General features: G+C 41.6%; 12 protein-coding genes and 1 long non-coding RNA gene across 21 annotated transcripts; 10 read left to right on the plus strand and 3 right to left on the minus strand.

Annotated features, from left to right (window-relative positions):
• Positions 1-2099: 2099 nt before the first annotated feature.
• On the plus strand, positions 2100-8641 carry tmem50a (transmembrane protein 50A). The gene is made up of 7 exons (XM_006807484.2): positions 2100-2185; positions 3580-3685; positions 3787-3899; positions 6597-6664; positions 6851-6943; positions 7741-7801; positions 7882-8641. The coding sequence occupies exons 2-7, from the start codon at positions 3584-3586 to the stop codon at positions 7925-7927; spliced, it is 483 nt and encodes a 160-aa protein (XP_006807547.1). The 5' UTR covers positions 2100-2185; positions 3580-3583; the 3' UTR covers positions 7928-8641.
• On the minus strand, positions 8432-13851 carry rhd (Rh blood group, D antigen). Its single transcript, XM_087832677.1, has 10 exons — positions 13585-13851; positions 13117-13303; positions 12885-13035; positions 12644-12791; positions 12381-12553; positions 9466-9603; positions 9250-9377; positions 9073-9152; positions 8920-8993; positions 8432-8796 (listed from the first exon to the last, which is right to left on the minus strand). Exons 1-10 carry the CDS (start codon positions 13727-13729, stop codon positions 8770-8772), a joined length of 1251 nt encoding a protein of 416 aa, XP_087688803.1. The 5' UTR covers positions 13730-13851; the 3' UTR covers positions 8432-8769.
• A 662-nt stretch (positions 13852-14513) lies between these two features.
• On the plus strand, positions 14514-33251 carry maco1b (macoilin 1b). The gene is made up of 11 exons (XM_006807483.3): positions 14514-14814; positions 16933-17074; positions 20077-20203; positions 21503-21626; positions 22597-22775; positions 26285-26831; positions 27763-27921; positions 29280-29462; positions 29558-29678; positions 31076-31250; positions 31332-33251. Exons 1-11 carry the CDS (start codon positions 14735-14737, stop codon positions 31532-31534), a joined length of 2040 nt encoding a protein of 679 aa, XP_006807546.1. The 5' UTR covers positions 14514-14734; the 3' UTR covers positions 31535-33251.
• Positions 29450-38976, minus strand: LOC118455638 (uncharacterized). Its single transcript, XR_004844213.2, has 3 exons — positions 38779-38976; positions 35254-35423; positions 29450-29592 (listed from the first exon to the last, which is right to left on the minus strand). It is a non-coding gene; the product is annotated as an uncharacterized LOC118455638 (long non-coding RNA).
• Positions 38977-40821: 1845 nt separating this feature from the next.
• On the plus strand, positions 40822-95623 carry ldlrap1b (low density lipoprotein receptor adaptor protein 1b). 6 transcript variants are annotated; one of them, XM_035915172.2, is made up of 10 exons: positions 40823-41363; positions 68608-68750; positions 70766-70878; positions 74554-74668; positions 76065-76137; positions 85069-85164; positions 89827-89960; positions 90316-90350; positions 93510-93541; positions 94495-95623. In XM_035915172.2, the coding sequence occupies exons 1-10, from the start codon at positions 41279-41281 to the stop codon at positions 94539-94541; spliced, it is 873 nt and encodes a 290-aa protein (XP_035771065.1). In that variant the 5' UTR covers positions 40823-41278; the 3' UTR covers positions 94542-95623. The 6 variants fall into 6 exon arrangements, with proteins under 6 accessions (XP_035771064.1, XP_006807544.1, XP_035771065.1 ...); XM_035915173.2 differs by having other exon boundaries at positions 89827-89921; XM_035915171.2 differs by lacking the exon at positions 94495-95623 and having other exon boundaries at positions 40822-41363; positions 93510-94186.
• A 4420-nt stretch (positions 95624-100043) lies between these two features.
• On the plus strand, positions 100044-104315 carry LOC102788695 (uncharacterized). Of its 2 annotated transcripts, XR_015716967.1 has the most exons (8): positions 100044-100117; positions 101389-101528; positions 101664-101783; positions 101999-102032; positions 102124-102171; positions 102558-102657; positions 102747-102888; positions 103021-104315. XR_015716967.1 is itself a non-coding variant. In XM_087833075.1 (7 exons), the coding sequence occupies exons 1-7, from the start codon at positions 100078-100080 to the stop codon at positions 102820-102822; spliced, it is 558 nt and encodes a 185-aa protein (XP_087689201.1). In that variant the 5' UTR covers positions 100044-100077; the 3' UTR covers positions 102823-104315. The 2 variants fall into 2 exon arrangements, 1 of the variants encoding a protein (XP_087689201.1); XM_087833075.1 differs by having other exon boundaries at positions 102747-104315.
• Positions 104316-104456: 141 nt separating this feature from the next.
• On the plus strand, positions 104457-109146 carry LOC118455639 (uncharacterized). The gene is made up of 7 exons (XM_087833109.1): positions 104457-105766; positions 106678-106820; positions 107267-107386; positions 107609-107642; positions 107742-107777; positions 107987-108092; positions 108174-109146. The coding sequence occupies exons 1-7, from the start codon at positions 105757-105759 to the stop codon at positions 108268-108270; spliced, it is 546 nt and encodes a 181-aa protein (XP_087689235.1). The 5' UTR covers positions 104457-105756; the 3' UTR covers positions 108271-109146.
• A 2325-nt stretch (positions 109147-111471) lies between these two features.
• LOC148097124 (uncharacterized) lies at positions 111472-115030 on the plus strand. Its single transcript, XM_087833076.1, has 7 exons — positions 111472-111555; positions 112384-112529; positions 112715-112837; positions 113157-113190; positions 113310-113345; positions 113665-113764; positions 113843-115030. Exons 1-7 carry the CDS (start codon positions 111531-111533, stop codon positions 113934-113936), a joined length of 558 nt encoding a protein of 185 aa, XP_087689202.1. The 5' UTR covers positions 111472-111530; the 3' UTR covers positions 113937-115030.
• Positions 115031-118000: 2970 nt separating this feature from the next.
• LOC148097125 (uncharacterized) lies at positions 118001-119933 on the plus strand. The gene is made up of 6 exons (XM_087833267.1): positions 118001-118049; positions 118631-118770; positions 118946-119065; positions 119254-119287; positions 119423-119464; positions 119794-119933. Exons 1-6 carry the CDS (start codon positions 118001-118003, stop codon positions 119931-119933), a joined length of 525 nt encoding a protein of 174 aa, XP_087689393.1.
• Positions 119934-127494: 7561 nt separating this feature from the next.
• LOC102787528 (uncharacterized) lies at positions 127495-134267 on the plus strand. The gene is made up of 8 exons (XM_006807479.2): positions 127495-127563; positions 128385-128500; positions 129437-129499; positions 129770-130854; positions 130991-131109; positions 131358-131458; positions 131766-131856; positions 133655-134267. The coding sequence occupies exons 2-8, from the start codon at positions 128497-128499 to the stop codon at positions 133782-133784; spliced, it is 1593 nt and encodes a 530-aa protein (XP_006807542.2). The 5' UTR covers positions 127495-127563; positions 128385-128496; the 3' UTR covers positions 133785-134267.
• A 4942-nt stretch (positions 134268-139209) lies between these two features.
• Positions 139210-146629, plus strand: LOC148097126 (uncharacterized). Of its 2 annotated transcripts, XM_087833092.1 has the most exons (6): positions 139210-139267; positions 139636-140774; positions 142125-142216; positions 142345-142445; positions 145785-145884; positions 146195-146629. In XM_087833092.1, the coding sequence occupies exons 1-6, from the start codon at positions 139249-139251 to the stop codon at positions 146319-146321; spliced, it is 1578 nt and encodes a 525-aa protein (XP_087689218.1). In that variant the 5' UTR covers positions 139210-139248; the 3' UTR covers positions 146322-146629. The 2 variants fall into 2 exon arrangements, with proteins under 2 accessions (XP_087689218.1, XP_087689217.1); XM_087833091.1 differs by lacking the exon at positions 146195-146629 and having other exon boundaries at positions 145785-146077.
• A 4052-nt stretch (positions 146630-150681) lies between these two features.
• fndc5a (fibronectin type III domain containing 5a) lies at positions 150682-196510 on the minus strand. 2 transcript variants are annotated; one of them, XR_004844214.2, is made up of 6 exons: positions 195850-196510; positions 173192-173307; positions 170089-170287; positions 156078-156167; positions 155714-155911; positions 150682-155328 (listed from the first exon to the last, which is right to left on the minus strand). XR_004844214.2 is itself a non-coding variant. In XM_035915175.2 (6 exons), the coding sequence occupies exons 1-6, from the start codon at positions 195905-195907 to the stop codon at positions 155269-155271; spliced, it is 657 nt and encodes a 218-aa protein (XP_035771068.1). In that variant the 5' UTR covers positions 195908-196510; the 3' UTR covers positions 150682-155268. The 2 variants fall into 2 exon arrangements, 1 of the variants encoding a protein (XP_035771068.1); XM_035915175.2 differs by having other exon boundaries at positions 155778-155911.
• An 88422-nt stretch (positions 196511-284932) lies between these two features.
• Positions 284933-286044, plus strand: olig4 (oligodendrocyte transcription factor 4). The gene has a single exon (XM_006807492.3). The coding sequence runs from the start codon at positions 285119-285121 to the stop codon at positions 285893-285895; it is 777 nt and encodes a 258-aa protein (XP_006807555.2). The 5' UTR covers positions 284933-285118; the 3' UTR covers positions 285896-286044.
• Positions 286045-287442: the final 1398 nt, after the last annotated feature.

A 287442-nucleotide genomic window follows, 5' to 3' on the forward strand; every position in this document is an offset into this window, starting at 1 on the left:
GTTTCAGGAGGTTAATTTGGGAATGAAAGAAGACAAAGGATGAAAGAAATAAGATGTACTTCATTTATCCCAAAAACTGAGAAACTAGTGTGTTACAGTCACCAAAACACACAAAAAAAAAAGTCTCTCAATAACACAAATTTAACCAGCTCACAAAGATTACCCCCCCCCCCCCCCCCCCCACACACACACACACACACACACAACAATCACAAAATAAGGAGCTCAGTTAAATAAAGATAAAAGAAGTGAAGAGCTTGGTTCGCATTGCCGGCAATAAGTCGGACTCGTTCCCGGTGGGTGATGGGCTCCGCCAGGGCTGCCCTTTGTCACCGGTTCTGTTCATAATTTTTATGGACAGGATTTCTAGGCGCAGCCAAGTGGCGGAGGGCTTTCGCTTTGGTGGCCTCAGGATCTCATCTCTGATTTTTGCGGATGATGTGGTTCTGTTGGCTTCATCGGGTGAGGGCCTCCAGCTCGCACTGGAGCGGTTCGCAGCCGAGTGTGAAGCAGCGGGAATGAGGATCAGCACCTCCAAATCTGAGGCCATGGTTCTCAGCCGGAAAAGGGTGGAGTGCCCACTCCAGGTCGGGGATGAGTTCCTGCCCCAAGTGGAGGAGTTCAAGTATCTCGGGGTCTTGTTCGCGAGTGATGGGAGAAGGGAGCCGGAGATCGACAGACGGATTGGGGCTGCAGCTGCAGTAATGCAGACGCTGCACCGGTCCGTCGTGGTGAAGAGGGAGCTGAGTGTAAAAGCGAAGCTCTCAATTTACCGGTCGATCTACGTCCCTACCCTCACCTATGGCCACGAGCTGTGGGTAGTGACCGAAAGGACGAGATCGTGGATACAAGCGGCGGAAATGAGCTTCCTCCGAAGGGTGGCTGGCATCTCCCTTAGAGATAGGGTGAGAAGTTCGGCTATCCGGGAGGGGCTCAGAGTAGAGCCGCTGCTTCTCCACATCGAAAGGAGCCAGCTGAGGTGGTTTGGGCATCTGGTAAGGATGCCCCCTGGGCGCCTCCTGGGTGAGGTGTTCCAGGCATGTCCCACCGGGAGGAGGCCCCGGGGCAGACCCAGGACACGCTGGAGAGATTATATCTCTCGGCTGGCCTGGGAACGCCTTGGTGTTCCCCCGGATGAGCTGGAGGAGGTGGCTGGGGAGAGGGAGGTCTGGGCCTCTTTGCTTAGGCTGCTGCCCCCGCGACCCGGCCCCGGATAAAGCGGATGAAGATGAATGGATGGATGGATGGAGAAGTGAAGAGTTCAATAAACCCAAATCAAAATATCATACAACAAGGAGATTAATGAGTAAAATATATAAGGTCATGCTATATATGATTCCAATGGTTTATATGAATAAGATGTACTTTATTCCAATAATAAATAAACTACATCTATATATGATTCCAATGTTTTATTGGAATCATATATAGCATCGCTGTGATTTTAAAAAGGATAGTCAGAGGAATAAAGAGTGGGAGATCTGTGTGACACAAGGAAAAAAGTAGGATTAACTGTTTTATTGGAATCCGGTAAAATAAGCCTAACGGGATATTGTTTTCTTTCTTTGTTTTGTATGAACTCTGAATCTGAATTCTTTTGCAATTAATTGTTTAAATCATATAAAGAAATGTGGACAGAAATGTAAAGTATTTTATTATATTAGAATAAAGTGCCACAATTCTACTTATATGTCGCATATATATATTGATTATTATCATATCATTCCCTTATATTATAAATAGCATATAAGTGTGCCAAATGTGCGGCCCAGTAACAGTAACTGGTCCTCCAGAGGATCCTGTTCAGCCCGCTCAATAGCTGTGCAAAGAGTGATGAACAGTGTTAAAATGCGCAGGTACTGTAGAGATATGATGCCAGCCTTATTTCAGAAACACTAGTGACATTAATGAGTCATTAAATGGGAAACTGTGAACCCTTTTATATTAATTGCACTTATTTAGAAAGCTACTATGCAATTATTTTACTGGTCAGGAGTAACTGGAATTAGAAAGGAGAGATGTTTACAAATTCACACTTTATCCGTTGCTCCTGAAGGCAACAACATCAACAGCGTCTTTGATCGAAAAGGGTGTGGGTTAACTGCGCATGTGCATGACGAACCTCTGTCGGAAGCAAAGTCGGGTTTGTCCAAAGGTTTTACACATCAAAAAACGATAATAAAAGGTAGGAATTCCTTTGAAAATGGCACGAGGAACGGGTAACAGTGTCGGGATGTGTGTTTCTATCCGTTCCCGCCGCTGTCGTTTGGCTCGTGGTATTTTTTCAGCAACTTCGTAGCGAGAAGAAACCTTCAAGGAAATGTTTGCTAGTACCAAAGCGATGAACAAAAGAAAGCGAAAGCGCAGGGTTTTAATCAAACACACGAGCATCGTTTGAGTTTCTAAAACTTATACCTGCTATTATCATCCCCTTAGGGACTTAATGGATATTGCAGGTGGCGATTAAACGGGATAAATGTGGAGTTACAGTATTGTTGGTGTTTGTGCGCGAGCATGAGCCTACTGTACGGCGCCTGCGCACTGATGGATTTTTGTGTCAGATTTCAGTCCACTTTTCTGACTTCGCTTATTGATTATTGGAAATAAGCATAATGAACAGCTGTTTTTCATGTTGCCTGCACTTACATTAGTGGAGTCAGGAATACACCTGGCTGGCTGTGGAAAGTGTGATGTCATAATTTATTTAAACTTTAATAAATCAGCTGTTCCTCCTGTACACAATGGGGTGGAAATTTTGCTGAGACACTTTTCCTTACTACATTCAGTGATCCATTTTTGCTGTTTTAAGAGTCACATAACGAATCAGCTGTGTCATTGTTGTTATGCATTCTCCAGACGGTGGCCTCCAGGGACGCTGTAATAATCTAGTAGCTGTGGCAATAGCCAGAGCGTTGATGTTCAGTTATTGAACCTAAAGTAGACGGCTTAGCATCATTATTTGAGTAGGTGGGTTTCCACGAGTCCTGAGGTTCAGGACAAATCCAGAGTAAGTGTGTCCTCCACACCTCCATCAAAAGTCAATGGGAGCTGAAATCTACTCCTGGACAAGCTACTGTTCTGTCCGGTGTTATTTGTGTATTATTTTCAGTTGTATTGTATTTTTACCAATTTCATTATTTTTCTATTTGTATTTTATTTTATTAGACTGAACATTAAAAAAAATATATTACTGTTTTTCCCCCCTTTTCCCCTCTTGACCTCCTTAATTTAATACATTTATTTGATATTTAACAACCAGTTTTAGCCTGTTGTGTTTTAGTTTTTATTTTCTGAACTTTTTAAATTTTTTATAGTCAGTGTATATATTCTATGAAAATATGTATTTATGATTAAATTGAATTATTTTATTTCAATTTTTTCTTATTCACCTCATTGTATTATATTCAGCTTTTTAAGGTTTGACTTGATTTGATTTTAACAGATTTTTATGTGTAATATTTATATTTTACATTTTACATTAATTAAAATATGTTATTTGTTTTTTTTCAGACTGTTTAAACTGAGCTGCCTTTCTCTTAATTCAAATCCTGACTTACATCTACATTTACTTTTTTCCAGAGTCATGTCGGGATTTCTGGATGGGATCCGGTGCGGAGAATGTGAGTGTAATGTGGACTGGGGAGAGCGAAGAAACACAATTGCCTCTATAGCTGCTGGAGTCCTGGTATTTCCACTGATTTCTTCAAGACAATAAAGATATATATATATATAAATCTGTATAGAAGATTTTACATATTTACATAACCGGGGATGTTGTTTTTGCAGTTTTTCACCGGCTGGTGGATCATCATTGATGCTGCAGTGAAATACCCGGCACAGGATGAATTTCATCATGCATATCACACCTGTGGAGTCATCGCTACCGTGGCCTTTCTCATGTAAGACAGACTGCAGCTGTTTGGTGTTTCTGAAGCTTTAAAGCTCAACCTGCAAATCACATGCGTACTGTCACAGAGGAAGTAGAGCTGATGTCACATGACCTTAAAAACAACAACAACAGCGATTTAGTCACGTAATAACTGGGAGTCAGGGGATTTTGCCCCTTTCTGTTTTCAAAAGTGATTGATGACCCTGTCTAAGGTGACACTGATACCAGCTTTGATCTTTTTATTCAGAGACATTTGTTAACATGTGAGTTAAATTTACACGTGTCAGGCATGTGAAAAGTCTCAATAGCTAAATGAATGTGAAGAGAGACAACTTTAGCTTCACAGTGTGGATTTAGAGATATCTCCAAAACAGGAAGTCTGGAACCGGTTCTTTTTTATCTTTATTGTTTCACAAAAATTTAAAAAGGGGATGCCCAGAATTTACATTTTTTGAAATGCAGCAATTTAACATGAGCAAAGCAAAATGCAAGTAAGATAAAAATAATTCAATGAACAAACTGTACTCTGAGATCATGCTGGTTTCTACTGCTGGTTTTGAGATGAGGGAGATAGAGGAAAACATCCGCATCCTGACCACTGACACCAGTCTGTGCCGATATAATCCAGTAGGAATGCAGAAAAAAGTTCTCCAATACCTCTGTGATTATAACCCGGCACAGCAAAAAATAAGAAGGGAAAAAGACGCAAATTCTAATTCTAAATTGTAAGTCCACAGTGTTTCTGCTTTTTACACAGTGCCTGCTTGGTGCTCTCACTCTCACACACACAGAGCCAAGGGTGCACCGTGGTCATAACAATGCTCCTGGAATCTGGGTGAAAAAGTCAGGCATGAGGGTCATTACATTACTGAAACTACATTTTCTTACTCCTGTATTGATTATATTTATTCTTGATTATATTCTGATTAGAATTAAGCATGATTTAGTTCTCTGTATCACTGCAACCATAAAAAGGCTGGATGTTAAGTCCTCTTATTCCACTTTTGGATGAAGATAAGCCCAGGGATCTCAGTCTCTTCGACACCCCCTCCTTGAGATCACTGGCTGCCTGTCATGGTGGTTAAGACGGGGGAGTCCACTTCATCAGCAGTGAACAGATGTTGCAAGGCCGATGAGCTGGTCCCCAGTTCTGGGGTCCAGCAGGGCCCTGAGTTGGCTCAAGGACTGTGGCCGGTCACCATCACTCATCTCGTGCTCTTCCATCTACTCAATTTTCCTGATCTTGTATGTCCTCATCGACCTGGATGTTTTTGTAGCAACTTCCCTCATAGTAATCGGACTTGCACTCCCAGCTGGATGTTTGAATGGTGGCAGGTTTGGTCCAGCAAAAATAAAACCGCCATTAGGCAGATGTGTAGAGGTGATTTGGTGCCCATCAGGGTAGTAAACTCCATCAATATCCCTGCAGATTCCAGATAGTGCAGAGATCTACTCTATCTTGGCCCAGCTCAAAAACGGTGGCTACTGGGACTGTTGGACTAAACTGGGAATCCATATGCAAGAAGATCCCCCACGCGCTGTGGTGTTGGAGTTTATCTTTGTGGCACAATGTGCACTGTAAGGCAGCAGTGACACTTCAGTGATACTTTGCACTATGAGCATCTGTTCCACACTGGATGCACCTGCTGCCCCCTCTGAACGGTCCTTTTTGGGTTGTGCTTGTTGTGTTTTCGGCCATGGTTCCTTAATGTCCCAGGAGTTTCTTCCATAACCTGTTATAAGCTCCTCGGAGGTGCTGTTTTCCCCCCTCCTCATGTCTGAGGTCATCACTAATGGATTAATGACAAAACTTCTCTCCTGCCCCCCTGGAGCTTTACTGTGTGTAACCTGTGTAACTACACAGGTTGTGCCGTGTTTGCATCCTGTTCCTAAATATTTACTTTTTCTGTAACTCAAGGTTGTACTCTCCTCAAAATAATCACTCTTGCTTATTTCTTTATGACTGCTAGTCTTAACAGCTTCTCTGTTTTTGCTAACTCGCTTTCACAAAACACACAAAAGGACATATGTTTCAAGTTCAAGCAAATATAAATGCTTCAAATATTGAGTAATTTTGTCCCAAAATAAGATTTAACACCTTTTTTTCCCTGCAAGATGTATTTCCACCTCTCCTCTGCGCAGTTTCATAACTTTATACATAACATACATGTCTATGTTATTGATGCATTAAGTCAAGGAAGAGTTTAAAAAGGACTTTTACCCACGAGCACCTGAACAGGTTTAATCATTTTGGGGTGTTTTTAGAGTCCTGTGAGTTCGCCTTGTGAAACGTGTCCTCAGAAAGATTTCTAACATTTAGTGGGTTTATGTTGATTCTCTTTCAACACTTTGTTAATCATAGTGAAATCTCTGTGCACACAGTGCTGCAACCTTCAGTCCGATGCATGCAGTTCAGCTGTAGAGTTGTTATTTTTTGTAAAAAGCCAGACTTTGACCCTAATCACGTCAGAAAGCAGCCTCATCTTAAGGCTTTAAGATGGGACTTGACAGTACCCATGTGTGGATTTTAGCGCTGGTTGATGAAGGACTTTTTGGTTTGCATGTAATAAACACATTTATACAACACTTACAGAGTTAACTGGCCTGGATAGTGTTTATAAATAACTTTTCTGCCCCAACAGTTATTAGTTACTTTTTTCGGGTTGTAACATCTGAAGATTGTGTATTCTGCTTTTTTCCCTTTTAGGATAAATGCTGTTTCAAATGGCCAAGTGAGAGGAGACAGCTACAGCGAAGGCTGCATGGGACAGACAGGTGTGTGTCTGCTGTGATGACGACAGGTTGTCTATTTTCATTTAGCAATTATTTATTTAACGTCTCAGATCTGCTTTCTACTGTTCTTGTGGCGTGTATCTGCGCATGTAGTAAAACGCAACGTGGTAAACGAAGCTCGACGCCACGTCACTCAGTGTCCCGCCCTTTCTTATCTTTTACTTGCAGGTGCTCGAGTGTGGCTCTTTATCGGCTTCATGCTGGCTTTTGGCTCCCTCATCGCCTCCATGTGGATTCTCTTTGGAGGATTTGTAGTGCCCCGTGAGTCCACTTTATCTGCTTAGCACTTTTCTACTCGGCCCAAGTGTTCAGCTGTGTTTTTAACTGTAGAAACTTTGGCACCTCGGTTTCCTTTTCTGATCATAAAATTTAAACCGGGCCGGTTCAACAACAGTGAGCGACAATAAGTGCAGCAAATCAGATTGTTTCATGACAGTTACTGAAGCATGACCACACACATCCACAAACCGACACAGACTCATCATATGACGCCAGCACGAGGCAGCTCTGACTGTGCAAACAGGAAACGTCCATTAATAGTAAACACCTGTAGACCCTTTTTTTTCATTATAATATGAATGAATATAATGGAAATAATTTGTATTTCCAGTTGGAGCCATTTTTCCACGTAGTGACGTGCAGAGGCAAAGCTATAAACAAAAGTGTCCCTGCCTAAAAAGATCTAATTGTATTTATAAACAGCATGACTGTGGTCATATTACACAGTTATACAGTCCGCGTACCTGGACTCATCGATGTTTAGTTGTCTGTACGCAGCTGTTTCATAACCCAGCTATGAAGTGTGTGTTTAAAAAGAGAAAGGCATGCGTTCTTTAATGTGATAATTTGAATAACACTTGTCGCTTGGTAAGAGACGGTCTGAGTGATTCGGCGTCGTCTGCGGTGCGACCTGTGTTAGGATAGGCAGATAACGTTCACGCATCAGGTAAAAATGAGGCTGTTTAGAGGGATCTTTGCTGCAGTAAAGAACTCTTGGATCAAAGCTGTGACGGCGTGATGCTGTAACTGACGCCGTGAACCTGTTGCGTCTTTTGCAGAGAAGCCCACTGTGTACCCTGGAATTGCTGTTTTCTTCCAAAATGCGTTCATTTTCTTCGGGTGAGTTGTTGAGTCCTCTTTCTCTCGTCCGTTTCAGGACAATGAAAACATTTCACTCATCTTATCGTTTTCCTCTTCAGGGGTTTGGTGTTCAAGTTTGGTCGTACAGAGGATCTCTGGCAGTAATGAACTCTGCGTGTCTCTTCATGTCCACAGTTATACACTCTGCTTTCTATACTGAGACTGTATGCTTCAGTGGGTATTCACTTTATATATAAACTATTTCCTTTTTTTTAGCCTTCAGATTAACATGTTTAATTTATCTGGTTTGCTGTATAAAAGCTAAATCATAATTAAGCACAAATCTTCATAGATTTCTTTAAAGTTTGAATATTTTCAAATGTGGCGTGTCTATTTGCACTCGGACTCTGTAGCCATGTTGTTAAAATGGTTTACTTATGCATAAACAAAATTGTGTATTTTGGGAGCTTCAAGACACTAAACTGTCTCCATCTCCTTTGTTTTATGGCATCCCTTAATTTGGCCCGCCAAGCGCACGTTCCATAAATGGTTATGGTACAAAATATTAACTGAGACGGATGCTTCGTAGATGTGTACACATACATGTTTCATTGAATGTAACCATGTGGGGTTGTTTGTAATTTTGCAGGAATAACACTATATCAGCTCTGAAAGTTTGCAGCAGTCCAGATTTATTGTTGAGTTTCAGTTAGCCCACAGTGCTGACCTCTGGCAGACAGAGGTTTCACATCTGTAGGGTATCCTTTCAGTGCTGCGACTTTGTATTGGAATGCAACATCTGTCCATTCAGCTTGTGTAACACCCAGAGCATCAGTGTTTCACAGCCATGGCAGCAATAAAAACATACTGAGCAGTAAATCAGTCTGACACTCCTCACTCCTGATTTTTATCCTCTTTTTTTTACCTCACACAAAAAAATATATCCCACTACATTATTTTAGAAAAGTCAGGAGAGAGTGAAATTATATAGAGGGGTCTTCGTCTTCTTATTTGCGCACAGCCAGGTGAGAAAACTGCAAAAACATGAAAACATTTTGTCTAAGGTTTTAAAGTTCAGCATTTTTTGGAAAATATGTCAGAAATATCTGCAGACTTTAATTATTGAAAGGGAAGCATTAAAGAAGATGACTGCATACCTCCCAGAAGGCTTGATCATCAAAGCAATTCTTGTACTGGGGTGGTCTCCAAAACTTCAACCTGATAAGGAGTCCTTCAAACAAGGAGATGAAACTTATAAAGGAGACGGCGCACTGACTGTACCTGCTGCTGGAATAGAGGTTAAGGCATACCTGTAAGGATTCCCAGCGTCACACTCAGAGCGATGGTGATGAGGAGACTACAGATGTGAAATACAGCAAACCGGATTGCTCTGTCAGAAGAAGAAGGAAAGAAAAACAAATAATTACGCAGGGTGTTCCTTCTTTTACGTGTTGCAGTCCAACATCACGGGACCGTTTCATTCTTACACTGTGTGATCATCTGAGTCTTTGATCTGCAGGACAAGCTGCGCTATCCATCCCAGTAGACCAGGAAGTGCATGACTGCTTAAGACAGCGCATGTGTCATGGCACTGAAATGCCAGCAGCATGTGGATCTGCGAAATAAGTTAACAGCTGAGTTTTATCATACAGACTGTGCAAGCTTGAGGCAAATGTCCACGTCTAGGAGGGGGTGAAGAAAACCTTAAGATACTGGAATCCAATGGATGATATTATGGCAGCAGCAAAGCCGATTATCATGGCTTCCCAAGGATGACGAACTGCTGACATGGAGACGCCGACAGCGATGCCACCAGCGAGGATGCAGGACTGCAGGTGGATCTGAGAGAAAATCAGACTTTTAGGTGCTTCACATGGTGACGAAGCTGAGCTTCCACTGTAAATTTTAATAAACACCAAAATTTGTTTAAATTAACCCCACTTTTTTTTAGTAAGTAAAAAAAAAAAAACCTCTTTGGAGTCCACCAAAAGTTTGTGAATAACATAAACTTAATTTTTGTCATATTTTAGGAGGTTTCTGTGTTAACGCAGCCAGAACATCAAAAAACACTCATGGCTTTAAAGCGTATTTAGGTGCTGATAATTGCAGTCCTCATTTTTTTAAATAAAATACTGACAAAAATAATATTTTACATTAGTCACTTTATTAGGTACGCCTGTTCATCTGCTCAGTAATGCAAATATATAATCAGCTAATCACATGGCAGTAGTTTTGTGCATTCAAACATGCAGGCATGGTCAAAAAGAAAGGGGATTCCCACTGGCTGAAAATGCTTTGAAAGGCAGTACAGTAACTCAAATATCACTCGGTACAACAAAGGTGTGCACAAGAGCGTCTCTGAATGCATAACATGTGGAACCTTGAAGCAGATGGTTTTACCAGCAGCAGAAGATCACACCAAGCTAATTAAAACTAGAAAAATTTGCATTTCCTGCGAAAATGCTGTGTGGATGCCTTAACGCTGAAGATGTCTGCTGAAAAAAGCTGAAAAAAAGTGTTGCCCTGAGTAGGATTCGAACCTGGCCCTTCTGGTCTCAAGGCGGCTAGTCATCTCACTGAGCCAAACTCATTCTCGCACAAAAGAGGTGGAGAGACTGACAATTCTGATAAAATGAGAAGAAGCTGCTGAGAAATGTGCTGATAAGAGGTGAAAAGGCTGAAAATTTTGCTGAAAAGAGTTGAATGAGCAGAATTTCTGCTGAAAAGAGGTTTTTTCTGAAAACAGCTCAAAAAGCTGGGATTTGTGCTGAAAAAATATAAAATTCTGCTGAAAAGAGGTGAATGAGCAGAATTTCTGTTGAAAAGATGGAAAGAAGCAGAAAGTTGCGCTGAAAAGAGATAAATCAGCAGAATTTCTGCTGAAAAGAGTTTTTTCTGAAAACAGCTGAGATTTGTGCTGAAAAGAGGTGAAAATTCTGCTCAAAAGAGTTCAATCAGCATAATTTCTGCTGAAAAGAGGTAAAGAAGCAGAAAGTTGCGCTTAAAAGAGATAAATCAGCATAATTTCTGCTGAAAAGAGGTAAAGAAGCAGAAAGTTGCGCTTAAAAGAGATAAATCAGCATAATTTCTGCTCAAAAGAGTTTTTTTTCTGAAAACAGCTGAAAAAGCTGGGATTTGTGCTCAAAAGTGGTGAAAAAATTTAAAATTCTGCTGAAAAGAGTTCAATCAGCAGAAATTCTGCTGAAAAGTGCTGAATGAGCAGAATTTCTGCTGAAAAGATGGAAAGAAGCAGAAAGTTGCGCTTAAAAGAGATAAATCAGCATAATTTCTGCTCAAAAGAGTTTTTTTTCTGAAAACAGCTGAGATTTGTGCTAATAAGAGGTGAAAAGGCTGAAAAGAGTTAAAAAAAGTTTAACTGTTAACTGAAAGAAAGGTTGCCATAAGCGGGATTTGAACCCTGGCCTCCCAGTCTGAGAACGGATGCTCATCTCACTGAGCTAAAACACAGGTCAACCCAGCAAGGAAAATCAGTGAGGCCACTTATAATGTGGCAGAAAAGGGCAAAAAATATTGCAAAAAAAATTCAATATCTCAAAAAGTATAGAAGTTATGAGCACCAAAAGTCATAGCCGGCATTAGCAGAAAGAGCAGAATTTTTTAAGATTTGAACGGTGCAAATAGCACAAAAACTGAGGGAGTAGTTAGGCGCCAAAAAGTGTACGGAAGCAACCAGAATAATAAAGTAGGATAATAATAAAGTATAAAGAGAAACAGGAACTCAATAGTGTGGATGCCCTTTCAGGCATCCACACAATTAGACAACAGAAGTCTGGTATTTCTGCTGTGATGGTAGGGTCTGAATTTGGAGTAAACGGCACGAAAGCATGGATGCTGCCTTGTGTCAAGAGTTCAGAGTGTAACGGTGTCACACTCTGAGCCCCTCAGTGCCAACTAAGAATCTTTTAAATGCCACAGCCTGCCTGAGTGTTGTTGCTGACCATGTCCATCCCTTTATGATCACAACTTGCACATCTAAAACTGGTTTCTTGAGCATGGCGATGAGTTCACTGAACTCAAATGGTCTCCAAAAAATATCTCTGACGAATGTTTCCTGCCCCTTGATGAATCTGCCGCAAAGAATTAAGACAGCTTATAAAGGAAAATGTGGTCCAACCTGACACTAGCAAGGTGTATCTAATAAAGTGGCAGATGAGAGCATTTCCCCATTAAAATATTAATAAAAGCCCTTCCTGTGGGGATAGTTTAAATGGGAAGAAAAGCAGTGTTTCCAGCTGTTCAGAGAGAGTAGAAATGAAAAAAGCTAAAATGAAAGCAGATAAACTGATAGATCTTTACTTTAATGTTGCTTTAAGCCAGCAGCTGCTACCATATATCTCTCTTTCTAACAGAGATGCCTACAGGTAGCAGGGATTAGTCTAAAGAGCAGCACAGCATTTGGTCCACTGCATTTATTTTAAAGCTTTAGTTTTAAAGCAAAATGAGCAAAAACAGCTAGCTGTATTCAAACTGACTTTTTGTGGGCCAGTAAAAGTCTGTCTACTGGCACAGAGGGGAAGTTTTATGCTGGACACCTTATGTTGACATTGCACATAAAGCCCCATAATAATGTGCAAACATATCAAGTGTCAGGTCATACCAGGTTTAGTTTTCCCTTGCGGTTGGAGAGCACAGACACCGCAGCTGCTGTCACAGCACTAACGGCCAGGGCCAGGTAGGTGCTGCACACGGCTTCCAGCTTCCTCCCAGGAGTGCGATCCTCCACGAGGACAGAGTTAAAACTGGGCCAAAACATCCAGAGGAAAACAGTCCCTGGAGAGGAGAGACAGATTCAGGTGTAGACAGATTCACTAGAGTGGAAATTAGCCAAATGATGCAGCAGATATCTGGGAAAGCTGTTACCTAACATGGAGAACAATCCCATCTTTGTGTCAAATTTCTCCTTTTCATATCGCTGCTCTGAGCCTTTACGGTAAAGTGTCCCTGTCAGCATGAGTCCAAACAAGGACCCAAAGATGTGAAGCATCATGATGCTGATCAGAGGACGGGTCTAGAAGGACCAGAAAAACATCAGCAGCAGCAGCATATCGATGTGAATACACTTTATCTAAAGATATGATATGAGGGTGAAACGTGGGCTTACGTTCAGGAGAAACTGCAGAAGCCATTTGTTTAGGATGAACCCTGACACCTCGAGCAGTCCAATAAGGATGAGGTGGACTGGGTTGGTCTTCCCCAGCACAGCTCCAATTGAAATGAGGGCCGAGGCAGTGCACATCTCAGCAACTATCAGGCTACAGCAAACAAGTTCCAGTTAGATTTATTTATATAAGCTGCTTTAGAGGAAATTATCTGCACCAACCGTCTCCTCCCACCTTTTCAGATCTATCCTGAGCCTTCCCCTGTAGTACAAGGACTCCACGCCGTTCAGTATGAGGGCCCACTGGGTGCCCATGGCAGCCACAAGGAGGTTGAACCCGGAGCCACTGAAACCATGGCGCACTAGAAAAGTTCCCAAAAAGCCAAAGCCTAGAATCACTATCACATTCACATCCTGGAACTCTGAAAAAGAAGAAGAGAAGGCACAAAAATAAACAGTTACAGCTGAATTTTAGCTGAGGACACAACACATTTACTCACGGGCTTATCAATGACCAACAAACGGCAGCTCCTCCCCACACTCTTGGACTGAAGTGTGTTTATTTCGCACACTAAAGCATGCACATGAAGTTAGTTTAAAAGATAGTTGCTTCATAAATTAGCTAATCAAAGTAAACACGAACTCTCCATCTTTAACCTCATCTGACCCCCCCCCCCTTCAAGCTCACAAAAATAAAACTCACCTGGGTAACGTTTGCTGAAGTCATCAGCGTTTCCATTTCTTTCGATTTCAGTGTAAAAAGCAAATATGATGATAAACCCAGTCTGCAGGAAAAGCAGCAAGGGTGCCAGACGAGAGCGCAGGCTTGGTGCGTATTGAGGAGGCATTGAAGATGTTTGCTCCACAACTTCTCTTCACACTGATGCTCAGACAAACGGGCGCAACCCCACAGCACGCAGCTTCTCCTCTTTATCAGCTGCTGCGCATGAAAGCGTCTTGGCAAGACAGCGTGAGCTGTACTAATAGATTTGAATCAAATAAAAAAAAAAAAAAATTCTAAATATTTGTGGGGATAAGTGAAATATTTGGGGTATTTGAGGGAATGTTTTGAAACATAAGGAAGTGAGCATGATGAAGCTTTATTATATCCCTATAGATAATAATAATTTTAAAAGGCACAGATAATTCACTTTTTAAGCAGAGACAACTGCAACCCTCATTTTTTGCCGCACACGCATGCACACTATTTCAACCTGGTAACAAAGCATAAATGGCATTCATCTCCTTGGGGCAAGTCAGTCAGCGAAACACACACAAAGGCCGTGATATAAATAACCCCCCCGCCCCCCATGTCGGACTGGATGTTTTTGTATCAAGCACAAAGGGAATTTTGTCCCGAATACAGCATATTTGAGTCCTCATAATAAACCAAAGGCAGAAACATATAAGGGAAATACCCGCCCCCGCTGTCAGTTAATTGGCCGATCGGGGATGCCCAATTTGTTCACAACAATCTGATTGGTTGAACGCCAAGACGCTCCACAAACGGTGATGAGCGCTCAGTGAGCAGCCACTGAGGGCAGTGATTGGCTCTTCTGTGTATCTGTCAAAAAAGGAGTCCTTTACGGACACGGTGATTGGTCGCGCCGGCCGTCTGACAGCCACACTAGGTAAAACACAACGCGCTCTGGGCTTATTGAGCCTGCGCTAACAGAAAAGAGGAGGTTCCCCGAACAGTCATTTATTTATTTCTTTGTTTCAAGTGGGGAAAAAAATAATAACAACAGCGATATATATCACAAGCACCTTTATTTATTATCTCTGTCCGCACACGCAAGAAAACTGGATAAGATTACGGCGGGTACTCGAAGGCCAAAGCCAAGTGGAGGAGGATGAAGCGGCGCAATGCGGACTGCAGCAAACTCCGACGGCCGTTAAAACGGAACCGAATCACCGAGGGGATATACGGCAGGTAACTTACACGGAGCCTCCTCAACGAAGGGAAATGAATGGGATGTTTGCGTTAATACGCCTCCCTAACCTCACAGCTGCTGCCACTTCTTGACAGCCTGTTAACCTAGCCAGGCAGCTAGCTCTAGTATGTTTTCGTTATATGCTACACTAGCATGTAAGCTAACTATAGCGCTAGGCCCCAAAACAGCCTGTTTTGAGCTTTGACTCCGGCTCCATAGCACAGTTACTAATTGAATTACACTGCAGCTGACTTTTTCATGATAACGAAAGAATCCCGGGTGTTAACTGTGCGCCAGAGTCAGCTGTCACTGCCCGAAGGTGCTAAAGTTAGCTGCTTCGCTGTTAGCAGGTCCACCAGCTTATTATTGCCAACATCATCACATGAGCCTCAACGACAGTGGTGTAACATTAACCACAAACGTGTCGATAAGGCTGCTGTCACTCGCTTTTAACAGGCTCTCAGTGGCTTGGCTGTGCTTCCAGTCTCCAGCTGTGTGTGGCTTCATACATATTAACGTTAAAGGCCATTTAGTTTACACACGTGGCATGAGGACCTGGAGATGTGGGGCAATGTTTGAATTATTGAACAGGTGCCTCCCCCCGACATCAGAGCACCCCCAGTGGGTCACTTTCTGGGTCTCTAGCAAATGCAAGATAAAAGCAGCAAGAGGTTAGAGCAGTGTTTATATCCCTGCTGCAGTGTGGCACTGATGTTACATCCAAATCTTCAGCACCAGGTACACATCTTACTTCATTCTCCTACAGTCTTTGTCCGCAAAGAAATCGTCTTCCAACTTCTTGTGCCCAAGGCAAAACAAAAGTCTTGAGCCACTCCTTATTTTTTTTGCGTCCAAGGAGCCAGATGTACTTGTACTAGTTCTCCAGGCTTTCTGAAGTTAGTTTAAAAATCTTTTGCACTTTGGCTGTTTTTTTTCCCACGTTTTCAGTCCAGTCCTTCTACTTGACCCTGTTCAGAGGAATGCTTTCCAATCTTGACCTATGAATCCTTCAAGAAAAAACAGTTACCTAACTGAACCAGTGTTGTGTCTACAGACAACTGCCAAAAAGAAAAATTTAATTGTAAAGAAGCATGAGATGCAGTCCCGAGAGCTGCATCTGGTCCTTCAGTTGATCGTTTAATGTTGGCTGAAGCCTCGTCAGAAATGCTGTCAGTGGGAGGGTGGCTGCCAAGAAGCCATTCTTAAGGAAGAGAAATGGGGCAAAAAGGCTGAGATATGCCAAATTACACTAGAACTGTACTTAAGATCAGTGGCAACAGCTTCATTTCTCAGGATGACAGTTATCCCTGACAGACTGCCCATCCAGTAAAAGCGTACCAGAGCAGTCATGGATTGGCCTCGCCAGAACCTGGACCTCCACATGATTGAAGCATGGTGGGATTGTCTTATGAGAGACAACAGAACACAAGGGAGCCAACATCCAGAGAAGAGCTTTGAATTTCCTCCAGGAAGCCTGGAAAACTATTCCTGAGGAATGCTTTAAGAAATTGCAGGGATTTCTTGAAGAGCGTCCAGGCTGTGTTGAAGAATAAATTGCTACACTTCTTTCCCATTTTCCTAGCAAAATATAAATAAGGAAGGGATGGCTCAAGACTTTTGCTCAGTACTATATTTTCACATGTAGGCACTATCAAGGTTTTTTTTTTTTTTTTGGCTATATTTTCCCACAATCAAACACATGTTCTTGCTGCCTGGGGTTCAGGTTCTTTGCTCTGTCACAGCAGGCAGAAGAGAGATTTGGTTTCCAAGTGCCTCTTTTAAATTGCTTGGCACTGTTGTCCAGCTGAAGTCATGAGATAGGAAGCTTTAGTCAGGCTTTTTTTGTGCTTCTGGTGGTTTCTTCAAACAAGAAAGTGAGCAGTTTTACCTCCTCACAGTTTTTATTCTCACTATTATTGAGTGCATCTGATGTGAACTAATAACTATAAACTCATAATTGCTTTTTGTGCATTTCTGAAAATATTTGCTTGACAAAATCTACGCTGCAACAAATGTCATTACCAGTCTAGACTCTTAAATTTTCTTGTGTGTTTGTGTTAGAAAACAGTTTTCTGTCATTCAGGGGTTTTTGTTTTTGTTTTTAAATGTATTTCTAGTACCTTCCTGTACCTGAAGTTCCTGGTGGTCTGGGCACTGGTTCTACTGGCAGATTTTGTACTTGAGTTCAGGTTTGAGTACCTCTGGCCATTCTGGCTCTTCATCCGGAGCGTGTACGACTCCTTTAGATACCAGGGGCTGGTGAGTAGATGACTTAAAGTATGGACTACACACTGAACAACTGAAAAGATGCACAGAATTCAAATAGAGTCAGATTTGCAGCTAAAAGAATAGAACAGTACCACACATTTAAAAAAAAAAAAAAAAAAAAAAGTAACATAGATAAAAGGTAATCAGAATCTTTTAAAAATGGGTGTTCAGTCAGGTTTTAGTAGGGTCTAATGATGGAGGGGGCCTCATATGAAGGGGCAATTTCCTCTGTAGTTTAGAAACAGCTACTGCTAAGGCCTGACTTCCTATATGTTTTAATCCAAACTTCTGGGGAACCAGAAGCCTTTGTTCAGTTCACGGATGTGTGCGAATACAGGGCCATACCTATAGATATGATAGAACTGAAATCATTGGAGTATTTTGCCTGTGTCGATAACTCGGACCTGCATCACTGCGTGAAGATAGCTCAGTGTAATATTTCATATTTATAAACACAGGTGAGTGCTTCCTGCACATGGGCTCACTGATATAGTCTCAGTCTCTCAGCGAATTTTCTGTTTTTGTTTGTGTATTTTCAACCATCTTAGATGGCATAGTATCAATTCACTAGTTGACAAAACCGACGCTCTTTTTTTGGAAAGCTAGCAGTGGTCGGCAGGGACTCTCACCCTGTGACAGACTCCAACTCCACCGTATTGGACAGTAGTCGTTCATTGTGGGAGGATAAACCAAAACAAGACACCACTCATCCAGCTGGACTCAGCAGGAGACTCACTGTGCTATCCAGTTGGTCATATTGCCCGATTCATTTGGCAGCGCATAGCTATCCAGATCAGAAATGGCTTCACTTTTACTTTTGCATTTCCCCTTGAGACCAGCTCTTAATCACATGATTTATCTGTTAGTGGATTAAATGAGTTTTAATTGTGGAAGAGTGTTTGAATTCATTACAACATAATGGACAGTGTGTAGTAGAGGGATATTAGAACACATTTATTTTTACTGTGTTGTAGCACTGACAGTGATGCTGAACACTTTTCTGAGAAACCTGATCAGTGCTTGATGGAGAAGAAGCTTTTCACACTGAAAACATGACTGCCTTTGAACATAGCCACTGGCTGGAGGAAGACTGCTGGTGATGGTGTCTGAGGACCTCTAATGAATGGAGTGAAGGAAAAGTTTCAGCATAAACAAAATAAGTTACCCTTAATTTTTTTTCCGAATTTAAGAATTTTTGGACACTTTTTATAATGTCGCCTGCCACATGTGAACATTTGAGTCCACTCGCATGCTTCTCTGAAGTTCTGCTGCAACAAACTGCAGTTCAGGGAGGTGGAGTTCGAGTCTGTCACAGGTTTTTGGGATGTGTTTAGTTTTTTTGGATGTTGGTGGTCGGATTGTGATGGTCAGCACGTCATATTTGTCCCATGTGTGAGTTATGGAGGAATATTTATTCATTCTGATCCTCCAAAGAAACTCGTGATAAACTCTGAGAGCTCGTACAGGTTTTAGAGTTCAGCAGACCACAAACTATGACCAGGCTAAATGTTTTGGAGCAAATTAAACTTGGGATGCTAGGACGAAAAATCAGAATCACATTCATTTTGATGAGTATTGAGATCACAACTGATTATTCCTTTATCTTGTTAACCAAAACTTGCTCCTCCGACAATCTTGGTTAAAGCTGACCTGCCAAAATGTTTTTTAGGAGTGTTTATATGGATTTATAGCAAAAAAGTGAATGCACAATAATGTTGCGTTGTGCATTGAATGTAGATTTAGTGTGAATTGCACAACCTTAGATTAAACTCTTCTTAGAATGTGTGATCTGCATAAGAATCACGTAGCAGAGTTATTTATTTATTTTATTATTTAGCCACAAAAACATAATTACAGCCTTTTTATTATTGTCACTACTCAGCTTTTTAGATGTGGAACTAAAATAAGAATATACACACGTGCTGTTTTTATTTACCTCCCGAGATGCTGAATTTAGGCCCTAAACATTAGTTGTTAATGATTTTTATTTGTTTAAATGTTCTTTTGAGCAAAAAAGTAAAGTTCTGCTGGTGAAATATGAACTTGGCATCCTCAAAGTATCTGTGTAGTACAGTGAAAAGAGTCTAAATACTGATCGATAGTTTCATGACTGAAGTGGTTAAAGACGTTTAAAAAATTTGAGATGAATGTTCATTGTTGCCCATTTGAACCTCTCTAGGTTAAAACACAGTCTAAAAAGTTATAACCTGAACAAACTCTGAATAATGTGACTGATAAGACAAATAAATCAGAGAAGTCGTATAGGCTGGTGGAAAAGTGACTGTCTAGTAAATGATGAGAGGAAGTCCTTACATATATAAGATGGTAAAATGAGCACTGACATAACCACACTCCAGGAGAAGTGTCAGACACTTGATGGGAAAATGTGGTTAGCTGGGTTGATGTACAGGTGAGAGCAGTGAGGAATAAAACAGTCTTTCAGGTTATCAGCATAAAAGTGTCAGTTCCCTGGATGTGAGGCTGGTTCAGTCGAGTCCTGCTACAATCTCAAAGACAACATGTTGTTCTTATCAGTAATCTTGTTTGCTGCCTCTTAGGATCAGAGCGCTCCTCTCGCATACAAACAGCAGGGATCTCATCAGGTCTGCGGGCCCTTCTTCTGTCCCCTATCTCCTTATTCTAACGTAAAATCATAGTTTTAGTTTAGCCTCGGGGCCATTATCAGTGCTGCCGGATAGGAAGTGTTTGCTTCAACCAAAAATGTCATTCATTTACCACTGATGACACATTTTTAATTAAGGTAACAGGCTTTATTTATCCAACAAGTTGGGGAATTCCTAATAAATAAGGTGCGAGACAAAAGAGCTCAAAAAGGTAAAAATAAAATTACACAAAAAGAGCAATTAAATGGGGAAAAAGTAAAATGAACTATGAACATTTTGGTAACCACCTCTCTAATGAAACATCTGATAATGTACACTTCTTCTTCTGCCTGCGATGTTGGTAATAATCGCCTTTCCTCTGCCCAACAGGCCTTTTCAGTATTCTTTGTGTGTGTGGCGTTTACCTCGGACATCATTTGCCTCCTCTTCATCCCAGTGCAATGGCTGTTCTTTGCTGCCAGTACCTACGTGTGGGTGCAGTATGTTTGGCACACAGGTAAGGCTATGCAAGTGTTTGGATGCATTTATACCTCTCACTTTAAATACTGGCTCAAAATGACCTTTAGGGACATTTTGTATGTTTAAAGATTAAATGTAATATTTAAAAAATTCAATCTATTTTTAAATAAATGCTGGTTGACCATATTTTTATCACAATCTTTCCTGTTATTTTGGGTTTTTTTGTCCTCGGGATGTAAATGATTTGTGCTGTAAATCATTCACTCGTGAACTGCTAAAATAACTCATCCTTTGTAGTCACGCTTGTCACCACTTCTTAAAAACAACCGTCCCTTTCAGGGGAAAAGCAGGTGTGAAGGCGTTGTGCGACTCTCGGTTACTCTCTGTCATTGTATTTACAAATAGTTGTTTCTGAGAATTTTGCACGCCACGTGTAAGCAAGCTGGCCTCTGAGGATTAGTTGTCAGTCTGATTTAGCGGCGTCCCCCTGAGCTGAGCGAAGGCCGGGTGTCAGATTGAAATGTTAGTGCCAATTTGGGGCGGGGGAACTGAAACTGGCCCCCAGTTGCTTTCTGAGCTCTCCAACCGTACTCACCAGTGACATTCAGACCGAGAGGACATCACAGGAGTATTAATATCCCCCAGCTCTCCACAGCCTAGTGGGAAATCAGTGTTTAGAGCCCCTGAAACAATGGTTACCGTCTGTATTCTGACCACCTCATGTTGGAAATCTTACTGTACTATACTGTTTTATGTGCAGTTAACAATAAACTGTATGCTCGGGGGGGTTATGGCTGACATCATTTACAAATGTGATGCTACAAACACATTCCCATCTATTTTCATGCTGATGACATTGATTAGTTGTTGAAATTCCTTCGTCAACAACCCCGACCAACAGGTTATGCATTTTCCGTGTGCACCTCTTTATGAAAAAGTTTGTGCTTTTTGCACTTCTGAAAATGTTTAAAATTGTAAATAAATCCTTAAATTATGAGATTGTCTCAGAGTTTGGGTGGAAGAATCTGAGATGTTGGTCGATCCGATACTGATACCTTCAGGTATCTGCAGATACCGAGTCCTGTTCTGATATCAGTGTTAAATTAATAAGCTGTGAGGAGAAGACTGGGATTCACGCTTTAGTGTTCAGCATGGTGTCTTTGGTTGTTGATCTTCTCGTCCAACACTGGTTGTGTTGAACCATGAGCCTCTACTTCAGCATTTCCTAAACTTTTATAATCAAATAAATACAAAAAGTTGGCACTTTTTTCCCTAATATTTACTGCTTTGTAAATGAGTCATGCTCTCACATCTTTGTGCTGCTTTGCTTTTTCAGAGAGGGGGGTCTGTCTACCCACCGTGTCTCTATGGATACTCTTTGTGTACATCGAGGCAGCCATCAGATTCAAAGACCTGAAGAACTTCCACGTGGACCTATGTCGCCCTTTTGCTGCACACTGGTGAGCCACTGTTCTGCTACAGCTTAAGTTCACTGTCTTGAACGCAGCTAACAGATATTTTTAGGTAAAGATGAAAAAAAAAAAAAGCGTATGAACTACTTTAATGTTCACACTGCTTCATTCAGTACATAAAACCACTCAGATCATGTTTAAAAGTACACAATAAATCTAAATGTGCCTTATTGTGTACTTTTAAACATGACACCTGACCTTTTTGTTTTCACTTCTGCAGTTGTGTGAGGTTAGCCATCATCTTTCACAGCATTGGTTAGTCCCTTATTGTTCTCTTTCAAGCAGACAGCAGAGTTGTTTCCTGCTGAAAGGGCATTTAGACCAAGTCTACATGTGTAAGCATGATTCATCTGCTTACACTTAGAGAGTCTTTGTATGCAGATGTCTGCACATTTTCCTGGTGTTTCCAGGGCTGCACTGATCTTTGGATGGTTATCAGTGACAGCAGGCTCCCTGTGACTCTCTTACTTTAATTTGTTCTGTTCAGTCAGAGATAAGTGAGGAAGTAGAAGGATGACAGTCAGGTTTAACTCTCGGGAAGCTTTTATTCAACTTACCGTCACATAACGTGTCTCGTGTGTGAGTATGTGAGGTGAAAAAGGAAGAGAATGCCTGCAAATGACAAAGCCTGACTCTAATTTTGATATGAATTAATCCTGGTCCTGTTTTTATTTATTATTGTCACTGATGAATACCAAATACCTGCATTTATATTTCTGTGTGAATTTATTTTTAACTTTTTTCCCCTTTTTATGAAATTGGCAAAGAGATTTTTGAAGTCACAAAGTGTTTCCCACACATAGATTTTACTTGGAGGTACATTAGTGTCTGCATAAGGATATTTTTGACTGTTTTAATTGTTTACATTAGGGAAAAAAAATTGTAGTAAAAAATTGTAGTGACCCTTTATCTGTGCCCAGTGACCTCATGAATGTGCGTTTTGTGTTCGTCCCCGTAGCATCGGTTACCCCGTGGTCACGTTGGGCTTCGGCTTCAAGAGCTATGTAAGCTATAAAATGCGCCTCCGGAAGCAGAAGGAGGTGCAGAAGGAGAATGAGTTTTACATGCAGCTTCTACAGCAGGCTCTGCCTCCAGAGCAACAGATGCTTCAGAGGCAAGAGCGCGAAGCCGAAGAAGGTAAGATTCAAACCTGCACACATGCAGAAATCTCGTTATGTCCTTGATTATCTTCTCACTCCGTCCATGCTGTGGTTGTTAGCTCGCTGTCCTAAGGCAGTGACTAGATTGTTCATGGCTTAAGTGGTTAGCTCTCCAGGTCTACACAGGAAGTGATTCCCTTGTTGTGCATTGTTTGATAGCTGACAGAGGTGACCTTTTCATTGGTAGTTTCTCACCTCGAAATTTGTTTTCCCAGGGGTTATTTCACTCACTGTTGTTTGAAGTCCCTTCATGTTGGGTCTTTGGGCTGCTAATCACTTCCTGTGTGGACGCCTTGATTGTGCTTCATTGCGAACACGGGCAGCCGAGTAGTTGTTCCAGTTTTACTTATTTGAATTCTGCCACCTGGAAGACGTATAGTAAGTGCTATAATATTAGTAAAGATGGATGAAAAGGTAAAGTCTTGTCTAGATTTAGACTGTCTGCCATCTATAATCCAGTTTTGAGATCCCTCCCCAGATGCCTTAACGCCCACTCACATCCTGGGCCATCTGACCTCAGGAATTCACATGATAAGGTGGGGCCAGGTTTCACAATGAGCTCACCCGAAACTCTGGCTGATTGGGACCCACACCCAGTTTCACACCTTGGCTCAGGCGATTAGAGGATCATCAGGGGGTCCTTTTGTCCCTCTGTGGGGGGAAACTCCCACTAGGTTTATATCTGGGACTCCCCACCATTTGACCTTAGAACTGAAGAAGCTTCTCGGATGAGAGGTGAAACATCTTCAAGTAACTTAAAGAAGTCCAGACGCTTTTCTTTGCAAGCTCCTTTGACTAGATTTAGACAGTGTGCTTCAGTCATTCAGATAAAAACAACTTTTCCATTTTGCAGTGCACTTTCCATTTTATCATTTTAATGGTTCATGTGTTTGCCGCTCTGGTAGTATCAGGTAGTTCTGAGCAAAGAACGTAATGTCTGTCTGGTGATTTAGCTTGTATGGCTCAATGTGGCTCCACTCTACGACTACAAAGTTCTCTTTTTATTTTTGCTGTGAAACATGGAGGCCGATTTTAGTTTTAGAGGTTTGATCCTCTTCGTATAATTTTGAACATCCTTTCTAATCACAGCTTTGGTCAAGCTCTCATTTGTTTCTCATGAATCATTTCAGTCAAATAAATCGTACGTCTTCCCTTTCTATCCAAAGTGTGTGGTCACATGTGCACCTGCCTCACAGCTTAGATAAACACTCCTTCCACTCAGTCACCACATTGGGTGTGATTAGACAGATGTGTGAGGAGCTGGTGTGAAAACGATGTGAGGTCGTAGCCACAGTCACGTTTCTCACAAATAAAACACCTGAGCCTGCTGTCAGTGTTCACAGGTGTAACTGAAAGTCCTGTTTCAGATATAACATATGGAGGCTTGCATATATACTCTATATAATGATGATGTAACAGGTAAAGAGTAAGTGCAGCATGTTCATAGTTGATGCAAATTACAGTACAAACGGTCAAGGCCAGAAGTTCAGTTTCAAACACGCAGGCAGCAAAGAGGCGGAGCCAAAAACGAGGTCGACCACAGCAACACTCGCTTCTGTGATAACAATAAAGGCCTTCAATGAAAGCATTGAGAGAGTTTAATGAGCACACGTGTTCATCTGCATGCATGCAGGTGAACTGCTGCTATTAACCTTGCCTGAATTTTTGTAGCCGTTGCACATCACTCAGCTAGAGCTCAGTGAAAATATACGAGGGTCGAGCAAAACCGATCTGTTGGACATTTGCAAAGATGTCGACATAAATGGACCTTTAACCCTCTGGAGTCGACGGATGCGCCGGCGTGTCCAGATCACGTAACAGATTTAAGATTATGTATCAACAAGACCCAGCCTCACAGAGACTCTGTTTAAACACGTGTTGAAAGTGCAGACTTCAAACTATGTACCAGTTTTTACATTTTGTTGATAAACCAGACTTACGATAAATAATTTACACTCGGCTTTTTCCTGAAAACTGTCCCATTTGGTGCAGGAAGAAGCTGTATAACAGAGTTTTCTAAGGATAGCCTCTTTACTATTGGTGAAAAATGCATCAACTGATCAGAAAATTACATGCCTACACCAGCATGTGGTTGCTGAGGAAGAGGGGAAAATTGTGGGAATGATAGCGGTGAAAGGGAGAGTTTTGTGACATTTAATTGTTTGCAGTGTGTAGTCGCTGTGTAGTGTAGACTTTTTAAAATTTGTTTTGTGTGTCAAAACAATGCGGCGACTGCTGAATGTCACAGACTCTGGCCAGAAAGTCACTGGAGACGGATTGAAATGTAAACGCTGTCTCCAGGTGGACATCAGGAGTAGATGCATCCTGGAGGTGTCAGGCCTGCAATGTGCCCCTCTATCTTGTCATGGACGGGAACTATTTTTTTGGGGGGTAGTGCAAATAATATGTGTGGAATCTTATTTCGACGCCTGATTTTGAGCTGTGCGATATGACCAAAATCTCATATCCCAATATAAAACATTTATCGTCCCGACAACGATATATATCACAAACATTTGACATTTTCTGTAAATTCTGTGAATCTCGGGCAAGTCGACTTGCGTGACGTGTTTTCAGCTGGGCGTTGTATACCTGGAGTCGAGTGTTAAATAATTTGAAACTGCCGCAACTTTCTTTGTGAGTATTTGTTACACGGCGTGCTGCTGCGGGGAAAAGCTCGTTCTAAGGTTTATTTTCTAGCACCTGACGGCTTTTTTTAGCTTCTCGCCCGTAAATACTCTACACACTATTTCACTTGATTCAGTTTATTTTGAAAAATCTCAACAGAATCTTCAGCTTTATTTTGAAAAGTTTATGTGGAAAATAAACAAGCGGATGGCGGAGCCAAGCGATGGTTTTGCCGTCGATGTTGCTAACGACAACGCATAAAAACAGTCGCTTGTCCGTCCGTAGTGTGGTTATTTTAAATATAAGACAAAGATAGAAGTTTAAGAAATTCTACAGTGACCATCAAAACAGTTTATTTTGCGACACCACGAAACAAACAATAGCATAATATGAACCGACAGACGTTTTCATATCGTCATCCGATATATATCGTTATGTCAAACAGCCTGATCGTTTTGTAAGTAGTTGAAAGAACTGACTGAATTTGAATGTAAATTGTTGTAGTTAACTTTAGCTAACCGTTAGCTAGGTTTGTACATATATTTGAAGTTTACATTTTATATTTGCATTTCAAGTCATGTTTAGTTCACTAAACATGTTTGTGGTTTTCACAGTAAAAATAAATAAATCCAATAGATATTTAGTTTTTTGTGCCATTTTCGGTCCGTTGTGTTAATACAGTCTGTTGAAATAGTCCAAAGTCTCACACACAGCAAGGTAAATGGGTTTATAGGTTAAATATGAAGATAAAATCAAAAGTATTTCTACCCTTGACCCCTGAGGGTTAACGTGTTGTGATTTACGTACCATCACACCTCATATTCACATAAACATTGCTGTGTTTCTGTGCTCCCACAGCGGCGGCGGCGGCAGCTAAAGGTATATCTGAAGTGGACACACCTCCAGTGTCACAGAATGGCGCCCCAGTCAATAAAAAGACATTGGCACAACTGCCGGAGCTCGAATATAGAGAAAAAGGGAAAGAGGGACGAGGGGAAGCTAAAAAACAGCATAACAGCATCCTGCCGTCATCAGTGGACTCTAAACTCCAGGAGATGGAGTATATGGAGAACCATATGAATAACAAGAGACTGAACACAGAGCTGGGCAGTACAGAGAACCTGCTCCTTAAAGAGGACAACAATTCCTCCTCCTCTTCTTCTTCCTCATCGTCGTCCTCCAAAAATTGCAAAAATGCCAGCAGCAACACTGCGGCGCTTAACTCCTCGCCCCGCGGCCACAGCACCACCAACGGCAGCGTCCCCACGCCCACGTCGTCGTTCGTGGGGAAGAACGAGAAGAAGCACAAGCTACTGGTGAAAGGAACGTCGGGCGGCTCCCACAGGGACCCCACCGACAACTGCATCCCCAACAACCAGCTCAGCAAGCCGGAAGCACTGGTTCGGTAAGAAGACACGGACACGGTTTATATTCATAAATAATCTGAACTCATCAGCGATATCAGGAGTGAAGCTTCTTTTAAGGATTTCGCCCGACACTGAGGGGAAACGGTTTATGGGGTTTATTTCAGCAGAGTTCAGTTTTAGCCTCCAGAACATTAATCAGAGAAAGATGTCTTGTAAAAAGTTGAGCAACTAACTGATTTTTATCTCCAGAGGCAGAACTGTGATCGAAGTGCCGAGCTCGAACTTTAATTTAAGGGATTTAAAAAAGCATCAAATTAACTGTTTACAGATTATTAACATTTGTGTACATATGCAGTAACTTCCTGCTTGTTTCATTTAGCTTTCACTGAGATGGTGTACAGAAGAAAACTTTATTTTACCAGTTATTCACAAACCTGACTATATTTTATTTATTTATTTATTTTTTGCTTGTTTTGTATAATTTTTAAAATGATTTTTACTGGTTTGCTGATATTAACACATCTCCCAGTGATCCTTGGTTTCATGTAAAATAGTTTGAAAATGGCAAGAATTTTTTTCGCGATGATTACGAGTTAAGGCCACTTTTCAAAGCGTTGCACGTTTGTTGAACTGTCCTGTTCTTTTCTCCTCATCAGACATCTGACCCTCGTTTTATTCTTCCCGCTGACCAAAAGAAACTCGCCTTCTTCATTCACTTAGGAGGAGAGTCAGAGGTTTTAGAGAGAAGTTCCCTTGTGTAAAGGAATGAGAAAAGTAAAAGCCACAGATAGAGGGCAGGGTTTCTCAAATGTTTATTTTCCTCAATCATCTTGATTTTATTATTGCTGTGGCTTTAACTGTACCTGAATTTAAATGTTGCTGTGCTTCTCAAACTTTGATTTTTGTTGTGTTTCCTTCTCGTGACCTCTGTGTGTTTCTCACCTCTTGTCATGCTCCTGCCCGGGACAGACTGGAGCAGGATGTCAAGAAGCTGAAGGCGGACCTGCAGGCCAGCCGGCAGGTGGAGCAGGACCTGCGCAGCCAGATCGGCTCGCTGGGCAGCGCCGAGCGTTCGATACGCACTGAGCTGGGCCAACTGCGGCAGGAGAACGAACTGCTGCAGAACAAGTGAGTGCTGCTGCTGTCATCATGGAGGAGAGTTAAAAACAAACAAACATAAAGAAAACAACTGCGTGAAGGAGGGCGGTGGGGGTTTGCATCGGGAACTTTAGGTTTTGTCTAATAAAATAATAATAATAGTAAAAGTAAATAAAAATCTACAGTAAATGTTTGGTAGGGTTGCCTCTGTTGAGGTTTGCCTTCTCTGGTGAAATCTCACAAAATTTCAACAACCACCAAACAGCTAAGACAGTAAATGAGAGCAGGAACACGGATTCTGCACAAAGACTTAAACACACAGCGCAACCCGCGGATCAGAATCAGTGAGATGTCGCCTTTCTCACAGTCGGGGCTGAAAGCCGACAGCTCGCTGATTCTGATCTGTCGGCGGGTCCGCGCTTTGTGTTCACGCCCTTTTTGCGCTGATTCTAAAGCTGTTAGTTTTATCTCTCTCCAAACAATATTAACGCTTCACATAAACATCGTCATGTATTCACTCTGACTTTTACTGTTTTGCTTCGACCAAGATGCACAGCTCTCTCTCTCTCTGTACTTCAAGAACAGTTTCCCTTCTAAAAATCTGTTTTCTTCACGTTTTCTTTTTTCGTTTTATATACTTCCGAAAAGAAAACCTAATTTCTGCCGTTCAATACTGAACAAATTTAAACTTTTTAAAGTTATACAAAATGCAAAACGCTTAGCTGTGTCTCTAATAAAACCGTTGTAACTTCAGAGGCAATGTTCATGTGTTGATTAATGGTTTTCTTTCATTTTTGATGTACTGGAGAATATTTCTATAAAATCCCAGGCCAGGAAAATCGCCTTGATGTTTTTCTGTGTTTTATCTTTAGCTACTTTGACACAAAAACATTTGCTGTGATGCTCACACCTTTGATAAAGATCTGAATTATAATATTTCTGACTGTCAAAATTTCCCAGATTCAAATCAAATTGAATCGAATCGAATCGTGGATTGAATCGATTCGGGACCTTGTGAATCGGAATTGAATCGATTCTAGAAATCAGTGACGATACCCAGCCCTATAGAGCAGCTCATCTACTGATCGGAAGGCTCGTGGTTCCTGGCTTCCCCCAGTCTGCATGCCAAATATCTTCGGGCAAGATACTAACCCCAAATTGCTCTCCGATGCTTCCATCGGAGTATGAATGTGTGTGTGAATGTTAGTTAGAAAGCACTGAGAAAATGCACTTTTATTAATGGGTGAATGCACAAGTTGTGTAAAGCGCTTTGAGTGCTCAGAAGTGTAGAAAAGCGCTATATAAGAACCAGTCCATTTACCATTTACCTTAGCACAACAGGAAGCGAGACCCTAACAAGCTGCTCTGTGGCTTTTGTGCTCCTGTAGGCTCCATAATGCCGTGCAGGCAAAGCAGAAGGACAAACAGACAGTGGGCCAACTGGAGAAGAGGCTCAAAGCGGAGCAGGAGGCCCGAGCTGCCGCCGAGAAGCAGCTCTCAGAGGAGAAGAAGAGAAAGAAGTTAGAGGAGGCCACAGCAGCCAGAGCGGTAGCACTAGCAGCAGCATCCAGGTGTGTACACATCTGGCTCACCAGCTCTGTTACTTGTGGTTTGTTGCGGGCCTCGAGGGTCATTCACCATTCTTTGTGTTTCCCATTGTTCTCAGAGGGGAGTGCACAGACACGCTGCGGCGGCGGATCACTGAATTAGAAACAGAGTGCAAGAAATTAACAATGGACATCAAGCTAAAGGAGGACCAGATCCGAGAGCTTGAGTTAAAAGTTCAGGTACGGGTTTGAGAAATTCACTGTTTGGTTTGACGTATGAGTCCGTCAGAGGTTTGGGGCTTTTCACATGCTTCTTTTTACAGTCTTGTGTGCACGGCCACTTCTGCTTTGGGTCTGGTAGCAGCCATCAGTGAAAAGTGCGACAGGAAAGTGGAAGTGAGGAAGCAAAATGTTTTGATGAAGCACTTTGTGCAGAATCTCCAAAAGTTGATTCTGTTCATCTGGACGTAGTGTTTTGTGGGAGAAACGTTTAGTCACTCATCTCATTGTTCATTTAGTGGGCTGGTTTCAGTCGTTATGCAAATGTACTGTTTATAAGTTTGGGGAAAACTGCAGTCAGCTGAGACTGAAGACGTCACTTGGATGAGTGACGAAACGTTTCTCCCACAAAACGCTACGTCCAGATGAACAGAATCAACTTTTGGAGATTTACTTTCCTGGATGATTGAGCATGCATCAAGACGTTTTGTGCAGGATGAGAATATAAAGTTTTAGATGTTTCTGAGTGTCAGGGTGATAAAAGACTGCAGCAGAAATACTAGCCTGGTCTGTTAAATCTATAATAAAGTTATAATAAAGTCCACATATATGCGGTATCGTTTCAGCCTCCCGTCCACACTGAGACGGTGTTTTCGCTGATGGAAAACGCAGCGTTTTCAAAACGCTCCTGAAAACGCATGCATTTGAAAACGGTGCTTTCGCATCGCAGTGTGGACAGTGAAAACACAGACTTTCTAAAACGATGACGCATGTTAGTCATGTGACCAATGAAACTCAGATAGCGGAGGGCATTACACAGCAGTTGTTTTGTTTGCTCTCAGTTTTGACAGCCCTATTAAAGATTAATATCAGTCTGTACATGCTCCAGATAGCTTTTCTTCAAATTCTTCAACTCTGTCTCACTTTTGAAACTTTGTACTTTTGTGTTACTCGCAGCAACACCTCCACCTCATTATTAGTCCGTTTAAAAAACTCGGTGCTTTTCCTCAACATTTTGCCGCGACGTTTCAAAGAGCCGGAAAGTAAATAAACGGCAGACAGAAATGAGACGGGTCGAATCTTCTTGCGTTTCACGCATGCGCAGTACTGGAACGTAAGCGTTTTCACCCGTTTCAATGTGGACGCACAACTGTGTGAAAACATGGAGCATTTTCAGACGAAAACACCGTTTTCAAATTCTTCCGGGCTAGTGTGGACGTAGCCTAAGTGTGCCTCCTCGCAAACATCCATTGAGCAGTGTTGGAATTAACATAACAAAGTGACTTGTTGGATCTTTTCAGTTGTCCCACAAAAAAAAGCTGCTGGAATATCAGGTGTGGAAAAACCTCCAAACCGCTGACCCTTTCTGCAAACACACTCCCCTCCTGACCCCCACTGTTTCCTTGTCCATCTTTTAGGAGCTTCATAAATATAAAGAAAACGAAAAAGACACAGAGGTGCTGATGTCAGCGCTGTCAGCCATGCAGGACAAGACCCAGCACCTGGAGAACAGCCTGAGTGCAGAGACCAGGATCAAACTGGACCTCTTCTCTGCACTCGGGGACGCCAAGAGGCAGCTGGAGATCGCACAAGGTTCACAAAAGTTCGCCGTCCTCAGAGTTGTTCGTTTTTGTTTTAAACGTCTCAGGCTGACTTGTTAAAATCTGTTTTCAGGTCAGATCCTGCAGAAGGACCAGGAGATCAAAGACCTGAAGCAGAAGATAGCGGAAGTGATGGCCGTCATGCCCAGCATCTCCTACACAGCCGACACCAGCAGCATGACCCCCGTGGCCCCCCACTACTCCTCAAAGTTTATGGACACCAATCCCTCCAGCCTGGACCCCAACGCCTCCGTTTACCAGCCTCTCAAAAAGTGAACGCCTCCCCCGCCCTCGCCCCCGTCCCCTCCACCTCGCCATCCATCTTCCTGTCCTTTTTACTGCTCCTGCAGGCCCGCAACCTCACGGCTGAGAACCTGAGGGTTTTTTTTTTTTGTTTTTGTTTGGTTTTTTGGTTTGGTTCTCTGCTCGCCAGGTCAGAAGGATGTTGTATTGTGTGACTGTATTTGTTGTAGTTAAAACAAAAGAAAACTTAAAAAACAAACAAACTTGAAAATCCCACATCAGCTAGGAAGCCCCAGTTTTTCTTTTAAGCGTCTAGTGAAACCTCACAGAATCGAGGATCGCTCTCACTCCTCACCTCCGGGGAGCAGTTGCTGTATTTTTCTTTTCTTTTTGGGTTTATCATTCCCTCCACAAACTGGAAAACAGAGCCCTCCGTGATTCTACAGCCTGACTTGTAATCCAAATTAATTTTAACAGCTGTTCTCCCGAGATAGCATCAGAGGAATGTAATGCACTCATGACACCAACTCAAACCTCTTTTATTTAAAAAGAAAAAACAATTTGGACACCAAATTGACCCTGCTCTAAGCTGCGCTGGTGGTAAACAGTTTTTAAGCTGTCTAAACTGGATTTGTTCTTGTTTTTTTGTTTGAAAGGGGGTAAAAAGTGACAGCAGTTTGGTTTCCCCTCTTCATTCCCACACCCGGTTGCAGAAACAAGTCTGCTTTCCACCGCTCTGCATAATCCTGCATCACGATTCATGATCACAGTGCCTTGAGTTGAGGACACGAGTTTAATGAGATGCTGCCCGAACCTTCCGAATGCGTTGAAGCATCTGGCTAAGCTGGAAGAGATCAGTTTAGTGGGACTAAAAGCACAGATTTGTTGATCGTTGTGCTCTCTGGAGGGCAGCCTTGTAATAAAATCACTCTGATATGTTTGACAGCAACATATTCGAGTCACTCTGACAGACGAACCCCCAAATGCTTTGGTTTAGCTGCTGCCCCCTTCTTTTCTTTTCTCACTGTGGAAAGCACACGTTGCTGTTTGAAAGGGAAAACTGTAAAGATGGACTGTGCAATGTAAAAAAAAAAAAAATTTAAAAAAAGGAGTTGAGTTAATTTAATTAACTTCCACTTTGGTTTGTGTGCCAAGACTGGAATTCCTGTGTTGAAGAATGTACTGTGAACGCATTGGCTCACACCTTAACAGCGGTTTCTGTTAAGGAGTCTATGGGCAGTGGTGACTGTGGTGTAGTAGTGGAAGGTGTATAGTTGACAGTAAGGGACTAGAAGTTTCGTGAATGTCACCGTATTTGCAGCGTCTGGCGAGTGGCTGGTTTTTCTTTTCCTCCCGTTTCTGCTCTTCTCGCAGTTTTCCCGCAGGGAGAGAAGAAAGTTCTCGAGTCTGATGTGGTTTCACCATCATTGTCGTGCGTGTGGTTTTCACCTTACTGTGTATGGAGACGCTTGTTTTTTCTTTTTCTCACTCGCTCAGATTGCTGTCATTGGCTTCTTGGAAAATGTTGTGACAAATTTACATTTTAGTTGGTTGTTTGTTCAGCTGAATGTGGAAAGAATAGATTTTGTTTTTGTTTTCTTTGCCCAAAGTCACAGTTCGGTTGCCCCCCTCCCTCCCTCCCTCCCCCTCCTCCAGGTCTGACCTTGGCTGCGCTCTCGCTCTGTGAGGTTTACAAGAAATAAACATTTTTTTTTCTTGCAAACTGACTTCTCTCTTCTTGGTGTTATTAATTTAACGTGTTTGCAGAGGTAAAACCAACTTGACAGCTTTGATGCATTTCAGTTTGCCTCGGCTCGATCTCTCGATGTTTAAAATATTAAACCTCAAAGCTGCTGTGTGCTCTTCAGGCGCACTTTGCCTCAGTTTCATCAGTTTGTGTATTTGTTTTAAAAAAACTCTCTGAGGGTCCATGCAGCTTTTTAAAGGTGTACACTTTCACCCTCTTAGTTGAACTCACAGCAATCTGCACAAAAAATATTTGGAGCTTTCTTCTTTTGTAGTTTTGCCTCTGTTACAACACCACAGTGGATTTTAAACCAAACAATCAAGATGTGATTTAAGTGCGAACTTTCAGCTTTAAGGGGTTTAATTAAAGTTTTGCATAAACTGTTCAGGAATTACAGACATTATATACAGTCCCCCATTTTCAGAGGCTCAGGCATTAGACTGACGGGGGTCTGACAGAGAGGTGAGTTCAGTTTTGTCGTTTCATGACAAATTAAGCAGATAAAATGATCGGGAGTCGATTCCAGGTCACTATGACGTCCAAAGAGATGTCAGCGCAAGTGAGAGAGGCCAACATGAGAGGAAGAACTACAGAAAGAACCAATTTAAGAGTCTGAATGCACTGACCAACTCGGATAAAAGAAGAAGAAAACTAAAGTGCATGATCACAGAATTCTTTCCATGGTAAAGACAAACATGTTGTAGTTGCATCATTGTCAAAGTGGACAGTCAAAAGATACAGTTACAGTTATAAAGTTACACTGACAAACATGAAGAACAGATTAAACTTTGCCAGGAAAAGAAAATCCTAAACAGTTCAGAACAAGAATATTTGGAGGGATGAAACAAAGATGAACTTGTACCAGAGTTATATGAAAAAGGATCAAAGCTGCTCATGCACATGTCTGCCAGTGTGAATGGGTGATGAGCCAAAGCAAACTGGAAAAGCAACCCGAGTTTCTCAAAGGAAAGGAACGGCAAATTCTTCAGTTACATAATCTCAAACCAACACGGCAGCGTTTCATTTAATAAACAGAAAACTGAAGGCTGAGATCTGAAACAGTGTAAAAACTTGCTGTGGCCCTTTTGTTATTTTGGAGTTTGCCCAAATGCACCATCTCCCTTTTACCACTAGAAGGCAGTGTCAGTCTGATCAGTGATCACTTCTCTCCACACGTGTTCTGCTCATTCACTCTGCAAATAATCATTATATTTCCCTCTTTTTAAGACCATAAATCACATTTTATTCTGATAAAATAGTTGGTTATTATTATTATTTATGGTAATAATTTGAGATGGACATTCTTTGGCCACAAAAAGAGGGAAAAGCTGGTCATTAAAATTATCATTTCTTGCAGGACCGGATGAGTCGTTTCTCTACCTAAATATGGACACGTGAGGGGTGCCTTTGCTTTCCTGACCTTTGGCCCTGGAAGTTCATTCAGATCAGGAATGACACTTCCTGAGGGTTGTGGGGATTAAGATTCCCGCTGTCAACGTCAAGCACCCCTAATTTCAAACAGAAGCCCTCTCAGGACCCTGTCACGTGCCAAGCTTCCTGAGATATGTTTGATCACCCGTGCATTGAGACTAACTGTGCTTAGATTGGTAATAAATCTGTTTTTAAACCCATCTGCTCCATGCTCTTCCACTTCCTGTTTAACAGGGTCAAACATGTGGAACTGGCAAATTATGATCATTAGAAATTGCCCACAGTGCCATTAAGCATCTGAAATCTACAGTTAATCCTCCCGTTTGAAGGGAATGAGGCATAAAGGAGATAAAATGCAGATAAAGCTTCTCTTCAGTTACTCGGTTTGACATTTTTTTCCTTGATTGAAAACACTTTCACCCTAAAGGATTAGAAAAAGATTATTTTTGCAGACGATCACTGAAGCTTTGGTGAGCTTGCAGCAGAAACACTCCCATGTTTGCTCTGAGGGTTGCTTGCTTGTGTTTGTCCTCATGCATAATTAAACTGTGTGTGTTTTGGCTCTTATACTCACCTTCAGAGTGAAGAACCAAAACATGCGTCTTCTCTCCCCTCTGGCAGAAACTCTCTGATCTTTCTTCTCCAACTAGTACTGCTGCTTCCTTAAAAGCCAGGCTTCGTGCTGCATGCTTCAGTTTACAGTCACTCTCTTTGTCACATTGCATGGAGGCACAGTTGTATCTGCTAACAAAGAAACAGTGATTTAAAAGGAATTCACCTGCCTGAGCACAGAGGGACTTAAAGCAGTGATCAGTCTCTCTAGAAACTATTTTTTTATGCTGTGTTGTAACTTAAAACTGAGCTTTAGATTGAAGATTGTGGAGCGCTTGCCCAATATGCACCTGAGGACGCTGTGGCCAGTTAAACTGTCATCTCCCATGAGATCTGGTACTGCTGGATTTTTTTGCGAGCCAAACCCTCGAGTGATTCACACACAGGGCGGTGATGTAAGCTCGGTGAAACTCACCAGAGAAATGTAGCTCTGCGACTACAGGAACCAATATGAGACAACATTTCTAATGTCAATCAGTTTGCTAGAGATGCTCTGCACTGTATTTTATCTGGGCCTCAAAAATGATTGAGGTTAGAAAAAGAGTCCACTTTTTGGTTTCACTTTCTCTCAGAAAGTGTTCACATTGGGGTTTTTTCATCACAAGGAAAGATTACACCAGTCTACAGTCATAATGCATCTGAAGGAACTTTTCTGAGTCAGTGAAAAAGACAAATAATGCTTAAAGTTTGTGGTTGGGTTTAGTTTTGATGGCATGCTCCTGGATCATTTCTTAAATGAAACCAGAAATGACTAAAACACACCTCTGAGTTTTTGCAGCAATGGCCGAAATTGCCATTACCAGTACAAATCTTCACATGGCCACTCTGTTGTGTTGATATTGGTCTTGTATGAATTCTAAATGCAATTATCTGTTTGACTTTTGACTTCTTCTGTTTGGCCTTGGATTTGACCTTCCTGGTAGCAGGAAAAAGTACATATGAAATCGCCTATTTTATATACAAAGCAGGCAGCTTCTGAAAAGATGTTGACCAGTGTAATAAAACCAAGGGTCACGAAGGGTGAATTTTAAATTTCAAATGTCAGAATTGTTGCTGGATCTTCGCAGAAGTCTTATCCATGGAGCTAACTTTGGAGAAAACCAAAGAAGAACAATAAAGGGGTCAGAGGTCATAGAGGTTTGTTAAATTCACTCTTGAGCATCACTGCCAGTTAAAGGTTTTCACCAAAAAATATTTTTTTTGAATTTTGGGGGCAACTTTTTGTTTATAATAGCCGGTTGCGGCAGATTGCTGCCACTGTCTGAGCCTGGTTCTGTGGAGGTTTCTTCCTGTTAAAAGGGAGTTTTTCCTTCCCACTGTTGCCAAAGCACTTGATCACAGAGCATCATCTGATTGTTGGGGTTTCTATTTTTTTCTGTATTATTGTATGGTCTCTACAATATAAAGCACCTTGAGGCAACTGTTGTTGTGGTTTGGTGTTATACAAATGAACTGACTTGATTTATATTTTGTGGAAAGTTTTCAGATTCATCAGTTTAATTTATTGAAACACACACTATGAGACTACTTTATGATGCTCTTTATAACCGCCTCTTTCTGTCCTTGAAAATTCCCAGAACATACCTTTAACTATTAACTATCGTTAAACGTGTGGCCTGGGCGGGCCAGAACTGGCCCAACAAAGGGTCCAATTCGACCCAAGAGATTTCTCGAAAAATGTGAAAAGGGCACAAAGAAGGACATAAATTTTGTCCTTTTGTTTTGCCTTTCTTACTGACAAAGACACAATTTGTGGCCTGGTATACTACACCAAAGTAAGAAAGAGATCAACCAAAACATGAAGAACACTTCCTACTTTTCACTATTTTGTGTGGAAGTTTGATTTTCTTTGATTTACTTTAGTGGCATTTCTTTATTAAAAACATGGGCGTATTATTGAACGTGCACTTCTTCTTTTTAAGAATCTCAGACATTAAATATGGACACATATAGTTAAACTTCCTTACCCTGACAGAAAGCAGAACATGTTGGAAGTGTTTATAGGTTATTAGTTTATAACCACAAGGTTATAGGTTATTTTACCCATCTGAGCCACTTGAGATCAAACTGGGCAGTGTGTAAGTTATGATGTAAAATGTGTTTAACAGCTCTGATTTAGAGTTAAGTAGTGGTTGATCTGACTTTTAGAAGAAATGTGAAGAATTTCTTTCTGAAACTGAGCTGGAATAGGAAGTACTAAAGTACTAAAACTAACGTGTTCACATGATTTTAAAGGAGTACTTCAGGGAACACTACTGGTTCATCCACAGCTTTAAGAACTCCAGCTTCAAAACTTTCTGTCACTTGCACGAGAAAATCTGTTTTCATGCTAAGAAATAAAAGAAAATTGTGTTAAATAACTGGAGATACAATATTTTCTGTAGAGACAGAATTATTATCAAGTCCGCAGTGGAAAGATGGCTTTCTAATCTAAGCAAAGACTCACTGATGCAACGTGCTTCCTCCATACTGCAACAGTTCACTGTAGTGCAGAATACGGGGTCAAAGGTTACATTAAATCAGCCGCAGTAAAATCTTGTGTTTAAACTTTAATAACCACCTCTAGTGAAAACCAGTTTAGCCCAAAATACAAGCTGAGATGGGCATTTTGTGTTGCATGTGGCTGATGGATGTCTGTGGTTTGCTGCAAAAGTTCATGACTGGGCTTCCTGTGCAAAACAGGAATTAAAAGTGTTGGCATGACTGCAAAATGAAAAACAGGCACAGATTTATCCCTCACAACAATAAAGCATCGCAGTTTAGACTTGTGCTGGACGGAGGAGCGTGCTCACTTTTTGAGAACACTTTGTTTACTTTTAGATTATAACATTGTAAGAAATTGTTTTAAAGAAAGGAGTTCCTCAGGGAATACTATTGGGTCCTGCTTTAACAACTTTAGCGAAATTAGTGCAAAAAAAAAATAAATCACAGTGATATATAAAATTATAACTTACTCATTTATATAACAAAAAAACATTTTTGTTTTTCATCCAGGGTTTGCTAACCTGGATGAAAACGTATTTGTATCATGTTTGGATTAAACTACAGTATATATTATTGTACAATCTACTGTACAATATAAAGCGCCTTGAGGCGACTGTTGTTGTGATTTGGCGCTATATAAATAAAATTGAATTGAATAGAATAGGTTTACAAGAAACTGGACGCCAACCAAAGATGGAAAAGTCACCAGGACCACTAAGGGGGCAAATTTGGCTGGCTGACTGTTCAGATCCCTCCCCTGAGGGGTGTGTGGCTGCACTTTTTCCCCCCTCATAGCCAAGAGCACAGGTGTAACAACTCTGTGACTGACCTTGATGCACCAGAGCAAACCCATCTCCCTATATAACAAACACTCAGTCACAGAATTCCTCATTCCAGATACATCTAGACACATCACACAGACACACCTTAAAGTATGAGTATATATTTTTAACTTGATGTGGTAACAATGTTCCAGTCCTTTACAAAAACACAGATGACTCACCCATCAGAGCTTCATCTTTCAGGCCTCACGCTCACAGAGTCATAGACGGCACTGCTCAAGTCCAAAGTCCCAGGGGTGCACTCGTCCTTCTCCTTTCTCTCCTTCCTCTTTTCAGCAACAGGTTTTTTTGTTTTGCTTGCTAAAGATAATTTAAAATACCACTTCCCCAGCTAATTACTCTGTAAGCCATTTGCCAAAAAAAAAACCTAATAAATTGCTGCGTAGTGGAAGTCACCCGGGTTTGTGAGCATTTTGCACAAATGACAGGGAGCAAGGTCAGGAAGTATGAGTAAGATATTTTCCAGCATGCCCCACTGCCATTAAAACCTTTCTGCAAAGGAGTGTGGAGTGTAAAATGACCGTGAAGTGACACCATATCTATCTATCTATCTATCTATCTATATTTGTGTCATTGTTTGGCTGTTTGTGTGTGCAGGTATGTGTCTTCATTTGGCTTTTCCTGCAATGTGTCACATATTCTGCTGTAGTAAACCCCATCAGCATGACTTCTTGGGCTTGAGCTTTAAGAAGAAGAATGCAAAAACAAAAGGAAGGTACTGGGAGCTCATTATCTGGACATGTCCTGCGATTATAAAACTTAAATTTTGTGTTTATTTATCAAAGATTTTCTATTTTTTACTGTGGACTCACTGTAAAGGCCTTTACACACTTGACGCTTAAAATTCATGCAAATATTTGAATATTAATATATGATTTTATGATCTTAACAATAAACTAATAACAATAAGAAGCGATTTTTCCAATCCAAATAAACAAATGTGACCAATCAGACCACTGCATTTGGCAACATGTACACTGCAGTCCAAAACACCACCGGTACTGAATACACAAATAATAAAATTATACTATTTTGCCTGAGACACACAGCTAGACATTCCAGGTCAATTGGCTATAAAATTTGACAGTTTAATGGTTTGTTTCTACTTCCTTAATAGTACGCCAGACAGATATGCCATTTGTCTTCTTATGGTATGTCAGAATAAACGCTATAAAAGCAAACAAACAAAAATACAGTTCAAATTTTTTGACCTCTTGCTTGCAGAGGGCCCAGTGGCGCCAGTGTCCGGCAGCCTCGCCTCTGTCAGTGTGCCCCAGGGTGGCTGTGGCTACAATGTAGCTGCCATCACCAGTGTGTGAATGTGTGTGTGAATGGGTGGATGACTGGATATGTAAAGCGCTTTGGGGTCCTTAGGGACTAGTAAAGCGCTATATAAATACAGGCCATTTACCATTTGTAAGTTGTGTAACCGGTGTGATTCTGCGTTGTGTCTGATAAAAAAGGTAAAAGAAAGAAAGACCTCCAAGTAAATAATTTGCCCACTCCAGCTCCTCTCCCACAGGGGAATTGTAGAAAAGGGCGGCATTTCTTTTTACATTAAACATAAAGTATGCATTTACACGTAATATATTTGACATAAGATAAAACAAAAACATGAAATCCGACATACCTGATAAAAAAGGTAAAAGAAATTAAGACCTCCAAGTAAATAATTTGCCCACTCCAGCTCCTACGACCAAATACAAACAGTGGGGAAGAGGGTTAGCTCAACCCACCACAACTTCCAAGCTAGCAAGGAGTATATATTCATGCTAGCATTTATGGCGCCTAAAACACATTTATGATACACACATACTACACACTTATAACATCTAACAAAAACAGGCTTAATAATGACAATAATTGAACTAAAATCGCAATCATAAACATCAGGGTGGCTAAATATGAATTATATGTGTGTTTTTAAAGTGTTGGAAAGAAATGACACCCACCTCTCCCACAGGGGAATTGTAGAAAAGGGGAGAGGCAAAAGGGGTACACTGTAGGAATGCACCAAAGAAGAAGAAGAAAAGAATGGGGAGGGGCTCTAACTGATAATGAACATAACTACAGGCTTGGAGGTCCTAAAAGTCAGGTATAAAAGGAACGGTTTGGGGGTTTAGAACACATTTTGGGTAATTATATGTGATTTATGACCCTGTTACAGTTGCACATTTTCTAAAGAGGACTCGTGGGCCGGCTTGGGTGCCTTTGACGGCCGCTTCTGGCCCCCTAACCATATTTTTGAACCCCCTTATGAGCAGCCGGCGATCGGAGGATCACGTCAGTCATCGCAGAAGACGCGGGGGGACAGTAGAAACTGTAGGCCGGGTCTTAGAGGGCGCTATTAACAGGAATAACACTAGCACCGCCCGTCCGGGCTGCCAGCGCCGCCGCGGCTGCTGTTACTACCTCACCCACTCGCGTGACTCCACAAGCGGGCGTCACGCACCTTATCCGGTTAATTTACATACTAACACCGCCCAGGGGGACGAACATGGTAATTTACCGTCGGCTGAGAGCTAGTCGTACGAAGGAGGGGAGAGAAGAACAGCTGAAACAAAGTTTGAACGACAGAGGTTTGTTTTAAACCGAGCGGAGTGTTTCGACACGCACACACAGGCGCTCGTCGGGCTCTTTGCCCCACTTTTGGATTACGATATGGACGCTTTGAAATCCGCCGGAAGGGCAATTATACGGAGCCCCAGCATCGCCAAACAGTCCTGGGGTGCGGGCAGACATAAAAGTAAGTATTCGCCGTCTCATTGCACTCATGTGTTATCCAGTAGCTGGTGCTAATTTGGCTACACCAAAGCTAACTTGGCTAAGAAGAGCTAGCCTCCACAAGTAGCTAACTGTACAACCGGTGGTCTCCGAGCGTTACCTAGCTACAGTTGTCGTAGTGGCGTGAACACCTAGCAACTCGAATAGTTTCACATCAGGAAACGTTTAGTGAGGGGATTGAACTTGACACTGAAACTGACAGCAGCGCCGTAAACTGACTCCCTGTGAGGCTCGGAGTAACAAGTTCAGCCTCCACGCCGGCTCCCTGCCCACTCCGCTGAGTTTATTTTGGAACAGGAGCGCAAACAAAACGTGCCAAAAGTTTGAGGGGTGCTGCTGTTTTTCTGCCACGTCGCTCAGACGCGCTCGGAAACGTGCAGGAGAGAGTCGGTGGGAGCTAAAACACTGTAATCTGGACTTTAAGGAGGCAGGAGCAGGCACGGAGAGATGAGCGGTCTCCTTCCTGGCAAGCCTTTACAAGCCCTACAACTCACTCTGTTGCTAGGCGATGCACACTGGGAAACACAAAAATGAGGAGGCTGTGTTAAGGGGGGGATTCTTCAAACACCATGGAGGTGTCTTTAGGCTGCACTATGATGACGATGCTCTGCAATCGTCGCATGCATGCTCAGCTGCCTTGCACAAAGAGTGGGGGGTTACCCCCTGCTCCCCATGCCTCTCTGGCTTTTTTTATTTTGTTTCACGGACAATGGAGCTGTTGGCTTGACCGTGCTTACACGTGCCAGACCAATCGATGCTTTGTTTTGGGAGTGATGCACAATCAGCAGGGTCCTTCCACATGCGATCGGGCAGCAGCTACGCAGACCCCTCCATGAATAATCGATCAGCTCAGCTGATAATGGAGTTTCCCCTCCATGTGGAATCCACAGTCTTTTTCAGAGGTTTTGTACGGTGGCCCCTAGAGACAAAGCACGTACAAACTCCAAAACACTTGCAAACTCCAAAACACTTGCAAATTCCAAAACGCATGCAAACTCCAAAAAACTTGCAAACTCCAAAACACTTGCAAACTCCAAAACGCATGCAAACTCCAAAACACTTGCAAACTCCAAAACACTTGCAAACTCCAAAACACATGCAAACTCCAAAACACATGCAAACCCCAAAGCACGTGCAAATTCCAAAACACAACGGAAGTGCTCCAGGACGCTAGGGGCAGTGTTGAGCTCGATTTGCAAAATAAACGGCAAGTTTGTCTGTATGGGACGGTCTAGTCTCTGTCGCGCTTCCCAGGTTGCCTAGCAACCATGATACTAACCGCTGGAAACGTGTCATACAACTTTGTTTGACAGAAATGAAGGAAAACATATTTTGTTCATTTGTTTGTTTGTTTCTACAAGAGCTTTGTGTGATTTGATAAGTATCTGAGGTTGAGACCACAGGACAGTAAAACATGATTTTTGGGCTTCATTTCTGTACTGAACAGTCATTTAAGATTAGTTAGTAAATAACAATTAGCTAATGTTGTTCATGAGACTAAAGTCATATCACTTTGGTAATGTAAATATAATATGGCCAATATTATAGTTATTATATTAATCATTATTAGCTATTACAGCAGTGAACATGAACTCTGTGTCAAATACTGAGCCTCAGTACAGATTCAAGTTGCAGTTATTTATAGGTCTTATCACCTTAAATCTTCCCTCAAAGACAAGTATCTTTGACAGTGCATATATAGGTGTATCATATATAAGAGAGAAATGTTGTTCCTTCAGTATGTTGGCATTACTAAATTTGGCTCATTGCTTACATACGTGTGTAAAAAGAAATTATATGAGCTGTGATAACTGTTTCTGACAAAATGAAGAGTAGACTGATATATTGAATATTCCTTTATTGGGTGAGATATCAGACCATGTCATAACTGCTTTAAGTCATACAGAATAGATATCAGAGCCTTAAACAGGCTGACTTCTGCTAAATGGATCAAACTGGGCAGAAAGTCTACAAACACATAGCATCATTATAGAATATGATGTAACACTATAGATCAACTTACCTCAGAATATATAAAGCATATAAACAATTACAGCAATATGATGCAACAAACACAGCACTGCTACTAATCCAAAATACTCAAAGCTTCATAGAACTGAAACAAACATTTACTTTTAGGTCCATTCAGCTGCTGATACATACTTTAGGTTTCTGAATATTAAACTTGTTTCTTCCTTTCATAGTGTGTAACTTGAAGGCCCTGAGTACTTTCTCCCACACTGCAAACACTGGAATGATAAAATTATTTGAACATTACCTAATAAGACTGATTCAGGACAGACAATTAGTTATGTTAAACGTTTCTAGCAGTCCTTCACAAACAGAGAACAGTCTGTCTATTCTCTCCATCTGTCAGCTGCTGCTGGCTCTTCCTCCTCCTCTTCCTCACACACTGCTGAGTCCTGGTGGATCATCAGGGGTGCAAAGCCTCACAGATGATGTGCAGCAGTGAGTCCCTCAGTCTGTCCTCACTCTGGACACTTGCAGTTGTCACACATGGAAATCAAATGCGTGATAAGCTGCAGGATTCAAACACAAGTGTAACTTATAAATACACGTTCATACTTTTATTACACAATCAGAGAGAAAGAAAAAGAGAGAGAGTGCAGGACAGACAGACAGGTGACAGTCTCAGGTGTATACACTGCTACAAAACAGCACAAAAGAAGGAGGACTGTGTTATTACGAAACAAGAAGAGTTCCCAGATGGTACAGTGGACACATGTGTGACTCCTGTGATTAAAGCATCTTTCTTTCAGCTTAACGAGTGAACCGTCAGCTCGTTCAAACACACGTTAAACTCCATTTGGCTCGACACCACCGAACAGAGGCAGCAATATAACATAGCTAACATTAACAGCGCAGTGAATCCTGCTTGTGCCGTGATATTCAGGACTGCAAACCGAGCAGCATCACTGACTTTCAGCCTGTTGTGTTTGTGGATATATGACTGACTTTAATTATCCATAAAATCATCACATTCTCTGTAAGATTAAAGTCAACTATTGAACGGCGTATAATTTGGAGTAAAGGCTTTAAAACCAAGTTAGTACAAACATCGCTAATGTCACATAACTTTCCCGACATGTGGCCAACAGTAATGTTTTAATGTTCTTCATTATAAAAAACATTTGCGCATAAATAAGTGACATAATATTCAGTACTTACTTCTGAAAGTTTACTCTTCGGCGGCTCCGCTTCAGCCGTTTTTTTCGGCAAAATTATCCACACCACAGCCGCGCTATGAAATCTGGGATATGTTGGGCCATGAAGGCTACAGCGACCCATCTTTAAAATTCAGGGAAATTAAGGACGCATTTGAGGGCCGCATTTCGAGCAGCCTTTGAATTGGGACAGCCTTCGTCGTGTCGCTGTGAGGTAATCGGCCTTAAAATACGGCCTTTAAGGCTGCAGACCCCAAATCCGGTCATTGGTACATCCTGGCTTGTGTAGTTACTAGGTAACAAAAGCTCAACACTGCCCCTAGCGTCCTGGAGCACTTCCGTTGTGTTTTGGAATTTGCATGTGCTTTGGGGTTTGCATGTGTTTTGGAGTTTGCAAGTGTTTTGGAGTTTGCAAGTGTTTTGGAGTTTGCAAGTGTTTTGGAGTTTGCATGTGTTTTGGAATTTGCAAGTGTTTTGGAGTTTGCATGTGTTTTGGAGTTTGCATATGTTTTGGAGTTTGCAAGTGTTTTGGAGTTTGCAAGTGTTTTGGAGTTTGTACGTGCTTTGTCTCTAGGGGCCACCGTAGTTTTGAGTTTTATCTGGATGTTTTTAAAAACGGGAAAAGTTGGCAGAACTCCCGAGGAGCCTTTTTTAATGCTTTAAGATTGTAACGGTCTTTCAGAGGTGTAGAAGTGATAATCAAATGATCACACCATGAAATGCATTTTAAATGCATTATATTTGTAGACATTACAGAATAAAGTAATCCTGAAACCAAGAACTTTGTTAGAAATCATTGATTACTTTCACTGTGGTGTAAAATACACAAAATGCTGGATGTACAGCTACATCTTACATATATATGCTAAAATTCTGGTCCGCATCAGTAAACTACTCACTATTGTGAGACTTGGCCTGTGGTTCGACAGACTCCAGCTCCACCGTCTGGAACGACAGCTGGAGATAGTAGTCCTTGCTCTTCTTTGAAGACCTGTTGTGAGCTGGAAGGTCTCTCTAACCAGAACCTGGAGCAGGTGGAGTGCTGGTTCAGGTGCCCCTAAACTGAGCAAATGAAGCATTACAGGTAAAAACTACTCTTTAAGCTGGTGGAGTCTGAGTCGATCCACAGGTTGAGACATTAGCTTTGTTATCTAATATGGCAGTTACAGTATGATTTGTTCATGTATTTAAGAAAGCTACATCATTTATTGAATTCTGGGAAGTTAGCTAGTTCTTGTTAGGATTTGTCGGGAGGGATTGTGAACTTTCAAGTCTCATCTCACCACGTGGGATAGGCAGCAGCTTAAGTCAGTTCTAAGACTTTTTTTGCCCACATCATGATACTGGGCACATCCTTTAGGCGTGATCACTTCTGTCTTAAAATGAATTTTGAATATAATTATATTTGAACACCTATCAGTGTACCTTGCTTTTAGTATAATGCTGCGTAATCCTGTCTTTCCTGTGGGACCAGGAGCTGAGTTTATGGCACCAGCTAAGCATCTCGCATTAAATACTGTAATTACTGATATTTAAATATAATCATTATTTATCACTCTTGTCTCGGTGAGTGATTACCCACTCTCAGCGAGCTCTGCACTCTCCTATGTTGCTACCACACTGATAGTCATTAACCTAGCCCCTCACTTTAGAGCTTTACTGTTCTAACATGACAGTAAATAAACCCCACAACTGTAAACATAATGAAACAAACAGAAAATATAATTGATATAAAGTGGGCTAAATATTTTAGCCAGTGTCCATACGAAGATACTCTAACTCTGGATGCAACAATATCAGCAGATGCATGCAATATGAATGGGTACTGTGTAATGATACTTACTTAATCTACAAAATAGGAGTGAATTAAAAAAATAATTTAAATCAAAAAGGAATAAACTCACAAACTCAACATATGTTAGCAGAATTTCTAGTTTGTGTGTTTGTGTTAAGTGACAGACATCTCTGTTTTTGTTTGCTTGAATCTGCCCCATACACCGCACAATTAGAGTATTGTTTGTGAATACAGTCGCTGGAGTGCTTATCGCTTCTAACAGCCAAGGAGGAGGACTACAACCTATATCCTAACACTTCCTTATTCTTATTCTTTCCTTTTCCAAAGCAGAATTGTTTAATTTATCTTGCCCAACATGTATTTCTGTCAATTCACATCAAGTTTTGTTGCTTTAATGTGTCCCATACACCACACGGTTACCTTTTATTAACATCTGAGCACTGACCTGAAGTTATTAATCACTACGGAGCGTTCAAACTGTACACTGTTCTTGATACACAAACACCAGAAGCCGCATCCAGATAAGTCTCAAGATCTCACTTTCTGTCACGTTGATGTACCCCATATACTGTACAGTCATCGGTAATATCTGAACAGCACCATCGATTTAGATCTTTAATCACTACAAGAGACTCAGTCATGGAGGGCTGTTACTGCGCTGTTTTCAACCACACAAACACTGGAAACCAAATTAGACATCCACCAAACTCAAAATCTAAACACAATATGTACCAAAATAATAACACTGCTAACTTAAGATTTTAAAGGTAAGCGTTCAAACCACAGGTCTTTGTTCTTACTAATGCATATGTTACATTTTTAGAAACAAGTACACAAATCTTTACTCATTAGTGTGGTTAAAAAAAACCCCTCAACATAAGTAAGTATACTTTAAACTTTGTATTAAGTTGAAGGCATTTCTCACACAGTGTAGTCAGCCTTTTTAAAGCCTTTTTAGAGCACCTGTTTGATTCTTTCACCCACATTACTAATTTATTTGGGGTTCCTGTTTTTGTGTATGATCAGTGCGTCACCTTCCCCTTTTTTTCCAATCTGTTAATATTATCTTACACTTGGCTGTTTTGGTGCTGTGAGTAAACTTGTCATTGTGGTGTCGATAGCTTCTCTAAAGTGTACCCTGCTGTTAAACATAATATTCATGCAGGGTAAGAATAATCTTAATCTCGTGCCCTCTGGCTTGGATTGTATTGCCTTAAAGGCACAACATTTCAGTCTGTATATGCAATTAGGGGTAAAGTTTTGCCTTTTTACAGTCTTGTTCCTCCTGTGTGTGGGCTTGGCCTTGTCAGAGCAGCCTATTCACAGCATTGGCATGCATCAACACTGAATTCCTCTTCTCCTACTGTCACTGGTAGATCATAACAGGTGCTGTTATTATTTTCATTAAGCTCCTGCGTCTTTGAATGCTTGCCGTTCGTCAGCCTTTTAGAATAGCCTGACGTCAGTGCTTGCTTCGTTCCCTTTGCCCTGCTTTTTGCATTTGTTTCCTGCATAGCTTTAAAGAGCATGCTTTTTTTTGGCTTTCCTGCGCTGCCCTCTCATTACATCCACATAGTTTGGATTTTTTTCCTGGTAGGTGGTAGAGTGGTATGTAACATTAGACCTCTTTTTAGGTCACGAAAGCAACGTGTTTGTGTGCATGTGTGAGTGAGACAGGAAATCCCCACCTATATGACTAAAACATTTTCTTCTCATGGTCAAGAGGCTGTCTCCTCTGAGGTTATTGGTACTGAAACTGCTAGATTACCGAATGTCTGAGTTGACCAGACTTGTGTGTGTGTGTGTGAGAGTGTGGTCTACGTTTCATTTAAGACCTTTATGTGTAAACCAAAGTTGATGTTGATCAAAGTTATCATGATGTGTATTTCTACACCTTTTTCAGATAGTACTGCATGTTAAACTGTTATTATTGTGGATTGATGTCAGCTGCCTTGTTGGTTTGAGGAAGCCACCCGTCTCATGATTCAGTTGCTTGTAGATCCACATAAAGCAGGAACAACTTGAAGTATTTGCTTTCTGTTGGAGTTTATCAGTCTCTCGCATCAATTTCATTGTGACTGATGATTGCATTGAATTTTTTTCTCTACACTTACAAGTAGTTATGGCAACCTAGAAGCTTTTGACTGTACATCTCTCCTGGTGAGAGGGAACCTGTCTCCAAAGAAGCGCGGTCTGACTTGAACTGACTGCAATCCCTCTGATGTGGATCAGTGAAGGATTACATGTAACTGTGGAGGAATTTGTTTATTTTTTCAGATCTCTGAGGTTCTGTCTGGACTGTGAATACAGAATTTATAAAATAATATGAATTTTGTGTTTACGCAGATGGTAACAGGCTAGTTAATCGTTGTGTTATTGCAAGCAGATTGCATGCAATTGTCTACTTGACCACATTTAATCACAGACTGATACGAGACTGTTTTGTTGCCAATTTATTGCCAACTTTATGCATCAAAATAGCATTGAAGACAGCACCTGACATGCCTGTCTTTAAAACAACCATTTCAAAGGCAATGTGATCAGAAGTTTATTCCACATGTCACAATAATCCTGGTTGCAACAGGGTCTCTAACCAGTTTTTTCCCTTGTGTGAGTGTAGCCAGGTTTAGGTCTGGACTTTGCTGGTGTAATTGCGGCATGCTGTCAGAAATTTTCAAGTTATTGCCGCAAATGCAATACAAGATACTGACTCATTAATCCGTGTCCAAAAGTAGTTTTAAACATAATTGTCTGTATAGGGTGTGGTGAGTAAAGACATGATCTCAGACACCACCGATGTTTATGTAAGAGGGTGGTGCGCCAAGTTATCAGCCAAACCTGGCGAGCTGTTTCCATAAACTGTAGAAGTACAATCATCCCTGCTCCGGCCCTTTCACCCAGTGTCATGTCCCCTACGCAAAGTCATCCAAAAGTATCTGCCAGGCTGTAATAGAGATCACATCCTGCTGACTTCCTTTATTGAGTGTAAAATCCTTACTGATTTACTGTGCTCTGTATCTACAAGCTGCTTCTGTGTTTGGTCATGTGTGAGCATGTGCTGGTAGGGCTGCACAACTATGCTTCGTCACTGTTTCTCCCAGAGAACGATATTAAAAATAGATGCTGTCAGAGCAATAGATGAAAATGAATTATTGGACTTAAACATGGTATTTAGTGTTGGTGAAACTGGCTGGTTTGAGTTTGAGAAAAGTAGAACTTTTTCTATGTGGTGTTATTTTGGACTAACCACTTTAAGTTCTCCAAAGTGCATCTTTTAATTGAAAGCATAAGTCTATTTATGGCGAAAAAGCTAGAAAATGAAGTCTTGAGTCACTAACTCTGTCTTTTGTTTCATGTTCTATTTTAAATAATAGGATGTAACACATTTACACCTGCTTTTCACAGTGCAGGGTGCTTCTAGTTTACTCTGTCATTCCGAGACACCAGTAAGGACGTCTGGGTCTAAACAGCATGACTTCGAGGAAAGAAATAGTTCATGTAATCTCCTTTAGCCACATGTCTAGACATATGGTCAGTGTTGCTTTGGTTCATTGTTAGTAGGCCGTGTTGGTGCCTAATAAACACCACTTGAGGCAAGAAGAGAGCCTACAATACCAATTAAGTGTATTTGGATAGCCTTCTCTTTGTTAGCAGTTAGTGCTCCAGTCCACAGTTACAGCTCCTTCTATTTAATCTGTCGAGCAACGGTGTCAGTAATACTTAAACAGCTACACGAGTCCTCAAGCATTACTGTGCACCTACACTAGAGACAGTCCTCCTTTCTGTAACTTGACTGAGTGTATCTGTAATGATTTATGGATCTCTTTTGAGTGTTCAGCCAGGAGGAAGGAATCAAACACCCTGCCTTTCCCCACCCCCTCCATCCCTGTTCAGCATCAGCACAATCCTCACATTTCACGCTTCCTCTTTACCATTAACTCATTCTATATATGAAGTCTGTGGGACTGGAAAGAGGATTATTTATGAATGTGAAGCTATTTTCACACAACACTGCAGCCCTGAACCTTTCTTGGCTTTACCCGTCAGAGCTGTCCTGGAGGAAACACTGGGCAGCGAGTAATTACATTCTTCCAACGTGTTTTTAAATGACTTGTTTTGTCCACCCAGCAGTCCAAAATCTAAAGAGTCATTGTGCTGTCCCCTGGCCCTCAGCCTCGTGTCCATTTTGGCTGCTGAACCTGAATTTTTCTTACTGGTTAACAATCCAAGGCTTATACAGGAAATTACTTCACCTGCTTTGCATCTGTATGAACTTGTTTCCTCCCAAGATGTCTGTCTCGTTCCTCCTGGGAGGCTCGTGTCTTTCTGATTAGTTATCATTTGCTTTGGTTTGACTGTTGCTTTAGTTTAAGGGTTCAGGTTGGTGCAGGTTCTGTTTGGTTTATATCTCTGACCTTTTATTAAATCTAAACCTTTTGGAAAACTGTTGCTGTGCTGAAAATGCCTCAGGATTCCTCAATCCTGCTTGGATCTGCGTTTCTGTGTTGGTGCCAGAAGTTGAAAGACATCTGCAAAGAAACACCCAAACGCACTGGAGTCGTGTGCAGAGAGTACACTTGTAGAGGGGTTGACCTGCATACTGCTTAAATTTCAGGGTCATGCTGTAGATCTGTGGTCCCGGGTGTGAAATGCTGACGTGTTAAACAAGACAAACATCGATCTGCACTTTAGGCAGACTTTGCTGTGGATGAGCCATCCATCCCACACCTAGATTTTTCAAAATAATTACAGCACATTGTTGTTGGATATAAAACCTCCAACCTGTTCTTTTGAGTGAGGGCTAGTGGGAAAAAGCTGCCTGCGCTTTGGTGCTATGAGCCCTAAGCAAGAAAAAGGAAACTGAAACTCTATGCAAAGGAGTAGAGTGCAATCAATCTAACCAACTGCTGAAACTGTCGACTGTGGAGTTTCTGTTCTTTACAGATAAGCATCCAAACCACAACACCAAGGAAGACAAAACAGACTCGATAGAAGCACAATAAAATAAGGTAATCATGGTTTTTGAATCTTGAGATGCTGGCGTCCTTTTAAACACAGCTCCAGTTTGCTTCAAAGTTCAGTTATGAATAAATGATTGCACATTCCAGTATCACACCTTTAATGCCCGTGATCTTTAGCGTATGAGAGCATTTTCTAAAGGCAGTGGTTATATCTTTTTATTTAGATATGTTTATTTGAATCAGTCCATTTTAACATAGGACTGTTTTCCTGCTCGGACTCATTTGTGCACAAATGAGATAAAAATGAATCCTTGTGAGGAGGAAACTTCCATTTATGAGGAAGCCAAGAATCCAGTCAACAAAATTGTTCTAAAGACCTGCTGGTTGAAATATGAGGCTGAACCTGTATAAGAAAAATCAAGTAACATTAGCCTAGTGTATGTGTGGTGTATGTAGGGGTCAGGCACACTCACCAGTTTTTCAAGGATTTTTTTATCATGCCTGATGTAAGAGCAACCTGTCTTTAATAATTTAGAAATTTGGTGGTATATTTATCTGCACAGACTACAAGATGCACCGCGCATCCCTCGATTTTGTGGAGACTGCATCGCTTTCAGCGAGAGTGATTTGAGCTGCGTTGGAGTGCAGCCGCTCCCGTTAGCCGTGACTCCGCGCAGAGCGCTTTGAGGATCACTTTCATAACCCAGATTCCCGCTGAGAGTACATTCTGGCCTCAGCTGGTCATCCGCTGTAATCCCCGACTGGCACGACCTTTCATTTCTCCTCTCATCTCCTCACTTTCCTTCATTGAGTGGATTTGGCCAATACTGAGTGACATGTGTCTCAATGTTAAGGCATCAACTATAAGACTCTTATTTTCTACAAATCCTTCCCTTCATACTGAACGTTGTTTCAGACGGGCCTAAAAATGAAACGCTGATGGCTGCACGCTCATGCAACACGTGCGCTGTCTGATATTGATTATGATTATTATGATTAACCTGCAGGTTTGGAGGATGAAAATAGAGAAGCATCTTGAAGCTCAGGGACAGACAGACGAGGTCACATGCTGATGGGCTAAATGGATCCTCGCTGACTGTTCATTTGATCTCGTTTGGTATCGATTGCTCCCTTAGTGAACTGGTCTGTTTATGCCTCTGTGGTCATTTGTGCTTAATGGTTTTATTTGTGGATGTCACATAGAGTCTTTGACCTGGGTTTTCAGTCATTTGTTAAACAGTTTCCACTGAAGCTGGAGCTCAAAGGAAGACAGGACAATAGTAGCGTGTCAGTTTTTGTACGCGGCCGGGACAGACAATGATAATTGTCCCATGTGGTCTAACACAGTTTTTCCCTTTGACTAACACTCAGTCTTTCTTTTCTTAACAATGCTCCCTCTCAGCCTTTCCCATAATGCCCAGCTCTGTGAGTGATGATTTTACTCTACACTTGGAATCAAAAGGCTGAAAAGAACATATTGGCTTAGATGTAGAACTTTCTTTTATTTTGGGCACACTTAGAAGTTGAATGTTTCTTTCTCAACAAGCTCAGGGCTTTTTGTCTCTGCTTGTACCTTCAGGCATCTTTCCTCACGTCAGTCAGCAGTTTCTAAATTAGCCCAGAAAGTCCTGATTGGACTCTAATAACACAGGAATTGGGCTTTTTTTTGAACACGTCTTGTTAATGTGAGACTTAAAGAAAAAGAGGTCATCTCACAAGAGGTATGGGTCACTTGAGGTCTCAAAGGATCCATGTTACACCATTTTCTCACAAGTTTAGGATTTTGTAATTGGAGCACAGGTATTAATGCATGAGATGGTGAGGCATTTTTGAATTTTTTACTGAAAGTAAAACAATGAATAATTCAAAGCTCTACAGAGGAAGCTGGTCCTGGCAATTATGCAGCTCTTACTTTAACATGTTTCAGACACTGTAAACTAACACAGTCTTGTGGCAGCGTTACTCAGACTGCTCAGGAACAGTTTGATGGTTAAGATCAATTCTTGGAGGACCCAAAGGATCAGAGATGAGATTGTGGGATCTGCTCTGCAGTCTTAAGTGCAACCAGTTAATATAGTGCTGTTCACCCACCACTTAAATAAAAAATGATGCCACCTGCGATCGATTCACTCATGGACAGTCCCCTGTGTAATTTAGTAAGGCGTGCCAATCAGCGTGTACCTGCACTTCCCATCTCTTTTTCCTGTTGGCTGGCTGGGAGGCCTGGGTTGTTCCCGTGGCGCTCTGTGACATTTATTCAGCTTGTTCCCCAGAGACGACCTGCAGTTGAATGTACTCTAACTCAAACCAGAGCCTGCAGTGATCTCACCGAGGCTGCAGAACAGAACAAGTACTACTGCAGAAATTGTGGATTTGTGGAGATGAGAAACTGGATGTTATTTTTCTTTTTTTGGTATAAAATATTTGGCAAATAAAATATGTCACTGTATTTGCATTTATTTAATAAGTCACTAGAGGCCGTGTGCTTTCATTGAGGACGCCACAGTATATGTGCTTTGATTAATGGGTATTTTTATTATTCCTGCAGGTCTTAAAACTATAAACATGACTTTGTGCAAACGAGGCACGTCGTGGTGACAGGCTGTAGTGTGTTTTTTAAAGTCAGTCCATGTGAAGTCTGCATGTTTTTATAAATTTTCGTCATGCATGTGAATAATGGGCTGTGAAGATTGAAACTGCTGTTTGGCCCTTTTTATTTAATTAGTTTTGCAGAATTATGTTAATCATGGTGGTTTAAATGCTCCCTGACATTTTGCAGGAGACATCTGTGCCAGTTTGTTTGGGTTGACAGCTGGCTTTGACTCACTGTCTGTAGAGCAGTGGTGTTTAACAGCACCTCTGTTACACCATGATTGTCTGGGAGGACCATATAAAAAGGCAGCCAGGCAGTGCAGCCTTTCCCAGTATCCCAGGGTACATCTCCAACCATAGCAAAACCTGAAACCCTGTGGGTTGCCAGATTTTTATTTTTTTTAATTTTTTCCTGTGCAGATTCCTCTGTATGACCATAAAATGTGTTTTTAAACCAGTTGAAACTGCAGAGAAGATTGAATTTCTCATTTTGCTCATGAGAAGATATGCAGGTGTGCCGGAGCGTGTCCAGCCAAGCCAAAACAATGAGTCATTCACAGTTTGCATCCAGAGGTTACAGACGTGTGCACTGGGATCCTTTCCTCTCACGCGGCACCACGCAGAGAGTTCTCAGTGCTGTGAAGCTCCTTTCTGATCCTAACAAAGGAGCAAACTGTCAGTGCTGCAGGCTCGACCCGTGCACTCTGCTTTGGTGGTGACGTCTTTATCTGTGCTTGTGTCAAACCAAACTGTGTCACACTGGCTGCTAGTTGCCCTTCCCCACTTTCTGCAGTCTGAAATAATGATTCATAGCAAACATGGAGGAATAAATACCTGTTGCATTTTGACACTACAACAGATTACTCACAGGCAAACAACTTGTTGGATGATGTCAATAACGGGAATATAAAAGAATTTTCCCACATCCTGTTGGAACATTAACTCCCACTGGTGGAACTGATTGTGATTCATCACACAAAGATGAAGGAGATCTGACTCAGTCACTCCAAAGTTACAGTAACTTTACCTGTGTAGCATTTTGTAAAACCTAGAGTCGATTCAAACACAGATTCAGGCATACATTCTTATATATAGTTTCATTCAGGCATTTAGTGTGACCCTTATCCAAAAGGAAATGATTAAAGAAAAAGCCTTGATCCCAGGGCCAGAGAGGCTGACTACTAGGGCAGGGCGATATGACCAAAAATATTTATCACGATATACATTTGAAAATTTGCGATAACGATATAACTGACGATATAATTGACACTAGACAAAATACTTTACAACTCCACAACTTTATTAGTGCAAAAAAACCCATCAATGTATTTTCACTTAAACAAGCAGCTGTTTTTTTTATGTGCATTAAAGTTACATAAAAATGTAACAGTGCAAATTTGCTGACAGTTTAACCAAAAGGCATTTCCAGTGGAAACCGGTCGACATATCCTCAGCATAACCATGTATAATATCCACAAAACTTAAAAAGAGGTTATACACACACAATACCGTAATATTATGTTGAAGCACAGTACGTATCACTCCGCGAGGTGATACGTACTGTCGGAGCCGTAATGCTCCGACAATCCATCAAGCGGTGCGGCTTCGTAGCTTAGCAAAGTCGTACTGAAACATCTGACAGATTTTCGAGCGCCGTGCACATAAAATCGTTTCGAGGTCAGTAAACACAACCAGAATTCATACATAAGGCACACGGGATTATAAAGGGCACTGTCGATTTTCAGAAAAATCAAAGAATTGATTTTAAGTGTGCCGTATTTTCCAAACACGGTAATAACGACAGCCCGCTAGCATGCTCTACCAAAAATAGTGCTTTGTTGTGTATCTGACGGACGAAAGCCAAACCAGTTCCACACCACTGAAGTTGCAGCATTTTAACAAACCAGTTCTGGTTCATCCGTTTCATTTAACGATCCGCTTTCGCTCTTCTCATTCTGCGTCGCCGCCATGTGCCTATGTAAACATAGGCAGTGCGCATGCGCGTTTTACCCACATTCTATCGCGATATTAAATTTTCCTATCGTTGCCCAAAATTCCACCGGTATTACCGTGAACGGTATGATATAGCCCAGCCCTACTGACTACAGTAGTCTGTAAGCAGGAGCCATTTGTATGTACTTCCATTAAAATTGTAAAACACCTTCTACATTTCACTGGAAGCCAGTGAAGGGAAACAAGCATAGGGGTGATGTGGAATCACAGGCTACCTGGTTAGAGAGTGAGTTAGTAGTGTTTATTATCCCTTTGGAAATTCTCTGTATTCATTTCCGATAAATACAACCACAACAAAGATGACCTCAGAGACACGGTCGATGTTAACAAAGTGTTCCATAGCAACAGCAACATTGCTATTCTTTGCCCACCGCTCGTGGCTCACAAAGCCAGGTCACATTGTTGTTGAGTTACCGCGTGAAGTTCGGTAAAAAAATTCGACACAGAGTTATTTTAAATGGCGTTGCAAGCATCACCTCGAGGGTGTGCGACCTGAGCTGGAATGCGGACGCTTTGGATCGCAGAATTTAACGGCCTCGCTGTGTCATCTGGACCAGTTCATGTGAAAAATAGCTCACAGTAATCTAGGAGAAGAAAATTACATGTGTGTGTGTTCCAAGTTACAGGCTGATGGTAAAGGCTTGAATTCTGTTGTGTGTTTTTTTTTTAGATTAAAGAAACTAGACTGGACGAGCTTACAGATGTAAGTTGAAATGTTTCCGAACAACAATACCGTGATTCTTAGCAGCTGATTTGACGTCGCAGGCGAGGGGGACCAATTTTGTGGCCGCCCTCCTTAATAAAGCTGTCGGGGCCAGACACAAATCACGCGTCCCTCGGGCTGAAAAGACTGTTACTGTTATTTATCTTTCATTTGTTCTCAGCACTTGTGCAATCATGTCTTGTATTTGGAGATGAGCTTTCATCCATTTTCAAGCAGAGAAACACTATTAATGTCAGCTGGAAGCAGAATAGATCGCAGTGACAAAATGACTCTGTTGACAGCATGGCTCTGGTGGTGATTTGTGTTTTTTGTGCCGGTATGGCTGCACCTCTCTCCCTCTTTGGGAGCTCCACGGTATGAACTGCATTATTTAGTCTGCACTCGCGGCACAGCGGAGTGCTCCTGCTGTTTCCACAGTGATTAAACTGTTGCATCTCCCTAATTGTCCATTACATTTGTCGTACAAAGGAGGCACATACGTGCGCCTGCTGCCTTCATTTGCAGATTTTTAAATTGTTTTAACAATATTTTACAAATATTTCACTTCCCTTTTCTCTTTCATCATCTTCAGTCTTTATTTGTCTTAAAATGTCTCAATGCCTCCGTCTGTCCATCTGAAAATAGAGGCATGGCCAGAAAGAGCAGAGTGATGCTCATCCTTTCTGACCTTCCTTTGTGATGGCTTTGACCAAAAGACTCGGCACCATCACCACTGCTTTACCACTTCTGCACAGGCTCATCGACCAAATCCCTTTGATTATAATTCTCAAGACTTCTGTGCCGTCTTGCTTCTCCTAATCTCTTGTTGCATCAAAAGGACCCATCTCCCTCTGTAGTTTTAGCTTCATTAAAACTTCATGAAAACTTCTGGGTAATGATCGAATCTTAAAGTAGCGGCCAAGACCATCAACGTTATGTTTTCTGCCTTTTACCACAAGAGGAGATGGACAGCTGCAGCTGGGCCTTGCTGCCATATCTCACTATTAGCATATTTGGTTAACCCTTCAGACCTAATCTTAAAATTTAGGTGGAGACATAGTGTATAAATACATTATGAGTTCTAATTTAACCTGATGGGATGATTGTTGGGCAAGCAGCGGATGGGCGAGGAGTGTCGACACCCAAGTTTGTGAATGTGATAACTCGAGAACAAGGCGATGTAGAAGTTTGAGATTGATATCATAGATGTATCTGGTAGTGTGTGTATGATGATATTGTGATTCAGCATTGCACTCCTAACAGTTGTTCAGTTGTTATAGGTTAACCCTATTTTTAGAGTGTTTTCGCTCCTGCGGTGTTCTGTCAGTTTAACCCTTTAAAACCGGTCAGAGCGAGCATGCTCCGTTTTGCGTAACTATTTTTAAATCCTGGTAGATCTGCAACCACGTGAGCTAGCGCAGTAATTTTTTTGCATATGAAACCGGAGGAGTTGTACTTACATCTTATGCCATCAGCTTGTCCTCGGTCACGGTTTCCTTCCACATATAGCTTTGCAAAAACTGCATAAAAAGCACTTGCAGCAACAAAAACATAATATTCCAGAAACACGCTTTGCCGATCCGATCAGCTGTTCATAACACTTCCTACGTTGGAATAGACGTCAGCGTGAACTATCGCATGTCCGCCATGACCTGCCCGAAACCGGAAGTGACGTCATTTTCGCGGAAATGTAGTTTTTTACCATCAGGGCCTCATGAGCCTATACTGGTGTTTTTAAAAGTTATGTTTGACTTTATGACTTTCTGTGTCGTTTCTGGGATGCTTAGGACTCATATTGCACTGCTGGAAATAGTTTATTTTGATGCATATGCTGCTTTTTTTTTTTTTTTTTTTTTGCAAATTTGCACAATAATATTTATTTTTCATTTTTCCTGCAGTATATAAAAATTGGTGTATTTCAAAAATAAAACTATGAAGACACTCAAAATAAATTTCCTGTGGTATTTACAGTTTTGAGGGATAAGCCTCTTAAATTTCTCTAACTAGAAATATATGTTAAAAAAACAAAAACGATTTTCAATTTTTTTGTAGTTTATTGCACTTTTTTGCAATTTATTTAATTGCTATGCACTTAATGCAGACATATTATTAAAATTTAGGCTGTAATGGATGTAGTGATGTATAGCAACTTGAAATACTCCCAAAAATGTCACTACAGCATGTAAAAATATAATATAAGCTCTGGCGGACTTGGTTCTATGGTAGGTCTTAAAGGGTTAAATGGATCTCCCTCCCCAGTGGGTTTGTTTATGCAGGTGTGAACACAGTAATTGCACTCAGGTGTGGACCAGATCAACCAGACTGAGACCAAACCCTTGATGCCAAGTGATTGCACATGATTTAACCTTCATCTGACCCAACTACCAGGTGTACTCTGCAAGTTTAAGCTAATCACCTTGCTCTTGTATCTATTGCTTTCTGGGATATGTCTACTCTGATATGAGTGCAGTATATGTGCACAGTACACAACATGTAGCAAATAGGTGTAAAAGTAAGTGGGGGCTCACGGCTTTAGAACAGAGCGGCTTCTTCCTGTTTTTACTTTTGCTGCTGCTGTCCCCAGACAGTAAGAGGACTGGACGTCCCCTCATGGTTAATAGTAGGGATGGTTATCGTTTAGGTTTTATCCAATACCGGTGCCAAACAGGTACTTTTGAAACGGTGCCGGTGCTCAAACCGGTGCTTAAAGAATGGAGAACACAAAATTGGTCCAAAAACCTCTCATGTTCAGCTGGTTTTTTTTTGTAAAAAAGATAACAATGTTAGCCTTTTCTGCAGCTATAGGGGATTTATGGTATCACTCTTGGCTGGAAGCAGTGCTTAATCAATGGAAAAAACACAAACTTTGTCCAAAAACCTCTCATGTTTAACTGTTTCCCACTTTTTCTTTGGTCATTTTAGCCTTTTTGGCCAGGGTGAAGGGAGTATCTGCCATCAAACAAGAAGACAGCCGCATGTAACTACGACGGTGTTTGCTAGTTCACCTTACATGCATTAATGTAATAACGTGGTTAGCCTACTCAACGTAAATTACACACGAACAACATTAAGCTACTCACGCAAAGAAGAACGGCTGCTGCTGCATCATCATCCTCATCATTTCTGCTACACTGGCAGGGCTATGGCTACACCCGCAGTAGATGTGCACGGTGTGAGGTCTCGCAGCAAGCTATCAAATACCATTTCTCGGCTTTAAAAAAAAAATGCTATGCGTTGCCAGGTGTTTCATCAGATTTGAGGTGTTACCTCCTTTGACAGTATCACAGTATCAGCTTAAATCACTTGTTGCAGCTGCTGAGTTTGCATCTTTTGCTGTGAAGTACAGCCAGACTTTTGACCGCTTCGCCTTGGGCATTTTTAATCTGTAGCTCTGCTCTAAAAGAACGTACGTACCTGGACCCGCCTACTATCCTCAGAAACGTAAAATGATTGGCTAGAATCTAAAGTGTGTCACAGCTCAGGAAAAAAAAAGAACAGAAATGTGCGCTGCTTTTCGGTCTGGTTACTACCGTTTATGTCAGAACCGGTGCCATCATGGCACCGGATACCGGTAACCATCCCTAGTTAATAGTGACACATTTTGGTTTGCTTGGAGTAAAACATGGAGGGAAAAAGCTGTATGTTTATGAATGAATTTGGACAAGGATTATCTGGAATGGGATTCTTGTTCCCGGGTAGAGGAGACTGGAGCAGGAACTGGCAGAAGGATTAGTGTAACGTCTCTAATTATTTTGACCAATTATTAAATGACCAAAAGAATAAGCATTACAGAGACAAGCAGCAAAGATGAGCTTCCTGTGAACCATTAAGGAGGGGCTGAGAGTAGAGCAAATTCTTCTCCTCATCAGGTGCCTCCTGAGTGCCTTGTAGGTGAGGTGTTTTGGGCATGTCCACACTGGTGAGATTGGGAAAGCCTCAGGGTTTCACCAGAAGAGCTGGACGGTTCGTTCTGGGAAAGAGATGTGTGGGCGTCTCTGCTTAGACTGCCAGTGCTGCAATCCGGACTGGGAATAAGCAGCAGAAGGTGGATGGATGGATAAATGGAAGATTATTCAGCTTTTAGATATTAGAGAAAGTAAAATAACAGAGGTGATGGAAAAGGTTGTAAGACGTGACAAAGACTCAGTCATGAATGATTCTTTCTGTGCTTCAGTTTTTGATATGCAGACTGGCTATAAAACTGAAATTCAGTGAAATAACCACAGATTTCAGGAGCTTGAAGTGTGAGCTGCAGTGTCATACATTGCGAAATGCGTCAGAGATGCTCTTTGTGCAGAAATCTCATCGCTTTAATGACCTGTTATCACAGTCGGTTACAGGAACATTTGATCCAGACATCACACACATTACGCTCTTCTCAGTTTACTGTGAGCTGTTGTTTTTTTTAGAGGTTTCTCACATCAGCAGTTGAGCGATGAAGCAGCAGTACATTTTTCCTGCTTCGCCTCTTCTTCTGCAGCTGGGAGTGTTGAAACTTGTCCGAGGCAGGAGGAGACCGAGGTGATGGCAGCAGGATTTGATTGGCAGAGTGAACTGTGTGATTATGGGCTGCATACGCCTCAGTGACTGATTGTCAGAGGCTCCTTTATCAGGGGTTATTACGAGGCTGTGATACTGTTGCTTTAACCTTTGTCATATCAAAATTTAAACATGTAAAGAAATGTGTGGATTCAACATGAACTGTGTGGGCGACTCTGTCAAACCTGTTTTATTTCCAAGGATAACTTTGTTCAGTGCAGCAGGAAAACTGGGAAAAATGAGCTGTGTGTTTTTATGACAATCAATCAAAGAGTTCCTTGGTATGCATTTGGTGCATATGTCTAGTTTATGCCTATTGTAATGATTTAACTTCAGAGGAGTGATATTAAAATTAATGAATGAGTTAAAGTGTAACTATAAGTCACAGCACAATCTGATTTCCCAGTCTTTGTTCCTTATAATGTGAACTCTGCAGATGATGTAAACGTATGATACATCTCTGATGTGATGCATCCTCCCCCCCCAGACAAAACATTTAACATAATGTATGACCACATCTCAGTCACACATGCCTAGACAACCACAGGCCACTGGGGAAAAAAGTGCATTCCCAGACTGGTTGGTGAGTGGTTGCTGGGTGAAATGTGTCGAAAAGAAGCTCTAAAAGTCTGCTTCGTTACTGCTTTGGTTGCAGGCAGATTGCACGAAAGACGCATACTGAAAATGGAGACTGTTCTCTGTAAAAGTAAAAGTCGTGTCTTACTGGTGCAACTTTTACTTTGAAGGCAAACGGTCTCTGCTGTCAGTATGACAGCAGGTTGCAACTTTTCTGCAACTTGTCTGCAACCTGCTTGCAACCAAAGCCATTGCAAGGAGGAGGTTTTTATAGTCTTTGTGACCAGTTTTACCTAGTGACTCCCAGTAACCTCCAGCATCAACTCGCCATTTTGCTGGGCAATACACATTTTTACCTTGCAGCCACAGGTTACTATTGAAGAGTTTGTATTCTCCGATCACTGGCTGGTCTCTAGACCTCTGTGACTGAGAGCTACATATAAAGAAAACACACTGGCAGCTAATTATACTCATATCCTTTGGACAGAACCAGCTGTGTTTGCAGCACATGACCATCTGACCCAGAAAGGGACCAAAATGTAGCACCCTGCTTTATTTATCCGCTCCATCCTTTGAAGAAGGTTGCTTAATTAGACCATCGTGCTTGCTGATAAGCACAGGCTCGACCTGTCCTGTCTCCCTCCTCTCAGCTAACAGCAGCTCTCCATCACCTGCTCTCTCAGGCTTATTTACAGGCAGTGTCACCCGTGAGCAGCTCTCACTGACCGGCCGAGAAGCCTTTGAAGTTTGCTCTAATCAGCACCGCAGCTGCACGCCAGGCTGCTGCTGGTGGGGGTGTTAGTTGTGCTAATGCAAATGTGACCAATATGAAAATGGATTATTATTGCATATAAAGTAGCACTCTGGGTGTATGCAGCAGGCTAAAAATAGCTCCAGTTCCAGAGTTGCTCATTTGGACCGCTATCACGCCAGCTTTTGAAGAAAGCTGTTGTTTCGTTCTCATTTGTCTCATCTGCTGAACTCGAAGTCTCGGCTTGTTATCTGTGCACTCTTGTCTTACGATCGCCTTCCCAGATCCTCCCTCGATAAGGGATTCCCGAGTCCCTGCAGTCAGGGTGAACTGCTGGTCACGCGTGGCTCAGTGGCTCGCCTTTCAGAGCCTGTGCGTGTTCTGTGATTGGCGTCTCTCCTCATCCTTGAATCACTCGGAGCATTTACTGAGCACATCTGACAGTTTGTTGAGATTCATTGGAGCAGACCTGTCAGCGGCGTGGCTTTTGTGTAAACACTGAGGGTCTCTCAGCTGAAGCTTCGCCGTCTCTTCTACAAACACTAGCAGGCATCCAAGGTTAGAGATGTTATGACCGTGCAGGTTAAGCATGTGTTTCTATCCATTATAGAAAAGGTGAGATCATGTAAGAAAAAGAAGAGTGATAAGGAGAGGTAAGGTGAGGCAAAGAAAGGAAAGGAATGTAAGGAAATGAAAGGTGGGCCAAAGCAAGGAATGAAAAAGACGAGGAGAGGTAGGGAAAGGCGAGGGGGGGAAAAGTTAAATATAAAACAGTATGAAGTGGAATAATTTAAAACTTAAATAAAACACAATGAAAAATAAAATTTAAATAAAATATTAAACGATGATTCATTTTAGTCATATAAAAGCAGAATATAGCACAGCAAAGTTTATAATGCAGTATAAAAAAGCTTACTGTGGGTAGTAAAAGAAAAAGGAACCAAAAACAAGCACAGCAGATATGAGATGAGATTACAGCGTCTCAGATTAACAGCAAAATAAACTGTATTAACATGAGAGAACAGATGCTCTGCACACAAACGCAGCATCCAGCAAACATCTCGAGCGCCTGCCCCTCCCGATGGACATTTATGGCCTCCACAGACTGCTTGTAACTTGGTTTCAGTGATGAATAGCAGCTAGTGATTCTCCACCACAGATTCTATTATAGTGAGTGTTTTTCTTATCCAGGCACTAATGTAACTGCAGGATCAGCTCAGCAGGAGAGCTTCATCTGCCCCCCCCCACTCAGGAGCTCAAAGAGCTCGACCTTGGAGTGGGGCGTTCACTGTCAGACTCGCCCATTACTTAAGTGTCGGTTTGGTTGGAGCTGCTTTTAGACCATTAAAAACCATTCTCCATAACCACTCACACTGGGTTGGTTTGGCTGGAGAACAAAGGAATATTATAGGCTAGCAGCTGTTTCCAAATGGTTTATGTTCCCTAAATTATATGGTGTCTTAAATTGCTGTTTACAGTAACTGTGTTCAAAAAGCTTTGGAAAACTGAAATAGTTTTTTGCACATCAATGGTCTCCTTTTATATTTGTTCAGCAGTTTTTAAATTAAGTACTTATTTACATTTACATAGTTAAAATGTTCCTCAGAAAAGGCATAAAATTGTTTCGTGCTGTGCACTACATTTTTATATCAGTTACGGTTTTTTTTTTTGCTCCACGATATAATGAAAACAAAATCGATACGATTTTTATATTTTTATTTTTTAATAAAATCAGTTGAACCCCTGTCCTGTACAGCTACGTGTTTTCGGTTAAAAAGCCCAGTCTCACTCTCTGTTCAGTTCGTCTCGAGCCAACATGGTGTAAAAGTGAGCCACTGGTCAACGAGGGAAGAACTCACAGCGTTTTCATAGTTAATGGTATCCGTCCACGGCTGGCTTCATCCCTCGGTGTCTCGCAGCGGCTGCCAAGTCCCCCGCAGCCTGGGCTTTTCTTTGTCGCCATCTGCACCCACAGCCTGTGGTGGAGGCTCAGGCACGCAGGGACGGGCGGTTGCCCTTGTGAAATGGGCTTTATGATCAAAGCCCCATCAGCTGGTCTCGACCTAACTGGCAGTTTACGCTCGCCACTGACACCCTTGCCAAGGGAGCCGTGCGCCAAAACTAATGTCGTTGGTGTCGTGCATGCGTGGGTTGGTCTTTACTGGCATTTCAAAGATAAATCAGCGCCGGAGCTCGGAGGGAAATTTGGAAATGACCTTCTGTAGAAACTTTGAATAATCCTTTGCAATCACTTTGTTTCCTGTTTTGACTTCTTCACTTCCTATATCAGCACTGATGCAGGGACCTTTGGGTTGCATAAGCTACTGCTCAGGACTAGACTGCAGCTTACTTTAAACACCAGTATCAGTGCGAATGGATCAATGGGGTCAAAGAAACCCCACATTAAAATAAATAAGAGCATTATATTACATTTAAATGAGTGTTCTAAATGATTGGAATCACAATATTTCGTACAGTGCTATCGGCCTTCTTGGCGACCATCATCCTATCGGCTTTTGGTGTGTCAGTTTTACGGAATGGAAGTGTTTAAAGCAAGTATGACGTAAAGTTTAAATCTTGTTATTGTTTATAACAGTGTTATAGGCCATACTGGTATTTTCAGCATTGGTGTGGCCCAGAGTCTTTTAAATGCTGCATGTCTAATAAGATGTTTGCTGCTCATTTGGGACTTTCGAGCGTAACAGTGCACGTAACGATTAGTCTGCATGTAGACAAGCAGTCTGTGTTACTGTATTTAACACCACCAATCTTCATTTAATTAAACTTGGTGTAAAAGTGGCTGATTTTTATTTTCAGTCTGGGTGAAATTCCTTTAGAGAAGACCAATACCAGGAGGAGAAACATTAGGTTAACAAACGTTACATTTGAAGCCCTTAGAAAGGCCTAAACTCTTCCCACTTCCACCTGTTTGCACATCTTGGACAAAAACACTGTGGCACTGACAGCCGATCACGTCGAAGACCCTGGGTTAGTGCTGTCATTGATAATGTTTTCCGATGGACCTTTTGAAGGGGGAAATGGATTCCCTCCGCCCCTCACTCAATCACACCACACAGAGGCAAGCCCTAAACCTTTTACAAGCTTCAAGGAGAGCTCGGCTTGTTTATTGTTGGAGCGAATGGCTGAACAGTGACAGCAGTTGTTTACTTGTGTGAACTTCCACTCAGAAACTTTTCCCCTGCTGTTTATGCAGCTGGTTGCTAATTTACTCAGTTTTGCTCTGCTTTGTTGGGTATCTAATGCGATGTGCTGGCATAAGTTGAACATAGGTGTCGGGGATTTGGCACTACTTGACCAGATGCAGAAGCTTTATTCATAATGGCACAATAAGACGAAAACAAATTCGCCCTGAGCCGTCTTTTATGAATAGCTTCACCGGCAGGAGTTGGCAGGATTATAAATGAAATGTGGCAAACAGGAAAGAGCGACTAGTTTTTCCTCTTGAATCTGTAAGAGATGTATGATCTACACAGCACTGCTCATGTTGTTTTTTTCCCTTAAATGTTGGTGTTTTTTGTAATCAGTGTTTTTACCAGAATAAAGGTTGACGATGGGAAAGAACGGGATAACTGTGAAACCGAGGCTGTGCTTAATTGTGTGTATAATTGTGTGTGTTTACTGATATTGAAACGGATTTGAAGTGCGAAAGCAGAGAACAGATGCGCTGAAGAGTAATTAAAAAAACTGTCGTTATGCTTTGCTAATGTGTGATTCATGCAAATTAAACAAACTAAAGTCTTTGGCTGTCAGTAACTGCAGCTCCACATTTCCTCTACACACTTCCAGCTTCACGATAAAGCTCTCTTCCTTTGAAAGGTACTTTATCACCATTGTTTCATTGTCTGAAGTTTCCCTTTTCTCCCGTGTACCAAACAACAGGAGATTTGCTGATGGAGTCATTTTTACTGATGGAAATACTCCATGTAGTTGGGGTGACAGCAGTAACGTCTGGGTAAAGCCTTTGCGAATGGCACCTTATGAAGCACATAGATTTTTATTTTTTTTACTAGAGGTCATTATAGTTCACCAAAACAAAGTATGAAAAACAGTTCAGTTAACCAAGCTTGTCTTTAGCTTTAGTCCTCCTCATGTTGGTCACATGTGCCATCACAGACAGCTTATGGCGGCATGGATGCACATGTTTCTCGAGGCTTGGGGATGTTTGCATGACTCCGAGTCAGCTGCCTTCAACTGCTGTTTTTGTTGTGGTGTCTAATCTGAACTGCTCAGGTTTTGTCCCTGACACACACCGAATCATATAAAACTAAAATAAACACTGAAACTAGTATCAGTGAGGCCCAAACCACCTTTTCTTTATGAATGGAAAAATGTTTATTGCATGATTAAAAAGAAACTACAACTGCTTCTTCTTTGATTACTGATGAAGTACAAAAGATGCAAAAAATGGATGTATAATTTTATGATATAAAGTTATGCATTCATCCTTGTGGGTTCCCACATCCCCCTCAGAATTAGCAGAATATTTTGTGAGTTTAATCTACTGTTAATTTCATGCAATTTGAATGTGAGGCCACAGATGAGGACATCCCGTCTTATACAAAAAGAAAACTGTTGCAATCTGAGGCAGTGAAGCAACAGTTGCAAACCTCTTCTGCTGGTCTTACAAGATCACACAGCTACGTTATTTTAGTGTTAAAATGTGACGATATTAAAAAGCACAGAAGAACTCATAGGTAGAACATGAGTCTGTTATCTGAATGTTGGTGAACAGCAAACCTTTTCTTTTATTATGACCAGCCACATATACCACATGGTGGTAACGCCACTGAAAATTTGCCCAAAGTGATTTTTTAAATCAGAAAACAGCTCTGTTTTTAAAAGTTATGTTTGACTTTATGACTTTCTGTGTTGTTTCTGGATTCTTAGGACTCATATTGCACTGCTGGAAATAGTTTATTTTGATGCATATGCTGCTTTTTTGCAAATTTGCACTATAATATTTATTTTCGTTTTTCCTGCAGTATATAAAAATTTATTGTCCTAAGTCACAGTTTCCTTCCACATATAGCTTTGCGAAAACTGCATAAAAAGCACTTGCAGCAACAAAAACATAATATTTCAGAAACACGCTTTGCCGATCCGATCAGCTGTTTGTAACACTTCCTACGTCTATCGGCGTGAACTATCGCATGTCCTCCATGTCTTGCCCGAAACAGGAAGTGACGTCGTTTTTGTGGAAATGTAGTTTTTTTTACCATCAGGGCCTTATGAGCCTATACTGGTGTTTTTAATAGTTATCTTTGACTTTATGACTTTCTGTGTCGTTTCTGGGATGCTTAGGACTCATATTGCACTGCTGGAAATAGTTTATTTTGATGCATATACTGTTTTTTTGCAAATTTGCATTATAATATTTATTTTCGTTTTTCCTGCAGTGTATAAAAATTGGTGTATTTCAAAAATAAAACTATGAAGACACTCAAAATAAATTTCCTGTGGTGGGAAACTATTTTGTGCAACTTTTTTGTATTTACAGTTTTGAGGGATAAGCCTCTTAAATTTCTCTAACTAGAAATATATGTTAAAAAAACAAAAACGATTTTCAATTTTTTTGTAGTTTATTGCACTTTTTTGCACTGTATGTAATTACTATGCACTTAATGCAGACATATTATTAAAATTTGGGCTATAATGGTTGTATTGATGTATAGCAACTTGAAATGCTCCCAAAAATGGCTCCACAGCATGTAAAAATATAATATAAGCTCTGGCGGACTTGGTTCTATGGTAGGTCTTAAAGCGTCAAATCAAAAACTATTCTTAGTATTAAGATTTTGTTTATTAGTAAACAAATCAGTTGATCCATGAGGGTCAGGTTGAAGGCCTTGCTTTTCCTGTTACTTACCTAAGTTGAGCTCACGGTCGTTAATGTAGCAAGTGTAATATACTCCATACAAGAGCATAATCTTACCATTGTGAAAGGAGGGTGTACAGACCCATGATAAGGACACGTTCTGCCAGCCTGCAGGCTGTGCTGACATGTCTAACGGGGGGATTTTTAGTAATGGTGGTGAGCAGACGTGTCACTGGTGTTTGTCTCATGTTGCAGAGCTGCCGGAGAATTGGACGGACACGAGAGAGACCCTACTGGAGGGCATGATGTTCCAGCTCAAGTATCTGGGGGTCACGATGGTCGAGCAGCCCAAAGGAGAGGAGCTCTCAGCAGCAGCTGTCAAGAGGATAGTGGCAACGGTGAGACACATGCGCACGCACGAGTAGTTTAAAATCTCTTTTTAATGTTCAGAAAACGGTTCCCAGAAAATGAGTTTCTCTCAAGCATACGTGACGTTTTCTTCATCATCACCTCTGCCGCTTAAATATTTTAGTCATTCAGAAGCGTGCTCCGTTATGACCCGACCTCGCCGACACCTCGGTGAAAAGTGACTGGTTGGCTGCTTCCCTAAGGCCCAGGTTGACATTTAGAGGAGGATGCAATTAGTATGTGGACACTGTGTGACTCAGTCAGCTTTATCATGGTGGAGAGCTTAATGTTATTGGATCTGGCAGCTCAGTGGATAATGAAGTTAGCGGTGGCAGAATAGTGGGACACGGTGAATGAAGTCAGAGGCTCTGATTGGGTCTAATCTGCTGCCTGCCCTTAAAGCCCCCCTGCAGAGGATGCTTACTCCTGAATGGGAATTGAGTGTTTTTAAGCAATAGACTTGATAAAGTAAATAATCTTTATCGCACAGGTTTGTGTGACAGTGCTTTTGTCTAACGATAGACGCCACATAGATTGTATACGATACCCTGAATTATTTGCTCTCACGCAGGCGCTCTAACCATGAGAGGTGCTCATATTAAACATGGCTGAAGTATAACATGATGGGCCTTTGTACAAGTAATCCTGAGAGCCACAAGTTCAGGCTTTAGACTCTTCTAAGCGCACAGTTTCAGGTGCTTTTTCTAAACTTGATGATGTCCCTGAGATGGACACAGAAGCTCCGCCCACCTGCCATTCAAACCTTGTGTGTGCAATGTAGGGGTGGGGGGAAAAATCGATACTGTGTAGTATGGTGATATTTTGTTTGCTAATAATGTATGGATACAGGGACAGCAGAAATCGATACTTTGTTACAAAAAAGGTTTTTGTGCTCTGACTTCAGAGCATGTTGATCCTTTTTCTGAGCAAGAATCCTGACATTCCTTCACTGTCCAAATGTGTTTAACTTGTTTTTGGCAGCAATAAACATGACAGTTTACTTATTTTAATTTAAGACATGTTTTATTTTAATTAAGTTTAAAACTTTTTTATTTAATGTAAAATTATATTTTGTTTTAATTTACTTTCAGATTCTTCAGTTGCTGAAGGGGCTGCATAGTTTTCATAAACTGCATAGTTCAGAATAGCTATAATTGTACCAGATGGTTGATTCAGTTAAGTTGGACTAGACTGTAATACAAACCGTTCAGTTTGTCAACAATAAAACTGAAATGAGAGAAAGACTGAGTGTGAGACTTTGATATTAGATAAAATGAATATTGATAAAGTTTACCTTTATGTACAGAATCTGAATATCGCAAAATATTTTAAAAAAATCGCAATAATATCGTATCGTGCATTAAGTATTGTGATAATATCGTATCGTGGGATGTATGGTGATTCCCACCTCTAGTGCAATGGGCAGCCAATTAGAAGCAAGTATGTTTAAAGGTGGAAGAGCTAAAATATCTTGTTTCCAACAGACCGCGCATCAAGCCTTGGTAAATGATAAAGAAGGATTGTTTTGAGCAGCGCATCATGCAAAGCTACTTTGATAAATCCAGGAATGAAAATGTGGAGCTGGAAATGAACCCAGTTAGGCCCAGTTAGGCCCAGGTTAAAATAATCTTCACATTACTACACTAAAGTGAAACGGAGGGAAGGTTTAAAGCATTTCTACATCTCAACCTCAGAGTAATTTTAAACTTGAGGATATAAAACACCTTTTTTCTTTTTAGCTAAAATATTCTTTATGTGAATAAAACTGCTACGAGAGATACAAGTCATCATTTAATAGGTTGGTTGTTCCAGCCCACTGGGTCTAACATGCCACTTTAATGTTTTATGTAGTTTTTATTTTTAACCATGCTGAATGAAGATTAGCACCTGAGGTTTTAGCCTCTTGTTCCTTCTGTTAGCTAACTCTCTCTCCCTCTTTTTGTTTTTGTGGCCTCCACCCTTTCTCTTTCCACCCTTTCCTCTCTTTACACGTTCCTTTCTCCAGGCCAAAGCCAGTGGGAAAAAGCTCCAGAAAGTCTCGTTAACGGTCTCCCCTCGTGGAATCATCCTGCGTGACAGTGCCTCAAACCAGCTGATAGAAAACGTCTCCATATACAGGTCAGTCTGCCTCTGTCACCTCCTCAGGCAAACATTGTGTGCCGCTGACCTGACCAGGTTGTCTGGATTTGTGAAATAGTTTCACCCTAAGCTTCTCTTTATCATTCACAATAAAGCAAAAGTTGTTTTCCGCCTCTTGCTGTCATTTATCACTGGATAGATGTGAGTGTTAGGAGGTGTGGCGCTCCCAAGGCGGTGGGAGAGGCAGGGAGGGTAGGAGTGTCAGTGCTCTCGGGAGCTGTGTGTCTGAGCTTCTACCTCAGATGTGTCTTACACACACTTGTCTTAAGAGCTCACTTGCCTGCCAGAGCTTGCATATAAAAGTTGCCTCGCCTCTGCTGGCCCCGAGCTGGATTCACTTTTCTCAAATTCCACTTATATGAGTTGACAAATCAAGGAGAGATGGGACTTTCCAGCGTTTTTCCCAGCATGAATGTGGGCTGTGTACGCTAATTTCTTTTCAAAGCTGGCAGATTGAGGACAACTTTTAAATTATTGACCGTTTTCTCAAGGTATCATGGAGCCATATGATGGACAAGTCATGTTTCTGCCTTTATTTGAGAGGAAAGTCTCCCCACCTGCTCAATTTTGCATCGCTTATCACTGAACAACTGTCGCCTAGCTGTGCAAGATGGAGCTAATTTTCCAGCATGCACCATTTATCTATATTAAAAATCTCGTCTCTCCATCTCCAGGCTGTTTTTCTTTTTCTTTTTTTTTTGGGACTAAACTTGGCTAACATTTTCACTGCTGTGCAAAGGGAGGGTGAGGCAGAATGACAGATGTCACAGGGTTGGGTGGAGATAAAAGTCAGCTGATTAATTGTGTTGCTGGAAGCTGTAAGTGTATCCAAACACATTAAGATCAATTCTTCATTTGCTCTGTAAGAATTTCTTTTATTTGCATCATTTTTTTTTGAGCAATGTTTTTTTTTTTTTTTTAACCAAGGACGTTCTGGAGGAAGTGAGCGAAATGTGCTTCAGAAAATTATGCAGGGATCTACAGTTTTAGCCCCGAGCTCCATATTTGTTCAAATTAAAATGATGCAGGAAGAGCTGACAGCATGTCCTGTTATCACTGGATTAACTGGATACTGAAGAAAACCTGAAAGTTGTGATTTCTGAGCCGATTTTCAGCAATTTATGCACTGTGGGATTTGGGGAGATGCAGGAGTAGACACTCCTATTCCCGTGGGCTAAGTGGATGTTGTTAAAGCTGGTGATAGGAGAGCCAAATAACAGGGTGGAGCTTGAACACTAACTTCTTTTGTTTCATATATTTCTCTCGCTATTTAACTAATAGACTCCATATAAAACAGAGCTTCCAGGTCTGAAAAGTGAAATCAGGCCCAAAAATGCAGCATAAACCTTTATGTCCACAAAACAATCCTCCTTACTCCATTAAAGTAGTTTAAGTAGCCGGGATTCGACCTCCAAGGCGTCCGCCTTCAACTGCCACAAAGCACTTCACATCTGCAGCTCCACCCGCAGGTGGTGTGCTACAGGAAAATGAGCTCATGTGGCTCATTTTCACTGAGCCTGGAGGTTGAGGTGTCTCTGGTCCAAGCCAGGTTGTCGTCTCTATAGCGTGCTCGTGAGTCAGGCTTGGTGCTGCTCTTCGCTCACGACTGATTTGCTATAGCTCCTGGGATCTTTCGGGCACCCAAATCCCTCCACCACCAGCTCCATGGAGTGGTTGCTACTGTTTTGTTTTAAAAGGACCTAAGACAAGTCATGGGCACGTCCCAGCTCCAGCTGTAACTGCAGTATCCGTGGATGAGTTCAACCCTATTTGAGATGTTATGAAGAGGCCATAAAGAAGCTTGGTTGCAGGCTGTAACTGATCTTACTTGTTAAAATGTCAAGTGGATATCAGAGGAAGCTGACACGTCCGCGTTGGCGTCATTGTTCAGCACCAACCCTCTACTCCAGGAAAACGCTGCGTTAATTATGAACCCTCTTATTTGAAGAAATAAATAGTTTATAGTAATTAGAAAGCTGTACCGGGCGAGTCCAGCTGTGACCTCAGCATAGAGCTCAGACGTAAAGCAGCTGGCTCTATCTGCTCGCCAGACATCTGCTAAGAAGATGAACGGCCAATAAAACAAACAGATTAGCCTGACACCCAATTTTCCCCGACGCCCTCCCGCCTAAACATTTGCCCGTAAATCTCGGTTGTGTTCCTCAGATCAGCTGTGATTCTTCACCCCTCCAAACTTTTCTATGTCTCAGTCATTGGTTAGCAGACTGTGTGACTATCGCACAGTGACGATGATGCGCGAAGGAGAAAGGAAGGACAGATGGCAGAGATTCATTATATCCTTCTTCGATCATCTTGGGTATCCCCTCCCCGAATCGCCGTCGCGCTCGAGTCTTTGGCATTAGAGTGATGGCACCATGATCAAATAGTGGAGCAAAGCTATTATGGCTTAATTTGAAAGCGTACCCTGCACCTGAGACTGACAGAGCGACACAGACGACGCAGAGGATTCGCACGTCAAGATGACCTTCTGCGTGTGCACGTTTGGTCTGCACAGAGTCCAGGCAGCAGCGAATTCTTGCTATTTATTACAGTAACTTTAGCATATTTCACAAAGCCATGCAAAATTTTACCAGCTTACAGTGAAATTACAGCTCCTCCAGTTAAGGCAGGGTGAAATTTTTGCTCTGGTTTTTCCAGCATTTCTGATTTATTTATTTATTTATTTTTGCTGTAAGATTTTGTGTCCCTTTTACGCTCTTAATAATCTTTGGAGGGGAACATGCTGCTGCAGTTTCTTGAGCTCCTGGCTTGTACTTCTGTGGTTGAGGCTCATCTGTGAGCTCAGAGTTTTAGGATTCTTGAACCTTCAGTTTTAGCTCAGGGGTGATATGTTAGGTCCAAACTATGTTAGAGAAATTATTAGCATGGCGGCTCTTTGTCAAAAGAAAATTAGAAAGTTATTTGAACACAGAAGGAATCATGGCTCCAAAAGCGCCCCGGGTAAAAACAGAGAGGTTTTAAGATTGATGGCTGCTCCTTCAATCACACGGTGATATGAGACTTGAACGTTTTCTCTGGTGAATGATCAGAAATCCCATCAAGGGCCAGGGTTAAATGACACCTGTTTGAACAAAGTTGAGGTTTTGACTTTAGATTGTGATGCTTGCAGTGGGAGTTAAATTCATCCGATTCAGCCCTATAAAAATCCACGTACATATCTCCTGTATTTATGAAGTTATGATGGCTCAAAAGTGCTGAAATTAAACAGCATAAATTTCAACACGGATGTACTTTGAGGGCTTACAAGATGGGAAAATATTCATGGTAAATTTTGCGTGGCATCATTAAACATACTGGAGTTATTGTACCATAAAGCAGCTGATTGTTTTCCAGATTAAACTGTTTTTATATGGAATGTCCCCACTATGATTTATGGGTTGACACTGTGGGTGTGTGTAGTAACAGAAACCAAACAGCCCAGATGTCCACTGCACACGTTCCCTTTCAGATTTATGATTTTGTCCAGCTGTGTACCTGCACACAGCTGGAGTGTGTTTGTGTGTGTGTTTGATCACGTGTGCAGTTTTAAGTCAGATTTCTGGAATAGCTTAAGGGCTTAGAGCAGATAAAGTTTCATTTAATCCCAGATGAGTCTTAAATTAAAGGCTTTCTGAATGTGTGTGTTTGTTTCAGAATATCATATTGCACTGCGGACAAAATGCACGACAAAGTGTTTGCCTACATCGTCCAGAGTCAGCACAACGAGACCCTCGAGTGTCACGCCTTCCTCTGCGCCAAGAGGAAAATGGTGAGTAAGTTGATATTTTTCAAACACCTGCTGTGTGACGAGCCGACGTGGTCGCTGACGTCAAGCTTGTCGACTGTCGCTGGGCGACAGGACGTCTGAGTCCTGTTTTTCTTGGAGCCCCAAAACAGTTCAGCTTCAATAAAATGATCGGTGTTTGCTCGGGTATTGCCCACAGGGTTTAACAGCACTGCAATCAATAAATGCCAGCAACTGAGCTACAGTTAGGCTAATATACACACGTTAGCATAATGAAGATGTCGTTCATGTTGATGGCACCATCGTACGGCAGGAAGAAGGTGCAGGATTGGAGATGATCCACAGGTTAGTCATCAATATGTTGCTGTGTGGTTCGGATCGCTCGCCCAGGAAAAAAGCCTGATCCATAACTTAATGTCCACACTATAATTAAAACAACTTTTGGGTGGATAAAGGAAGGACAAAGCTCCCCATCACTTTAAAAAAGGCGAAAACCTTATTCAGCGGGGTCGTCGTGCTAATCTGCTCGACAATAATGACATAAGAGAAGGTTTAATAAAAGGTTAATCTGTCATAGCAATTAGTTTTTATAATGAAGGTTCTTTCTTTTCCCCGGCACACACAAAAAATAACAGAATCAGCCTCCAGTTTACACAAGTGTAGGTGACTTACAGGCACTTCCTTTCTGTATGAAACACTTCCTGTCTTTTCCTTTATTTTAAAGGTAACTGCACTGTTGTAACCACCAGTATCACTGCTGCTCAGACGAAAGCTTACCCAGCTGGGATACAGGAAATGACATGGATAGGGTTATAAATGTAATGTAATCCCTGAGTGAAGGAACTGGCATTAAAGAGGCAGATTTCTCATAATGGAAAGAAATCTACTGTGAATAAATGCAATGTGAGCTAAGGACACACTGCAGCTTCAGAGCCTTAATAAAATTTTGTATTCAGGTAAAACATGCAGCTGCTGCACACATGAAGAACAGTTTATTCAGAGACCTGAGAGTCGCCACGCTGACACTTTACGTGTATTTATGCAAATGTGTAAATATTAAGTCGGGAAAAGAAAGGAGCGTGAGCACGAAAGGCGAGCAGTTTGTCATCCCTCTCTCGGCTTTCTCACCATCCCTGGAGTTTTGCCGAAAGAGCCGCTCCCTCCTCTTCCTTCCCTTCGCTAATTTCATTGTGGTCAAAAGGCCACGTATCCTCCCAGTTGCATAAACAACTCGTCGTGTTGTCCGCGAGTTTCTCTTCCCTCTCTCCGAGTATCTGTGAAGAAAATCCTTCTTATGTTGGTGGTCGTTTCCTGTTTGTGTCACAGCCATACCTTCCCTTCCTTCCTGTAATGCATGAGATGCGTATCGTGTATTATTCATCCCTCATTCCTGTCTCTGTCTCTTCCTCCGTCCCAACAGGCCCAGGCGGTAACTCTAACGGTGGCTCAGGCGTTCAAAGTGGCGTTTGAATTCTGGCAGGCTGCCAAAGAAGGTACGCATGGTCGCTCTTCATCACCACAGAAAATTTCCTCTCTTTCTTCTGCTCTTGGCTTTCACACCCTCCAGAGAGGTCACGTGAAATACTGGAGATCTGTTTGGCTTTCCCTGTGATCTCTCTCACTCACAGAGCGATGTCCTCGTCGATTCCCTGCACAATCACCAGCCAAAGGCACCTGGTTCAGTTTATTAAAGGCAACTTAGTCATGGTTAGAGAGTCTCACAGTTAAAGGTATCAGTGTGAGGAGGGGTGGACCGGAGGATTAGCCTGGGGCAGAGGTGGGGTGACTAGAATAAATCTTCTCTGTTCCCTTTGCAGCAAAATAAAGACTCAGATGTGGGAAGTGGGATTTTTCTCATGTAGTTTATTATATGGAGGAACAAAAGTGCCAAACTGAGACATAACTGTTAAATGCACCAATGTTTGTTTGTTTTTTTACTTTGGATTAACATTACATTGCAGTCAATTTTCCATATATTTTCTCTGTAAATGCATTTACTTCACTTCCATGTGCATTTCTGCTTTACTATGCAAAAAGGTTAGTCGCTGGATCAACTGTTGGGCTCTTTGTTCATGCAAAGTTGACCCCATGACACACTTTGCATAGCAGAGCATGAAGTCATACAGTTAGGTCAATGAGTGTTTGGACAGTGATGCAAATCTTGCATCTGCATAAAACCACAGTGGAGTTTAAATCAAAAATCCAGACTTTCAGCTTTAATTCAAGAGGTTTAATAAAAGCGTTGCACTGTTTAAAAATGACAACCATTTTTATTCACAGAGGTTAAAAGTTAATTGGACAGGTGACAGATGTTTCATGACAAAGAGTTGATTCCAAGCACTCGTTTTTAGTAGTTGTAATCAGGTAGTTTTGAAAAAATAGTAAATGCACCGAAGTGCATGAAAACAGAGTTGCACAACAACTGCACAGCATCTAACCAAGTCAAGAACACCCTCGAAGAGGAAAGCACATCATTGTCAAAGTCTACATTCAGGAAATGCCTTCATGAATTAATGCAGAGGGGCTCAAGGGAGGAAACGCAGCATTTGGTGATGCATACGAGTTCTAGATTTCAGTAAGTCATCGAGTTCAAACGTGTTTCTCTTTGAAACTATGTCCAGTTAATTTTGAGCCCTAAAAAAACTGTTCATTGCATGTTTTTGTTAAACCTCTTGAATCAAAGCTGAAAGTCTGCACTTCAACCACATCTGGACCGTCTGATTTAAAATCCACTGTGGTGGAGAACACAGGCAATATCACCAAAGTTAAATCAGAATCCTTTATTAATCCCGAAGGAAATTAGGGTTACAGCAGGCAGCACGCTAATGGCGCACTTACAAAGGAACCTTCTGACCAACTTCACACAAACATATCATTGGGGAGACATGTCAGAAAGGTAGGCTGATAACGAACGAAAATACATAACATGAGGTAAGAGGAGGAGAAAAAAACTCCACTCAGACTGAGCTCCTAGTGGGAGAACAGTTTGACAACAGAAAAAACACCTCAGCACAAAAAGCACATGACTATCAATACACCATAGAAACACAAGACAAGCAACAGGGGCGGGTAAAGGGTAAGAGAATACTTAAATATTTATGGCCCTGACTCTGAATGTAAAAAATAAAAACACAGAAAGATTGAGCTTGGCAAGATGGCAGTGGGGAAAATACTCAAACAGTACACATTTAATACAGAAATAACTGTATAAACTTTTAGGTATTAATAAAAGCATCCATCCATTTTCTAAGCTGCCTGCGACTCAACACAAAGCTGAGAAATTCCACCAAAACGAATTAAGAAAATAGAAATTTAGCTGGAAGCTAACAAAGTATATTTATATTTTTGTTGAGTTGTGTTGAGCCTCTAAAACCCAGATGAACAGTAGGTGTGAGTGTCAAAGGAACCGTGGAGGCGGCAGCCAATCGGAGAGCTGCGTGAGGCCGGCGTTTCTGCAGCTCAGCAGAAACATGCATGTAATTTTCTGCACGTATGACTCCAGAGTAAATGAGCAATTCTTGCCACATAATATCAGTTTCTGCATCGGCGCCCCCTCAACCATTTTCTCTAATCTTTACGTTTGTATCGCCGTGAGTGCTCTTTGAATTTTGTGATTATCCTTTGTCGTCTCGTCTTACACCTGTTTTCCCCGTGCATGCACTGTTTAGTTGTTTTCTATTCCCTCTCCATCCAAATCCATCGCTTCTTCTGTTTTTGTTTTTTTCCAAAGGAGTGGAGAAGAGCGACTGAGGGGGATGGGGATGAGGAGAAGAGAGGGGCAAGAAAGCATGAAAGGCAGGGTAGGGAGGGGTGTTTGGATGGCGAGTGTGTGAGAGAGAAAGGAAAATGATTGTGTGTGTGTGTGTGTGTGTGTGTGTGTGTGTGTGTGTGTCGGCGGGAGCTCAGCCTCCTGACAGATTCAGTGTCAGTGTCATTGATCCCGTCTCAAGCGACGGCGTGCTTATTTATTCAGTCCTTTCGAGACGCACGCTTGCTCTGTTTAAAAATCCAGCCGCCTCTTTCTTTCCTGCAACATTCCCACAGCTTCCTCTGCTCTTACTGTGGAGATTCCACTGTGGCCACATTTCCATTTTGACGAGGGATTATTTTATTTTCCCCCCATCAAAATCAAGGCCACGGACTCCTCGCCTCACGCCGCTTCGTTTGTCCTTTTTTTGTATTTCTGAGTCGAATATTAAAGAGTACAATTTAGTACAGCCTCACTCGCCCCATCCTTCTCCTCCCCTCGCTCTACACTTTTCACCTCGAATTTTTAATGTGGGCGAAGTCGCTTAATTGAACGAGTTGTTATCTGTTCTGTGGGGTTATGGAGGGGAATATATATATATATTTTTATAAAGAAGCCGTGGTGCTCTCTTGTGACAGGGAAGAAGAAAGAGAGATGTGGAGAAGGAAAAAAAATCCTTTGGAGTCTGTTTTCATTAAAGTTGCAAGACCCCGGGGACGAGGGCAGGAAGGGAGATATCCACCGCATGTCTGTGTGGTTTGCTTGTTTCTTACAAGCTCTCCACCACCACCACCACCCACCGTGGTTCTGCACATTCCTGACCCACATTCCTCTGTATATTACAGATCCCATCTCTGCTCATAAATCTGCCTTCATAGACTATTCACTGCAAACACTACAGCAAGCTTTGAACTGCCGTATCTGTGAGTCGGCTCCATGTTTAGCAGCCGACTGAAAAGTGCACACGTGAGGATCTGCAGGAGAGAAAAAAACGGGTGCCCTGGGAAATTTTTCTAAGGCTGCCATTACCAAGCGACCCGGGCTCATGGGAAATGTTATTTTCACTGCACCAAGAATGACGGTGCGTAGAAGAAAGTTGTGGTTAGGAAAGCAGAAAGCGACGTTTCATCTCAAGCAGTGAGGCGGGCTTTTGAATAAAGCTCTATAATCTATTTTTAAGACGAGCTGTAGAACTTTGTTCATGCTGAAAGTTTGGGAATTCATGATTTATAACAACCAAAACATTAAACACAGTGGAATAACTCAATAAAATAAAACATTAGGATATAAAATGGCTCAATAAGTTTAAAAGGGCAGAAAAATCATTAAAAAATAAACAAGCTTGTATATAGAAACGTAAAAATGCTGTATAACAACATGAAAAAGACCAAGTAAATCCTCTTATTAATGAACTTCTCTTTTTTTTGCATTTTTAAAGCTTCAAACCTTCAGTTGCTTTTGGTAAATTTCACAACGTGATAATTTTATTTGTTTTTTCTGACCATTTTAATCAAATTGGACTGAACTAAAAATTTAATCGAGGCTTATGGATGTTTTGCCGACCCACAAAAATGATGGAATCGATAAACCTCGAGGATTCTCCTTCAGCTTCTTTTTTAAATTTTTTTTATTTTTTGGAAACTGTAGCAAATGCGCAAATCACAGATATGACTCACAAATATTTCTTAACAAACGGCTGTTTTTATGAAACACATCAAAGCTGCAAGACTGAAAACTCAACGCAGTCTGGCCCGAAAACAGAAAATCCACCAAATAAATGAAAGCGGGCGTCAGTGTTTTTGGCAGAGAAACTCCAAACAAAGACCAGGACGGACACTTAAATGGAAGAAAAGCAGATTACAGCGGGCTGAAGAGAAGTGATCATGGGCTGCGAGGTCAATCACGAATCTGTGAATAGAAAATGCACACCTTTCCTCATGTATGACATGAGTACACATGTAAGGTAAACAGTGTTGGGGAGTAACGGAATACATGTACCGCCGTTACGTATTTTAAATACAAAATATGAGTAACTGTATTCCGTTACAGTTACCGTTTAAAAAGGTGGTATTTAGAATACAGTTACTTTGTTGAAATAAATGGATTACACGGCGGTACTTCCCTGTTTCATATTGTGGCGGGTCAGGACTGTTTGGGTTTTGTTTGACAGCTACGTTCTGTAGTTCCAGGCGGCAGCGTTACGGTTGCCATGGTTACAGGGTGACGCTCTCTCTGCGTGTTTCCTGGGTGAGAGAGCGCCTGTTGTTGTTGTGCTAAGCCAGTGGTTCCCAAACTTTTTTTGCTGGGCCCCCCTTGTTTTACAAGAAAAATGTTCGCGCCCCCCTCGCGTGCACGCACGCACGCACGCACGAACACATCCTCCAACCACACACACCCATATTTTGCTCCATTGCGGTTTATTTCACACCTCAAACATTTAGTAAACAATTAAGCAAATACAAGTAATCTGCAATAAATTACAGGTAGTAAGAAAATAAACTACTAACTCTTTTACGCTACGTCTGCACCTACACGGGTATTTTTGAACACGCAGCTGTTTCGTCCACGTAAACGGCGTTTCAAGATTTTTTTTAAACTCCTTTTTTGCGTTTATGTGTGGACGAGGAATATAGAGTTCTTCACGCAACGTCAAAGGTATGTGCCTTTTTTCACGTCACGCTGTGGCCACGTTATTGTTTACATGAGATGAATTGCAGAATGTCAGATAGAGACAAAATACTGTTAATCTGACTATCTGCAGGTTTTACACGCTTACATATACACGCAGTTACTGTCCCTCCATTTACAAAGGCAGAGGCGTCACGCTGTGATTATTTTACATGTAGTTGTTTTTTTTCCTGTGTAATAATATTCAACATTGCTATCAATACATTTTTCAAAAAATCCGTCTGCAAAATGGGTTCAAAAACATAAACAACTGTTGGACGCTGTTTGTCCGTGATTTGAACCGGGGGAACAAATCATGGCAGGATCAGCCTGATATTATTTGTATCCCACTGTAACTTTACTGTATAAAGAGCTAACATCTCCAAAATGTCAGGAGTAGTTAGTCATTACAACAAGTGTTTGTGAACTAAAAATCAAGAATGTGGGATCCTGTTTGTCCGTGATTTAAACAGCCCAGCGCTGCTCCCAACGAAGGGAAAACCAGTTCTGCAGGGAGACCTACCTCGGCACTTGTGCAGGTGAAACCAAAGGGAAGATGTGCTTCACCATATTTTCTAGTCTTTGACTTAGAATGAAGTTGGTTGAAACATATTCAGCGATGCTTCATCTCCTGCTTTGCGTTTGTGTGGGCGCCCCGTGCTAACAGTGTCCAAGCGTTGTTTTGGGGTTTTTTTTCCCTTTTCATGCCGCGCCCCCCCTGCAATGGCTCTGCGCCCCCCCTAGGGGGCGGGCCCCACACTTTGGGAACGTCTGTGCTAAGCTAACAGGCAGAATGCTACATGCTATAGCTCTAAAGAATGTAGCATCATAGGCAGTGTAGTCCGTGCTGCAGGGAGAATGGACTGCCATACCCGTTATGTGTCTGTGAGCGAGGGAGGGAGAAAAAGGAAAAGTACGAGCTGTCATCGAGCAAAAACGGGAGACGAGCCCAGTTGTAAGTAAGCTATTAAGACTCGACTGTACACCGTGTTCGTGTTTTCCTCCAAAAACAATAAGTCCCGTTGGAGCAGCCTTTCAACGCCTCTCTCTGTCTCTCGCTAGCAAAGTGACCCAGACAACAAAGTAAAGCTAGTTTTCGGCTACGAGCCCGACACGAACCCACCGTATTAGCCAGAGGTCCCTTTACTACGGTTCGGAGCCGCGGACCTTCAGTAACAGTAATAAATCACAGCAATAGTACATTCATGTAGTTGTAAACAGCATGATAATATATTAATATTAATTAAATATTTTTTTTGATTAAATGTAATCCAAAGTATTCAGAATACGGAATACGTTATAGAATACATTTTGGGGCATGTATTCTGTAATCAGTAATGGAATACATTTTAAAAGTAACCTTCCCAACACTGAAGGTAAAAGAGCAGGAGAGACTGTGAACGGAAACTTTGGACAGAATTGCTTAACAAGTGGCAAAAAAAATATTTAGGCTTTCTTAACTTAATCAATCGCTGTGATTGGCCCCAAATAAACAGAGGTGTGAAAATCAGGTAGAGTGATGCTAGCGCTGGTGTGACGACACTGGGCTCGTTGAAAGATTTCTCAAACTGCACACGAGTACTTTCCGTCTCTGCACAGACGGATTTCCGTGCAGTGTTTCACATGTAGTTGTGTAATTCTGATGATTCATGCTGAAACAGCCAGTTTTAAAATATTTTAACACAATTAAAAAACACTTGTGAAACTCAAAGTGCGTAAGAGTCCTTAGAAAAAGGACTGAGTGAAATCAGTTTGAGCTTGTAGCTGCGTGTACGGTTCTGCAATGTGATGTTGTGGGAAAGAGGTTTCTGTGAGCCGCTGTGCTTTGCTCGGGTTGGTGGATCCTCTCTTGTTCCTCCACATATAGGCCATAGGAGTGAACAAAGGATGCAGCTCAAAGGCGTATCAGTGGAAGCGAGAGATTTCATGTTGCTCATTAAATGGCGTGCCAGAGAGGAGTTGCAACATGCGCTTGTGCAAGCTGCAGCAGCGCCCTCATAGAACTGGTGAAATATGTGGTCGTATGTGACACAGCTCAGGCAGATTACCGATTAATTACCGTCTGATGTCTGTAGATATTTATATGGCTTGTGTTGTTGTTATGTGTAAAACCTCGGTTTGCCACAAAGTGTGATATCTGTACCACTACTGTTGCACAGCAGTACCTTCAGAGTCCCTCTAGAAGCGAGTTTTGCCACTCTGCAGCCACGTTTCCGTTTGCAAATGCAGAAACGTGCCCGTCAAACAGCTACTAACATGTTTCCTGTTTTGACTGTTGATTGGCTCTTCTGGGGCTGCAGGACAACCATCATCTCTAGTCCCCCCGCATAGATCATCAACCAGGATTTATCTAGTCGCGTCTCTGTTCCTTTTATGTTTCAGGTCAAACTCAGCTCTGTGAGCCTAATAAATTACTTGAAAGTCCTCGATTCTATTCAGGAGCTATCCTGGAGCTGATCAGATCCACTCGGGTCCACATTAAAAGCCCCACAGAAGTTCTCTGCTTCGAGCTGTACAGAGCACGTGAGGAGGGCAGGAAACGAAACACTAAAAGATCCTGTACTGCTAAAACGCTTCTGGTGTGACTTAAAGCCGTGCAAAGAGTGGGACAAAGATGTGTCTGAGACATGGTGTCACAGACATGCACCCAGTGCACCCAGGGTTTGCCTAAGGGAAGTGTTTTCTGTCCTCAGTTAACTGCGTGCAGTTTGAAGTTGTGGCTCTGACATGTGTGAATAATACAGGCCCTGAAACTGCTCTGCTGGACTGAGATTAACAGAAATGTTGTGCAGGAAGTCGCAGGGAGCTGTTGCTCTGCATGGAGAAACTTTTCAGAGGAACGCTCGGGCCAAACACAGACCCAGGCGCTCCCTGTTTAAAGGCTACGGTTACAAACCCTGCTGTAGCTGCCAGATGATTTCAGTAATAGTCTTAACATATTCAAAGATTTCTCTATTTTTTTTTTTTGGGGGGGGGGGATTGTATAACGTACAGCAGCAGAAGTATGGAAAAGATTCATTCATTAAGCTTAAAATGAAATCTTTCAAGCTTTTTTTGATGATCATTGCTTGTAGCCAATGAAAATCAGAAATCTAGTGTCTCAGATTCTGAGAAGATCAACCAAACATGATTTTCAACACTGAAATATCAAACGCCTGAAAAATATGCTCATTTATACGCTCTGTTGAATGTTGTTGCTCCTCGTGGTTTCTCTCTGTGGGGCTCAGGTCAGACACATTTGGTACTACTGCAAATTTCCTCTACTGATGGGAAAAGAAATCTGCATCTCCAGAGAGCTCGTCTGCAGACGGAAGCGTGACGCTTTCTAAAACCTCCCGGGTCACGCTGTGTTGACTTTGGCTTCTGAGCCTCATCCTCCAGACTGCAAGACCTCAGCTTCCAAACTGCATCTTTTATCTGAAAAGAGGATTTTGAGCCATCATGTTTATGTTCTTTAAACCAAACACTTCTGATGTAATGTCTGGTTTAGGATTGGTGATGTTGGGAACGATGTGGTTGGAGCCTCCGTCCTGAAAACAACTGTGTGTTGTTGTTGTTGTTCTTGATGCTGTGACGTCAGCCTGAGTCTGCTCGTGTGATGCTCGCCAAATTTCTTGAATCAACTGTTCTTTGCAACCATTTAAAGTCTGCGGTCGTCTGTTGTTTGTGCACCTTTTCCTGTTGTTCTTGCCAATTAATATTCCTCGATACAGCTTTCAGGCTCTTCAGCAGTGACCTTCTGTGTCTTACTGTCCTCATGGAGCATCTCGATAATCATCAAAATTGAAGCAAAAGACGCCCTGGGATATTTCACTTTGCACATAATGAATATAGAATTTGTGAACATTTTCAACTGTTGAGTGAAACTTTTAACCACATCTGAGCTGCATGAAGGCAAACTGTTCTTTGCAGCACAACCACTCTGGCCCTGTGGTTAGAACTTCCTGAATCGCAGCTTGTCCTCACTGACTGCACTGTTTTCATTTTCCTGCTCTGTGTTTCTGTTCAGAGAAAGAGAAACGAGTAAAGTCGAGCTCAGATGGGGAAGGAGCCAGCAGCTCTCAGTCGGACAGCTCGGCCAGCCAGGGCAGCCTGAAGGGAGGAGGTGAGTCACGTCGCCCATCATCGCATCTTTTTCTCTCTTCCTCTTTCTCTCTGTCTCTCTCTCCGTGTCGCAGCGATCGTAGCCTCAAGGGACGGAAGAGTGTTCAGCCACTTGTCAAAGGTTGGCCTACATGGAGGCTGCAGGTCAGCTGATGACAGTCTGCTTTTCATTGGTTACCATTTCTCACGAACATCACAAAAGTTAACAGTAGGTGACTTTTTAAGGCAGTTACATGCGGTGATGATGGTGCTGCTGATGATCTGGTTAATTTGAACACATAAAAGCCACACTGCAGCCATTGTGGATGCATTAAACCGAATCTTGGTTCAGCGATTCCCCTGACATTTTTATGAAAACAAAGGACTGCTATCATGCTGTTATTCCGCCTGACTCTGGAAGCACAATTACAGCCCTGTTTGTTTAGAAAGCATGAAGGAATTTCACATTTCTGTTGCCCCCATTGTTCGATCAGACCCTAAACATCCGCTGAGCCAGACGACCTGAAGGCATTATTAATCCCATACATGTCCACATCCAGGGCATAAATTACACGTTGTTTCACGATGCTTTATTTTTGTGCATGTTGTGTTTGCGCACGCCTTTCCCGACCCGATCCTTTCAATATTTGTTTGGAGTGGCCATTTTTTCCCAGGAAAGTCTTAAAAACATCAGCTTTGTGCTCCTCTGCTCAGCCAGCAGGCCCCCCGTCAGAGGAGTGCAGCTCCCTAAATGTGTTCTGATGCTTTATTTGGCTCTGCAGTACTGCACGTGCAGCGCTTCATGGTCAACACGGGCTTTAAAGATGATCCTCTGTGAGAAGACTCAACAAAGCAGAGATTTTGCAAACAGAGAGGCTTTTTTTGGACTAACATTATCCTACTGACCCTCTGGTGGGTCATTTCGCTGCCAGTGGACTGCGTTTCTGTGAGGCAAATTAGCATAATTTCACAGCAGAGTAAAGCTCGGTGCTCTGGAGTCTTCGCTGCCAGCTCTGAAGCAGTGATCAGGGACAGCAGAGCTCTTACATTTATCTGCCCTTCACTGTGTGGCTGATGCACAAGCAGCGTGTCAGAGACTCTCGGGATCAGTGGCGTTGTCGGAGGTGAGTCAGCTTTACTCGTGACACACGATACCCTCGACTTTCTCCCAGCGCCAAGCCTGTAAATGCCACGTCCTGCCATAACCTGATTGTTGGGGGGGTTTGCCTGCAGGAGATGAATCAGCTTCTCAGTCTCTTCCTCTTCACAAGGTTAAAAGTAGAGCTTAGTTTCCTTATAATTTAATCTGATGGAGGAGATGATGATCCTTTTCTTGGTTAAAAGTTTCAGCACTCAAGTGTTTATGCATAGTTCTGTGACACGATATGAAGCAGCAAATTAAAAACGTTTAGTCTTTATTTAAACAGGAAGTAAAACAGCTGTGATTAAGAGATTGGTATTAAACAAGCATGTGCAGTCAGTACATGCTTATTCCAGGGCTTGAAATATCCTAAAATATCCTAAAAGTATGGAACTGAACAATAAAACATGTATTTTAGTCAAACTAAGTTAAAATTAGGGATGCACCGATACCGATACTGTAAAATGTGTGTGTACTCATACTCATAAAAGTTAACCGATACCATGAACCGATACCAACTTATTTCATTAATCAGAGGGTGGCTTGTCATTTCTGTTGTAGTTTTTTAGATTGGCCACTAGGGGGACATCCCGTGCTAAACAGGCACAGGGTTAGACGAGTGAGAGAAAAAAGAGAAACTGGAGACTGCTGTAGCTAGGCTAAACAAAATGTCAGCAGCGTGGACTGGAACAGCCAACTTTAACTCAGGTTTTGGAAAAGCGATGAAAATTTTTTTTTTTTTGTGGTCATTTTTATTAAGATTTTATTTTTTATCGGCAGAGAATAAAATAAAACTTGTCTGCATTTGTGTGTGTGTGTGTGTGTGTGTGTGTGTGTGTGTGTTTAGAAGTATCGGTTTTTGTACTCTGTATCGGCAAGTACTCAGATCCAAGTATCAGTATCGTATCGGTTTGAAAAAATTGGTATCGTTAAAATTAATAATAAATTGGTATAATTAAAATGCAAGAAGCAGTGTGTGGAAAAAGTCAACTCTTACTGCTTCTGTAGGAATTAAGAGGGTAAGCAGCAGCCAGGTGCTGCTTGTCAAATGTACTCGATTAATTGATCATCAGCAAGTGTGAGCACATCTATAAAAGGCCGATTGGAAGCTTCCAGGTGTGGGAACGTAATGCCAAGGAGGAAAAACATCAACAGTGGTCTTAAATAAGCAGGTTTTGCTGCGAAGTGTTACACTTTCAAACAATTTCAAGTCCATCATTCTGCAGTGACAACGATTATTCACAAGCGGAGAACATTCAGGAAGCTGCCAATCTTCCCAGGAGTGGATACCACAGCAAAGTCACCCCAACGTCAAACAATGCAAAAAGACTAAGAGCCAACAAAACCGCCAAATCACTCCATCTTAGACTCTGCAGGCCTCAGTTAGCACTTAAAGTTTAAAGTTCATGACAGCACAGTTCCAAAGACTGAACAAATATAGCTTGTTTGGAAGGATTACTGGGAGAAAACTTCTTCTCTCTCGTGAACTTTAACCTCCTAGGACCTGGCGTCCACATATGTGGACATCACATTTTGGGTTATTTAGACCAAAATACTAAATTTTGCTCTACAAGGGCCTGATATCCACTTACAAGGACATTATACTGCTACTGTTCTATCGAAATTTTAAACGAATATCCTCATAAGTGGCTCTCATTTTTCTCAGAAACAAAAATTAGGTAAAAAAAATTTTTTTAGTTATTCTTTGTTTTTACATTCATCAGGTCCCAATCAGCCCAAATATCAAAGAGGAATTAAAAATGCTGCCGTGGAAGAGTTCGGGTCTTAGGAGGTTAAAGTTTCCCAGAGTCAGATGTGCTTGATACAAATTGTGTTATGCAACAGGATGATCCCAAACACAGCAGCAAATCTGCAGATTAGCTGAAAAAGAAAAGAAGGGAGGTGCTGCAGTGGCCCAGACGAAGTCCAGACCTCAGTCTGACTGCAACGCTGTTGTTCATCGAAGAATAGATGATTTTTGTTGTTGTTGTATCCTGATCTATAAAACCTTAGACGTCAAAAAGACGACTGTCAGTTTAAAATCAAAAGAAACAAACTTTTGGTATCATCTTAAATATTTATCCACTTTAAAAAAGTTTGCATGTTAATCACCTTTCAGGTAATTGATTGATGAATTAGTTCTACCTTGTTTGTTCACAGACCCTGTCTTTCACTAAAGTAATAAATAAGCTTTTAAGTGAGCAGCATTAATCATCAGATGAGTCCTTCCGCTCCCCGTGAAGGTCTGTCTCACAGTATTGCCTTTTTCATAACAGCAGACGGTCTGAATGCCTTCTGTTGACACACAGGACAGACTGAATGAAAATGTTATTGCATGCTGACTCAGTTATACGGGACCATTTTCCCTTAAGGAGCATAAAATCGAGTAAAAAGGTCAGCTAAGGACTGAAGAGTATTTATATCCCACCATTAGAAGAGTCACTGTGGTTTTACTGTTCTCAGAGGGTGACATTAGCCTAAAGACTCGACTGAAATTAGTGTTGACACACATTATTGACACGCATTAATCATCGGGCTGGGCCATTACGAGCCAATCCCATTACAGTTCAGCAGTGCCGCCGTAGTCAGGCGCGGGGTTACTGCGTGCTCACTTATCACTAAGTGACGTGCCACATATGGCTGAATTGATGAGATGCATTAGAAGCTTGATAATGAGAAGTGTGGGGGCCGTCCTGCCCGTTTCCACCTCCATATTTTCATTCTTTGCATGATTCACATTTTAAACCAGCTTTTATTTTGTACTGAGCTGCTACGCAGGCCCCCAACCAACAAGCTGTTATGGCCTTTACTTTAAATCACCTGTCTTCTGATTGGTTGCCCCTCAGAAACAGAAAGGGGTGGGGCTTCTGTGCTCACAGAGACTGAGATGACCATGTCTCTATGGCTCAAGGAGCTACTGTCCAAGACTGAGGGTCCCTTTGTGTCGCCTGGGACCAGTTTGGCATGGGAGACGCTAACAGGAGCTTTTGCTGCCAGGAACCAGGAATGCACAAACACCGCCACTATGATAAGGTGGCGATTCGTCAGGTTGTCATGGTTCTGTACGAAAAAAGGTGCAATTCTCACTCTGGATTAGCAGGGAGAGAGTTCAATGATGTTGAGATCTTTGTAACATCTTCGGATGAGTGCGAGATGGACAGATGGATCGCTCTATGACATCATAACAAACTATTTTTAAGGCTGAGCACGTTGATTTGAAACTTTGACCGCATGTAATCTGTTCAGCATCAGCTGTGTTTAAGTTCCAACCGCCTCCTGTGTTGGACGAGAGTCTCGTCTTTTAATTTGCTTCTGTGCTTTTTAGTTTATTTGGATATGATCGTGTTCGTCGCTGCCCGTCGTCGACCTTCAGCACAAACTTTTACAGAGATCAATCCAGCCCTCGGCCTCGAACATGAGGGAAATCTCACGTGCCCACTTTAGCCACTTGACTTCCTGCTTCTTGGTGTTTGTTGACCATCACAGGTGCCCGTGTGGTTTTTAGGAGTAAATTAATGTTACGAACTTTGTTTTGATTTTCAGAGGTCGCCACGGGGACACTTTTGGATTTGGCTGAGGGAGCGAACGCGGCGCTGACCCACTCAGGAACAAAGCAGACCCAGTCGGATCCCTTTACGGTGCATAATCACGCAACAGAGAACAACAATACTGTATGGGTAAGACGAGAGAAGGGCCGGTCAGTACGTTTCAGCTGTTTCAGCTTGATAAGAAGACCGCCGTGCTGGAATTGGTGATTAAGCGTCCGAGTGATGTACTGTACCTGTTGTATTCAAAGGAGTGTGTTCTACAGCCGAGCCGCTGCCGCGATGAAGCACACAATAGCCTATTGAACAGAAATGGCCTTATCAAATAACTGGCGAGGGTGTGGGGCTGCAAACAGCATAACTCAACCTCCTGAGAGCATAGAGGAGACTTTGTGCATGTTAATGTGTAATAAGTAAGGACTGTTATCACCTCATAAGACAAAAACTCTGAATTTAACCGGCGTGTGTGTGTTTTTCTGTCTGGCAGGAGTTGGAGGACGGTCTGGACGAGGCTTTCTCAAGGTGAGGAGATGAGTTAATTTGGGTTTTCCCTGGAGCTCAGGCTCTAATGAGCTGCTGTTTTGGGATCAGGAGTCTGTAGTTTGGGCTGCACTTGTAGTAAACACTGCCTCTCCCTCCGCTTGACTCACCCCGGCTCATTTACAGGCCCTGACTCAGCTGACACCCTCCCTGAGTCACGCTGCCTTTCTAGGCTTTGATTGCCACACACCGATTTCCTACGAGGGGGGAAAGAAGACGGATTGCTTGGTATTTATATCCCAAGCCCAGTGAAGATGTTGTTATTTGCAGTATAGGAAAGACTTTTTGCCCTCACAGCTGTTAATCTAACTCTGATATCTTACTAGGTTGGACCACAGGAACATTTACACATGACACTTTCAACAGAGCAGACGTCTGAGTGTAAACCGAGCGAGGCTTTTATAGTTCAAATAAACCGAAAACTAAATTAAAAAAATAGTTAACTGCTATAAAAACAAAAGCTCTTTGACAGGAATTAAAATGAAAGGATCATTTGTATCTGGAAAACTGACTCGAAACAAAAATGTGGAGAAAGTTTGTTTAGTTCAGTGGTTCCCAAACTTTTTTCGCTGGGCCCCCCTTTGTTTTACAGAAAAATGTTTCCTGGCAGGATCAGCCTGATGTTATTTGTATCCCACAGTAACTTTACTGTATAAAGAGCTAACATCTCCGACATGTCAGGAGTAGTTAGTCATTACAACAAGTGTTTGTGAACTAAAAATCAAGAATGTGGGATCCTGTTTGTCCGTGATTTGAACAGCCCGCGGAACATGAAAAAACGTCGGCATGTTACGCCTCGGGAGTGAGAATGGGCTGGCTCCCGACAAAGGGAAAACCAATTCTGCAGGGGAGACCTACCTCGGCACTTGTGCAGGTGAAACCAAAGGGAAGATTTGCTTCACCATATTTTCTAGTCTTTGGCATAGAATGAAGTTGATTTGGAAACATATTCAGCGATGCTTCATCTCCTGCTTTGCGTTTGTGTAGGCGCCCCATGCTAGCAGCATTGTTTTTTTGTTTTTTTTCCCTTTTCATGCCGCGCCCCCCCTGCAATGGCTCTGCGTCCCCCCTAGGGGGCGGGCCCCACACTTTGGGAACGTCTGGTTTAGTTTGAGGCTGTTTGTTGAAACTTTGAATGTTTTCATGACTGTACATCAAACTGGGAACTTGAATATGAAGCACAGGAAACACGATGTCTTCAGGTTCAAGGTTGACTGGGAAGTCCGTTGTGTCTGCTTAACTTCTGTCTGTACCATCAACAAACTGGTCAGAGCGGAGCTGGAAGCCGCTGTGACTGATGCTTCGATCTGGGCTCCATCGGCTGGCCTCTCTGATAAGCGGCGGTGGTCTGCTGTCAAGTTTGCACTCTGCAAATGTTTACGGCTTTTCATTTTACTGCCATAAAGACTCGTTCAGCTTTTTACGACTGCGTTTATTTCCTTTGGCTCGGCTTTTCATTCCCTCTTAATCCTGCAGCGGGCCTCACATCCTCTCACTTTTCATTTAGTGGCGGGCGAATGGGCGGCTCAGTCTCTGTAATCAAGCACTAAGAGGCCATTTTAGCCCCGTTATCAGATGATTATTTGTCTGCACACACTGTAATTACACCCTAACGCCATTAGCCGCCCTCTCTGTGATTAACGAGGATGCGCCCAGCATCAGCAGAGATGCATCCGCTAACTGGAAGTTCGGATCCCCCGAGGGAAAGGTCGACTTCTTTGTCTGTCAGGAGGAGCTGATTGTGCTGGTTGATGAGGGGTCAGAGCGAGAGAGCGAAAAAATTACAGGCAATTTATGAGTCTGTGAATGAGGATGTCACTGAGCAATGAAGTTATTTACAGTTTACAGTTTAGCGCGAGGAGTGAAATAAGCTCCAGATTAATGGATTGTTTACAGCACAGTAAATGTGACTTTTTAATCACTGTTCTGTCTGATTAAGAAACAGCTCGGTATTATTTCAGATTAAAGAAACAGCAGCAGAGATTAGTGGTCAGAGGGTCTGTAACTCATTATTAGGTGCACCATATGTAGCTGCTTTGCACACAGGCACAAATTAAGAGTTTCTTAATGCGTTAAATAAACTTGTTTGTGATTCAGGACATTTGAACTGTTTAAGGAAGTGTTATCGATAAACTTTGCTCTCTAATATTAGTCTCCCTGATGTCGATTAGTCAAAGTATTTCCTGGTAAACATTTTTAATTTTTAAAAAAAGCACCTTTGAGTTGTTCGCCTTTCTTCACTGTCAGTGAGGTTTAACTTCATGCCAAATCTCAGAGGATAAGTCAAGTTTTTCTGCATTTTAAAGACATTTTGCTGTCTTAAATAAAAGAAACGCATTCGTATCACTCTTTTGGAACCTTCTTGTTATTTAATTATTTATCTTTTACTTGCTTTAGATGGCCATAGGTGATGTCAGTAAGAAGGGTGTAAAGCTGACAGAAGTACTGCTATAAGTGCTAAATTTATGCCCTACAGTTTGATGGATTGTTCCCTTAAAGGGCCGGTTTTGATCCCCAGAATGAGCCAAAGTACACAATGTTGTGAAACTGCAGGATGTTTCACAGTTCATAAAGTGACAAGCAATACTTGAACTTTTTGCTTCATTCCTTTTTTCTCATGCTCCTAAATAATCCTGCTTTTTACTGAGCTCAGAAACTCGCTCACTCTTAAAGTGAGAGCAGGCATTCAGACTTGGTAACATTTCCCACAGTGATGGTTTTTAAAAGGAGCGCACTCTCGAGCACCCCTCGTCGGTGCTCGAGGGCAGTGATGGACGTGTCGTTCCAAAATCTGTTGAACCGATCGAGGCCGTCAGGTGGCTTTCACTTGCATCTCATGTCGCTGTGTTGTCAGCCTCCCATCAGCACAGCAGTGTTTCCTGCTAGGCTGAAGGTGAGCTCGGTGGTTCTAAACAAAGCTGCCAAGATACCCTCACACAGAGTAACAGAGCCACAACAAGCTTTCAGAGCTTTCCTTTAATTTGTCACCAGTCTGTCCACTGCCTCCGTTGTCAGCTCTGACTGTTGTTGGGATTTGAGATTCTGCACTGCCCTCTGCTGGCTGGATCAGTCCAGTTGCTTTAAAATGAGGCCTTTCAGGAGTTTGTTGCCTGACTTGTGATGTTTTCTTTGCACCCTCAGCCGCAGTCTGGATAGCTTTGAATCCTACTCAGGTAATAATATCATGTCACTGGATGTTGTGACCTCATCGTCCTGTCAACCTCACTGTTTAAGCCTGCTCATCTGTGCGGGTAGCCGTGATCAACCACCCCACGTGTCTCCACATCATGTTTCATGACAGGAACCATTAACATAGCACAGAACCGTAGCCAGTCGACTAACTTTAGAGCACAGCGAGGAGGACGCCTTCACTCTTTTACCATTTCACTGTTTAAAAAAGTATGAGGGACGTTTCTGCCACACATCCTGATGTTTCCTCTACTTTGTCCACAGATGTTTGAGTGTTTGCCTCACATCCATCAGCTTTAACACAGAGATGGAGAGTGGCACGTTCATACGAAGTAAAAATAAGCCCTTCTGTTTATGATCAGAGCAACTCGTGTTAGATTATTATCGCTGTTTAAGTAGGGGATTTGTTTCATTTCCACATCTGGCCACATTGTTATTATTTTCTATTCATTTTCATTAAAAATTTGATGTCCATTTTTATGTTCCTGTTTTTTGTGCACGCTGTACTGACCATTATCAAAGATGTGTAAATGTTGCAAACAGCAAATCAGATTTTATAGACTGTATACAAAAGATGGACATTATCCTTTGAAGTGTTCCAGATGTGCTTTTCTTCAGCAGCGCTTTCAAGTTCCTTCTGGAACTGATGCAATCTCTGCGGGGAACTCCTCCCAGTTGTGTGGAACGTCAAAAATAGTCGAGGAAGCCTAATTAGACCCCGAGCAAGCTCAACTGGGTCCTATCAGCACAGAGGAGAAACATCTCTCCTTTGAGCTTCCTCCAGACGTTGCCGACTCCATCTCAGCGATTCTGCCCCGGCACCCCAGTCATCTTTAGAGCTTCAGATGGAAGCCATGTCCATCTTTTATGTACAGTCTATGGTTTTACCAAATAATAAAATGTTTTTTCTTTTTTTTCTTCCCTTTTGTCGCTACAGACTCGCTGAGTCTCGCACTAACCCCCAGGTCCTGGACATTGGGGTGAACCCTCAGGACTTCAGCACTGAAGAGTGCCTGTCCCCCGGCAAATGGGACCAAGAGGAGTCGGACTTCACGGCACAAAAAGACACGTGGGGGTTCTAACGTGAAGCCTCGGCCAAGAAGGGAAAACCAGGGAAACGAGGATCCCGGTGGTAAACGTGTCCGAACACTGCAGTGACGAAAAGGACACTGTGACATCCGCCATGTTCCCCACCGCCTCCCTGCTGTCGTCTTCTCTCTGATGCACGCGTAGTTGCGTGACCGGAGGAGGACGGCGACACGAGCAGGCTGCTCACAGAACAGGCCAAAGCAATACAAACCATTTATTCCTTTTTTTAAAAAGAAAAACATGCAGTCAGTTAATGTGCGTTGCAGTCTGTGTGTCACTCCTGTGTCTGTTTACTGTTGTGTTTGTGCTTGTGTACGCAACGTGTTTGTGTGAATGTGCAGTGTATTTGTGTGCAAAGTGAGCCGAGTGCTGTTTGTGTCATAGTGAGGTCACAGAGGGTGCTGGTGAGTGTTTTATATACCTGAACATGGAGCACTGTAACTGGATTCGAGGGAAACTCACTGGTGAGGTTACTACCTGCGTGCTTCGGCCTTTTGTTGGGCACCAAAAGCTTTAAAAAAACAGTGTGTATGTGTCGGTCAGAGAGTGTTTGTGTAATAAGAACAAAGTGACAATCTTATTTTTTTTTTTGTATTGCAAAATCTATTTTTGCACTCTGCATTCATCCGTGTTTGAAAGCACACATTTCATGTAAGGGAATTTAATGTCCACACGTGTCAGCCTCATCATTTAGGACTATACGCAGTGCCTCTGTTCGCCCTTCCTCTTCATCCTTAAATATTTGACCCTCGGTGAGACTTCACCGTCGCTGAAGACGACCTGAAAACAGTTATAAAAAAACAAGCAGTGTGAGAGGATGCAGGTGTTACGCGGCGCTCCATCACCATATGTTAAATTATGTTCACTCCACTAGTTTACTATATTTTTCCCAGGGATGGATCCCAGTGTTATTTTAGCATTTGTTAATATATTCATTTAATTTAATTCATCGGTTTTCAATAAAAATCCAATTATCAGTGTGTGTCACGTTTTATTCTGAAATCTAAATGTTGAATATTATTTTTATGTCACGTCTTCTCCACTGTGGGGATTTGCTGCCTGTTTTCTTTTCTTTCTTTTTTTGGACCGATTTGTCTAATTCAGAGCTCATAAAACTGTCTGCTTGCTTTTGCATATATATTTTTTTATTTATAGATAAAACATAATAACATAATTTTAAAAAAATTGTAGACATCGTAATAGAAATGATTTGTTCGCACAGTGGCGTGAGGCAAATCTGCACAAATCTAAAATTTTAATTAAAAAATTGAATGACTAAAAATAAAGTTTGATCATGAGCGCTCAGGAGAGTTTGATGCTGTTGCTTGTCGGAGTCCTGTGACGACATCTGTCAGCGTCCAAGAAGGAGGGGCTGGTGAGCCTCACAGGTAATATTTGTTGTTTCTGAGACTGCGCACTCACAGATCGGCTTATTTCAATGAGTCAACCCTCTTATTTAAAAATATTTAAATACTTGTAGCTTGTAATTTGTAAGTTTCTTTTTACTTAAGACAAATGTGTACATTTAACTAGCAAAACAATACTCAGAAGGTGGCGCCAAATCCTCATGTTTTTCCTGCATTTGGAGACGCATGCGCACAGGATCACAGACGGATCTCGGTTATTTCACTGCTTCGTCGAGCCAAAGGTTGAAATATGGGTCGTGTATTTACGTCTTTTATTCGTTTACTTATTGTGTGGTCCACTTCTCAAAGAGCTCCAGCCGTCATCCCTCCACCTTTGCCTCCCAGGTGTGCTCTGGTCAACCATCCATGAGCTTCATCCTTCAGCTCACAGCGTGAACAGGAAGAGGCTGCCCGACAGCAGGTGAGCAGTCCACACTAAACGCTGTTAAAATGTTTTCTCTGTGGAGGTCATCAGTAAGAATAAAGTCTTAATGACTCACCTGGGTAAAAGAAGCTGTCTCAGTGCGCCATCGTGTGGTGTTACAAGAACATACAGCCGATTTTTAATACGTGAAGCCAGAGCAGTTTTTTTTTTTTTTTAATACATGTTGAAGGCTGTTTAACTATAAGTTATGTCATACATCAAATATCCCATATTTTGGGAATTGTTTTGTTAAAGTGGTTGTAATACTGCTTTTAATGATACTACTGTGATAATAATAATAACAGTAATTATTATTACTGTTAACAATGGACAGCCTGAGAGATGAGGCCAGGTGTGAGTCACCGTGGGCTCTGATGTTCACAGAAAACATTGTGATCTGTGCTGAGAGTGGACGGCAGGCAGAAAGGAGAAGACACATGGAGTAGAAGTAGTGAAAGTAGAATAGTTTCAGTATCTGGTGTCAACCATCCAAAGCAACAGACAGTGCAGGATGGGTGGAGCAGGTGGAGACGATTGTCAGAGGTAATGTGTGACAGAAGGATAGCAGCAGGCGTGAAAAGGAGAGTTTACAAGATGGCAGTGAGACCTGCTGTGGTGTTTGGTTTGGAGACAGGAGGCCGAGCTGAAGATGATTTTCTTTGGGAGAAACCTGGCATTTCTGAACAGTCCAATTAGACCAGCACTGTATAATCCAACATCCTTTAAACGTCTCGTCTCAGGTGCTCTCCACAGCCCGACTCACCAACGTGCATCGGTCATGCGTTCAGCCAAGTACTGTGGGATGAACTGTGGCCATCTGGGAGACGTCCAGTTTACCTTTTCCCAAATTTCAACCTCACACTTTAAAAAAAAAATCCAATGTAGACATTTTTAAGGACACAGGTCTCACAGTATGTTTAAGGCCTGTTTATGACCTTAAAAAGGTCGTTCATGCTGGAAAACCCTCCAGTGGACCTGAGTTAAAACAATCCTGCAAAGAAGCGTGAACCAAAATTCCTCCACAGTGATGTAAGAGACTCACTGACAGTTATCAGTAAATATTTGAATGCAGTTATTACTCCCAAGGTGCGCACAACCAGTTAGTCTTGTTTTGCTCTATTATGTTGACTCCTTTTATACTTGGAAGACCCTTCTTCTGTACCAAACCGTTCACAAACAGTTCACTGTTCCCTTCCTGCTTCACCAGCTTCCTCCCTGAAAACTTGACTTTACTCTATTCAGGAATGATTTAAGTGAACATGGTTGAAAAGGCTGAAAATAGGTCAGTGTGTTCACATTACATCACCCTTTTCATGAATTAAAAAAGCTGACTTTGAATGCTTTATGTATTGTATGACATTTATTTTATTTAAACATACAGTGTTAAAAACAAACAAACAAAACTATCCTCACCTACTCCCTAACACTGTGCACCTGTGTGGTTAATGTAGATAGATTACTGGAGATTAAACATAACTAAACATAATTTATTGCCATGCAGTGAAACTGATGGTTACACCGGGTCTGTAAATATCAGCTGCTGATAAAACTTGTTTAATGGTGCTTTTCATTTGTTTACATACTTTCAAAATAAAACAGTCTGGGTGAAGTCGTCACGTTTCGTCATCACGAGCGAATGATTTCGCCACCCTACGGAGCGGTTGCATCAGGTCGTAAATAAGACTTTTTTTCAGAATCTTTCCTGTTTTGTTTTTTTCAAAATAAAAGCATACATTAAAGACATTAACTGTAAAATATGTTATTAAAAGGCTACTGAGAGGAAGGATAAAGCGGGCACTTTTTGCTGGCTCAGTATGAGTGATTGCTCAACAGGTTTAGCAGCAACATCAATAATCAAACTCCCACTTCAAAGTTTTGACTGTTTACAAACCTTAAAACTCATCTTTAACTCAGTCCAGCACATCTGAATCCAGTCACATATATTTTTGAATAATTAGAAATATACTAAGATTTAAAGACTTTACTGATGACAGGTGACAAATTAAAGGAAAAAACTGTGGCTGAGTGGACGGTCAGTGTGCCATCTCCAAAGGAGAAATCCCTGATTGGGTGTTTTGGTGATGGTAATGGAGACGGTCAAGAGTTTACATCCATCCAGCATGGATGTAATGTCAATGAATGTCATGATAATTTGTGAGTTTTAATGATTTCTTTGAACTGATTGTTGAAATGATTGTACAGCCTTTAACAACATTAGGTTTCAATAGACTCAAGTGTAGACATACACACCTTTAATATATGGTTAAATGTAACTTAACAAGTTGTATCTTGACCAGATGCTTTTTAGTATCCATCAACATGCTTCTGGCAAAGTGCTTTTTTTTTTTTTTTTTTTTTTTTTTTTTTGGGCTTTTTTCTGGTTTTATTAGATAGTATTGATATGATTGATATGCATTTTATATTACCCCTGTGTATTAGTGGCATCGACCTGTGAGTATATTTGATACTTTGCTATGGCCTTATAATACTCGTGTTACTTCTCTGTCTCTTATTTTAAGCACTTTGGCATACCGCTGGTTTTTAAATGTGCTCTATAAATAAAGTTTGTTGTTGTAACAGTGAATACTGACAGGAAAGTGGAGGGAGGGTGAGGGGAAGACATGCGACAAAGGCCTGCTCATCCCGGTGAGCTAAACTGGTGCTTCTGGCATAATTCTGGTTGGATATTTAACCACTAGTCTCTGCAGAAAAGGTGGAGTCTAAATTAAAATTGGTTAGTTTCCTGGCACGGACCCGACTTCAGATTTTAAATAAGGTCGTGGCTTTAGCGTTAGCCTTTTTTATTTATTCCAAAACCAGGTTTAATGTGTCCTGTTGGAACACCCCATCATGTCCAAGTTTCAACTGTCTCAGAGAATTTGAAGGTAGTCCTGCTCCTCTTTGTGTAGTGTGCGAGCACCACTGCAGAAGAACAGCTTCTGATGCTCGACAGCTGGTTCAGTGTTCTTAGCTTTGAAGCTGAATCTTAACTCGTCCAAACATACCACGCGTCATTGATGCCAAAGAGCTCAATCTTTAAAACTCTTCCAGAGACTGCATTTGGCTCGTGCACATCTTTGAAGCAGGTGCTTTTTATGGTCGCGACCCTCGCAGTCCATGATCATGTGAAACTCTCCAGTGTGGAAGACCGATGACTCCGCACATTGACCAATACTCATTGGTCTGAGTATCAGTGGTTCCAGTGAGAGCTGCCAAACGATCCTCATTATGCTGGCAAAGATCTAATCAGTCATGATCACTAAAGGTAACAGGCCTTGTGCTTGTCGAGTCGACTTTCAGCAGAACTTATTAAAAGATTTAAGTGAATGTGTTTCCATGTGATTCACGTCATTTTATGCTCGTCTAACCTTTCAGTGACTCCCTTTGAGCTGTGAATGAGTGCATCCTCATCTAGGATGAAGCTGATCAGAGATCAGTATGTGTTAGTTTGCAGTGAGTCTTCCCTTTCATGTGTTTTAAATCATATAACTCTCAGCACGTTTTATTTTGAAGGCGCGGCATTGAGGGGGAGTTTTGGTAGCAAAGACCGTGTGAGAACAAAGACAGGAGTCCAGGAAGTGAGCATTTAGTCACCAGAGCGATGGCTGGAGGGTGGAAGCTGAGCGCTGCGCTGCTGCTGAGTGAGTTTTGTGTTGAAGAACTTATAAAAAAGCTTCCTGGAAGCAGAACGTGTGTGTATGACGAAGGGGAAAGTATTTTTATGTGGTGAATGTCCGTGTGATTGCGAGAGGAGCACGCCGAGGGTGAGATTGCGTCACTCGGTATCCAGTCAGCCTTCAACAGGTTTCACTGTCTTTACTTAAATTTACTCGAGCAGTGATCCGATCTTGTTTTACTAACAACCTCGGGAAGGTGACACTAACATGCTTCCTGTTGTGTAATCGGCACTGCAGTTATTTCCACGTGTCGTCTGTAGCTGGATTCATCGTCGCGTCCTAAACGGATTTATCTGCTTTTCTTTAGAGGGAGTTTAGTTTGGTGTAGCAGAGGAGGTTTAGTTCAGATTTTTATGGTTTGGTTCAGGTTGGTTTAAAGGTCTACACACACACTCACTCTCTCACTCACTCACTCACTCTCTCACTCACACACGTGTGTATGTGTGTGTGCGCTTGTTTGACAACAGAAAACCAACACGAGTCACGAGCCCGACGAGTCACAAGATCAGGCCATATTACATCATTTCCTAGACATGACACTCCCCCGCGGGTCCACCTTTCTGTTCCAAAACTTGAACATCCGGTTATTTGATTTTGTCAGTGATTAAAAAAAAAGATTTTAAAGAAATGGAGCTTTGTACAGAGTCCAGGTTTCCCCAAACACTCTGAGTTATTACTGTTATAGTGACCAGGTGACCTTCTTTATGCGACTGCGTAGTATTTTTATCAGCTGCCCCTCCTCCCACACCGAGACAATGTTTACAAACGTTAACACGCCTCACAAAGAAGGGACTCACAAGGATCAGAATGACTAACGCGCTGTAAGCTGAACAAAGCTAAAAGTAAACTAAACCTGATTCACTCAGGTTTAAAAATGGGTCATTCATGTAGTTAATCTGTTAGTTGTTGTTATTTAAGCTCAGCACAGAGCTCGTCTTTGGCATCAGCTAAAAAAAAACAGCTTCATAACAATAACTCTGGCCTCAGACCACAAATATAAACTTCCAAACTTTATGCAAACTGCACTCAGTACACTGTTGCATGGATTATGCAAAAACATTTGTTTCTTTATTTGATATAAATCAGTTACATGTAACTGTCTCACCTGAGCGCACTCTTTGCCTCAGGCTCGACCGTTATATTTAAATGTGCAACAAGCTTAATAACATTTGCATTTATTTATTAAGCTCACTGTAATTGGTCAGAATAAAGAAACCCCATCTTTCTGTTCCCAGGTGTGTTCGTGCAGGCTTTGAGCGGGCAGCCAGTGAAGTGCACCGTCTCCCATGATGGTGGCACGACTACGTACGCCCTCCAGACCGGGTTTTCTGAGAAGGATGTGCAAAAGCCCGAGTTCTCGTGGTTTAACGTCTCCGTGAGTGACCTCTCACATATATGTTCTCTTATATATATAATAAACTTTAAAAGGTTACATGTAATTTGTATTTATTCGGGATTTTGTTGCATGACGGGCTGATCATTTTTATTTGTTTTCATTTGCTGACTTTAGAAACACGTCCTCGCCAACCACGTCGGTCAAATTGATGTGGTGATAAGTCGCAGCTTCAACGCTCTGACTGTCAGAGCTTGCATCGAAAACCTTTTCTGTGAAGGACACATCAACTCCAAGGTACAACCCTCCAAATATGAGAAAAAACTTTATTGCACGCTTGAGGGAAAAAGCTTGCCTGTGTTGTCGGACGTGTTGTAGTGTGAATAGTGCTGTTTGCTCAGGAGAGGTTGAGTTTACTCTGCAAATCTGCTAATCGCAAAATAAATATGCAGGGAAAACAATCCCGTCAGCAGTGCTTCATCCTAATAACTGTCTCTTTTTGTTTTCCGTAGGGGAAACCTCTCGACTACACGGCCAACTGCACCGGTGAGCATCGCTGCCCCGTCCTCACATTGTGTCGGGTTTTTGTTTTCATCAATTTTGAAGTGAAATATGAATTTCTCGTGTTCTTTTGCAGCCGTCTGCCCTCCCAAACCTTTGCCCGGAGGCCGAGTTGAAAAAAACAGTCAGTATTTATGTAACTGTGTCTGTGTGTCACTAAAAGAAACGAAACTGAAATGAAACGTGATTAAATCACAGGAATGTTTGGCAGCGTCTGCATGTTTTCACACGTGATGAACAAATGCAGGAAATGGCCTCATTATTAGATCAGTTACAGTGGAGAGATCAAACTTTGTTACATTAGTGCTTTTTACCCGCTCTATTTATTTATGACATCATCTTTAAATAACAGCGTTTATCAGCATTGGGCTGCATGCTGTGTGTCGTCTCATTCAAGTTATTTAAGAGAGGTAATAAACTCCGAGAACGTGACTGTTTTTATTAGCTGTGAATAATTTATTTGGCCTTTAATGCAATATTAAATATTATTAAATCTGTTTTCCTTCTCAGGGAACTCTCATCACTGGATCATCTCTGTCATTGTCATCGTCATTGTCATAGTGATAGCGCTTGCATGCATCATCCTGTGCTGCAGATATGAAAATCTCAGGTAATCTTCTCCCCGTATATAAATCACACAATGACACGCTGTGTCCTCATCTGGCGTGTTCATAACTGCTGTTCTGTTTTCATTGGCAGGAGATGCCGCTGTGGGCAAACCAGAGGACTTTACATCGTTGCGAATAAAGAAGCAGCAAAACCAGAAATTGTGTAGAAAGAACAGATCTGAATCGATGATCTTTCCCCTTTTTTCACTTTAAAGCAGAATGTGCATGAAAAGGTTAATCTCCACCTGTGTGGATGCTTTCTGTAGTTTCCCACTGCATCTACCCAGTAAGTGTAGACGCAGTTGGAGTGTAGGCACTTCCTCTGGACTCATTTACAGTTTCTCTTTGTTCGTACTTTGGCACAGTTGATGACAGCACAGTGGTGGTAATGAGTGACAGAATGACACTTATTGACTGGACGCTGGAGACTTGAGGTGCTAAACTTTAACTCATGTGTGACCTTTTATTTTAAGCATTACTTAATAATGATAATAATAATAATAATAATAATAATAATAATGTAATGTCTACTTTATTGATCCCTGTGGGGAAATTCCTCTCTGAAGCAGTGGGCAGCCACTGGGAGCAGCGTGTAGGGACGGTGCCTTGCTCAGGGGTACTTCAGGATAGCTGTTTAGTGGGGTCAAACCCTCCTGTTTTGCACTATACTTGCCAAAGCTGAACCCCAGCTCACTGATTAGTGTTACTGTAACTGTATCCGGTTACGGCCTCGATCCCATTGTTGATTTTATTCCACTTGCCGGTTAGCTGTGAGGGATTGGTGCACAGGTGAAAAGTTCTCTGGGCTGTGGAAGCTCTCAGACTCTTTGCTGCACCAGCGAGTGCACTTTGAGGAGCCAAAAAGCATTAATACCCCCCCCCCCCCTTTGTATAAACCAGCTGTGGAAGCTCGGAGACTCGTAATGCAGCACCAGGGCGTGCACTTTCAGTGTCCTATAGCATTACAGCACATAGTATATATACCATAAAGTAATATAAAGATAAATATAGATGACTTACTATCTATATGCTACTGATATTTTACAATATGAAACTATATTATTTATATATAAATATATTATTTTTATTATGATATAACTTATAAAGATGAACATTGTGATCTTGAACTACTCGTCATGCGTCCTTCTCTTTACTCTGTCCTTATGAAGTGGATATTTTATGCTTTATTTGTTTCTGTATCTGTTGTATTACTGTTTCTTTTTCAGTCATTAAAAGCTTCTGCTCAGAGTCATGAGCTCATTTTGTTTTTTGCAGCTTGGTTTGAGTTTGTTTTTTCTTTCTTCCTGTTTTTCCTACAGGGGCTTTTTTTTGGCTCTTCTATCTGGTGATATGTTCTGAGCCAATTGAAGCTGAGCAGGTGGGTTGACACATGCACAAGGAAATGATTGGTCATGTTTGTGCTGCTGCCATTTCAGAACACGATGCCTCTGCATATTTAAGCAATGACAGTCACGAGTCTTGTTCTGGGGTGGGGTGGGGGCTTTTTGATGAAGCTACAGAGGAGTCCTTAAACGTTCTTCATTTTTTGCTGGTGCTGCGGGTGGCCGTGTAACTCCAACAGCATATTTACTCTGTGTGTGTATATAACAGGAAGGAAGAGGGCAGAGGGGCTTTTCTAATTCACTGCAAGAAAAATCACTGGTGTACGGTGTACATTTTAGGACATCGTCAGGTCTCAAGAAAAAAGTTGTCAGGTATCAGACAAAAAATTGTCAGGTCTCAGTTGTCAGGAAATTTTTTTGTCTGATACCTGACAACTTTTTTCCTGACAACTGAGACCTGACAATTTTTTGTCTGATACCTGACAACTTTTTTCTTGAGACCTGACGATGTCCTAAAATGTACACCGTACTGGTGGGAGTTTCCCTGCACATGAACCTGCAGCGACACTCCAAACTCGTTACTTGTTTATGTACAGTATTTATCTTTAGCTTCTATTCAGCCACAGACACAAACTGTTTGACCCAAAACATTGACTTTCACACATGCTCCATAACATGGTGATGTCACCGTGTTTCCCTTTCTGTGAGGTTACTGCAGGTCAGACAGCAGCTTATGTAACATTACTAGTATACAGAACACGCATGGATGTGGTGTGAGTAGTGTCAGCCAATAGGATGAAGCAGACGTCTGGCAGAGCATGCCTGCTAATGAATAATGTGGATGTTTGCGCGTACAGTCATCCTCACGTTGAGGTAACTAGGCCACAACCGTGTGACCTTAGGTGACTGGTGTGTGGCGTTCAAAGAATTTGCAGTCTCAGACCGAAGAAACCAAACCAAAACAGTTTGTCAGCTGCTGTAATCAAAGTGGTTTTAATCCTCATAGTGGTATAATGAAACAGCTCGAGATGGATAGATGTTAAAAAAAATGTTATAGATATATGTAGTGATTAATAAAAACAAAGAAAATAAAGAAGAAGAATGAGGTCAAGTTAAGTAACAGCGTCGTGGGTTAAGCGTGAGATGGTTTCCAGCCCTGGTGCTGAAGGGGATTTTTTATTTCACTCAGTTCGTATTCGTGCTCTTACTTTATTGCAACGCTTCAAACGAAACATTCCTGAAATCTAAAGTGTTGCGATAAACACTTCTGTTTTTTATTATTTGCAGAATGACATTGCAAAATGTTTATATTTAAAATCTGAAACCATAATTTTGGCTCTGAGTCTGTTTCTTTGGTTTCCTCTTTCCTTGTGTTTGGGTCAAAGGTCAACCACATCACAACAGTGTGTGCTTTGGCATGGTGTGCATAGCATAAACCATGTGGTTTTTTCTTGTTCTTGTTCGCAAAGAGAACTTCGTGATTCTCTCTGCATGGCTGATGTGAGATGACTTTAAAGTCATTTGCTACGTCACTCCCCTCAATATCCTTTTTCTGGTGTGTTATGATGTGTAACCTGTGGCTGGAAAAACATCTCGGTCTTCCCCCAAAGAATTGGAGGAAGTAGGTGGGGGAGTGAAGGGCAAGATACGGGGCCTTGCGATGAATTAAAGGTGTGGTCTCTGTGTGGAGCTTTCAAAAAAAATCTGCAGTTTGTTTCAAGACAGAAGGACCGTGAAGACTGCGAGACACCGGCAGCGATGCTTTCAAGTGAGTAAAGAACAAAAGACTTTCAGTGTGAATAACCTGAGTGAGTCTGCTGCATCGCGTTGTTTCTGCACTCATTTAAAATGTGTTTCCCGAGTATTTTGCATTCATTGTTTTATTTGTGCCTTTTATTTGTTTTCCATGTTAGAATGAGTTCAGTTTTCCTTCAAGCACTTAAAGCTCACCTTCTCTCCCAGCTTCACTGTTGCTTTGTTTTTGGGTCTTTGCTTCACTTTTTTTTTTTTGTTGAAAAAGAAGAAAGCAAAGTGTCACATTCATGCTACAAATGTGACATTGCAGCTCATTTAAAGCTGACCAAGGATGCGTCATGACAGAAGTCAGGCACAAAGATAAGCATCGCTCTCACTGTTTGAACTTGAGCGGTGTGAGCGTTAGTGGTGTTCCTTCCTGTTTACCTGATCGATAATCAATTCAAAGGCCGAGGAGACGTCTGCTACAGCGTGTAATGAAGTCAATGGAGTTGATTGCTGTGACTGATTACTGTGAGCCCCACTCAGATCTGAGCAAGTGATTATTGGTCTAGAATCACCAGCTGTCAGACCTAATATGAAACATGTCCAGACAATCCCGTATGTCTTCAAGGGAAGTGAGAATGTATCAAAAATACCCCGACTGAAAGAAGGCGGCACAAAGACTGTCACACGAGAGCATTTCCTATACTTAAAGAACCCAAAACACCGCTTTTAAGCTTTATCTTACCTCTAATCTGCAGAGTGTTGGTATATCAGTATACCTGAGCTTGTCACTCCAGTACAGCTGTATGCACGGATTAGGACAATGTCTGTTTTTCATAGAAGCATAAAGACATTAATGGCGGTTTTGAGTCTTATTAGCTTGTTTGTGTTTACCATAAATATAAAGATTAAATAATAAAAGCACATTTTTGTCCACAGGTGGACTTCAGCTCTCCAGCATACAGGACCTGATGTGCAATGTGTCCCACGGTGGTGGCACAGCCAAATACAACATCCAGAAGTTTGTTGATTCCATGGATGCAAACAGATCCAAGCTCGAGTTCTTCTGGATCACTGCAGACGTGAGTAGGACGACTCAGAGCAGCTTCACATTTTAAGATGTGGTTAACACTATTATCATACATTTAAGGTTAAGCTTTATTCAAATATATCTGTAAGAACATTTTGTTGTGTGATGAACTGTTTTTTAAAATTTCTTTTTATTTACAGAGCCTTTCAGTCTGTTGCACCAAGGCTGTGGAACAGTTTACCACTACAATTACGTTTGCTTGACTCTGTGGATTCTTTTAAAAAACAGTTAAAAACTCTTCTGTTCAAACAAGCCTTTTGTTGATCTACATATTTTATATTTTTTTTACATTATTTACATTTGATCTTTTACATTGTATATATTGTCTATTGATTTTATTGTTTATTTTAATATTTGTGTACAGCGCTTTGTGATTGTCTGTCTGTGAAAAGCGCTTAATAAATAAAGTTTGCTTACTTACTTATTTTCTGACTTCAGAAAAGTGTCCTCGCAAACCACCTGGACCACGCGAAGCAGGTGATAAGTAGCAGCTGCGACACTCTCGTCACCTCAAGCTGCTACCCAAATATTGTCTATGAAGGACATGTCGTCTTAGAGGTACATTAGAGCATAAAAGACAATCTAAGATGTGAGGGTGACGTTTCTGTGCTTGCATGGTTTGTGGGCAAAGTGTTTTCAAAGAACAGTAAGGGCGCAGGGGCTTAGTTTAGGAGTGGGTTCGCTTGCTGTGGAAATCTGATAAACCTGCTCTGAAGTATCACAGCCACAAATGTAAAGATAAACTGAGAATGCTTCTTTGTCTATGTTTATTTTCCACAGGGCACGGTTCGAGATTACACAGCCAATTGCACAAGTTAGTCACCTTCCTCCCACATGAGCAATATTCTGAATATTTTCTTCTCCTTTTCATATCGTGCGAGGCTTTTATGACTTTTCTCTCTTTCTTTCACAGCTTCCTGCCCTGCAAAAGGTCTGTTTGATGGAAAAGGTGGGACAAAACTCTTAATCTGCATAACGTATGATACGCATGCTGGAAATTTTCAACCACACGCATCTTCTGTTACTTGGAGTAAAATTGCTGCAGCTGCAAAACCACAGACAGCTGTCTTTCACTTTCATTCTTACAGCACAACAAAAGTCGTGCATCACAGAACTGGAATAAGTTTTGAGGAAACTGTTTTTGTGATTTGGTACTAGGGGAGTCCTGCTTGACTGAAGTCCCTCCTTTCATGATTGCTGTTGTGGTTATCCTGACAGTCCTGCTGCTGGCAGGCCTCACGGTGTGCCTCGTGCGCTCTAGAAGGTATTCTTTTAATTGTGTCAGCATATAAATGCATCACAGTTACCTGACGTGTTTTAAATAGTTATTCTCTTGTCACTGAAGAAACAATGGTGTGCCCGTGACGCAAGACTCCGCACTGCAGAGGAAAGTCCGAATACCAGCTGATGTGGAGACGGGAAATCCAGAGAGCAGCATGTAAAAGTTTCTCTGCACATGCTGGATTCAAACTTTGTGTTGATGCCTCTGCAGTATTTTATTAACGATACGCGTCCGTTATATAATTTTGTTTTTCTGTGTTTTTGTCAGGCAGTTACAGAAACTCAGCAAAGAGTTTCCACTCAGGACCCCCAGTATAATAAATACGCTTTAATGATAAAGTCATTGTTTTAGTGGATTAATGTGTAAAATGTGTCCACCGGGTCAGTAGATCAGAGCTGTAATGGCCGTGAAAAAGGCCAGTTTCATGACTTCATGGGCTATTCTGCTACTACCGGGTTACCAAGTAAGAGTACGGCATAATTTATTAGAGGATTTAAATTTTTACGAGAAAAAAATCAGCAACTTAAGCTTTAAAATCAGTGGAGTGAATGCTGTGTGCCTCTTTAGACTGACCTCCGCCTGCTGCAGGTATCGGTACTAGAAAGAAGGAGCCTGCAGCAGTTTACAAGAAAACTCTGACATTTAAAGTTGCAGCACTTTATCTGTAGATGCACTTGGATCCCAATGGGAGCAGCTGAGGACATGATTTTTCTTTACTTTTAAACTATGCATGCAGACAGTTTGATGAAGGGCTTTTATTAGGATTTTAATGTGAAATTTACGATGGCCCAGAGAGATCAAATCCACTGGAACTTGAAGAAACATCCACAAGTAGAAACACAATCATCACATAATTGATGTGAGATTGTAGATACATGTGTGCTATTAGCTGTTTGCTCTCCGTTTGTCACTTCCACAGCTGCTGCGTCACGTTATTGTCTCACTTCCTTGTTTTCCAAAGGAAGTGCGTTTGACCTCTCAGGGCCTCCGTGGAAAAGTTTGTAAGAAGAGCTGGTTTGCTTTGTAGATGAAATGTATATTTGATTTCCTTTTGTTTAAAATCAATAAAATCTTCTGTTTGTGATCATGATTTTGTCTTTATCGTGTGTTGTGGGTGCAACTCCTTTCTTTTTTCCACGTCTTTCAGGACAGAAGCTTTTCAGATGAGAGGGAAAATTTGGTTCAATTCAATTTTATTTTATTTATTTAGTGAAAATCACAACAACAGTCATCTCCAGGCCCTTAATATTGGAAGGTAAAGCTCATACAGTGTACTGTACAGTAATTCAGGGAAACCCCAACAATCTGATTGCTCCCTATGTGCAAGCACTGCTTTGGCAGTGGGAAGGAAAATCTTCCCAATCTAACAGGAAGAAGCCTCCTGCAGAACCAGATTCAGGGAAACAGGACAAAAGACATGCTGTAAGAGAGCCAGAGATGACTGATGATTAAATGCAGGACCCTAAACGTAAATAAACAATCGTAAAGTGGCTTCATCAGAGAAAACCACTTTACCCAACTCCTCAGCAGTCCACTCGCTGTACTTTTTGCAGAATATCAGTTCGTCCCTGATGGGTTTTTTTGGAGAAGTGGCTTCTTTGCTTCCCTTCTTGACACCAGGCCATCTTCCAAAAGTCTTCGCCTCACTGTACGTGCAGATGGACTCACACCTGCCTGCTACCATTCCTGAGCAAGCTCTGCACTGGTGGCACTTTGATACCGTAGCTGAATCATCTTTAGGAGACCATCCTGGCACTTGCTGGACTTTCTCGGGCGCCCTGAAGCCTTCTTCACAATAATTGAACCTCTTTCCTTGAAGTTCTTGATGATCTGATAAATGGTGCAGTCTTAGTAGCAACCGCATCCTTGCCTGTGAAGCGCTTTTTATGCATCGCAATGATGGCTACATTTGTTTCCTTGTAGGTAGCCATGTTTAATAGGAAGAACAACGATTTCAAGCATCACCCTCCTTTTAATACATCCAGTCTGCTTTTCTAACTCAGTCAGCATAACATAATGATCTCCAGCCTTGTGCTTGTCAACATTTTCACCTGAGTTGATGAGGACATTATTGAAATAGGTCCTTTTATGGCATGAAATGCTGAATGATGAAATGTAGTGGAAATTGAATTTCTGAGATTAAGTTCATTTTCATGGCAAAGAAGGATTTTGCAATTCATCTGATCACTCTTCATAACATTCTAGAGTACATGGAAATTGCTATCATAAAAACTGAAGCAGCTTTCTAGAAAAGCTACCTGAACTGTAGTAACCCTCACGTCAGTTCCAAGGAGCTAGTCTGACAATACAGTGAAACAATGAAGGGGATTTTTTGCTTTTTGCTTTGCAGTTGTCTCTGTAACTCTGCTGATGAGCTTCTGGGAAGCTTGAAACAATGTGGGCAAGGCCGCGCTCTATTTGATGTCTACTTTCACGTGAAAGCACCTTCTATACTGCACATTACTCACACTGAGTCTCTGATCCTCAACCTCGTTGCGGTCTTAACTTTTTTTTCAGCTACATCAGGTCACGAATGCTTTTAATTTTCTTTCACTCTGATTTTTTTAGGAATTTATGTCAGCATCTGTTGAAACTGACTACATTTAGGTGGATATTGGCCAAGTTTAGTTTCTGAGGGACAGGAGTACATGCTTGTACTCGCAGAAGCGCGTGTATCACATTCAGTTAGGTTTAATCCCAGCAGCCCAGTGCATCCTCCTGGATTACATCATCAGCACGAAACCCGCTCCCGTCCTGCTGCACCGACTCCCTCATTTTCATGGTATTAGTTACTCCCGCTTGCATCATCAAAAGTACGAAGTTCTGCTTAGGATTTCACTATAAAAGCAGAAGCCTAACTTCAATGCAGCAATCTGAAACCACAATGCACAATATTCAAATATGAGAATGTGTGTGTGTGTGTGTGTGTGTGCAGTAGTTGAAACTACTCTTAATCGGTGCCAATCAAGCTTGCAGGAGCTGCTCCATTTGATCTGAATGCATCATCATTGCTTTTTCAGCAGCGGTTTTAATACCTGGTCGTGTTTATTGCATTATTATAGATAAATAACATATTACTTTATGGTTTGTTATTTTTAGCTCATCTCAAACACACTCACACACTAACAGGAAGTCCCCTACACTGGATTAAAAACTACACCTGGAATAAAGTGAAACTTAAATTGAAAAAAATAATTTGATTTAAAGACCAATATTAAACTTCACCCACGTCTGAGAAATAGTGAAATCTAAGCTTCTTCTTTCTAACTTGGAATATGCGTTTTTATTTTGAAAGCCTCACTTCCTGCAACGTTGTGAAAAAATGCTAGCGCAAGAAAGACAGAAGTCTCCAGGAGGCGGTGTTTGGCACAACACCGGCTGCAGGTTCATGACAGAAGTGGAGTTAACGCTTGAGGAAAGATGTTCCCTGCTGTCGCGCTTTTATGTGAGTGACCTGTTCATTAATAACGATAATTAATATGATTACTATTATTGTTTTGTTGCTTGGAAACAAAGCGTGAAAGCTGCATGACAGAGAGGCAAAGATTTGGAGCGAATGATGACATGTTCTGACTGTTGCGTCACTCTGTGAAGCAGCTCTATCGGCTTTCTTTAAGGACATTTGAATGTGTTATAATATAATTATTCTTCGCTGTGATTTTTACCGCTTTATATTAAAGCTGCTGCCGGTAGTATTTGTAGTCCTACACTATTAGATTATGTTATTTATGCAGTTCGGGGCGGTACTAGTATTCGTAGTAATTTCTGTAGTATTCTGCATGTATTCTGTATTTATTGCAGAATTAATAGTTCTGTGTTCGCCACAAATGGCGGGTAGTTTGGATTTTTTATGGATTTTTATGTGTGCGGACACGGTTTACATCAGCGCATAACTCACATATCACACACACACATGGCGTCACCAGTCACGAGTGTTAAAAGTTCGGCAATACTGAGGGAATTCCCGGGAGGCGGGAGGGGGCGGGCCAGGGTGTGTGGAGTAGGTTTCCTCGCTGTCACGTGTGTTTGTGTGTGTGTGTGAGTGGTGCCACTAACCACGTGACCCAGTATTTATGGGACGACACAGCATACTTTAACAGCTCAACTTTAACATCTGACACAGAAAAATGAAACCGTGACCTACTTTGACCTACGTAGTCCTTGACCTCTCAGCATGAGCTTTACCTTCACTGTCTCGTGCACTAAGTGCTGATAAAATCTTCACGTGCATAACTGTAACATAACTTAACTTCAAACTGCATTTTGTTCCCAGGGGTGTTTGTTCATCTTTGCAGTGCACGTGACATGATGTGCACCGTCACTCACGCTGGCCAAAAGACTACATACAACATCTCAGACCTGTCCCCTGATATGCGAAACGAGGCTTCCCGCTGCATGTTTACGTGGTCCAATGCAACCGTAAGTGTGATAGACCAGAGCAGTTTGATCTGTCCAACATAAGCAGCTATGACACATCAACATGTGTGCAGTGAGAAGGCATTCGGATCTATTATGACGTACTTACAGTGTGATAGTCTGGCTTGTTTTAATATAATGTGGTTGAATTGTTTTCTTAATTATTTATTTAAATTCCATGACTTTAGGATTTTGTGATCGCACACCACCAGGGCCTGTTCCTGCAGCCCGTGATGAGCAGCAGCTTCGGCACACTAATCACCTCCAAATGCATCGGCGACGTTAGCTTCAAAGCCACTTGCGTGATAAAGGTTTGACTCTTTAAAAATGTTATGAACTAATTAAGTCATAAAAAAAAAAAACGTTTAAAAATGCAAACATGTGAGGGAAGAGATTATCTGAGTTATGTTAAGCACTGTGGGGGGAACAGTGTGTTCATAGGAGGGGTTTAATCTGGAAATGATGAGATGAATATACTGTGAAAATGTCTGTGTGGGTTCTCAGTCATCCAGGTCGTGGAAAGAAAGCGAGTGGACGTCTTTGAGTTTAAAGAACTTAAAGACGTCCACTCGCTTTCAATGCTGTGAAAACAACCTTTAATCACAATCACTGTGTCTTTGTTCTCCATAGCAAAGAGCATATGATTACACAGCCAGCTGCACCCGTGAGTATCACCGTGCTAAATTTAATTAAATTACATTTTTGTCTTTATTTGTTCAGCCCGTGTTAGAGTTTCTGTGTTCATTCATAAGTCTAATGTGATTTTCTGATGTTGTTTTACAGCCGTCTGCCCCCCAGAAGCTCTGATTGATACCACAGGTAGGCATCTGATACACAGGTAGCGTGCTCAGGCCTCAGGTGCCTCGCTGTGGCTCATGTTAGCAGAGAACTGATCTTCAGCACCAGTTAGTGAGGAGATCAAACTTTGATAAACTAGTGCTAAACCCACTCTGTTTATTTATGACTTCACAGATAAATTACAGCATTTATTTGTGGCGTTATTATGACTGTAGTGAAACTGCATGCAGATTTCTCAAGACTGGTATTAAGCTCTGAGAAAATGCCTGTTTTTGTACCTTTGAACAACTACTTGACCTTTGAGATGATGTTAGATGTTGTTGGCTGTTTGTCTTTTCAGGAGTGCCTCCTTCCCACATCGGTGTCATTGCAGCAGCTTTCATTGTCCCGCTGCTGCTCGGCCTCGTGTGCTTCCTGTGCTACAAATATAGACTTTGGAGGTATTTATCTGACTGTAACAGCTGTATTTAATGACATGCTCGTCCAACATGGTCTAACTAATGCTCTGTCTTTGGTAGTAAATGCTGTGGCCAGACTGGAGGCTTCTACCCTGGTGTGATGTTTAAGAAGGCTCCGCAAGCAAAAGCTGATGTGGAGACAGGAGGAGGATAGAGCAGCTTCTCGGTGCACGATAAATCTATATCCATGCTTTCTCCGTCCTTTCCCCTGCATTACTTAAGTAGCAGTATGCTTGCATTAATATATCATCTGTGCGGGTTTGCTTTTCTATATTTTGCTGTGCGGCTTTTTAGGACAAGACAGTTACAGAATGAAATCCATGTTACAGGATATTAGAGGCTTGATGTGCCAAACTCTAACATAAGAGTTCCTCCTTCCACACTATTCAATTCAATTTTATTTGTATGAAAGCAAAATGACAACAACAGTTTGAGGCTCTTCTGTGGCCTCATCAATGCTAAAAAACGCTGTGACTGATGAAAGGTCATTGATTTCTTCCCACACAGACAAACCTCAGCTCAGTGTTAGAAACTGTATCCTGTTACAGCGCTGTTTCATTAATTCCACTTGCCGGTTAGCTGTGAGCGATTGGTGCACAGGTGAAAAGTTCTCTGGGCTGTGGAAGCTCTCAGACTCTTTGCTGCACCAGTGAGTGCACTTTGAGGACCCAGTAGCATGAATAAATTAACAATGACCCCCCTACTTCCAGCCAGGACCCCCATGTTAGTGTTAATGATGTAAACCAGCTGTGGAAGCTCGGAGACTCGTGATGCAGCACCAGGGCGTGCACTTTCAGTGTCCTATAGCATTACAGCACATAGTATATATACAGATCATACAACACTATAAAGATTATTATAAATAACTTATTATCCAAATGCTGCTAATATTTTTATAATATGTTTATTATTATTATTCTATTATATAAGATATATATGTTTATAATAATTATAAATACACTACCTGGGGTTGAGATGCAATAATAAAGTACAGTGTACTTGTATTGTAGTACTGGATTGCTTGTGATTATGACCAGTTATTATGAATGTTTTAGTCCTAAATAATGCATCATGAATCCTGCCTTATCAAACGTGTGTGTGTGTGTGTGTGTGTGTTATCAAGCTCACCAAATCATTTTCTGTATCACGTTTCTTGTATTTGTTTTTGCTCTTGTCACAGTTTCATGTTAATTTCACAGCTAATGCACCTGCAAAGAATAAAATAATAAAAAAGAATAAAAACTTTGTCTAAAAGCACGAGTCATGCATTATGCAAATTCGTTGTTCCAGGTTTTATATTATAGCTTTTTGTCTGCTGCAAGTAGTCTACAAGTAACTGTATATAATTTTAAGTCAAACTAGGTAGTACATGAATAAGTACTGCTTTACTTCAGGTATTTTACAGGAAAGCAGTCCCACAAACTTCTGTAAGTAAATTTAAATAGTCCATAATATCAATGAATTGAGTAATTTTAAGTACCACATAGTCTCTTAGTAATTTCCCCATCTTACACTGTAAGGATGCTGTACTTTTTAGGGGACTTGCCATATTATTGTCAGGCTTGAGTCAAGTGAGAAGCTCCTTCAAAATAGGGAATTTATTTGCAATGATAGCAAAAACAATTCCACAGTAGTGATACATCCCAATCCCAGGTGCCAGTGGTACTTCTTCCACTCCACTTCAGCTCGCTCAGTATTTATAATTGCTCACCACACACAGGTGAGTTTCGTTGCAGGTAACAAAAAGAACTTCAATCACTAGAGCCGTGTTTCACTGAATGCAGTCATTCAGCAGTCATTCCAGACAGGCTTGAGCTGGGAGACATGAAAAATGTTATGGCTCTTCATATTGTGGGGCAGGATGAGACGGACAGACACAGGGTGGATCATAGATGAAGACGGGAAGTCGAGGGGCGGATTGTTCCAGGTTTTCAAACAGTGAGTAAGAGCGTTAATGATGAATTTGGCGTTAATGATGAATTTGGCTGAAACCATGAGTCTGGGTAGGGAGGAGTTCTCATTCATCTTGCCTGCCAGTCTCCCCACACTTACACCCGATCTTTTGTTCGCACAGGACAGGTGCCAACAAACGTCCCTTCTTCAGAAGGTGAGAGGTGCACAGGCTGTTCCTCGTTGTATTCAGACCCACCTCTCCCCCGGCTATGCTCCTCACCACATGGAGGAGAGCCCTCCAAAGGGTTGAGGGAGTTGTAGTTCACTGGGAGAAACCTTTCGTCACTCAGCCAGGATACTTTGTTTCTCTGAACAAGTTTCTTCCACTGAAAACACAACTTCAAGAAGATTTCCTTCTTGCATCAGCATGCATCAAGACTCTTCTTATGTGTATATTCACCCACATGGTTATCCGACCAGATACACATGATCCGGTCCAGCTTTGTCAAACAAAATCCCAAAGTCTATAGAAAAACTGGCCACACTCCACCTACCTTGCTTCAGGTGAAACATCGTAAACACCGCCACGTCACAGTTGGATCCTTTGTCAAAAAGATTCTTGAATTTGCAGATAAACCCCTCAAAACAGATTCAGGTTAGTTTTTAAACCACCTGTGCCAACTTTAAAGCTCTCCCCCGTGAGAGCAGAACCATGAAAGCAGTCTTAGCATTGTCTGTCGAATACGTTATACTTTGTTGGTGGAAAATCAAGGCACATCTGATTTACCCGTAAATGTTTTGGGCGCTCCGGATGCTCGGGAGGTGGAGGAGGTGTGTGGACAGCACAGATCAAAGAAGCACTTGTAGATAAAGAGGGAAAAGATGGCTGATTAGAGACTTCTCATTTCTGCGGGATCCAACATATCTTTTAATGCAAAAATTTGTTGCACAGTGGAAGCCTGCTCTCTGGAAACATGGGGCAGAATTTGCTCATCACGGTTTAACTGGGCCTCCTGCAAAGTTTGCATAGACAGAAAGCGTTTAATGGGATCCGAGCCCACTGAGTCCATCTTCTTCCAGAAGATTAGATTAGGTTAGATAAAACTTTATTAATCCCTCAGGTGGGTTCCTCTTGGAAATCCAGTTTCCAGTAGCACAGCACAAACAGAAGTTGCATGTTACAGAGTTGGAACACCAAATAAAGGGGAATGACGGAGTACAAATATAGGAATAAATATAGCAAATATACACACATATATAAATGTCACACAGTGGAAATTTCTATTTATCTTTTATATTGGTTTTATTCTGATTTTTAATGCTTATTTATAAGTGTAGTTTTTATTTGCATGATTTTATTCTGTTTGTATTGCATGTTTTTAGTGTGTTATTTGACATTGTTTTAATCCACTGTGGAATGGCTGGGCATGGGACAATTAGCTGACAGTGATCACCTGCTGAGGCATGGGTGTGTCCACAGGTGGCCTATCAGCTGTCTAAAGACCTCTTAAAAGGAAGCTAGCTAAGCACCGGAAGACAGAGGTCCCAGGTGGAAACAGGAATGCATGAAGGCCAGGGGGGAAAAAAGGTGCGGCATACAAAAAAGTACCACGTACTTAAGAAAGATAAGATACTTTATCATCATTATACAAGAATGTACAACGAAATAATAGTACACTGTCATGCACTGGATATGGACTTATAATGTAAGATGGGGGAATAGGTACCATATAATATAATATATTACCATATAATACTTACCAAAGTTACCATGAAATTGTACTTACACAGTATAATTATGTCTTTGTTTCCTTTAAAAATCTGACATGTTACCATCCTTAGTGTGCCTAGCTTTAAGTATGTGTAAGTAAATATAATTACATTGTAATTTCAAATTCCATTTAATTACAGGTCAATTACGCCCTCAGTCGGACTCGATTATACCCGGGTCAGTTTTGTAGTAACAACTTGATTGACTTAAAGTTATCTTCCATAAACAGTAGCCTGTTGCTCAGGCTTTACTTTCTTGCTTTGGATGTTAAAAGCAAAGAAAAGGCGCGGTTAGGACGCAACCAAGTGTCACATCTATGGGGGTGGGGCAGGTGCAGGATGTCCTTTGCTTGCCGAGTACAGTATCGAGAAAGCTAAACAATGTTTCGTGGTTAATGACAGTAAACACTTTTCTTTCATGATTATGATATCAGATGTGGGAGAGGTGTACAAGTCGGTTTGGTTTTTCTGGAATTACACGCCGCCCACTCCTCCTGCTCGCTCACGCATAAACGGGAAATACACCTGCAGTCAGCTGACAAAGCAGCACACAAGATGGGGATGGTGCACGCTGGGAATGCGGTGTCGGCAGCCATGGGGATAAGTGAGTAACTTCATCAGTTTATTTGTTAAAGGGTTGACTGGAAACAAACAAACACTGTAACCTGTAGGGCAGAGAGGAAAGTGTGTTTATGTGTTGATCAGTAATCCGCGCACCGACTCAGCTGTTTTATTGCATCGTCCGGTTTGCGTCACCGGCACGTCAAAACTTTTAGCCGGTAAACTTCGGCTCGCGCAAAAAGCGCGTTCGAGTAATCGGCAGTAAATATTCATGCGAGCGCTTCCTGAAGTTTTAGTTGTTTCTTTGTGGTTTTCATTTCCGTGGCTAAAATCTCACAAAGTCTCCGAGACACGTGGGGAGTTTAAAGTCATGGCACGGGAGGGATCTTTAACACCCACCCACTCACCCACACCCTGAAAGGAGCACAGAGTGTGTTAATCTGATTAATGTCAAAGCTGTAATCTGCAAAGTTATTCTGTTAGTTCTGAAGTTAGTTGTGTCTAAACTTCAGGTATTGTCTGTAAACGTCAAACCTCCAGAGATTCATGAAAAAAAGAAAACAATCTATTTTCACGTGCACAATTATATTTTTATTTTAACTTTAAAACACTTTTTGTTGTCAGGTGTTTTACTTCATCTTGGTGGTGCACACAAGTGCAACGTCACTCAGCGTGATCACGAGACAACATATAACATCCCGGATCTGTCTTATGCTCGGGGTCCAAGTGATTCCAGCTGCAGATTCACCTGGTCTAACGCATCGGTAAGTAAAACGTGCCAGAGCAGCTTCACGTATTCTGATGTGTAACAGTTACTATCAAGTCTTAACTTCACAGAAGCGCTTCCATCAATATGTATGAAAATGCAGGTTACATGGGGTTGCACTTCATTTACGTGCAGCCTGACTTGTTGTGATATGTGGTGTGTTTGTGTTTCAGCAAACCGTGGTTGCAACTCACGTTAATAAAATGGAGCCGGTGACGATGAGCAGATTTGGCGAACTTGTCTCTTCCAAATGCATCGGCAACATGATCTTCAGTGGAACCTGCGTGACTCAGGTATCACTGTTTGAATGGCCAACAGTGGTCAGCATAATTAGAAACTCTAGTTTTGATGGGGGAGGTTTAGTTAACAGCTGAAATACTTAGAATACAACAATAAAAGTATTAATTTGAACACGCTGTTCTGCCAAACCCCCAGAAAACATTTAATCATTATCCCGGTGTCTTTATTTTTTTCTTCATAGAGGACACCAAAGGATTACACGGCCAGCTGCACTGGTGAGTATTACTGTGCTAACAGACTAAACACGTTTGACGAGCATTATTCTGAATATCTCCTTCTTTTATTCGCATTCTGTCACGTTTTTCCTCCATCCTTTAAGTCTAATGTGAACATCTGATATTCTTTTACAGTCACCTGCCTGCCAGAAAAAGAAGAAACAATAGGAGACAAAGGTGAGATAAAAATATCATTTTTTAAATATAGTCCAAAGTCTCTGGATCTCTATTAGAGACAACACAGCGGGTTAAGTTAGAAGAATGTTTGGTCATTTTGATACATGATGTTTACATGGAAATCCTAGCATCATGGATATTTACAAGAAATGGCCTCGCTGTGGAGCGTTACAGCATTTATTTGTGGCGTTATTATGACTGTAGTGCAACTGCATGCAGATTTCTCACGACTGGTATTAAGCTCTGAGAAAATGCCTGTTTTTGTACCTTTGAACAACTACTTGACCTTTGAGATGATGTTAGATGTTGTTGGCTGTTTGTCTTTTCAGGAGTGCCTCCTTCCCACATCGGTGTCATTGCAGCAGCTTTCATTGTCCCGCTGCTGCTCGGCCTCGTGTGCTTCCTGTGCTACAAATATAGCTATATAGCTATAGATATTAGAGGCTTGATGTGCCAAACTCTAACGTAAGAGTTCCTCCTTCCACACTATTCAATTCAGTTTTATTTGTATGAAAGCAAAATGGCAACAACAGTTTGAGGCTCTTCTGTGGCCTCATCAATGCTAAAAAACGCTGTGACTGATGAAAGGTCTTTGATTTCTTCCCACACAGACAAACCTCAGCTCAGTGTTAGAAACTGTATCCTGTTACAGCGCTGATCCCAGTGTTGATTGTAATTCTAGCTGTGAGGGATTGGTGCACAGGTGAGAAGTTCTCTGGGAAATTGTTAATGGACTGATTCTTATATAGCGCCTTTCTACTCAAAGCGCTATGGGCTGTGGAAGCTCTCAGACTCTTTGCTGCAATAATTAATATAATATAATATAATATAATATAATATAATATAATATAATATAATATAATATAATATAATATAATAACAATGATACCCCCTACTTCCAGCCAGGACCCCCATGTTAGTGTTAATGATGTAAACCAGCTGTGGAAGCTCGGAGACTCGTAATGCAGCACCAGGGCGTGCACTTTCAGTGTCCTATAGCATTACAGCACATAGTGTATATATACAGAGCATACAACACTATAAATAACGTATTATCTAAATGCTGCAAATATTTTTCTAATGTGGATGTTTCTTTATTTTTGCCTACTTATTTAAACTGTTTTCTTATTATATATATAACATAAATGTCATAAATTGAAATGATGTCTCCTGTAATGTGTACTCTGTACCTGCATGGCCTGTCATTGAATGTTTTTGTCCCAGATTATCCTTCTTGCTGTTTTTCTGCCTTATGTTCCCCTATTATGCTGAAAATGGATTAAAAACTTCTGATTAAAATCTTGAGTTGATTTTGTTTTTTTGCATGCAGTGGGTGTCGACTTGTTTTTTTTACATCATATCTGGTGACACCTTTGCATCCAGTGAAGGCTGGCGGAGGTGGTGTGAGCAGCAGGAGATGAGTCATTAAATGCCGAACTGGTCCTTTGTGTTATAGCAGTCTGGAGGAGCTGTCAGAACTCCACTGTAACCCGACACTGCTCTTGTGCCTCTGCAGACATTCAAATATCTGAGTCTTGTAAATAAACTGTACTTAGGTAATCCATACTGCATGCTTTACAGATTTACAAATGATCCCGGGGCTCAAGCATTATTTAAACTAGTCAGTCACAACATTAAAATCAATATAGTTACCAGATTATTACCTCTGGAAGTGTCATGTGAAGTCTGCCATCAGCACTGACAGGATAAAGGACAAACTCTGGATTCACATTGTGTGAAACATCAAAGGGGTTGTGCTTCTTTTTATCTGCCCCAGAGGCTCAAAAATCATCATGACTTTCACAGTGTTTTTATTTTCCCACTTCTTTTGTACCCCACGTGTCCACTTCCTTCACATTTTCCAGCTAACATCTCTTTGGGAATCAACCTGTTGGTGCAAAAATGTAATTTTACACCAGTCCAAGTTTAAAATGGGTGCTTTGCTCAAATGTTTGTTATGTATAGACTCAGACTAAGATGCTTAATAAGCAGAAAAACATTCCTTCATGGACTGAAAATGGGTGAAAAAGCAGCCCACAGCCAAAGATAAGCTTCAGATATCCTGGAGAACTTTTGCCATGTTGACATATTAATATTCACCACAACATGAAAATGGTTTCTGAAACCAGACATGACTATTCTGTGTTCATGCTCCTCCTGGAAACTGTATCTATGGTTGGTATCACAACAAGGGTCATGTGATTTATCAGAATATACACGAGTTCTGAGAAGTCCAGTCTGAGGTTTATGATTTCATAATAAGTGCACTTTCTTGTGTCCATGTGTGATAAACAAATAATGCATGTGGGGAAATCCCAGTGAGATATGTTATTGTGATAACTAGACTGTTTGCAGACTCCTTCATGTATTTAGACCAACAGTTTCTCCTCATTAATTTCCCCACTGAATTCCACTGTTAAGGCTCCTCTAGGACACCTCTGTCCTAGAGGAGGTGATTATTTGGTGATCTGCAAGAAGTGAAACTGTTAATCTTTTAAGGCTGTTTGGGGAGCTGTGCTCATACTGTGCAGACTGATTGGGCATGGGGGTTGTCGCAGTGCACCTTTGAGGTGTGGCTGATTGAAAGGTGGAGGCCTCTGGGGAAATTCTCTTAGTGTCTCGGGCTCTTGAGGCCTTTCTGAGCACTTTACATGGAGCCTGCACAGAGAGGGCAATGTGAGTAGGAAACACTGCTACAATTAAGGCGTATCAACTACCCACAACAAGCCCTGCTGCTGTTCTGAATCTGAGCCAGCAGGTCATATCTAAGAATACAAGTGAAACATGTGGTGTAATCTGTTTCACTAGATGGAAAGCAAATAGCCTGAGTAATCTGAGTAATATGGTGATGTAACTGTGAAGCTTTGCAGCACAGTATAAACTATGCTACAAAGATGTCAGCATGGATCCTGTTCTTAATAACAGTCTGGGTGGTTGCAAACGTCAAAGTATTGGCTAAACTTTCAGATGGTGCACCTGCAAAGTCATGTTTTATGGCTTCTTGCCAGATATTACATTAGCTGGGAATTTCCCGTAAATGGCCGCAGAGCTACACCCCCGTACACCAACTCAGAAACAGAAATTGCTTTTCAGTAAGAAGACTCGATTCTCTCAGACTCTTTAAACTCTCTGTTCCCTCTTGTTGCAGTTGCCCTCCTGTTTTGCGGTTTTACACGTTGGACCCACTGCCTGGCTTGTTCTCACCCAGGGTGATTTACAGTGTTGTGTTTTTGTGTTTGTGTTGCAGACAGCTCTCGTGTGCTACTCACAAACTCATTTTTTTCCCCCTGACCGAACAATAGAAACGCCAGAGCCAATCTTAAGCCATATATGGTTTCATGAGCTGAGCTGAGTCTAGGTGGTGATTGGGTGACTATGTATCGACTGTTGTTGCACAGGGTACCGTAAATGAACTCTTTTAACCTTTTAAAGCTTATTACGGGAATTGGTGACGCTTCTAAAAATAGAAAGATCCCAGTAACTGTGAAATGACAGCAGGGGTCTGTCCAAAAGAATCTGAACTAAACATCTGTCAGCAAGTACATTCAGTTTTCTGTTTTTGTGATGCACTTGAAAGCTTCCTTTCTAGTTATTATTATTATTGATGATGATGATGATGCCAATAATAACAATAGTAATACTCTTATTTGATCATTTTTGTTTTTATTGCTTTACATTTACTGCCATGAATGTTTATAAACTTGTGATGATTGTTATGTCATAGGCAGAGATGGGCAGTAACGCGTTACTGTAATCCGATTACTTTTTTCAAGTAACGAGTAAAGTAAGGGATTACTATTGCAAAAACGGTAATTAGATTACTGTTACTTTCCTGTAGGAACGCTGCTTTACTGCGTTACTAAAACCGTGATTTTTTTGCAAGAATGTCTCATGACAGTGACGTAAGCGAGTGCGACGTTCATGACAACAGCTGTGTGCAGATCAACAATGGATCATATATCGAGTACGGGAGAGAGTATGAGCGTGCAGCGTTTAAAGCGTGGAAGTACTGACCTTACATTGAGTTTGATTCCATAAAAAGTGACAAAAACATTAGTGTCCGTTGTGCGTGGGAAGAAAACTTCTTTTTACAGCGAAAAAACCCCTAAACTTCCGAGGAAGCACCGAGTAGCTACGACGTAACGGGAAATTCACAGAGGAACTCGCGGATTCTTCCACTGACCTCTGCACACCTGCACCAGGGTAAACCTCCGCCTACCCCACTCCTGCTTTACAGGTGAAAATAGAGCAACAGGACCGCTAGTCTTTGACTTTATTTATTTTCTGCTGTGTTTTACTTGCATCTATTTGAAAGAGTGAGTGTAAACACACACAAAAAAATATTTTATGTGCTGGAATGTGCAGAAAATAGGCTTAAATGTTAAACTAATTTCTTCAAGTCAGAGAATGTTGCATATAATTACATTTTTGCTTAAACGAATAAAACAAGTTTTAAAAAGAGACTTTTCCATTTGATTACATTTTGTATGATTGATTATGCAGAAAAAGTAGAATTGGGCTGAAAGATCTATCACTTTATCACCTGTTCAGGTTGTGAATCGTGTTTTTAAAAAGTAACTAAGTAACTAAGTAATTAATTACTTTTGAAAATTAATTGGGGCGATCGTGGCTCAAGAGTTGGGAGTTGGGAGTTCGCCTTGTAATCGGAAGGTTGCCGGTTCGAGCCCCGGCTTGAACAGTCTCGGTCATTGTGTCCTTGGGCAAGACACTTCACCCGTTGCCTACTGGTGGTGGTCAGAGGGCCCGGTGGCGCCACTGTCCGGCAGCCTCGCCTCTGTCAGTGCACCCCAGGGTGGCTGTGGCTACAATGTAGCTTGGCATCACCAGTGTGTGAATGTGTGTGTGAATGGGTGGATGACTGGATATGTAAAGCGCTTTGGGGTCCTTATGGACTAGTAAAGCGCTATATAAATACAGGCCATTTACCATTTACCAAATAAGTAAAAAGTAAAGTAACAGGATTACTTTTTTGGGGAAGTAATCAGTAATTAGTTACTGATTACTTTTTTCAAGTAACTTGACCAACACTGGTTATAGGAACCTTGTCTGATAATCATCTACATGTTTGTAAACTATGTGTTTCTGCCAATGGGTCATATACAGGAAGTAAAGCCCTGTGACATCACGTCATTGCTTTTTTGCTGATACATCACTGAGTGTATATACACATTTATAGTGTGTATATACACTCACTGGCTACTTTAATAGGTATAGATATATACAGGTTGTGTTGACTACACACATTAGCATGTTTATTTGCATTAATAAGCAGCTGAACACATGCTGGGCGTGTTTGGGTTTTTTTGTAGAGCATCCAAAGCTGTGTTTGTTAGGTTAACACAGGGGTCTCCAACCTCCAGGCCCAGAGTCACCTCAGATCAGAGCCTTATGTTTTCTATGTATGTAAGCCTTACATGGGGTATGAGGTTTCCTGTGGATTTGTTCTATAAACAAAAACATAGCAGGTGAAATTTCCTCTGAACTTCCAGAACTTCCTCCTTTCCCTTTCACATTGTTTCCAGCATCGTTGATCTCACCATCTCACTTACACCACGTCAACTGTTGTCAGTATTGTTTAGCTTTCGCTCCGTTTAGGAAACGGCAGCTGTGCTGTCTGGAAGTTCTGCTCTTCATGCATCACTGTACAAAAAAGTGTTTTAGTGAGGGGAAATGTGGGTGCTGCCTCGGGCTCGGTGGTGCTACGGGGATGAATATGCAGCTAATGCAGAGATGTTGACAGAGAGAGTGTATAAACATTTGCGGCGTGACTGGTTTCCCAGAAAACAAAGAGGAAGTAATGACAAATAGAAGGAGCCCTGGTGATGCAATTACATTACATTAGAGCACTCTCAGCCTGATAGTAAACTCCGAGCACACTGCTCATCACACATAATCAAACACAACAGCTCAGAGGTGAAGCTCTCGGTGTACATTATAGAGCACACCATAGATTTGTGCATTAGCATAGATCCTGTCAGGCATCATATGCACAGCAGTTGTGTGCTGCACAGTAGCAGCTGATATCACATGAAACAGTCTGATTTCCCAGATGGGGCACCACTTACATCGAAGTCAGTCATGTGAGTTTTTGCTCACATGTTGCTGCCACACTTGCACCCTAATCACAAACAAAAGCCAAAGGAGAACTCTTCGTACTTGCACTGTACCACATGTATGACTCTCTTGGCTTAAACTTTAATGTATAGATTCATAAAATTACAGAAAACTCACTGGCAATTTGATCCTGTAATTTTAAAACAGTAAATAGTGACCAAATGTTTTCTGTTACTAACAATTAAAAACTCATTCTGCCATTTAATGTTTTGTTTTTTGTTTTATTTCTTTGGTGCAGTATTCAGGTCATGTGTGAACGATTAAATCCCAGTTCTTGCCGTCAGGTCTTATGTTTGATTCTCCGTTCATTCAAGTTTAACTCGCACAGTGAGTCAATGTGACTGAACTCTAGAGTAACCCCAGTGTAGACGTCAGACATCAGTCTGGGTGATGATTGGGTGATTGCATAAAATCTGTTGTAAGTAAGGTGAAGAGGGTGTGATGTGTCTCAACCAGTGGGGCATAAACAGGAAGTAATCGTCTGTCGCACATGAGCAGATCAGTACTTTCCAGGTTTGAAACACTTTTCATGCACACTGATGCTCTGTCGGGTGTTTTATATTCACACAATTATGTTGTGTGGGTAGTACACAGCCACAGGTCATGCTGCTTTCTCTCTGTTTGTTCATCAAACGTCTGAATCTGCCACGCACCAACACAGACTCAACTCCTGACTGAAAAACAAACTGTAAAAATGTAATGTGATGTTAATCCAGTGACTCAAAATGATTCATGCTGTTTAACTTTGAACATCACAAGGAAAATCAAGTTTCTCATAGTAAGCAGACAAGTATGAAAACAAAAGATTTTTATTTTTGTTAAAGAAGGTTAACACAGAAATGCTGGATTTGTGGACCAGACATGATGAATGTCACTGCATTCACTGATTGAACTGCTTGAAGTTTTTCAAAAGGAAGAATGTTTATGCATGGGTAAAGATGGATTTTCTTCTTGTCTGCAGGTAAATCAGCAGTATAATAGAAGTAAAGCTTTTTGTTTTTTTAGTATAATTTTGATGATAGTGATCGCTTATATTTTCTGCTCACGATTCCCTCCAAGAGCAGTCAATACTGTTCTGTGAAATCACACCCTGGACGGAGAATTTGTCCTGAGGTTTGAAAATCCTGGTCCTTCTGTGGGGGCTGGGAAAGTTTCCAAATTGTGTAACACTTTTCACATCTTCACCTCATACACTTCTTTGACTTTCCACTAATTGACTTTCAGCCATTCACTAACCATTGATTTAGGAATCATTTCTACAGCAACTGCCATCAACCATCAGCAACCACTCACCAGCAGTTTAACAGGGACTACAGATTATTCCTTAGTGGTTGACAGATTGTTGCAGACTGCTTTCCAGGCCTGTGTATTTGGGGCCTTGGCTTTTGTTTGATGAAATTATGCTTGACTGACTCTTTTAGCATCCATTTAGCATTTCATTATGTTTTGTGAGATACCTTTGCTTGGTGGTAGAAAATTAAACAGCGAGAGTCAAACATAGTCCAACCAGGAGCACAGCTGCAAAACAGTCATATTAGAAAGAAACTGTACACATGTACATGGGCACGATAGAGGGACATCTAAATTAATTCCAGTATCATAAGCTTTGTAATCCCAAACCCCAAAATAAATGCAAGCTAGAACCTAAATAAGGACATCCAAATGTCCCCTGGCAATGTCACAGAATAAAGGTCTAATTATTATTATAATTGTAATTGAAATATTAATTAATTAATTAATTAATTATTAAAGTTTTTAAATAAAAAATAAATATAAGTAATTAACACATTTTAAAAACATAAATAAAGTTAAAGTTATTTGAAGAAAGTTTAAATTCTTGAAACCGGAAGTTTGAACTGAACAGTCCGCCAACCCATTACGGTCGACTGCTCCCTGTCTCGTGTTAAACACCTGCACGCGGGAGTGAAGGAAGGAAGTAGGGCGGGAGGTGAGAGCTTCAGCGGGTGAGTTTGGTTTGATATTAAAGCCGTTAAATGTAGTTGTTTAAAAAAAAAAAAATCCGTTACTGAGTCTCTCAGACGGGCAGCGTACCGCTCTCATCCGCTCCTCTGGTTCTCGGCGTCCGCTCGGGGATCTCGGTGTTGCTCGAGCCGATCCCAGCGCGCAGTAACGGGTAGCGGACTTAGCAGCTAAGTGTGCTAATAGCTAATATTGGCTTTAAGCCATGTAATAAACTAAGCTTTTATAAATCAGCTACCATTATTTATGGGAAATATTTTTAAGTAATATTAAAAAAAGTTCTCTTTACTACCTTAAATACACCCGAGGTAATCATGAAGTGTCAGAAATGTTTGCCTGACATCCGCGAAAGCTGCAAACATCATTGATTCAGACTTACAGAAATCATAATTTAGTTTTATTTAATTTTGTTGGTGGTATCCACTGTGTGAAATTTTATTATGTAATGCAGTCATATTCTAAGGTTGAAATCTTTTAGCGTTTTCGGTATTTGGTCTTTAAATTGAAGGTGATTGACTCAGTGTAAATGAGCCTTATTACCTTAATGGGTCAAAATAAGTCCTTTGCCACAAGTGAGTACACACTTTGTTTTTGTTTGTTTGTTTGTTTGTTTTTTGGCAGGTTAAAGTTTTGATTTTATTGCATTAATACTGGTAATTGTTATATTTATGAAGGTAGAGCTAGTTTTTTTTATTGCTATTGATATAATTCAAATAGGGATTAAAATATCTGCATAGTTGTGGTTTGACCAAATTGTATGTGAAAAGACTGAATGAGATGATTTGATGTGACTTTGATTTCTCAGTGTGGGCCTTGGTAGAGCTTTCCCTCTACACCAGGGGTGGGGAACTTCAGACCTCAATGGCTGGTGTCCTGCAGGTTTTAGATGTGTTCTTGATCCGAAACGGCTGATTCAAATGGGTAAATTACCTCCTTAACATGTCTTACCTTCTCCACATGCCCGGTAATGAACAAATCATTGGCTTCAGGTCCAGACCCAGGGTGATATTGAAAACCTTGAGGCCTGGAGCACACCACACCAATAGTGTTTCCATTTTTTTTTGTTTGCACGTAAATTTAAAAAATATGATCTCAATAATAATCTAAATGGTAAATGGCCTGTATTTATATAGCGCTTTACTAGTCCCTAAGGACTCCAAAGCGCTTTACACATCCAGTCATCCACTCATTCACACACTAATCTAAGAGCTCAATAATGGCATTTGTGGCTAGGACTTGTTAAGCTCTCCAAAGGATGACTGGAGCTTCATGTGCCTTGCTAAGTATTCAATAAGCATGGATTAAATATGAATCAGGGCAGAGTATGATGATGTCACACATAGAGCCAAAGCTTTTTTTCTTTTTTTTTTAACCATCTTAAGAAAACAAAACAAAATAAAAATGCTAATTCATAAACTAAAACTTAAGTCTAAATCTTTTTGCTAACTTTAAATGCATGCTCAGTAACTCAGGTAGGGAAATCCTGAAATATCATCCTCCAGATTCAGTGGGAAAAACATTTAATCACTTATCCAAATGGCGACTTCAGTCTCAGCTGACTGCAGGTTTCCTCAAGCTTATAAACAGTACAGCTGTATACCGACCTGCCTGCAGTCAGCTGAGACTGAAGTTACTTGGATGAGTGATGAAATGTTTCTCCCCCCTGGAAAGGCTGCATCCAGATGAACAGAATAAACTTGCTGAGTTTCTAAAAACCTAGAACTTAGAAAAAAAGAGGAAAAAATGAAAGAAATTTCCATGGAACAGTGTAATCTTTATTTTCTGTGCTTTTCAACATGCGCCCTTAACTTGATGTAAACAGAGGCGTACTTTTTTTTCTCTTCCGTTAAACTGAAGGAATAGGAATCCAGGACACATTCATCACGAGCACAGAGAAGGACATGGCGCAAAGAATCCACAGTGAGTCTTGGGGAAATGCTGTTGACATGCAGGAGTTCATATTCTTCCAAGAGTTGTATAGTGTTGCCCATTAATGCATTAAGGAGAAAAAAAATGATGTTAATCTGATATAAACTTCTGTTTGAACAATTATTTAATGACTAAAAAAAGAAAATGGTGCTTTTTCCGTTCTTTTTCCAATAGACCTAGACGACAAATATCCCACAAATATATTCAGAAGACTCGGTCCACCCATAATTGACCAGTTGAAACCTTTTTCTGTCTGTCCAGGGATCATCAGTTGTGACCAAAGAGCTGATGTGCACCAGTTAAGAAGGCTTTCTAATCCATTTATTAATTTTAAGATTGAGATCATTAACAATGGCACAAATAAAAGAAAACTGCATGAATCCAGTCCTGACGACTGTTACGTGACCCCATTAAAAAAGCCCTTTGATCCAAAGGCTTTGTCCCCTGACCTCGGGTGTTTTGTGGAATGTTACAGCACTCCTGTGAAACAGGAATTGGCATCCCCTTTTTCCACATTGAATCCTGAACTGACAGCTAAGACACAAGATGTTGGGAGTGAAATAAAAGAAACTGTGAGCTCTCAGCTGCTCTCAAAAGATGCAAAATATGGACCTTCCACAGAAAGAGGAGGAGGATCTCTCAAAAAAGAGACCAAAGCACAAGATCTGATGCATGAGAGGGTTTTAAATCCTTCACCGACATTTGACTGTGACGTGGATGACATCTTGTGTCTCAATCCCGATAGCCCTTTAAGATTTTTGGAAGATGAAGACGGCTACATGAGTCACAGTTGCCAAATCTTTCAAGATGGGCTGTTTCCCGTTGCTGGACTCACTGTGGCAGAAGAACCAGCAGATGAGGTGAAGAGGGAAACGTGTCTCAGTGCAAAAGACGTGGAAGAGGATAAAGGCTATATATCGCTTTTGTTTATCAATGAAAATAAAGAGGCCGGGTTGGTGAACTCCAAACAGCTTACAACTAACTCAGCCGAGGGTGACTATCATCCCCAAACTTCATCTGACCCACGGGTACATGAACAAACTGCAACCTCTGGATGCCTCACCGTCACAGTAGACAACCTGATCCCAAGTAGCTGCGAACCTCTCTTGGAGCATGTGAACACTAATTGTTTGGAAAGTTGTAAATTGGAGGGGGTGTGGGATATCGGTCCTCCAATATTTGAATCCTCTATGTGCCACAGCGAAACGGACAAATTGAAAGCAGAGCAGAGCTGTCAGGTGTTGGAGGAGGTGCAGGAAAATGTGACTGAGCCTGTCCAAAGCACACTGAAGAAAGTGGAAACTGTGGAAACCAGCTATGAAGCCACGCTTCCCCTCAAAGTACAGGTATGTTACCTCAGCCTTTATCTTTATCTTATTTGTCTGGATTACTTTTTAAATATAAATATCAACTGTAATATTGTGGATCACTTGGGTAAATCTTGGACATTACACAAAATGCCCTTTTGACTTTTTTTCTCAGGTTAAATCCAAAGTACAGAACTCAAACAGAAGCCCCCCAGACAGCAGTGTTGTTTCTGTCCCAAAGACGGCGACAAAGCCCATCAGAACCCTTCAGCCTGGCAAGAGTGCCTCTCAGAGGTATTGTAGTAATCACCACCACCACTAGAGGGAGCTATGTTACTGTAACTCACACGTTTTTTTTCTTTTTTCATGGCTTTGTGATTTCAAGGTTGTCTGCATCTGCCTTATTGTTTGTTTTCTTGCAGCTTAATGTATCTTTTCTTAGCTGAGCAGGCTTTGTGTTTATAGTTTTCATAATTTCATGTCTGAAGTGTGACATGATTAGATATGTTTGAATTGAACTTGGTGTTTTTATTTTCCTTTAGATCCATGGTCTTTGGCAGTGAATTGCAGTGGGAGCAGGAAAAAGAGCTCTATGTGCATTCAGTTGTCAGTCATATGTATGAGAATCCAGGAGTCGGTAATGGTAAGAAGCTGACCTAGTGTCTGCGCAAAGAGAATGGGAGCACTCTGATATCTAAATTATCAGGCCTTTCTCTTGTTTACTGTTTTGTTATGCATTCCTTTTTTTTAATATCCATTAATTTACACATTATATAGATTTTTGAGAAGGAACACCAGAGAACAGTTGTTAAATTTCAGCACGATACAGCTTATTTTTTACATTTTAAGCTCTGTCTACAGTACTGTGGAGGAGTGTAGTATAGACAATTTAAAACAAACAAATTAAAAATACTTAAACTATATAGGGTAAAGACATTTGTTTCCTCCAGGTGTCACATCTGAGCTCCGGAGTTTGATGAGCTGTGTATCAGCAGGCGTGAAAAGCAGAGAGTGGCAGCATCCCTCCGACCTCACCCGCAGGTACGTCGCGCTCTCTGCAGTTCTTTATAACTATGTTGAAGTCTCACTTTCAAGCAATCATTTGGCAGATCTGAGGAATGATGCAAAGCAAGATTAATGGGTTAACTAGATATGTCATGGAGGTTCAGTGTTATGAAGGTGGCTTTTCTTCCTGGTTGGATGAGCATAGTAAATTATGCTGAATGGATACACTTGTCAGGAGCAGGTTATGTTTACTTGCATGCTGGGGCAGCAGGTTGAAGGATTCCAACAGGGTCCATAAACTGATCTGCAAGGGCAGTAAAACTGTGGGGATGGAGCTGGACTTTGAGTCCAAGTTGAGGACAATGCTGGACACTTCCTCCAACCCACTCAATGACGTGCTGGCCAGTCACAGGAGCAGGTTTGGTGAGAGTCTGAGAATACCTAAATGCACAACTGAACAACACAGGAAATCATTCCTGCCTGTGGCTGCTGTCGGATTATAATATTATTTTAAGCCATGTTAGACCCCTAATTAAAGATTGTGAATTATTATGTAGTTTTAGTTTGCATTATGCTCCTGAATTAGAAGAAGGTGATAACTATTACATTTGGTAAACTGATTTGCATTATATTAGACTGCTGATTTATTGTGAATGAATGACATTGTTTTATGATGCATTATACTGCTGAGTTATAAGAAATACTGTTCACAGAAAGTCATCGCCTTATTTGTCTGGTTAGAAGAGAACAGAGCATACTGCCCCATCTCACCAGGAGCAGATAAACAGGGAGCCAAGGTTGTAGCTTAGGCGCTGTGTGAGAAAGAATGTGAATGTTTAGGCTTTTATGATTAGGTGGGGGCCACTAGAGGCTATAAGAGTTTGATCAAGGCTCCACCATTTTGAGATCTGATGCTGTCTGCTGTATGGTGTCCATCTCCCACGCGTGTGTTCATTAAATCATCGTTTGACTTGACCCGGCCGGACCAGTGTTGTTATTTTTGGTTTTCCTCTTGTATCCATCCCCAATATTTGAATCCGTAACACTGCCTCATGGTGCAATCCGTCCATGTAAAGCACAAGTTCAGTTCACTTATTTTTACAGTGCCAGATCACAAGAACAGTCATCTCAAAGCACTTTACATTGTAAACTTAAAATTAGTATTGTTTTGTAGTCCCTTCAATAATACAACAGAGAGAACAAAAAGAAGTTGCAGTAGTTGCACACCTGTACTGTCTGCACATCCTCTGCAGATGGGAAAAATAAAGTACAGTAAGAGGGCACCTCAGTGTCAACCCTGTATATTTAACATGTGTGATGTACTCGGATGTTTTTAATTAGAGCTATTTTCTGCCCAAACACACAGCGCTGCTGTTGCAGGAATTTGCATGTGTTCAGTTGGTGATGCAAAAAACTCATGTTTTTGTACTTTATCCCAGGTTAACTCAGTTTAAAGTTTCATTGGTTTAATTTCTGCCGAAATAAGCAGCAGCACTTAAAGTAACTTTAAGTCATGAAGCATTACCCTCATCTTATTTATAGCAACAGTTATCGCCTGTGGGAGACATTTATTGTCTTGTTTTTAATAATTAATGTTATTTATAAGATTTATGTGGCATATTTGCCTGTTGATTTTATTCATTCATTTTATTTTTATCATCTTTACTTTGTGTTATAAGAACTTACTACAGACTCCAGGGTGAAAAGACCAGCATGTAGTGGAGCGCTGGGAGCAGACTGCCTCAGACAACAGAATGCTGATAATCACTGCCATGACACCCATTTTGTTGATGTTGAACTTCATAGTTACGCCGTCTTCTGCCCTTATTTTCAGAAATTACTGGAGACACTTTGGGGCTGCAGCAGCACTGATGACCCTGGATGAATGGCAGGCCAAGAACTGTCTGATGCACAAGCGCTTCGATAAGATACCAAAGATCTTTGAAAGGAGTCCGTGCCCATAAACTCAGCTTTGTGGTTTATAGACGTGTCAGGAAAAACTACACTTTCAAAACATATTTGTGTATATGTATATAACAAAATGTATATATTTGAGTATTTAGGTTTTCTTTCTGGCTTTTTGATTTACTTTTCTTTCAAATGCATGCACATTCCTCCTAATTTAAAAACTTATGCATGTTTTCAGTGGTTTTGTTTTGTGAAAGTCTGAATCACTGAAGAATGTCCTAAACTTGAATTACTGACTTAGATTACTGACTTTGTTTTTGGACCTTTTGATTTTGTGCGTCTTTTATTGCACTTAATTTTTTCTTTACGATAGCGATGATTTGTTACTATGTCAGTTTTACTTACGAAGTAACAAAGAAGCATCTGCACTTTCTAGGTACTGTTCTTTGAAATATTTACTCAGCGTTGGTGTAAATATTTAAAGATTTTGCTCAGTAACTAAAAATTATGAACATGGTTATATTGTTGCATCAAACGTTCTTTTTCCATGGCTGATTCTTACTGTTGTCTTTGGCAGTTTACTTAAAATTATAATAATACTCAGACAAATTTAAATACAGTCAAGTGTCAGGATCTGCAATTGTATTTTTTTCCCCCATATATTTTTTTTAATTAAAAATTTGTGTTTTACAATACAAACATTTGAACACCCTCACATTCACACACCCATCCATACATCAAACCTGCCTACATCATATTCAAATGAACAAATAAGCATTGTTCTCACAGTAATACGAGGAATTAGGATAAACAAGATTCTCCCCTCTTTTCCTTCTTTCTCATAAACATCCTTCATCTCCCTAAAATATCCATATATGGCTTCCACATATTCACAAAGTGCCACTGTTTGTCCTTGGCAATATATGTTAGTCTTTCCAGGCCTAGAGTCTATTTCCTTCTTCCAGAGTCCCATGGAGGGAGCATCCATACTCCTCCAACATAGTGCCATGGCTTTTCTGGCTTGAAGTAGTCCATAGTCCAGTAATTTGGTTGCTTAAATTCCCTTGGGTATATTCCAAGTACACAGAGTTTACCTTTTAAAGGGATTTTTACCTTAAACACTTCAGACATTTGATGATATCTTTCCAAAATTTCTGGATTTTAGGACATTCCCATACACAAAGGAGAAGAGTTCCTTTTTCAACTAAACATTTAGTACAGATGTCTGGAATATCATTGGACGTATGATGGAGCTTGGTGGGTTTTATATAGGTTCTTGTGAGCCCTTTATATTGCAGGAGTTTAAAGCGTGTGTTTGTTTTTGTGCTTTTAAGCAAGCCTGGTTCTAGTCATTTTCATCTGTCCTGGGTCTCCAGTGTCCAAGCATCCAGGTTATATGCTGCTGAGTCTTTGGAGAAAAGCATCAATAAATGATAATATATATATATATATATATATATATATATATATATATATATATATATATATATATATATATATAAAACCTTTCCCTTTTGTATTCTTAAAGCATACCTCTTCTGTTTTTGTTAATGGTGGAAGTTCAGCAATCTTTTGCAGTTTTGATGACACATAATGTTTCAATTGTAAATTTTTTAAAAAGGTCTTTGGGCGTATTATTAAATACTTAAATAACTTATCAAATGTGAGCAACCTGCTATCTGCATATAAGTCTTTAACTTTTTGAATTCCTTTATTTTTCCATATTTTAAATCCTCCATTTTTACCAGGAGTAAATGTTTAATTTCCCCAAATAGGGGTGAATTGCAAAAGCGATGGAGGATCATCCACATGTTTATGTGCTGCATGCCAAATTAAGAAAGGGTTCTTTGTATTCTTTTTTTAATGTCTTAGTGTCTGAAGGATGTAGAAAAGTGTGTAAGGGAAGATCTGGAACAGATTCTTGCTCAATGTCAACCCAGGCTGGGAGGTGTTGTTGGGCAAAAATAATTGGGGGGCGATGTTAGTTGGGCACGGAAACGCTAACCAATGGTTTAGCGTTTCCGTGACCTCTTCTACAAACATAATTTGAGGTTATGTCCTTGAGGCTTGAAGTGATCCTAGTGCCTAAATATTTAAAGCCTGTTTTAGTTATTTTAAATGGGGTGGCCACAACAGGCCTTCTTCTTTCTTCCTCATTAAGAAACATTAACTCTGATTTAGAATTTTTAATTTTGTATCCTGAAAATTCTCCATTTTTTTAATCAATGTTACTAAATTAGGGATACAATCTTTCAGATTAGTCAAAAAATATAATATTATCTGCAAATAAAGAAATTAAATGGTCTCTTCCTCCTCCTCCTGATACCTGATATTCCTGTATTTGCTCTCACAGCGATGGCTGTGAGAGCAAATACACAAATACACAAACTTGTGCTTTTGGGTTTGTATACAATAACCGGATCCATTTCAGAAATGTTTCACCCAGTCCATATTTGTGGAGCACCTGTAAGAGATGGTTGCATGGATCCAGTGATAACAGCGCAGTGTCCTTACTATTGTTTTTCTCATAAAGTACATTATATTATGATAGCCTTGTCTCATTTTAACAAAACCTTGTTGATCATCTATTATCAAATTAGGCACACATTTATCTGGTCTCCCAGAGAGTGCTTTACACAAAATCTTTGTATCACATCCCATAAGACTAATTCCCCTATAAGAGGAGCATTCAGTCGGAGGTTTATTTGGCTTCAATAAAAGGGACTCCATCCATCCATCCATTCGCTTCCGCTTCTCCTTTTCAGGGTCGCGGGGGGCGCTGGAGCCTATCCCAGCTGTCATAGGGCGAGAGGCGGGGTACACCCTGGACAGGTCGCCAGTCTGTCGCAGGGCCAACACACAGGGACAGACAACCATTCGCACTCTCATTCACTCGCACATTCACACCTAGTGGCAATTTGGATTATCCAATTAACCTATCCCCACAAGCTGCATGTCTTTGGACGGTGGGAGGAAGCCGGAGTACCCGGAGGGAACCCACACAAACACGGGGAGAACATGCAAACTCCACACAGAAAGACCCCGGCCTGATGGTGGAATTGAACTCAGGACCTTCTTGCTGTGCGGCAACAGTGCTAACCACCGTGCCACCGTGCTGCAAATAAAAGGGACTCTAATTATATTTAAATCCAGAATAAACACTTACAGTTATAAAATTAAGCATCAGTTGGAGCTTTCCTCAGATCCCCCCCTCCTCGCAGAAATAATCTGATTTGTACCAGTAGATGTAAATTATAATAGTAGTAGTTAAAATTGCTTCCATCATTTTTGATAATTTGCACTGGTTCATCATTTAAAATAGTTTTTTTTAGGGGTTATAATTTTGTTTTTGCTTTTTCCTTTTTCACATGCAGCTTTGTATTGGGTGGTTGAGATTTATCGATCCATAATGGTGCACTCTCGCTTAAAATATTCATATAACACTAATTGAATAGAATAAATCAGTCTGCAGGTTTTGCCCTTGCACATTAATTTTTAATTTTTAGAGAATTTTTATGTATCCATCCCTGAGGAGGAGCTGGCCTGGGAAGAATTTGACATCTAGATGAACTTGAGACTTCCTCAGTTTACAGACCTATTACCTGAACAAAGTCAACCTGGGGCATGAATGCATCACGTTGCACACAGGAATTATATGAAGTATTCACCCTCATTCTGATGACTTAGTGTTTTGCATATCTGTCATTTGTTTCAGATCATAAAGGTTTAGGTAATACAAGTAAATACAAGTAAATTATTTCATTTATGAAAGGAAAAGGTTATCCAAAAAAGTATTAAATTGGAGATAATACACTTTTATTATCAATATTTAAGATTATTAGTTGATTTGCAGATGATCCCTGGATTTATCGATAAAGCCAGATGACACATCAGTTAAACAGGCATGTGTTAAAGACATGAAGATGACCTCTATTTTTCTATTTTTAACATGTATTAAAAATAAAGTCAATAAAAGGGCAGTGACATTTAACATGTAAACCGTAACCTTACTCCAGTGTGTGGGCCTAAACTGAAGAGACATAAATAACTATATAGACTGAACTAATCTTTTTAAATGTACTTTAAGCCTCTGGCCAATCAGAAGCGTTAGCACAGAACTGTAGTTTGGGGATCTAATGTAAACAACACGTGCGCGTTTTCTTGTCAGTTTGAGCTTTGCAGTGTCGCCTGCTCGTTTAACCTTCATGTGCGTCGTGTGTTTAAACACCTGTGCGCGCTACCGAGAGAGGAAGGCGTGTGCGTAAAGTACGTGGGCGCGTGTCTAGCAGATTAATTTCCAAGAAAGAGGTGAGTTTTATTTCATGTCATTTGTGTGGTCTTACAGCTGTAGCATATCCAAAATATCGACGAAGGTAACAAGCTAAAAGCTAATGTTAGCCCTGAGCGTGCGCAAGGATGTGTGTTTTTGAGGACCGAGCAGGTGCGAAGTAAGTTAGGTAATGTAAAAAATAACGCGGGGCTAGAGTCTCCTTGCCTACAAAAAGGCCAACAAAAAGTTTGTCTTTAATCAAGTGCGGAGGAACGTTTGGGCTCAACTAAACTGATTTCGGCTGTTTGGCTAACCATTTGGCTAACTCTAAGCTAATAAGCCGAAACGTAAAAAAAACTAAAGGGAAATGCGCGCAAGTGTTTTTAGTGGTGATATGGTTTGTTTTTGTTCTTTTTTTTTTAGAGAATGTACAAAGTCCCCCAAACCCATAGCATTATATTTAATTTTCAAAATAATTTAAGTTACCTTAACTAACAATATAAATGGGAAAATTATTTTTTAATTAGCTCACACGTGCAGTTTTACCTACCTGTGATATGACTGTAGAAATCGAAGTCAAAGACAAAAAAAGATCAAAACAAAACCGCACAGTTTAAACCGGTGACTTGTGATGTGGTGATTGAATTTCTCGATTTACATAAAGAAAAATGTGTTAATTTTCTGCCCATTTGATGAACAAAAAAGTTTTTTTGTTGTTTTAAATGTAAATCCACCCCACTCCCTGGGGTGATATTAGAGTTGTTTGTGTATGCTTGTGTTTGGAGTTTTTGTTAGTTTAGAGCTTACTTGAGTTAGGTTAGAGTTGCTTTGCAGTTTTGTATTTTCCTTTTTGCTTTTATCTTTTATTCTACCGTGAAAAAAAAAATTTATATATATATATATATATATATATATATATATATATATATAAATATATATATATATATATATTTTAATTCAAAAGCTTCTTTCGGCTGCTTGCTTATTTACAGGTGGTCGTCAGAGCAGGTAACTCTGCAGGTTTGATCTGCAGCTTTTTACGCCAGAACTCGGGGGGGGGCACAAGCCTGGTGCCTTGTCCTGGGATCAGACCAGGTATCCTGTTAGGTGAATGTGTAAACCATTACACTATGGAGCCACTGGTAAAAAATTTGCATAATAACCTTTAAGAAAACTTTGAAGATGACACTGTGCTTTGTGTTTGGCTTTGACAGCAACAATAGGTAGACAAAAGGACAAAGCAGGTGGAGATGGCTCATAAAGTCCAGGGTGAGTAAGTGCAAAATTGATTTTAAAACTCACAGCTGTTGGGTAGTGTGGACTGCATGATCTCATAACAACACAACAAGACAAGTGACCTTTGTGTTATTTAAGTTTTGCTGTGGGATACGACAGTGTATTGGTTACTTTGAGCAGCTAGGAGGACATTCATGGAGGTTGTGATTAATATTTGTGTTGGTGTTGTGCTGGCTAAATGTTTAAAGTTGGAAAACTCTTTTGTTATATTGGAGGTTTTTGTTTTCTAAACACAAATGGGGGAACAAATAAATGGCATAAAGTTTGAGTGGTCAGCCCAGAAATCGTGTGTACTGGGAAGAAAATAACTGATAATGTTGAATTTTCTTCACCCTCAACAGGTATGGATAAAAAAGCAAGAAATAACGTGATGGTCTGCTGTCTGAAACCACCCGTATTCGAACATTTGAAACCTCTTTCCATGTATTCAAGGATGACCTGTAACAGAGAGGCTGATCTGCAGCAGTCGGGAAGCTTTTCTGCCTTTAATCATTTAGAAGTTGAGGTCCATAATAACTGGATGAATAAAAGGAAACCGTACTATTCCAGTCCTGATGAAGGCTATGTTAGTCCGTTAAAAAAGCCCCTTAGTCCACAGGCTTTGTCCCCTGACCTCGAGTGTTTTACGGACTATTCCAGCCCTTTTGTGAGACATCAGTCAGCATCGTCTTATCCTGAACCTTTACCTAAAAAGCAAAATGTTGGGAGTGCAGTAAAACAGCCTGTGAACTCTTGGCTACACTTGGAGCACATCAAGCAGTGTGGATCCTCCACAGATCCAGGAGGTGAAGAGGCGATCGTACAAAAACATATTACATCTGAGAACATCCTTTTAAATTTTTCCCCTGTGTTTGACTATGATGTAGATGCAATATGTTACCTCAATCCCATTAATACCTGTACTGCAGCAGGTAATTTGGATCCTGCAGAAAGCTGCACAGCTCCACATTGCAACACGTTTCCAGAGAAACAATTTCCTGCTGTTCCTGCTGTTCAACACTTAGAAGAGATGGGAAGAAGAGTTGGACGAGAGAGTTTGGGAGTCAGTGATGATAGAGGCTATGTATCTCTGTCCTCCATAAATGACCATAAAGGAGATGGGTTATTGAACTCTAAACAGCTCACTGGTAACTCAAACCCCCGTCTCAGGGTGGTTGAGAATGGCTGCCATCCTCAAAGATCACCCAAGCCACAATATAATAAACAAACTGTGACCTCTGGAGGCTTTACTGTTGCAGTGGATGACTTGAGTCCTGCTGTCAGTGGGCCTTTCATGGAGCCGGTGACCACTGTTGTGGAGAGTTTAGACGGTGAGACTGAGGGGGTGTGGGATATCGGTCCTCCCATGCTTGAATTCTCTCCGTATGGCAAAGTCAGGCCAAACACTGCTGGCTGTCTGGCATCAGAGTCATCTGGACACAGTAGAGAAGATACCAATCTGGAGGACGCCTGGGAAAATACCTTACCTCTTCAAGTACAGGTACACTTTGCTCCTGTTCTTTACAGCAGTGCTCTGTATGTTTTTTTTTTTTGTTTTTTTTGCAAGAACACACAAGAACATCCAAATAAATCAGACAAAGTTTTGTCCTGACCCAGATAGCAATGAATGTTTGGCCTAATTTTGGCTCCTATCTCAGCCGTGGGTCCACCTCACATTGCCCAGTGCCATAACTGAGCCGTAAGAGCCAAAATAGTGCAGAGAATTGGCCCCAATTGGCTCAAATCTCTCTATCAGGAAGCAAATTACTTCAGTGAGTTCGTGATGCTTTTGAACTCCATTCTAATGCAGCATGCTTTACTGTGTGTGTTAATTGAAATCTTAACAAACAATCAAGTTGGTATCGTAACCTAAACAGACTTAACCCCATGTAACCTCTTTGTCTGAAAAGCCAGTATTGAATTATAAAATATTGATGTGTCTTCTGGGTATGAAAGGTGAAGCTTACACAGAAGTGCCTTAAACCTGCTGTTTTTTTAACAGCCACAAGGGGGCGATAGCTGCGGCTGTGAAAAAAGACTGTAAATCAGTCCTCAGCTGTGAACTCTGTTAACACTTTGCTGATCGTTTTATGTCATGTTGAGTAAAACATTAAGTACATTTTATAAATTTTGATCATTTTGAGAGGCAGAAAAGGCGGGTTATCGAGGGCATACTCATCGACTGTGGTTTCACTGAGATCCATCCTTCACTCATTACAACGTGATTCAGAATATAAAGTTACCTAAGATGAAAATAGATGGTGATGTCATAACAAGGGAAAACGTATATTTTAAGACAAAAGTAACGTCTGTCATTTGTAACACTTGGAAATCATGACCGTCACTAATCCAGGGGTATGTTAGCTGAACTGAGCAGATTGTGGTGCACTTGGAGGAAGATCTCTGCATAAATCCATGTGTTTGCCACGATTGAGCTCTTTACACAGCATATTGTTACCAATCAGTTTGATCACAGTCGTGGTCGAGGGCATTTCTGGAGAGGTAAATGTTGAGCTGCAGTGGATCGACACAGATATTTTCTAAGCTGATTGACATTGGCGAGCTCTCCTTTGTCTCACTGAGGGTCAGGGTTTGTTACTCGCCTTCCTCTGGTTGTGAGAATAACATTGTAAGGCAGAATACTCCCTTAGGTCAGCATGATTCCTGTGGCCCCGTGTATCCCATCAGCTCCACCTGAATTTTTATTAACTAAAATATTTTTGTGTTTTGTGTCATATTAAGAGTTCAAAGAAAATGCTCTAAAAGTTTTTCTAAAATGAATGATATTTGTAAAGCTAAAAAAACTGTGATAACCCAGCAATCATACACAAATGTTCTGTGCTTCCTCAAGGTGAAATCAAAAGTTGTTGTTTCATGCCAGCAAACCACAAAACCAGAGGAAGAGTCGCGTGCTCGGACTGCCAAGTGCTCCGGGAGTCAAAGGTACTGTTACCTCTAGGGGGAGCAGTGGGACCACACTAGCCTCGCTCTGGTTTTTAGAGGCGCTCGACCTGTTCTCTAGAAGCCTCATGTTTACAGATTTGTGGGGCCATGTGCTTGTATCTTTTCAGGCCTGTGATCTTCAGCAGGAGGTCAGACTGGGAGAAGAAAAAGAGGGTCTATGTTAATTCAGTAATGAGACACATGCAAGAGAAACAAGGAGCACATAATGGTAAGAGCATGTTGTTCTTTTCTCCCATATTTTTTTCTTCTTCTCCTATTTAAACATTTATTTTGATGTTTTACTTCAGAGGAAACTGACAGTTAATTTTTTTTACTATGATATTTATGGAAACATGCGTGAAATGGTGGCAGACATCATGGCAATGACTCCCTGAAATGATGATTCAGTAGTCCTCTGAGCCTGATTGTAGCTGATGCTTTACATATGCTGTGCTGTGAGTATGTGCTCATGAATTCTAGGATAAGGTACAAATTGAAAACATTGTTTCTGACAAAGTAACCTTGAACCTGGATCGGACTTGGCCTGGGCCCCGAATTACGAATCTCCGTCTACATACCCGACATGAATGTCACATCTTTGGTGTTTCACAGATCCTGACTTATTCTACAAAAAACGATCCCCGCGAGAGCCACCTACTCCAGAAATGTTATCAGATGGTTGTTAAAAATCTACAGGGTGGGCCATTTATATGGATACACCATAATAACATGGGAATGGTTGGTGATATTAAAGTCCTGTTTGTGGCACATTAGTATATGTGAGGGGGCAAACTCCTCAAGATGGGTGCCAGGTCCGAGCATTCCTAGATGAACAGTTTCCTGGAAAGTGGATTGGTGGTCGTGGGCCAGTTGACTGGCCCCCAAGGTCTCCCGATCTGACCCCCTTGGACTTTTATCTTTGGTTGTCTATGGTGTGAAGATACGAGATGTGCAGCACCGGAAACTACGGATACTGGATGCCTGTGCTGGCGTTTCTCTTGCGGTGTTGCTATCAGTGTGTGAAGAGTGGGAGAAGAGGGTTGCATTGACAATCCAACACAATGAGCAGCACATTGAACACATCTTATAAGTGGTCAGAAACTTGTAAATAACTCATGAAAGAATACAGTTACGTTGAAACCAAGCACACCATTGTTTTTCTTGTGACATTACCAATAAGTTTGATGTGTCACATGGCCCTCTTCCTATTGAAAAAAACAAAAGTTGTATCCAAGATGGCCAACTTCTAAATGGCCACAATGGTCACCACCCATCTTGAGGAGTTTGTCCCCTCACATATACTAATGTGCCACAAACAGGACTTTAATATCACCAACCATTCCCATGTTATTACGGTGTATCCATATAAATGGCCCACCCTGTACAAAGGCTTCAAAAGTAAAAAGTAAAAGGCAACATTCTTGTAAAAAGCACCGGAGATGAATGCTGCAGCAAATCGTTAACATGGTGATGTGATGCACAGAGCAGGAAATTATCATTTTTTAAATTCTAGTTAATTATTTTATTGTTGAGTGCGCTCTCAGTGTTGTTTTCCTCAGCTGATGGCTGTACATTAGAACTGAAACTTTAAGCTGGATCCATTTAAACATTAAATGCTACTCTCATGAAATCGTTTCAGTTTGCCACATAGCAAAGTGAAAGGAATGTGATTGATTGATAGGCCAAGAATATGTGTGCAGGGTTCTGGTAATTGCAGGATGTTGCACTGATGGCAAGTAATGAAAACGCAACAAAGACGTATGTCAGGCAAGCTGATTGGTCAGCCCTTACGAGCCAGAGATGAAGTTTCTACCATCACTGAGTCACATGTGAAGAAAACTAGCTGAAGTAAGGATTATGTTTTCACAGTAAAGGACGCATTTAACATTTACCTCGAGTTTGCGACTAAAATGTAGACGTATGTTGGCTGTAAAACGTGATTCTGAGATTCGGCCTGAGCAGCTTCGCTTTTAGCCGACATGAAAGTTGATGACGCAGCAGCAGCGAGGACGGCGCTGTAGTTGTTTATGGCGGAGCCTCTCTGACTCCACACGCAGCGCGCTGAAGAGAAAGAAAACATTTTTCTACAGTTGACAGCAGCCACGGTTGTTTCTGCAATCTATCCAAACCCTTGCAGGTAAAATGCCAGTAAGAGTGCTTTATCAGATCACACGATAAACAAACTTAAAGGTGAAGGAAAGCGATTCTGTTCGCCTCCACACAGAAATAAAAAAAACTGTCTTGACCTTTAAGCTTGGTGGCTTTTTTTTTTTTTTTTTTTTTTTTTGTAAACTTTGCTGCAGGTCGATTGTCAGCTACAGCATGCAGGGGTCTGTCTTAAAGCCAACCAGCATGTAGTGTTACCTGTATCATTTATTTCAAAGCTTTAGTTAGAATAAATAAATCTGTGAAATTATTACTAAGTACTGGGCCACCTATACGTTACACCTACAGGAGCTGCTCGGCCATGGAAACCGATGCCATGGAGCTCGCGGTGCACAGTTTTAGTGCTGATGTTAATGGCAATGGAGTTTTAGAGCTCCATGGCTACTGAGTCCGGAGAGCTTTGGCGACTTTTAATTGATTAAATAAGCAGTTAGCGGTACAGAAAGTAATAACTAAGTAATACAGTTACTTTTACTGTAAGTAATGACAGTAAAATTAATTATTTTATAGATGTAAGTTTATTTTATTTATTTTTTCTTTTATTTATATAGCGCTAAATCACAACAAAAGTTGCCTCAAGGCGCTTCATAGATACAGAGAAAAACCCAACAATCATATGACCCCCTATGAGCAGCACTTTGGCGACAGTGGGAAGGAAAAACTCCCTTTTAACAGGAAGAAACCTCCGGCAGAACCAGGCTCAGGGAGGGGCGGGGCCATCTGCTGTGATTGGTTGGGTGAGAGAAGGAAGACAGGATAAAGACATGCTGTGGAAGAGAGACAGAGGTTAATAACAGATACGATTCAATGCAGAGAGGTCTGTTAATACATAGTGAGTGAGAAAGGTGACTGGAAAGGAAAAACTCAATGCATCATGGGAATCCCCCGGCAGCCTACGTCTATTGCAGCATAACTAAGGGAGGATTCAGGGTCACCTGGTCCAGCCCTAACTATATGCTTTAGCAAAAAGGAAAGTTTTAAGCCTAATCTTAAAAGTAGAGATAGTGTCTGTCTCCTGAATCCAAACTGGAAGCTGGTTCCACAGAAGAGGGGCCTGAAAACTGAAGGCTCTGCCTCCCATTCTACTTTTAAATACTCTAGGAACAACAAGTAGGCCTGCAGAGCGGGAGCGAAGTGCTCTAATAGGGTGATATGGTACTACAAGGTCATTAAGATAAGATGGGGCCTGATTATTTAAGTCCTTGTATGTGAGGAGCAGGATTTTGAATTCTGGATTTAACAGGAAGCCAATGAAGGGAAGCCAAAACGGGCCTGACAAGTTAACGTGTAAACGTCTCTCACTTGGAAGCTTTTTTTCCCCCCTCTGTGTCTCATCATGACTCTTCCCTTCAGTCACATATGACCTTCAGTTTTGATGTTCGAACATCTGTGCCTCCTTCAGGTGTCATGTCTGAGCTGCTGAGCGTGATGAACCGTGTTGCTGGTGAGAAAGTGGGCAAGGATGGGAAACGGTGGCAGCATCCCTCTGATATCACCCGCCGGTACGCCACCTTTTGTTGGAGGTTTTTTTTTTTTTTTTGTGGATTCAGAATAAACGGGTCTGAGTTTTATTTGTCTTTTTGTAAAAAATCAAGTTTAGTTTTAGTTGTCTGGCTTTGTTCAGTCGTCTCAGACTATCTTAGTGAAGTTCATCAAATGCTTCCTGACAGTTTTGTCAGATTTGTCAAAGATTAAATGAAAATATCCTCTAAATTTAGTTTTACAAGCACATGTTGTCATGTTTTATATCTAGTTTTAGTTTAGCTTTATTTAAAGTTTTAATAATCTCCATCTGAATCTGCTTAATTTCAGGAATTACCAGAGTCGCTTTGGTACAAAGCCAGAGACGACGCTCCGAGAATGGCAACGCAAGAACTATGGCTCACACGAACGCTTTTCAAAAGTTCCTAAACTGTTTGAAAGATGCCACTGTCCTTGAGTCTAAAATGTCTGAGCAAGAAACCCTTTACTGTTATGGTGTAATACGGCCCTTTTCACACATGCATAACCTCGCTGCTGGCAACATTCAGACGTCATAGAGAGAGGCACAGCATGCACAAGCGCTGTAGCTGTAGTGAAGTGTAGCCACGCTTTAAATATTTAGCTCTCTCCACTGATGTCGATAAGAAGGTGCAGAGTGCTGCTGAGAGAGCTGATAGACCCCTCCTCTCGATAAAAGTAACGTTTTAATAACTGAAAAGAAAATATGTACGTGTTATTGCTAATTAGTGTATTCATACATGTGCAGGGCCTACATGTGCAGCTGTGTGGATCGGGCAGTGGGGTTACTGAGGAGGAGGGTGTGTGTCTGGAAGGGGCTCGTTTTGTCAAATATTTGCACTTTTTCTGTTTCTTGGGTGAATTTGTGTTTGGTTGCCTGGTTTGTCTGTTTGATTGCTGCACTTTTGCTTTTTTGTTTGTCTTTTATTTAAAACTTGGTGCATGTGTCAATGTGGTGTGTGCCCATCCAGTACTTGCATCCTTCCAAGTGACATCAGGCCCATCTGTCCTGCTAAATTCTTCACTATCACACGAGCTGTCACATAATTTCCTGCTTGATACGCTAACAAGTTCTTTTTTTCTAGGTTGTTGGTTATTTTTAATTAAGTGTTGATGTGTTTTGATGTCTGAAAAGCGTGGCTAATGGCTGTTCCCCGGTCATCTAGAATTTTGAAAACGATGTTCAAGCCTCATCGTCACAGTGAGAAATGCCGATGGCTAACAGATACTCACAGCCAAGGTATCTATCTGACTGAGAAAGTTGGATCAGTACATCACAGGTTATCAGGGATTTGTCATATTTTGATACGGGGAAGAAGCAGGAAAGCTTTTCAATGTGAAATGTCTTTTTAAATGTTTGAAAACCCTGTAATGTGTTGAAACATGTGCTCGCTATCATCAGGATTTGCGAGCAGCTGTTTGCGGCACACTTACTGACGCACTTTTGAGTTTGATATGGAGGCAGGCTGCTATGTCATACCTGCCAGGTCAGTTCACCAACATACCAGCTGTTTCATCTTCGTCCAACATTACCGGTGTTGTAAATGTGTCTGATTGTGTTCTGAATTATAATACTCTCTCTGGGAATAAAACAGTTCTCAGTGCAATTTATTTTTTCATAATCGTGCCTGTTTGTTAAGATTGTGGCCTAAACAAATGTCCTTTGTGCTTTCTTTTAAAGGCATCAGCTGAAATCTCAGTGTTTGGGGTTTTATTATATTATCACAATACTTAACGCACGATACGATATTATTGCAATTTTTTAAAAATATTTTGCGATATTCAGATTCTGTACATAAAGGTAAACTTTATCAATATTCATTTGATCTAATATCAAAGTCTCACACTCAGTCTTTCTCTCATTTCAGTTTTATTGTTGACAAACTGAACGGTTTGTATTACAGTCTAGTCCAACTTAACTGAATCAACCATCTGGTACAATTATAGCTATTCTGAACTATGCAGTTTATGAAAACTATGCAGCCCCTTCAGCAACTGAAGAATTTGAAAATAAATCAACAACAAAATATAATTTTACATTAAATAAAAAAGTTTTAAACTTAATAAAAATAAAACATGTCTTAAATTAAAGTAAACTGTCATGTTTATTGCTGCCATAAAAAAAGTTAAACACATTTGGACAGTGAAGGAATGTCAGGATTCTTGCTCAGAAAAAGGATCAACATGCTCTGAAGTCAGAGCACAAAAACCTTTTTTGTAACAAAATATCGATTTCTGCTGTCCCTGTATCGATACATTATTAGCAAACAAAATATCACGATACTACACGGTATCGATTTTTTCCCCCACCCCTAACTGTGACACAAGCTCAGGATATCCAGCATATCTCTTCCCTGTCTGGCTTCACTTACTTAAACATCAGCAATCAGGGTGAGCTTTTCAGCTCCAACTCCAAGCATATTCTCCTAAAAGTGCGTTAGCAGGAAGACTGGAAAAGTACGTCTGAATTGATAAAGTTGCAATTTTATAAAGTTTGAAGCTGTGGAGAAAAGCCTGCAGTGTGTAAGGTAACGGACCTGTCAGTATCGCAGCATGTCGGAGTCAGGTTTCATTAAATTAGTGTTTAGATGTGCGTAACACAGTTTTAATTTTCAATCCTTCAGCTGGAGCACCGGCTGTTCAACAGTGTGAGAGTAAGAAAATAATGAATGTAAAAATAGAATTCAAACGTAAGCTTAGTCTACTGTGCAAATTTGATATAAAGGACAAAAATGTGTCATTGATTGTGTTTAGGATCAGATGCACTATTGTGCAAAAGTCTTGAGCCACCCCTCATTTAAAAACAAAACAAAATATTTGTGTATACTGCAATGTATTGAAAGATGAGCAAACATAGAAATGCAGCATGCAAAGCAAGTCTGTACAACTCTAACAAGTTTGAAAGTCAGTATTTGGTATCACCACCTTTTTATTCAACACAGTCTGAACTTTTCTCGGCAGCTTTCTTATAATTTCATCAAGTAGTCTTCAGGAATGGTTCTCCAGGCTTCTCGGAGGACATTCAAAGCTCTCCTTTGGATGTTGGCTGTGTTTAGAGGTTCAGTGATGTTGAGGTCCAGGCTCTGGGGAGGCCAGTTGTTGAGTGGTAGTGTTTCATTGTGTATTTTTCTGTCCAGGTCTGCTTTTACTGGACTGGAAGTGTTTGGGATCGTTATCATGTTGGAAAAATGAAACTTTGCCAATCAAATGCTTTCCAGATGGTATTGTGGTGGGAACAAATGACGAGTTTCTGCAACAGACTGCTACTAACAAGGTACCTAAAGATACAATTAAAAATTGTCTCTTACGTTACCTCTTTTTTTCCTTGAGTGAGTCATAGTTTAGTTTTAAGCAGCTTAACAAACAAACAAACAAATAATCCTTTGAAAATGCTCAGGTACAGGGTCTGGACTGAAAATGGTTGAAAAAGCAGCCAGTGTCCAAAGAAACACTTTGAAAGATCTGCAGAAAGCTGGAGAACTATTCCTCAAAGCCGCCTTAAAAAAAACCTCTTAGGAAGTCTGACTTCTTGGAATCAAAACAAAGACGTGATGGTGGCTCAAGACTTTTGTGCAGTACTGTATTAATCTTTCTGAAGGTGGAGATTTCATACCTTTTCTTTTGAACTGCTAATCAAATGACCTCTTTGGCCACACACTACAAGTTGGGGTTAAACAGGAAGGTGTTTAAATTATAGATATTAGTTTAAATTGTTGTTTTTTTTACTGTAAAGCAGCAGCGACCTCGTTGTACTGTTTGCTGCTCGGTGGATTCAATGCACTGTGCTCTCATTAAACCTTGCATGAAAAGTGTAAGTGCCACCGGCTCTTAGCAGAGAACCCACTCCCTAGAGTCAGAGAGTCATCATAATAATGCTCAGCTCCCACTACAGTTGTCTTCCTGTGTTAATGTTTGGTGAATAATGCTGCATTTTGTCAGTTTTATTCTGGCAGCCCAGGTGAACACACAGAAACACGGAGCATGGGTCTTTTCCATGAATAATGCATGCGGTTAAAGTAATCGTGTCTGTGCAGATAGTAGGGCAGCCTGTTCCCGCCCGGTCAGCCAGAAAGCAGAAGGTATGTAGGTGTGTGTCAGCACAGGCCTCGTGAAACTGCAGATAGCAGGGCACGTGCGCACTTGGCGCGCTGATCTACACCTTCCAGCTGTGTTTTATTTTGTGTGTTATACTTTCCCCCCCTCCTGTTTCCTTCGGAGGCAGTAACACAGCTTTGTGTTTACCTGACGTGCCTCACAGTTTTCCTGCAGCTGTGTTGGGAATTGTCAAAACAGACTACAAATAACGAGTCAGCTATAAAATCCGACCGCCTCGTTTCGCCTGCTCAGCCAAACAGTCGAGCCGGCGGTCGCTCTCGTATTGATACATGCGAAAGCAAATGCAGTCTAATGTTGGACTCGAGTGATTAGTCGTTTCGCTGCTAAAGCCTCCATTGATTTCTGAGCCATTACGAATTCATGCACGTTTTCGTAGCTGCTGACTGGACGGGAAACGCATTCGCCCAAAACCACGTTGACGGCTGAATTTTTCAGCAGGACACATCTCTTTGTCAAACTTTGAGTCCTCCGCAGCAACCGTGAAACTAAACTCTATTTTTATTTAAACGCAGGAGAAGTCTGTCAGCTGTAGTCTGCTGAATTTAAGCTTTTTTTTCTTGCTGAAATATATTTTTTTCTTTTCTTAAGGCTTAGAAATCACCAGTCGCATCTTTTCTCTGGTGCATTACCAGCTGTCCTCATGGTTTTTAACAAGGAGCAAACACACACCACTATTTTGAAAATATTAGATATTTTATTTAAGCATACACAAGTAAGCATACACCATATTCTTCATAATTGAAGTTGTGTAACCTTGTGCATAATAGTTAAACCATGCTAGCCCTCATTAAGCAATGACTGCTGTACACTCCATACAATGAATATAAACATGATAGCACTAGTAAAGCAGTTAATTTTTACTAAACCATGCTTCTTTGTCATCCTAAATTTCAAGAATCCCATAATGAAACGGTCAAACTTCATGTATTTCCAGGCATGTTTCTACTCTAAAACAAAACACATGTTGTGTAAGTTGTTAAAATCCCGTCACTGCAACCGAGCATCGTTTTTTTTCCTCTTTTTTTTTCTCAGGCATTGATGTAGCACAAACGGTAGCAGGCGAAAAGGTTTCGGGCCTTTTTTAACGAGTGGTTTGACGCCACAGGGCTCACGTGGAATGTTGAGTTCGTGCTGTCGTCACCGGTCGTCGAGTGCGATTAAGGAAAGATTTCTCATCTGGCCACCGTTTGCTTAACCTGTTCCAGTCAGAGTGGCAGCAGCTGGGTGCTGCCTTCAGCCAACTTAAATCCCAGTAATCAGTTTTTCAGTAGCAGCAGCGACGGGCTGAGTGAACTGCACTGTCCACTGTAGTAATGAGTGGACTCTAATTACATACCCAGATGCCTTCTACTTAATTAAACATGTTATGCCACTGTGTAGCTGTTAAAATAGTCAAACACTTGTGTGTAAAACCAAATAAATACTTTTCATGTATTAAGTTGGAGAGCTCGCCTAGTGCTCAGCTGCTGAAGCTGCAACCCTTAAGGGAAAGGGTTGGCACTTTCAGACATCCACTTGATGGCTTTCTCAGCCATTAGTTAGATGAAGAGACTGACTGCGCTTCCGCGTTTGTACTGTTGCTCGAGCCAGCAACCCATTCTCATTCCCAGGGGGCAAATACTGCTGTTTTGTTAAAACTGCTGGTTTCTCACAGACGCACACAGTTGTTCTTTGGGACTTATGCAACACGTTCTCACTCCCAAAGCGTAACATTTTACGCTAGGTGACAAATCGTCAACATATTACGTTTTCGGCTACCCACCACGTTCCTAAATGACGACCTCAGAAAAATGAGGAAATATGAGAACCGTATGGACTCAATCTACACATGTTCGCTCTTTTTCTTCAAATCGCTTAGAAACATGCTATTTAACATAATTAAAGTCCTGGTTAAGATCAGGAAAAAGGTTATGGTTAGGGCTAGGGATAAGGTTAGGTTTAGGGCTGGAATACAGGGCTGGAACGTCTATTACCGCAGGAGCGTCATTGCACTGGATTTCGGCCATAACCCGCCGCGTACCATAAGAACGCCGAAGGTCTCCTTTTGCGTTCCTCGGGAACGCCGCGGGACGTGACAAAACGTCGGCATGTTACGCCTCGGGAGTGAGAACGGGCTCACTTATGAGGTTAGTGAGACAGAAATTAATTGTAATCATGAAATTTGAACACTAGCATAGGACCCCTTGGTTTTGCATTCACGTTGGGACAGCTGCGGATCAAACATTAGACAGGAAAGTGAAGCAGTGCGAACTCTAACCCAAGAAGCTAGAGGAAGTATCCAGCTTTCATTACATGGCTGAAGAGCGACTGAAGAGTTAAACAGAAAGCTCCCAACGGGAACAGCAGACGACCCGAACCTCCAACTTCCTAATGTTCACTTTGTGGGTCTTTAAAACTGGACTGTTGTGTTGTGGTGGCTGTGGCTGGTGCATTAAGGTAACAGCACCATATGACATCTTGTAGCATCTGACAAAACAGGATTATTTTCTACCCCAGGACAGCAACGTGCTGGCACACATGCCTTACTTTGAGAATGTGTTGGCTGTAATTTAACCAGCTGCTAAGAGAAGTGTCGATCTTCTCGTGTAACTGCAAATTCCCAAAATGTCAAACTATTTATTGGTAAAGTTTGACAACCTGCCACAATAGCCCTACATTTAAATCTTTAATAAGGAATACAGTATTTACAGTGTCAACACAGAGCGTACCATCATCACAACCAAAGAGGAGCAAAGGACTTTCACTGTTTCGGGGAATGCAGATGATAAATATGTTGTTGGATGTTCAAAGAAATCATTGGAGACGATTCTCGTCATTATCCTTCACTGTGTGGAAGGATGCCTATTGATCGGAGAGTCTGCCACCGGGGAAAATGTTCCGGAGGGATAAAACGGATTCAGCCTTCAGCTGAGTAAAGTGAAGTGTTTTAAGTAAAGTGGTGATCACTTCACAAAAGTTTGTCCTGGCTAGACAGAAGTGTTAGTCAGAGACCTTTACATTAGACAGACTCACATTTTAAACCTTCATGTGACAGTTGCGGTGAAGAGGAAGAAATTGGGAAAGGAGACCGGGGGAGTGGTGTGCAGCAAATAGCAGGGCTCGCTGCTCGTGAGTGATAGAAACCTGCCATTGCATTAGTTATCAGTCTACTCATTCTGTTCATTGCTTTTTCTCTTAACTGCCTCCCTTTTCCACTGCATTCAAGGCTGAGGAGCCGGGACCTGTTGCGTTGGCAGTAAAAGACGAGTCGGTGCATCGCAGAATGAGAAGCTGCCCGTCGATACGGATTCCCAGCAGCTTGAATGGCCCTCGAACACCACGTCTGGGTGATTATGTGAAATATCCAGGGCTTTGTCCCTCATCAAAAACACTCTTCTTTTCAATGCACATAAACAGCATAATGACATAATAGAAGCACATAACGGTAGAGGAGTGCCATGAAAAACGTATTCAATGACAGGACTTTAACAGCCGTGTCTAAACAAAAAAATTCACTAGCAGTAGCGGTACCCTCTTACAATACGAGACTGTATATCTTCCATTTAGTCTTGTCATATTTCATTAAAAGCTCCAATGCTACCAAACAAGAGTGGAATTTTAAATGTATTTACACATTAAAGGCCAGCCACGTCTTCCAGCTTTTCAGACAACACGGCATCGATCTGTAATGTTTCCCTTTTTCTTTGCACACATTTAAATACTGGGTGGAAGATAAATATCATGGTGTGAGATACAGGGGCTTCCATCTTATTAGATAAATCATATGGTGTGATTATTTTTAAGGCAGTACTACTGAGTTTGAATCAGCCCTCGAATGCATCATTTTGCTCCCAGATGTGCCATATACCATTATGTTTCAGCACAGATGTTGACTTTAAACTGGTGAAAAAGTCTGAATTGAAGCCCTTCTGTCTGGTGACAAAGAAATCGTAGGGTTGCAAGTTGGGCCCCATTTAACAAAAAGAAAGTTTTTGTTTGTTTGTTTTTTTTTTTTAAATCCCATGCTAACCACTGGAAACCAAAGTTTTTACAACAGCGCTTAAGGACGTTTGGGGCTCGGAGTTAATTCCCTCCAAACTGGACGTGCAGTTAATTCGTCTGCCTGAACATTACAACATGCTGAGAGGTTGGGATTTTATTCAAAGAGGCTGCGGCGTTCGAGTCCTCGATTCTGCACTTCCTCTGAGGGCTGTTATTGCTGATATAAGAGATCTCCTGCGTGTCTCTGAAGAGGAAAGACCACTTCTTCCGAGAGTCCAGCCCCTTTTAGAGTTTGTTAATTAGATGAATGCACTCCATTATGGCAGTTCTGCTCCTCTCCAGAATGCTTTGAGATTCATCCCCCTCAGAGAGAAAGACACGAGGGAATACTAAAGGGCTCATTCTGGACATGGAATGTAACATTTCAGAATAAAAGCATGAGGGACAAGAAGTAGGATGAAACCTGGCTTCTCATGAACTCTACTGTGAATATTTGTTCAGATCAGAGGTTGCTTTTAAGTGTTTTTATCTTGTTGATCGAGTCCTGGTGATTCAGCTTTGGTAGCAGCCCTCTCAAAAGCTGCTCTGGCGTTGTCACAACACATTTTAGAAACATCTCATAAATTAGCCAGGTGGTAGAGTCTGGATTCCCTGAGGGGGCGAAAAAAACAAGTGAATCCACAAGATGGCAAAGAGCTTCTGCCCGAAAGAGGATCAATGAAACAAAAATACCAGAACAACAAAACTGTACTGGTGGCACCTTGTAAAAATTTAAACAACTACACCCTAACAGCCCACTTAAGAGTACAGAATGCAACACGTAATGATGAAGTTATGCGTGGATATAAAAGATTAAAGCAGAAGAGACGATTTCAACCCAGAAAAGGGAAATGCCCAGGTTTTGCGGTCACTGATAACACTGCAAGACGCTGAGAAGAAGGTGACAGAGAGAATGAAAAGGTCTCTGGCTCTGTTTATCAGCTTTGGTCCCTGGGGCCTGTTTATCTGCAGTCTCTCCAACACCAGAGCCATTCGGCTCTAATCGCTGCCGCCCCACAGTGCAGTAGTCACTGAGCAGCCGCTGCCTCTTCACACCGGCGCAGGCGGAGGGAGCATGCTCGACGCCCAGAGTCCTGCGGCCTCGCTCCGGCGCCAGGCCCGAAGGAGAGAAGGCGCTGCCGAGGGGCCCAGAGTCCCAGCGTCATCCTGACAAGCAGATGGGCTTAAAAGGGGCCCGCTTGTTTGTGAGAACACAAAGTCTTTTAGGTAAAGAGAAGACGTCCTGGCAGTCACACCTCAATGATGTTGACAGATGGCATCCTATTGTTGTTGTTGTTGTTCTTGGGGAACTGTGGGAGGAGAGAAGAAGACGACAGGTATGAGACGACCGCAGGACTCACAGGAGTCGCACAATAAAATTCAATGAGTATGAGGATGCCTCTGCTGCTGCTTGGATGCTTTATTGATGTTTGTAGGAGAGTGAAAGGAATAAAGATTAGTTCTGGACTTGTGCTGTCAGCACACGATACATGGTTATGAAATGGGCTCTGTGCATTGATCAGTTAGAACTTATTGGAAGCCATGACTGCTGCGAGCTGATGCTGCGTAGTCATGCACGTAATGGCGCCATGTTGGAGCAATGTTCAGCTTTAGCCTGACGCTCAGATGACACCATGGGAGCGTATGAAGTGTCAGTGGAAAAAAAAAAGTCTAGAAGTGGCCGGGACCATTCACCTGCCCGGCGCCGCTGAGGGGGAGACACCCAGGGAGAGGAGGAGGGGAGGGGGGTGGGTTATACCTTACTGCGCAACAGCCCCCCCGTCGGATGCTCGGGAGTGCTGCACTCTGAGGAGTTTTTGGCTTTGTCCTTGTTGTTGTTCGGCTCGTTGTCTTTGATTATGTCATACTGGCGACAGAAGAGGGCGATCACACCTGGGGGAGAGATGGTTGGCATTCATGATCGGACAAATCTGGGTATTGTTATCGTCTAAACATTAAAAGCTGGATTTTGTGTTGTGTTTACAGAAAATTGGGAAAATCGAGTGTAATCCACACAAAGGCCGTCTGATCCTGGTTTACTGAACAGGTTTGTCCTCACCTGCCCACATGATGAGTACCACCACGATGATGATGAGCTCCCCAGCCCGCAGCTGGGTCGTCTGTCCCACTTCCTCCATTGTTACTTCGTCTAAAAAAAGATTTTAGAGGAAACAGGAAATTAGCCTATATTAAAAAACTAACACTATAGAGAATATATATTACAGTGGTACCTCGTTTATCCGCGATAGATAAAATCTGCGAAGTAGCCAACTTTATTTTTTATTATATTATAGATGTTTTAAGGCTTTAAAACCCCTCACTACACACTTTTTACACTTTTCTCAGACAGGCGTGAACATTTTCACACTTTTCTCTCTTGTTTAAACACTCAAAGTTCAAACCTTTGTAGAAAAATAAGTCCAGTATTATAGAATGAGACCAAAGACACCTGCAGGTCCCTTTGTTGGTGGAAAACGTTTTTTCGACATTGTTGTGTTTGTTGGGGAGAAAACGTACAAACATTACAGCACTTCAGAGTCACACTGCTAGCGATCGAAGATTTATGTAAATTTGAAAAGCTGAATGAATTCTGTACGGGAGTGAACTACGTTATAGCGAGGGACCGTGCCCTTCATGCATAGTGGTCACAACATAGGACAGCTATTGCAAAGTATTTCTGTCAGTGTTGATGGTATACTTGCACATAAACCACAACATTAGACACACTGATGTGTCACTCCATACCCTGGTGATGTCTACCTAAGTGCACATGTGATTTAAAAAAAAAAAAGAACACAAATGAAAAAATAAAGTTTAAGAATCTTTTATTCATGATGAATAAAGATACTAATATATAAAGATACTAGTTAGTTAGTTAGCTATAATAAAGATACTAATATCTAAGATACTAGTATCTTAGATATTAGTATCTTTATATTAGTATCTTTAAAGATACTAATATAAAGTTTATCCTCTGGCCTCTAAAACAGGCCATTTTAGTTCCTTTTCCCATCTCTTTTAGCCAACTTTCTAAAGCCAAGATCAGAGGAAAACTGTCTGAAGGGTGAACAGCAGGGTGAAGTCTGACCTCAATTGTACATATTCATTATATGTAGCTGCAACTGCAGCAGCTATCCGGAAGCAGCTGGATAGCGTAGTGGTAAGACTACACGCCTTTGGAGCAGGAGTTACAAGTTCAATTCCTGATAATACTTACTTTATATGTGTATAAGTATTCATTTGTATCTTTATTCATCATGAATACTAGTAAGATACTAGTCTTAGATATAAAGATACTAGTAGATATTAGTAGATACTAGTACTCTTAGATATTATATCTAAGAGTACTAGTACTCTTTATTTAGATACTAAATAGAATAATTTTAGTATTATATATTTATTCATTTTATCTTTATTTAGTAAAGATACTAAATAGTATTTAGTATCTTTACTAAATAGTATTTAGTATTATATGTGTATAAGTAAGTATAAGTATTCATTTGTATCTTTATTCATCATGAATAAGATACTAGTCTTAGATATAAAGATACTAGTAGATATTAGTAGATACTAGTACTCTTAGATATAGTATATCTTAGTACTCTTTATTTAGATACTAAATAGAATAATTTTAGTATATATATTTATTTATTTATTTTATCTTTATTTAGTAAAGATACTAAATAGTATTTAGTAAAATAAAGATACTATTTAGTATCTTTATTTAAAGAATAAAGTATCTTAGATATTAGTATCTTTATATCTAAGTATCTTACTAGTATTGATGATGAATAAAGATACAAATGAATGATGAAGAATGATAATACTTACTTATACACATATAAAGTAAGTATTATAAAAAAATATATATAAATATATAAATTTATAATATATAAAAATTTAATTTGAGAATCTTTTTCAGTTCTAAGAGCTACTGGTGGAGAAGAGGGACATGGACCCTGAGCCAAGATGTGAAAATGGCTACATGGCAACATTAATACAAGATGTGATATATATATATTGATGTTCATGTTGATATCAGCTGGATAGTGTAGTGGTAAGACTCTACGCCTTTGGAGTGGGAGTCACAAGTTCAAGTCCTACTTGAGCCTCTGCATCCAGTGCTTATCTCTCATGGTGATGAGGTGCAACACACGTGCTACGGCAAGGAGGAGTCAGGACGCCAGGACAGGGGGGATATGGTCCTCCCTCAGGTCGGCAACGTCAGGAAGAAGCAACATGAGAGTTTTAACTTAAGAATGTGAGGTTTGTTGGATTGTTGAGAGAGAGATCAAGAATACTGAGAGCGCAATGAGAGTTCAAGAGTACTGAACTGGTGGCATCCTTCTAAAGGCTAGGTGGTGTTAGGGGAACATTACTCAAAAGCAACAGCAGGCTAAGATAAATCAAATTACCTGTGTAGGTAAAAACAAACCCCAAATGAATTAAAGAAATATAAATAAAGTCGAATCCTAGTACTACAGGTAACTACTTTTGGATTACTTTTTTGAACAAGCATTTATTCTTGTGTGTTTTTGTTTTTTTTAAGTTAAACTAAATAAATAAACAAGTAGATAGATAAACATAATACTTAATTTTTTTTTACCATTTGATTACTATCCATTTATCCAAGTGGTTGCACCTACCCAGGTAATTTGATTTATCTTAGCCTGCCTGCTTAGCTTTATGAGTAATAGTCTCCTAACACCACCTAGCCTTTAGAAGGATGCCACCAGTTCAGTACTCTTGAACTCTCATTGCGCTCTCAGTATTCTTGATCTCTCTCTCAACAATCCAACAAACCTCACATTCTAAGCTAAAACACTCATGTTGCTTCTTCCTGACGTTGCCGACCTGAGGGAGGACCATATCCCCCCTGTCCTGGCGTCCTGACTCCTCCTTGCCGTAGCACGTGTGTTGTACCTCATCACCATGAGAGATAAGCACTGGATGCAGAGGCTCAAGCAGGACTTGAACTTGTGACTCCCACTCCAAAGGCGTAGAGTCTTACCACTACACTATCCAGCTGATATTGACATGAACATCAATATATATATATCACATCTTGTATTAATGTTGCCATGTAGCCATTTTCACACCTTGGCTCAGGGTCCATGTCCCTCTTCTCCACCAGTAGCTCTTAGAACTGAAAAAGATTCTCAAATTAAATTTTTATATATTATAAATTTATATATTTGTATATTTTTTATATCATTCTTCATCATTCATTTGTATCTTTATTCATCATGAATATTAGTAAGATACTTAGATATAAAGATACTAATATCTAAGATACTAAGATACTTTATTCTTTAAATAAAGATACTAAATAGTATCTTTATTTTACTAAATACTATTTAGTATCTTTACTAAATAAAGATAAAATAAATAAATATATATACTAAAATTATTCTATTTAGTATCTAAATAAAGAGTACTAAGATATACTATATCTAAGAGTACTAGTATCTACTAATATCTACTAGTATCTTTATATCTAAGACTAGTATCTTACTAGTATTCATGATGAATAAAGATACAAACTTATACACATATAAAGTAGGTATTATAAAAAATACACAGCTGGTCTCTCTCCTAGCTTGGGTGGAAGCACAAGCTCCCCCTTGCCGTAGCATTTGTGTTGTGGAAGATTGCATAGGAATGGAATGTAACCCTCACTGGATACAGACTCACCCAAACAGGAATTGAACTTGTGACTCCTGCTCCAAAGGCGTGTAGTCTTACCACTACGCTATCCAGCTGCTTCCAGAGAACTGCTGCAGTTGCAGCTACATATAATGAATATGTACAATTGAGGTCAGACTTCACCCTGCTCTCAAGAAACACTGTTTCAGACAGTTTTCCTCTGATCTTGGCTTTAGAAAGTTGGCTAAAAGAGATGGGAAAAGGAACTAAAATGGCCCATTTTACACAGAGGATAAACTGAGAGGCTCAACATAGTCCCACTGGACTGTGAAGCATTAAAGGCTACTCTAATCCAAGAATAGAAATATGGAGCTGGAAATGAACACAATAGGTCTTCTTTAATTACACCAGCCTTAATGAAATTCCATCTTTGAAGTCATGACCATCAAGAGAAAAGTCTGCCTGTGGGTGCCTGCAGACATCCACTGAGCAAAACAACAACACAAACAACTCTTCCTCAATGCTGAGTGCTGAGGAAGTCACAGGCTTGATATAAAGTTCACTGCAGCGTGGAGAGCACTCTTATTAGATGCAGTGTGTGACATTTGGAGGGCCCGGTGTGGCAGGAACCCCACGCTCCAGTAGCTTTTAGCATCAAGCATTTCTGCTGATCGATCGGCCTCTGTTGCCTTGTATTAAATAATCAAAGTACAGCAGCCCTGGGCACCTGACACTGTTGCAAGCTGGCCTCACTGGGGCTCACTGCATCGCTCGAAAACACCTCTGATGCTTTCTGACCGAGATCCAGACACCAGGCGGGTTTTATCTGTTACAGCCATCAATAAGTTCCACTTAGTTTTAATATTTTAGCCTTGTTGGCCTTTTAAAAGTCGTCTCCCGTGGAAAGAGCATTTTGGAAACGAATGAATAGTATTCATTTAAAAGGAGACTGATTTATTTTTTGTTTTATTGAGGTCTAAATGTCCATCCGCATGTCTCTAACCCAGAAATCGGTCTCATTACGCTGTGATGAAGGATCTCTCGGTTTCTTAAATGCATCTGGAGGACAGATGAGAGGGGAGTCTGTAGGAGGAGATGTAATTGAGGAGACACAGGTGCATCATTGCAGAAGTGTTTTTACCTTCAGTGCATAAAAGAGGTGCAGTGCACAGCTGGGACAGATCAATCATGGTTTAAAAAAAATCAAACCTTTTTCTTTCTTAGTTATTTAAGATGATCAGACTTTCTCATTTTCACCGTCTCAGTGTGATTAAAAAACATTATGTCCTGTCACATCTTGCCATGCCGTGAATTTAATTAAAAGCGGCATGAAGTATAAACACTCTTCCACCTGAGCTCATAAAATCCAGCTGTAACAAAACTATTTATGATGCAGATACGTCAAACATTTTATTCACATCACTGAAGTAACAGCTCTGAGGCCAGCACGTCTCCTTCTGATCAGTGTCTGTTGCATCGACTGTTCTCCGCTCACATCTCTGTGAGGTGAGAGTGACTAACAAGTGAGTAGGATCAAGGATGGGTGCTTTATGTCTACTGAGGCTTGTTGACTTAGGCAGAAAGCAGGACGAGCACGCTGCAAATACATTTTATTGTTCTGACACCAACGCAAATGGACAAAATTCTGCAGTAGGGAGCTGAAGAGTTAAAGACAGTTTATTAGCAAAGATAGGACAGCGAGCTCCGTGGTAAAAAAATCAGTGGTTACCTGGCAATAGTACTGAATTTGTCCAGCAACTGCTTATAGAAGTTGTTTGGGCTAATTATTTTCAATTGCAAGATAGTTGCCCAGTTTTTGTTCTCGTGGGAGGCAACTTGTCTCCAAACAGTTGCAGTCTGACTCGGACTGAGTGCAGTCTCGGAAAGATTATCAAAGTTTTCCAAATAATTGTTGCCAAATTTAGAAATGCAGAGAGATTGTTATAAGATTACACTTGGGACTCGACTCATCTGCTTACCAGTTGGTTGCATTGTTGTTATGTTCCCATATCAAAGCAAAGTTGCCAAGCCGCTGTGTAATTTTGCAGTTAAATTGCCGTCATGCAACAACTGCATCATTATTTGTGGAGCAATTCCTTAATTTCTGTTCCACATCTTCGAGGTTCTGGCTGGACTCTGAAGCTAAAAAGTTAATGTGAGTTTGTGTTTATGCTGATCAAAACATGTTTGCAAATTTCCCTGACTTATTATAGTTGATTGTTACGTTAGCACAAGCAGATTACATGTAAGTGCCAACTTGACCCTATTTAACCCTTTAAAACCAGTCGGAGCAGCACGCTCTGTTTTGCATAACTAGTTTTAAATCCCGGTAGCTCTGCAACCACGTGACCTAGCGCAATAATTTTTTTTGCATATGAAACCGGAGGAGTTGTACTTACATCTTATGCCATCAGCTTGTCCTCGGTCACAGTTTCCTTTCACATATAGCTTTGCAAAAACTGCATAAAAAGCGCTTGCAGCAACAAAAACATAATATTCCAGAAACACGCTTTGCCGATCCGATCAGCTGTTCATAACACTTCCTAGTTGGAATAGACCTGCCCGAAACCGGAAGTGATGTAATTTTCGCGGAAATGTAGTTTTTTACCATCAGGGCCTCATGAGCCTATACTGGTGTTTTTAAAAGTTATCTTTGACTTTATGACTTTCTTTGTCGTTTCTGGGATGCTTAGCACTCATATTGCACTGCTGGAAATAGTTTATTTTGATGCATATGCTGCTTTTTTGCAAATTTGCATTATAATATTTATTTTCGTTTTTCCTGCAGTGTATAAAAATTGGTGTATTTCAAAAATAAAACTATGAAGACACTCAAAATAAATTTCCTGTGGTGGGAAACTATTTTGTGCAACTTTTTTGTATTTACAGTTTTGAGGGATAAGCCTCTTAAATTTCTCTAACTAGAAATATATGTTAAAAAAACAAAAACGATTTTAAATTTTTTTGTAGTTTATTGCACTTTTTTGCAATTTATGTAGTTACTATGCACTTAATGCATACATGTTATTAAAATTTGGGCTATAATGGTTGTATTGATGTATAGCAAGTTGAAATGCTCCCAAAAATGGCTCCACAGCATGTAAAAATATAATATAAACTCTGGCGGACTTGGTTCTATGGTAGGTCTTAAAGGGTTAAAGACTAATAGCAGAATGACTTGTTTTATTGCCATTGTAACACACTGTGATGGCTGCAGTTACAGCCACACTGTGGTAATATCCACCTAATATTACCAACAACAACAAGGACACTGCATTCACATTTTCTTTCTTTAGATATAAGATTTAATTTATAGGATAATAAATAACTGGTTTTGGTTTAGAATTAATTCACATAACACTGTTCTAAAATAATTGCGCACATTTTAGTTTACACTGTTATTGATGATTGAATCTCTTTGTTTTCTGAGTTACCTTAGTTGCAGCTGCTCCAGTCTCTTGCTTGAGGAGCCAAGAGGTGGAAAAGGGGCGGAGCAAGCCTAGATGGAAAACTGCAAATTGGCTCATTCCATAACTCGAGATCATGGGGGGGAATTGGAGTTCCTTATGTTAGTCTCAGTTAGGTTTTGTGTGTTTTACCCCTGTTTTGTGTTTTTGTGGGCTGATCAGCTCACAGATATTTAAGTTTCCCCTTTGTCTCGTTAGGTAAGTAAGTTTGAGTTATCAGTATTGTTTGTTGTTAACTTTGAGTAGAGTTCTGTTATTTTGACCTCTTTTATGGGCCCAAGATTTTGATTTTTTTTGTATGATTTAGCATCTATGTTTTGGGATTAAATAAAAAAAACTTTTTTTTGGACTTTAACCTGTGCCTGAGTTTCCTTCGCTGCTCGGTCCATCACACACACCAAAGTTGAGTCCCAGTGGTTGCAAACCTGGCTCCCGTCTTCTAAGCAACCAAAGACTGCAGATTCATTAAACACACTTGCTATAATTTTGTTTGTGCCAGCGTCTCCAACAACTCTTTTGCCTTGTGTGACTGCAGCTTAAGCTACATTTTTAACGTGTGGCTTTAATAAATAATAAAACGTGTGTAGCCTAAAGGATGTAATTACTTCCTCCACAATCCAGCCTTATTTTGTCAAACAATAATTAATTATTTGTTGATATGTCTGGACTGCTGCTGCTTTTTTTTTTTTGCACAACTTAGGAAACATGCAGCCTTTGATTATCAATTCACATTATGTAACTAAATAACATCTCACACTCAATCTTCCCTCTAATTTCTCACGTGTCTGAGCGAACACACAAACTCCCTGAGCGATCTCGTGGACCACTGTGAGCAACAGCAGACGTGTGCACTGTGGTCACGCCAGCGTCGAATCCATCCAAGTTACATGGTTTATTAAAATAATCAAATTACAGCATTTATGTTAGACTACTTTTAATTAACTGCTTTAGCTCACTTACAATGAAAATGTAAAAAAAAATTTGAATTTTGAAAACACAACTTTCTTTTCTTTTTTAATAAAGCTCTGACTTGTATTATGAGTCTGTGGTCTGGGAGAGAGTCTGTAACTCTCTGTCTGCAAAATACAGTATATAATGACCAATGTTGGGCAATTAATTATATAGTTACTTCTTCAAAAAAGTAACTGAGTTTTGCAAACAAAGTATTTTGCAGCTGTTTACCTAAAAATGGAGCCAAGGCGTTTTTTAAATAAACATTTCAAACTATTTACAGAACAATCAGCTGTTCTGCATCAAATCTGATGCCACACAAATTATTTGTGCCAAATAATTTTTGTCCACTATGAGATGAAGGAGAACAACAGCCTGATACCTGCAGGCCTGACAACAGCTGATGTGTCACTGCTGTAACACCTGTAACATTCAGCAGTCGCCTCATTGTTCTGACACACACAACAAAACTACACTACACACTAACTACACACGATTTGCGCTAAACGTCTCACATCTCAAATCACCACCGTCACTCCTAAAACTTCCCCCCTTCCTAAACAACTAAATGCCGTGTTGCCTTATCATTTTTCGACCAATAGGGAAGCGTGAGTTGTTGTTTTTTTGGTTTTGTCTTTGCTCACAGGCTTTCGAGCGTTTTGCTTATAAAACGCTGTTTTTTCTTCTCACAGTAAATATAAACAACGATAGTATTCAGGAAAAAAAAATTGCATATATTTTTATCACAACTCTGGTTTTACGTGGCCGATCAACACAATTTAAAAACTGGTATAAAGTCCACAGTTTTTCCCTCAATTGTTCCGTCTGTCCTGCTCACATCTCCAATGGTTGTCCACGTTGTCATTAACGTGGCTTCACTCCACATCAGCCGCTTTGCTCGCTAAAACACCGGTGTTGGCACATAAGGACGCTGTCATAGCCTGTCATCGACGTTGATTAGCTGCGTATATACGAGTGTGAATCGCATCATTGGCTGGACTATGGGATAAGGTGACATCGTTCTAATCCCGTACGGGAGCAGCCGGTCACTTACTGACTAACACTGCAAAACAGAATTGTTTACGTATTTATTTTCATTTCAATTCAGGTTAGACTTTTTTTTGGTGCGCAACACAGCTTTTCTGTGCGCAGAGACCGTGCCAGCAGTGCGCAATTGCGCACGCGCGCAGCTTAGAGGGAACATTGCTCACACTTGCTGATGAAAGATAAGTTTTTCCTTAAAGGCTTAAAGTGTTTATGAGCAGCTTTTTATATTTACTTTCACCTCCTGCTCACCTGTTTGCCTTTCTTCACTCTTCACTTCCAAACAGGGAAAACAAACAAAACAGAAAACGGGAAAAGTGGTCTTTTAAAAATTAATTTAATTAAATTTCTTGTCTCATTTTGTCTCTGATTGATGTCATTTTGAGTCCGATTTCTCAGCTTTGGCTTAAAAGAAAAAATCATTCCCCCCTTTCTGGTTTCCAGGTCCAGGGTTGTGCTGATTACATGGTACTCTCAGTTTCTCTGTCAGGTTCCCGCTGAGCAGCATCCAAACACGAGATGGAGATAAAGAAAATGTTTCACTCAAGATGGATCCTCATAAAAGAACAAGCCAGACTTTTATACACAGTCTCGTTCCACCACATGTGCTACCTCATATATTTATGTATACATGCTGGTATATGTTATCATTCTTTCTGTTTCAAGTTTTAATCTAAGGTTGGCTAAAAACATCCCAGCTTTCCTCCTTAACGCATATAAATTAGCTTGATATTGATTTTTCTTATTTCATTATTGGGAAGAAAGCAACTGATTGATTTTTGCCAAATCAAAATCAACTTATTTCTATAAAGCAGCAAAGCCACAGGATCCTTCTTCTGTTTTATGTGACTCAGTTTAAAATACACCCCAGGAGTGTTTCAGGCTTCCAGCTGAGCTGACGGTTGCTGTTAAGGGAAATATCTTCCAGTATTTTACTGCAGCCCAGTTTTCACGTATGGATCAAAATTCTTCATGACAAAAGAGAACTTTTTTTTTTTAAATCCTACGCTTTGAGAGAAGTTTCTACCTTTATTAGATCTGAGGAGACGATGAACCTTTTCACCAGAACTTTTTATTTTCCATGTTTGCGAGTCTGTAAATTTCCTTGAGAGGTTGCACAGGTACATCTGTGCCCCCCACACACACATTCTCGTTTTGATGTCTTAGTGAGGACATCTAATTGACATAATGCTTACCCTAGGCCCATACCCTAACCCTCAAAAATGCCTTCAAACTCGTGGGGACGGGCTCTTTTGTCCCCACAAGTATAATAACATTGTGATTTTTGGTCCTCACAAAGATATGCAAACAAGCCTACACACACACACACACACACACACACTGTGTTTCTGACAGCAGAATTTAATTTTCAGGATTTCTCGCTCCTGTATTGCCGTGGCTGCTTCTGTCAGTCACTCTGCATTTCGCCTCCTCTCTTCCTGCTGTTTTGTGCACAGGTTGTTCAATTTCTCCCCCCCCTCTCCCTTCATCTCTGTCTTACTTCCTTTGATCTCCCGAAGCTTAAACCCATTGTGAAAGAGGAAACGAGAAGAAATGCGGAATAATCCAGCATTTCAGGCTCATCCTTTGCTCTTTCCACTGAGATCAGCGTGATACTGCAGAACAGAAGGGCTGAGCAGCTGAGCGAGGACGGTGAAAGCCTCGCTCTGCTTCTCGGGACATTCGCCTGTCATACAGAGACAAAGGACTAAGAGAAGCACTGAGACGCTCTCCCTCCACACTCTGTACCCTGTGCAATTATCTGCAGTGAAAGACAAACTCCTTCTCTCTCTCCATGGCACATTTTGTCCGTCAGTCATTCTCAATAAGCGAACAGCTCTCATCCCACTGTCTGGACTCACAGCTTAGCCATTTTTCCTGATGGGAAATTGGCAGGATTATGAGCGAAAAATGATGTAGTGGTAAATGACGACCATTTGTCTTGTTAGAGAAAGACAACGTGTTTAATCATAAAAGCCAAACATATCTGGGTGGATTTAAGAAGATCTCTCTAAACTAAAATTACCCTTCATACTAGATACTAGATCCCAAATCCACAGAGATTTTCTAATAAATTACAAAATGTTGACTGAAGAACACCTTCTCATCTGCCATCAAAGCTTTTATTGTTTCAACACAGCTACGCTAATTAAACAGACATCCTTGAGCAAGCAGTGCAAATGAGACAGAGATGGATGTGTGTCGTCGCGCTAAACCGCTGTTGTTGAGTAGAAGTGAAGGATGATGAATCACAGACGTGCTCTCTGTGGATATTTGCTTTGTGATAGTTTCGAATGTGTGAAGCAGCATTTTTCAGCAAATTAGAGGCTCTGTGTGTGTGTTTGCGCAAAACCTGCAGATTTTTGGATGAGGGAGACTTCCTGCACCCGACTCATTTAAGAAAGCGGGAGGTCGCCCTCTGAAACACAGACATGACCCGTGCTTCTTGACCTTTTGGGAAATAATTTGCTGTCTTACTTAAAGTCACACGAGAAGACTGCTAATATGCTCTTGTCTGTACGGCGAATACAAAGATTCATCTGTGTTCTGTGTAAAAATGTAACCACATCCACCTGCCTGCATTTCCAAAGCTTACTAATTACATCACGCCTGATTAGTCTGAGCAACAACAGAAGTTAATGTGAAGGAAATACCAGGAGAAAGTTAACTCGGCATAAAGACGGGAGCTCTTTCTCTATCCTGAGGTTAGTTGGGTCACTTTTTGTCCTCATTTAAAATTAAAACGCTTTTTGCAAGCTTTTCAGCTGCATGTAGGAAAACAATTGTAAAGCAAGTCCACCTGTTATCACCTGTTTTCAAGTTAATGCTGAGTTAGATGTCACTGATTCATCCAGATCAGGAGGTTGGACCGACCTCATGTTGCCTTTGGAACTGCCTCAATTCTTCATGGCACAGATTCAAAAGGTGGGAAAAACGTTCCTCACAGACAGCCTCAAATACTTGTTGGAGATTTGCCCCCCCCCCCCCACACACACATACACATGAAGAGAGAGAGAGTATGCATTGTATGCAAACGGCTACCAAACAGCCATCATAATTCATCATACAATGAGAACAGGACAAATCAACAATTGACAATGACTAATTAATATTAAAATCTGTAACATAATGTATTGTTTGGAGTTTAGTCTGTTACTGTTGCTATTTTTACCATTTCTTCTTGGAGCAACTGTAACGCACATAATTTCCTTAGGGATTCATAAAGTATTCTGACTCTGATTGTTTCAGGATGCCCTGCTTACCTGCATCTTTTGCTCGTTTCTCCTCCTCTTCTTTTCTATTTTTTCTAAACTGAGCACCTGATGGCTTTGAACTTTTCTTGTCCATCTTCCATTGGTTTTAATTTTGGACTCCAGTATGAACACAAATCCCCCATATCAAGGATCACCACAACTTAACCTAACAAACCTACACCTTAGTTCACAGATTCACTTTGTCTAAGGTGTATTTCTGGGATTTCAAACAACCCAGGATTCAAATCATGAATACATAATGGGCTTGGATTTGCAACATTATGAACCCCTTTCCACGGGTTGTGTGTGAGACATTAAATCATCAAAATATAAAATATAATTTTTTAAAAATTGTTATTGATCCCTTTACCCCGAGTCCTAAAGTGTATGTTTATTTTCTCACTCTTCTTATATTTATTGTTTGTTTTCTTGCACTGCTGTAACTGGAGCCTCGTCGTCTCGTCTCTCTATAAACTGGACTGTATGTAGCGGAGATGACAATAAAGTTTACTTTGACTTCAGCAGCGAGCACGCGCACCGAGGGCTCTCGCGCTCACTTTTGGCGTATAGAATTTCGAAAAAACATCGGTGCAAATTATAAGTCTGTATCATAATGTCTGGTGTTTTCGTGTTTGTTGGTTTGTTTTTATTTTATTTTATTTTGCGAGTTGGTTATTAGACGCTGCTCCAGCCGGTCAGAGAAACCCCCGCCGCCCCGCCCTCTCCTGCCTCCTCCCAAGCAGCAGGCGCACCTCGCAAAAGGAGGGCGCCCTTACTCCCCGCAAATGGGCGATAGAAAACCGATCGGTGCCTATGCCATTCCCAATATGCGCTGGCATGATGTCGGGGCAGCTTGAGTACGAGCAATTTTTTTTTGTTGCCGATGCCCGTGATGTCGCCCGTATCAAAAACCGCTACTGCGTCCTGAAACCTCAAAGAAACGAGCACGTGCACGGACAGAAAGAGAAGCAGGCTGCTATGAAAGCGCACAAGTTTATCTGTGCTGTTATTGATTTCTGTAAATTCTTCCCAGCTACACAAATAACACACAGACAACACATCCGGTGCTAATTAGGCCTCGGCGGTGGCGAGAGCATCGCCTCGCCGCTCTGCAATGATTGTTTTTGTGTTCTACATGCCTCTGCCAGCCCGCTCACCACCAGAACAGAAGTTCAGACTGTTTCTGGCTCAACACTTTGCAAAGTATTGGAGTGAAGCTGCAGCTCGCATGAGACATGAGTGTAAATGAGAGGAAGAAGAGTTGGAGAAGCGCCTCAGCCAAAAGCGCATCGATTCCCCACCCCTCACAGCTCCCACTGCCTCCTCCCTGCGTCTGATAAATGCCTTTCCTCACTTTGGTTTACAGTGCAGTTGTGCAGAGCGTATGCTGGGTGAGGCCAGGAAGGCAAGTCGATACACAGTGAAGTATGCATCCCTCTCAGCTCTTCTACTCCCGAGTTGTGGTTAGAGGGGGCAAGCTTCAAGAGCACTTTCTTGTGAAATTTCATTTCATGGTTTGTGTTTCTATTGATTCTTATTGGTCTTTGGACAAAATCAGTCACAATGCTGTCAAAAGGCCAAGTCCCTGCTGCAGTCATGTCTGGAAAACCGACAGATTCAGGGTTTTTTTCTTTTAAGTGTGGACGTGTTGGGTGAAGGAGTGTATTTGTGTGGATGCGTCTGCATGTGTGGCGCTGTCACGCTTCACCTTCACTCTTAGAGGCCTGAGTCTCGGCCTCCTTCGGCGTCCGGAAGCGCAGCGGTTCGCTCAGTGGGCTCGTCCCAGACATGGAGATGGACTGGACATGCACAATGTAGTCTGTCTCTTCCTCCAAGTCCCATAATGCACAGGATCGCGTGGTGGTGTTGACTTCCTGGATGAATCGCAGCATGCGCACGTCTTTCTTCTGTTGGAGGGTGACAGAGAGACACATGCAACCAGCTTTTACACTCGCACTTTATTTTACAAAAATTAAACTTAATGGCCGTGGCTCTGGGTTTGCCTGGTCATTTTTTATTTCCTATAACCTTTGACCTCCCGACTTTGTTACTTTTCCATCCTCTGTATCAGTCTTTCCTGCCTTGTTATAATTACAAAAAGCTTATTCTTAAAGCACTTTTCTCAAAATTACAAAGTTTGTCACACAAATTAAACATATGCACATCAACCCCCCCTCCCAAGAATACTTTAAAACAAAACAAAACAATGAAGATGTGGCTAGTCTGATCTCAGTGGTCCCGCCGCTCGGGAGCTCTTTGATTACTAGCCAAGATGCTGGAATAACCATTCACCAATTTAACACCCAGGCACATAAGAGGTAAATAAATCTTTAATGTACTCTGGGGCGAGGCCATTTAGTGCTTTAAAAGTGATTAGTAAGATTTTAAAATCAATTTGGCATTTAACAGGCAGCCAGTGTAAATTTGCCAGAACTGGAGTGATGTGTTCATGGTGCCAGTTAAAATCCACGCAGCAGAGTTCTGGATCAGCTTGAGCCGGTGATGTGAGCTCTGACTGATGCTGTTATAAAAGGTATTATCTTCTTATATCACAATCAGGATCAGTATCAGACAACTATTAATCCCAAAGGAAATGCTTTAGTTATGATGACGTGACTCAGGAGCGGATCGTTTACTAATCTCGAGGTTGGTGGTGCAATCCCCGGCTTCTGAGCATCTGTAAACCCAAATGCATCCATGAGAGTACGTGTGAAAGCTAGGCACAAAATAACACACTTGAACGAGGCTTGTTGTAAGAAAGTGCATTCGGTGCTCAAATAAAAGCCAAGTAAAGTATCTGTCCATTTAGCCTTAATCAAGGCGGGTGAAATAAATGCAACTCAGCAGCTGACACGAATGATCTAATCCTGGAAATTGTTCTTGTTGTGCTAAACCAGGGGGGCTGAAACAGAGATCGGTTTCAAAAACAGCTCCCAGGTTGGGAGCAGACTGAATGCAAAAAGCTAGTTTTGGGCCAAGGTAGTAAATTTTAAGATTTATCTTTGGTGAGTTTAGTTTTCACCCTTAAGTGGGTAAGTAGATTACCAACGCTGCTGGTGTTGTTGGATAGTAGAGTGTTGGCGAAACAGTCGCTGAGAGGAAGTGTGCTTATAAAATAAGAGGGCCAAGGAGAGAGCCTTGAGGGACCCCACAATTCAAATTTGACAGCGGATCATTCATTATCTGTGGACACAGACAAAATAAATCTAAATACATTTCCAAGTTGTCAAATTGTGTTGTTTCTCAGCTCTGTCTTCAGCCTGAAGTGATATCCTTTGTTTTTGCCTGTTAATCATTATGTTTGACCTCTGGATTTAAACATCTGTGTTTTGGACATTTATTGTTAAACGCTGATTTAAAATGGGATGCTAACTGTTTTGGTTTCTGGTTAAGAGATGCCTGGAACAGTTTTAAAATCACAGTCACAAGGACCACAGTTAGCACAGTTAGCATTGGAAAAAAACACACAAAACTGTGTGGAGGGAGACGTTGGGAAACCATAAGGACTTTTGGGAGCACTTGAGTTGTGCTTGACTTCTGAATTGAAGTTTTAATTGTCAGGTGTATTTCATGTTAGTGTTATACAAAATAAAGAGTGAATATGCTTTTACCTTTCTTGCCAAGACTTGGAGGATGGGTTTGCTATATGAATGAACCACCGCCATCCTTTTTTGAATGCTTCAAACGTGTCATGCTTTAAAATAACACAGCATCTGATATTGTATACATCTCTGTGACTGCAGCAGCTTTGATAAAACGGCGGGATTTGATGACCAGTGAATGAGAACAGCCTGAGCAATAACCACTGCAAAGCAGCTGAAAGTCCTCTGCTATTGTTTCTTATTATTAACTTTTATTGATAGCTTTAAACCACACATTTCCCAGCTTCCAGTGCTGCCATCAAACATGTCACTCCTGTGGACGGGTGCATATGTGTGTTTGTACAACCACGAGATGGCAACTTGTCCCACGTAAATGCGTGGTTGTGCGAGAGATGTGTGTCTAAGCTTGCATGTTGACTTTTCTCCTGTCACACAGCTGTCATAGTCTGTCAGCGAGGGGACAGGCTGTCCGACAGGATGCCGTATCCTCTGATGATTCCCATAATGCATTCTGACTCGGAGCGAGGGAGCAACACAGGAAAGGAAAGTGGACGTGGCAGACAATAACCTGTGACAAGCCACAACTTAATTGAATTAGTTTGCGAGTTTCTTCAAGAAATCTTCTACATGCATTAATTAATGTACCTACATTGTAGTACATTTACACGTACACTCAGGGGACACTTTATTAGGTACACCACCAGGAGCCTGAACCATTGATACGAATCAGGACGGAGCCATACTTTTATGTTGTTTTACTCCAAATTCAGGCCCTTTCACTCAAATGTCACAGCAGAAAAGAAGACTCATCAGACCAGGCAACATTTTTCAAATCTTCTATTGTCCAATTTTGGCGATGTGGTGCAAAATGTAGCCTCAGTATCCTGAACTTGGCTGACAGGAGTGGCAGACGGTGTAGTCTTCTGCTGCTGTACTCCATCTGCTGCTCACTTTGAACTTTAGATATTTGCATTAATGAGGAGTTGAACAGGCGTATCTAGTAAAGTTGTATCTTTAGCTGTAAAACTGTAATATGAGTTACAATAAATAAAAGGTTTGGTGATTTTATTCCCTCCAAAAGCTTTTCATTTAACAGTAAAACTTTGCTGTTTCTTTGACCGTTTCCATATGTATTTTTTACTGCTTATAAGCACAGTAATTAGCATTAATGGTTACAGTGGTATAGAGGGGACAGAGAGTGTTACCGACCTGCTGTGTGATGGCAAAGCCAATGACTGGGTCTCCCTCGGGGATGTCCCATGACACCACAGCAGAGTTTGCTTTTACCTCTCTGATGGTCACATTGACGGGAGGCGACAAGCTATCTGCAGAGACAGAGAGAGAGGAGAAAAGGTTATTGTATGTTTTAAAGTACGAAGGAGCAGCTCTGTGAAATGACTAGAATGGCAGAAGTTTATTCAGTGGCGTGAATAAATGGCTCAGTTGAATCCATTATTAGGCCTGAGCACTAAAAGTGCGAATGCGCTATTGTAATCGCTCCCTTTCTTCTTGTTATTATCCAGACAAATGAATTGGCTTTTTGAGGGTTTTAACATGTTTGAAAACTCATGAAACTTTGCACATGCGTCAAGCCTGGTGAAAATTTACTGGTTTCACTGGTTTGAGACCTGGGCACAGCAAAATGGCTCAGTAGCGCACCGTACAAAGTGGGAAAAAAATGAGCCCCTGCTTGGGCTTTTACGTAAATGTATGAAATTTTGTACACATGTGTAACATCCCAAGATGTACCAAAAAGTCTATTGGACCCATGTGCCAACTCACCACCACCATTTTGACTTGAAGGTAACATTTTGGCATAGATTTTGCCATTTTCAGGCGTTGTACTGTTGCAAACTCCTCCTAAAGATTTTATTGGATCAGCTCCATATTTCGTCAGTCTGGACTACAGATCTGAATCATATTAAATTGTGGAACTTTAGAGTTTTCACCTAAGGGCGTTTCTGTGGCGCCACAGCGAATTTTGATCATTTGCTTTGAAATTATAATTGGCTCTTATTCCCACATACATTGACCGATCTGTACCAAACGTCTCACACGTGATAAAGCTACACCCCCGGACACATTTCAACTGCAATATTTGACAGTGGTTACAGCGCCACCTACTGAGAACAGGAAATGTCGTGTTTTACACTTTGGGCTACAGTTTCAAGACGCTTGATGCCAGCAACCTCAAATTTGTTCAGGGAAGCCTGAAGGAGTTGGTCTTAGGTCACATTCAAAACTGAGTTTTCAAAAGAGGGCGTGACCTCGGCAGCTTGGTGAATTTTGATGTTTCGCCATGAAACATGAAACTGATATACCTCAAAGAAATCCAGTCCAAACTCTCCCAAACTTCACAGACATTCTTCTGACATAAGTGACCTCACCTGCAAAAATCTCCATTACATACACTTTAATGCCAGATGAATTCTACTTAATTTAATTTTCTAACATCAGTAAACCTCACCTGCTGAGACCTTAATCCTCTGACAAGCAGGTCAAAGTTCATTAATGAAAGAGAGAGACTGTGTTTGCCCTGGAGTTCGTTCCCAGTTTGGCTGGTAACACGTCACCTGTGACAGTCCAGGAGGTCGGATGCATGCACCACCTCAGCTGGCTCATTTTGATGTGGAGGAGTAGAGATCTGCCAAAAGATCCTCACCGTCTAAGTCAGCAGTCATAAAGGCTTAAAGGTTTGCGACCATTTGGCTAACTCCAGTTGGTGGGCGAGTTGGGTGGCAACTGTTGGCCAACTGGTTGCTGGAGGTTGTTGGCAAGTTGCTTGCATGAAATTGGTCACAATTCTAAGCACATGCTAGTGACCAAAGCAGTTACATGGAGTTTTTGTATACTGCAGCAGACTGTTTGTGACCAATTACATCTAGCAACACCCAGCAACCTCTAGCAACTACTCGCGCACTGACTGGACTTTTTCCACTCACAAACCAGCTGGTCTGCAGGACTGAGGCCTTAAGCTGCATCCACACTGGGAACGACGTCGTGACCGAGACGATACAACGTGAATGACATTCTGCAACAAATTGGACGTGACCAATGAGAGAAGTGAATACTGATCATGTGACCTGAGGAGATTAGCAATATATGAGAAGGTTAGCTAGGCAGCTGGAACCTCGACTACAAACGCCGTCAGCTTCAAAGCAATGCGCAGCAAGCGACTTGTTTTCAGGCCTCATTTCTGCCGCTTGGACTCTCAGTTTCATTCTTTACGGTCACATTCAGTTACCAAAGTTACCGAAGGTGATGGTCATAGTGAGGGTGGGAACGTAGATCTACCTGTAAACTTTTTCAAACTGTATTTCTTTAAATAAGCACATCAAAATTACAGTCAGGTGTTGTTACCAACATGGCTGCTGAGTGGGAAGACTGGGTCCTGCAGGGATTGGTTTATGGCGTCATCGTTTACTTGTGTGTGCTTGTTTGGACAGCAAACTGTGACTACAGCTAACGTGTCTGTGTGTGTGTGTTAGTCTTGTTTTCATCTAAGTGTCATATTTCATGCTCTAAACACACTTCTAGTTTAATTGGGGTCACAGGCTACAAGATTTGAGAATAATAATTTGTCTCGTTATATAATTAAGTGTGAGCTGTACGTGTGTGTGTGCGTGTGCATCCACCGCCTGCTGCTGAATGAGACTGTAATTACTGTACCAGTTCTGAACAAGCATGAACCCAATGTTGGCTGTATTACATGAACGTTTGTGCAGATCAGAAGATCGAGGCGAGAGATTAAATAACATCATCATTCGATTTGTCCTGAAATGGATTTTTCTTCACTTTCTTGTTTTATGATCACGTCTCTTTCTATTCTTCTTTCCCCTCAAACAGAGACGCCACACATTCGTACCGTCATAGTTCAACTGTGCCCTAAAGTCACGATCAATATGCACCACACATCCATAACTGACTGGAATTCATGTCAGTACAATCAGTTATGACTCTGTGATTTAGAATTACACCTGCATCTAGTGCCTGACTGTTATTCTAGTTTGTTGGCTTCATGAACTGGTTTGAACGGCTGAATCTAATATTCCTGCAGATCTTTAGTTGATCTAAAAACAGGCCTTATACAACCACGTTTTACCATTTACTCTTTATTTTGGTCAACATCAGGACCATGACCTGTCCATACCTGTATGTTCAACTGCTTGTGAATTTAATCGCCCAATCACATGGCAGCAAGTGATTTAAGTGACTTTGAACGTGCTGTGGAGATACCAGACGGTCTAGTCCGAGTGTTTCGGTAACTGCTGGGATTATTCCCACAGGCAGAAGAGCTTCTTCCTGAAGCACCAGAGTACTGTCATCTGAGTACAGGAAACTGAAGCTCATCAAAATTGGACAGTAGAAGACTGGAAAAATGTTCAGTCTCGACTTCTGTGGTGACATTCAGATGGTAGGGTCAAAATTCGGCATAAACAACATGGCATCATGCATCCCTCCTGCCTTATATCAACAGTTCAGGCTGCTGCTTGTGGCATACTTTGAGCCTCTTGTAGCAACCATGTCAATCCCTTTATGACCACAGGATATCATCTTCTTATGGCGGCTTCCAGCGGGATGATGATGTTGAAGAATCCAGCAAATCGGTTATTTGAGCATGGCCTCCACAGTCACCAGATCGCAGTCCAGTAGAGCACATATGGGATGTGGTGGAACAGCAGATGTCATCATGGATGTGCATCCCTCTAATCTGCAGCAACGGTGTGATGCCATCACGTCAACACGGACCGAAATCTCTGAGGAATGTTTCCAGCACCTTGAATCTCTGCCAGGAAGAACTTAAACTGACGTCTAATTCGGTAAAAGCAAGGAGCTTGTACATTTTCCAGTGAGTGTAGATTAAATCACAAATTCTCCAACTAAATGATGCATCAGTTCTGATATATCTGGTCCAGCTGCCTGAAATGGATGAAGTGGAATCTATTAGAAATGTCAGAAACTGAAAACAAGGGCATTTTCGACCGTGCGTCCCATTAGTAAGTATTTTTACATTTGTGACATGTTTGGGATGTTTACATTCTTGTTTATGCAAATAAGAGAATAAGCTGCTGAATATTAAGGTGAACAACCTAATGCAGTGTGTCACTGTCCCTCTCTGTTCTCTGTGTTTATTGATATTTGTAACGAGGACCAGTGAATAAGGATGAGGAGAAGTGGTCCCTGTCAGTGAGGCTAATGGGACATAAATCTAATTCAGGTAATAACACAGTCAGCGTGTTATTGAATAGGTTAACGCTCGCTTGCCCTTCGACGGGAAAACCTCACAGGATGATGAGCTGCTGTGGCACTTGTTTACACCCTGACACGCTGCACGTTTAGAAAGAGCGAAGCGGAGCCAAAGCAGGCCTCCAGGTTACTTGCTTCCACTCAGCCTGCAGCCGATGTTTTGATAAATAGCCCGACTAACAGCAGATGACAGGAAGGAGACCCACTGCATCTCTTCATCCGAGTGGGGGGCCTGGATGTTTGAAGTGGATTTGCTTTTGTTTACTGTCTGCTGTTTGCCTAAGGGACAGGCGCCACGGGCTGAGAGGGCTGATGGAAAAGTAGAAATCACAAATCAAAGTCGTTATCTTTCCGCGTATTCTACTCCTCCTGCTTGTGAACTAATGTTTAGCTCCTAATGGAGAGAAAAACACTGCTTTTATTCAGTGATGTGCACTATCACTTTGTTTGCACATGCTCAAAAATATCTAGAATCATATATAAAAAGATGGAACTCGATATTATCCGATTTTATAACAACAATAAGGTTCAAATATGTTACACAGAAACACTTTGAAGGCTCAGTTTGCATTCCTGCGCTGCTTCCTTTCTTCTGATGTTGATTAGTTTTGGTTACTTTCATTCAGTTTTTTTTGCAAAACGGCACCAAGTCACAAACTGACTCGTCTGCAGGTTTCAGTAAATATCAGCATCAAAGGCTTCTGCAGCAGTAAATCTGTACTGTACGTCTGATACTCACAGCTCACTGCAAAACATCACAGTTTAGTGATTAAAGTGGAAAAATACAATAAAATTAACGGTTATTAAAACATACATATACTTGAGATGGATGATAAAACACGTTACAGTGGCACAGGTGAGTACACTTGAAGGATAAACATGTACAAAATTATTTTTTATGATCACAAACTGTTTTCATGTCTCATTGCTGGTTTAATAAATAAAGAGGCTGATCAATATTTCTGATATGTTATTTAGTGATTTAAATTGGATATCTAATGTATCAACTGGAAGGTTTTTTTCTCCAAACATTTGTTATGTGTAGAAACTGTGTTACTCATCTACGCTCTACCTGACTGTGCTGGGACCAGCTCATCATTTGGGACCTTTGCAGAGTGCCCTCTGGTGGACAAACTATGCAACCCACTCGTCACACGGTTGAAGGGTGTTTCTCCCGTCTCTTCTTAAATTTGTGACTCCCTAAATAAGATGCATTGGTGTTTAAGTAGAAACGCCCCCCACAAAAACAAAAAACAGGTATTACACTGGGTGAATGAATGACCCCAGCAAAACAAAGCCTGTTTTTTTTTGCTTGAATCCCTGGAAGAGCTGGGAATGACGTCACACAGCCCTGCCACCAGAGGCAAAAGGAACTCATTTATCTCTTGTTAATCAATACAGGTGAGGCTGGTTCATCAAGGCAAATGTCTTTAAAAGATCCCTCGAAATGCCTGCAAGGTCACGTGTGCATGCGATAAAACGGGGTTACATGACGCCTCAGGATCAGAACGAGGACATCAGTGAGGAAAGTATTAAACATGACAGAAACGCAGCAGCTGCTCATCACATACGTGCTTAGGTCCCCCATCGTCACACTTTAACGTGGGATTTTTCAAAGAGCAGGGTGGAAATTTTCTCTGTTGCTATCGTCGCTGATGGGAAGTTATAAAAATGGAGGAAAAACGTAAGTTCTAACATGTGGTTAATAGTGCTGTTTTTTTTTAAAAAAAGGGTCTGTTTGAAGTCATGTTTTTTCTTACACCTAACCAAAGATCAATCGGAAAGACGCAAAAGTTAAAAATGGCCGTACACAGGATGCAAACTGTGTTCTGGGTGAAAGTTAATGATTTATATACAGCCACGTCTCATTCCTGTTTTCTCAGGGGAAGCCAGTCCTGACGAGTCGTCAGCTGACAGAGACTACTAAAAAGCAAAAACTATAACTGAAAAGAAAGAAAGTTACGGAGCCCCGCGGGGGACATGGGAGAAAAAAAAATTAAGACGGACTTTTGCGAGATCTCGCAAAACAAACTCGGGATCTCGCAAAGCAAACTCGGGATCTCGCAAAACTTTTGCGAGATCTCGCAAAACAAACTCGGGATCTCGCAAAACAAACTCGGGATCTCGCAAAACAAACTCTGACACCCACTAGCTCGAAGCTAACGGGAGGTCGAGACCTACTACAGCCGGGAGGAACACCGCTTTCCCGGGACATTGTGCCTCGACCTCCCGGTCGGCTTCGAGCTGGCGGCCTCCGAAGAATGCGGCCAAAACTTTTGCGAGATCTCGCAAAACTTTTGCCAGATCCCGAGTTTGTTTTGCGAGATTGCGAGATCTCGCAAAAGTCCGTCTTAATTTTTTTTCTCCCATGTCCCCTGCGGGGCTCCGTAGGGCTCCGTAGAAAGTAAAGGAGTGAAATAAACATCATGCAGAGAGAATAGAATTTAATATTGCAGATGTGATAAGAGCACCAGTCTGGTGTGGCTCTGCGTCTCCTCTCAGAGATCACGGACTAAAGTCTGATCTATAAAGCTATGACTGTACCTGGCGTCTCGTGTCTTTTAAACCATATAATTTCGCACAGAGCTTATTCGTTTTTAATAAAACCTCTAAACTTTGGATCTTGGTGAAGCAACTTTCTCTTTGCTCCTTAAAATGAAGCCGTCTGCTGCAAAGCCCTTTGAAATCAGGAATGTCTTTCTTGCTGGATGAGCTTAAATAATGAAACGCACATTTTCATTGATGTCCTTGACTTACTTACTTTGTTTCTTTCTCTTTTATTGGATACAGTGATGACTCACTGTTGCTTTGCATTTTTGAATTATTGTGTTTCAAGTCTGGAAAAAAAGACTGTCTTCTTTGTTCGTGAGTCCCAAAGATTAAAGGGTAAAAACATGTCCTTGTAGTTCTGCTACACTAAGTTCAACTTTGAGCGTCCTCACATCCCACAACTTCTGGTCACTTTGTGCCCGTCTTTGGCTCCACTTCCTCATATGACTGCATTACACTTTGGGGACAAAGAGAGGGGATGCTGGCCGTGACTGCAGGTCCTAAATATCCACATGACATTAGAGTCCACGCTAATGAAACACCAGACAGATGTCTTCATAAACTCTCTGCAGCTCACAGTCTGCATCTCCCCAAGAGATGGGGGTGACTTTGAGCAATGACGGATGTGTGTGTGTGTGTCATTGTTAGCCTGATGATGATCAGAGTGACAGCTAGTTGTCTACCCCACACTGTGCAGTGTAAAGGGTGACAGCTCCTTAATGCCCCCCTTCATTAGAAAACTCACCAGGACAGAGTGTGTGTGCATGTGTGAGCGCACAGTCAAGAGAGGAGGCTAATTTGCAGTTTCACAACACAGACTGTAAACACGCACACACACACACAGTCTCCATGCATAAAGTCCATCATTGCTTAATGAACACCCCCGTCTCTCCGTTGACCTCAGAAAGAAAAACCTCCCTCCTCCTGCTCCTGGTAGAGATTATGTAACGTTGCATACTTTAGTTTGCTTCAAAGAAAAAACGCTTTTAATTGAATCTCGTCTTTAGCTGATGATGCTGAAGTTTGCGCTGAACAGTTAGTTGAGCCGTTTTGTACTTTGCATTAGGGAGCTGACGGGTTAATGAGCGGCTAATATCTCTGAATCGTTTAAAATCTGCTGACTTTAGGATTACAACACATCACAGGCCTATCATTAGTGTTATACAGTGTTGGGAAGGTTACTTTTAAAATGTATTCCATTACAGATTACAGAATACATGCCCCAAAATGTATTCTGTAACGTATTCCGTTACGTTACTCAATGAGAGTAACGTATTCTGAATACTTTGGATTACTTAATATATTATCATGCTGTTTACAACTACATGAATGTACTATTGCTGTGATTTATTACTGTTACTGAAGGTCTGCGGCTCCGAACCGTAGTAAAGGGACCTCTGGCTAATACGGTGGGTTCTGTGTCGGCTCGTAGCCGAAAACTAGCTTTACTTTGTTGTCTGGGTCAACTTTGCTAGCGAGAGACAGAGAGAGGCGTTGAAAGGCTGCTCCAACAGAACTTATTGTTTTTGGAGGAAAACACGAACACGGTGTACAGTCGAGTCTTAATAGCTTACTTACAACTGGGCTCGTCAGGCTCTCTTCTTGGCTGCAGTGGTTATTATTATATTTACATGCTTCCAGCTCCCGTTTTTGCTCGATGACAGCTCGTACTTTTCCTTTTTCTCCCTCCCTCGCTCACAGACACATAACGTGTATGGCAGTCCATTCTCCCTGCAGCACGGACTACACTGCCCATGATGCTACATTCTTTAGAGCTATACCTGTAGCATTCTGCCTATTAGCTTAGCACAACAACAACAGGCGCTCTCTCACCCAGGAAACACGCAGAGAGAGAGAGCGTCACCCTGTAACCATGGCAACCGTAACGCTGCCACCTGGAACAACAGAACGTAGCTGTCAAACAAAACCCAAACAGTCCTGACCCGCCACAATATGAAACAGGAAAGTACCGCCGTGTAATCCATTCTTTTCAACAAAGTAACTGTATTCTAAATACCACCTTTTTAAACGGTAACTGTAACGGAGTACAGTTACTCATATTTTGTATTTTAAATACGTAACAGCGGTACATGTATTCCGTTACTCCCCAACACTGGTGTTATACAGCACATCTGTACCATGAGCTGTGAGACCTGCCTGTACTGTACACATGCTTTGAAAATGAAGTCTATGAGTAAAACCCGTCTTTCTGCACTACACCATCAGTGTGATACCTGGGCCGACAGCAGGGGCTTTTTTTTTCGAGTGGGAGATCATAAAGCTGGGTGGTGCTCCAGCTCCCATCCACCTCTGCGGTGTGATATTATTGATTCGTACCACCTTATTACAGCTCTGCAATCCTCAGAAATGCCTCTCTCGGAGTTAGGCCTCTGGGCTGGTTCTGCTCCCTGGGATGCTAATGAGTTAGTCTGCATGCTTTTGAACTAACATGAAAACTGCCTGTTAGCTACATCATATTTCACTGTTATCTCGCACTTAAGAGGCAAGTACAGGCCTCAGGTGCTGCTTACTTCCTGTTCTCCTCTTTGAATCACTTTGTGCTTCGCTGCGCTGCTACTAATTCATATTTAGCAAGTTAAAACACTTAGTTCATTTCCAGCTAATAGTATGTAAACAGTCACTTTGTATGGAAGGTGCAACAAGCAGCAGGAACACTTTGGCGGGGAGAATAATACAGTTAGCACATTAGCACATGTTTATTATCCAGGGGCAAAGCTGACATCAGAACCGGAGGAGCCGCAGTGGCTTGCTGCATGCCCATCCATGTTAACGTGTTATTAGGCCTCCGAGCTGCGTGTGCTTCAGGCGCGCTGTGCTCGCAGAGGTCAGCTGGCAGCGATGCCCTCATTCATACTTAATGTGCCATGATAGAGCCATCAGGATTTTGTGCTGATCTTGAATTTGCCCTTGCATGTGTCAGAGGAGACCTTGGCGTGTGGCCTTGTCCTTGCAGATGCACACACACAAGTGTTTCTGTGTCTCCTTTAGAAGCTGAAGAAGCTGATAAATAATTTAAAAGCGCTTTATTCTAACGCATGTTTTACACTCTCGTTTCATAATTGATCGCCATAATTCCTTTTCCATAACTGACAGCTGCTTCCCAGCTGATCCACCTCTCATCCACAAGTCTGCTTTAAATCTTATGTAAGCCACAAACAGGAGCTCACCCTATGGATTTCCTCTTTTCTGCTGCTTCTTTGTCCCATTGTTTGTTTCAAACAGCTGCCAGCGCTGTTGGATCTGTATCCACCACCTCCGTGTCAGAGGAAATCCACCACAAACATTTCCTCTATTTCTTCTTTTATTCACTTTTGCTTTCAACACCTATTTTTCTGACAGTAACGGACACTTGGCGCTAAGCCTCCCCCTCACACACACACACACCACCGCATCGGCGAGGTGTTTTTGTCTCCTTCTTTTTATCTTTTGTCTGCCTCTCCAACGCTCCTCTCCATATTTCTGTATAGCTACTACATTGGGACTTTTTGGCAGCTCCTCCATAGTCTGCTGTGTACAGCTCTCTGCTACTAACTGACACTTCAGTGGGAATCTGGGTGCAGAGAGGAGATGGTGGGTGAAAAGGGGAGACGGTAACCTAGCTGTGACTCATTCATTCACTGTTCTATTATTGATTAGCCTCACGCTGCTCACACGCTGCCTGCTGATCCGCTGGTTTACTGTGTAGGCAGATGAGCTGCTTATAAATGAAGAGCAGCTTTCAGCGTGAAATATAATCCTCGTATAGTTTTTCCTTCATGGGAAAACGTCCCCGTTTGTAAGATGCAACCCACCGCTTTGTGTGGCTCAAACTGAGCATGTTAGCCGTTACCATCTTGGTTGTTAAGAGCCAAAATTAGGTTAGGGAGACAATGCAGGGTCACTTAATACCTGCTAATTAGTGCCAAGACCCCATCGCACAGGCCTAGACACCAATTGGTCACCATCTGGTAAACACCTGTTCCTTGGGAATGTGCTCTAGGAGGTTTGCTAGCGTGAAATTGGTTGTAAAGAGGCATACAGCACTACAAAGAAAAACAACTCGTGCTTTGATTTTTGGTGATTGCTGCAGTCACCGCTTTCACCTCCAGCAACCACTCGCCAATCTGCATTTGCAACCACGCTTGCTAATCTAAAAAAACTGAAGCAAAGTCATCTTGAATGGCATATTAATATAATTAAAGAGCTTTAAAAATGCTCCAAAACACAACCGTGATGTCTAGTTTTGAACAGCAGTGACAATCTATAGTTTCAGTATTCAGTGCTCCTAAAAATGTACAGATTAGAGCTTTACAAGTTAACTACAGAGACTAAAACCTTTAGTCAGGTCATAAACCTGCTGTAAATATGCTTTTTATTTATTTTAATATGAGAGTCTATGGGGATAGCCTCGTGTGATCATTTGAGGGGCTGCTGTGTTTTGGCACTGCTTCATTTTAACCTGAGGCTTTCTGCCTGTTCTGAGCACCGCGATGAGCCTCGTTGTGAGGCTGAGAGCTGTTTTTGCTGTCACCATCTTTCCTTTTTAAAACCAGATTTAACAGGAACAATACACATTACAGGCTACCAACCTGTCAAAGCGTATTCTCCTCTGTTGTCCCACTGGATACTGATGGGTACCACAATTTAGCAAATGAACGTAAGACTTTAAACTCTTTTAAAGTCTTATTAAATAAGCTCATAAACTTGTTATTGTTTCCTGAGATCAAAGCCGAAGTGGAGGTGAGGGTCGTTTTCCTCCGTAAAGACACTTATGCACTGGCTTCAGACCATGTCCGTCTTGAGCCCGTTCTCACTCCAGAGGCGTAACATGCCGACGTTTTGTCACGTCCCGCAGCGTTCCTGAGGAACTCGAAAGGAGACCTTCGACGTTCTTATGGTACGCGGCGGGTTATGGGTGAAATCCAGTGCAATGACGCTCCCGCGGTAATAAACGTTCCAGCCTTGCATTCCAGCCCTAAACCTAACCTTATCCCTAGCCCTAACCATAACCTTTTTCCTGATCTTAACCAGGACTTTAATGATGTTAAATAGCCTGTTTCTAAGCGATTTGAAGAAAAAGAGCGAACATGTGTAGATTGAGTCCATATGGTTCTCATATTTCCTCATTTTTCCGAGGTCGTCATTCAGGAACGTGGTGGGTAGCCGAAAACGTAATATGTTGACGATTTGTCACCTAGCGTAAAATGTTACGCTTTGGGAGTGAGAACGTGTTGCCGTCTTTTATATACAGTCAATAAGCGAGGCCACGTGGGTTTTCTGCACGTGTGCCTCTCCGTTCTCCGTGGAGCAGTCTGCATTTGTACACAGCGGCTCTGTCAAATTATCACACCTAAGGGTCCTTCTGTCCCTTTGCAGAGAAATGAGTTATTTACTCCAAGGAAATGAATTTTCCAAGCGAGCGGACCACAAGAACAGGGAGGTGGGGAGGGTGGGCTGTAAAACTGCATCTCTCTCCTTCCTTTAAGTGCGCACACACGCACATTTCTCTAATTAAATGTCAAAAGGCAGCGTATGAAAATCAATGCAGCATTGTGTTCAGAGAGAAAGCCAGGCAGCTGATTCAAAAAGGCAAAGGGAGTGCCGTGAGGCTGATTATTTGACAAGCCCACTGTTAATGAAATCTACTCTCAAATCAGGAGCAAGCCACCCCTCCGGCGGTGAAACAACCGCGCGGTGGGACGGGGCTGAGGCTGGGCTCACAGCTTGATGCGACGTTATGAATATGATATTAGCGCTTCATAACATACTTTCCGCTTTTCTCTGTATTTCACTTCACAGTTACTGTAGCTCCCCCTCTCTCCCTGTGGATTTTCTTCCAGCCTTTCAAGCAACTGGGAAAGTAATGCCTACAGTATGTGCCTGCGAGGATTCATATCACAGACAGGTGCAGGAGGGAGGGGGAGCGTGGAGACAACGTGAACAATATGCACCTCCGTGTTCCTCTCCCTTTGCCACTGGCGCTCTCCATGTTCCTCTTTGAGTTTCTCTCTCTCGAGCGCCATCTCCCTCTTGCATCCACTCCTTTTCTTTCCCTCCATCCATCACTCTCCGTGTGTGCGTGCGTCTCTCTGTCGCAAATATTCCCGTAAGAGTAGCACATGCCCTGAGGCGCCTTATGGAGGATCGAGGCCCCCCCTCTGCCTGAACCAGACTCGTTGCTCGAGTTTGAGAAATTTACAGCATCTTAAACTTTGTGGCCACTCTGGCAAAAGAACAAAAATATCTGACTTATTTATGTCAGACACACCGGGGGCAAAACTTTCGGGACAGCAGACAAACGAGCAAAAGTGTGTGGGCTTCCTGTGGGTTCCACCTGTGCCTCAGATTATTCAAATGTAAAAAAATACACCATCTGGCCCATCACACATAAAAACGATCCCCCCACAAAGCACAGCAGCAAATAACAATAGTATTTTTATGCTCTGCTGAGGAGAGCTGGATGAGAAGGAGAAATCAAGTGGCCCACGCGCAGTTTTGTGCTTAAATCATCATTTAAACAGAACCAAGCGGATCGATTTCTGCTGCTCGAGTCCCGCTGTGGTTCTGAATTGGAAATTTGGAACCACAGTACTAAGCGACTGATTACAGACCGTAAAACTAAGTGTGCTGTCAGGGATGTAGGCATAAATTATGCATCGCAATCACTGAAGGGATGCGTGTCTGTCTTCATTCGGAACAAGGAAATAACTGTTTTAAAAATCAACACAATGTGGTAACGAAATTTTAGATTTTGATATGGTTTCAAAATATTAACAAGATAAATGGTCAAAAGGGAATAAGGAATATAAACTTATTAAAACCTAACACTATTGATAAAGATATTTAATCATATTCTAGTTTATTAAACCAAGCACCATTCTACTTATTTAAGATTTCTTACATACTTGTGCATGTTGTAATTTTTAATAGCTGTAAGAAATATTCCCATATTTTGGACAGATAAATCTTATATTAAATATCTAGGTTGTTGTAATAGAGGTTGTAGGTTGGTGGAAAGAACATCTCTTCACTTTTTTCTATTCATTTATTCATTCAGTCACTACAGCAGCTGCAGCAGCAGCATTACAGACCAGAACAACATAAATGTTTGATTTTGGGTGAACTGGCCCTTTAAGTCTTCTGTATTTTCTTCTGCTTTTGAGTCTTAACTTAACTTACAGGCGGTAAAAAACCTACAGCGACCAGCCGGAGAAAGAGCAGAATGGGGTAAGAGATTAAGAAAGAGCAAAGACGACATGGAAGTTTTTACTCTGTTTAGCTTCATGGATACGCGCAGTGGAAAGCTAAAGATGGCCAATATCACTTAAACTGGGAATCCATTTTTGCCAAGCAGGTGAGTCTTTCTGTCTGGTGGTGACCAACCTTTCAGCGGCCGTCACACCAGCTAAAAACACCCGTTTGTGGACTGTTGTGGAGCCGAAATATGAAATATCGCACACAGATTTTCTTTAAGCATGTGTTAAAGGTGCCAGTTGTGCTTGAAGGGCATGTTGTACACTCGGGTCAGCCTTAAATTTCATACTAAAGCTTGCGTGGTGTCGTGCATATTATCCTGTGTATGAAATGTAAGTGTATTTGCTGCTTCAGGAGTGCTGGAGGACTGTTTAACCATGTCCCAAACAGCATCCCAATCAAAGCTGGGGTTCAGGGAGCATCCACGGGCAATGAGAACAATAAAACCTGGAGATGGTTCCCAGGGTTTCTGAATCATACTGCATGTGATGGTTGTTTACATTTATGGAGCTCTGCAGGCATGTGCTGTATGTGAACGAGCCTGCACGTCTGATGAATCTCTTCTTTGCTCACCGAGCGAACATGTTAGTAACACAGCTTTACATTCATGCCACAGACTCCCTCCAGATGGCAGCTTCAGCCCTCCTCCTCCTCCACCTGCGCACATTCAGACGCGATGCTGGGCAGATGACTGACTGCGTCAGAGAGCTGTCACCGCCGCGTCAGTTTTTTGGCACGGCTGCTTTGTTCTCCCACGGGCCCAGGGTCCAGATGATTGCGCCAATCTGTCCTCTGATGCCCGTTTCGTTTCAGTTTTACACTTCAGACCCAGCAGCAGCCACAGCCGGAGGCACTGTCCACCCTATTCTCATGAACAAGAGCTTTCTTCAAAGCCTTCAGATTTGGCACAAGAATGACTTGGGAGACCCGCTCTGATTTGAGCGGGTCAAGGTTTCACGTGTGCAGATTTCAATTATCACAGAAACAAACTAAGAAATAACACTTTTATGCTCATTATTCAACGCCGTGTTTCAGGAGCAGAAGGAGAGATTGTCACCATATTTCTGAATTTGCTCCCGGCCTAAAGTACTAAATGTCCTCGGGAGTCTTCACAATATGTACAAGTCCAGACAGACATGAGTGGACTTGAAAGGCATGCAAACACAAGCTGGTAATTCAAGAAATTCGATCAAAGCGACGCTGCTGAACAAATACAAATGTGCTCTGAGAGAAAACGCCAAGTAAAATGACATTTGTTTTCCACCTCCTGCCCTTTGGTCTCACTTCAAATGCTGCTACCTCTAAAAGCTTCAGCCCGTATGCTGTTAACTACAAGGCCATCACTCTATTCATCTGCATCTTGCAAAGCTGCAGGCGAGCTCTCAAAGACGAACTCAAACAGGCTTTTTTGAAGGGAAGAAGAGAGTTAAGGAGGTTACACCGTGCTGCAGAAAAGAGCAGCAGCATCGTGGAGTCGATGCAAACGCTCTGCCGTGCTGCCAGTCTGAAACTGGTTTCTCATCACGCGTCCTCTCGTTTGCCTTGTCAGATGACAACATGTGACGGGGCGCGGGAAGGATTAAGAAGGATTATCAGGGGACTACTGACAGTTACAAAATGTAACACAACAGGGGAGGATGGACTTTAAGAAATAAATAAATATTGTATTATCTATTATCTCACTTCTGTGCTGGAGAGATTCACCAGTCCTGTCAAACCAGGCTTATAAATTAGTTCTATTTTCATCTTTTATATTCTGTTTCACACAAACTCACACTCCAGAAACAAAAGAATGGAAAGTCACCTTAATTATTTGGCAATAAGAAATTATATGAAGTGCTAATATTGCAGCATACATCACACATAAAGATGGTTTCCATGGAAATTGTAAAAAAATAAAGAAGATAATATAAAAAAAAGGATGTGTATAATTCAAACTAAAGCATGACGTCAGCGGTGTAATCAGTTTGTGGTATAAATATATAATCCTAAAGCAGCTGCTGATTTCAGCATGGCTATATCCATCTTTCAGAGGCACTGACGTCTCATTGCTCACGCTTTTAAAGTTGTATTGGTGCAAACTAGGGATGCACCGATACCGATACTGGTATCGGGTATCGGGGCCGATACTGTAAAATGTGTGTGTACTCATACTCGTAAAAGTTAACCGATACCATGAAACGATACCAACTTATTTCATTAATCAGAGTTGGTTCGTCAATGCCAAATACTTTCATTATTTGTTTGTTTGTTTACAATATGGACACTCTGCAACAAAAGTTTATTTTAATTGTGCCAATAGTTCAGTGATATTTTGTTAAATTACAATGTGGAGACTCTGCAATAATTTAACAGAAGTGCTTATTTTTCACTTGTGGTCATTTTTTATTAAGATTTTATTTTTTATCGGCAGAGAATAAAATAAAACCTGTCTTCCAATTCATTGCATTTGTGTGTGTGTGTGTGTGTGTGTGTGTGTGTGTGTGTGTGTGGTAGAAGTATCGGTTTTTGTACTCTGTATCGGCAAGTACTCAGATCGTTGCATCCCTAGTGCAAACGAATATCTGAAAACCTAAGACATGTTTGGGAAAAACAGTCGCCCAAGTATTCCTCTTTAGACGTGTTTGCACGACGGGAAATATATCTGGTTACATGATACGATCGCTGAAGCCCTGAACTTCTGTCAGGTTAAAGTTGGGTTCATGTTCAGTCAGACTGAGCCGGCATTTCTCATGGCTAATGTTGAGAAAAAACTCCAAAGAGGCTGTGATCACTGGGTTTCCCCATTGAAATAAAATGTGGATTCAATTTAGCTGCAACTTTGTGAGATGCAGGGTGTGCCTCCTCCCTACACATGCAGGTTTATGGTGAACAGGGGTGGCTTGGCACTGTGTATTCACGCCACTGTTACATGCACTTGCAGCATAATAAGAGATGTCCCTGTCAAGCCCCCAAATCTGATGCAAGATGTTTGTAAGAAGAAAAAAAACAAGAACGCAGCTTTAAGAGAAAACGTTCCAACTGTAAACAAGGCTGCAAACAGCGAATAATTGCCAACAGCTAATCATGCTTGTAAAATGGACTAACGAACAAACAGATAATCACAGACAAAATCCACATCCCCTGTGAATCTCACACACAAACACACACCTGCCATCCTTCCCGAAGCCCCATAATGAGCCTATTCAGAAGGAACAGCGATGATTCAGCCCTCCAATCAGGTTCCTGCTGCCCCAGATACCCAGCACGTCTATAGGACACAGATTTGAGTAAAACTGGGGCAGAGGGGTTGAATCCACAGGACTGAAGCTACAGAAAACAGCTTCTGATTTTAATTTCTACAAACGTGTTGTAGAACGTGAGAGCCTGACACCTTCTCTCTGTTCACGTACAATCACTCACCTAATTTCATGCACGTGAGAAAAATTGCTGACTTGAAACAATAACATCGGAGCGCTGCGGGTTGTTTTTTCTTTTTTAAATGAATAATGCAGCCCGGTGTCTGCTGAGCAGCCCTTAAAGCATAAACAAGCATTTGTAATTTGAGAAACTGCTACGTGTGATAAATGGCACAGAGAGGCTCTTCCAAAGTCACATCTGTTTTGATTTTGCAGTATTTATGCATTTCTGTGAAGGATTGGAAGTCTCATAAATATTCAGAGCGCGAGTTTGACAGTGTGAGAGAGAGCGGGAGATGGGTAGCTTTTACAAACTTTGGCCTCTCTGTGGATGCTAAATGGCTTAGCACCTGACATAATCTACTGTACTAACAGAGAATGCATCACCTGGCAGGTGGGTGCCATAATTTTCTTGGATCTTTTTGGTTTACAGCTCAAAAAAATAAATCAAAATTCTGTTATCTCTTGAAAGATTTCCCTTTTTCATTATTATAAACATCCCTCAAAGACAGAAAAGCGCCTGCAGCTTTTCCATCTCTGTTCACTTTCTTGATTGATTCATTGACTTTTCTTTTTGTTCCTCAAACACAGAACCGTTAGCGAGTGAGCAAAATTGCCTGCAAGGATTTACGGCCTCATTTAGATGAATGTGTTAAGAGAGTCAATTTACATTTTAAATGGAAACATTACCTTTCCTTTCACAGGACCAACTGACTGTTTATGAGTCCTTGTAAACACAGACAACCTTAAAGACGTCACCACGGTGTCAGTTTTACTCCTGCCGGCCCACCTCTCTGCTTCGGCACTGGTTTGGCCTGCTGCAGGCGTCTAACTATGTTTAAACTAAGCGGGAGACAAAAGCTTGAATCATACTGAGGGAATCCAAAAGTGTCACCAAGCATTTTGACTCACTGAGGTTTATAATAGTAAGCCAAACAAATATGAAAAAGTAAAAATAGATGATGTGATAATTTTGAATGATCCTGATCTGTTGGATTTTTATTTATTTATTTATTTATTGATACATTTAGGAGATGAAAAGATTTAAAGGACACAGAAAGATTCAACAGTGGTCCTCTGGCCTGAGTCCAGGGACCAGAGGCATAAACCTCTGCAGTAAAACAGTGAGTCACAATCATAAAGCTGTAGGACCTCGTTAATAATCACAATCCATTAACTGTAAATAAAAGATGGAAAGAGCCGCCATTGTGAAGATTTGAGCCAAACATTTTCAACAGCAGCATCATCTGAGGTGAATCTTCATGAGCCAGCGAGCATGGCCTGATTTATTCTCCTCTTGTAATTACAATGATTTACAAATTTAACTTCATGTTCTTTTTAATAAGACTTTATTTATTTGTTGGGCTTAATCATTACTTTTAATATACAAGTGTTGAGAGAGATCACAGAGTGAGGGAGCTGAGGGTTGACCTCGAAATGACTGACAGTCGTTATGTTGCCCCCTGCTGGCCATAAAAAGAATGTAAGTTTTACATCCCGTCTCGCGCATGTGCACAAGCTGGATTTGTACGTCTGTCTTCATCCATGAAAAGATGCAAAAATCCTCATTTTTTTAGCATTTGCATAGAAAATCTTTTGTGCCTCACATGTTGAGACACAGAAATGAAAAAAACTATTTTTGTTGTCAGAGAAGTGTTGAAAAGGAAAAAGGATTTTAAACGAACTCAACTTTATAAGATCAGAGGAGAGGGCGCTACAGAGGTTAAAAACAAGCAGAAATCTACAGGAGGTGGCAAAAACTCAAGTTCCTCCAGTGGCCACTTGAGGCCGGCTGCAAAACGGAGTCAGTCTCCCTGTGATAAACTACCCAACATCAAAGTGTTCAAATCTTTATTTACAGCCTGAAATTAAACTCAGTGTTGGGCTCAATGGATAGTTTCCCCCCTTCATGGTAACTCTGAGCTGGTTGAATTTATTTACGTCCGTCTGCATGCTGGAGTCAGGGGCATGGCCACATTGATAGACAGGTGTCCCTGACAGGTGACGGGGAGCTAGAGCCAATCACTGTGTGCTCTCAACTGCGTTTGAAAGCATTTTAATGGATTATCTGACTAATATCATGGCTGTGTGGAGCGGGCCATACAGGTAATTTGTGCTTTTGGTGAGTCAAAGTCTGCTCTTTTATTAGTAGCTTCAAAATGTGGCGTCTAAAACCGGTGGGCGATGTTGATCTTGCATAAACCATTAGATTAAATCCAAAGAGGAAGAGCGTGCATACGGCCAATCACACCCTGCTGCAGCTGGCCATTTTTAACCACCGCTGAAACTGGACAGTTAAAGTATTTTTCATCTCTTTGTCACTCACTATAAAAACTGTGTGTGAAAGATCTGAAGCACGGGTGTCAAACATAAGACCCGTGGGCCAGAATCGGCTCGGCAAAGACTCCAGTCCAGCCCGCTGGACCGCTTTGGAAAATTATGAGGAAGGCTGAATTTTGGTCTTTTTTGCTTGTATTTCAGTTTTACAGCTTTCCCTGCTGATAAAGAAGTCCTCATACTACACCACAGTGATCAAGTAAGAGATAAACAATTACGTTTTTCTCTAATTTGACAGATTTATTTATTTCATGTTCGAATCATGCTGACACATTTCTCTTATTTTTGACTGCAGCATGTAGAAAAATTTAAAACGCTGTTAAAAATTATTTTGTTCTTATTTTAAGGCGTCTCAGTTAAAAGTGTAGTTAAATTTTGTTACACTGACAGAGATCACAGTGAGCTGTGTGTGTTAAATGAACTTCACATCTCTAGTTTCAGGTATGTGGCAGTTAATGAGAGGAACAAGGCGACGTGTCTCTAGAGCACGTCAGGAACATCCAGCAGAATCTTACTGGCTGAATTCTGAAGGTGATTTCAGCTCTGTTAGCTCGGTGGTGGATGCCTCCGCCCAGCGTCAGCTATCCTCCACCTCACTGCATGCCCGGTTGGATAAATAGTGCATTTAAAATTGCTGATGAAAATCTCAGATCTGCTCTCAACTGCTGTGATGAAACACCCACACCAGGTGTAAGAATAAACAAACACTTGATAACATTTGGAACTGCATAATTGTCTCTCTTTGAATGAGGTATTTATAGGGTTAATAAAGGCTTTATAACAGAGTAAGGTTCTGCTGAAGTCCTTCCATCCATTTTCTTTACTGCTCATCCATTGTGAAGTTGTGACGGAGGGACTGGAGCCTATTTCACATGTCACAGGATGAGAGACTACAGCGCCTCAGTCTATTTGAGGACTAACCGAGAGAAACACACCTATGATCAAATGTCTGTCCAGCACATGTTCGACTAATAATTGTATCCAACAGTCAGCTGTTTCATAAGAGAAACAACAAACAGGGATGGAGCGATTCTGGCTGATATTTAGATTTTATTTTCCTTTCATCCACTATTTCTGCCAAAGAAATAATAAAAGTCTACATTAAAATAATAATAATATTAATAATAATCACTGAACCGTTTGAAGGGTTTAGACTCGTTATTGCATCATTGTTCAGCATCTAGCACAAAACTGATGCAACCCAACAGATCAACACTGGCTGCTGCCATCAGTACAGACTGACTGATATCAGCCGATGCAGACGTTCATCCAATATAAATGCAAAGAAACGAACTCATAAAACGAAGCAGTTAAAGCTGCAATCAGCATCATTTCTGCACACTGACGGGAAAAAAAAGTTCCTTATTGCACCTTTAAAGGTGCTGCTGCTTCCATCTAAAGTGCTGCTGTTATTCTCCATCCTTCTGCACCTGTTTTAAACCACTGGTGACATTTTTTACTTTAATGCAACTATAGAAAATTCACTTTTTGTTTTTCAAGCGTAATATTGTTTACAAGGTATCCATTTATTTATTCATGCATTTTGAAACAGGCATTCAGATAGTGGTTTTATTATAATAATAATGGATTGCATTTATATAGCGCTTTTCAAGGCACCCAAAGCGCTTTACAATTCCACTATTTATTCACGCTCGCATTCACACACTGGTGGAGGCAGCTACAGTTGTAGCCACAGCTGCCCTGGGGCAGACTGACAGAAGCGAGGCTGCCATATTGCGCCATCGGCCCCTCTGGCCAACACCAGTAGGCGGTAGGTGAAGCGTCTTGCCCAAGGACACAATGACCGAGACTGTCCGAGCCGGGGCTCGAACCGGCAACCTTCCGGTTACAATACAAACTGCCAACTCTTTGAGCCACAATCTTTGAGTCCTACTTGTCTCTCACAGCTTTATCCATCATGCATCCCCCCTGTGGTCAGTTTAAGCAAGCAAACTAACCTGACATACTTGTCTTTGGACTGCAGGATGGAACCCACTTGTAAAAGCCCACCAGGCACACGGAGACCAAAGACTTGGGAGGGTTTGCAAACATGAAACGGTTTGTTTTAGTTGCCAAGAAATAAAGAAGAAACTCTACAAATGTGCACATCGTTGACAATACAGAGGTCTAAGGGGCACATTTGTGTAGTCTGTCCCTGCAGGGACCTAAACTGACTTTTACTGTACATCTATTTCTGGAAGTTAAGGAGACGAAAACACACACGACTGAGTGTGTGTGTGTTTGCATAAGTGTGTGCCAGAGACAGGAGCAGGATAGTGATGTATCGTGAGTGGAAAGGCTATGAAGTGGGAGTGTGCTGAATGAACTAAAGGTGCACTTTGATGGCAGGAGTGTAGTGTGGCACTTCATCACAGAGAGAGGTCAAGTGTGTGTAGTTTGAGATCTAAAAGGCCTGTTTTAGAGATGTGCACACACACAGGGTGAGCTGGATGCTTCCACAGCAAGCATCAGAGGGCCCCTGTCGCTCCCTGGCAGTCCAATCATGTATTTCTAGTGGCCAGTGGCTGTCGACTACAGCCAGACTTAGAGGGAAGTGTCTGTAATGAGCAGCGGAGTCAACAGACGTCCCTATAGACGTCTAATTTTCACACTGGGATAGTTTGCCTGTGTGTGGACATGCAGCAGTTTATAGTACCGACCTGAAATGAGATTCAAAGGTCAGCTTGGATCACATCAATCACACACACACACCCACGTACACACAGACACCGACACACACACACGCACACAGACAGACAGTAGCATAGTTTAGCCCCACTGTGTCTGGTGATGTGGATCCCTCACCACCACTAACTGTAGCATGTTTAATTAGAGAACGCACAGAAATGCACGTATTGTCTTACAAACACAGCGTTTCCCCACAAACACACCAGACTACGCAGCGTCTCACAATAGCAACACCACCAACAACAACACTGAATTCAATCTGAAGCCCAGCACCAGCAGCATTTCTCTCACACAGATGCCGATAGAGGAATTCTTCCACGGTTCGTTTAGTTGGAAGAAAATGCGCTGAAATTCGCGGAACATCTTTGTAATTGCACACAATCGTAAACTTACCCGCTGTGACCAGAGACACGCCGAGACAGCTCAGGACGAGCAGGAAAATTCTCTCCATGTTTCTAACGCCAAGAGGACGCGCGGTCCCGTGCACTCTGGCCAGGGGAGCCGTGTTAACCGCCGCGTTGTGCTGCTTGGCATTCACGTCAGTTCGTGCGTGTCATCTCGACTGGAAAGGCGACAACGGCGCTCTGTCCGCGGGCTTTTCAGCACCTCGGACAGCGCTTCGGCAACACCTCCGCTCACTCGGCACCCTCCAACCTCAGACCAGCAACCTGCAAACAGCAGGTGAGCTTCATCATCGATGCGTCGTCGATCCTCCAACTGTGCTCTCAAATCCTCCCCGATCTGCTGCTGCTGCTGGTGGTGGTGGTGGTGGTGGTGCTCAGCACCGCTCAGCTGCTGCAGACACAGTGAAACGTGCTGGCTTTGTATATGAGCGCCTGGACTGTCCCTGCCCGCCACACTGACTCCAGCGAGAGAGAGCGAGGCTGCAAACCCTCCCAAGGACCCCCCCGGCTGCGACAATAACAGCGAAAAAGTCAAGAAATGTCCAAAAACTACAGTTCAGCTTTGATGTTTTTCTGTAACACTCACTCACCGCTTCTCCTCCTTATGACCTTATTAAATATAATAAACACCCGCCTTCTTCCACCCCTAGTAACCCACCCTCCACGCCTCAGAGCCCAGCCAGCAACACCACGCTTTAAAGACCGACTTCTCGAGCGAGCACAGCTGATCGACTTGTCACCAAAAGCCTCTCCTTTTCTCTCTCATCCACAGCTTCAGTTGCCCACTCCTGTACTGTGAATTACTGCTGCCCACTCATCGATTAAATATGCATCCACTGGCCCACGCAAACAGTTGCAAAGACAAAGTCTCAGCGGAGCCGCTTTGAATCCTTTTCCCCCCACTTCAAAAACAAACACGTGCCTCTCGACTTTACCACTGAGTTGACATCCTCACCACCGTTACCTCCGCCACCGCCTCCACTCCCTCCCGTATTCGGCTCACGTTGTTTCAAAGCGAGCAGAGAAGTGGAAAAAAAGTCTGCATAATTACCTCAGATGTTTTCCCCTGCAGCGCGATGTGGACTTGAAGCTTTCCGGGATGTTAGTTTGCGTGCGTGGAGGGGAGGGGAGTGTCAGTCCCGAGTCAGGAGACCGGCACTGTCCCCTAGCTGTGTCCCCAAGAAATGTTTTCTTTACCCCGCTGTGCACCTCGATTCATAGCCCGCTTCCTCTGACGTGCTTCACAGCAACACTGCTGGTGGTGGTGGTGGAGGTGGAGGGGTTATTGTGCTGCTTTTTATGCATGCTTCACTCCTGTAGGCTACTGCTCTCCCCCTCCATCTAATATGTGAGTGAGGGAGAGGAAGAGAGTTTGTAAGGAGACAGGGGAAATATAGGCTCCATCCTCACCAGCATAATGTATCTGCACAGCATGTGGTGGAAGAGGTATTCACATTTCTCAAATACACCGAAAACACTCCAAAGCAAGTAGAAGTACTGCGTTAAACGTGCTACTAAAACTGCTCTTTTATGATATGAAAGCTCACAAGTATCAATCAGATCATTCCTCCTGTTTGGCTGTCAGCAGCAACTCTGCTTTTGGTTTTGGTTAACTCTCATCACCTTCAAGCTTTCAGATTTGACCATGCACATCAAGCAATTATCCTCAGGTCAAGACAAAAAACAAAAAAAAAGACAGATGCATGCAGACATGATGCATCTGTCATGTTTGGAACCGAAGAAAACGATGCCACTCTGCTAACAGCACAAGTATTAGAAGTGGTATTAATCGTGCCACGTAGAGCTTGGTAGTGGGTCCATGCAGAGCACCACCCCTGACACCCTGATGTTTTTCCTTTTCAGTCTGAATGTGCTGCATTTGCATTGCTTTCATGCAAAAGTGGCGTTTTAAGGGGAAAAAAAATGGTATAAATCTACTTTAACTGCAGACAGATGCAGCTAACAGCTTGTGAACACAGCATGTTCTCATTTAGCGGTTTAGAAGTCAGATTTTTTTTCCCCTCAGAAGCTGGTGGAGACTTTCCCTCAGTATTGTTGCTGGTGACAATATTCAGAGTAAAAATATTAATTATGCAGAACTATAGATGGTGTAAAAGACCGATGTAGCTTCTGGGCCTAAAAGTGAAGCCAGCGTTTTAAAGCTGCATTCTCTTAAAGGACACCTGTGACAGCAAAAAGACTTCTGGTCCTCTAAAAATCTTAGTGAAAACGACCCTCAGCCCTGACCTCTAAACACTTTCCTAATGAGTTTATGGTCTTAGTCACTTATTTCTGACCACCTCCTCCTCAGCACCTCCTTCAGCTCTTCTGGGGAGACACTGTGACGTTCCCAAACCAGCTGCGTCTGACCTGGGACCTCCTCCAACTGGATGAGCCTCAAGCACTTCACCTATGTGCCCAGGAGGTATTCTAGACAGACTCCTTAACCACCTCATCTGGTTCTTCTCAATCAGTCTGAACCTGAGCTGTGTCTGTCTCCAGCAATAATCTTGCCACCTAAATCACTGGCTTGGGCTCCGTCCTGTTCCATGTGCCTGCAGCCAGTTTGGGAAGCTGTGGGCTGGACTACCAGGACCTTTGACCTTGACTGCCCCGCCATTCTACAGTGGACCAAAGGGATGGCGAGAGTGGAAACATTCATCTCAAAGCTTCAGAACAGGGTGATGCCACTGTGGGTACACCCATCTTTTATGTGCACAAAGGTGATTACATATTATTCAAATTACTGATAACTAATGTGCCCATCACTTTAATGCAGCAGTTGGAGCTAATTTACTATTGCAAACCTCTATAATAAAGCACAATTTATTAGCTGACTTATACTTTAGAATATAATTTTGCAAATTAACAGTTGTACCAAGCTGTGTAATTTTTTCTCTCTTAAATACAGCAGGGAGTAAATCAGTAATGCCAGGCTACATTTAAATAATGGGACTGCACTGAAAATAAAAAGATTGAATAAATACTGGATATGTTGCCATGTTGGAGCAGTTGGTCACGTCACATAGGCTTTTATGTAATTTTAGTCATAGCTAACATGCATTTGCCTTCACAGCACTGCTTCTTCTCCTGCATTTTATATGGGTAACAGTTCCCGTCCTCAGGCTGCTCAGGAAGCGTCTCACAGTGGAGGTCTGCAGACCATCTTATGGGGGATAGCAGATATTATTTTTTTATTATTGTGTCTGCTCATTTTATCACTTTTAATTATTCTTTTCCTCAATATTATTGCTAAAATTGGGTGAAAAATAATCAGGTGGCCGGACAACCATAAATGCTTGAAAGGACGTCGAATAAATGGTTCTATCTTCAGAAGTGTCTTAAACCTGCTTTCTTTTGATGGCCCCAAGGGGGCGATACCTGCGTCTGCAGAAAAACTTGTGGCCTAGTAGAAGATGATGGAGGAAATAGCCGCTGACCCTGACCTCTGGAAACACTTCCCACTTCCACTTTAATGACTCAATCACTCATTTTAGTCTATACGGAATAAACATTGATTATATGTTTGGTTATTCTAAGAGTCAAAATGATCAGAGGAGGTTATCTCGAGGCTATGTGCAGCTTTGATTGCTGTGGGTCATAATGAATGTTCCCATCTTCTGGCCAAGGTACATCACATGGGAACTAATTGTTTCATGGCTGTCACAATATCACATTTCCATTTATTATCAGGGCTAAAAATAATAACCTACCCATTATGCACGCATAGAAAAATAATCTTTAACTTTTTCTCTTTGCTTGCAAATTAATGACACTTTATTTTTTCATATATTATGGTTGCCATCAATATCTGGACGCTCTCATACCATTCATTCTGCTAAAGTAAGCAGTAATGAAAGCTGTCATTTCTCCTCTGATGCAGAGATATAAGGTGGCAGCAAACAGAAATGGGCTTCAGCTTTTCACAACAACCGGAACCAGTTTTGGACATGCTCCAGTCCTCCCATTTGGAGGTCAGAAAATTAACCACTCTGCACTCACAGCTCCTGATCGATCAAAATTTACAGAGCAACATTTGGCTCTAACAGTTTTTCATCAGACTCACTCAGATTAAGACACTGTTGAGGCAAATATGTCACATGACCTGAAAAGGTTTATTTGGCAAGCAGCAGCAGAGAGGAAACAAAGCAGAGAGGACAGGTGGTTTTGTGCTTGTTCTTCTCATTTCTAGAAGATAAAATATCACCAATTTTACACGTGTTCAGTTTTTTTAATTGTGAAAAAGTTGGTAAGATTCAAAAAGGCCACTGGCTGTAAGTTTGAGGTCTACAGAGACATGCTCAGGCCACTGAACTGGGGTCAAACTGAAGCGTGAAAGGATCCCTCTGGGCACAGACATGTCCTGACTGAAAGAGGACTCGGAGAAAGGAAGACACACTATGACCCAGAAGCACAAATTGGATGACAGGTGAATTTTTCCACCTGGACACAGTCCTATTTATAAAGTATTATAGCCCAGTAAACATAGCTAAAGCAACAACGTTACCTCCTGCTTTACGAAGGCAAAAACTGAACCGCTTATGGATGGATGTACAAGTCCATCAAGTCTAACAAGGTGATGCCAAAGACAGACTTTTATTTTGAAACCATTTTTCAAACAAACAAAGGTTCAGATGACGGCTACTTGGTGCTGAAATGTTTTCTGGGATGTTTATGTTTAAAAGTGATTTCTAACCCAATTTAAGTTGTTTTTTGCGTGTAGTTGTTTGTTCTTTGTGTTTACTCACCCCATGTCCTTTTTCAGGTCCAGCCCACCGTCTGATTACCTGCTCTGTCCTAATCTGCTCCACCTGTGTCTAATTGCTGGGTGGAGCCTCTCTCTGTTGGGAATCTTGGTTTTTGCCACAACTTGCAAAACTGGCCTGAACTCTGCTTTACCTGAAGTTTGAGTCACGTTTGCCAGCTTTCACTTGAGGCCTGTCCTGTGAAACAGGATTTTATCTCATCCAGGTAACTCCAGGTTGAATCCCGGGTTTTCAGTACTACAGAGGTGGATCACTTCTTGCTGGGGTAGATGACAGCGAATGTTCCAGGTTGGAGATCAACAGGTTTAAAATCGCCGCCTGTTGATGGATCAGCCAGTCATTCTTGGAAGCATGTGAAGTCTTTGTTTTTTCCCCAAATGAGCCACAACTTTATTTCCTGAGTTTTCCCCCCTCACATTGGCTGCAAACCATTTTTTTTTTTCAAAATGGCCTGTATTTATATAGCGCTTTACTAGTCCCTAAGGACCCCAAAGCACCCATCCACACACTGGTGATGGCAGCTACATTGTAGCCACAGCCACCCTGGGGCGCACTGACAGAGGCAAGGCTGCCGGACACTGGCGCCACCGGGCCCTCTGACCACCACCAGTAGGCAACGGGTGAAGTGTCTTGCCCAGGGACACAACGACCGAGACTGTCCAAACCGGGGCTCGAACCGGCAACCTTCCGATTACAAGACAAACTCCCAACTCTTGAACCACGATCGCCCATACAGTTTTATTGTTCAGTAAGCATTAATATATCCATTAACATCATCTTTGATGCATGTTTTTCTACATGATCACTGTTGCTTTTTCTCCCTGAAAACCCCCAATTAATTGCACAATATAATTTAAAGCAATAAATTGCAAAATAAATACAATAAAATGAAACAAAAAAATGTCAACTGTAGCAAAAATGATACAGAAGTTTCAATAAGAACTAAATTTTCAAATAATGTAAATTTTCTGCTAATTATTTGGTCGTTCAAACTTTAAGGGTTAAGACTATAAAACAGGTCACCTGTTTATACGTTAATGATAGGACACCTCAGTAGTAGCACAGGCCTCAGGTGTCCAGGGTCATGTCTTTGATGCACTTCGTTGTGTAACGTAACGTAATTCTGGATGGTTATATAAGCCTGCAAGCATGTGAAACGCACACAAACACGACTTTCTGGCTGATGACAGAAAATGTGCTGCTTAATGGAGCTCACATAACGCACACACAGCTAAGGCAAACTGACTTAATGAATCTGAAGGCCAGGCAGCACGTTGACTGTACTGTCAACAGTTTCCACAACCCCGGGAACTCCCAGGGATCTCTGAAAGTCTTGGCCCAACAAACCATTAATAGTCTTTATATTCAGCACTCAGCAAACACACAAAGGACTCAGCCCAGGCGGGTAATTTGCTCCTGGAAATTGGCCTCGCTGATACCTTACAGTCTTCGACATTAAACGCAGATCAAGCAGAAAATCAGCAATAAATCTGACGTCTTTATGGACATTGTAGTTCATCTTTGCTGCCGTGAGCTTCAGCCCAGTGGAGGGAGACGCTGTTTATCTCTGTGTGTGCGTGTTTGTGTTTGGTCAGGGGGAAAGGATTTGCTCGGTTTCTGTAATCATTTTTCAAAATGGGGAGCAGGGGGCATGAAGTGGAACGCTGGTATGAAGTTATAGAGGTTATGCACAGCTTATCCAGCTCTTTCATGTGTCCCATCCCCCAACGCTGACGGTCAGTGCCTAACGCGAGTCTCCAGCTTATATAAGAATAAAATAATGGTCTCAAACAAGTTAGCTAGACTTTACTGACAGTGATGTAAAGTATTTCAAATGACCCAAAGATTCAAGCGATAAAGAGATTACAGCAAAACTTTGCACCTACATATATAATTAAGAATAGAATAGAAGAGGCTCTTTAAAGCAGGCACAGGTGAAGATAAATGGTTTGTAATCATGAATAAAACTCACCAAGAGTTATCAAAGGTGGCGGTTGGGTCTTGGGACTAAAAGCAGTGTTTTTTCCTGAAGTTAGTGAGAACTATGTGACTGCAAAGGTAACTGCAAAGCGTTTGAAGAGGTTTAGTGATGCATTCGTCCCAACGGACACATTAATTATGCAGCGGGTAATGATTGGCCGAAGGACTGCAACATGGCACTTTCCCTGTTTTATCGACCACTCAAAGCTCGAGGAACATTATTTACTTCAAAATCAGTACCAGTGACCCAACAAGCACGCAGGTTCATCACCCTAACTCCGCTCTGAAGGCCACTACCCTGCAGGGGCCTCTTTACTCTTCAGGCTGGTGTTTTATGGGGACAATTTAATGAAGGTGTCAGCTGAGGACCTGTTAGGTGGCAGTTTTTGTAATCTAGAGACTCTGTTCAGTGCCATAATATCCCAGTAATGGACTTTGCCCTCAGACTGCAGGCTTACTTGTGAGATTTTCCAAAAGCAGCAAGGGAGGCAGGGTGAGGGTGGGATTATTTCAGGGATATTTCTGAGCACCTGATGGACAGGTTGACAGATGAGGTCAGGCTGGAGTCTCTGTGGATGATGATGTCTGCAGATGACACTGGGATCTGTAATGAGAGCAGGGTGGAGAACAAGTTTCATGGATGGAGGCTATGCAGACAGTGGGTGTGACAGAGGAGGATACCTGGTGTGTGGTAGGGTGACACCAGCCAATAAAGCACCAGGGCGTCCAAATTTTATTTTAGTTAACCATCCATGGACAGGTCTCCATGTTGCTTAAAATGCTGAGTTGAGTTGTTGCATATTTTGAGCCTATAGTTTAACCCAGTGAGGCCGGGAAAACTTGAAACAAAACATACGATTATGGCAACAACGATCCACGAGAGAATAACTCTGAGAGAGAAAAGTCATAACAGGAAGACGTACAGAAACTAAAACAGCTACAATAAAGAAAAATGTGCATCCATCCATTCGCTTATCCTTTTCAGGGTCGCGGGGGGCGCTGGAGCCTATCCCAGCTGTCATAGGGCGAGAGGCAGGGTACACCCTGGACAGGTTGCCAGTCTGTCACAGGGCCAACACACAAGGACAGACAACCATTCACACTCACATTCACTCGGACATTCACACCTAGTGGCAATTTGGATTATCCAATTAACCTATCCCCACAAGCTGCATGTCTTTGGACGGTGGGAGGAAGCCGGAGTACCCGGAGGGAACCCACGCAAACACGGGGAGAACATGCAAACTCCACACAGAAAGACCCCGGCCTGATGTTGGAATTGAACTCAGGACCTTCTTGCTGTGCGGCAACAGTGCTAACCACCGTGCTGCTGAAAAATGTGCAAACAGTTGTAAAAACAGATGATCTGTGCAGGTGAGCAAGAAAACGGAAAAGATCTGAGAAAATGCAGCAGTAGTAGTTCACGTGGTACAGAAGAAAGTTATGAGACTGAGAAAAAAGTTGGATTAGTATGAACCAACAAAACAACTATAAAACTAAACAGCATAACATTTTGTTTAGTTGATAGTATCACTGTAGTGACAATATATAAAGAATAAAATCTACTCTATTCAGATATTCTTTGAAATTATACTTGTGCATGTCAGGGGGAAAGGTTATTTCCATAAGGACATATACCTGTGACAGGGTAAACGTTTTAAAAGAACATTGTATCTTTATTTGGAATGGACAGGAAAACAACAACATAGCAACATATGAATGACATGAAAACAGAGTCTTTTTTCAGAGTCCAGGAGAGCAAATGACAAACACAGTGATCGGCATATTATCCTCTAATGGATATTACTAGGAGAACTGCCCGATCAATAAAGTTCTACAAACTTCACATGTTCTCCAGAAGGGGACTCACGTTACATAAAGGTAGAACACATTATATGGAACTATAAACATGAACTCGGGGGTTGCCTGTGCTGCTGTCATGGAGGAAAAAAAGTAGAAAAATAAGTAAATAACCCCTTTTGTCTCAGCGTCTATATACAAGCTCGGTAAGTCACGAGAATCACAAGCACGAATGTCACAGGGTTTGGAGGCCAGGGTCAGGCCTGCTGCTGCTGTCAGTGGCTGCCCCGGCACAACTGCTGGTGAGGGATTTTGAAAAGAGCCACATGATCAGGGACCAATCAGCCGCCGCCAGCTCTCCAATCGGGAAGGACCTGTGGAGTCTTAAAGACAGAGCACAACAAAAGCACACAGCTGGCCCAGGGCCGTAACAACCAACTTAATCTCACTCCTACCTTCCAGAAAAGGGACCAGACCCATGTATAAAACCTTAAAATCTGGAGGTATTTGAGCGCTAAAACCTGCGCTTAAGAAGGCCTGGACCAGAAATCTTTTAACCTGGGACGATCCCAAAAGACATTAGCAAGAGTTAGCAATCTTCAGCTGATATTTATTTATTTATTTTCTTTTCTGATTTTTGGTTGTTGTTGTTTTAAAAAACTATAAATGACCAGAATAAAAAATACCATTATTTCATGAGCTTAATCATTTCTGCTACAATCTAGCATCATCATTAGCTTTAAAAGCTTTCCACTCCTCAGTAAACATCAATGTAACGTCTCCCAGGGTTCTTACAGTTTAACACATATAGAAGGAATATCATTATTTATCGATTTAAAATGTTATTTACAGAAAATGATAAAGTTTCAACACAAAGAGATAAAAAGAAATGCAATGATGCAACTATTTGAATGATTTTAGTTTTACGTCTCCGCCTGAGACACTTTTGATTGGAAAGAAATTTTACAGCTTCAGATATCCGACCCTGGAATGCCAACGAGACCGTGAAAGACAAGCTGGAGCGAACGGCTGAGATTGAGAAAATCTCGGATGTCTTGGTGTCAGCAAGTTATTTTAATCCATTACTTCTATAATTGTCCATTCATTAAGTTTTGAGTTAATATTAAATGTGCAATCCTGAGTATTCTGCACACCAGGAGCATTAGTCAACGGATGTTTGAGACAATTCATACATTTGAAATTGCTGAGGCATGAAACTCAGTGATTATCACTGGAAGTCATGAAGTAAGAACTCCATCTGACCCAGCATTACGGCCGTGGAGGATTATTAAAAAAAGCAAAACAGTTGCTAAAATCCACACCCTGATTTAGCATTTCTTTTCTTAAACGCAGAATAAAACAGCAACTGCAGGACGCCGCGCCATGAATATTTTACACGCACCAATATTTTCTGACACGACACTGGAGCTTACCGTGACTTTCCTGCCTTTCAATATGATTTTGGATTATGAGCTCTGGCAGGTCGCTCAGAGGTGCAGACCAGGACCAGGAGGGGATTTTTTAGAGATTGGTGTGGGGTGGGAGCAGGGAAAGAGGGGGCAGGAAGTGAGGGACTGCAGTCTTTGTTCCTGTTTCAGCCTGATAGGATTGGGACTTTAGCCCAAGGAGAGGAGATGCAAACACTGAGCTGTGACAGCAGGGGAAGGTACGATTTAACTCCAAGAGGGAAATAATTCCAACATGGAATAAGCTTAAAAAAAAGCTTCTACCTTTCCTCACCCCTCTTTTGTCTTAGTTTGAAAAGCGGTGATTGGCACGCGCCGTCTGGGGAGGCGAATGCATCGGTTCTGCTGCCATGTGGAGCGGCTGCAGCTGTAGCTGATTGACTTCCTGCTCATAATCCCATTACGCTGCTGCAGATTCACAGTTCATCAGTAGCTTTGTGTGAAGACATGCTCCCGTCTGAAAACGGGGTAAATCTGAACTGACAGCGGCTGACTGTCAACTCAAAGCTTCTTATGGCAGAACGCAGCCGATGAAGCTTTTAAAGTGACCGAAAATTTAACTAAATTAATTTAAGCGGTCGAGGAAAGAAAAGCCACATCTGACGGGCAAAGAAATAAAGTGTCTCCTGAAGCAGATTACTTGTTTGTTGGCTTAGTGAGTCTATTAAATAAAAGCCAATTTATCAGTCAACATGCTTTGTTGAGCTGTGGGAACGCACGTTGGCTTCGGATTTACAGAAAAGCAGAAGCAGTGCAGTCTGTCTTCTGTTTCCGGTTGTGTCATTGAGTCCTATTTGTGAGTATAATGACCTGTGGCATCCCCACTGTGTGCATGCTATTCATTTTAGCATCTGTTTTAACTGATCTGCAATTGTGTAGCTCATCATAGCATATTCTAGTGAAGCAGGTCTGTCCAGCTGTGGTTTGTGCCACATGTGTGCATGAGGCTATAATAAAGGATAATTCCAAGAATGGAAAATTCAATCAAACCTGAATTATCCTTTAACACACCGAGATGAGCCCCAGCACCCCTTCATCGGATTTTTAAACTGCTGTTATAATTGGTAATCGCTGCTTTAGGAACCACAGTGTTAATCAGTTTTACAGATGGTTCAGTGAGGACCACAGAGTCAAAAGAAGACTGTAGTACAAATGACTTTGTTTAGCAGACAAGGCCCCCAGAGTTGACAATACAGTGTGGAAGGGGACATGGGTTGCAAAGCGGCGTGCAGTCGTGCAGAAATGACTGGGAGTAGCTCCAAACTCAACTAATTATTAATAAATTGGAAAAAAAGCATCAGAGGAGCGATACCAGAGGACAGGGTACAGGTGAGTCTGTTTAGTCACTCAGCACTGGGAGAACATCACACTAAAGATGATAGAAAAACAACAACCATGTGCCGATGCATTCAGAAGTGTGTGTAAAGGTGTTTTACAGACTGAACTGTCTTTAGATTTTTTAGATGTCAAATTTGGGCATTTGAGTTCTTTTACATTTGAATTAAGACTACTGATTACCAGAGATGGGCAGTAATGCGTTACTTGTAACTGTAATCTGATTACTTTTTTCAAGTAATGAGTAAAGTAAGGGATTACTATTGCAAAAACGTTAACTAGATTACCGTTACTTTCCCGTAGGAACGCTGTGTTACTGCGTTACTAAAACCGTGATTTTTTTGCGAGAATGTCTCATGACAGTGACGTAAGCGAGTGCGACGTTCGTGACGATAACATATCGAGTGCGGGAGAGAGTATGAGCATACAGCGTTTAAAGCGTGGAAGTACTGACCTTACTTTAAGTTTGACTCCATAAAAAGTGACAAAAACATTAGTGTCCATTGTGCATGGGAAGAAAACTTGTGAGTGTTAACACAAAAAAAAAATATTTTATGTGCTGGAATGTGCAGAAAATAAGTTTAAATGTCAAACAAATTTCTTCCAGTCAGAGAATGTTGCATATAATTAAATATTTGCTTGATGCATAAAGTTAAAAGATTAAAACTAATAAAACAAGTTTTAAAAAGAGACTTTTCCATTTGATTACATTTTGTATGATGATTATGTAGAAAAAGTAGAATTGGGCTGAAAGATCTATCACTTTATCACCTATTCAGGTTGTAAATCGTGTTTTTAAAAAGTAACTAAGTAACTAAGTAATTAATTACTTTTGAAAATAAGTAATCAGTAAAGTAACAGGATTACTTTTTGGGGGAAGTAATCAGTAATTAGTTACTGATTACTTTTTTCAAGTAACTTGACCAACACTGCTGACTACTGACTACCCATTGGTGGGTTAATGAACTAGGGAATAGAAACCCAGACTGGTGCAGGGAGGAAATGCAAAGTGCGCAGAGAAGAGCCCCAGCTGAGCAGCAGGTCTGAAACCAGAAGATGCTTTCTGCGAGGCTGACAGTGAAAATACCAAATCAAAGAAAAGCATTGGCTCATGTATCACCTTTTTTTGCAATACTCTATAGTTGAAAGAAGACTCCCTATCGCATAGATTTCATACAGAAAGTGTAAATGCACTTGCTGTGTGATTCGCTCCTCTGGGAGATGCCGGCTGAACAAGGTGAAAGCCTGAAAATGACTGAAGGTAGGAGGCAGACCTCAGTCATCTCTTAAGGAGAGCAGAGAGCATATCCAGCTCTCTGTGGAGCAGATAAAAGAAGTCGAGTAAGGGATCCAATTACAACCTCGCTTCCTGTCTGTCTCCTTCCTGTCTCTACCTCTACTTTCTGTGTGTTTGACTGAGGAATTACAGGCTCGTTAAAGACATTCAGTCTCTCCACATGACCACAACGATGTCTTATCTCCCTGGCTTTTGCTGCGGCTCAGCTCTCTCCTTTATTCCCTTTCGTCGTGTTTAATGGTTTTCTGCACTGCTTCTGCTTTTCCCCCTCCAGCCTATCTACATTTTTTGTTTTGTAATCTTTTTTTAAACGTCTGTCTGATACCATCTCCCAGCCTTTAAGCGTTTGCCTATACGAGACAGTGCGATTTAGAGCAGGTCTGTGGGTCAGGGATGTTCATGGTGGTGATCATGTGCTCCCCTCAAATAATGACTGCAATGAATCAAGCGGCGAACGAGGCAGCCGTTGCATTCAGCACTGCGGTCAGCACTTCTGCCTTTAACTAACCCTGTGAGTGGACGTTAAAAGTGTAGTGGAAGCTGTTTGTGTTGAAATGAGTGTCACAGATGCCTGCTCTTAGTTTAGCCCGGGCTGAGTGATTTGATTTGGTGGGATAGTTACAGTGCAGAGAGAGCATTTCTTCCCTTGGTGGAAAAGTCAATTTAATTGGCCACGTTTTGCATCACAGAGCACAACTGCCGAGCTGTTTTATTTTATTTTATTTTTTTTTATGAGAAGCTGTTACAGGCCTCATTGGAATAAAGCTTTCCGACTCCAGCGCCGTACCTATTCATCAAGACTGCAATCTTTAATGAGGATGAGTTAATGTTTACTTTGTGAAGTCAAGGAAATGACTTGCCTGTTGTGCATTAGAATGAAAAACAAGAATAGTAAGCCATTCCTCTTTGTGCGTTGGTGTGTGCTCAACTTTGTATTGATTTTAACTGCACCATAAGTCCAGATGAGTTAAAGTACTGTCTTTAACACAGTCAGGTGGCTTGATTCCCCCTTTTTAATGCACATTTTGATTTTTATAACTCTTAGAAGTAAAACTTTGTTGTGTAGTCAAATTAAAGATATAGATGCTTGGCTTAATGATCAGTTGAGCAGAGAAAATTAGGGCAACTTATTCTCTGTGGGAAGCTGGTGAACAAAACCTTTAATTTTCTGGGCTTCTTGGTCAGTCAGACCATGTTCTGCTTACACCCAGCACTCCTGCTTGTGGTCCAACATTCAAACACAAATTGGCATTTGCAAATTCAATCACCCCAAAAGTCTTCATCAAAGCTGCATCAAAACCCACCACTTCTAAAAGCTCAGAGAGAGAGAGCAGATCATCTGAGATGAAACGGGCGAGATTGATTGAGAGAAATCCACTAAGCTGCTTCTGCATCTGGTTTGTGCCACTCTGACTCTTGATGTGCAATGTCATTGAAGTTCCACCGCTCCAAGAAAGCACTCAGGAAAACGACCGTGGCTGCAGAATAACAGGGGGAGAAAAAAAAAGGCTGACATCATCTTCCTCCGTTTAATGAATATTAATAAAGCAGGAGGAACGATGAAGGTAGTGGTTGTTAGACGCTGCAGACATGTCACGAAGAATTGGGCGGACATGGCTGTCTTTTATCAAAAGATGTGCGCGTGTGTGAGCGAGACTGTGAGCGTACACAAAAAAGAGGAAGACGTGATGAAAGTGTCTCGGTGGTTTGTGACAGGAGGGAGGTCACCGCGTCCTCCACGGCACTGATGCTGTCACATCTCCTGACGTCACAGACTCTCGCCTGACATGCTCACGCACACCCACCGGCACGAAGACACAAAGAAAGTCGTTTTACTGTCTTTTATTAAAAATCTTTGCATGAACAAAAATGAAGAATTTATTACTTCTTTCTGAGAAAAAGAAACGATTGTGCACAAGTAGGGAGACGTGAAGGTGCTGGCTTTACATCTGCTGTCTGGCTGTGGCCTCTGTGTGTCTGCATGTGCAGCCTTGTACTTGTGAGGGTTCTCTTCAAGTCTTCCTCCCAGAGTCCAAAGACATGTTTGTTAGCTTAACTGGAATTCTAAATGAGATAAAATCAGCAGGCTAAACTGGCGCACAGATAAACCAACAGCTCTAAAAGGAAACTGTTGAAGCTCGTAAGCACTTCGTACACAGAAACAATTAATTAAAAGAGCAATTTATCAGTGCAGTCTATGCTCAGATAGGAAACCATGTGGTGTGCATTCAAATTATGTTAGTGTGGTAGAAGCTTAAATTGTGTGTTAATTGAATTAAATTCGGCCAAACACATATAGAAAAGTTAAAATCATAATGCAGTGCTATCCTCCTTAAATAGGTGATGGTAATGGTGTTTTTTTAAAATTAATTATGAGGACAAATTAGAGGCAAGCAGCACAGTCGTAGTTGCTCCTACACTAGTGCTAAAACTGTGGGATAAAGAGTCACAGCAGGTTGGGTGTGGAGGGAAAATATGAAATGAAGCAGACTGACTGGTTTTTGTAGAAGAAACTGAAATTAAAACGGAGGAGGAGGAGTTGTTGTTGTTCTTGTTGTTCTTGTTGTTCTTGTTGTTCTTGTTCTTCTTCTTGTTGTTCTTCTTGTTGTTCTTCTTGTTGTTGTTGTTGTTGTTCTTGTTCTTCTTGTTCTTTTTCTTGTTCTTGTCGTTCTTGTTCTTCTTCTTGTCCTTCTTGTTCTTGTCGTTCTTGTTCTTCTTCTTGTCCTTCTTGTTCTTCTTCTTCTTCTTCTTCTTCTTGTCCTTTTTCTTCTTCTTGTCCTTCTCCTTCTTCTTGTTCTTCTTCTTCTTCTTGTCCTTCTTCTTCTTCTTGTTCTTCTTCTTGTTCTTCTTCTTCTTCTTCTTCTTGTTCTTCTTCTTGTTCTTCTTCTTCTTGTCCTTTTTCTTCTTCTTGTCCTTCTCCTTCTTCTTGTTCTTCTTCTTGTTCTTCTTCTTGTCCTTCTTCTTGTTCTTGTCGTTCTTCTTCTTCTGCTTCTCCTTCTTGTCCTTCTTCTTCTTCTTCTTCTTCTTGTCCTTTTTCTCCTTCTTGTCCTTCTTCTTCTTCTTCTTCTTCTTGTCCTTTTTCTTCTTCTTGTCCTTCTCCTTCTTCTTGTTCTTCTTCTTGTTCTTCTTCTTGTTCTTCTTCTTCTTCTTGTTCTTCTTCTTGTTCTTCTTCTTGTTCTTCTTCTTGTTCTTCTTCTTGTTCTTCTTCTTGTTCTTCTTCTTCTTCTTGTTCTTCTTCTTCTTGTTCTTCTTGTTGTTTTTCTTCTTCTTGTTGTTGTTTTTCTTCTTCTTGTTGTTGTTTTTCTTCTTCTTGTTGTTGTTTTTCTTCTTGTTGTTGTTTTTCTTCTTGTTGTTGTTGTCTTCTTGTTGTTGTTTTTCTTGTTGTTGTTGTTTTTCTTCTTGTTGTTGTTTTTCTTCTTGTTGTTGTTGTTCTTCTTGTTGTTGTTTTTCTTGTTGTTTTTTTTCTTGTTGTTTTTCTTCTTGTTGTTTTTCTTCTTGTTGTTTTTCTTCTTGTTGCTTTTCTTTTACAGCTCATGAATAATGAAAAAAATGTGTGGTGGGGTTGCTTTGTGTCTTCACTGATGTTGTCAGTTTATTTACTTGTTTCCTTGCTGGGACCAGTAACATTAGTTCTGCTTTGTTTGACTTGATTTGCTGCAGCCAGGCCTGTTGGGCTTGCACAGAGTTTACCAGTGTACCAGTGCAATGTTGCAGTGCTCATCAGCGATTCCCAACAAGGGGTAAAGGCACCTCAGGCGGTACCTTTGGAACAGACAGGAGATACATGGAAACATTAGCTCAACTAATTTAAAAAACAAACAAACAAACAAACAAAAAAACTCAAAGAAAGAAAATAAATTTCACAACTGTGTGGAGAACACAGAGTAGTTAGCAGCTGACTAAAGCCACTGGATCAGTATTAGAAAAAGGACAACACATGTTAGGTGTCAGGACTTGACTGGTAATCTGACATACTGGGCATTTGCCTGTTATCTATATCTTTTGAGTTATTCGAGCTACTAAGTGCTGCTGTACTAAATAGAGGACATCCTGGGCCTTTCATTGATATCTCATGTGTCTGGGTAGCTCCAAAGACACAGGAAATCACAAAAAGGGAAGGTTTTTTTCTTCCTCAGTTCTTAGGAGGATATATAATACATGTTTTTTCTTTGTTGAAATAATTATACAGGGTATAAGCTGCGCACTGACCCTACAAGCACCGAGAGCAGCCCATTCGTTCATTTCCAACACTAACACCGGATTGCCCAGTCGCTCTTAATGCAACCTGCTCCTCACCCACTTGCCCTGTGGATTCGTGCACCTCGAGAGCAGAGATTAGTGTGAAGAAGTTGTTGATAAAAAGGAGCAAACAAAAGCAATAACGTGAAGCTGAGAAACTAAGAGAGAAAATGAAAGGGAAACTAGAAATAGCTCCACAGTAGCCATGGTGAAGAGCTGGAGGAAGGTGCAATTAACATAGATGGTGGGAGACGATGAGGGACAGATTCAAGGATTCACATAAAATGAATGGCTGCTTTGACCGTGAGCCACTCTATTAGCTATAGTGTAGATTTGAATTGTTGCACGCTGCACTGCAGTGCAACAATGATGTCCTAACCCAACAACAACTCGACAAACCTGCTTAAAAAGATAAAACACCAGAGAGAGGATATTTAAAATATTGTACTTTCAAAATAAAAGTCAAAAACCTGACACCATTACATTACATAAACAAAATATGACAGAAAAGAGATGTTTGTAGTTGAAATGGTTATCTATAAATATGGCTAACAGCTGAACTAATAGATAATAGTATGGCAACAATTTTATCTGTGGAACAGATAAAGAATTGATGAGTTTGGCTGACAAACAGCACTTTTCACAGATAAAAACTACAAAGTGCTTCACAATTAAACCAGAAAGAACATTGTAAAACAATAACATTAAATCATAAAACAACAAATTCATTCAAAGCTTGACTGTATAAAGAGGTCTTCAGTTGCTTTTTAAAAGAGTCAGTGGAGTCTGTGCAGCATAAAGACAGCGGGAGAGAATTTAAAGCTAAATCTCTAAAGTGGAACCTAAAATTGACTGGAAATCAGTGAAGAGGGGCCCAAACTGGAATGACGTGATTTTCTGTTGGTGCCAGTTAAAAATCTTGCTGTACGGTCTGATGATGACCCAAAGCTCATTTGTTTAAACAAGTGAAAAAGACAATTACAATTATCCAAACAGTAAGCGATGAATAAGCATCAGCCTCAGCCTTTGACCTGAGTACTCTGAAATGTTTCTTCGATGATAAAAACAACAACAGTGACACTGAACTGTCAAATATTATGTCCAAATTTCTGAGACTTGATTGAACAGAAGAGCCTAAGAATCTGAGATCTTATGGTTGGGAACAATAATAAAAGTTTCTGTTTTATCAGTATTTAACTGGAGGAAGTTGCTTTAGTTGCCTTTTTTTCTTGGAGGCAATTTGAAGACACTGAAGACAATTTATAACTCTGAGGCTTTGAAAGAACAGAATAGCAGAATTTCATCAGCATAGAGATGATAAGAAATATTATTGTAGTGTTTAATAATTTGGCCTACAGGGAGTATGTAAAAAAAAGAATCGGATCAAAGACAGATCCCTGAGGTACCCAACGAGGCAGAGCTACTCTTTCAGACAACACTTGATTCATACAAACTAAACAAGAGTCCAAACTTCAAAAACATATCCAGTGAAAACGTAAAAGAGATAAAAATGTTTATTAGGCAGAGGATGAGCTCATGGGCTGCATTGAGGCTAAGTAAAAGATCAATAAGGATGATTTATTAACTGTTACTCATGCAAAGCTGCTCTACTCAAGTCCAAGAATGAAAATAAGGGGTTGGAAATGAACATAATAGGATCCCTGAACAAAAGACAAAGCTGAAGTGGTTGAGTCCATCTGAAACGGGCTTTGGGCTCAGCAATAGCTTTAGATTTTTAAAAATGTAGATAAATAACTAATTCTTTAAACTACAAACATAAGAGCTGAGTTATAATGAAATAATATTTTCCTTTAAAGCTCCCTCCAGCCCTACATGTGTGTGAACACCCACACTTTCACATGTGCACATATTACAAGGCGAGGATTAGCAGAGAAGTGCCGAGGAGCTCACATGGGAGGAATAAACACGAATGATAGCAACAGGAGAATAGAAACACACTCCCCGCGCTGCACCGTAAGCAGTCGCTCTGAGCTTGTGGGGGCGGACTCACTGGTTTGAGGAGCACAATTACTGACACACCACAGCACTCATTTGCCTCCTGAAACAGCACATTGGCTGCTTTATTATGTAGTGCCTCTTTCCAAATCATGCTTGGTCTTCCTGCTGAGCTGCTCTGCTGGCTGGGAACTTAAAGCAACGCCCTTTGTGTGTGTGTGTGTGTCCTGCTCTCTGTGCCCTATTGCTGTAAGACACCATGAGGATGCTGCTGCAGCTGTGTTCTGCTGGTCGCCCTTTTCACTCTGACGGCCTTTTCACTTCACCTCATCCTCTTTCCCTCTTTCCATGGCGGACATTAATTCACTCACTGGTGGCATTATTTGACCTCCACACACACACACACACACACACACACACACACACACACACACACACACACACACACACACGTGTCTAACGCTGACATTACCTGGCTTCTTTCATGCACAACATAGATTTAACATCACTCATCAGACTTGCAGTGTGCAATTTAAGTGGCGTTTTTTACATGTTGACATTTCAGGGATTTGAAACCCTGAAAGCTAACATCCTCACAGATGAAAAAAAAAAACCACTCCACAAAGAAAAGCATCTGGAAAAGCAGCCGTTAAATATCCATTTGCCGTTCCTCTCTGTGTTTCAGCTGTGCCCGCTCTGTAAATTGAGCGCATCTACGCAGTGCTGGAAAGCCAGAAAACCTACCGCACTCTGGCAGCAGAATCCCCATCATCCTTTTCACCTGTCACTCAGTACCTCTCTCCATTAAATGGACCACTAAACACCGATGCTCATCTCCAGGGAGAGATTTTCTCTAAGGAAAGAGGCTGTGCACTTGGAGGGCCGAGCCACATGCCAAATGCACATATATGTGCCGGCTGGATTGTTTGTTTTTGTCTTTTTTCTACAAAAGTCACATCGGAACAGCAAATCTGACTTACAAGCCTTTGCGGCGCTGATCTCTTCTCGGCTGTCTAAGCAGGGAAAAGGCCAGTCTTGTGTAAGCACTGAGCAGTTTAGGCGGACATGGCGAAAACTCAGATTTGTGACAACGGCTTCAACAGTAGGACTTTAAAGCTGCGTGAAATCAACCGAACAGCTGAGCTGAGGCACGCTGAAGCTGAGGCACGCTGAAGCTGAAATGAAAATCATGTCCGATGACACATCTTGGATGGCTTCCTCACAGCGACTGAGCATGATTTGTCTCTTAATATTAGCACCTCTGTCTTTTATTCTCCCTTCCTCACACTGCTCGTCTATTTTAGTCTTTCCAGCTTCCTTCTCCAGCATGCATGTGTTTGTCTTTGTGCTTTTGTGTTCAGAGAGAGGGAGAAGCATTCGGATATTGAAGGAAGCCAGCCCACTGGGGAGCTGCAGCGGGCAAAGCACCGGTGCTCTCTTCAAAGTGTGAGTTGAACGCTGGCCTCTAATCGAAAGGCTCTCTGCCTCCGAACACCCCCTCAGCCCATCCTCTGATGTAACAGGTCACTTTCACACACCTACTCTCTTTTACAGCCCGTTGTTCATCCTTCATTGAACTGGAATTGGTCACAACTGCACAGTAGTAGTAGTACTACGAGCTATTCGTGTACAAGTCAGAATTGAAGACGAAAATATATCAGAAAAATGTACCTTGTTTATCCGACTGGACTCAAATTGGGAAGATATCTTTGATTATATAGCTTTGATTCGTACCAGGTGTAGCAGTAGACTTAGGTGCCACGGAGTCCATAATTAAGACATACGAGAGTAAAATGTTTCTTAATGGACTTTTCTTACAGTAAATATTGTAAACTGCATTGAACACATATCTGCTTTAGAAAAACGCTGTGAGTTTACGGCCCTGTTTTAGAGATAAAAAGTGTCTCTTCACAGCACCTTGTACACAAATGAGGTGACAGGATCTCCATCCATCCATCGTGGAGGAGCGGTGGCTCTACTCTGAATCCCTCCTGAATGACTGAGCTCCTCACCCCATCTCTGAGGGCGAGTCCAGCTCGAGTCTATAGGTGAGGGTAGTCACGTAGATCGATCTATAAATCAACAGCTTCGCTTTCACGTTCAGCTCTCTTCACAATAATAGACCTGTACAACAATCCACCTCGCTCCAGTAAACTGAAACTCCACCTTTTTCCGGCTGTGAATCACGGCTTCAGACTTGGAGGCAGAGCTAGAGATCTGGTTATATCCTATGAGTCAGTAAAGTAAAGCAAATATGGAAGTGCCTTAAGCCTGCGTCTTATGGCCAGAAGAGGTGAATGCTGTGCTTCTTAAAAGGTGTCGGATTATATGGAAATAACTAATATCTCACTCAGTAACATTTTTTATTGAGTTTATGGTCTCAAACACACTTTTTATATCTTATTTAAGATATAAAAAGTGATGTTTATTTTGTAAAACGTCCCATTTGAAGTGAAACATAAGACAAATCGGGCTATGCTTTAGGATGTCGCTATCTTGTGTGTGTAGTTTGTCATTCAGATCCATCACTGTCATGTGCAGGTGTCATGATCCTGGGTCCTGTTGACCCAGCGTTTTGTGTTTTCTGTTAGTGATTTTGGTTCTGTTCCTCCTGTTTAGTGTATTCTGTTCTGCCATCTATTCCTGTGTTAAGTCCACGTTTCCTAGTCTGTGTCTTTGCGTATGTGTGTTTCCTGTTTTATTGTGAAGGTCTGCGTCTCATGTGAGTGTTTTCAGTTTGCCTCCCTAGTCTCGTCACGTTTATCACTCCCAGCTGTGTCCCCCACCTGTGTGTAATCTCCCTGTGTTCTCTGAGTGTTTTTAAGTCGTGTCTTCTGTCATAGTCGTTGCTGGTTCGTCTGTGTTGTTTCCCCTCGGTCTCCCTGCGTTTCTCCATTCCATCTCTCTGTGTGTATATTTTCCCCGGACCTCCCTGCATCTTTGTTCTGGTTTGTTTTGTTAGTTTGCACAGTTTAGGTTCTGTTACAGCTTCACCCGTGCCATTTCTGTTGTGTTTACTTTGGTAAATAAATACTCACCTGCACCAGAGCTGCCGCTTCCGGGTCCTAAATAATCACCACACCTGCCCCGGCAGACCGTGACATGCAGGATCAAATTAATCTCTTTCAAATTAACCAATTTTAAAAACTTCTTTAACTTTTAACTTTTTTCTGTCCCATGAATGTGATGAACGGAAACTTGACTTGACTCTTAATACCAGCAGACTTCCCATGTATAAAAACAGAGCTATCTTATTGTTGTTTCTCCCCAGATAAAGAATATAATGAATGTGACGCTAATATTGGTGGAACTCATAAGCTGAACCAGTTTGAAATGTTTGCAGTGTAGCTGTTCAGGGATTTAAAATTTAACCACAGATATAAATCTCACTGTGACTCACAGAAATTGGCAGGATTCATCCTACCAACCCAGCTAACAGTTGCTGATGAATTTCAGTCTGAGCCACAGCACACTCTCATGGTTACTAATCATATAGACAGTGTTGGGGAGTAACGGAATACATGTACCGCCGTTACGTATTTAAAATACAAAATATGAGTAACTGTATTCCGTTACAGTTACCGTTTAAAAAGGTGGTATTTAGAATACAGTTACTTTGTTGAAATAAATGGATTACACGGCGGTACTTCCCTGTTTCATATTGTGGCGGGTCAGGACTGTTTGGGTTTTGTTTGACAGCTTTGTTTGACGGCCTTTTGTTGTTGTTGTGCTAAGCTAATAGGCAGAATGCTACAGGTATAGCTCTAAAGAATGTAGCATCATAGGCAGTGTAGTCCGTGCTGCAGGGAGAATGGACTGCCATACACGTTATGTGTCGGTGAGCGAGGGAGGGAGAAAAAGGAAAAGTACGAGCTGTCATTGAGCAGAAACGGGAGCTGGAAGCATGTAAATATAATAATAACCACTGCAGCCAAGAAGAGAGCCTGACGAGCCCAGTTGTAAGTAAGCTATTAAGACTCGACTGTACACCGTGTTCCTGTTTTCCTGCAAAAACAATAAGTTCTGTTGGAGCAGCCTTTCAACGCCTCTCTCTGTCTCTGGCTAGCAAAGTTGACCCAGACAACAAAGTAAAGCTAGTTTTCGGCTACGAGCCGACACAGAACCCACCGTATTAGCCAGAGGTCCCTTTACTACGGTTCGGAGCCGCGGACCTTCAGTAACAGTAATAAATTACAGCAATAGTACATTCATGTAGTTGTAAACAGCATGATAATATATTAAGTAATCCAAAGTATTCAGAATACGTTACTCTCATTGAGTAACGTAATGGAATACGTTACAGAATACATTTTGGGGCATGTATTCTGTAATCTGTAATGGAATACATTTTAAAAGTAACCTTCCCAACACTGCATATAGATTATCACTGATTATCTCTGAATAAAGACCAGTAAGATCTCGCTGATCCCAGGATTTTGAGGATGTTCAGTCTTTCTTTCTCTGCAAATGTAAAATGAGTATCTGCCCAAAACGTCTGTCACAAACTTCTTTAGTCGACAAGAACATGCTGCCATCTATCATAATGACTAATATAATGTCCTACTTTTAATATTAATTAACAGGAAACACTTTCAGGACTGCTCACTCATAGGCAATCAGAAAATCATTAGTCATGGTGTCAAATCTTTCATTCTGCCAGTATCAGAGTTTACCAGCCAATCTTAATTTTCCTAAAATCACTGTTGTTCGGGTGTGTCACGTAATGTAATGTGTTAGCTTTGCAGTTTGAGTAATTCTCTGCTACTTTCTTAGATAATGAAATCCTTACTGTGAGCAACTAAAGGAACAGGGAGTATTTTCATGCTTCCTTCTCCAGCCCTGCAACTGGATCAGTCAGGTCACCTACGCCCCAGTCCTGCAGCGCAAGAAACTGGTCAGCGACCCACTGGTACGCCATAGTCACTGGAGGAAAACTGTGTAATCCCTGACTGGTTGGTGAGTGGTTGTTGGAGGTTGCTGTCAGTCACAAAGAGGGTGCTACATCAAAAACCTCTTTGTGATTATTTTGGTCACTAGCAGATTTGCGTGGTCGGCTGCAGTTTGCAGGGAACACGAACTAACCAGGTGCAACTTTCCATGTAGCGATCAGTTGTTGAATGCTTGCAGACGAGTAAGTGTTTGTCCATGCAAACGTGTTTATCCATGCAAACTATTGGAGATAATTTCATTCCACCAGTGACCAAAACAATGACGAGGAGGTTTCTGGTGCAGTGTCATTTGTCTTTTTTGCACCCACTTTCGCCTAGCAACAGCAACCTCCTACAATCACTCACCAAATGCACTGGAATTGACATTTTCCCCCAGTAACTGGTGGTTTCAGTGTCAGTTTCTTGATCATTAATATACAAAATGTCATGACCTTTGACCAACAACCACTGATCAATGGCCATGAGTACCATCCACACAGAGTTGGGGAATGGCTGCAATCACAGCATTGTAAGATGGTGAAAGATGTACCCTTAGGTCCCCTCCTCGATCAGAGACGGTCTTTCCCATTTCACATAAACGGCCTCCTTGACTCCGCCCATAAACCAGCGATCGTCCCTGTCCAGGAACTGACCTCACAGCCCATTATTCATTCAATGTGTTAGTTTGAGTCATTGTGCAAATGTACTGTTTGTAAGGTTGGGGAAACCTGCAGTCAGCTGAGACTGAAGAAGTCACTCGGATGAAAACGCTACGTCCAGATGAACAAAATCAACCTGGATAGATACGGTTTGGCAACAAAGCTTAGTATTAGCTGATAAATTAACAATCAACCAAATCTGGTAACTTTCATCCTCCCATTCTCTTCCACTTTGTCTTCTATTTAACCAATGATGAACAGATTAGGAGCATCGCAGGGTACTGCATCTTGCTCAAGGATATTTTGGCATGCAGACTGGAGCAGCCAGGCATTGAACCACGACCCTTCAGTTTAATAGACGCCCTCCTTGTCTTGTATGCCGTCTGTGGCAGGAGAATATTACAGGGCTACCGATTTGAAACCAACGCAGCCAACTCTTAGTAAAGCTGGCACTGAGCACGTACAAAGCTTTTTGATGGTTATGTGGTGGAGGGGTTACTGTTAATATAATCTTGGTATGAAACGAGTTCAAGTCAAAACCCTCAGCGTGTCTGGATATATAACCAGCAGGCTAAATGCAGAAGTACAGAAGTACTCTTAACGCATTACATCTCTCTGCAGGTAACACTTCAGTGTAACAGATTACTTTTTAATGGCAGTAATCTTGGACTACATTTTCAGATTGCATAATAAACACTCGTTTGTAAAAAACAAAAAACTAAGCCATGCAATTATGCCATCCCGGTTCACTGTGAGGCCAAACTATCCTCTCTTTGTATCTCTCCTTCCCTTTGTCCATCCATTTCTATCCTTTTCTTTTTCTCCCATTGTCTTTGTGCCCCCCAGGTTATTCCTATTAGACATTATTCAGCATGAGGCTGACAAAAACCTGTCTGCTCTGTGCTGATAGAGCCACAGAGCTCTGCTCCAGCCTCTCCTCTCTGATGTTATGCCATGCACACACATGCACACTTGCAAAATAAATTCGCTTTATATTTAGAGCAGCATGATGTGTGTGTGTGTGTAGAAGAATAAAAACAGAAATAATGGAAGCGAAATAATTTTCTTTGCTCGGCCGGAGAACAAAGGATTGAAAGTTGACAACGGTACAAACACAGATTTTGATTCTCCAAAAAGGAGGAGAGAGCCGCGCATTCAGCGGCAGACGAGGGACCGCAGACAGTGATAGATGCACACAGACGGTGGCTGACAGTGAAAAATGAGCGGATGGCAATTGTTCTCGAGGTGACACATACTGATGATGAGAGCCAGCATCGAACAAAAAGGAGGACTGAGCGGAATGTGTAAGACGAGCCGGAGATGTCAGGTGAGTGGAAGTGAGTTTTACGTATGACGAACACACAACGACTCGAACAACGCTGAAAGGACTAATAAGAGAGAAATGAAAGCTAAAAAGAAAGAGCGCTGAAAGGCTTCCATTAATTTCTAACTCGAACGTGAGAGATGTTCCTCCTGGCTCACAGATAAATAGAAATCTTCAAGAAAATGTCCAGGATGAGCAGATCACGTCACTGGGTGCATTTACTGAGAGGAAGAGAGTTTGGCTTTTACTGTTAGCGTTTCCTTTTAAATTAAAATAGATCACTTTTATGTGCCTCATTATGAAACCATGAATTCTGCGCACATGTTGGAAAGTGCATCTGCATACTAGTGAATCTCAAAAAAGGAAATTTGAATATCAAATGCTTTTTTCCCCTGAGAAAGTTCACCTCTGATTCTAAAAGGTAAACTTTCACATATTCTATATTCATTACATGTAAAGTGAAATATTTCAAGCCCCTTTGGTTTTCATTTAACTGACTGTGGTGCGTAGCTCATGAAAATCAGATTTACACATCAACTTCTGAAAAGCTGTTAGTGATTCCACGCTGTCCTTCGCCTTGTCTGGATTTTGAGACGTTTCTCATCTTCGTCCTGAAACATCTTTCTCTCTGTAGGGTTCAGGTCAAACACATTAAAATGACCATTTTAGCAGTTTTGGTGCGACTGGAAAAAGAAATCAGCATCTGAATAAAGCTGGTGAACAGATGGAAGCACGAGGTGCTCTAAAATCTCCTGGTAGGTTGCTGTGTGGACTTGATATGGCGGTCCACCCTCCACCAACACCAGCAGGTGACATTGTGCCCCGAATCATGGCTCTGTTGTGTTTCCACTCATTCTCTAGAGTTTAACACAAGCAGTCCAGTTCTTCTTCTACTTATTCCACGTAATATACTTTCGATGGTTCAGGAATTGCTTGATAGGCGTTGCCTCTGGACCTTTTCCTACCACACTTTTCCTTTTTTAGTTAACTTTCCATTAATGTGCTTTTGCACAGCACTCCACAAGCATCCAGCTTTTTCTTCTGCGGCCTACTTTCTTGTGCAGAGTGAAGATGAAGGTGTCATTTGGCAAAAGTCTGCATTCTTCCCCATGACTGTGGTTGCATGTACTGAACTAGACCAAGAGATAAACAGTACTTATACTCAAACTTGAATTGAGATATTTTAATAAATTGGAACACAAAACTTCACTTTCTTACGTTTGGAATGAGTACGTGCATGTGCAGCGAATGCATTTGGGTGTTTATATAAATAAACACGTGCAGATATGATCTTAATGTGTTTCAGCTCGTTTACCCTTTTGCTCTCCACAGACAAACAACACATGGAGCCCAAGTTGAGATGAGAGGAAAAAGAAAAAGTAATATCTGCAGACATTTTAACTTTTAAATGGTGTCACGGAGCACAGTTCACCCTAAAATTTATTTCACTTATTGAACTTTCTCTTTGGCAGCCAGCCTTTAATCTAAATACAGCACCAATATATTTAAACCCTGTTGATAAGAGCCATAAACATCTCTGCATGCCCACTCTCTCCATTACGTGCCGACATTTCCTTCAGAAATATGCAAATAAATAGAAAAAGTGCTGAGTTTGATCACATTCCTCAGAGCAAATATGAGGTACATCTTATTTAATGTATCCAGGCTCAATAAAGTGCTCATTAGCAGGTGATGGATAACAAAGGCTGTTCCTCACCACATTAGTCCATTATGAGCCATAAACAACGTACAGCACAGATATGACACCCATCAGGCAGGCGATCAATCTTTCATTCATTCCAAACCACTGAGGAGGACTAAAAGGCACGTCGGTGAAATACTGTGCCGGCCTGTCAGCTTGTCAACGTCACTGGTAAAAATTTACCGTGGTGCACTCTGACTACTGTGTGAATGATGAGGAACCCAATTGCAAAGTGGAACTTGGCAGCCAAATGAGGTTAGCCCCGTGTTACCTCCTTTTTTTGGCTCTGGAAGCTGAAAGAGAGCGATGTTGGCGACTGTAAAAACCACTCCTGTAATTGAACCAAGTGCAGGACACATTTGAAAGGAGTTCTTGAGCACTGCTGATCACGAACAAGTGACATCAGAGCGTTGTCTAGCCAGTGTCGACGCCCCGCTCGTCTTTGTTGTCTCAAAGCCAAACTTCAATAGATCGGTGGCATCGTGCGGCTGAGTGCCTCGCTGAGTTTAACGAGCATATCTGTCAAAACAAAGCTCTTCTTTTGATGTCTGCTTACATTGTTTTCTTACAACCTCATCAAAGCCACTGCTATGTAGAGGTTTGATTGTCTTATTTGATCTGAAGCAGGGCTGTCAAACCCAGGGGACAGAGCAAACCCACCAGGGCGTCCAGTGTGGTCCACGGGAAGTGAAGTCATCCGTTTCAAAATTCCCCGCCTTTCCAGGTCGAATGTATTTTTAGATCTAGACACAGTGTTTGAATCATAAAAACACAGAATACTGTTGTTCACTCGTAAAAGCTCCACATGCGATCGGTTAGTTTTTAAATCATGCCACTGTGATGACAGAAGACTCACCGACACATTACAAAATGCAACAGCAAACAAAACGCTGCTCTTGATTTAGACAAATCAGCCGCGTCCTCTAACAAAGTGGAGCTTTGGATTCGTTCGAGTCCTTCCTGCCCATCACCGTTCCGCCATCTGCTTCCATCGCCCTAATGAAGCATGTCCTTCTCTGAGGACCTGGGAGATGCCACCTCCACACTGGCCTAATCAACCCCTGAAAGCCTCAGCCTCTCTGGCGGCAGCTGGTCCAGGCCAAGCCTCGGCTCAGCCCAGATCAGTCATTTCATCAACACCCAGCACCTAATGAACTAGACGATGGAGGGCAGCGAGGGAAATGAGAGAAAACTACAAGCGCATAGGCTCTTTGTACTAATAAAGAAGTCTGTCCCTGATGAAAGTGGCTCTTTTGTTCCATATTGGGCACACTCAGAGGACGGGACTTAGCGGTCAAGGCGATCTGACCACTTTAACATTCAGCTCTGTGATAAATGGTCCAGTGGTAAATTATTTCTCCCTTTTGGGAGGTCTTTCTTCTCATATGCCAGAACTGTATTAAGCTCTCATTTTAACTGATTGGTTCCTTTGTGCTCGGAGGCCCATGTGGTGCACTTGCAATCTCTCATTTCATGTATGCAGTGTATATATATATAAAATATACTTTTTTTTTTGCAGACAGCTCTTTCTCCTCTGCATCACCTGAGAAAGTCACTTTTATTTAGCTCAAGAGAAGTGACAGAAGTAACGGTCAATTTAAAACATAGATTCAGATGAATATGGATTCCTAAAACGAGCAGACACTTAACTAACGAGTTACTCTGAAACTGTGGTCAGACAGGATGTATCTCCCTTTAAATATGAGGGAAAAAAATCACTGAGACGTGGCCTTGAAGAATATTACTTACAGCATAGTTTCAATGTTATAATCGACTACATTAATCATTTATATAACCCCATCAAACACACACCCTGCTCCACCTCATGCCAGACTGTGGGTCTAAATATAGTCCCTCTTTTTCTTCCTTTCTCCTGCACACACACACTGTCCACATGCAGTAATGTTCTCAGACTTGTAAGACTTCCCCTGCAGCCATATGTTGTGTCTCTGATTGAGCTCCCAGTAGATAATTCACTTCTGTATGGACACATGCCAGAGGGAAGCCAGTCAGGTTAGAGCAGGATAACTAGCTGTCTCCCTCCGTGAGTGCGCGTCTCTGATCATCTGAAGGCTGCAGAACTTTATGAGGCTCCATTTTTAAACAAACTTGATTTATATGGTTATTTTCGTAAAGTAAGCCCCAGCGACAATGGTGGTGCATTTCCATTTAGAGGAGTTTTACTGGGTTGGAGAAATGATAAAGCAAATGATTTATGAGCGGGGGCGACATGCCAGGCTAAATCTAATCCCGCACGGGGAGGGGGGACCCACCAATTCCATTCCAGGAGGTAAGAGGCCAGTTTGGCAAATTGCAGATAGAGCAATGAGATGAGAACAGTATCTGATGTAAAGAGATACAGACTTTGTCTGCTGAATATTAACACTTTACCACGACAGTGTGATGCATTACAGATCAGAATCTACACCAGCTCGGTGAACGTCTCATCCTTTTACCAGCTGTATTTTTATGTAACCGTTCTTCTCTTTAAATACCTTCTTCCAGAGTTATTCTGTTGTGAGAGGAGGTTCAAATGTAGTCTATGCCCCAAACTGCTTTTTTAGAAGTGCCCCCCTTCATCTAGCATCTGCCAGGGTCTTCTAGCTACTCTGCTCTCATTAGCAGGCAGACTGGTGCAGGGCTTTCTCCATCTGGTAGTCCCAAGCAGCACACACTGTACCAGATTCAGAACAACACAAAGCTCACACTGAATACCACTACTGTGCAGAACGTGCAACTTGATATGCACTCAGTGTATCCACGCCAATGGGAAATAAGCCACACCTGGATATTCAGTTATATATGGATATGCAGCTCACACAGCCTCTGACCAGCAAACATGCACAGTGGGTGGGGAGGTATCACCCCAGTAGAGTGCTTTACTCTCAGACTGCTGGATTACTTCTGGTGGTTCCTCGGATATTTTGCAAGAAGAACGGGAGGCAGAGCCTTCAGCTTCCAGGACCCTATTCGATGGAACCAGCTCCCGGTTTTATAGATAGGGCCGGACCAGGTGACCCCGAATCCTCACACACAGACACACACTTTTAAACAATGCTCACTGTTTTAGCTGATTTCCCCTTATTTACATGCATACAACAGCAATATTCTTGTTCAGGTTTTTGGACATTACAAAGCAAATCTTTAAATATCTCACTACTGCTAGAAATGCTAAAAAGCCTAGACCATATTTGGTAAATGTAGTTCTCCAGGTGACCGCATGATTTTGGTGCACACCCTTTAATAAGCCTTAATTTTGTTTCGTATTCTAAAAATCACTTTTTAAAGCTTAAAATTTTGCTTATTTCAAAACTTCAACTCTTCTTTTTAAGGCATGCCTGTCAAAAAATGTGAAGCCTTGGCAGTAGGACGGTAACGCTTGTAAATGAACAACAACCACACTCTTATTTTTTAATGCAAGACGCTTCACTCAAAAGCAGCTGCATTTGGGTGTCTGTGTCGACACATTAGTGCAAATGCAACGTGAGCAACTTCCATTTTTTTTTGCAGCTTCTGTTTTCCCAGAGAGAGTTTTAGTTTGATCATAACATGGCACCGCACAACCTTTAAAGCGTGCATTTTCAGCACAATTGCTCCCAGTGAGAGGTGAGCCACCCACCCCCAAAGAGCTAATGACAAAAAATTGCTTCCTAAAGTGTTTTTCACTTGCAAATGAACCATTTTAGAGCTTGGGAAATATGATGCACTGAAGCCAGGAATGCTGAAGAGAAGGAGACCTGCAGATGAGCGAGCGCGTCACTGCAACCTGCCTCAAAGGAAAAGCTTTTGAAAAGAACAACCCAGATAACCTTCTGTCAATCCTATCCTTCTCCTCCATTAACTGTGGTATTTCCAGAAGAATTGACTCATCCATGTGAATGCCACATTTTTTCTAAAATACAAAATTCAGTTGAATCAATCCACATCTCTAAAAACATTTGCCCAACATCATGTAGGGTGTCTGGCACTGGGAGGTTGGCAGGGGTCCTTTTAGTCCTGCGAATTGTCTTGTGGATCCGGCTTGTACAGACGCCTGAAGACATTCGTGCTAACATTGCTTAAATGTGAAATGAATTCCAGCACCAAAGATTTTTTAGCAGAACATTGCACCGTAATGAGATAATGTTAATTACTTCACCTATCAGTCGTTTTAATGTTGTGGCTAATAAGTGTGCATCAGCTTAGTTGCCCTGAAGCCACAAGCAGTGTCAGATCTCAAAGCACTTTGTAGAAATAAGAGGCATGGTGCAGTTTCACCAAAAGCAAAAGCAGGCCAAGAAGCACAGGGCTGCCCATGTGACGATGTGGAAGATTCTCCGTGCATTTCGCGGCACAATGGCCGGATTAGCGAGTTCCTATTCACCGGAGGGATTACACGGAGGAGGCAGCACGAACTATATCATTTGGTGATGCAGATGAGACTTTCTCACATTCTTGAAGTGATTTATGGGAAGAAAAAGGGTGGAATATGTAGTGAGAGAGTCAGAGGAGAAGGCATGTGGGAGAGTGTCTCAGTAATGAGAAAGAAGTTGGAAATGAGGTCGGACTGAGTGATGAGTACATGAAGGATCTATGGAGAGAAGTTCCTAAAGCGTAGAATGGATGAACTCGTGCAGTTCAGCTGCAGGTATAAGCATGAGAGGTCAGCTATATATTTCATCTCATAAAGAGAATATATGCATTAATATTCAATCATCTGCATGTTCATGGACCTCTGATAGTTGCCCAGCCATTAAGACAAAAGTTCTGAGCCCCCCCAAATGATGGAGGTCCTCACCCTCAGTGTTGGGAAGGTTACTTTAAAATGTATTCCATTACAGATTACAGAATACATGCCCCAAAATGTATTCTGTAACGTATTCAGAATACGTTACTCAATGAGAGTAACGTATTCTGAATACTTTGGATTACTTAATATATTTTCATGCTGTTTACAACTACATGAATGTACTATTGCTGTGATTTATTACTGTTACTGAAGGTCCGCGGCTCCGAACCGTAGTAAAGGGACCTTTGGCTAATACGGTGGGTTCGTGTCGGCTCGTAGCCGAAAACTAGCTTTACTTTGTTGTCTGGGTCAACTTTGCTAGCAGAGACAGAGAGAGGCGTTGAAAGGCTGCTCCAACGGAACTTATTGTTTTGGAGGAAAACACGAAGGTGTACAGTCGAGTCTTAATAGCTTACTTACAACTGGGCTCGTCAGGCTCTCTTCTTGGCTGCAGTGGTTATTATTATATTTACATGCTTCCAGCTCCCGTTTTTGCTCGATGACAGCTCGTACTTTTCCTTTTTCTCCCTCCCTCGCTCACAGACACATAACAGGTACAGCAGTCCATTCTCCCTGCAGCACGGACTACACTGCCTATGATGCTACATTCTTTAGAGCTATACCTGTAGCATTCTGCCTATTAGCTTAGCACAACAACAACAAAAAAAGGCGCTCTCTCACCCAGGAAACACGCAGAGAGAGAGAGCGTCACCCTGTAACCATGGCAACCGTAACGCTGCCGCCTGGAACAACAGAACGTAGCTGTCAAACAAAACCCAAACAGTCCTGACCCGCCACAATATGAAACAGGGAAGTACCGCCGTGTAATCCATTTATTTCAACAAAGTAACTGTATTCTAAATACCACCTTTTTAAACGGTAACTGTAACGGAATACATTTACTCATATTTTGTATTTTAAATACGTAACGGCGGTACATGTATTCCGTTACTCCCCAACACTGCTCACCCTGCCTCTAAGGGAGAGCCCTGATGGAGGAAGCTGATTTCTGCTTGTACATAGTGGCCTGTATAACTTTATAGTTTCTCTGTTTCAAAGTAATACTCATGCTAATTCCACTTCACAGTTATTCCATAAAAAAGTAAAAAGCAAAGTAGTAAAACAGTTGAAATGTAAAGTATAGTTCTAAATGATTATACTGTAAATGACAAAAAGACACTTGTTCTTATGGATTTAAGTATTTATACATAATATTGTTAAAAGCTAATTTATACCAATTCAGGGGCAGGACATGTGTGAGGACAGCAGACAGCGGTGAGTCGTGCTGTAGGGGTTACAGATGAGTATTTTGTGGATTTTTTCTCCTTTTGGTGAAAAATTGCTCACAATTCTTTTCTTTTTTTTGACAGTAAAGATTTCCTACTGCCGTACTCATGGAAAAGATCTTTGATATCACTAACACCATTACAAATCATCCTGAGAGGAAGATAACATTTGAGCCGGGTGAGACAGAAAAGTGATGATATTTCATTGGATAGTTGAGATACTAAAACACTGCCAGAGTGGTGACTGCTAAAGTAAAGGAGAAGAAATGAGCAGTAGTTTGGTTCTAGGCTTGGCTGGATGTGTGTTTAATGTGCCTTTTGGGGCAATCACATCTGTGACGGTAGCGTGCAGCAGTGAGGATGATGAGGAGAAGGACAGAGAGGGTGTGCAGGGAGAGTAGGATTGGGTGTAGGGAGAAGTTAACAAGGGGCTCTGCTGCCAGACTCAACAATTGTTATGAGAGATGATGATGATGATTAGCATGTTCTGAAGTCGGGGAACTCAGTAATATCCCCTTAGAAAGAGGCACTGGTGGTGAACAAACAAGCTGGCGTTTGCAAAATTTATGAGCACCGTTGCAGCTTTCCCTGTTGAGCTAAAAATATCTTTTAATATGGCTCTGATTTGTTGTCTTATTGGAAGAACGTCATTATTTTGTTAACCACCATTCATCACCATTAACAGTGAGTCATCAGGCTGCGTTTGCCGTTTCGTTCAGCTCTTTCGGGGCCTGAAAAAAAACCTGGTGACTCAGTTTTTGTGCCTATTGATGGACAAGACACAGAAATTAAATTTACATTTATCTATCTAAGGAGCAGCTATTTGTGTTTTATGCTTTTGAAGGAATTTTGTATATTTACTCCCTGACTCTGTCTCTGTCTTCCTCATTTCACAGCTTTGGTGTTTTTAGTTGATGGTCTAAATATTTATAGAAGTGAGATGATGCAAGGTGTGTAGTTGATTGTAGTGCTTTAAAGGATGCCAGGCTTTAAACATAAGATAAAAATGATATAGGTGAAAATGAGTGTGAGTATGGATAAAAGTATACCAAGAAGAAGGCTTCAGATTCCTCCTGAAAGCTGCCTCCAGTGGCGTTTGCTCAAGAGAGCTGTCCACCTGAAGTGCAACCCACCCCCCCGCTCGTGCTCTTTGACACATGAGGACAGGCAAGGTAAAAGAAGAGAAGCTTTGTTAATCCCGTGGTACCAGCCCACCTGTTTCCCAAGCTCAAGAGTGACATGTGCCATTTCTTCCCTGACATTTGTCACTGATAGACGAGCCTCCTCCTCGTCCAGTCAAAAGGCCACTCGTCCAGATGGAGTCCTGATGGGTGGTTTCTTATTGATGGTTTCCACACGTCAGGCTCGTGGATCGATGCCGAGGAAAAAGTACGGCTTCACAAATCAAATGGCACCCACAGGGCTGGCTATTATGTACATTATCTGAATAAATATCAGCTGCCATGAGTGAATGAATGAGCAAATTCTAATTTTGCGCTTTGCACATACTCACAGGTTTAACCATTACTGGCTTTCCAGCCCCAGCTGAAACGCCCGCTGCATTTAACTGGCAGAGGCTAATGACGCATTAGCAGTTAGACAAGAGCAGGTCCGATGATGTCATCAGGCCTACGGCATGCCCAGCTTTATTCCATTGCAGTCCAGAGTAGGGATGGGTGTCGTTTAGGTTTTATCCGATACCGGTGCCAAACCAGTACTTTTGAAACGGTGCCAGTGCTTAAACGGTGCTCGACCCGGTGCTTAAAGAATGGAGAACACAAAATTGGTCCAAAAACCTCTCATGTTCAGCTGTTTTTTTGTAAAAAGATAACAATGTTAGCCTTTTCTGCAGCTATGGGGCATATATGGCATCACTCTTGGCTGGAAGCAGCTTAAACAATGGAAAAAACACAAACTTTGTCCAAAAACCTCTCATGTTTAGCTGTTTTCCACTTTTTCTTTGGTCATTTTAGCCTTTTTGGCCAGGGTGAAGGGAGCATCTGCCATCAAACAAGAAGACAGCCGCATGTAACTACGACGGTGTTTGCTAGTTCACCTTACATGCATTAATGTAATAACGTGGTTAGCCTACTCAATGTAAATTACACACGAACAACATTAAGCTACTCACGCAGAGAAGAACGGCTGCTGCTGCATCATCATCCTCATCATTTCTGCTACACTGGCAGGGCTAGGGGCCAGGACTCTCCTCTTCGGGTTTTTGGGGGATGTTGCTAACTCCGGGTCGATAACAGGCACCACACCCGCAGTAGATGTGCTCGGTGTGAGGTCTCGCAGCAAGCTATCAAATACGCCACATTTTTCGGCTTTTAAAAAAAACGCTATGCGTCGCCAGGTGTTTCATCAGATTTGAGGTGTTACCTCCTTTGACAGTATCACAGTATCACCTTAAAGCACTTGTTGCAGCTGCTGAGTTTGCATCTTTTGCTGTGAAGTACAGCCAGACTTTGACCGCTTCACCTTGGGCATTTTTAATCTGTAGCTCTGCTCTAAAAGAACGTACGTACCTGGACCCGCCTACTATCCTCGGAAACGTAAAATGATTGGCTAGAATTCAAAGTGTATGACATCTCAGGGAAAAAAAAGCACAGAAATAAAGCACCGAAATGTGCGCTGCTTTTCGGTCTGGTTACTACCGTTTATGTCAGAACTGGTGTCATAATGGCACCGGATACCGGTACCCATCCCTAGTCCAGAGTAAAGCTGTGGTGTGGTGACACAATGCCAATATGCCACTGCCTGAAGGAAAAAAATGCTGCTGATGGAAGTCATAAACAAAGGTGCTCCTGTGAGAAATAATTCAACTGCATTTGTTCAGTGACAATTGATGAGCAACCAAACAAGTGGTGGTACTTTATAATCCCATTATTCTGAATCCAGGTGCACCTTATTTCGCTTCTGTTGTAAAGAGATAATGACTATAAAATTTTCTCCTTCTCCTCCACTTCAGAAAGTCTGAAACTGACATTAATTACAGTGAACAATGGCACTGCAATAAACATGTCCGTGGGGCTATTGTACTGTCTCTGCCACTGTTTTTACTCATTTTAAAGAAGTTCAGCATTTGGGCATATTATAGGAAAGGCAGGCAACTGCTTTGGGCCCCAGGCCAGTGTGAGACCCCCTCAGGGGCTGACAAATCTGAAACTACAGCAGCGGTAATGAGCGAAGTTTGCAGTGACAGAGAGACCCGTCTGACTTCACTCACACCTCCTCGTGGTGTTCATGCCTCTGTTCAAACAAACCAAATGACAACAACGAAGGCAAGTCAGCGAACATGAAGAAGAGTGATCCTTCTGGGAGTGAAAAAGGAAAGAAGAAAAAAGAGGAAGAGGAGGGAAACAAAGCAAGTAATTGGCCTATATGTTTATAGCTTTCCCCTTTTTACATTGTTCTGTTTTAGCAGATATATTTACACTTTGAAAACAACAGTAATGAAAACTTTTGAATTAAAAATAAAAAGTTGGCATTTTGCATCATTTCTGTTGTGTCAGATTAAGATTAAGATTGAAGCGGGTGTCACATTTGTAACGATGAGGTATTATAATTTCCAATTTCTTTTACAACATGTAAATGTGTTAAAAAAAGTTGGGGTTTTGATGGTTTATTTGTGGGCTGAGTTCTCGGTATAATGTGGTATGAGTCGTCTTATACATATGCATGTGCAACATGAAGAATTAAGTTGCTTGTCTATGATTTCTATTATTTTGACATTTATTTTGTGTGTTTAATCAAGTTATGATTTTAAGAGCCGTCTCCCAAAGTAACTACAATACACACTAAGCCTCAACCTCCTCCTTTAGTAGTCAATACCACCTGATCTCTACTTTCATATATAAAGGAGTCACCAGGAGCCTTTTGCACTTTAGCCTCCATAATATACTGCAGGCTACGTTATTTTGGGAGCTGAGTGGAAATAGTAATGCTGTCATTCTCTGTACACATTTAGATGATGGGTTGATGTGAGATTTCAGTTGAAACAGGAAGAAAAAAGCCTCTTTACTCACCAGTAACCAAACACTCCACTGCTTCTGTTTTCAAGGAAAGTGTTTAATATGCTTTAAACTCTGTATTCTTGGTGTCTCCGGTGATTTTTACATGATTTAATCAGCAGTAATTGATCATCGGTGCAATTTTGTGAACCAGTGAAGCACTGGACAAATTGGATGTAATGAACCATGTCTGTTTAAAAAAAAATGCAAAGGCATGTCCTTTTTTTAGAACTCAGCCATGGATCGTTTCAACCTCCAGATAATCTTTCTCAGACTTTAGCAGAGTAGCTTTGTTCGTTTTACAGTATCACACAAAGCTATAAGTAATTCTTATAATGGGAAATAGTGAAGCTTTAAGCTAATAGGGCTTAAAGCCATTTTTTCTTGATCAGCTATCCTTCACAAGTTTAAGTTATGGAGAGCTGGTGGGTGGAGTACTGTTTTTAATCAGCTCTTGCTGACATCATACAGATCTAAGACAAAAAAAAAAAAAGCTGTCAAAACAGAGTTTAGAGCATTAAAAAGCCTGAGCTTTAAGGTCACGGACATGTCTTTTTGGTATATCGTTATTTCAACCTCCGAGGAAAAGGGACTGGTTGCTGACCAGAAAAAATAAAAAACAAGTGTATTCTCTGACCTGGTTGTGGGTTTGCTGGGTAAAGGTGGTTGCAAAAAGGATGCTGCATCAAAAACCTGCTTGTAATCTCTTAATTACTGTTCACTATCAGAGTAATCTGTACAGGCTTTATGGTTGCCTGCAGCTTGCATGGAAGATGCAGATTTGTCTGCAAACACTTGATAATTAACCACAAAGCGGTAATGAAACTTGAAAAATAGCGATGTAAACCAAACCAGGTGACTTCCCTCTTTCAAAGTCAAACTTCTTTCTGGTTTGTGTTGTCCTCTGCTTAGTAGGCGAGTGTTTGTAGATTCAATTCAATTCAATTCAATTTTATTTATATAGCGCCAAATCACAACAAAAGTCGCCTCAAGGCGCTTCATAGATACAGAGAAAAACCCAACAATCATATGACCCCCTATGAGCAGCACTTTGGCGACAGTGGGAAGGAAAAACTCCCTTTTAACAGGAAGAAACCGGCAGAACCAGGCTCAGGGAGGGGCGGGGCCATCTGCTGCGACCGGTTGGGGTGAGAGAAGGAAGACAGGATAAAGACATGCTGTGGAAGAGAGACAGAGGTTAATAACAGATATGATTCAATGCAGAGAGGTCTGTTAATACATAGTGAGTGAGAAAGGTGACTGGAAAGGAAAAACTCAATGCATCATGGGAATCCCCCGGCAGCCTACGTCTATTGCATGATAACTAAGGGAGGATTCAGGGTCACCTGGTCCAGCCCTAACTATACGCTTTAGCAAAAAGGAAAGTTTGAAGCCTAATCTTGAAAGTAGAGATAGTGTCTGTCTCCTGAATCCAAACTGGAAGCTGGTTCCACAGAAGAGGGGCCTGAAAACTGAAGGCTCTTCCTCCCATTCTACTTTTAAATACTCTAGGAACAACAAGTAGGCCTGCAGAGCGAGAGCGAAGTGCTCTAATAGGGTGATATGGTACTACAAGGTCATTAAGATAAGATGGGGCCTGATTATTTAAGACCTTGTATGTATTTGTGGATGAGTTGGTGCCTTCTCTGCAAACTACACAGCAATAGTCTAGCAGCTAAAACAATCCCGAGGTTTTCAGTGCAGCACCATACACCACTTTGCAACTAATTTCACCAACCTCTCACTACCACACAGTTACACACCTTTCCCCCAGCAGCTGGTCATTACCATGGGGTCATGGTTTCCAGGCCTGCATGACTGGAGCAACCACTCAGGTGGGGAATACTCATTTTTTACTCTTTACTGGTGGTTATCAATCGATCTCCATGCCTGTGTGACGGTTGCTGGAATGTAAAGGAGGCTGCACTTTAGGCCTGCTTGGCCAGTGTTATCAAAGGTTTAAAGGGTTACGGTCTCACTACAGTTGTAGATACCACGCTATAGAAAATCCACTGCATGGAGTGAATCCATACATGCATGGGGAGAATGTGCAAATTCTACACAGAAAGGTCCCAGCTGGCTGGTGGATTCAAACTCAGGACGTTCTTTGAGGGCACACTGTTGAACAGATAATGTTTGCTTTCATTTTGTTTGAGAGAATTTAATGTCTAGAATAAAAGCAGCTTAACACATGTGGGCTGACTGAACTGTGAAGGCTTTCATACACTGAACCATGAATGTTGCTCAGCTCAAGCGTTCATGCTATTTTTTTACTGTTTGTTTTTGCTGTTTTTGCTACCAGGAATCTCATTTCTCACAAGCCAGAAGGACGGATTTTAAAACAATTTTCCAGCTGAACTGCTGTTTACCCACACAGCAAGATTTCCTGGGAAAGAGGCTGGGGATTATTAGCAAGTCATCCCACTCACTGAATTATGCTCTTAACACAGAGATGAACTTACTGTATCATCTTGAAATAGGAAGATGAATCCAATTCGAAAGTGTAGGGGAGCTGAAAATGTACTGATTAATGCACTAAGATTCTTTTAGTGGCTCACACTCATGGGAAACAAACAATGATCTTACAAATGATGTCCTTTTTAAAGCAGGCTATTTGCTCAGCATACACAGAACAATGTTATCGTTAAATATGAAATATGTTTCTGGTGACCTAATGAGTGAAATGATCATAATCGACGTTCTCATAGCGCTCCGACTCCTGAGGGATGTAGCTGGCCTTTTAGTAGCTAATGCTGCAGCATGTTCACCCCATAGCTGCTAGTTTTGTCAGTATGTTGTTTAATGATGGCTGAAATGAGCATCCTTTTGAATTATAAAACAAAAGGTCAGTGGAAAAGTAGAATTCTCTGTAGGGTTGTCAGGATAAAGATCTCCTTCAGTCGTCTGATCCATTTAAAAATATGCATTGTAGAAGCTTTAGCGCTTTATCAGCCACAAACAGTATTGATGTTCACGCAGCAGTCATTAAATTGACTGAACAATATGCAGTCTTTAGTTGTTGTTGAACTGTTAAAACGAAACATAAAAGACTCCGCAGAGATTCTCCTAAAGGAAAATCTGTTTTTGTTCCACTCTTCCCTGATGTGTGACTTAGCGCTGCTTTATTTTTTAATGTTTTCCAATCAGCTCTAAAAATCATGCTTTCAGTATTCATGCATTTGTTTATCCGTCCACTTCATTATGTACACCTTTAACTGCTGGATAATGCAGATATTTAATCAGCCGACCAAATGGCAGCAACCTTTATTATATTTACACATTTCAAAATGGTCAAAAACGACCTCTTAATGCATCAGAACTGGAACTTGGTGCCAGACTGGCTGGTCTGAGTATTTCAGAGTATCCTGGGATCTTCACACACAACCATTTCTAGGATTAACAAAGAATGACCTTACGAAGAGAACATATCTGATGAGCAGCAGCTGTCTGCTTTAATCTGATTAATTATTAGACATTAGTAACTCAAATAAGCACTCATTTCTACCAAAGTATGCAGAAGAGCACCTCTGAATGCACAAGCAGATGTGGTGGAGCAGCCGAAGACCACACTGGGTGACACTCAGCGTCAGCTAAGAACAACAAACTGAAACTCCAGCATGGATCATCCAGCTTTCTGGGATATATTTTCTTGGCACTCTTTGATCCTCTTAGTCAGTGTTGGGAAGGTTACTTTTAAAATGTATTCCATTACAGATTACAGAATACATGCCCCAAAATGTATTCTGTGACGTATTCCGTTACTCAATGAGAGTAACGTATTCTGAATACTTTGGATTACTTAATATATTATCATGCTGTTTACAACTACATGAATGTACTATTGCTGTGATTTATTACTGTTACTGAAGGTCCGCGGCTCCGAACCGTAGTAAAGGGACCTCTGACTAATACGGTGGGTTCTGTGTCGGGCTCGTAGCCGAAAACTAGCTTTAATAGCTTAATAGCTTACTTACAACTGGGCTCGTCAGGCTCTCTTCTTGGCTGCAGTGGTTATTATTATATTTACATGCTTCCAGCTCCCGTTTCTGCTCGATGACAGCTCGTACTTTTCCTTTTTCTCCCTCCCTCGCTCACAGACACATAACGGGTATGGCAGTCCATTCTCCCTGCAGCACGGACTACACTGCCTATGATGCTACATTCTTTAGAGCTATACCTGTAGCATTCTGCCTATTAGCTTAGCACAACAACAACAACAAAAAGGCCTCTCTCACCCAGGAAACACGCAGAGAGAGAGCGTCACCCTGTAACCATGGCAACCGTAACGCTGCCGCCTGGAACAACAGAACGTAGCTGTCAAACAAAACCCAAACAGTCCTGACCCGCCACAATATGAAACAGGGAAGTACCGCCGTGTAATCCATTTATTTCAACAAAGTAACTGTATTCTAAATACCACCTTTTTAAACGGTAACTGTAACAGAATACAGTTACTCATATTTTGTATTTTAAATACGTAACGGCGGTACATGTATTCCGTTACTCCCCAACACTGCTCTTAGTACGTACTGAGCATTGTTTAAACACTAAGGCCTACCTAACCTATTGTTGCTGACCATTTCCATGCTGTTATGATCCCAGTGTACTCATCTCCTCGTTCACAAAATTTAATTCACTTCCAACTGGTTTCTTGGACATGTCAGTGAGTTCCCTGTACTCAAATGGCCTCCACAGTAAGCAGATCTGAATCCAAAAGAGCACGCAACAGGAGATTCACATCATGGATCTGAAGCTGAGAAATCTGCAGCATCTGTTTGATGCTATCATGTCAAGATGGACCAGAGTCTCGGAGGAATGTTTCCAGCACCTTGTTTGAATATGTGCAATAAAGAAATTGGACAGTTCTGTAGACAAAAGGGGTCCAACCCAATACCTACCAATATCTGTGAGGGATCATTTAGAAAATGTACTTTTAAGTAATAATTCAAACAAACTGCAGCAATGATATAATCTTCACGATGAAGGTCCACGTCTACTCAGTTTTGCGGGACAGTCCATCACTTTTTGCAATCAAGCCAAAAGACACGTTATATAGTTTTGTGAGATGCCGTTAGTGTTCATAAAGTAGCAAGATTTTATAGTGAAAATCATCATCCCAACATATACACCATTTCTTTCCCTCTGGCTCCGTATGGGTCACGTGGACATACATTTTATAATTCTAAAATGAGAATAATGTCAAATTAGTTCTCTCTTTAAAACGTAGCCTGATTCATCTGAACCAGAAATGCGTTTTGTGCAAAAACCGGGATGTGTGTCCCTGATCCGATCGAGCTGGCCTCTGTCCCAGACCTTCTGTCAGCTAATGTTGTCGTTCCTTCATCACTGGCTGTAAGTCAGCACCCATTACCTCTTTGAGCCACCCTTCCACCTTCCCCGGCCACCCTCTCGCCCTGCCTCTAATCACTGCCAACATCAGCACAGGAATGCTAATGGCACCTCTTATGGGACGACTCTGAGCTGACAGTTCCCCAAAATAATAACAGACTCCCACGATCTCTGGGAGCAACAACAGAGCGCTGCCACCGGCATTATTACAGTTATAAACTCATCACAGCAGCAGCAATAAAGGTGCTTTAGTAATGATGAGGGGGCATTTGAGTTTAGGTCATTAACCCTCATGCCAAAACTATAAGCTAATCTTTTATCCTACAGTAATGCTGGACAGTACGGTGCGTTTGAAGCCATGCACCATGTTTCCACCCATTCACGGGAGCGTTACAGGCCCAGACGACAACGCCTTGCTGCTGGAATTGAAATCCATCGATCTGAGCAAAGGAGCAGCGACTGAAAGCGAAAAACAGAAAAAACAGAATAAATTATTTTTTTCTGCTGGCACATTATTGATCAGGCATGTTTCTGGGGCCTTTCCTCAAAGGTTCTACAGAATGATGGAGGAAGTGAGTAACAAAGAAAGGGAGATGAATAGAAAGTATAAGTTGGGATGAAACAATTTAAATAATCACTCTAAAAGTTGGGAAAGAAATCCTCTGTGTTTCTATTAATTCCTCTCTCTCACCAGAGTTATTACCGTCTGACTCTTAATTACTTTGTGGACCATGGTAAGTCGATGCTTTTATCCTGAGAAGGACTTTTTTTTTCTTTTTTGTCAAACATGAAGAAGCTCTTCACACAAGCTCATTTTTTGAGGACCGCTCTAGAGGATAATTAATGGGTGGGGGATGAAAAAAACAAAAAAAAAAAAACATGAATAGTAATGTGGCAAATATGGCATTTTGTGAGCACCCTCCACTCTTTTCTCTCCTTCATCTTTCCTCAGGGAGCACTTACTGTGTTTGACGACCAGCGTAATTCATTTGTAGACGGCTGTTAAAAATGGATGTGCGCTTAATCATGGAGTTACAGTGTGAGAGGTTTGTTTATCTCTGTCCTCACCCTCATATGTTCCCCGAGGCTGAACTGCTCTGCAGTGGATGTTCAGGAAAAGAGTACACCCCCTCGTCATGTGTATTTTCCCTACGGAAGTGTGTACGCGTGCATCTTCCTGTTTATTCATGCGTCGCAGGGCCACGTTAGATAAATTCACAGCCATTTGCCCAGAATGGATGGCCGCTATTAACGAGGCAGGGTCTAAATCATTTGGCCAGATAACAGTACAGGCTGTGATGGCTTTGCCTATTGCATTACTACACAGCAGCGAACCCTGTAATCATCACAATTCTTCAATCGATGAGGCGTCTATTCAGTGCTCCAGTTCACAAATCGACTCCTTAGCCCGTAGCTCACCCGTTCATCCCTCTCTTTCTGTTACTGGCCCGACATGAAAGCTGAAAACACTCTGCTGCCTTTGGTGCCGCATTATGCCCCCATTTCCATGGCTTTGGGGCATTCAGCCTTTGGATAGAAAAGAGCACTGGATTGTTTAACCTAAGCATTGATAATGTGGCAGATCGCTGCTCTTTGAGGACACCGAGCACAATAATTCCATTAAGTGTTCAGCTCCACATCAGCACAGAGGCCGGCGTTTGCTTCCTCAGCATCAGTTTACCAGAATTCATTGCATCTCCCCATGATAAGATGCTTATTTCTGCCTGTGTGGACATGCACAGCAGGGATGGATGATAACCATGCTTCCATGAAAGTGGAGCCGACAGAGGATACCTGAGGAGATGCACCGGTGATTCCTCTTATCAGTTTGTTGGGAAAATGTGAGGTGAAGTGCTAAAATAATGCAGGTTTTCTCCCTTTCCCCAATTCCCTGGACATTCATTAGAGTATTTCTATCATTCATGCTCAAACTGGACCATTTCGAATTAACCCATTGTCCTCATCCACATGGACTAATGATGTAGATGCACATCATGCAGATCAGATCAGAAACCTCTGAGAGTCCCTGAAGTGTATTGGGAATCAATTGCTTACTCGTCTATATCGTGTTCTGTTAGTTTATGCTCTGGAGCGTGATTATGAGCAGGACCTTAATGGAGGGGTGATGCTTTGGCTGTGATTTACAACCCAGCTTCATTTACAATAATGGATATAATGTAGGCAGACCCAAGTGAGAAGAGGGAGAAGAGATGATGATAAATAATGAAAGTAATTTAGAAAGAAAAGTTGACTGCAAAATGCAATGTATCGCTTTGCTTCGACAAAGAAACAAAAGAATTGTAACATTGGAGACCACACTCGCAGAAATCAGTGCATTATCCGAATTAATCCAACTAGCAGCTCAACAAATCTCTGAATTTCCCTCCGTCTGTTCTCTGCCCATCTCCAAAACCAGCTCTTCAATCTATTTCAGACTTGGCACGTGCATTCCTCAAGACCCAAATAATTGCAGTGCCAAATTTGGAGTTATTTGGATGAACGGTTCTTGTGTTTTTGGCCTCCATTACCAACATTTCCTCAAGAGGGACTGCTGGCTGCTTCACTGTGTGTGTGGGGAAAATCAAACATATATGCAAGCAGGTTTTCTTGGCCATCGCAATGGGAGTCTCCATCCACACTAATGCATTCCCATGCTTAACCCTGAATGTTATTCTCACAACTAATCACCAAACCTTTAGCCTATCCTTTATCGTCTTATTTTCAAGTTATTAGATGTTTTTGGTTTGCTGAGCCAAATGTTGCTCAGTCGTGTTGTTTGGATGAGAAGATCTCTGCACAATCTGCACAGCTACATTTTAAGTAGACACAAAGACTGTGTGCAACCACCGTTATTCAAGGAGTGCTTCCTTATAAAGTGCTGCAGAAGAATGCTCCTGCAGTAAGCTAACAATCTAGTGAAACTTGCACGCAGTGATGACCTAACAGGTCACAAACACAAATGGCTTAATGTCAAGGTCATATTTGTTGTTTTACAGATTTAAAAAAAAATACTTAAAACAAATCAAAGCTTCAATTAGTTTCCTGTCTGGTTTTGCTCATTTCAGTTTATTTGTTAAAGTTTTATTTGGCTGCTTTAAATACGCAACACCTGTCCTGTGAGTTTTAAAGCCATTAAATGCCTCAAAAACACTTCTGTTTTGTTTGTAGCCCGAGGCTTTTACTTCTCCGTTCCTTGGGGGCCGGGGGATGCTTAGAAAAAATGTCATCCCTGCTGCGCTGTACAGCTGTCTGCGTTATGTAACAGTAACTTTGCCTGTATGTGATGCGTTCAGGGGACATTTGTAAGTTATAGGTACTAAAAATAACATTGGTTACACTCGCCAAACGAGCACTCTGTGATAATGATAACAGACAACGATTACTCAGTGACAGGAGGTCATTTTATCTACAGGTGACAGTGTTGTTTTAGGCATTACTGCCACCTTATTTATTTATTTATTCATTTTTGCTTGTGTTTTAAAGATGCAGAACATAATTTTCTTTTTGTAAAAACATAATGAAGAGAGGAATGCCCTTAAGAAGATCAGTTCGTTTAGATACAAGCATCTGTACCTGATCATTCATTTATCCTCTTCTGCAGCGCTGAAGCTTCTCCCAGCTGCCAAACGGCAAAAGTTGGTGTACACGCGGACATCTCATCAGTCTACCTCAGTCTATCGTTTTTCTGAATATCAAAGATATCAATAAAGAACCTCAAACTGCCTCAAGCTTCCTTTGGGTGTGTGCTGTATGAATGTACTATAAAAGTGCTTGGACTTCTTGTTTAGAAACAAACGTGTGAGCTGTATTTGAGTTCGCATTAGCTGATTCTGCTGTTTTTAATGTACTCATCCAACATGGTACACTGCCTATGGCTGTCTTCTTGTGTGACATTGTTTGACGTTAGCAGGTCAGGTGTAACCTCCACAGTGCTGCCACTACAGATGGCTCATTAGACTAGTGTTTGATACAACCTCCCCCCCCCTACCCTCTTGCGCTCCACTCCAGTAACATCTCCCATCCCTCCATCCTGCTGTCACCCTTCTTTCATCAGTCTAACACTGTACCAGCTGCTGCTCGTCTAACAGACACAAAAGTTCACAGAGGGAAAGAAGGCAAGAGCTGTGCAACATATTGCACTACGACAACTGCAAATAAATATTTTATGTTGCAGTTAGATGATGTCCACACTATAGGAGAGTGAAACGCTCACCTATATCACCTGGGTATACATCACTAAATAAAAAAGGGTCATTCAACATATAGTTCTAGTCTAGAGATCTTTAGTTGCTCGATAACTGCAGAGGAGCTCGATCCAGTCAAATTAGGGAAGATTCTGAAGAGCATTTTACAAAAATGACATCATATAAACCAAATAAATGTAATAAAATTACAGTTTTTTCCCATGGTAGTTTTCTTCGAAAGGCAGGAAAAGCAGTGTTCAATGACCACAAAGAGTGTAGTATTTTTGAGATGTTCAAATTTTATGGCATTTTTCGAGACCCTTAACGCTCCCAGGCGTAAAAAGGTGTCATGAGGGACACCTAAGTGCTGCAGCACAGTTGTTGGGAAACACTGCCATATGTAACTCATTACACAAACAAGTGTTACTGTTTGAATTTATCAAGTTCTCTCCTTATGGATTTAATAAAATACAAAAAAATGGCGGTGGATTTTAACAGAGTAAAGTTCATTACCCGCTCTGAATTTTGTACGATTGCTTTATTCTGAATGACAAATTAATACAAATACTTTATGCCTATTGGCTGTCTTGTACTGCACTATGGCTGTGTGGATAACAGTCTCTAAGCAGTAGAACGCAAGATCCATAGTTTTTCCCATTACTGCTGTCTGGCAATGAGTTCGATTGTAGATTCAAAGGATTTGCCAACAAAAGAAAACAAATTACAATATTTCTCCATTTACACTGATATCGATCTAATGTTAAAATACATTAATGGGGTTAAAGAATATATCAATATAAGTAATATCATTAATGTAAAGTGGAAAACAGCGGCCAAATGACTCCAGCCTTTATCTTTTTCAAGACAGGCAAGATGACAGATGACTTATGATCAGTGTAACCTCTTAAATGTTGAAGAGAAAACCGCACCCTCTTGGGCTTTGGGACCCTCCGGTGGGCACAGGCGAGATATGAAATTATGAAACTAAAATATAGCTTTTGTTGCGCTTTCCACCAGAAGGTGGTTTATTAGTCAACCAGGCAAGTCATAAAAAACACCGTGAACAGCAGATCTTCCTACCAAAATACTTGATTAATGAGACAAATAAGAATAATGACATGGGTCTCTTTACAGCTGATCATCAAAAGACAACAAACCTCCAGGTGGTCGCAGTACACCTTCATGTTAAGGATGTGTGGAGGTACACGATGTGTTGCTGTTGTCTGATAGCTGTAATTTTGTCCTTTTGTCAGGTGGTTTCAACTGTGCCCACTAAATGCTGAAGTTTGCTTACAAGGGTGACGACAGTGACAGTGTGCTCGACCTCGGAGACCTCGATCCAAAGACAGGTCAGGTGCTCTGATACTACGGCATCAGACATGTCAGGGTGCAGGTTTAGTTTCAGACTTCAAGATGAATCTGTGTGCGATCGTGTTTTTTGAATATAATTCCCTCAACAACCTCGCTAAGAATACTTTACAAAGCTTTAAGTTTCTACACTGGTGCAAGTTGCCTTTTGGACAGGGATTATTATCCAGAGTGAGGATGTCTTAAATATTATATACGGTCCAAACCTTAGCCTCAGATTTTAGGTGAGTGATGGGGGCTTTTAAGTTTGGGCTTTTTTTCGGTCCACAGTCAGAACTGAAAAGGTGACTTTTATGTCCTCACAGGGCAATTTTCTTTTAGACAGCATCAAATATAGCGCATGCCTACACTGAGGATCTAATGGTCCTGCAGCATCATCATGGAAAATATTCAAGCTCATTAAAAAACAAAAACAGAAACAAAAACTTGATATGGTGCAACTGACTGCAATGACTCTAATGAATGTCTGAATCTACACCGTTGAAAGTAAGACCTAGGGGCATGACGGTCTGAGTTAACAGTCTCTCTCTCTCAGATATGTGTGATGAAGGCCTTCGGGGACAGCCTGTCAGTCTGTGAAAGTAGGAAGACATTCAAAACTCAGAGCTCCATCCAAAACTTGATGGACTGTCCCAAAGACTTCATATACCAGATCCCTGTCAGCCATGAAAACGGGGGCAGGAACAGCCCCTCCACAAAATGAAATTCGTTGGGTGTGCATGCAGGCAATAAGGTGGCCATACAAAAATGGATCAGCCTAAGAGAATCCAGTTTTGAAATTGTTGATGAACAGTGTTGCACCAATTTGTTCGTCCAGATCTGAAGCGTGATTAAAGTGCTGTCTTATTAATATCACAAGATTCTGTGTTCAAACTCAGTTCCTCTAATGCAGCGGTCTCCAACCTTTGGAGGTTTATGCCCGACAATATTTTCACGGACCGGCCTTTAAGGTGTCGCGGATAAATACAACAAAATAAAACTAGTACCGGTACCGAAAGAAAGAAGATTTATTCATAACACACATGAAAAGACCAAGGAAAACCGAGTTAATGATAAAAACGATAACAAAATAACGCTGAAAACCGATAAAAACCCTGAAAACCATACATTTCACACCTGAGCTTCAACTCTCGCAGCCCGATACCAAACGACTCACGGACCGGTACCGGTCCAAGGCCCGGGGGTTGGGGACCGCTGCTCTAATGGTTTCTTAAGGAAGAACCCTTAAGTAACCATTACAGGCACAGTTGCTCCTATCGTGGTCCTCTGTGGTATCATTTTTCATCCTTTTTCGATTATTTGTTAATTAAAAGCTTTTTTGCCAGGTTTAGTTTAATCTTATGGTAGTTCAGTTCACAGCTGATTTAAAAGACTTGAGCACTGTGTGACATGGTAAACTGCCAATATCTACTGGGGTACTTGAAATACTAATAAAAAAATAAAAAATAAAAAAAACACAGTTGGTTTTGGACACAGACATGTCAGCAAGAACAGTGCACATTTCCAGAGGCCCGTTGTCAAGCAGAATCAATCCTGCCTCCAGAGACAATAGCCAACTACAGCCACAAGAGACAGTATACATCATGGACATAGCTTCTGTGTGAGAAAAATTAAGTTAGCCGTGGTTTTCAAAACACTTCTAAGAAGACTTCTAAGAAAAGAAAAGGTAAAAGGTAAATGAAAAACTTCATTTAACAATAGAAATTGTCTTCTCAAGGCTTCAAGATGAGATTTTAGAAACCAGTAGGTGATCTCATGGCAACTTTCGCCATCTTTTACAGTCTATGCTTATAGGAAGTGCTTTAAAACACTCACATCACATGACCACTGAGGTTTTGCTAGCACGATCTGATATCCTCGTGTTGGTGTTGTTCCCAGATCATCATACTAAAGGTTGTTCCAGGATCAACATTGCAAGTGACCAATCAGAATGTTGTGATGTCATACTTTTGCGACTTCGGGAAAAACCGGCGTAAAACAAAAAACTGTACTTAAGCTGCGAGAAACCGCCTTTGTCCGCCGATCAATGGACCCTAACCCTGACCCTTTAATAAACGCTAAGCAGAATTGATATTGTCCTTGCAACATTGGAATTACATAAATGCACGAATGGGTTGGTGCGCAAAAGAATAACGTCACAACAATGTGATTGGTCACTTGCAATGTTGAACCTGGAACAACATTTTCATGATGATCTGGGAACAACACCAACACGACGATATCAGATCATCCGTTTTGCTACGCTTCACCCCAAGTGCAAGCAGTGGCTTACCTGCTGCTTCTCAGCAGGCGAGGAGCCAGCATTTCCAGTTTGGCTGGACCAGTGGAACCTTTATTTTTGATACCATCACTTGTTATTTGTTACAAACAAGAACAGGCTTTGTATAAAACAAAAACCCAGTGTCTCAGTATTATTTTGCCGTGGATTGTGAAGACCAGTGTAGGCTGTCCATCTGATTTAACACAAAGATCCAGAGTTTAATTAAATAAATACCATTTTATTCAAAGACTATTATAGACATGAGAAAAAGAAAGACTGTGGGGTGAGTCCATTGACTCATACCAGCAGAGCGAGAGGCACAGTGCTTTAGATTAATTAAATTATGTCAGGACAAACTATGTGCTTTCAAAGAGAAAAATAAACCAGGCAGCTCTGATCTATTCGCTTTTTTCTGCTTTCAACAGAAAATGCTGTTGAGTGCATTAAGTGACTTCATCCTCACACTAACCTGTTAAAAGCCTGAAAAAACATCTGTTAATTACAGGTGATCCATTTGTTAACAATTCTCACGATAAATGAGGCGCTCCCTCTTTTCTTATACTTATACTGACACTTCTGGTGTAAAAGTCTCATGAACAGCAGGAGAAAGGCACAGGTGTCCACTATAATCAAAACCTCAGACTTGGGCTGTATCCCAATTCAGGGTCTGCAGCCTTAAAGTACGCAGCCTCAACGATCCTCAAGGGCCGCGTACTTAAAGACCGCTAAGGCCGGAAGTGCGAGGCTTGTGAAATGGGACGGTCTAGCCTCCGTTGCACTGCCCAGGTTGCCTAGCAACCATGATACTAACAGCTGGAAACGTTTCATACAGCTTTGTTTGACAGAAATGAAGGAGAAAATATTTTGTTCATTTGTTTGTTTGTTTCTACATGAGCTTTGATCATTCTCTGTAAGATTAAGTTCAGCTATTGAACGGCGTATATTTTAAAGTAAAGGCTTTAAAACCAAGTTAGTACAAACGTCACTAATGTCACATAACTTTGCCGACATGTGGCCAACAGGAATGATTTAATGTTCTTCATTATTAAACATTTGCACATAAATAAGTGACATAATATTCAGTACTTACTTAAAGTTTACTCTTCTTGCGCCCCTCATCCGCCGTTTTTTTTTCGGCAAAATTATCCACACCCACCGCCGCGCTATGCATTCTGGGATATGTTGGGCCACGAAGTCTACACCGCCACGCCCTTAAAATTCAGGGAAATTAAGGACGCATTTGAGGGCCGCATTTCGAGCAGCCTTTGAATTGGGACAGCCTTCGTCGCGTCGCGGTGACGTAATCGGCCTTAAAATGCGGCCTTTAAGGCTGCAGACCCTGAATTGGGATACAGCCTTGGACTGAATGACACATCATCCCCGTGTCACAACATATGGCATCCACAGCAGTATGTTGCAAATAAAGTTAAGGAAAGTTTCTTCATCTTTCCATGAGCAACCTCTGAGCGTTTGCTCACATTTAAAAAGGTATTGATCAATGTGAAATGGACTTTGGTGACTGGTCAGAATCAGCCTGTGCAACACTTCTGTGTTGTTATTGCAGCGTTATCGCCCTGATACCCACACTTCTATCTCACAAACGCAGCTTATATTAGGGAGAGCAGTGTGTCATGATTTCTGAAATGACTCCTCGTCAATTTGCACATTTTAAACACATTTTAATGATTACGAAATTACTGTGCTTTTCATGTATTTTGAAAGTGTTGTTGTTGTTGTCTGTGATGTATTCTAAATGATGATGCCTGTGGCTTTTTTGCTTACCTTTTTGCTGCCATGCTCCTTCCTGGTTGAACTGAAGAGGATGCAGAGGGTGGAGCTGGGTAAAAAACTCCTGACTAAACAGGTGGACCAAACCATCTACTGACAGCAGGAGGGGGGATGTTTTCTGTTTTTTATTTTTATTTCAGTTGTTTTTAAGGTGATTCGATGCTGTTTTATCTTGTTTTTGTTTTAATATAGGGCTGTTTTAATTTTATGTTTTATGTGTTTTATTTATTTATTTTGCTGTTTTCTGTTATTCTATTGTTTTAACTTGTTTTCTGTACAGCACTTTGTTCCTGTGCTGGGTATTTTAAAGTGCTTTATAAATAAAATTGGATTGGATTCTGTATCGTGGTTTCCCTGCCTTTGTGTTTATAATGGTCTGCTCTGAGTTATCCTTGTTGTGTGGGTCAGTTTATTAAGTTTTCCATCTCCCATCTGTTGAGCAGTATTTCTTAATATTTCTTGGCATGTTTTATTGTCCTACTTACCTCTTAAAATGTCTTGTTTTCATTCTTTTTTTTGATATAAATGTTGGTACAGTCAAACCCACTTTTTGAACAGTGCACCTGTGTCTGTGTCATTATGCTTGTTTCCTTACCGCCTCCAGTTTTTCATCTTCTCTCAGGCAATTACTGAAATGGATGCATTTATATGCACATGCACAAGGTGACCTAAATTCAACATAAAATACACGTTATTACGGAAACACGGATTACGGCTGTTTTTTTAATTTCATTACTGCTAAGTGCGAAGCCTTACACTGGAGCATGCATTGCTCTCTGTCTACTAAAGTTTATGTCTGTGGAGTCGGTTGTGCTCGCCTGCTGTTGTAAACAACGGTTGTGTGTGGAGTGAGTGTGCCGTGAGATATCTTTCCTCCATTTGGTTTTGCTTGTGAGTCTCCACTAATTAAATGGCTGACTGAAATGGGCTTGACCCATAAAGAACCAGGAGGGCCATGCTGCCTTATTGCTTCTGCAGCAGCCACCGTAATTTAACACGTAACCCAACACACACACACACATGCAGACGCACATCTACTGTACACAAAGCAGTATTTTACAAGAACAGCCCACAGGAAAGTGTGAAAAATGTCATCATGACCTACAGATGCTTTGCTTTTCATGCATGAGTGAGATACACCCTTCATCTTCGATTGAGTGCTTGGGAAATGCCGGGCTCTAGAGGAAAAATAAATTAGAGAAAAACACAAGAAAGGGTGGATGAATGAAGATCAAAGGTGTTTTTTAAACTGGGAAAAATCACTGAAAATTTCCATCAATATTTAAGCACGGCTTATTGGCTGTCTGGCAGTGAGAAGATAGAGTGAGGAGCGAGCGAGACAGAATAGTACCGAGATTCTCTAAATGTAGTTTCAACCTTTTTATAATACGTTGAATATTTTATCACAGCTGTAGCAATTAAACTGCTATAATTTTCCTTCTGCTGCAATTCAGGGTCCTCTTCTCTTCTCTTCTCTTTTCTTTTCTTTTCTTTTCTTCTCTTCTCTTTTCTTTTCTTTTCTTCTCTTTTCTTCTCTTCTCTTCTCTTCTCTTCTCTTTTCTTTTCTTTTCTTCTCTTCTCTTTTCTTCTCTTTTCTTTTTTTTCTTCTCTTCTGTTTTCTTTTCTTTTCTTCTCTTCTCATCTCTTCTCATCTCTTCTCTTCTCTTTTCTTATCTTTTCTTTTCTTCTCATCTCTTCTCTTCTCATCTCTTCTCTTCTCATCTCTTTTCTTTTCTTCTCTTTTCTGCTCTTTTCTTTTCTTCTCTTTTCTTCTCTTTTCTTCTCTTCTCTTCTCTGCTCTTTTCTTTTCTTTTCTTCTCTTCTCTTTTCTTCTCTTCTCATCTCTTCTCATCTCTTTTCTTTTCTTCTCTTTTCTGCTCTTTTCTTTTCTTCTCTTTTCTGCTCTTTTCTTCTCTTTTCTTCTCTGCTCTTTTCTTCTCTTCTCTTCTCATCTCATCTCTTTTCTTCTCTTCTCATCTCTTCTCTTCTCTTTTCTTTTCTTTTTCTTTTCTTCTCATCTCTTTTCTTTTCTTTTCTTCTCATCTCTTTTCTTTTCTTCTCTTTTCTTTTCTTTTCTTTTCTTCTCTTCTCATCTCTTCTCATCTCTTCTCTTTTCTTCTCATCTCATCTCTTCTCTTTTCTTCTCTTCTCATCTCATCTCTTTTCTTCTCTTCTCATCTCTTCTCTTTTCTTTTCTTTTCTTTTCTTCTCATCTCTTTTCTTTTCTTTTCTTTTCTTCTCATCTCTTTTCTTCTCTTCTCATCTCTTCTCTTCTCTTTTCTTCTCATCTCTTCTCTTCTCATCTCATCTCTTTTCTTTTCTTTTCTTCTCTTCTCATCTCTTTTCTTTTCTTTTCTTCTCATCTCTTCTCTTCTCATCTCTTTTCTTCTCTTCTCATCTCTTCTCTTCTCATCTCTTCTCTTTTCTTCTCTTCTCTTCTCTTTTCTGCTCTTTTCTTTTCTTTTCTTCTCTGCTCTTTTCTTCTCTTCTCTTCTCATCTCTTTTCTTTTCTTCTCATCTCTTCTCTTCTCTTTTCTTCTCTTCTCTTTTCTTCTCTTCTCATCTCTTTTCTTCTCTTCTCATCTCTTCTCTTCTCTTCTCTTTTCTTCTCATCTCATCTCTTCTCTTTTCTTCTCTTCTCATCTCATCTCTTTTCTTCTCTTCTCATCTCTTCTCTTTTCTTTTCTTTTCTTCTCATCTCTTTTCTTTTCTTCTCATCTCTTTTCTTCTCTTCTCTTCTCATCTCTTCTCTTTTCTTCTCTTCTCTTTTCTGCTCTTTTCTTTTCTTCTCTTCTCATCTCTTTTCTTTTCTTCTCATCTCTTCTCTTCTCTTTTCTTCTCTTCTCTTTTCTTCTCTTCTCATCTCTTTTCTTTTCTTCTCTTCTCATCTCTTCTCTTTTCTTTTCTTTTCTTTTCTTTTCTTCTCATCTCTTTTCTTTTCTTCTCTTCTCTTTTCTTTTCTTTTCTTCTCTTCTCATCTCTTATCTTCTCTTTTCTTCTCATCTCATCTCTTCTCTTTTCTTCTATTCTCATCTCATCTCTTTTCTTCTCTTCTCATCTCTTCTCTTTTCTTTTCTTTTCTTCTCATCTCTTTTCTTTTCTTCTCATCTCTTTTCTTCTCTTCTCTTTTCTTCTCATCTCTTCTCTTCTCATCTCATCTCTTTTCTTTTCTTTTCTTTTCTTCTCTTCTCATCTCTTTTCTTTTCTTTTCTTCTCATCTCTTCTCTTCTCATCTCTTCTCTTTTCTTCTCTTCTCTTCTCTTTTCTTCTCTTCTCTTCTCATCTCTTTTCTTTTCTTCTCTTCTCATCTCTTCTCATCTCTTCTCTTCTCTTTTCTTCTCTTCTCTTTTCTGCTCTTTTCTTTTCTTTTCTTCTCATCTCTTTTCTTTTCTTCTCATCTCTTCTCTTCTCTTTTCTTCTCTTCTCTTTTCTTTTCTTCTCATCTCTTTTCTTTTCTTCTCTTTTCTTTTCTTCTCTTCTCATCTCATCTCATCTCTTCTCTTCTCTTTTCTTCTTATCTCTTCTCTTTTCTTTTCTTCTCATCTCTTTTCTTTTCTTCTCTTTTCTTTTCTTCTCTTCTCATCTCATCTCATCTCTTCTCTTCTCTTTTCTTCTTATCTCTTCTCTTTTCTTTTCTTTTCTTTTCTGCTCTTTTCTTTTCTTCTCATCTCTTTTCTTTTCTTCTCTTTTCTTCTCTTCTCTTTTCTTTTCTTCTCTTCTCTGCTCTTTTCTTTTCTTTTCTTCTCTTCTCATCTCTTTTCTTTTCTTTTCTTCTCTTTTCTTCTTATCTCTTCTCTTTTCTTTTCTTTTCTGCTCTTTTCTTTTCTTCTCTTCTCTTCTCTTCTCTTCGTCAAAGAGGTAAACTCAATATTTAGAGGTAGGTCTTTCCTCCAACTTTTTAGGGAATGCAGTCCAACCCTTCATTCACCTTGAACACGCCGTGCTCGTCAAGATTGCAGGCGTCTAGGGACTAGGGCTCGATGTGGCTGTCTGTCAAAAGAAAATTACATTAAAATTTATATATAATTTATAACGTGTTAGGAGGCGGTACAACATAACTCCAAACTGCTCAGACACAAAGAGAGGAACCGTCTGTGCCTAAAACCGAGCTACAGAAATGGCCCAGGGGGATGGATTTCCCAGAAATGTCTGTGTCAATGCTCCAAATCAGGTTACATAATTGCTGCATGGACAGAAGATTTTAGCCACAGAAGCTGAGCCTTTTGCGCTCTTCAGATTTACAGCCAGCTGTGTCTGTTTTCTACGTAAACTCCAACCCATTCTTCTCTTGATTCAAGTGATCTCAAGAGATAAATCAATAATCATTGACCATATATGCAGTTAGGTTTCATTTCCCTTGTGTCTTTTCTCCTCTCCATCTTTTCCTTTCCTAAAATAGGCAGCGGAAGGACATCAAAGCCCCTCTCACAGGAGAAACCAGTGAGCAGCTACTTTAACAGTCACTTCCTTCTCACTTGCAGACAGTCCTGGAAATTGAGTCGAGGTTCAGTGTGTGAAAGTGCAGAGGTGGCTGCGAGAGAACAACACATTGATTTCATCTAAAAGGCTGTGTTGTCTGGGTGCAGGTAATGTGTCTGAGTGCTGGCTGGGAGAGAAGGACTCAGGAGATGGCTCACAACTGCTTGGTTATGTTGTCTAATGAATGCTTCATTTTCTCTGCTTTTGGATGGGGCTCACTTCATCCATCACCCGGAGCACATCACAGAGAGGTGGTGGGAAAAGAGCGGAGCCTCTGGGGCTCTCTCCATCTCATCCTTATCTCTGAAAATGAGAAAGTAGTAATAGGACATAGGTGGGCATTACTACAGAAAGCAGTATTTACTGCTTTTAGTAGGATGGGGGGAAAAAATTGCAATGACCCTGATTTGGCCCTGCTGGAGCAAGATATGGTGTGTTTAAGGGTTCAGAAGTGGTTTAATAAAAGGTCAGGATCCACACATCCAACTGAAACTGTTTTTTAGAATCCGGTCAGAGTAATGTGGACACAAACAGTTGGATCTGAGTGTGTGTAATCTACAATACTGTAAACAAGGCTCGATCCACACCTCATGGAGTGAGGAAACTCAGATGATCCATCTACGGTTCGCTGAAGACTCATCTGAAATGTTCTCAATGGCTGGATGACTGTCAATAAGCTGTCGTAAAAAAGGGAATAACAAAGGGAAATGTGAGAATTTGCTGAGCTTTGCCAAATTACATGAGAACTGATGATCCAAACACACTGTCAATAAATTACAAGCAAACCTGGATAGAAAAGCACACAATAAAACACAATCAGTCATAGATCAGCTCATATCGGATCATTTTGACAGGGAACAAAGCAAAAAGCAGAAACATCCCAAGAAGAGCTTTGAATATCTTTTAGGGAGTCTGGAGAACTATTCCTGAAGACGACTTAAAGAAATTACAAGAAAGTGCCCAACAGAGTCCAGGCTGTGTTGAACAATAAAGGTCATACCAAATATTGACTTTCAAGCTTGTTACAACCGCAAAACCTCCGTTGTTGCCTTATTTCCTGTTTTTCCATGTGCACATTTCCATTAATAGCTCCACCTATTTCCCATTTTCCTATAAAGAATTGAGAGTTGGCTCAAGGCTTTTTGCACAGTATTGTATTTGTGAAGATATGACTCAAATTGAATTTTGTGCTATAGTGTCTTTCACTGATAAAGAATCCTTACAAAGCTTCCCGGATCCAGATCTGGATTGAATTCAAAGGTTAATTACTTCTAAGCTGAAGTAAGCCCCACTTCTGGCAACATATTCAAATGAAACCAAACTCACTTGAAAGCAAAACTACAAAATCAAAAAAACGAATGAAAATAATGCAACAAAATAAAAACTAATGTGGAAGAAAAACACAACGCTATAATAACTCTGGGAAAGACAGAAACAGAGCAAAGTAGAAGAAGTTGCAGATGCTTGAGGGAATATGGTGGATCCACTGCTTCACTAATGAACCCTGACTTCGCTGACCTCTCAGTGCTCCAGAGAGCGTTAGAAACCACACAAACACACAGTGCAGCCAATTATACCCAAACCCCTACCGACACACACAAGGCTACAAGGGAGAGTGGGACAAAACCGCCGACGAGTGTGTGTGCTATAAGAAGGGATGGTATTGTGATGAGTCAGAGGATAAATAAAGCTTAATGTGAACATGTAAATAAACACAGACAGTATTTAAAGCTCTGCAGTGCTCTCAGTCTATTAAGCTAACTAAAACCTTACCGTTTACTCTCTTTGCTCCCATCAGGAGGTTGTAGACAGCGATTTTTAGAAACAAAACACAACTCTTTGTTAAACTGCACAATGCATAACCTGTGCTAAACAGCAGATATGAAAAAAATGAGGCTTAAATAATGAAATCCAATTTGAGAAATTACAAAAAATGTTGACAATTTTTTAACAGTTTACTAATGCAACAGATTCTGTATAAAACACTGATGTTACATCCTGGTCTGAAAAGTGAAGTGATTCTTTCTAATGGCCAGCAGGGGGCGATTCCCCTGGTTTTAAACATAGACTGTATAGAACATGGGCATAGCCAGCGTGACGTAGGACAGCTGAGACAGTTTAATGACTTGAAGATGTGGATGAGCAGAAGTTCCAGCTTCCTGCATCCAGATACCTGTTGATCGTTGAGCCACACCCCTAACTCAATTATCATCGGTGATACTGTGGATGTAAATGAGTTGTTAAAAAAATTCACCCCCCTCAAAGTTTTTACGAACATGTAAACCATCCACAGATGCTAAAACCACTTTTGTACCAACATGTAAATATGTTTTTTAATGCTGTAAATGTGCCCAGTTAACATGGGAGTCTATGGGAACTGATCTGCTTGTGGAACTAGCCTCTGGTGGCCACTCAAGGAACTGCAGGTTTGGGTTTGATAGAAGTGCTTTGTTTGTAAAAGAACGCTAATGTAAGGGGAAATTGCCCTTGGCTCCTTTGAGTTATGACCATGAGTTCATGGTCTCAATTGGTAGTTTTAATTTTTATTGAGTACAGCATGAGGTTGGGTAGCATAGACATGTGGTGACTAGCAATGCCACCTCACAGCAAGAAGGCCCTGGGTTTGAGTCCACCCGCTGGCTGGAGCCTTGTGCAGTTTGCATTTTCTCCCTGTTGCTGTGTGCGTCGTCTCCAGGTACTTGGTGTTAAAACTGTCCAAATCCATGCACGTTAAGTTAATTGGTGATTCTAAATTGTCCATACGTGAAATGTTAGTTTGCATTTTCCCATTTTTGTTTCCAGATTAAATATTTGGAAACATCGGTTGTGAGGGACATTCAAAGTCGTCTCACTGATCACACGAGGTTAGTGGTGGTAGCATGAGGACCCTGTGGAATAACTGGAAGTGACCAGGCTATCTGTACAAGGTCTCCGGTCATATCAGCTTCATAGTATGATGTAAGCTATTGGAGTGATCTAACAATTCATTGAACCTCCTACAGGTGGACCAAAATAAATTCCAATGTTTGCGCTGAATTTGTTGCTCTCAGCTTGACAGAAAAGACAAATGTGTAAGTTTAGCTTCAGGGAAGCAACAGAGGTCTCGACACGGCCACCTTACATGACGTATTATAATGAAGTTCAACAGTTTTAATGACTTTCAGTGCCTGCGAAGAACTCCAAAGCATTCATTTCTCATTTGTATTCTTTCCATTAAAATGTGAAACAGAAATGGTGTGGCGGTTTTTTTTCTTCCCATGGTTTTGTTTTCTCCTTTGGGTTTTTGAAAATGTAGCAGTAAAGATATTAAGGTCTCCTTCACCTCCTCCTCCTCCGCACTCCCCGGGGATCCCTTCACACCCACCGTCTCCCATGGATACCTCAACTCTTCCTCTCATCACCGTGGAGACCCAGCAAGGCGTTCACTCCCCGCAGGCATTGGTCCAGTGAGCGAATCCACCAACAACACTCTGTTATCACTTTGCCTAATAGAGTAATTTAGCTGCTTCACATTCCTTTGAACGCCTAATATGTCCCTGCACTGACAAAAGCCTTGAACGGCTCCCAGGTTCAGTGTTTTTAGTCACACCTTATTAGTGCCTTATATCATTATTGAGCATAGGTTTGCAGTGTTACCGACCTCCTAATTAGCATCCCATTTGAAATCTCCCCACTATTACTGGTAACTTAAAAGAGGCAGGTTGTGTTGTTTGATCATATATTCAGCTTTGATGCTTGTTTCTGTTATATTCACAGCAACCAAACTGTTCAATGTTACAAGAAAAAGGGGATATTTCCACCTTTCTCTGAGGCTTGCTGGGATTTGTTGCCTCCTTTGCTGAAACAGAACTTAGAGGTTTCTTTCTCATCCTGGTAGGCAGTGCTGCCTGCAAAAGATTTATTTAATTAACCCACTCACCTGTGGGACATTCTGTTGTGTGTGATTCTCCATTGGTTTTCTCACCTCCACCCACTACCGCCTTATAAATCTGCAGCATCACCGTGTGCTTCATATTTATTGGAAACGTATTTAATGTACAAATAAAAAGTGGGTTTTCCTGCATGCTAGCTGCTCTAAATAAACCCTGAAATGATTAAGTCCTGTTTTAACAGTTCATTTAGCAAAGACACAAGGTCACGGTTGCTCTACAAAATCCTTGTATTCCTCCTTAAGCCTCAGTAATCTTCTACTGAGGAATATTTAACCCCACAAAACTTCAACATTTTGTATGGGCTACTCATGTCTACACAAGCAATTTTCTCCTGGGACACTTTGCTCATAAGCTCGAGAGCTCTTCCCCCAAGTGCTGCTGTCCTTCTTCTCTCGCTCTCACACAAACAGAGCTGAAGATGCCACAGTTCTCTGCACTGGAGCTGCCTGTGTCTACAACAACGTATGCTGAAGTGTCTACACCTTGCCCTCCCCGTCCACCTCCTCCAGCTCTTCTGGGACCCTGAGGTGTTCCCAAGCAAGCAGAGAGACACCAGCATGTCCTGAGTCTGCCCTGAGGTCTGCTCCCAGTTGGTCATGCCTGAAACCCCTCACTTTAGAATCACCATGAATCACCACCTTACTGTCGTGGGTGTTTGTGTGCTCTAGTGCAGCGGTCGCCAACCCCCAGGCCTCGGACCGGTACCGGTCCGTGAGTCGTTTGGTACCGGGCCGCGAGAGTTGAGGCTCAGGTGTGAAATGTATAGTTTTCAGGGTTTTTATCGGTTTTCAGCGTTATTTTGTTATCGTTTTTATCGTTTACTCAGTTTTCCTGGGTCTTTTCAGGTGTGTTATGAATAAATTTTCTTTTTTTCGGTACCGGTACTAGTTTTATTTTGTTGTATTTATCCGCGACACCTTAAAGGCCGGTCCGTGAAAATATTGTCGGGCATGAACCGGTCCGTGGCGCAAAAAAGGTTGGGGACTGCTGCTCTAGTGAACCTGGGGTATGTTGTCTGGGGTAAACGCCCCTAACAGGGTCTCTAAAGGAAAACTGGTGAAGTTCCTGCTGCAGATTTTTAATTATGGACTCAACTTTTAAATGTTTTAGCTTTTTTCTGATTTGCTGTCTCTTATAAACAGACTGTTTGAACAGCATGTGGGTGGGGCTTCAATGACCACATTAAGGCTATATTCTAGGGCGACCGTGGCTCAGGGGGTTGGGAAGCGTATCTGTAACTGGAAGGTCACCGGTTCGATACCTGGGCTCTCTGTCCTGGTTGTTGTGTCCTTGGGCAAGACACTTTACCCTACCGCCAGAGGGGCCGATGGCGCGATATGGCAGCCTCGCTTCTGTCAGTCTGCCCCAGGGCAGCTGTGGCTACAACTGTAGCTGCCTCCACCAGTGTGTGAATGTGAGAGTGAATGAATAGTGGAATTGTAATGCGCTTTGGGTGCCTTGAAAAGCGCTATATAAATGCAATCCATTATTATTATTATTATTCTGTATAACTATACAAACATCCAAGAGAAATACTTTGAAGCCTGAGCTTGTGGCTCGTGTGGATTAGGTCCCCTTAAACATCAGAAATAGCTGCTATGTTATATAAATAAAATGGTTTTAAAGTGGATTCTGATGTTTTATAGCTCCAATTAATAATCACAGAGGAAAAATCCTTCCCTTCAAGTTTGTGTTCAGTGCAGTCAGTCTGCCATGCCTAGTTTCATGAATTTTATTAAAACATGGTGGAAAAATGAAGCATGGTCAAAGGCAGAACCCCTTGAAATTGTCATGGGTCACTGGCTTAAAAATTTCAAAGACTAGGCATTAACCTTGGTGGAGGACTGCATTTTTCATTTCATGATTTCACGCCAGTCTGAGTACCGTTCATTCGGTTCACATTGAAACAGTTACACTGCATCCCATCTACATATTGTATTTTTCTATAGATGTAACCATGTTGAGGACAAAAATATGCTGGAAATCATTTGATCCTATCTTTGGGGTGGCAAAGGGATTTTCATATTTCCCAGTTCATCAAATCACTCTAATCCCTCTGTATCTACTTTGGACAAACAAAGTCAGAAATCTCGCTGTTAATGTCTGCTTTCCATGCACTCTGATATAAATGACACTTTTCCGAAGCTGCCATGATGAGCTCATACGTTACGCTCCGCCCAGGTGCCCAGAGTGTGACTGTGATATGAGCCGCAGCAGCTGAAGTGTATTCAAAGCTTGGGGCCCGTTTGCTGGTGTCTGATCTGAGCACATGTCTGTTTATCATGAAAACATTAATGCAGAGAAATGTTTTTCTGTATTGTAATGAATTGCGTAAGACACTTTCCTTTTAACGGTTGCAGTGCAGGCATCCATGATTTATAGTTCAAGGCTTCTGCGAGCACATATGGAGCATGACAGAGAATTACTGAACCATAACAACAGAAGATGAGAGCAGAGCACACTGTTTCTTTTTCTGGCCGGCTGGCACGAGGCCACTGCAAGACACACACGGCTGCACTAACTCGCCGCCTAATATTACAATGGCTCAGCTCCTCTGTCTTATGCAAGTCGCTTATGAGTCAATCTGTAATTTACATTACAGATATCAACAATGTCCTTTTCACCAGCTGTAATTACGTTCTGCCCAGTCGCAGATTGTATTCAGGATATTTATAATAACATCATTTTGACTATTTAAACTGACTGTTTAATTATCTATATATATCTGTAATCTAGTTTTGACCAGTCAAAACAGTTTGTATAATCAGATAAAATCAGATAAACAACATCTTGATTGGTTTTTAATTATTTCTCATGAATATCATAATTGATACTAGCTTAGCACAGCATGTGTCAGTTTGACCCGGTATTTTGAGTTGTTATGTTTTGGTTTATTTTTGAATGATGGATTGTTCTTTATGTTTCTCTGGTGCTTTGTTGGGTTTTATGATGAATCTGTGTTTCAGTTATTTTGGTGTGTTTTTGCATTATGGATTGTTTTCTTATTCTCTTGTAGTGCTTGTGATGATGGTGATGATGATGAGTTTCATGTTTCTGTTTATCCGTGTTTAAGGATTTGTTGTTTCATGAATTGTTTGAGTTGCATGTGTTATATTCTGTCTGCCTCTCTGGCTGTATCCCAATTCAGGGTCTGCAGCCTTAACGGTCCACAAGGGCCGCGTACTCAAAGACCGCTGAGGCCAGAAGTGCGAGGCTTCTGAAATGAGACGGTGTAGCCTCCGTTGCGCTGCCCAGGTTGCCTAGCAACCATGACACTAACAGCTGGAAACGTTTCATACAGCTTTGTTTGACAGAAATGAAGGAGAAAATCTTTTGTTCGTTTGTTTGTTTGTTTCTACATGAGCTTTGATCATTCTCTGATTAAGCTCAGCTATTGAACGGCGTATATTTTAAAGTAAAGGCTTTAAAACCAAGTTAGTACAAACGTCACTAATGTCACATAACTCATCCGCCGTTTTTTTTTCGGCGAAATTATCCACACCCACCGCCGCGCTATGCATTCTGGGATATGTTGGGCCACGAAGTCTACACCGCCACATCCTTAAAATTCAGGGAAATGAAGGACGCATTTGAGGGACGCGTTTCGAGCAGCCTTCGAATTGGGACAGCCTTCGTCGCGTCGCTGTGACGTAATTGGCCTTAAAATGCGGCCTTTAAGGCTGCAGACCCTGAATTGGGATACAGCCTGCGTCTGCGTCTTTGTTTAGTGGTTTCTTGTTTCCTGTTTTATTGTGAAGGTCTGTGTCTCATGTGAGTGTGTTCAGTTCTACTGCTCCCCTGTCTCGTTAGTCCAATTTCTCCCAGCTGTGTCTCCCTCCTGTTGCCCATTCCCTGATCACCACCCTGTGTATATAAGCCCTGTGTTGTGCCTTTGGATTATGCCTGTGTATTTTCGTGTTCAGTACCATTGCTCAGTTTATGTTTGTTTTCTGCCAGCAAATAAAGCTGAGGTTTTTTGAGTTACAATTCAGTATTTGAGTCCTGCGTTTGGATCCTCCTCTCCGCCTGCCCGCACACAGAGCCCTGACACAGTTGAAGGAATGAGTCCTAAAATCCATAAAGTTCTGGTGCATCTGTTAGTGCATCTCAAAAACATAAAATATGATGAAGAATTGTTTTTTTTTAAATATAATTCAAAAGGGAAACATTTGTATATTCTGTATTTACTCTACACTCAAAAACTATTTACATCTAAGTAATTTGATGTCAATTTTTCATGTAATTTTATTATAAAAGTACAATGTAAAACTTGATATTTAATAGTTAATCAGTTTCTTTCCAGCATTACCTTGAATAATGAATAATTTAATAAATAAACCTTTAATTCTTTTTCCAGCTGCATTTTAAAACGATTGCTTCCTGTTTTTAAGGGCAAACAGTTGGTTTGGTTTTTTTAGTGTATGTGAAGTGAAAATTTTCAAGCCTTTGTTTTGCTTTAATTTTGATTATGATAGTTCATGAAAACCAGAAATTTAGTATATTAAATTATTAGAGTATTTCCTAAGATCAGTCAAAAAAAGATGCACTTCTAAAAACAGATTATTTATATACTCTGTAGTTTGTTGGGGCTTGTTCGACATGAATCACTGCATCAGTGCGGCACAGAGGTGTTACTGATGGAGGCCTTCAGCTCATCTGTATTTTGGGGCGGATGTTTATTATCTGCGAGGTTCAGGTTGGAGGAGTTGGTTGGCCAACTGAGCACAGTAATAACGAGGTAAATGGACTGAGCCTTATATAGTGCTTTTCTGCTTAAGCACTCGTGCTTTATACATCATTCACCCATTCATACAAGCACTTTTTTATGTCTAAGTGCTATGTATCTCACAGTCACACTCCACTGAACACATCAGGAGCAACTCAAAGTTTAGTATCACGCTCAAACCCATTCTGCATGCCGAGGATTAATAGCTGACCTGCTACATGACAATCTACATCCTGAGCCGCAGTCACCCTGACATCTGGTAGAAGTTCTGGCATTGTTGGCAAGTTTTTGGAGCTGTAGATCAACGCCTCCTGAAGGGGTGCCAAAAAGAAAGAATCCTGATAAGATCAGATGCCCAGTATACTTCTGTCTTTGCTAAAACCACTGCTCACACTGCACTATAGAGCTGATACCAAGAGGAACACGTGAGTAATCCAGTTATCGACAGGATCACCTGCTTTGTGTGCAGACGGCTCCATAGCCCAATTTCACCTCAAAATATCGAGAAAAAGCTCATCATCAAGGAATTTGGGGTGAAGGAGAGCTTAGTTTTTGACTTCTTCTCTGCGTGGGAACCTACAAAAATGTTACAACTGAGTTTGTTTTGCTTTGTGAATATGATGTAATGTTGAATACTAATACACAGATGTAACAGAAATGTTCCAATTGGTGAAAATGCAAAAACAAATTGCTATTGCTATCGAAAACATTCAGACTATTTAAAGCTCATTTAAGATGTCTCAGATAGGCAGTGCAATCTTGAACTGGGGTGAATGAAGACGCTGTGAATTGGAATTTTGAGCAGTGAGGAAATGATTGTAGATATCTGGAAGTGGAATTGAAACAAGGCACAACTCACATTGCCGATATCTCCAACATAACTGTGGACATCTGTAATCAGGAATGCCATGCATGCCTGTTGTCGGAAGAATGCTTTTACATATATATGAAATTGAATTTTTGACTAGATATCTGTGATACATGAAATGTTAAACAGGCTTTGAATACATTAATCTTTGTACAATCTACAAACCCTCTCTTGATTCCCTCAGCTCCTGCCCTGCTGTTTTCAACCTTAAATAAAAATACTTCCATTAAACTGTGATTCAATTTACCCTCCAAAATCTGCTCTTTGTTGTCTTTCAGTGAATGTGAAGTGCTGGTGCAGGGAAGGCGTAAAAGCCCTCTCTTTAACAGGCTCATAAAAACAGAGCTTCGGCGTAGTGGGCTGGTTACATTACGAGAGCGTGAGGAGGGTTTTTATGAGGTGTGAGCGGCCCCGTGTAAAGCTGGGGAACATACAGAACAATGCCAAGAGCCACTGCAGGGACCGAGAGCAGCTCACGCCAAGGGAGCTGAATCTGTTTAATCCTCAAAGAGATATCTGTGCTGCGCTTCAGAGCCACAGAAACTTTCATAAACGTATACACTGCTTTGACCGAAAGATGTGCAGGCTAGAAAACCTCCTACTGCCTACAAGTAATGTGATCTAACACAACAGCTGTGCAATACACCTGACCTTCTGCTGTATGAGAGTACAGTTTTAAACTCATTTTACATTTTGGGAAATAAGCTTATTCACTCTGTTGCTGTCTAAATATAAACACACAGATCTGATCTGCCTGTAAAGCTCACCATGTGACACATTAAACTTGTATAAAAGTGGAAAAGTTGTGTACAGGGGGCCTTATTTATCGTCTTCCCATAACTATAAGACTCTTCTTTTAGTGTCATACAGTTATAAATAATTGTATCTACGCTCATTCATATGAATCGTTTCTACTTTGGGGACTGCAAATCTTTTTAAGCCTGTAACCCCAAACTGTCGAAAACAGACTCATTACACAAAGACAGGAATCTGGGGTAATGGGTAACTGAGCTAATATGCCAAGCAGTACTTCCAGACTCATATTTCAATATGTTGGATGTTCTTAGTCGTGGAAAAACCTGTAGGAACACGGGCCCTTTGTAACAACCACCTGTGGTCACGGACTACATGTGCATGTCTGGTAAACCACACAGCAGATGGGCATCAACCTGCACCCAGAGAACTCAAATGCACAATTTCAGAGACAAGGTGCAAATTCAGAAATCCAAAGTGTGTTTGCAGCAAAAGGTTTCAGTGAACTGCACATCAGGCAGCAGAGTCAAAGGTCAGGGTCGTGCGCACAGGAAGGGAAAAGATGCTGGAACATTCGATTTGTCATACAAAAATGCTCCGGCACTAAATACACACAGTAGTAGGACGATTTCTTAGCTGCACAGGATCACATGTTTCTGGTTCATTGTGTTTTTGTGCATTTTTGGTCTGCTGGTGTAAAAGAAGAAGAAAAAGAATCAAGGAAGCTTCATCTTACACACAATCTCTCTGAGACCTATCTGAGATTACAAGTAGCAAACTCATCCCTGAGGGGCGAAGGGACGCTCATGGGTATCTCTGGTACTGGCCATCTTTGATGACTTGCTATGCTATTAGATCCAGTATAAATGTTTTCATGGTGAGGCCCCTTAAGCAAGAAACGACACTGATGGGAAACAAAAAAGAGCAGGAAGTGGAGGATGTGAAATAACAACCAGGAAGTAGAAGAAATTATAGAAAGGGAGGAAAATATATCCTCATTCATTATTGATGAAATCCACTGGGTGTGTAGAAAAACTGTTGACTCCTATAAAACCATGCGATATTATTCATTTATATGGATGCAGTTCTCCTTTCGGTCATTTATATGGTTTGTCTGTGAGCTGTGACGTGGCTCTGCAGCTTCAGTCTCGCAGCACGTAGTCTGGAAGAGTAAGACCATTGGAAGTCAGTGGTTGTGATTGTGTTGCTGCCTGTGCTGCACTGTGGCGTGTTTGGCACAGGTTCTTCTCACAGTGGGTGGTAGCTTGTTGAACTGCAGCTCCCCAGCATGGTCTATCCCTGGGAAACTTCTCTAACTGCTTTGGATGGATAATGCACCAGTGGACGCCGGCGTTGACCGAGTCTTTGGAGCGTTTCTTTTGCTGTGCACAAGCTGTCCATCCAGAAGACGTCTGGCTATAAAAGCCTCCACCATGCAGATGACATCGCTGTCAATCAAAGCTGGACTTATCTCCTTTACACATGCAGACGTCTAAAAAACATATGTTGATTAGTGAGTGGAGATGATTTGGAAAAAGTCTTTATGGTGACATATCCAACCCTGTATTAGTGTACAGAAAAAAAAGAAGAAAGATGGAAAAGAATTAAATAAATAAATAAAAAGCAAAATCTGTTGTCTCTTTTATTTGGTAATTTTCCCCAAATTTAATTTCCCCAAGGAATTAATTATACCTTGTAACATTTTCCCATTTCTTTTTTCTTTCATAATCTTTTTGTAAAACTACAAAGGTTTTATAGTGCGACCCATGTGACCTAGTGTAAGGTTTATGCCACAGCTGCTCTAAATAAATTTCCAAGATGATTTTTTCTGTTTCTGTAATTGTTAATCCATCAATATGTGCATGTTTTTTTAAATTATACTTAATTTAATGCTAAAATATCATTTTGTTGTCCATAAATATTCAAATGTACCGCTTTGCAGAAAAACAGAAAAAATTAAAGCACATCATGTTTTTTTCTTGATAAAGACGTGGTTGAACGTTATGCCTGATTCATTTCTGACTACTCAGAAAAGTCCAGTGTGCCGGCTTGTTATTTGCCTTACAAATAAACACACACACACACACACGTGTGTATATATATATTCGTTTTTAACAACTTTCTGACAGATGATCTGATGAATGTGTGAAACACTTTATTTTGTTCTCATTGGTATGTTGACAACTTCCTTCTACACACACTGCAGGTTAAACGGTCTCTAGGGACGCCCCGTGGCTTTGCTGCACCACTGGGTGTTTTTCAGGCATTTAACTCTCCCACAGAGACATACTTGATTTGGAAGCTTCCTCTCTCTCGCTCTCCATGCATGTCGCTGTCATCCTACCCAATTAACGCAGTAAGAAATGAGAATCATCCATGCTGTAATCAAATACTTGATTGTTGCTTGAATGTAAAGTGCACAGAAAAGGATGTAACTCTGTAGGGTTGATGCTGATGCTTGATCTGCTCACAGTACCACATGCTGCTCATACTGTCTTGGATTGGAGAGGCACAGCTCCCCCTGGCAGTAACTGTGGATAATACAGGGGAGACATTTCACAGGAGCCGTGTGTTTTATTGCACTGCAAAAGCCTGGAATGAGTGTGCATGCACATGTGCAAAAAAATACCCAAAAAAACGCACACAAGCTACGGCTGCTCCAGTAAAATCTCCACCTCCTTCTGGTCCTTCTTCCTTGAGGTCAATGAAACTGTGTGTAATGTTTGCTCAGCCAAAACGCACCATAAAATAGATGATCCTGAAGTCTGGAAGGGTTCTGCAAAGTCACGGGGACATTGCTGAGCCAGGGCGAGAGTGCTGATGGAAGCACAAGATTGTACACAGATGAATATTCCACTGAGGCTGAGAAATATCATTAATCAGTAACTTACCTTTTCTGTCAGGCTGTGTTCAGACAGCCCCAGACAGACTCAGGCTAAGGTCAGGGAGTGATGACTGATACTAGAGCGTTTTACATCCTCTGTCCTTGTCTGTCCGTTTTATTCGGTGTAATTTTAAGGATCTTTTAAGGGTTTCTGAGATGAGTTCCATTTTGGCCGCTGAAGGTCGAGAGTAATGTGGATTTGTTGTTTGGCAGCACCCGCAGCTGTGATCACGATGTCCTCAATAGCTCCGGGCTTTTGTAATTTAGCACAAAAGATGCTTAAAAAATAAAAAGGAAGGACAAAGTTAACGCAATCATGAGCCCCCTCGAGCTCTTCCTGTCCTTCTCCTCGTCTCTTTTATTCGCAGAATAAACTGGCAGCAGCATTAAATTACTTCTCAGAGAGCGAGAGGAGGTATGTGGGGTGGGAAAGGAGAATAAGGGGCTTCCTCTGCCTCTGCTTTCCCCAAAGTTAAGGATTTTTAGGAAAAGGGTGGGTGATAATCAGTGTTGGGAAGGTTACTTTTAAAATGTATTCCATTACAGAATACATGCCCCAAAATGTATTCTGTAATGTATTCCGTTACGTTACTCAATGAGAGTAACGTATTCTGAATACTTTGGATTACTTATTATATTATCATGCTGTTTACAACTACATGAATGTACTATTGCTGTGATTTATTACTGTTACTGAAGGTCCGCGGCTCCGAACCGTAGTAAAGGGACCTCTGACTAATACGGTGGGTTCTGTGTCGGCTCGTAGCCGAAAACTAGCTTTACTTTGTTGTCTGGGTCAACTTTGCTAGCAGAGACAGAGAGAGGTGTTGAAAAGCTGCTCCAACAGAATTTATTGTTTTCAGAGGAAAACACGAACACGGTGTACAGTCGAGTCTTAATAGCTTACTTACAACTGGGCTCGTCAGGCTCTCTTCTTGGCTGCAGTGGTTATTATTATATTTACATGCTTCCAGCTCCCGTTTCTGCTCGATGACAGCTCGTACTTTTCCTTTTTCTCCCTCCCTCGCTCACAGACACATAACGTGTATGGCAGTCCATTCTCCCTGCAGCACGGACTACACTGCCCATGATGCTACATTCTTTAGAGCTATACCTGTAGCATTCTGCCTGTTAGCTTAGCACAACAACAACAAAAAGGCCTCTCTCACCCAGGAAACATGCAGAGAGAGAGTGTAACTCTGTAACCATGGCAACCGTAACGCTGCCGCCTGGAACAACAGAACGTAGCTGTCAAACAAAACCCAAACAGTCCTGACCCGCGACAACATGAAACAGGGAAGTACCGCCGTGTAATCCATTTATTTCAACAAAGTAACTGTATTCTAAATACCACCTTTTTAAACGGTAACTGTAACGGAATACAGTTACTCATATTTTGTATTTTAAATACGTAACGGCGGTACATGTATTCCCTTACTCCCCAACACTGGTGATAATATGACAATTTACCACCTAATTATGAGTGTGAGCCTATTATCCACTACTGCTCTCACCAGGAAGAGCGGCTCAGGTTTTGTCAGGGATGCACTCTCACTGTGAAGGTGGATGTTATGGATGTGTGACTGTGATCTGATATGGAAGAAAAATGGCTGAATGATGTTGAAGGACTTCTTGAAACTTATTTGCCGTTTTAACTCGTCTTACATAAATAAAAGTAACACCGAGAGACGTGGAATAAAAAACAACTCCGAGGGGAAGTCGGGTTGTTTACAGAGAACTTTCAGCCGGTGTTCTGTAATCAGAAATGCAAGTCATTAGCACCTGGAAAGCCCGCTGTGGGCCTGTTAGCGCACAAACAGGAGGTTCAGCCTATCAAGGTTTAACAGCGTTTCTTTAATGCACGCACAAGAGGAAGCTGGCAGGCAGGCACGTCGGTGCAGTCCACCGCTCATCCCTGCTGGCAGCGTGGTTTATAGTACGGCTGATTTGTAATTTCCTTGTGCCCGCAGGTCTCCTGGGGGAGCAGCTTTTGCTGCTCGCGCTCACTCTCTGCATTAACTCTCATAAATGATTAAGGAGGCACATGTCGGCCTCGGTCAGGACCACTTCTCGGGGCACACCAATCCTATTAAATATAGAAAAGGCACATATTAGCTGTAAAAATATCAGGAAAAAGAGGGTGACATGTAAATGCAAAAACAGAAATTAAAGGAAGAGCCAGTATCTCAACAATGTTAACTTTTATCTTCCCATAAATCAGTGATTATGAACATTTTCATCCATCCATGTATCATCACACATCAATCCATTATGTTTTTATCATTTTATACAGCTTCATGTGTTTAACAATAACGTTTTACTGAAACTTACAGAGGTCCATTCAGTTGTTTTTTATTTTTAGTCTCTTGTCCATCTGAATGCAACCTCTGTTGTGCCAACTGTCTTTGCTTTTCCACAAGGAGCCGTATAAACTCTCTGTAGCTCCTTATATAAGTGTTTTTTCTTTAATGTTCTTTATTTATTCATTTCTATTATTATTTACGTGAGCACATGTACAATTTAGTGATAACAGAGCTGACAGGCAGGGAAAAAAGAGAAAGGCAGAGAAAATAGGAGAAAAGATCAGAATAAAGAGCAAAATAGAAAAACAAAATTCAGTTCTTTATTTTTATTATTATTATTATTATTTTCAGATTAGTTGAGCTAACCTACCCAAGCCCTCCATGGCACCTGTTGTAGTATCTTGGTTGGAAATCACTGCTATAAATAACCATGTGATCTATTAGTTGGCTGAAACTGTTGCAAAGCTGCACAAACTTCACATAAAAAAATAAACATGTAAAGTGCATACAGGTTACAACACTTTCAATATTAAACCTTGGGGCCCCAGAATGATCTTTAACGTGCTATTTTTTCCATTATACCTGCACATCATCTTTATAGCAGGGCTCTGCCAAGGTGATGAATTCAGGTCTCCCCGAGGACGTCAATTAACTCGAGCAGTGGGTGAAGCTGCCGATGGGGATAGAGTACTTTCTTCAAAGGCAGGCTTGTCAGACAGCGCTCTTATGTAACCGTGTGCCTGCCTCTCAGCTCGCCAACCAAATGTGCCCCATCAGCTGTCTCCACCACTGCAATATTCATGGAGCGAGTGGAAATGAGTGACGCGAATGCACTCAATCTATCCTACATGACTGCCTTAGCCTTCAGCGGAGCACTGAGACGTCTGAGATGGGAGTGTGCGTGTGTGTTCAAATCGTGAATCTGATAAACCTTAAATTGAGTGTTACTATTATTATTATAAAATGGCCTTTTTGTACAATAAAGAAAAAGAATATTGCATTGTATTATGATATAACACCTTTATATTTGAGCTTTGTCTTATTTAAGCCCCATATGATGAAATGTCAGTATGGAGCACTTAAGGGTGCTTCAAGCAGTTTGAGTATTAACACTAGAGGGCGCATAAATTCCTTAAAATTCTGCCCCTGAAGGCGCTCGCTGCCTCTGAAATGTGCCAAACAGGCACAGTTGTAGTGTACAGAGAATCTGAATCAGATTAAAAATTTAACGGCTTATGTTGAGTTTGTTCCCTTAAAGTTGAGATGAGTACACTGACAGTGATGATAATTAGAAAGATTAGGGGGGATGAAAATCATCCAAAGCAGAGATTTCTTTATCGCACAATCACAGTGTGCTGATTTATTAAAGGATTACAGAATATACCGGCTGTAGCTTTTTCATTTATCTGTCAACTGATTCCTCTCCTGCAACTGATCACAGCAATCAGAAACTTCTTGAGGACTTTATCTGCAAGCAAATGAAATAGTTGCTCAAACCGATACAAATATCTTCAAACTGATTAAAGTTTTGTTTTCTTAGAAGCTGTAAATCTTTAATTATGACGTTAAAGATTTATGAGTTCTCAAAACACAGCAATGACCGTAAAATTTATGGCTAAACTAAATGCTAATTTCCTGCTGCAGGCAGCAGTGGAGCAGCCAGGATGCAGAGATCAGCATTCACAGTGGAAGTGCCCGCTCAAGCTAGAAGGCCCAGAATATAGGTGATGTGTGCTTCCAATAAATTCTACAGTCTGTGCTGTGTGTCTGATTCAAAATGCAAAAGAGATGTAACAGAGGATTCAGAATAACCACTGTAAGCGCTGAAAATCCAAGTGTGGCACAAGCTTGAAGGAATATTAGAATGTATGATTATTGTTTTATTATTTATCTGTGCTATTGTGCAGACATGATAAAATGCCCTCGACAGTTATAACTGAAACTATTCAACAAACAAACCCATAAATTATTTAAATTACGAGGAATTATTACATATTTATCCTCATTATGTGGAAAACGACTTAAAGAATTATGAAAGTACTCAGCAATTAAATTCCAACAACTGAAAAATGTATTAATTAACTGGTTTTGGCCAAAAAAAAAAAACCCGAATTGTTTTATAATTTCTTTTGTTTTGCATGTTAGTTCTTATTTTTAATGTGACTTTTACTTCTAACTGTGAAACTCGTTGTAAAGATATCCTTACCAAATACAGCAAAGCACCAAACGTTTAGATATGTTCTTTGAAAGATGGCTCAGGGACACATTTGATTATCACCTACTAAACGTGACCGCTCACATTGGGTTGTGGACTACCGCTATTTTGCTTTGTGCATGAGTAAAATGCAGACCAGAGGACTGCTGGAAGCTGGTTTGGTTACTAAGGTGCATTCTAATTCACTGTAATATCAAATAGGGTAGCTTTGGTTGGAAAAGACTCACTGGAGAAATGGAACAGCCGACATTTGTCATAACAAGAGTTGCCTAAAGTAACTTTTAAATGGAAGGTTGTGATTTTTCCCGCACAACCATCTCTTTGGTTTACAGAGAATGATGTGAAAAGGAGAAAATATCCAGACTGCTTTGAGCTGAGGGGATGCAGCAGATACTCAGATAACCACGTTACTAACAAGGTCTGCAGAAGAGCATCTCTGGGCCTTGAAGCAAATGGGCTGCAGCAGCAGAAGACCACACTGAGTGCCACTCATGTGAGGTAAGAGTGAGAAACTGAAGTTATAATTCACACCCGCACCGCAATATCTGATGATGGTGATGTTCAGATGTCAGAATTTGGCATAAATGAGTCATGAAAGCATGAAACTAACCTGCCTGGTAACAATGGTTTAAACTGTTGGCAGTGAAATGGTGTGGGGGATTTTCCCGGCACACTTTGGGCTCCTTGTAAATGGACTGATTCTTGTGCCACCTGAGCATTGTTTAAATATCACAGGCTTCCTGAGTATTGATCCCACAGGGTGCCTATGTTCTGAGGGCTGCTTCCAACAAGATAACGTGCTCCTGATGACTTATTTACTTTATTGTTTAAATGAGAGGAAAAAAATGCAGTCTTCCTTCTTCCTTTACAACTTTACTTTGTGCGGCAAAGAGAAAGTGGTGCTGTTGCACGCTGTAACATCTCAGAAACAACAGTTTACCAGTTCATTAACAGACCAGTGTTTCTACTCAGGGGCTGCAATGATCAGGTCACAAAATCTCCTAATTTTTTTAGGAGATTTCCTGACAAATAAACAGAAAAGCAAGAAAAAAAGGAAGATTTTTAAGTAACTAAATAAGATGGAGGTCTGGCAGTTTCTTTCTTTTCCCAGAACTCTCCTCCTGTGAGCAACCACTTCCACGCAGCTGCCAGTATTGATCTGAATGGTTCTGATCGATTTCAAGTGTTGAGCGTGTGATATTTACTCAGTGCAGGATTCGCACTGCATTGTGCTGAAGGAGATGATGAAGCGAGTGAGCTGCAGATGCAGTTCAGTGAATATTGTATTAAACATCATATTCTTCAGGAGGTGATTTCTCCTTTTTATGTGTTTCCACCTTTAAAAATATGTTGTTAAGTATGTCAGCAGGTGCCAGTACTGCAGTCTCACGCAGGTGGATTTAATGATAAACTAGCAAACTCCTTTGGCAGGTTAATGTTCGTGTGTCATCCACCCAGCGGCTGAGAAAGTGATCTGATGCGTTTCCCCAGTCTGTTTGTTTTGATCTCACCTCTCTCCCCGTGTTCCCAGTATGTGACCTTTCCCCCAGCCCCACCCAAAGCCACGTACATTTTCTTTGGGGACAAAAGCTTGTCCCCGGACCCCGCTGGCTCAGTGGCAGCGGCCCGGTCCCAGGGCTGCGCCACGCTGAGCCCCCTCGGGGGCCCACGTCCTGAGGGCTGCAGCATCAAAGAGGTGTCGGGTCAGGGGGCCGAGTAGAACCTGGTTTAACCCCCCTGTGCCCTTTGCATCACAATGTCTGGATACGTTCCCACTCTCTAACCCGCACTTTCTCCGTGATATGCATATAAGATTGTAACCCTTTAACTATTTCATGTGCCCCACCCACTGCTCAGGTTATATATTGGCTTGGATATCCGACCTTGGTTAAAAGAAAATGGGGGGAAAACGAACTAAACTACTATTAAAGCCCCTTTAAAGCACTTAACTGGATAATAGTTAGGAGAAATAAGTGCACGCATTAAATAATCTATCCTAATCTTCCTGTGGCTACAAGCTTATTTCACTACATCTTTAAAGCTTTAATAAGAAGGGCACTGCTTGCTGTTTAGCAATTTAATACGTAGCCCTTTTTTCAAACCCAACAAACAATGCGTATTCAACCAATAAAATGACGGAAAGTGATTAGGGCCCACAGCGATGCTCTTTTGTCAAGAATCACTCGCACAAGATGATATTTTAGATGGAAAAATGAAGACAGCACGAACTTTTTCCGGGCAAGCTGATGATCCCAGCAGCCGTATTACTCCATCTATAAAGACGTCAAAGCATCCCAAATCCCTTTATCTCGCCGCCATTTCCACTGAGATGGCGATTATCCATGCCGAGCCAGACACATTATGCAACAGAGTAATAGACTTGCCATTCAAAGCTAATGGGATTATATTTCAGTCTGTGCTGCTCTGACATGTCTATAAACAGGGTTTTTGCTGAAGGGGAAACTTTTTTGCACTCTAGATTTTACAAGACACAACGGTGCTACATTCAGGAAGTGTGGTTAATCTATTCAGAGGCTTTTTCAGTCACTCACTTTGGCTCTAAGAGGGCAAAAAAACTGCAGTTTGAACCAAAAATGATACATAGTTACAAACTGACACCGGTTCCATTCTTTCCGGTCAGTTTAACAAAATTTAATGTATAACTGCGAGTTTACTTTTCGGCGGCCGAGCAGAAGGCAGCTGTTTCAAAAGGGACTCGGTCGACTCAAAAGGCAGGGGAGAAGTGGAGGGCAAAGGGCACAAACTTACAAGGGTTTCCTTTTTCTCCGCTGCCCAATAAAATTGTGAAAAGGACTAAAAGTGAATGGCAAGGATGGGGTCACTCGGAGGCACAATAGCGACTGAGGAGAGAGGAAATCTAATCAGCTTGGAGATGCAAATTTTATAGAGCACCAATTAAGGCGAGTTTTTTATGACACTTTTCCGAGAAAACAAAAAAGCAGAGCTGTCTCCTCTCAGCTGGAGGCCCGTGGTCGAGTGGTGCGGCGCACTAGTAAAACCCCTCCCTCGCCGCCTCAGCCTCAGCAGCATTGAGTCCAGGCTCTAATGGGATGGCACCTCCTTTATGCCTGCCCTCGCCCACATTGGGGAAATGAGGCAGTGTCTGTTTGTTGTTCTGGAAGGCTGCGTGTCCCGTTTATCACTGTCACATCACAGAAACACACAGAAAGAGGAGGATCGGGGGGGCTCCGCTGTCCAATCTGTCCTGCTTTGGGCTTTACGACCACGGGCCCCACGTGGCGAGTACCCCACCCCGGACCCATACATCTCCATTTCTGCCTTTCGGGCACCGACGGCCTTTGTATCGGCTCACTCCGGCTGCCAAGATATGTGTCTGCACTGCTAACAGGGGCTCGGGTAAAGCTCCAAACTAGACAATGATTGGGGATCCAAGAGGGCCAATATTTAACCAGTGAGCAGCCCACTCATGCCCTGCCTGGCCCCACAGCCCCCTGCGCCTTTGTGGGCTCAGGGTTAATCTTTTAAAGGCTGGAGCCAGGGCGCACCCCCTCCTGCCCACTGTCCTTCAAATATACTGCCACGCAGTCACTAGAGCTGTACTTTTATGGGACCTTTTGTTTGCTTGCTACGTACTCTGCCTTTAAGTCTACAGCAATCCAAGCGCTCTAATCCTTAAATCTTTTTAGAAATTAACACATCATGAATAATAGATTACTTGGAAAGTGCAGAGTGAAGACTTAAAAGGCTACTTTGTACTCCTCTTTCTTGGTAAACATAAATAAAATCATTAATTAATGACTGCTAAAAATCAAAGACTGCATAAAAGATTATGAAACTGAACATGGCGAGAGCTGACAGGAAGCACCAGCAGCTGCTGCAGCAGGTGGGTAGCTATCTGACGCCCTGTAGGGCTCTTTTTACATTCCTTTACATTTATGTCTCATTTCCATTTCTTCTTCTTTCCTTCTCCACCCCTGTTCCCCATCTTCATCCACGTGGGAGACATGCTGTTCTGGGTTCTCCCTCTTTAACCGCTTCTTCTCTGTATCGAGTATTTACGGGCCCTCGTAAACATGTATTGATATTTAATGCTGCCCTCAGCAGGGCCAAACTTAGAGGCCTGATCCTCTCTGAGACAGGAAAAGCGAGACAAAGAATGATATCAATAACAAAGATGCTGTAAACCTACACTCGCCCTCGTGCTGCTGAGAGGCGACGCCGCCATATGACAGCGAGCTGGCGTGACAGCTGAGAAACAGACGTGTTGCTGTTAGCGGGGAGGGAGAAATCAGAGAGTGTACTTTCCCTTTCAAATAAATATAGGGCCCTAAAGCTGCAAGGTGTCTTTTCTGTGAGGAACTGGTATATTACACCGACATGTTGCACTGATATATAAAATAAAGTGAAGTTTAACCAAACTGCTCAGTTTTTTTTCCTTTTGTGTCACACGGTCTGTTCCCTGCTTTCTTTAAGAACTTTATTTTTGTCTGATGTTGGATTCAACCTTCACTAAATAAAGGTTAGTTGCCACTCCATCTTAAAGTCTGCATTTGTGTCCACTGTCCACATGAGAAAACATCCTAAAAATAAGCCAAAACACGCAGACACATGTTTCCAGAGGTTTCAAAAAGTAATTAGCAGCTATTTGCTGCTTGCTACGAAATGAACTTGAGTCATCAGCCCGAGCAGCTCTATAAAAGCAGAGGTTTTGGCAGTTTGCTGGTCTGGAGCATTCAGGTGAGTGTTAACACAACGCATCCCAGCTAATGGACCTCAAAGTCAGATTGTGACAGAAAAAGACTGAACAAGTATGGCTTTGTCATGGTCCGGTGTCCGAGGAGCTGATGGGATGCCCACGCCCACGGGTGTGGCTGTTAACTCCACACCTGCATCCCATCTCAGGCGATTATCAGGTGGACTATTTGATCCAGCCAGCTGCTCCACGCCAGTCCATAGTCGTCTCACAGCGGTAACAGCTCGGCGTGTTTTTGAGCCACCTGCCCGTCTGGAGTTTGGATCGCCTCCGGTACCAATCGCCTCTACTTTCCTGGAGCTCCCCCGCGGACCCTCACCCCTCCCTCCGGCTCCCACGGCCCCGCTTTGACTGTAAGACTCATACTCTCCCCCACGTATGCTGCTATTTCCCCGCTCCCCAGTAACTCTCTTCCTCTTTCTGTTGCAGCCTCCCACCGTCCCGATTACGGCGTTCCTGCGTAACTCATCACCCGGTCCCTTGGTTCTTCTAGTTTCTCGCGTGTTTTCCTTTGATCCTTCCGGGACACCTTTAGTTGAAGTTTATTTTTCGTACTCCTGTGCGTGTTGTCTCTGCTTCTGGGTCCAGCTTGTGTACTGAACTTCGGTTCATGACAGGCTTATTTTAAAGGATTGGCAGAAGGAAGCCTGCTCTCTCTAAACAGAACATGGCAGCATGGCTTAGGCTGCAAAATTGAATTTGGACAAACCACAGGAAAAATGTCATTTGGACAGATGAGACCATGAGGAAGTGTTTGGTCATCGTTTGCCACGTGAAGAAAACTAAACACAGCACATCGGCTGTCAACATGGTGGTGGAGGGCTGATGATTTAGACTCAGGACCTGAGCACCCTGCAGTCATTGAGTTAACATTGTACTGCTCTGTATATTAAAGCATAAAAAAAGCAAAGTAAGAGTAACTTTACTGCTAAACGTAATTCTAAAAACTATTGAATCCTGGGGTGTAATCAGTCTCTCACCATCCAGCGTCTTCTCTGTTTATTCATCAGCCATGTTGTTATTTAGATTCCTGATCTTATAGCTCACGATGGGCAGTTGTTACGACTGTGATCGTAATCACATGTAAATTTGAGTGTCCAGGTGCTCCTCCGGGATTGGTGCGTCCAGGGTGGATGGCTCGCACCGATTGGCTGCGGACCGGGAGGCAGCGGATAAAGAAGACCGCCGGCGACTGCCACTTCATTCATCCTCGGCCCAACCCAACCGGCAGACCATTCACTGTGTCACTGTGTTGATATGTTACTTGATGTAAGAGCATGTAGGGGTGGTCCGCCTTTTTGTTTGATCAGTTTTCTCCTGTTTTTGTTAGGCAGAGGAAAGTGATTGTCGTTTGGTTTAGTTCTTTTTGGGTAGGTAAGTTGTTTATTCCTGAGATAGGTTACCTTTTGTTTGTTGTTTTGGCTTTGGGTTCACCCTGACGTTACGATATGCTCCCTTCCTTGGTTTAACAGCACTTATTGTAAATAAATCACTGTCACAAAATATTAAGTGTGTGACGTGCTGCTTGGGGTTGGACGGGGATGGATCACCCTTTATGTTGTGGTCTGGCCGCGCCTAGACGGGCCATAACAGCAGTGAAGTAATAAGGTTCTCATGGCATCTCATTTAATACTGACTCCTGTTCAGTCCTTATCAAAGAAAACCTGTTGTGTCTTCAATAGATGAAAAAACGTTGAGACCCATTTACATGATTTCACGCCAGAATATGAAACATCTCTATCCAGCGACAGCAGCACGACACGGTTCTCAGATCATCGAGACAGGTCAACAACGCCAGCCCTTTTCATCCCGCTGCTGGTTAAACAACAGGAGGTCCATAAACTGCGGGGTCACGGCCTGGTTTTTAATCAGCAGAGCTCAGATCATCATCGCCAGCGTGTGGACACAGTTACACATCAGACAGTGGAGTGGAAACTGTCCATGCTTCAGCCACTTTGGAAACGGCAGCAGATCTCCTCATCAGCATTCACAACCAGCCGTATGTGAATTGAGGTTTAATGTCTGCTCCTAATCGCCCACCTGAGCCCCTTGAGTGGGTTCTGGAGGGGAATGTGTGTGTGTGCCGTGAAAGGAGGGAAGAGGCAGGGGGTAAAAAGAGTGACTGATGAGATCAAAATGATAGCCTGGGAGCATATGCCAGAATATTAAGCGGTCTAAGATACAATATCTACACATAAACCTGGACCCAAGGATGTTTGACGTTATAGCAGCACAACTCCACGGGGCTCACAGTTTGTAATGTCCAGACGAGGCGTGTGCTCATTGAGTTAAATTGCAGTTATTCATGTCAGCACATCAAGCTAAAGGCCAAAAGAAGTCAATTGTGTGTCGCTAACTAGTCTGATGCCTTCAACAGAGCAATACTTACAAAACAGACACGCTTCATTCAGCTGACCTACAGAGGCTGTATAGCAACTACACACGTGTGCACGCGCAGACGCACAACGCACACTCGCACCCCATTGATTGGCTCGTCAATCACCGGCCAATGAGGATAGCCAGTGGCCACCAACACTCAGGTTATTGTGTGCAGTGACCCTGGGGTCAGCGGTAAGTAGCTGAGGACTGAGACCCACACAAAAGGACGGCATCATGTACTCTCCGCATACAGTGGCGTTGCCGCCGGCAGCCTTATGAATAGACACATGGCAGGCCTATCCACAGATGGGATGGCGATGAAGAGGGGGTGCGTGAGTGTGTTACCGTGGTGAGGGAGCACAAGCGGCGGTAACGCACTGAAACAATGGTGCTGATGAAAGGCAGGAGTCGTGCCTGGGCTTCGGGGAGGGAGATTATTGGGAAAGCAGGTCCCCAGTTTTATCAAGACGGATAACGCAGAGATGAGGGGGATGGAGGAGACAGGACGGGAGGGGGGGGCGCAGACCGCTGACACAAAGCCACCCCCATGCATCAGTGAGTGGCCAACTGTTCGAAAGTGTGACCAACACAATGGCAAACAGATACACTTTGTGAGCATCTGTATAGGCTTGTAAGCATGCGCGTGACTTTTCTGACTGATTGGAATGTGTTTAAATGTTTTAAGCTCATTCGGACAACTTGAGGCCAATTTTCACGTTTACTTAATTTTATGTCCTTTTGAGCCATGACACGGTTATCAAAGCTTAGAGGAACAGAAAGGAAAAAACATAATTAAGCTACGTTAAGGTTCAGTTTCACTTGTGGGGCTTGCTGCAGAAAAGTTTTCTGAGACACTTTAAATCATAATTTGAATTAATAAATATAATTTTTGGATCAACCCTTTAAAGCAGAGGGAACGTGGAGGTGCCTTCTGCTTTAAACAATAAAAAGTTTATTTATTTATTTGTTAAATCTGTTGTTTAGTTACTTTGTAAAGGACCATTTTTTTTAGGGAACCAGAAAGTTTTATATTTGTATGTTAAAGAAGTGAAAATGGGTGCAAAAAGGAAGACTTGCAGAAAGCTGTCACCCCCTCTTAAAGAATACCTTCTGCCTATTAAGTCTCACCTACATTGGCTGCACCACCTGGCCAGGTAATAAAATGTATTATTAAATAAAGAAATACATGTTTGACCTGATTTCTGCAGCAGAGACCTGAAACATCAGCATATTTATCATAAATATTTACATTCACATATTACATAGAATGTAAACGCTTGCAGAAAATCCTAATGACACATGTCCAAGTCCCCCACTGTGAATCCTGAGACCTGTCAGCCTTAGTAATAAAGAAGAGACAAAAGTGCAATTACTTTATTTTTTATTCATGACTCAACTTAAAATAAATAAAATGTTGTTTGCAGGAGTTTTTAGGCCAAGACAGACAACAGTCCAATCACTACTAGCTGCACAGATTAGTACAAATACACAGAACAAGTATACTATGTATATCAGATAAAGTGTAAAATACAAATTTTACACTTGGACATGTGTAAAATTTGTATTTTGTATCTTTTTGGGACTTGGACATGTGTCATTAGGATTTTAAATTAATTCAGGGAGACCGGCTGCTTAAGATTTAACAGCTGATTCCCCGAGTCGAGGGCTGCACAGTTTTTCCAAATTCAGCATGAAATTTCAGGACAAACAGGAGGAAAGAGTCACTGGGTAAGATGGGAATAAAGATAAAATAGGCTGAATATAACAGAAACTGAATATTCAAAATTAGAAGCAGAGTGGGTGATTTATAATCCCAAAATGAAATAAACTAAACTTGCACAGTGCAGTTCCTCTAGTGTGTTTACACCCCGACTGCAAGTTTCACAGTTCTGGAGATATCAACATCAATACAGAAATTCAGCCTTCTCTTTAAGAGAACGGAACCAGATGGCATGCGCCTCGAGGTGCTCGACACACCACAAATTTAATTTAAAAGACTCAGCAGCAGTCTGTCCTTTCGTTGCTCGGTTTATCAACATGCTCCACAAATACTGCTATGAGCATTTTTAATGTGTTTCACTATTTTCCTCTTTCACCAGACGTCACCTACCAAAATATCGCTGTGGAGAAGGAAGCACCAAGAGGAACAAATATACAGCTACATTAGTAGAAAAGAGCAATAAAAGCAGCAATATAACCTAAAATGTAAAAATAAAACTACTGTGAGCCATCAAACTCCTGTTAACTAAAATCAACAACAGCTTTTTTCAATTTAAAGGAATAATTTGTGGTTTCTACTCTGAAAAGTCAAAGGAGGTCCCCATCATTTGAGTCCCAGCAACCTGAAGGCCAACATCTGGGCCCGATGCCTACAACTCCTGACGATGGTCTGCTCAGCAACCGGTTCTGCTCTGTCCCCTTTCACTCTCTCCCCCTCTCGCCTGTCTGTCCTCCCTCGGTGTCCCCCCAGGGTAATAGTGGGGTAATTTATGAAGTTCTAGCAGCATGGAGCAGGTCGGTGTATGGGACAGCCTGCTGACCGAGCTCCATTCAGCTCCAGAGGAGAGGGCCTGCGCTCCTTTCATCCTGCTCATAATCAGCACCTCAGCCCGAATCCCCATCCTCGCTCCTCTCGCCCTGCAGCCCTCCTCAGCATGCAATCCTTCATGGCTGCTTAAAGATGAAGGGGAAAGTTATTGGACTCTTTAGTGACTCATAAACATCCTAGGGTATTTTCATAGTGCCTTTGTGTCTTTGTGTTGCGGCCGAGATAATGCAATTGTTTCAGGCAGTGTAAATGAATAAATCACCGAGCAGTTTGTCCCAGCGGTGAGAGATAACAAAGGGCAGCACTCCCCGTTCTCAGAAACACTTGTCTGCCTGTTCGGTTACTTCATGAAACAACTTTATATCTCTCTGCACAGACACCGGCACTGAGAGGGAAATGTTTAGATCCACAGATGAATCAAAACAACTCGATTCCTCGTATCAGCTTCTGCTGAACACTCGCCCCGCTGTGATCTCAGAGTCCTGATGTGGAAGCAACACTGAGACAAACGGTGGAAACTAAAGGCAGATGTATGTCCTCTACAGGCTCTCAAGCGGCAGATTAAACCCCAGTGTGTGTGTGTGTGTGTGTGTGTGTACAGAAGATCGAGCCACTGATCCTGTTGAACAATGACCAGCGGAGAGTGAAGGAAGCCTTATGGTACACAGCGCAGGTTTGCTCTCCAGCTTAGCGCTTTATTGAGCCATGATAGGCCCTAATCTTGCCTGATCCTCTGTCACTACAAGCATATGCCTGTGATAATGCCCTCATTTTCTGGTCACCTGAGCACTTTCACTGGAGTGCACCAGAAAGGGCAGCAGTGAGGGGGTCTCTAAAGCCTGAAAAAAGTCTGTCGCAGAGCTCAGAATTGGATAAAGGGCCCTGAAAGGTGGCACCCGGAGAAGAAAGTCAAACACTCTAGTGCAGGGTTAAAAATTGAAGGATTATGTGGACACATGAAGGGTGGCTACGCTTTCATTTGTAAAATGCAGAGATCCTTAAGTCTCTCTGTGTGGCCCGTTGCCTCTGTAAACACATGAATAAGAATAAGATTGAGGCCAAGAATGGGATTTATCGGGCTCATGCATAAAATAATGGAGTAAAAGTTGGACTGATTACACTCGTTACTTGGATAAAGTTCCTGTCAGTGATCCCGATATACATTCAGTGCTTTTACTAATGCACAGCTCCTGGTTTCAGCTCTGTTCCACTGATGTGCTGTTCCTCATTCGTTTCATATAAGTGACATTCTCGCTAATCTAACTTCATGTATGGTTAATAAGTAGCTTGGCACATTTTCCTGTATTTATAGATAATTTATTAAGACTATTGATGACCCACCATAAATCCCTTTCTCCTTTCCTTGTGTGTAAAACACAATGAAAACTGTGGCACAGAACCAGCCATTGAAGGGCCTGAAAGACTGAAAAAAAAAAAGAATGAAATCTGGAGCATTGTGTTCAACTCAGTTAATTAGGAACTGACCCAATTAGCAAAGGAGAGTCCAGCAGCCATGTTGGCTCCAAGCCTAACGATGGGAAAATCCATATGCTCCAAATATCTGGCCCATGCTGGCTCTCAAAGTTCCCCAATTATAATATCACTGAATGGTGGCCGAGCCAAAGCACCCTGCGGGGCCCCCCGACGGAGCTGTGGTGGGGGGGTCTCGAGAGCCCTCTTGATTCTCGGTTCTAACTTTGTGTGGGTTTGTGAGTGTAAGGGATCACAAGCCCACTGACACGGAGACCAGCAATAGATTTACCAAAATCGGCACATATTTCGAAATTAGTGGTTCTTTAGATTCAAGCTCAAGTGAAGTTGTGAGGCACAAACAGTGTCTGTATTTCCTCAGTGTGCCCCTGTAGGAAGAAGGAGAATTTAGGCACAGATTATTAGAAGCTAATAATCATTTCCCTGGAAATGACTGATTCCACGTCGTCCGTTTACTATAAGGGACCTGACTTTATCAGATAAAGGAAGATGATCAGAAGAACCACATCGTCAGAGAGAAACATTCTGAATTTCTAACCTGATTACCTCAAGCCTGATGGGCTTAAACCTTTCAAACATTTTTGTGTGGTCTATTCTCAAATGGGGGGTGGGGGGTGGGTGGGGGGGGTGTACTTTAAATGATGCATATGAGTCATGCACAACTCTGGGGGAAAAAATCCACTATAATAAGTAGAATAAAGAAAATTAAATAAACAACTTTGCAGTCAGCTTCCATAAAACCTCACCAACACAAAAAGCAGCAAACACAGTTAAGTTCACTGCCGGAGGGAGGCCAATTTTAATATTATTAATAATAGACAAAAATCAAGAAAACTGTTTTTTGTGGTTGAAATGCTGCAGCAATTCACCCACAAAACAAAGCAAAGAAAATCTGTTTGAACACGACCTCCTCACTAATCCCTCACCGAGGAACATACGAGAAAAACCAGGTTAAATGAAAGTACGAGGTCGTCTTAGCATCGCTGCATGATCACAAAAACGTATTTAGTCGTATTAAACATTGGAAATGTAGCTTTAATAAATCAAATACTGATGGTGCAGTGCTGTGCTGCAGCCCTTTACATGGGCCTTTTTTCTACTCATACAAAAATCCCACTAATGCAAAAACAATCTTACACACACACGCACACACATGCACACACACACTCCTTCATACACCAAGTTAGTTTTTTGCACAATGCTCAGTCTGTTGCACAACCTGCTGTCATTTTTGCACTTTTCTGTCTGGTGTCTTAGTTTTGCAAGTTTTTTGCAATTTCTGCATATTGCACTTTATGTAGTCCTGCGTTTGCTGGTCTGTTATATGCTATATGTATCACGGTCTTGCACATTGTCTCGTTTCACTGTGTACTGTACCACTGCACATGGTTGGAATGACAATAAAGCAACTAGACTTGACTTGGAATTCAAATATTTATATTATTCAAAACTCTTCTGAGAACCTCAACTGGATTTTAACTGCCCTCACGTTAGTGATCTGAGAACAGTTAGAAGTTGAGGACAATGAGCACAATGTGGTTGACTCTGTAATTAGTTTGACTTGCAAATATTCTTGTAAAAGAAGAGATGTGATTTTGCACTGCTTTGAAAAGACAATTTAATGGTTGGAACAATTCAATGGGACTCTCGCGCACTCTCTTGCCGACTGCTGAAATATTTATTAAACCATACTTTGGTCTGTCATCTCATCAGATAATCAGAGGACTGGTGAGATCAGTCTAACTTTGCACGCATATGCGTCAGCAGTGGCATTAGCAGGATATCAAAAGACTCAACATGAGAGCATTAAGCAACAACAAAAACACATTTAAAAGCAAAGAGCATGAGATATATGTCATAAATGTTGCAGCAGGTTCATACTACAGCGAGTAAAAGATTTAGATTCATCAAAAGATTCATCCCGCTGCTTACAACACAGAGAAAGGCAAATATTTTCTTAGCTGAGCAACCAGATACACACAAAAATCCAGACCTGATGCCTGTGAAATGAACAGAATATACTTTTCTATGATGGCTTTTCAGTTGTTGTGCTCCAGGCAAGAATCAATGCAACAAATCAATTCACAAAACTGCTGTTTTTGCCATTTTTAGAAAAGCGTTATGTTCTCAAGCTCCCGGCCCTCCAGCACTGCTTCACTCAATGCTTTGCTTGGCACAAGGAAGGCAGGAAATTCCTGAGCTGCGTGGTGAAAGCCGGCCTCTGAACACCACGTGGAGAACTCGGCTTGGTCACAGCGCCACAACATTAAATCAGCAGATATATGTTGGATGCGAAGCCTGGAAGGAATCTTAATGCCGTAAATTTAAACGAGGAAGAAAGTTTTCCTTGTGTTCCTGATAGCTAGCAAGATAAAGTAAAAAAACAAAGAACAATAAGTGCCAGTAGCTTTATGGTTGAATTATAGGGAGACAATGCTGCGCCCACTCATTTAGTATCTTTTTAACTACCTCCCCCTGGACTGAAAGACCCCCTTCCAGCGATAGTGATGTGATTTCACAGACTGTTTGGGAAACCAAGTCAAATTTATCTGACCCCTTTTGTTTTGAGCTTCTGGTTGAATTGTATCTAGTCTGCCATTAACGCTGCCCTTTACATGTTTAAGAGCCTCATATGGTGCCTCATACCTTCCTCCAAAGTATCTCATGGATACCATATGTAAATAAGGCCTTAAAGGCATCATCTATCTGGTGTTATGGAAGGGGGCAATAAAAACGGTGGCCTGCTCACTTTCACTTTAACATCCGCGTAGAGAACTTTCAAAGTAAAGTAAACATGTTTTTACAGCTGAGGAAAAAACTTTTGCAGATTATAGAGGTAGATTAATACTTTGATTTGAGATGATAAAGTCATAAATTTATGTTTATTCATCTTTTTTTCTTGGATTTTTTCTATTATTATTAGATTACCTCTCCCCTGTTCCAGGATTACTTTAACATCTGTGCTGAAACATAAAAAAATATGCAAATACTGCCAGTTTTTAATTAAAGTTTTAACACAGCTCTGGTTAACTCAGCCTTACACAACATGGGATCATACCTCTGTTTGGTTAACGTGCAGGGGGGTTCATCAGCAAGTGGGAGAATTAATGTGGTTGTGGGGAGGTGGACTGGGGGACGCAGGAAGGAGTTGTTAAGAGAGGGGGGTAAAAGTGTGTCCCTTCTGCAATTGGCTGGGGCCATAAGTGTCTCATTATGCGGTGTATTGTTCCTTTGTTGTGTCGGTGGTATAAATACACCCCAGCAGGCCCATGGGGTGACAGTTTAGACACTCACTCCTGGGGAGAGGCTGAGCATCAGGCCGAACAGCACAAACTCAGGGAAAAGTGAGGCTGTACAAAAACTGCAGAGAGTTTGGAAACCTAGAGTTCAGGCCCTAAACTCAAGCTGTCACGGTTTAAGAGTTTTGGGTTTTTTTGGATCCTTGTTTTTGTTCCTGAATTTTCTCCCTCAGCTGAAATGGATTCCGATGCTGGCTCCACCTGCAGTCGCTCCTCGTCTCCAGACCTGGTGGTGGATGACTCTGCAGGGAGCTTCTTCTCCAATAAGATGTTCCAGAAGTACTGCCACGAGAACAGAGCAGACAGCGAGCCGGGCCAAGGCGGGACGGACTGCTGCAGCGTGGGCGGTAAGAGCAAATCCAGATCTGAGCTCAGCAAGGAAGAGATGCAAGATCAGAGGCTGAAAGTTAACAGTCGAGAAAGGAAGAGGATGCATGATCTGAACCAGGCGATGGATGGCCTCAGAGAGGTCATGCCGTACGCACATGGACCCTCGGTCCGCAAGCTGTCGAAGATTTCCACCTTGCTTTTGGCTCGCAATTACATCCTCATGCTTTCCAGCTCTTTGGAGGAGATGAAGAAACTGGTTGGGGACGTTTATGGTGGCAATGCCGCCGTCCAGAGCCGCACAGCTCCCCATCCCACCATTACCCCTGCGGCCACGGCCGCCCACCTCCCTCTGCATCCTCTGGCCCAGTCCCTTCACTCTCTGGTGGGCAGCACGCCTTCAGCTCTTCAGCATCACTCATCTTCTGCCTCCTCAGCCCCAGCTCCACACTCCCCTCCATCAGCCGGCTTCCTGAGCTTTCACGCTCCAGTCCAGAGCCTCCTGAAGGACCCTCTCCACCTGAGCAGCTCCTACAGACACTTCCCCGGCATGCCGTGCCCTTGCTCACTCTGCCAGCCTCTGCCCACCACTACCTCCACATTACACAGCCTGTCTATGAGCAAGTGAGCAGGTCTCTCTTAAAATAGACTGTCCGGACCACAAACAGGAGACTGATGAAAAAAAATTATAAAATGATGGCCGGGGCAAAACCTTGTACATACTGTATATACACATATAGCTATCTTTTGGGATACAAACTGCTGCTATTTTTTATTAATTGCCTCTTTTTCTTTTCTTCTTTTTTTTTACAGAAGTATTCTAAATGTTCTGAGGATTTTTTTTTATCAGAGTAGCTTATGTGAAATAAATGGAACTGTTGTGTCTGATTGGCACAAATGCTATTTTCCTAAATTAAAATGTTGTTTTGATAATAACTACTTCTGGGCGTCTTCTTTTAAATGTGCAGTTGATTTTTAGTTTGTGAAAAATGTCTCTTCTTTCTCAGCGTCACTATTTTGGAAATGTTCTGGACATGTACAAATACACAGTAATATCATTTATTGGTGCTTTAAAGGACAAACGTAGAATTGCTAAAGCTGACATTCAGGAAAAAAGGTTGTCATTTGTTGCTAACCAGTTTCAGACAGCCTAACCTCTGAAGAGCTAAAAAGGGACAGAAGGGCGAGACAATACACCAGAACAGAAGCTGAATGTGGTGTTCTTGAGCCTGGGGACCATCCATCTTCACCTCAACAGGGTGTAGGAGATGAAAGGACGACACAGGCGCCGGGAAGGCGCGTCACTTTTGTCTGACGCAGGCAAGGGACACAGCCATGTCCTCAGCTCTAGGCCAGCCATTTGTCACTGTCTCATAAGAACATGGATATAGGAACACAAAGGGCAGATTTTAAGCAAAGGACATAATGGCGTCTGTATTAAAAAAACAGGTCATTTTAATTCATACAGGATGAATATTTCTATCAGCACATATTTGCAATCAGATGTTTAAAAACTCAAATAATGTTCCAGCTTTCTTCTAAAAATAAACTGAACAAGCATACGTTCACTTTACACACGCACACTGCCATGAACATGATCTAGTCAAACAGCTCAACAAGGACTAGCCTTCACTTAGCAGCAAATCAGGCGTGTAAAATACATGCTTATCCTCCCACGGCTGACAGATGAGTTGGAGACCAGGGGAGAGATGAAGAGATGTAAATCATTCTCACCCACCTCTCACTTTTACCCCTCCTTCTGCTCTTGAAAGTGCTGAATAGGTTCGAACAATAGCCATGCGTGGGACACAAAGGCCGGGGGAGTCCGAGCTCTCGTGCCTGGGACACAGACCCCCTCCATTCAATCTACATTTCATCATGGTAACAAGCGCTGTCGGGCCAAAAGGCCTGACACCCTCGCTCACCACAAAGGCGGTTAGCTCTAATATATGAGGCTATTGACACTGTAAAGAGCCCCTGTCAGTACTGGGGGATTGTCAGCTGTGGGATGTCTCAGTGGGGGGAAGCAGCTGCCAGCCAAACCAAGCGATGAAGCTTCTGTCGTGGGGACCGGCGCTGCAGCGTCACCTGGTCCCCAGTCCCTTGACACAGAGACCCCCGGTCCTCCCACAAGACCCCCCTTTATTGGGACACAGGTGGGAATGGGAAGCAGAA

Source organism: Neolamprologus brichardi, chromosome 19 (assembly GCF_056152115.1).
Source record: "Neolamprologus brichardi isolate AB-2024 chromosome 19, ASM5615211v1, whole genome shotgun sequence".
Lineage (NCBI taxonomy): Eukaryota > Metazoa > Chordata > Actinopteri > Cichliformes > Cichlidae > Neolamprologus > Neolamprologus brichardi.

What these genes read in the sequence shown, in the direction of transcription:
- LOC102788695 (XM_087833075.1), top strand. Translation starts at nt 100,078, where the DNA reads ATGGCTGGAGGGTGGAAGCTGAGCGCTGCGCTGCTGCTGA. An exon ending in TCTCGTGGTTTAACGTCTCC is followed by an intron (nt 101,529 to 101,663) that starts GTGAGTGACCTC and finishes TGCTGACTTTAG; the next exon opens with AAACACGTCCTCGCCAACCA. An exon ending in AAGGACACATCAACTCCAAG is followed by an intron (nt 101,784 to 101,998) that starts GTACAACCCTCC and finishes TGTTTTCCGTAG; the next exon opens with GGGAAACCTCTCGACTACAC.
- fndc5a (XM_035915175.2), bottom strand. Translation starts at nt 195,907, where the DNA reads ATGGAGAGAATTTTCCTGCTCGTCCTGAGCTGTCTCGGCGTGTCTCTG. An exon ending in TCAGGCCTCTAAGAGTGAAG is followed by an intron (nt 156,168 to 170,088) that starts GTGAAGCGTGAC and finishes ATCTTTTTTTAG; the next exon opens with ACGAAGTAACAATGGAGGAA. An exon ending in GGTACTCATCATGTGGGCAG is followed by an intron (nt 155,912 to 156,077) that starts GTGAGGACAAAC and finishes TCTCTCCCCCAG; the next exon opens with GTGTGATCGCCCTCTTCTGT.
- maco1b (XM_006807483.3), top strand. Translation starts at nt 14,735, where the DNA reads ATGAAGCGGCGCAATGCGGACTGCAGCAAACTCCGACGGCCGTTAAAA. An exon ending in GCAGTATGTTTGGCACACAG is followed by an intron (nt 20,204 to 21,502) that starts GTAAGGCTATGC and finishes TTGCTTTTTCAG; the next exon opens with AGAGGGGGGTCTGTCTACCC. An exon ending in GCACTAGCAGCAGCATCCAG is followed by an intron (nt 29,463 to 29,557) that starts GTGTGTACACAT and finishes CATTGTTCTCAG; the next exon opens with AGGGGAGTGCACAGACACGC.
- LOC118455639 (XM_087833109.1), top strand. An exon ending in AAGGACATGTCGTCTTAGAG is followed by an intron (nt 107,387 to 107,608) that starts GTACATTAGAGC and finishes TATTTTCCACAG; the next exon opens with GGCACGGTTCGAGATTACAC. An exon ending in TTACACAGCCAATTGCACAA is followed by an intron (nt 107,643 to 107,741) that starts GTTAGTCACCTT and finishes TTTCTTTCACAG; the next exon opens with CTTCCTGCCCTGCAAAAGGT.
- tmem50a (XM_006807484.2), top strand. Translation starts at nt 3,584, where the DNA reads ATGTCGGGATTTCTGGATGGGATCCGGTGCGGAGAATGTGAGTGTAAT. An exon ending in CTATAGCTGCTGGAGTCCTG is followed by an intron (nt 3,686 to 3,786) that starts GTATTTCCACTG and finishes TTGTTTTTGCAG; the next exon opens with TTTTTCACCGGCTGGTGGAT. An exon ending in GCTACCGTGGCCTTTCTCAT is followed by an intron (nt 3,900 to 6,596) that starts GTAAGACAGACT and finishes TTTCCCTTTTAG; the next exon opens with GATAAATGCTGTTTCAAATG.
- rhd (XM_087832677.1), bottom strand. Translation starts at nt 13,729, where the DNA reads ATGCCTCCTCAATACGCACCAAGCCTGCGCTCTCGTCTGGCACCCTTG. An exon ending in TTCTGCAGTTTCTCCTGAAC is followed by an intron (nt 12,792 to 12,884) that starts GTAAGCCCACGT and finishes TGGTCCTTCTAG; the next exon opens with ACCCGTCCTCTGATCAGCAT. An exon ending in GCAAGGGAAAACTAAACCTG is followed by an intron (nt 9,604 to 12,380) that starts GTATGACCTGAC and finishes ATTTTCTCTCAG; the next exon opens with ATCCACCTGCAGTCCTGCAT.
- olig4 (XM_006807492.3), top strand. Translation starts at nt 285,119, where the DNA reads ATGGATTCCGATGCTGGCTCCACCTGCAGTCGCTCCTCGTCTCCAGAC.
- LOC148097124 (XM_087833076.1), top strand. Translation starts at nt 111,531, where the DNA reads ATGTTCCCTGCTGTCGCGCTTTTAT. An exon ending in CCCTGCTGTCGCGCTTTTAT is followed by an intron (nt 111,556 to 112,383) that starts GTGAGTGACCTG and finishes TTTTGTTCCCAG; the next exon opens with GGGTGTTTGTTCATCTTTGC. An exon ending in TACAAATATAGACTTTGGAG is followed by an intron (nt 113,765 to 113,842) that starts GTATTTATCTGA and finishes TGTCTTTGGTAG; the next exon opens with TAAATGCTGTGGCCAGACTG.
- LOC148097125 (XM_087833267.1), top strand. Translation starts at nt 118,001, where the DNA reads ATGGGGATGGTGCACGCTGGGAATGCGGTGTCGGCAGCCATGGGGATA. An exon ending in GTGGAACCTGCGTGACTCAG is followed by an intron (nt 119,066 to 119,253) that starts GTATCACTGTTT and finishes TTTTCTTCATAG; the next exon opens with AGGACACCAAAGGATTACAC. An exon ending in TTACACGGCCAGCTGCACTG is followed by an intron (nt 119,288 to 119,422) that starts GTGAGTATTACT and finishes ATTCTTTTACAG; the next exon opens with TCACCTGCCTGCCAGAAAAA.
- LOC148097126 (XM_087833091.1), top strand. An exon ending in CCTTACCTCTTCAAGTACAG is followed by an intron (nt 140,775 to 142,124) that starts GTACACTTTGCT and finishes TGCTTCCTCAAG; the next exon opens with GTGAAATCAAAAGTTGTTGT. An exon ending in GAAACAAGGAGCACATAATG is followed by an intron (nt 142,446 to 145,784) that starts GTAAGAGCATGT and finishes TGCCTCCTTCAG; the next exon opens with GTGTCATGTCTGAGCTGCTG.
- LOC102787528 (XM_006807479.2), top strand. An exon ending in CGCTTCCCCTCAAAGTACAG is followed by an intron (nt 130,855 to 130,990) that starts GTATGTTACCTC and finishes TTTTTTTCTCAG; the next exon opens with GTTAAATCCAAAGTACAGAA. An exon ending in CCCTCCGACCTCACCCGCAG is followed by an intron (nt 131,857 to 133,654) that starts GTACGTCGCGCT and finishes CCTTATTTTCAG; the next exon opens with AAATTACTGGAGACACTTTG.
- ldlrap1b (XM_035915171.2), top strand. Translation starts at nt 41,279, where the DNA reads ATGGACGCTTTGAAATCCGCCGGAAGGGCAATTATACGGAGCCCCAGC. An exon ending in GAAAACGTCTCCATATACAG is followed by an intron (nt 70,879 to 74,553) that starts GTCAGTCTGCCT and finishes TGTTTGTTTCAG; the next exon opens with AATATCATATTGCACTGCGG. An exon ending in AGAACAACAATACTGTATGG is followed by an intron (nt 89,961 to 90,315) that starts GTAAGACGAGAG and finishes TCTGTCTGGCAG; the next exon opens with GAGTTGGAGGACGGTCTGGA.